Source organism: Pinus tabuliformis, chromosome X (genome assembly GCF_031772625.1).
Source record: "Pinus tabuliformis cultivar Carrire ecotype Pingquan chromosome X, CPIR1, whole genome shotgun sequence".
Taxonomy (NCBI): Eukaryota; Viridiplantae; Streptophyta; class Pinopsida; order Pinales; family Pinaceae; genus Pinus; species Pinus tabuliformis.
The window spans coordinates 746,626,873-746,915,230 of NC_142308.1; the positions used below are offsets into that span (position 1 = coordinate 746,626,873).

The following is a 288,358-nucleotide window of genomic DNA, read 5'->3' on the forward strand; positions in this document are numbered from 1 at the left end:
CATAGGCACTTATTTATTTCAGAGGTGAAAGAGGGATCCTGACTTATTGAGAGCAAAAGAGGTTGTCCCTTCAGAGAATTATGTTATATATACCTCTAACATACTTGTTAAGATTTTCCCCCTCACCTTACTCTACTTGACTGAGCTGACAAGGGTTAACCCAAAAAATCGATTAGAGTAGGTGGTACTGGTTAATAGTGCAAGCGTTGTGTTTTCACCAAGACTCACTCTGAAAAGAACATATTTTCCAGCAGGGTATCATCAACTGAAGACAATAATATCTTAATAAAGAGAGAGGACAACAGATAACCAAATTTTGATATTTGTACAGTACTCTTATATTTTCCTGGCTTGTCTCGACAGCCAAACACGATTTCATGTGAGAGTAAACATATGAGTAAAAATAAGAAAACAAACAAGAAAACAAAGAGCAGAAGTAAAGAGAAAGAAAATAAAGTAAGAAAATAAAGAAAGAAAACAAAGAGAAATAAGAAAGAAAACACTCCTCCTACTCCTAAACTAAGCAGTGCATGGGCCTAGTCACATAAAGTGATATTTCCAATGCAGCCACCAGTGCATTGATTGAACCATGTTGGTGAAGGAGAGGTTCACAAGAAATATAAATGTGTAAACTAGCAAAAAAGAAAGATAAATCAGTGAATACCAACATGCTCTGAGTTTCAAAGCATCCATAGAAAATAAAAGAGTAAAGGTGCAAGACAAACATTTTACAAACATACCATGGTGTGGTGACACATTATGCGCGGCCGATAAGCACATACACTCTTTGGACTATGACAAATGAGCAAACATGAGAAAGAAATACAAATTGCATTTCACAAGCATGCTCATTGTGTATGATTCATCCGATGTGTGAGCGATGGGGTTGTGTGGTTCAAGTGGAGGAAGCACAATCTGTGAACTAGATTAATTTTCAATGCACACAGGAGAGTGATGAGGAGCCTTTGGTGTTTCAAAAATTTTCTAACTAGAAGTGGAACTAACCTCAAGACAACGAGGGCCTAAAATAACCATCAATGCAGGCTAAAGTGCCTCGACCATTCGAGGGGTTTCCACTTCATCAGCAGGTATATTATCGAAGACTGGTGGCTTAAAAATATTAACAATGAGTGAATCAACATCGTGATCAAATGAAGAAGTACATAGATCATGAAAACCACGATCAAAAAATTTGGGATGTTCATCAGCGTCCTCATGATCTGATGAATCATGCAAAGGCGTTGATGAGAAACAAGGATGTTCACTCTTTGTGTTTTCGTAAATGGCAGATAAAAGATTGAGTGGATTTTTAGAGAAAGATGTGTCCTCACCGCAATGTAATGACAGACTGACATCTAGTGTGTCCTAAGAATCATCGGAAGTAGAAACATCCAGTGACATGTCAAAATAGAAAAATCACAAGGGATGGTAGGATAGAGAGGATGAGGCCTGGATAGAAGGACGTCATCTTTCACTGCAGGTTCTTCTTCATATTCCCGCACACACGCATCATGAATGACAACACAGGCTGGCTTCACAACACCAACTCCATCAACAACTTAATCCTCATGAACAACAAGTGTGGATTCTGGAACAGGAGAAAACAGCACAGTAAAATCTATAGGATCAACAAAATGCAGGGACGGAGGTTGAGGAAATAAGTCCACGTGACAACTAACAATTTTTCCAGCCAAATCTACAAAAAAATCAAGAGCGGGTGGGGTGGGAGGATATGTAGGTTCAACATATGGTTGTACACCTTGTCCCACCTCACACTTTGGAGCAAAACCTACTTGATGAGGTGAGGACAGACAGTCACTTATGACAGTGACCTTGTCCTTCTTAGATTTGGCAGCTTTAACACCCATGTATCTTGGGAGAGGTTCGAATGACTCTAAGATTTGCGTATTTTCATATATGTGAAGAAGATACTCAAATATTCTGCTGAGAAATTCCCAATCAATTTCATCATTAGGAAATCAAAATGCAATATTAAGAAAGCATACGTGAAATTGCTCAACGGATTCATCAGGTGCTTTCCGTAATTTCAAATTTTTTTTATTAAGTGCTTGACAGTCAAACTTATGGAACGCATCGGCTAACAATCTAACAAAGTGACCAAATGAGTGAATATATTTATCGGGCAGTGTGACAAGCCATTGCAATGGGTTCCCTCAAAGCGTGAATGTGAACAGCATGCAGATCACGTAATCCTCATGGGTTTTGAGGCTCTCACATAGATTGGCAAATACAAGACTATGCCTCTGCCAAGTTGTTCCACCTTCACCTTCATATGTGTTTTGTGACAAGAGATTCCAGAACTCCTCTAATATTACAAATTCATTTCCATAAGACATACATCTCGAAGGACGAAGTGTAACATAAGTCATGATAGATGAGCGAGGATTCAAAACAGACATTGAAGACTCAGCTCGTCATTTGTCTCTCCTTCTAGCGCCAAAAATGTTGACAGTGTTGGACCCGCCAACATTCAGGGAATCCCCCTGGTATGAAGTCCTAACTAGACCTCACACTATTTGGTGTAGAATTCCCATCTAGTACGATGGACCGGTTTCCATTATCTTAGAGGTTTTCCTTAGCTCTTGTTGTTCACCACATGAGAGTGTTATGATTGTAACTTCAAGAAAGTGAGGTGAGTATGCCTGGTGAGTGCTTAATGCAACTCTATGTTCGGTTTCTCTTACTGTCAAAAGGAGGAGGTGAAGTGAGCCTCTTGAAGAGAAGAAATAGTCCCAACACAGGAAGAAACACAAACGAACAACAACAAGGGTCTGCCCAACATCCAGCGGAATAGTCCACAGTGGATGCGGCAGTTGTGAAAACCAAAGTTCTAGGGAAAACACATACACCTTCTAGTGGAATAGTCCACACGGGGATGATAGTCGTTAAAACCAATAAAACACAAAAATTATCCATATAATGTTCGAAGGAGAAGTCCACAAGGACTAGACAGTAGTCATAAACAATACAACACATCTTCAGTAATATGAGTACTAAAATAACCAAAGTAGTTCAATTATATTAGTACAGGTTAAGCAAACATGCATTACAAACATTTAAAGAATAGTCTTACAAATGAATACAAAACATGCGTGAAAACGTGCTAGCCTGAGACAGGCTTCTGAATTAAGTAAAAGTTCCAAGACACATATGTACACCATATATCACTAGTCCCAGTAGTGGGACATTGGAACCACTCCTTGCTCCTCAAAGAACAAACTACAAACCCTTAAGGCTATGTGGGAGGAGCCAAAGTGAAAAAAATTTTGCTCATACAATGAGGGGGTATATATAGCCAAGGGGGAATAACTGACCCTTGCGGCTCTTCGACTTCCCTCATGACTATTTGACTTCCTATAAATTTTTCACTTTACATGACTCTTCAACTTCATATGTGGGTCTCTTGGACTTCCACTTTACATTACATTGGTTACAACAAGTATGGTCCATAATAGTGATGTGGTTAAGGCAACTCATGACACGACTCGACATGACAATTTTCACATGTATTGACTAATTGTGGTGTCTGTGTCGAGTTTTTTTGTTGTTGAGTGATGGTATGCTCTCGGTGTAACATGTCTTCACCTCCACACGGCAAAGTGTGTGGGGTCTTCGATGATCTTGGTCTTTGCTTGATGGTGCATGTGTATATGTCACTTTCACTCGTTGCTCGATGTGCTTTGTGCATTTGTTCAACTGCAAGTAGTCTTCTAGCATGTGCTCCTTCTCCATCTCATTCGTCATCGCACCATGTTTCATCGATGTACCTATTCCTGCAATTACTCATGATGATACGATATCAAATCCAAAAATCTCCTATTCTAACATGGTGCATTGTTTTCCGTTTTGGTGCAGGTGACCCGAAGAGGGACAAGGCACTAAAACTGTGCAGAGCACAGCTCAAGCCGGGATGCGAGGCTCCGGAGCACTGTCAGGAAAAACTGCACAGATGTCAATGGGAGGCATATTTGTGCAATCTATGACAGCAATGACAACTGCGGGGTATAACCCAGCTGGGAGGCAGAATTGCATAGTTTCTAAGAGGAAGACCAAGCAGGGTGTCGGGGAACTACTGGGCCAATTTGTGTAGTTTTCAAGAGGAGCATTGGGCAGGTCATCCAACTAGGATTTGTGAAGTTTCTTTGGGGAACATAGAGCGGGCAGCAGGAGGCACTCGCAGGAAAATCTGCTCATTTTTCCAGAGGAGAACAGGATCAGGTTGAGGGAGCTTCTAGTCAAAATTGCGCAATTCTAGGAGATAGTCTAAGACAAGCACTGGGGCTTCCTGTACATAACTGCGCAATTTATGGGCTGATTGCAGAGCGAGGCAAAAGGCCAGGTGATAGAAAAAATTGTGCAATTTTTTGAGGGAGAACAGAGCAGGCCAGTAGGGAAGCCTGCCTGTTAGATCTTCGCAATTTCCTGGGACATTGCAGTAGAGGCATGTCCCACATGTCTGCGCGGTTTCTACAGGCAATGCAAGGCAGTTAGGTTGGACAAGTTCTATGTAGTTTTAGAGATCATTGCATCCCTAGGTCATAGCTCAAGCCATTTTTTCCGGTTGACCAACGGGAGGCTTAATGGGTGATCTTGCGAAAAGTGCAGACTAGATCGAGTTAGGGGACAACTTATGCGCAGTTCTGGGAGTTAGTCAGTTGGCTCACTTCTGGAATTTCACAGTGTAGGCTGCCTGGAGGATAGCCTCAAGTTCTTCACAGTTCTGGGTAGCAGTGCAAGGTCACTGAGATCAGGGTCTGGTTGAAGGAGGGTTATTCGTTCGACAAATTTTCAGGAAAAATGACTAAGTGTGAAAGAAAGTGTACTTGTGAATACATGACATTGTGATCACACACATAGCACAACTCAATGACAAGACACCTCAACCCAACAAGACAAACATGTGCTCAGTGAGACTGACTCAAAGGTTAAGAGCGACAAGTGCGACAGTTGAGATATGTCTTTGAATGACCATGACCACACTTGCGCGATAGTGGTTACAACTTTGTGTGTGAGTGTGACGGGTGTTCCCATCGCTAAGATAACCCAAACATACAAATACAAACCTTCAACATTACCATAACTGGATCACAAGCATGAAATAGCAATCAACATGCCAAAGATGATGATTGGTCAAATAAGTGGAAAGGAAGCAAGACATGTAGAAAAAATGCATGAAATGACTTGGTGCTTGCAAACATGCATGTTATTGGAGATAGAATGATATGAAAATGACAAGCATTCCTTCAAGCTACACTAAGAGATTCACTTCAAAAGATATTCTTTATTTACCATACTTACCCTTGAGATGATCATGCATCCGACGGAGTTCGCATGAGGTACCAATATTTTGTCATAACTTGGTTCCTTGGTCCTTCTCCTCAACTCCTTGAGAGTTATGTAGCATGTCACCTTTTCCTCTAGTCACTAAGAGATAGATCAACGTGGTTTTAGCGGACAGTGACTGCTACCAGGATGATCTGTGCAGTTTTCCATAACAAGGTTGGGCTGCCTTCTCTGCGTAATTTCTGGGAGAAAGACTGCCAGCCTTCTTTGCACAGCTTTCCAGAGTAAGGCTCCTGGAAAGTTAGGACAATATTGTGCAGTTTTGAGATGTAACACATTGTTACGAGATGGGGTCCTGGGAGGACACCTCTTTGAATTTTCTAAGTGCAGTGCAACCTGAGCAGCTGAGGGACAATATTGCACATTTTATGATGACAGGACACTGCTCCGGGATGGGGTCCTAGGGGGACACCTCTACACATTTTCTGGGTGCATTGCAGCCTGAGAAGCTGAGGGACAATACTGCGCATTTTCTGATCATAGGACATTGTTGCAGGATGGGGTCCTAGGATGACACCTCTATGCGGCTTCTGAATGCAGGGAAGCTAGACTTCTCTACGCATTTCTGGAGAGTAGTGTTAGCTACCTGACTACTCTACACATTTCTTGAGAGCAGTGTTGGATGCCTGACTGCTATGCGCATTTCTGGATAACAGTGTTTGTTGGGAAACTGAGGGAAAACACTACACAGCTTCTGAATATAGTTGGTTTTGGCTTGGGAAGGACACTGGAGGAAACCACTACGTAGTTTTGGATGCCAAGGTTGGGGACTCTACACATTGTGCAGTTCCAACAAGCAAGGGAAAAAGATTGAGGGTTGCAAAAGAAAAGTATGCAGATCTGAAAAGTTGGATGAGGCTAGGTTTCTCGAGAAATTGACTAAGTGTGAGATCATTGAAACTTATGTAAACAGTGATAGGACTTGACTATGATCACACATGAACACTTAGTGATATAACATAGACAGTCTAGAATGTATAAAACATACTTTACTTGATGCAACAATCCTCGTGACAAGAGTGTGTGAAGTGAGTGTGAAACATGTCTCTGTGATGAGAACAACCATATGCACAAATATTCCCCTTACAACAGAACAACATCCCCTTTGCATGACAAACAATAATCCCTATTCCCAAAGATGACACATACTACATGAGATGAGAACATGAACAAATCTTAAGATCAAGGAGGGGAGCTTGAGATCATCAGCTTACCAACAAGTGACCAAGGAACGATCGATCACAGGATCTAAGGTAGGCTCCAAAATTTGCATGCGAGCCAAATTTTTGGGGGGTGGTTGTAGCCTCTACAACATAACCCCTTGTGGCTTCTCTTAACACTTGTCAAGGTAGAGAAATCACAATGTGCCACGTTATTATTACAAAATACCTAAAAATTCATAACATACAACTCCTATGTAATGTTTTCATTTCACCGTGAATCTATGAAAAAATTAATGCTACCCATTGTGTTTGGTGCCATTATCTCTAGACATGTGGAATGACGTCGAACAAAACTCAGTTCAATCTCCTCGTAAAAGCCATCAATTTCCTTCACACAAGATCTCAACTTTAAAAATGAATTGTTGAACAAAGATACACTAAGGGTTGAACAAATAGGCTTTAGACGGTTCACAGGAAAGTACTGTAACAACGAAGTCCAGAGTTATATGCAACGACACTACTAAATAGAAGCATGGCCAAGAGAAAGCATAGGTATACAATATTGTACAATGCAATTTAAATCCTGTGAGAGAAATCTGACCTAAATAACAGATAATAACGTTTGTAAGCAAAGGCATGCCTTGGGTATATTGGTGGGCTACCAGATAGAGAAAGGATACCAGCAAATCACACCAAAGGATTCATGCAAGTCGATTCACAAGAGGGTTTGAAGGAAAGAATCATCCATAACATGACTCAAATCTAATGTAAGAGTATCCAACGTAGGAGGAAGGAGTTGTTTTTTTCCTAAGAGAGTACAACTCAGGAGGACAGGATCATTTATTTCTAACTGGTAGATCTAAAGAAATGAATAGTTGTAGACTTGAGAGATGGTAGGACTGAGCATATGAAAAAGATGGAAAAGGAGTTACTAAGTAGGGAAAAAGTGCCTAAATTTGGTTTTGATACCATGTCTGACTAGGTGGTGCAACTCCCAAAAATTGAATGATTTTTCCATTAATCAAGCACACATATGTATGCATTGATGTTGTGATCGTTGGTTTCAACTTCCAAGGTTTTATGTCTCCTCTATATAGATAAGGAGTAGCACAATCAACTTGAACCAACAAGTTTCAAGGCAAATATCACTAAGAGATCATGGGCTCAAATTTGATAGTCTTGAGTTAGGAGTGCATGTTATACTCCAATAACATTTACCCATGTGAGGAACCACTTAAAGGGTTTCTCCAAGGACATTTTACATAGGAAATAAAAAAATCATGTGTGTGTGTGCGTGTGCGTGTGTGTGTGTGTGTGTTTGTTGAGAGGAAGCCCCTGGAGGATTTCCTTAAAGATGTTTTCCACGGGAAAATTATATATATATATATATATATATAATATTATTGATTTATATTGCATGGAAGGGTGAAAATGAGAAAAAAAAAATGCATTCAGACACATAAACTATGAGTTTTAAGACAATTTTCAAAACAAACGAGATTCTAAATGGCTTTTAAAGCTTAAAAGAATCAAACTATACATCATATGTCCCAAGTCATGAGACTCGTCAATAATAACCTCTAGATGAGAATTAGCCTTCACATATGTTGCACACGTCCACCTCTGATGAGTAAAATGGCTCTGGGTAGGGAAAGGTATCTTTATAAAGGTGGGATTAGGATTTTGGGACCTAGGATTCCATTGCTTTTATGTATTTTTAGTTGATTGGACCCATAGTTAGGTGTCCAAATTTATTTGATCATGCTTTACCAACTCAAGCTTGACTCCAAAGAATCACCAAAAAAAAATTATCACACTAATTCTAAGGCTAACTTGGTTAGGTAAAATTGAGTCAACCATTGACTTAGGATGCAATTATACCAATCACTAATTTAAACCCAAAATTTACCACATTGGGTCCAGTTAAGATGACTTGGCAAACTCTTATAACACTATATTTTTCATTATCCATAAGAATTCTCTTAAGTTATGGAACAAGGCTATTACAATGAAGAGGAACTCTAAAGTAGTTACTTTTACTATTTTTTACGATAATTCATTTTATAAAATATTGTAGTCTAGTTATTCTTTATTTTTTGCCATTATAATACTATGAGAATAGCTCTCTGTGACTAATGTGCTTATGATCTCAATCAAATAGGTATATTGTTGAATTCAATTAATGGTAAAATTAAATTTCAAACGCTAGCATCAAATCATGTAGTATCTAGAAATTAAATAGAAAAAGCATTAAAATTAGTTTCACACATACATAAGTAATTACTTCTCCAAATCATCTTGTCAAGTGGTTGGGACTCAAGGTGATAATGTCACCCACCTTAGTCTGAATCCTAGCATACCTTGCTCGATATGGTTTGTGGGCTATCATATTGGGCCAACAGAGTTTTTCTTGGCAACAACACTATTTGATCCTTGTTGGCAGCAATGATTCTATGTTCTAGTTACCAATTTCCCCCTTGATTAAAAAAGGAAAATAACAATAATAATAATAATTACTCCTTCAAATCCCCAAATCATGTGACTAGAGGAGCACAGGGGGGAAGGTTTCCACTGCCACACCTAGACAATAGGTAGGGGGTCGTGGCAACATGCCCTTTGCAACTGACTAGTTTATAACACTAGGCACTATCCCAACCATATGTCAGATGAATCAAGAAGGTATGAATGCGAAGGGTGGCATCACATGTGGGAGAAACTTGCAGTTCACATCAGGCAGAGGATCATTAATAATGATGTCAAATATGGGTTTGGGTACAATACTATGCAATGGGTTCAATATGCCAACAAAATCAAACCATAGGGCCCAATGCCTATCACCGGTAGGCCAAGTGGAAGATATAGGAGGGCCAACTCATGTGAGAAGGGTGGAAACCTAATTTAGTAGGTTGGTAACTATGGAGTTTGAGGATTGTAGGGAATTATAGAGCATTCCACAGCTCTTTATTTTACCTACTCAAGATAAGGAGTTGGCACTAAGGAGAAAAGAGGTAGAATACATAGCATTTTATAGCAGAGGATAAGTTACCTTACACCTGGTGGACAAAGTGTGGATAAAGTGCGAAAACAATGGGAGGTGGAATATAAGAGGTGCCTTCATCAAGCTCAGAACTCGAGTGACCTGGAAAAGTAGTGTGGACCTCACCCTAGGGTAAACTCAACCTCAAAATCATTTGAGAAGGCTCTGATCTATCTCAAGTCGCACCACCCAGGTATTAGTTACCCTAACCTTTGGTATTTACAAGTAGCCTTTGAGTTCAGTCTATTTATCCATCTCTCTATTATAGAACTGCCTTTTATTCTGGGTGGCCCTATGATAGAATTGGGTAGTGCATCCCCCTATAGTGTTATTTCCTTGTGAATTAATGAGACTCGGAACAAGAAGTGGGAGTCACAAGGATATTTGGAGCAATTTTACTTGAGGAAACTAAGAGTTGGAGGGGGTATATCAGCGGAAGGTTACAGTATGAAGTCAAGAATCATTGTCATTCTATGGTGTTGGACTTGTATACCTCATGTCTTCAATTGCCTTCCTTTTTGGTAGGTTTGGATTGATGACGAGAAGTTTGAAGTGGGGGAGGTTATTTATTTTCATTACAAGGTTTTCCTAGGTCGGCATAGCCCTAATTCACCCACTGTTAAGTCTAGATTAAGCCGATTTTCTCATGGATGGAGTATAAGAGGTTTCCTTCTCCTGTACATCAGGGTGGCGGTCAGTTTTCTTTTCCTGTTGCCTGCTTTGCCATGGACCATTTCTTGTTTACTCACCTACCAGACACTACAAAACAATTCTCAAGTTTCAATTCACCTTTTCATTCCCAACGCAGGTCAGCAAAGGATATCAACATGCCAAGAGAGAGGGGTCGGTCATGCAAAGGATCGACATACTATGAAGCAAGAGCTCAATGAGGAAATAAATTCTTATAGAATAAGGTTGTCGACTCTGCATCATGGCATCAATACCAAATCCCTATGTAGGTAAAAGAAATGGCCCGAGGAGAAAGGGAGGCAATGGCTCAACGATACATACTTTCAAATGCGAAGGTGAGAGAAGAATGGGAAGCATGGATCCCTAACATTATCCAAGCAAGGTGCCAGCAGGGCCAATACATGCATACCATTGATCTTTATTAGACAATGAAATTCATGTTGGGAAGAGTGTTGATGGATGGTCAGGACTTGAGGAGGAATACGTTGTAGACCTATTATACAGGAAAATGACCTCCTCATCATCTCAGAGGGAAAAGACATGATGACTGAAGCAATGACCAAGTTCACAAGCCTTGTTTCCAAGCTAACGTTGCATATACACTAGCAACCTACTTTATAAAGCTTCTCAGCAAGCCTAAGGGTGAGTTAGCGACCTAAGTAACTCTACGTTTTACCTCGGGAACAACGTGAGTAAAACCTAACGAGTTTCTAAGGGTCAAAGGAGAAGATTGACTAAGAAATATCCCTATATTCTCTCCTAAATCAACTCAGAAAAGCAAGGACACATCAAAGTTTGATCTATTTGGGGGATTACTAATCCTGATGGAGTATGCAAACGGGAAAGAGCTCAAAAGAATGGCAACATCATTTCTTCTACCTAAGGAAACTCATGGAGAAACTTGGTTACCCTAACCTCACATGCTACATAAGCAGAGCTAGGGCTATTGTGAAAAGGTTCAGATCATTTGAAAGGATAGCGTACTTGATTGTCGAGCAGAGTCTCAAACTTAAGCATAAGAAGTTGGTAAGAAGGGAGAAAGAGAGAGGAGCTGGAGGGGTAAGGGAAGGTTGATGCAACCGATGGTTGTATTCACTCTTTCGACATTAATATAGAACTGCAGTTGTACTGTCCACTCCATGATGTTGGTACTATAATTCATTTATATGTTTATTCAATGTCTTTTAGCATGAGTGGCTTAGTTATGTGAAACTAGATGTCTTTTGTATGTTTATGCATTGATTATCAAGGTTTTATGATGTGATTATGCTTTTCTTTTCTATGTGCAGGACTTGATCTGGAGCTGGCTCAGGGGACTTCTGGCTAGCTACATTGCACTCTACAACAACTCCACACAAAGGCTCGAGGTAATGAATCTGTTTCACTTTGATAGTTAGTTGTTGAAAATGTACATGCATGTATCTTTGTGACAACTACAGATAATATTACAGTCTTCCAAGGGTCCCAGGAAGACCCTTGAGGGTTCCTTCATATTCCATACACCATGCATTAATCCCTATAGCAAAATTGGCGACTCCACTAGGGACTACACTTTAGTTCCCGATTTTCCTAGAAAGTTCCTAGATCTCTCCTTCTTCCAGACCTTCCTGTACTTATTCATTCCTTTTCTGACCATTCAAGACCTTTCAGGACTCTTCTTTCATTGCTCAACGTTGGATCTAATCCCCACAACCCTTTTTTTAAAGTGTTTTTCCTCACTAACACAGGATACCTATGTAAACAGAGCTTTATAAAGCACTATGGATTCACAACGAGAGCGTTAGTGCCACCAGTAACTCTCTGTGGCCTCTAGCACAGAGCGTTAGTCACCCATTTTTTGATAAGTGTCTATGATCTCAAAGGGTTGGGGAACTTGCTTTTGGACAGATAAGGGATCTGAGTTGTGTTTTGTTTTACTGATCTATGTCCTGAACAAAAAAAAAAAAAATTAAGAAAATAGCTTTCCTTCTTAAAGTTTTTATTTTCATAAAAGAAAAAATCAAAAAATAATTATTGTTTTCTGCTTAGCTGTTAAGTTCTGCATTATTTGGTTTCAGTAGTTTTTAGTGAGCATTGAAAAGTTCTGTCGGTTATGCGAGTGTTTTACTGAATAGGATGCATGGAATGAATATTGATGTATGAATGACTCTCCCTTTGTAGAAGTAGCTTATTCATCGAAATTGAAAATTTACAAGCATTATTTTTACATGATTTCTGTCAAAGTCCCATAAAATCTCATACGTCAACACCCCTACCGAAGACTCTAACAAAGTACACTTAAAATATACCTATAAAATCAATCAGCAACTCTTTCTAGAGTAAACACACATTATTTTAGGCTAGGATCTTGGGTTAGGCAGTATGATTAAACTGCCCAAGATCATACACCAAAACTAGTGTCGTTAAAGAGAGAAATCCTTTTTCACTCATACTACTTGGACTACTCCAGTAAAAGTGGAGCTAAATACAAGACAATGTCAAACTGTAAGTGTAGCTTGCCTTTGCTTACATCTCCTTTGGGTATTCGGCGTATCGGGGATCCCTACAGGGATATCGGAGCTGAGTCGGGGACTCAAATATCCTGCCCACACAGCGTACTATCTATGACTATGTCCCCGCAGGTAGTGTCTGTGATCTGAGGTATCCTTAGTGGCCATACTTTTAGGGACTAACACAAGGTTACTGTGGCGGGTTGCCCTGGTACCTAACACAAACGGACCTACTTTCTCTTTAGTTTTTGGGAGGGTTCTCGTCTTCACGAGAGTACTTGGACCCTCAATATAAGGTTCAGGTGAAGCTCTAGAGTAACTGTAACTATACATTTGGCCAGCGCTCTTTGTTATTCATTGTGATACTGGGTTTCATCTCCAGTGACGAGTGCTTATCAGACAGGGACACTTTTGGTCCCCCACCACTTCCCTAGTCGACAGTCAATGCCACACCTTTGATGGCGAACCCTTCTATCCCATCCCCACATTCAAGTATCTGGGGCACTCCCAATATGCATATACCAGCTGGGAGCGTAATAGTTCCCCCTCCATTTTCAGGCATGCATGGTCAGTCACTGATTGACATGAACACTCCTTATGCTAGTCAAGCACTTATGGTTAGTTCTGTGGTGAGCAGAAATCCTCAAGGAGGTCCCAATTAATCCATAGGGGCACCCTACTCACAACCTCAAATGAGTCAAGGGGGCACTGCTTATCATGGGGGCACTTCTATCCCCCAACCTAACAATCCCTATGGAAATCCACATTACAATACCATACCCAAGGCGCCTACTATACCATGCAACCTGTGTATAATATTGGGAACAACACGATGGGAGGACCGCAAGGATCCTCAAGTCATATGTCATCGCCTTGGTTCGATTCGGGGGCATCACACACTCTGCCTTTCTTGGAAATGCTTGATATCCCTGACTTGTACAAACTTACAAATGACCCCATCTATCATAACTTACTCTGGCTACCAATCCCGCATAAAATACCGACATACATCCCTAAGTTCGAAGGGAAACAAGGGGAGGATCTAGGTACACACATCACCACCTATCATCTATGGTGTGTTTCTAACTCCATGGTGGATGATAGTATCTGGTTACATGTTTTTCCCCACACCCTTACTAGCAACGTAGCCAAGTTGTATAGTTACCATGCGCGTGAGTCAATACCTTTGATGCTCTAGCGATGGAAGTCTTAAAGCACTTCCATCTACCCATCCGCTATGAAACTAGGATGGAACTCCTCACTTCACTATGTTAGGATACTGCCACCCACATCTCTGATCATATACATGAATGGAGACATAGGTGGAGGTTAGTCAAAGCTCCCCTCCCATACTATCTCTTAGCGGATTGGTTCTACAAGTCTCTACTCCCCCAAATCGCTAAGGATGTCGCCTTAGGTGGTGCGGTCACAGAAGACCAATCCATTCGTCGTGCCCAGCACTTAGATCTGATATATTCGCAGTCTGGCACTCTATACGATGTAATTCCCAATGCCCCTCGCAACTCCAATGCTCCCGCTACTCGGCAACCCGTGGCACACGCCGATGGGATTATCGGTGCAACCTCCGAGGCTGCTGTAAAATAACTCAGCAGTCACATTGCCTATATGTTAGTGGACCCCTCTACCAAATCGACTGCTCTTCCTACCACCGCGATCAACTTTGTGCAGTCTACACAAAAACCCAGTGGTAAGAACAAGAAGAATAAGAAAAAGACTACTCCTTCTGAAGAGCAGTCATCAAAGAAGTCTAACCCCAAGCAAAAGGCAATTGCGCCCTCTGATAATGGAAAGCATAAACCTGTTAGATTCCCTTGCAAAATCTGTTTCGAATACCACATGACCTATCGTTGCCAGCGTCTTCGGGAGTGCACAAATTTCATTGCTAAAAAGGATACTAGCAGGACCCCTACTATCCTGAATAATCCTTTCCCCGCTCAGTGGCAGCAACACCTTATCGCAGACCAACCCCAACCCCCGCAAGGGGGAAATGGTGATTCACAACATCCTTCAGCTCGTGAAGGACCCTCTACTGTTTACACCTTTGAAACGGTAGATCTAAAAACCATATCCAAATCTTATGGAGCTCCTGTCGCTCATGCAGAGGAACCCTCCTCAATTCAAAACCCACCGCCACCTAACGATCTTCATACCAAAAGGCTGGTTGCTGACCTTGTGATTCGCCCCCCTAAAGGGGCACTTCGAAGCACAACGCACAATACATCTGCACATGCCGCCCAAAACTACATCATTGTAGAAGACTTGGCGCAAGCGTCATCGGCTATGTCGGCACTCGAGGTATTACAAACATGTCCAGCACAAAGGAAAGCTCTGCTTTCGGCCATTTGTGGTATTGACCCTCAGGATTCCATGTTTACAATTTTCAACATGGAAAAGTGTAAACCTCCCCTTTCTCACCAGCTTGCATTTCAGGTGCAAATCTTTTTGAAAGGTAAAGGTATACACAAAACTGTCATTGACGAAGGTGCTTATACCTGCGTAATTTTGGCTTCATGTTGGCTCGCTTTGGGTTCTCCAACCTTATCCCCTATGTTGAATTCCCTTAAATCTTTCGACGACCACACTTTCATCCCAAAAGGTTACATAGCTATCTACCCCATCACCTTGTATGGGAAAATGGTAATGGTGGACATCGAAGTCGTACATAGAAAGCTTGACTATAATATCTTGTTGGGTCGCAGTTGGACTTACGCCATGACTGCCATTGTGTCTACTATCTTTTGCATCATCCTATTTCCATTGGATGGAAAGGCAGTCACAGTGGACCAGATGTCCTTTTGCACCCCTGATTATTCCCCGTTACTAAGTGGCTTTGTACCCTCAGTGGGTGGTGTACCTAACTCTTACGTCAGTATTTGTACCAGTCTACTGAAGGGATCTTCCTAGATGGGTTGCTTCCCTCTTCTGCCACCAACGGTTCCACAGACGATCAAAATGGTTTCATACATTCCTCACGAACCGACCGATCCTTGGATCCTACTAGCCCCTTCAAACATTGACACTTACGGAGAACAAATGCCGTTGTCACTAGCTGAATTGGCCTACCAGGCCATTCAATCTGCATCTGAATCTCCAGTCACTTTGGTCATGACCAACGGTACCACTGCCCATCCCATAACTGCTCCTTCTTTTGATCCCCTCAATCAATTCGTACCTATGGACGAAGCTATTAGAGAGATCATGAGTTTAGAAGAGAAACCTTGGGAGGACTCGTACCATCATGTTTCGATATCTAATTTGGACATGATGCCTCTTCAAATCCTATCACCTAACGCACTTGAAATCATTTCCTCACCATATACAACTATCCAAACTTTGGACTCGAAAGGAAACATGGGAAATATTTCAAAGACATTGCTAATCAATATTTTTATCACGATAGGCATCGTGGAAAACATCCAGGTTGGAGCATATTGCAATCCTGAGGAAAATGCAAGCTTCACCTACATTTCTAAGGAACTCTGTGATGTATTCACTTAGTCTTATGAGGAAATTCCCAACATAGATCCATCTATTGTCGAGCATGAGATCAAGATATACGACAATGCTAAACCTGTCTGCCAAAGGCTTTGACCAGTCCACCCCCGCAAAATGGCAGCCATCAAAACTGAGGTGGAAAAGTTGTTACATGTTGGTTTCGTCTATCATGTTCCCTTAACAGAATGGGTTTCCAATCTGGTTCTTGTCGATAAGAAACAAGGAACCATCCGCGTATGTGTCGACTATCGAGACTTGAACGCCGCGTGTCCAAAGGATAATTATCCGACACCGTTCATCGACCAAATCATCGACAACTGTGCTGGTTGTGAATCATTTTCATTCATGGATGGATTCTCAGGTTACAACCAGATTGCTATAAAACCCAAAGACTAGCACAAAACCACCTTCATTTGCCCATGGGGAATATTTGCCTATCAAAAACTCCCATTAGCTTTAAAGAATGTTGGAGAAACATTTCAAAGGACCATGGACTACGCATTTCACGATATCAGGCATATCATTCAAGCATACTTGGATGACCTTCTAGCCCATTCTAAGCAGTGAGTACAGCACCTAGATCATTTAAGAGCTATCTTTCTGAGGTGTCGGTTTTATAACATATGTCTAAATCCGCATAAATGTGTTTTCTTTTTCATGTATGGACGCTTACTTGGATTCATTGTCTCCAAGTACAGGATTACGGTTGATCCCAATAAAGTAAAAGCAATTACTCAATTCCCTGAACCACAATCCATTCTGCAACTCCAACATTTGCAAGGGAAAGAAAACTTTTTACTACGATTCATCGTAAACTATGTTGAGTTAATGAAAATCTTTATGTGCCTACTTAAGAAGGGAGTACAACCGTATCTATGGGATGATCAAGCTCAATGATCATTTGATGCCTTGAAAAATGCACTTGTATCAACCCCACTCCTTAGCGCTCCCAATTATGGACACGACTTTCTTCTATACCTGGTAGCCTCGCCATCCTCACTAGGAATGGTCTTGGTTAAAACTCATGATGACTAGAGTGAACATGTGATATATTATATGTCGAAAGGCTTGGCTGGGCCTGAACTCATATATTCACATGTGGAAAAGTTGTCAACTGGTTCTGACATTACATACTGCTGCGACAAACTACTGTCATCGCCTTGGAGAATCCCATGTAACTGGAGGGAAATATTCAAAATGGATCATGATCCTCCAACAATTTGATTTGGTTTTCACTGCTACCAACGCAAAACATTCCTTAGTCTTTGCCAAACTTTTTTTGGATCTTCCTATTGTCGATCCTAACGAGATAGCCTACAATCCTCTTCTGAATGCAGTTGTTTATCTTATCGACACAACTGACCCTTGGTATCATTACATTCTTGTCTACCTCCAAGTGCAACGGTTTCATCTCGAGCTATCATCTAGTGACCGTCGTCGCATCTGCCACCAAGCGCGACACTATTTAGTGCTTAACGATACGTTATATCACCATGGTGCAGATACAGTTCTTTGACGTTGCCTCACTCATGAAGAGGTGGAACATGTTTTAAATGACTGCCATGCTGGGGCATGTGGCAGTCATCTTTCTGGCATATCTACTGCACAGAAAATTTTGCACGCAGGCTACTACTGGCCGACCTTGTTCAAAGATTGTATCAAGGCTATCTGGCAATGCCATCCTTGTCAAGTGTTTACAAATAAAATGTGCGCTCCTCCGGCCCTACTACACCCGGTTATCTCCGTTGACCCCTTTTCCAAATGGGCGATATATTTTTTAACTTGCAACCCTGTTTCCTCTGCTAGACACAACTATATTATTGTAGTTGTGGACTATTTCACGAAATGGGTCAAAGCCCTTCCCACCTTCTGGGCCGATGGAGAAACCGCGGCGTTATTCTTGTTCAATCAGGTCATCTTTCGCTTTGGTGTACCCTGCACAATCGTTACAGACCATGGGTCTCATTTTCAGAATCACACGATGTATGACTTAACATCGCTGCTATGTTTTCGCCAAGATCAATCATCCTCCTACTGCCCCCAAGCTAATGGTCCAGTAGAGGCCGTCAATGGCGTCTTAAAAACCATGATCCGTAGGTTAGTAGGGAATCATAAAACCCACTGGCATCGAATGTTATATCCTACGCTATGGGCATACCAAACTTCAGTTAAGACTGCTACATGCTTCACACCTTTTCAACTCACTTACGCCTGGAAGTAGTTTTACCAATTGAGTGTCAAATTCCTTCCTTACAAATCATCGTTGAACTCTTGCCCAACACTACTGTCAAAGAAGAGCACCTGCTATACCTAAATCAACTGGATGAAACTCGTCGAGATGCCGAATTGGCACTCGAGCCCCACAAGCGTCGGGTGAAAGCCCAGTACGACAAAAAGGTCAAGCCTCGTTCTTACCAAGTGGGAGATCTTGTTTTACTCTACGATAAAAAAACATGACCTGTTGGGGGCAGTGATGCTTCAACCCTTATGGCTCGGTCCATATGTTGTCAAAAAATCCCTCTCAAAAGGGGCATATGAACTTCAGGACTGGGAAGGGGTCCCGCTCACTGAGCCTCAAAATGGGCTATATCTGAAAAATTATTATGCCTAGTACTACACTAGGCATGTTCTTTGTAATTTTATGTATTTATAAGTTTTGCTTCTTTTTTGATGTGATTGGATTGTTTTGGTATTTATTGAAGTATTTTTCTTGTACATCTTTCTTGTAATGCAGATGCCTTCACTACCCTTAGCATACGTAGGATATGTGGATGGTGTCAATCGTCACACACGGCACATTGCATCAGCTGCTTGGGTCATTTACACACCTAAGTCAGAACTGTTTTGTTCTAGGGGAGTCTTTCTTGGTACTTCCACCAACAATATTACTGAGTACATGTCCATAATTTCACTTCTCACTGAAGCGTCATCAAGGGACATCTCCAATCTGGTGGTCAAGTTAGACTCTCAGCTTGTTGTTATGCAATTGACAAATCATTATCATGTTCATAATCCAATCTTGTTATGTCATTATTTAAGGGTACGACTCTTGGAACGTCAATTTGAAGTTATCACATATGAGCACATTCCTAGAGAATTTAATACAATTGTTGATTCATTGGCAAACTATGTGTTAGATTGGCATCTGTCTCATTCACTATATATACATGTATGAAAGTAAACATCATAAAATACCAAAATATTTGTAGAAATATATATATATCAAATCCAGTATTTTACATCAAAATATTCCAAAACTTAGGTGTTTTAAGTACAAAATGGCTACTAAGCCTAGCTATAAACACCTGTTGGCTATGCCAAAGCGCCTGCTAATAGAGCCTACTGCTCATGAAATGATAACACTGCTCTAGCTATCCTCCGAAGAGGAACCAGAAACTGCTCAGGCACACCGACTGTGTGCCGCTGCATATGAGCGGGGATCTCCCTCATAGGAAGGGGGGACACACCCATGCTCAAGCCCTCCAGGTTCCTCAGAACCTCGCAAAGACTGTCAGCATCACCCCCCCCCCATTAGGTAGTTGGCCTCCCCGCCTCACGTGGCGAGGTTCGCCTGCAGGTCGTACTGGCGCCACATCTGTGTCAAGAAAAAAGCTTCATGTTAGTACTTGTTCACCCATAAAATCAACAAAAACATAACATAAATATTCAAAAGCATAAAAATACTTTAAGTACTCTCAAAAATCATTCTTACCTTGACGACCTCAGTTGGTCCTAGGAGGCAGCATCAAGTCAAGGTCACCGATGAAGTCTATGCCCTCATCTGGCCACGAAGCCACTCGAAGAAGTGTCGTATAGGTCCTCCACCTATGCGAGGATCAAGTGATGCCCATCGCCCCTATCTCGGCTCCCTCGGATCAAAGGGACCTAAGCTCATCCTCGGGCGCATAACAGGTACCCTCTCAAGTATGAATGAGACAATGAGAGTGCCATACCCAAAAATCTGTTGGGTTTGCGTCTTGCATGCAGTCAATTCTACCTTCAACTGGCGAAGCACTGCTTCACACCAGTTGAACATCTAAGGCTAGGCATAGTCAACTGCAAGCAATAGTTGGGCCTTTGTTGCAACGTGGGAACTCTTTGACCCTGCTAAATGCACAATCAACCATAAAATGGCCCTCATAGATATGGACCTAATCCTCTCTATGGGGACTTTGTTGCTGACGGATACAGTAAGATTGAACCAGCTCTAGGGTGGATCAAGGATCATGCCTACCCCCGGTCAGGTTTTCCTGTGCTCCTCGGTACGACAAACCAGTCAAAAAGTAAATATTCTCGTGGTCAATGGCCAACTCCTGATCTACAATCCTAAACACCTACTCATGTTCATCCCAGCGCTGGATAATCCATCTCAACAAGTCCTCCTGCCCTTTCATCAAGTCCAACTTCGCATAATTCATCAAACCACAACGACGCAATGCAAGTATGCATGCTAGATCATTTTGCATCAGCACTTCCTATCTATCATGGGCTCTTTCTCTCCATAGGCTAGTCATAATGGCTCGAAACCTGTGTGAAACAACCCAAAAATCAGTCAAAATGGGGCAAAAAAGCTTCTAAAATCATTCCCTGGGGTTTTGAAATGTGCCTTGATGCTTTAACGCACCCCCTAGTAGTACACAGGGAGGATTAACACCCTCCAACAAGTTGTAAAGGATGTTTAACACTCCCTGCAGGCCTGCTAGAGGGTGTTAAGGAGCAATAACTGAATTAGGACTCCCCAGATCTGCAATAATCCACCCCAAAAAATGATAAAAAAAAGGTTAAGTAAAGAAAATATTAAAGTTTTGGCATCTACTTGGGACTAACGGCACGTCGAATGGTCACCCGGATCTCCCGCAATCGTCCGTGGAAAATCTGCTCCTCTTTGGCTCCAAAACACTCTCACAGCTCTCAAATAGTGAAAATGGTGAATGTGAAAGCTCAAGAACTTTCTTATATTTATTTTGGAGACATGACTTATCTTAATTGAAGTCATCAAAGAGGAAGTAGTCCATTCCCCATGATTTTTAAAATACATGACCCCATATTGACAGAAATTGTTGCTTTTATTTTTCTTTTTTGATGAAAGCACTTTCAAGAATGAATGGCAGCAATCACCGCATGCAATTCTCAATGAGCGCTTTCTTTTATGGGATAATTTCTCACTCTTAAATCAAAAAATCCCTGATTTTTCATTATTAGGCTCATTGAAAACCTACAACGACGGTCTGAGCAACTCTTTTTCACTCTTTTTCTAGCTCATTAAACTGAAAAAATATCATTTGAGCATTCTTTTTAGGCGTTTTTTCCTCGCTCATAAAACTGAAAAAATCCCAAGTTTTTTCTTTAGGCTCGTTAAAAACTTATGAAGATGATCTGAGCATTCTTTTAGGTACTTTTCTCACTCGTTAAATTGAAAAATCTCGAGTTTCCCTCACCGGGCTCGTTAGAAATCTACAACAACAATATGAGAACTTGCTTTTTTGGGACCATTTCTCGCTCTTAAAATCGAAAAATCCCCGAGTTTTTCCCTTCTTCAGGCTTGTTAAATCTACAAAGAAGGAATGAGCAATTCTTTTACCTCTTTTTCCTTGCTCACTAAACTGAAAAGATACTTTGATTTTTCTTCATTTGACTCGTTAAAATTCGATGAAGGTATTGAGCTTGTCGTCGCGTGACTCATTAAAAATTCACAGCGAATATCGAGTTTAGTCCGTCTCCTCGTACTCGTAACGAAATGAGGTCAACATCTATTGAGCACAGGTTTCTCTTTATCCGGACTCAGTATATTAACTCACGGAAAAGTAACCAATCCAGGTATACTATTAAACCTTGTTCGCACCCGGTTAACAACTATGACAAAGGGACCACCATGGAGTCATTCTTTATGATCTTTTCAGACTCTCTAAATATGAAAAGAGCACTGATTTATCTCATCTGGACTCATTAAATTACACAGATGTGAAGTAGAGTCGCTCTTTTTACGATCCTTTTCAAACTTTTAAAACGTGAAAAGATCGACAACTTTTCATGTCTGGACTCATTAAACTAATCAGATAGGGAATAGAGTCGCTCTTTTTGCGGTCCTTTTCAGACTCTTAAAATATGAAAATATTGATGAGTTTACTCGTCTGGACTCACTAAACTAATCAGATGGGGAAAGTGGACAATACAACTATGTTCAGTATTTGAAATCATGTTTTGGCAATAGTCGTTCCCTTGAACATGGCACTCCCTCATATAAACCTTCCTTGTGACGGCCTCTCAATATGAATCTTACCATCCTATGAGGTTAGCCTATATACCCCAATGTTCTTGCATCTCTGTATCATAACAGTCTTTGGTGTTCATGATTCTAGTGTTGCATGGTTAAAACTGTTGTCATGCCTTCTATTGTTCAAGGAAAAACCTTTATTCTTTTGTTTCCTCCATCAAACCATCAAGCATATTCTTTCATCATGCCCTTTGTCGTTTTGACCCAATGCTCAAAGATTCCTCAAAAAACAAATCATTTTTGTCCTGTTTCGTGTTGATTGATGTAGGACACATTATTGCCTACCTTTCGACAAGTCTCTTCCTATCGACTTCAACATCCTATCTAGGAAGATGATATAGAAACACTTCAATGCTTTGGTACTTGTAGACATCAGTGGCAGGTCACCTTGTGTTTGATTAGGGGTTCTCATTATTGGCTCCTGGTTAAACGATTCTACGAGTGTTCGACGACAAAAAAAAAAAAAAAAAAAACTCACACTCGCTAGATTGTACTGTGCATCTTGGAGACCATCACCATTATTGGTGGCGTTCCTCGTGTTTGTTAACGGTCTCCATTATTGACTGGTAATAAGACGATTTCGTGCATGTTCGACATCAATGCATATATTCACATGTATCGATCTATGTTGTTCGATGAAGCGAAAATCAAGACCTTGGGTAGAGGCTTGCATCACTCAGCCTTGTTTCCTCTCCCAAGTTGCAGTTTTTTTTTTTGGAGACAACTCATTAGAATGATCCTATTATGACACCGGTTCCGAATTGTGCTTATCGGCGGCGAGCATCGTCATATCTCTTTTATGAGAAAATCACTCTGACATAGCTACTGAGCGTGGGAATGCCGACTCAAGACATGATTTTAGTTGTTTTATATATATGTGTTGTATCAGGTTTCCCGTACCGCCTGAAGCTCTGATCCTCTCTTTCTTTTTGTCAAGAAGGAACAGAACTATTAAGTATAAAGTATTTCAGCCATCGTCGTAGCCTCTAATCTTACACTTTAGGGGGCATCTATTATACATGAAAATGACCTCCTCGTCATCTCAGAGGGCAAAGACATGATGACTAAAGCAATGCCCAAGTTCACAAGCCTTATTTCCAAGCTAACGTTGCCTATACACTAGCAACCTACTTTATAAAGCTTCTCAGCAAGCCTAAGGGTGCGTTAGTGACCTAAGTAACTCTACTTGTTACCTCTCGAATAGCATTAGTAAACCCTAATGAGTTTCTAAGGGTCAAAGGAGTGGATTGACTAAGAAATATCCCTATATTCTCTCCTAAATCAACTCAGAAAAGCAAGGAAACCTCAAAGTTCAAACTATTTGGGGGATTACTAATCTTGATGGAGTATGAAAATGGGAAAGAGATCAAAAGAATGGAAACATCATTGCTTTTACCTAAGGAAACTCATGGAGACACTTGCCAACCCTAACCTCACATGCTACATAAGCAGAGCTAGGGCTATTGTGAAAAGGTTCAGATCATTTGAAAGGATAGCTTACTTGATTATCGAGCAGAGTCTCAAACTTAATCATAAGAAGTTGGTAAGAAGAGAGAGAGAGAGAGAGGAGCTGGAGGGGTAAGGGAAGGCTGATGCAACCGATGGTTGTAATCACTCTTTCGACATTAATATAGAACTGCAGCTGTACTGTCCACTCCACGATGTTGGTACTGTAATTCATTTATATGTTAATTCAATGTCTTTTAGCATGAGTGGCTTAGTTATGTGAAACTAGATGTATTTTGTATGTTTATGCATTGATTAAGGTTTTATGTTGTGATTACGCTTGTCTTTTCTATGTGCAAGACTTGATCTAGAGCCGACTCAGGGGACTTCCGCCTAGATGGATTGCGCTCTCCAGCAACTCCACATGAAGCCTAGAGGTAATGAATCCATTTTGCTTTGATAGTTAGTTGTTGAACATGGACATGCATGTATCTTTGTGACAGTTGCAAATAACCTTACAGTCTATCAAGGGTCCTGGGAAGACCCTTGAGGGTTCCTTCATCTTCCATACACCATGCATTAACCCCTATATCAAGGCCCTCCACCATCTTCATGGGCATATAAGCATAATGATGATAGGATGGATAGCATGGACCTTCAATTTTAATGTATCGAGAAACACTTGGGGATACCTTTGGCGACACATAGGGCTTCAGCTGATGCGACTAGTCTAATTCCAATATCAGGCTCATACTCTGAGCCATTGTCTTGAGCTTATCATGACTTTGTTTTATGTCATTTATTTTGTGAATGATAGTGATCGTAGATGGAAGGACATGCATTTTAGTAGAATATTGTTTATGTTTAGTTATACTCTATTATCTATGTCTCTTTTAACCCTACATAAGGTCCAAATTTTGGTATAGTCTGGTCTCCCTAGGGAGATACCAAAGTGAATGATTAAAGTTGTTTGATGTAAAATCTTGCTTTGATGAAATAGAATTCACCTTACACAAAAATAAGTACTCCTTCGAATAATCTTTTCATTCCTTTGAAAAATATTACAAGGAAGCCTCAACACACTCTCGAAAAAGACAACACTGCACACAAAGACAAAAATACCATTAATGAGCATCTACAACCTACTTGAGAAAGTATAGCCCGCTAGAGAAAAACAAAAACAATAGAAAACTAACATATGGCATGTTGGACAATCTTAACAACCTTTATGTAAGACTATAAAGATCTATTCATATGAGTGTATGGATCTCTCTCTCTCTCTCTCTCTCTCTCTCTCTCTCTCTCTCTCCCCCTCTCTCAAGTCTCTACTTTGGCATGTCGTTACAATATATCTTGAACTAATTCTCACTTGTTCACACTAAACATGTGCAGAAGTTCATTTCTGAGCTATAATTTTCAACATTCCTCCTTAGTGAGGAAGGAATTATGCATTGATCCCAGTTTGTATATGAATGCCTTTGTTGAAAAATGGAAACAAGAAATTTCTGTGTAATTTGTCCTTGAATTAAACTGAGAATTAAAATCAAATTGTATTCTCATAGAAACTTGTAAATAGTTAATTAAGTTTAATTGACTTAATTAGCTTGGGAATTTCGAGTTGGAAGTCTTTCTGTAGTCATGTATATCTTCTCCCTAAATTTTATGGGTCCAGGATGAGTGGATTTGAGTTGTAATTAGATAACTAAGTTTGACTGAGTTATAGACAGTTAAAGTAGTTATCCCTATTGGTGGAACTAGTAAAGCTCTAATAGTGAGTTGGTGCACTAGTGAATCATCGGTGCTACTCCAGCTAACTGAATATTACCTCATGAGAAACCCATGCATGTCAGTTCAGAGAAAGACCTAGTTTAGACTAGAGTGCAGGGAGAGTGTACTATCAGTTGTATGACGATCCGAGTAGTACAGGTCATGCATGAAATCAAAGAAGGACCTAGTATTGGATTGCACAGATACGGAGGAAGGATTTCCCAATTAAATATGGGTTGATCCTCACAAGAATTGCACAAGGAAATAGGTGCTTGGCAGGCAGCAGAATTGGCTAAGTGTTGGCTAGAGCGGGCTTGTGAGGCAAAGAGTTGATCATACTTGTGCAGGAATTGTTATAGTGAGAACAAGCTTTGTATTATCCCTTAGATTTCTGATTAATGCAATAGATAGTCGGGGTTTTTAGCAGTGACTTTCCCCAAGAAATTATTGTGTTATGTGACATTGATTATCTTCCTCTTGTCGATTATTTTTTTCATTGATCTATTGATTATTTTTTATTAAAGAGTAGAGTATATTCTTGTCTTGTGTTTTAGTACATTACATGAGATGTGAATCTACAGGAAAATATACATGGTATCGGAGTTGAAGACAATATACTAGAAGAGATTTCAAAGTTTTGAGTTTGGGGTTACAGATGAAATTCGAATTTGCAATTCATACTTCAGGATCAGCAAATGGATTTCTACTATTTGAGGCTTGAGTATGACTTGGAAGGAAGCTCAAAGTATATATCCTGGAAGGACAGGATGGAGGCATTGCTGGAGGATAATGGCCTCAAGGAATTCATTGATCAAGGCATTTATAAGCCACCAGCATCGGATGCAAAATATCTGGCCGAATGGAAGAAGTGTGTGGTGAAGATGAGGTGGATAATCCTTGAGGGAGTTCGAAACAACATTGTCTCAAGTCTCTAGGGGAAGGAAACTCCATATGTTATGTTGAAAGCATTGACGAACCTATTCCAGAATAGCAGTGACCGTAGGAAGTTGGCACTAAAAGACAAACTTCGAAAAATGAAAATGGAGAAAGGCGAGACCATTCCAAATTACTTGACCAAGTTCACTCACTGTCATGATGAGCTTGGAAGTATTAGAGTAACAGTTGTCAAGGATGATATGGTGGGCCTAGCTCTTTTAGGCCTTCCCAAGAGTTTGAATAACTATCAGGACTTTGCCAATGGGAGGGAGAAGCCACCAGATTGGAAATGACTATGGTCAGATTTGATGCAGGAGGATATCAGAAGGAACACTAGAGATGGTTCCTCATCAAAGACTGATAATGAGGAAAATTGTGCCTTAGCAAGTAAGGAAAAGAAGGGGAAAGGGAAGGCATCCCATTCAAAATCGAATTCTTGTCATGGAGGTAAGAAGAAAGACATGTCGAAAGTTAATTTCTTTCATTGTCATGAGCTAGGACATTTTACTACAAATTGTCGGCTCAAGAAGTCCAAGAAGATGTCCTCAGGAGGAGCGACGGGTGAGGCTTTGGCGTCTCAATTCGAATTGGACTTTACTCTCATTACATGCATGGTGTCATCAATTATGGGTAGTGTATGGTACCTTGACAGTGGAGCTTCATTCCACATGATTGGTGAGAAGGAGTTGTTCAATGACCTGGAGGAGAAGGATCTCCATATGCATATTGAGATAGGTGGCGACAGGAGGTATAATGCTACAGGATTGGGCATAGTTACTTCTCAGAGGGAGCATGGTGCTCCTCTCACCTTGAAATATGTTATGTATGTTCCTAGGTTGAATAAGAACTTAGTATCAGTCGCCATGTTGGAGGATAGAGGCTATGATGTGGTCTTTAGCAAAGGAAAGGCGTTCCTTCAACACATAGCCCTGGGTCAGGTAAATAAAATAGGGGTTCGAGCTAAGAATATTTATAAGTTGGAGGTAGACAATTATGTTGCTTTGAGAATGAAAGCAGAGATGGTGTAGATCTGAGACGTTGGCGAGTTGTGGCACATGCAATTGGGTCACTTACATCATGGGGCTTTGAAAATCATGCAGCAGATTTCTACTGGGCTTCCCAAAGGTACACTAGAGAAAGTTGATACATGCAAGGGGTGTACTTTGGGAAAATACACCAAGGCTTCCTTTCATGATAGAGACAGCCAAGAAGAGGTGATTCTATATCGAGTCCATTAAAATGTGTGTGGACCATTCTCAACAGCATCCATGGCCAAACATAGGTATTATGTTATATTTGTTGATGATTTTTCTCATAAATATTGGATATTTTTCATGCAGAAGAAGGATCAAACTTTCACAATTTTTAGTGAATTTAAATCATTGGTAGAGAAATATTCTAGAAAGAAGGTTAAATCTCTGAGGAGTGACAATGGTGGTGAGTATATCTCAAATGTGTTTAAGAACTTTTGTGAGGCAAAAGGGATTAAACAGGAGTTGACGGCACCCCATAACCTGTAGAAAAATGGGGTGGCCAAAGGAAGAACATAATAATTGTAGGGGCAACACAGGCAATGTTGAATGATCAGGGCCTACCACTACACTTGTGGGTTGAGGCATGCAACACAGTTGTTTATTTGCATAACAGAAGCCCGCATCGGATACTTGGGATGAAGACACCAAAGGAGGCTTTCTCTGGTAAGAGGCTAGATGTTGGTCACTTTAGGATTTTTGGGTCATCGGTATATTTTCATGTGACCAAAGATGCATGGAAGAAGCTTGAGCTAACAACAGAGTTGTGGATATTTTTGGGGTACATTGATACACCTCAAAACTATCGAGTGTACTTGTCGACCAGCAGGATGATAGTGGTCTGCGGGGATGTCAAATTCAATGAGGAGAAGTCCATGTGATGTTCCCTTGAGAGGGAGCTCCAACTACATGCAGTGGAGGAGCTTTTAGCTCCTAAGGTTGAGGAACCTTAGATTGATGTGGAATAGCCACATGCAAAGGATCCAGGAGTGGAGACATCCACTTAGGCAGAGTCTTCCAGATATGGGAGAAAGTGCACAAGAGAGGTTGACAGGTTGTTGCATGATGCACGGGAGAATGTGAGAGCACCCACATCTCAGTGCAGGCAGAGGAGGTCGCCTGAGAGGTACACTGGATACATGGCTCTTATGATCATATGTATTGAGAAAGAGCCATCTTCCTTTAAGGAAGCAGTGCAGCAACCGGTTTGGGTTGATGTCGTGTTGGAGGAGTATGACTCTATAGTTCGTAACAGTGTTAGGGATGTGGTCCTGATACTGGAAGATAAGTCAGTGATGAGCTCTTGATGGCTTTACAAGGTAAAGAAAGTTGCAAATGCTAGTGTGGAGAAGCATAAGGCCAGGTTTGTGATCAGTGGAGATTTTCTCCTATTGCAAGGTACCCATCGATCATATCCATATTGGAACTATTAGCATAGATGGGTTGGAAGATACATCAAATGGATGTAAAGACAGCCTTCCTTAATGGCATGATTGAGGAAGAGGTGTGCATAGAGCAGCCTGAAGGTTTTGAGACCTTCGACTATGAGTCGCATGTGTGTTGACTCAAGAGAGCGTTGTATGGGCTAAATCAAGAACCTCGTTCTTTGTACAGTAGGATCGATAGCTACTTCATCGGGTTGGGCTTCACCAAAAGTGAAGCGGATATGAACCTGTACCACATAGTGGGGAAGGTAAATTGTTGATCATTGTGTTATATGTTGACGATTTGATTCTGACAGATGATTATCAATTAATCAAGTCTCGCAAAGATGATCTTTCAATAGAGTTTGAGATGAAGGACAAGGGGCTCATGCATTACTTTATGGGCATGGAAGTATGGTAGGGTGATGGGGAATTGTTTGTGTCTTAGGGAAAGTATGCCAATGAGATACTCAGGAGGTTCCACATGGAGAGCAGCAAACCCATGGAGACTCCTCTAGCAAGTAACTGGAGGAAAGAGGATGTTACTTCGAGGGAAGTAGTGGAAGCTACTGTTTACAGACAGCTTGTGGGTTCACTCATGTACTTGATGAACACATGACCGGATATGTGTTATGCAGTTAACTAGCTTAGCCAAGCAATGGTTAGGCCTACCAAGATGTATTGGAAGGTGGCAAGCATGTGTTGAGATACCTCAGAGGCACTACTTAGTATGGAGTGTGGTACAGACGGACAGAGGGAGTGAAGCTTTAAGGCTTCACTGATGCATATTGGGCAGGGAGTCCATCCAACAGGGAGAGCACATTAAGAGGGATCTTCAGTATTAGGTCAGTAGCAATTTCTTGATACAGCAGGAAACAGAGATCGGTTGCACTCAATTCGGCAGAGGCAGAGTACATGGCTACAAGTCAGGTAGCATGTGAGGCCATCTGGACGAGGAAGATTTTGGTTGGTTTGTTTGGTCAGAAGATGGATCCAACTGTGATTTATTGTGATAATCAGAGTTGTATCAAACTCTCTAAAAATCCAGATTTTCATGATCGATCCAAGAATATTGATATATGATATCATCATCTTCGATATTATGTATTGAGGTGGATTATTTTGTTGGAGTACATTCTCATGGAGGAGCAAGATGCTGACATTTTGACAAATACATTGTCAAGATGTAAATTCGAGTTTCATAGAGAGGAGATCGGGGTATTTGATAATCCCTTTCTTGTTGAGAGGGAGTGTTGAGAAATGGCAACAAGAAATTTCAGTTTAATTTCTCATTGAATTAAACTAAGAATTAAAATCGAATTCTATTCTCATAACAACTTGTAAATAGTTAATTAAGTTTAATTGACTTAATTAGCTTAGGAATTTTGAATTGGAATTCTTTTTGTAGTCATGTATATTTTCTCCCTAAATTTTAGAGGTCCACAGTGAGTTTATTTGAGTTGTAATTAGGTAACTCGATTTGACTGAGTTATAGACAATTAAACTAGTTCTAACTGTTGGTGGAACTAGTATAGATCTAGTAGTGAATTGGTGCACTAGTGCATCCCTCGATGCTACTCTACTGAAGAAAGACCCAGTTGATACTAGAGTGCATGGACAGTGTACCTAGTTTTTGATTGTGCAGTTATGAAGGATTTCCCAATTAAATATGGGTTGATCCTCACATGAATTGCGCGAGGAAATAAGAACTTGGCAGGCAGCAGAATTGACTAAGTGTTCGCTGAGCAGGCTTGTGAGGTAGAGAGTTGATCATACTTGTGTAGGAATTGTTCTAGTGAGAACAAGCTTTGTATTAGCACTCAGATTTCTGATTAATGCAATAGATAGTCAGAGTTTTGAGCAGTGGATTTGCCCAGAGAAATTATTGTGTTATGTGACATTGATTATCTTCCTCTTGTCGATTATTGTTTCATCGATCTATTGGTTTCCGTTATTTAAAAAGTAGAGTAGATTTTTGTCTTTTGTTTTAGTACATTACATTAGTTGTGAATCTACAGGAAAATCTATGACCTCAAAATACCCTTTTACCAAGGGTTTGGTCAAAATATTAGCTACCTATTGATCCATGGGAATATATTTGATTTTCACTACTCCCTTCTAATCACTATCTCATATGCAGTCATATATGCTATATATATGTGTGGGCTTGTCATGAAGCACTAGATTATTAGAGAGTTTGATTCAAATTTAATTATCATAGTAAACGATTATAGGCTCCAACTCCTAATCAATCAATCATGCGAGAAACTTGCAAATCTAGATGGATTGAGAACTAGAAATGTTAGTTGCCATGTATTCTTCCTCTATTGAACTAACTACCACATAATTTTTCTTCTGGTTGAACCGTGATACCATCTTTATCCCAAGCTAAAGCAACACGTTGGGGTGCTCTTCCTATTTATTGCATTGTATGCACAATCTTATTCTAAAAAACCCTCTAACTTCACTTTACCATCTCCAAGCTCATACCATACTCCATCATACACCTCAAATACCTAAGTACATGATTTGATGCTAACCAATGCTCCTTCCTTAGCTCCACTATGAACTAACTTAAGGTGTTCAATACAAAACATATATCTGGCATGGTACTGACCATATACATCAAGGAACCTATTAGCTACATGTGTATCATGGGATCTAGACATTGTGAATCTAAAGTTTTCACCTTATTCAAACTAGGTATCATGAGCATGGCCATAAGTTTGCAATCCTCCATTTGAAACCTCTTTAGGATCTTAATTGCATGCTTACCTTGCCTAAGGAAAATCTTCCTCGATCTCTATCGAACCTCCAACCCTAAGAAGTAATGCATCAGGTCAATGTCCTTCATATCAAACTCAACTGTCATGTATGCTTTGCGCCCTATAATGAGCTTCTCTGGTCCTTTGAAAAGTAAGTCCTTTAACACCAAAATAAAAATATCAGTTTGAACAAATATATAATATAAGTTAGAATTTTTTTTTCTTTTAGTGAATACCATACTCTGCCAATATCCATCAATCCTAGAATACCATGCTCTTAATGTTTTCTTGATTTCGTACAAGGATTTTTAAAGTCTACACGCATGGGACTCCTTACCATTTAGCTCAAATAATTTAAGTTTCTCTATGTACACTTTTTCCTCAATGATCCCATTAAGAAAATTTGTCTTCACATCCATCTAATATATCATCCATTTTATGAATGAAACCAAGGACATAACAACTCTAATAGAAGTGTAATTGGAAACTCGAGCAAATCTCTCCTCATAGTCCACTCCCTCTTGCCAAAAGCCTCGTTTTAGACTTCTTAATGCTACCCTTTACAATGTGATCTTGTACAGCCACCTAGAACTCGCAATTGACTTCCCTTCCTATCTTGGCACTATGTCCCAAATATCATTCTTTACAATGTAGGTGTACTCCACCATGGAATTCCACCATACCTATTGGTCTCCTACTTCTTGCAAACCATAAGGCCTAGAATCTAGAATGTTTCTCATCAATTCCATATATCTTGGAAACTACTTTGAAGAATTTCTCTCTCTAAAAGTTCTCCTAGGAGTCTCAACATGCTCTTGAACATCCCTCAATGTCTAATTGAACCATTGAGGTCTCTTGGAAAAAGTAGAAGGAGCTCTTATTTTTCACTCTTCACATGAAGGTTGTTTTAATACCTTGGACATTACTGGTGACCCCAACTCAACCTTCAAAGCTTCTCACTCTCATCCTTTATCAACAATGTCAACTTTGAAATGGGAACTGATACGATTACCTGTTTTTTTGAGGTAGCAAAAAAATCAACCGATTTTGAAAAGTGTTGATGCAGAATATATATATATATATATATATATATATATATATATATATATATATATATATATATATATATATATTAGCATAGTTTTTGACACTTTAAATTTTTTTATGTACATTATTTTTTAGAATGTTAGTGATTTGCACGCTAATTTTAAAAAGTGTTGATTCTGCATCAGACCCTTTTTTTAGAAGGCTTATTTTTTTACTTTAAATTTTCTAATGTATTAAATGTGAATAATTATTTTCTAAATTTAACAATTTTTGTAGTCTTCTTCTTCATATTTTTTTGTTTTTCTTTTAATTTTTTTTTGTAGTGAGGTCTTTATTTTTTTGCATAGTTAAAGAAAAAGGTCGATATTTTAAAGTTTCGATATTCTACATATTTATATATCGTTAATTAATTTTTCAATGCACATCAAATAATTGTCTCTAAAAAAACAATAATTTTAACAATTGACATAAAAATAAACATTTTGAACATAAATATAACAAAAAAATTACACATTTTGATAATTTTTTGCTAGAAATGACATGTCAAAATCACAATTTTTATAGGAAAAATTTAACAAAAAATGGTTAAATAATAATTTTTTTTTATGAATTTCATGTCAAAAAATAATGATTCACATAAAAATTAAAGCGAAAATCACATAATACAAATATTGAACATATAATAACATTAACTGAATACTTATTCTTCTCATAAAATGTCAAAGTCAAAACATTACAAGTATAACTAATTAATAGTTACAAAAAATGAGCTTGATTTCCAAGCATAACTTAAATTTAATCAATAATATCACATAATCCAAACTCTTCATCTTCTAGAGTTTCATCATTGTCTTCTTCCACAATGTTTTCTGCTTCAGTTTGTTCATTTTCCTCTTGTAAACGATCTTTGATGTCTGTGAATCTCCCAATGTATGCCTTTCCAATCATTCCATCTAATGGTGTTTGAGGTTCCTTTGCCTTTTTTGCCACACGTGATTCATTAAAATCCTTTTTCCTCAACCCAATTTCTTGCATTGCATCTGGAAGAAATTGAATAGCATTAACTCTTTGTTGAATGAATTTGTACTGTAGTGAGTATTTTTCAATGGTAATGCAATTTCTTCATTTTTGTAGGCAACATGCTAGTGTTGTCCCTAATTATCAAGAACAAAAGAAATAATGAAGCAAATTAGTATAATCACATATAAATTAAGAAAAATAAATTGAAATTCAATTTTATATAGTAAAACTTACCTAAGTCTGAGAATAATTCAAAACTCAATCTCCTTCATTTGAACATAAGTCTATAAGATAATTTATCAATGACTGTGGTTTTTGATAAATGTTAACTAAGATAATTTATCAATGACTGTGGTTTTTGATAAATGTTAACTATCTCTCTTTTTTTTTTTCTTTATCTTCATATGTTATTTTTTTTACAACAGCATCATAAACCAGTACTTGGTTATAACTCTTTCCATCTACCCGATTAAGAAGCATAGACTTATAGCTATCATCTTTTGTCCAACTTTCAACATGGATGAACTCACAATCACTTATAATTGATTGATCTTCACGGTTAATAAGATTTGATTTTTTTCATATAACATGAAATAATAAAAGTTCAATTAACTTGTACATAAATGAATTTTTTAACATTAATCAAACATACAATTTCAACGTCTTACCATGTAAGTTGTATCTTTGAGTTTGCTTTCTCTTGGAAGCTTGTCAATAACATTGTCAATTGTGTGTCTGGATGAAATGTCACAAATCTCCATAATGGTGATGATGTGACTTCTACAAATCCCGCAACCACTTTACTAAGAGCTTGATAAGTATAAGGGTCACTACCATAGTCAATGTTTGGGATATTCAAACCATGGAGAATCCCTGCAATAACTAGGGAATAATCCCTTTTAGGTATGAGTTTCGCAATGTCTTCACAATCACCTTGTATTATTTGATATTGAATAGTGTCAAGATCATTCCAAATGACATGAGTAAGAGTTCGATCAAGTTCAAGATTACGAAGACGCTACTTTCTCAGTCTTTCGATCTTAATTTTTTCAATAAAGCTTCTGAAACTATCTAGTGTTGCATTTGCATCCTTCTTCATCTTTAATAAAATAAACAAATATATGTATAAGTTATAAAATAAAAATAATATACATATGAATAAAAATGAATGTATAAATAAACATACATTTTTAAATGCAAGATAAAAATATTTTAGTGTCGATGTAGAACTTGAATCTGAGTAGTTGCGTACAACATCATCCCAACTATCTGCATTCAACAATTTAACCATTTGGTATTGTATTTTCATGTAAACCTTGTGACTGAATAGATAAACTAAAAAAAGTTAATATAATGATATGTTTAACAAATACTACCAACAACAATATGTTATATTTAAAATAAAATTATAATCTAGAAATAAGTAAAAATAATTCAACAAACTTACTTTTGAAATTTCTCACACATTTCGTCCAATGATAACTCCCCTTACTTCACATGAGATAATATTTTTTTGAAAAGTTTTTTCGTCATTCACTCCTTGCAATGCTCCCAAGGTGTGATAGTCATATCTTCTAGAAGTTGTTTCATTTCAGGATCTGATTTACTGCTGTTACATATCAATGGTTTAGACTTTTTGACCTTCTAGTTTTTAATGTCAATGTTCTCCCACATGCTAAAAATCTCATTAATCAATTCTCATATCTCTCCAGTTCTAAATGCCAACTGGAAAATGTTATCAATACTTCTGAATATATCATAATGTACTTTGTCACCTTTTGAATTGATTTTTTCCTCAATTTGATAGTCTATTTCCATACAACATTCCTTTCGAAATTCTAGACTAACCTTTGTCTTATCCCCACCACATTTTTCTTCAAATTCATTACGAATAAATCTAACCCTTTGGATTAAATTCATAGACATCATATACTCATTATTTGTATTATGATCCCACGCCAATAAATTTTCTTTTGTATCTGATAAGCCAGCATAAATGATACATTTCATTGTTTCAAAACATGAGTTATTGGGATATTCCTCCATAAATTGCCTTTAAGCTTCTACAAAATGGTTCCCCCCAAGCACATAATAATTGTATTCAAAATATTTTGACTTATCAAATGATTCTTTGTTGGGAACTTAAATTGGATCAACAAGAAGCACATAATCAACGACATGAGCATATGGATTGTACCTCATCAATGTCTTCAAGTTGTGAACATGTAGGTGGTGTGGGTTTCTAATTTGATATTTAAATTACCCTTCACTTGGCTTATAGATTTGTCTGACATTAAATTGAAATGTACGACCACCCTCAATGAAATTTGTCTTTATCAAGTGATGTTGAATGGAATTTTGTTTTTCTTTAATAATGACATCCTCTAAATCAACTCCTGGTGTAATGATCTCTCTGTTTTCTTTTGAATTTTCACTAGGATCTTCATTGTTGGCCTTGACTATTTGAGAATGGTCAACTTTTATTTTCTTTCTCCTCTTTTCTTCTAGATAAGTAACATCCTCATCATCAACTAGGACAGAGACATTCTTGGACATTTTTACCTTTGTTCTTTTATGGCTCTTATCCTTTCTAACATTAGTTCTAATCTCATCCAAAGTAATGGCAACATATTATTCAGCTTCAGTTTCAACTTCCTCCTATTCAAAAATAACATGTCTAGCTTTGCTAGATTTATCCACTATAGGCATTCTTTGTTGATCCATTGGATGTAGTTTTGTAGCATCATGAATTATTATTTTTTGTTTGTTTGTCATATCTTCTTCTGAACCTAAGTAGAAACCACTGACAACATTCATAATATCTTGCTCTATAAAATAAATGTCTCCCAACATAATTGAAAGATTTTCAATCAAATTATGACAAACATAATATCATATGTCAATAAAAACTAAATTATAAAAGATATAATGATACATTTATAATAACGCAAAACACATAAATATAAATAACAATACTTACGAGATCTTGTGCAATCTCATTTATGATTCGTTTACACATCTTTGTAGATTCATCTATCGTCTCATACATTGACAATGCAAACTGATATCTAATCTTGTCATGTGACTTCGGTGGTTTTGTAAGTACATTAACAACTTTAGTATCTGGTATCAAACACATGTCTAGTACTTTTCGCAGCACCTCATAACTTCCACTATTGTTAGGGATATCAGCATATAGATATATCTGCAGATATTGTTTGTCTTCTCTATCTTTCACAAACCATATATGTTCAGCATGCTTCACTTCTTGTGATTTCTTCCAGTAAGAAATCAACTTCTTATCCTTTGAGGCACTTGATTGATTTGTAGTTATTAACTCAGGTTTGGTTCATTTAGCAATATTTTTTGAGGATCCACCTCCAATTTTAGTAGTCTTTGGTCCAGAAATATTCACAGAAATCTTCCTTGATGCCATTTTCCTGCAAAAAAAACAATATATATATATATATATATCAATAAATTACGAAAAAACCAATAGCTTAAGTAAATAAACAAAATCTAAAAATGAAAAAAGACCAGAAACATGCACATCGACCCCCATGACAAGTTGGATGTTAGGTTCATACAGGGAACAAAAAAAAATCCATTCCTTAGAAAAAAAATTATTTATTTTTTCATTTGTCCCTAGTCCCTTGGCAGACCAGGAGACCATTATGAGAATCGCCCCCTGCATGCCAAGGGGTTGATTCTCAGAATTGGCTCCCTCCCTGTTAGGGGGTCGTTGTGTCTTAGTGTCGTGTCATGCCTATGCCTGTGGGCGGGCGCGCCCGGCCGTGGGTGTTCCCACCTGGGGCAAAAAGGCACTCCAGCCTGCCAGAGGGCCGATTCCTAGAATAGCCCCCCTAGCCTGCCAGGTGTCGATTCCCAGAATCGGACCCGTGGAGGCGAGCTCGCCCACAGACCTTCCCGCCCTCGGCACGGTAGGCCAAGGGGCTGATTCCCAAAATCGACCCCCTAGCCTACCAGGGGAAATTCTGGGAATCGGACCCGTGGAGGCGAGCTCGCCCACAGACCTTCCCGCCCTCGGCACGGTAGGCCAAGGGGCTGATTCCCAAAATCGGCCCCCTAGCCTACCAGGGGAAATTCTGGGAATCAGCCCCCTAGCCTACTATGGCAAGGGCGAGCAGGCCTGTGGGCAGGCTCGCCCGGTCGCAGCATGTCACCGTGTCGCAGACAGGCATGCCCATGTTCAGGCGCGCCCGGCCGTGGGTGTGACCACCTGAGGTAGAGTGGCCCTTAGTAGGCTAGGGCCAATTCCGAGAATCGTCCCCTTAGCCTATAAGGGGGTTGTTATGACCCGGGTAGGCACACCCACAACCGGGAAGTCCATGACTGGACCCACCACACCCACTACTGACATAGTGGCCTCCTTCTTGCGAGGGGGATGTCGGGTAAGCCTGGCTCATGTCAATTTTTAATTTCTAAAATAAATCTAAATTTCATTAATAAAAAAGTTAAATATTATTTTACTGGAATGTGTTTTTTCTCTGGTATTTTACGCGAAGATAACAACCCAACTGACACATAACTACTAATAAACCTATGGGAGTTTAAGACCTGCACTCAACAAAAGGGAAACTAACCTTTCAAATGTGATAATCTTTTGTTGAATGTGTTGTTGATAACAATGTAGCTACTCCACAAAATCGCTCCAAGTCTTTTAACGAACCTCAAAAAGTCTTGATGTGATGTAAGGAATAGCGATAATGAAATTTATGATATAGCGGAAATTACGGAATTGTTTTACTGCATGATGAATGTGGTATTAATTTTCTTTTTATAAAAACTTAACATATACATCGTGTTATGGTGATATAGTAATTTATGATATAGCAAAAATTACGAAATTGTTTTACCACATGGTGAATGTGGTATTAATTTTTTTTTATAAAAACTTAACATATAAATCGTGTTATGGTGATATAGTAATTTATTTTAAATGTGTGATAGAAGATATAATAAAAATTTAAAAAAAAAAGAAATCAATTGTCAAGTAAATGCTATATCTTTTAAGTACAAGATTAATTTAGGTAAAAGATTTAGTTTAAAATTTTAATTTAAAGATTTAGTTTAAAAGATTAATTTAATGAGAAAATTTTAGTTAAAATTTTTCAATAAATTGTAGAAGAAAGTTTTTGAGGGAAATACATGAAACAAATTTTTGGAGGGAAAATTTTCGGCAAAAAATTTAGAGGGAAACTTTGGAGGGATTTTCATTCTTTAATCTATATATTATCATTATGAGAGAGTGCATTTGTATCATTCAACCTCTTCTGTTTGAAATGCATGGATTCTTCTAATAGTGAATTTTTGCTTTGTGAAGCATAAACATCTTCGTCGCGTAACAACTCTATTCATATTGATAAATATAACGGAAATTATTTCACTATGAATAGATAGTCAAATATTCCACTTAGTCCTAATCCTAAGGACTATGAGAGCAGCACTCATGAAGGGAAGGACAAGAATTTCAAATAAATAAAAAGTCACGGTTTCCACGTAGTTCTAATCCTATGGACTATGAGTGCAGCAGTGATGAAGAGCATGATGAAAAGTTTCAAATAAATAAAGAGTCATGGTTTCCACATAGTCCTAATCCTATGGACTATGAGAGCAGCGGTGATGAAGAGCATGATGAATAATTTCAAATAAATGAGTCACAATTTCCATTTAGTCCTAATACTATAGACTATGAGAGCAGTAGTGATGAAGGCCAGGATGAAGAATTTCCAATAAATTGAGAGTCACAGTTTCCACTTAGTCCTAATCCTATGGACTATGAGAATAGCAGTGATGAAGGTCAGGATAAAGAATTTCCAATAAATCGAGAGTCACAATTTCCACTTAATCTTAATCCTATGGACTATGGGAGCATCAGTGATGAAGGCCAAGATGAAGAATTTTCAATAAATCGAGAGTCATAGTTTCCACTTAATCCTAATCCTATGGACTATGAGAGCAGCAATGATGAAGGCCAAGATGAAGAATTTCCAATAAATTGAGAATCACATTTTCCACTTAGCCCTAATCCTAAGGATTACAAGAGCAGTAGTGACAAAGGGAGGGATGTTGAATTTCCAGTAAATAGAGAGTCACATTTTCCACTTAGTCCTAATCCTAAGGACTATGAGAGTAGTAGTGACGAAGGGCAGGATGGAGCACTTAGTACTAATCCTAAGGACTATGAGAGCGATAGTGACGAAGGGCAAGATGAAGAATTTCCAGAAAATAAAGAGTCACAGTTTCCATGTAGTCTTAATCCTATGGACTATGAGAGCAACACTGATAATGCATATGATGAAGAATATCCAATAAGCATCGAGTCAAATTTTCCATTTAATCCTAATTCTAAGGACTATGAGGGTAGCACTGACGAAGGGAAAGATGAAGAATATCTTCCAAGTCAATGTTTCAAAAACACAAATAATCATAGTGAGGATAATATTCCTTCTAATGATGATGAAAATGCTTATACAGATGATGTTTCAATGATGGAGACGTTGCCAGCAAATATTGTATCGAGGAGTAGGAGCAGACCTTTTCCTATCAATCTAATATGTTCTAGTTATACAATGGGTAGAGCATAATATCTCACGATAAGAAGTTATATCAGTGCTCACATTTCAAGTGAATCTTGTCAAAAGGATTGCTTGAAACATATGGATTTCAAGTTTGCATTGGGAAAAAGAAAGAGATATTTGTCAATGAATAAAAGCATGCAAAATTCATATTTAGGGGGGTGCATGTATTCTACATTGTCAAGTTATGATTATCATATTGGGTCTTTATTTATCTGTAGAAAGGGTTTCAAAATGTTCCATTCATTGGGTAATTTTCGTCTGTCAAGAATCCAAGAAAATTTGGAAAAAGATCCCACATTTTATTCAGAAGTACGTCATAAACGACAGTTTGGGCCATTATCAAATACTGCAATGTCATGGATGAAAGACTTCTTTTCAAATCATGGAGAGTATATGCCAAATAAAGAGACAATACATATTCCAAATAATTTCTCAAGACGAGAAATCTACAACTTATATAAATAATATGCAGAAGGTGTTGAAGGAAATGGTCAATTTATTACATATCAATATTTTGTGAAGATATGGAAGAAAGAATTCAACAATGTTTGTATTCCTAAGAAGACAAGGATGGGGGTTTGTAGTACATGTGCTTCTCTTAAATCAAAAAGGTATATATGTGAAGGGGTAGAAAGAGGTAAGTGTCCATAACGTTAATTTTTAAAATTGTATAGTCATCAACTATGAAAACGTATTTATTAATGACTTTCTTTTATGTTGTACAGATTCCATTATCAAAACGCTTCAAGAGCATCATGAACAACAAATAAGTAAAAGGAAAACGTTGTACAAGCATCGAAAAAAGTGTTATGATAATCCAAATAAATATTTGGGTTTGATAATTGATGGTATGGACTAGAAGAAAACACTTCTACCACATTTTGTTTGCACACCCAAAAATTTACAAGAGGAAAATTTTATTCAATATCACTTGGTCGATTGTATGGTCTTCCATGGGAAAATGTTGCCAAGGGTATACTTCACAGCATCAAATATTCATAATGATGCAAATCTGACAATAACCATAATTCATGATGTGCTTTCTCATTGGTCTGGTAATCTTCCTAAAGTTTTGTATCTACAATTGGACAACACTTGTCGTGAAAACAAAAATCAGATTATTTTTGGATATCTAAACATGCTTGTTGAATTGAGAACTTTTCAAAAGGTGAAGGTTGGTTTCCTTCTTGTTGGGCACACTCATGACCGTATTGATTAGATGTTCAGTTGTTTTTCAGTCACATTGAGGAGGAAGAATGTTGGGACCTTGCCATCATTAATTGCATGTATTAAGAAATCATACATGCCAGAGCCTATTTTTGATGTGTTGGAAGAAAATATTGACATGCGAAGGTTTATTCTGGGATCGCATGGTGAGGAGAAATGCATTGAACAACTTAATGACATTAGCTTCCAACATCAATTTAGTATCAAAAAAGTTGATGGGAAAACACTAATATGGGGAAAGAAGTATTCAACTACTGCAGAATGGGCGTCGTCATCAGGTTTGGAATTTTTTAAGTTCATCCCAGATCATCCAATATTTGCATCAAATATATCGTTATTACAATTAGTTGTTGAAGTTCATAATGCACGCAGTCAGAATAGAGATATAAATTATTTTGATTGCCTAGAAGAAATTAAAAAATGTATTAGATAGACATATGAGTACTTTGATATTGTTGATTCAATTTGGTGGGATTTTTTTTTCAATAATCAAAGTGATATCATTTCAAGAATAACAAATGAATAGCCCACGGGGCTTTGGATTGACAGTGAATGGGTGCACTGTTAAGGCACTCCTTGCGATAGGTCACTGGTTCAAATCCCCCGTGGGTGCTTACCTACCAAAAAAAAAAAGAATAACAAATGAATATATACCTTTGAAAACTCCATTTATTTGGTAACAAAATGTGTCAAATGAACATGAAGAAAGAAACATTATTGAACAACAACAATCTCAAGGTATTATTAATTCTTCACAGGTAGAGAAAAGAGAAATGTATATTGGTTCCAGAAGGTGTCGTGCACAACGTGAAGCCATGGAAGACCTTTACAAGGGTTCGGTATAGGATATTAAGGAGGGTTTCATGATCGCAGTGCTAGCAGATGGAGATGTCAATGGCTATCCATTCTGGGTTACTAAGGTTATAAAGGTCATTATAGAAAATGAAGATGTTGCGGGGGTTGAAGTAAATTGGTATGTGACAAATACACACCCATTCAATGGTGTACAAGCCAGAGATGGTAGTTGATAAAAAAAAGTGGCGGAAAGAGAAAAAGAAATGGTACAAATATAAATCATCGTCACACAGACCTCTTAAAATTGGAGGATGTTGACATACTTGTTTATGACTTCAATTTAACAAAGAGAGGAACTCCTCAGTTCAAGACGATAGAGATTCTGAAGATGTTGTTACCAAAAGAAACAGCGTTGAGATGGGAGTCTATTGAACCTAGTCGTAGATCTAGAAGAATTTTGATACCTAAAATGGTGGGCATGCATGTGGACTCAGATGGGGCACTAGTTGATGAAAAAGAAGAATATGGAACATCTTCATCTGCATCCAGTCATTCGTCTGAAGATGTGAATTCTAATGTTGTGTAAGAAAATATGTGTGATTTTGAATAATTGTTTAAAATAGTGTATATAACTAATGTTTGCATTGTATCTTGAAATAAAAAATTTGATTTCCATATGATGTTAAATGAAGTTATGAATCATTTTTATGTTTGTTGGATTGTATGTTTTAGTTATGATGAGTTTTATTATTTAGAATATTCACAATGCAATAATAACTTAGATATATAATTTATGGTTCATTCAATCTGCAGGTATTGCCATTTTGATTAATTTAGTCATGTAATTTGTTCATAATGTCATGGTTTAAATGTGTTGAAAACTTAGAGTTTTTTAATTCTATGGTTGAAAAAAAAAATTATCTTTAATGTTATGGTTGAAAATAATTAGAATTTTAGTGATCTTTAGTATCATGTTATTATATGTTTAACAATATGGATGAAAACTAATGGAATTTTAATGTGTTTCAGATCCCATTATTTTATTTTTATCGTCATTACTAAAAAATGTTGAAATTATCCCTGGAAAAGAAAAATGTTATTCTAACAAAAACATTAATGTGTTTTTTTCATTTATTTTGCACAAAAGAAAATTGTCTTTTGCACAAAAAATTGGTTTTACTGCCATTTTTTAAATATGTTGAAAATTAACCCTAAAAAAAACATCGTTCCAAAATACACATTTTTCGTTTTCAGGACTATTTTTCATGTTTTTTTGGGGTTTTTTTGCTAGAGTTCTCGTTTTGAGTTTATAGTTCCCGTTTCAAAGTTTACGTTGTTTATCACTATAATAGGCCCATGAGAGTTCCTAGTTCCAAATTCCTCCTCAAACGTTTCATTATAGCTCACTATTGTTTTCCTCCAGTTTGGAATATAGATCCTATAACCCTTTGAAGCCTCAATGTAACCCATAAATAAACCCTTCATGTTAGAGGACTCCAACTTGGCCAGCTTCTCTATTAGTACATGGATACGAACGAGACAACCAAATATGTGGAAACGACTCACCTCTAGCTTCACACAAATGATTGCCTCCTCTAGTGTCTTGTTCTCCAGGATCCTGCAAGGACATTAGTTCTATATGTAGACTAATGTGTCGCGTACCTCTACCAAAAGAAACAACGGCAAGTTCTAGTCATTTATCATGGCCTTAGTAGCCCCTGTGATGGATCCATTATTCTACTCATCCATCCCATTTTTTTGTTGGTTGTATGAAACTATCAACTCCTCCTTGATTCTTGCCTAATTGTAAAAACCCTTAAACTCCTTGGAGGCATACTCTCCCCCAATGTTTGATCTCAAGACATTGATCTTCTTCCATGTCTAGTTTTCAAGTAGAGCTTTAAACTCCTTGAACTTGCTAAAGACCTCATCCTTGGTCTTTAAGAAGTAGATCCAAGTCTTGCAAAGAAAATTATCAATAAAGGAAACATAATATATGCTTCATGTTATTGACATTATTGACATTAATCCAAAAACATTTGAATGTACTAGGTCTAGATTCCGCGTAGACCTATGTTCACTACTTGGGAAAGCATCCCCAGCATGTCTGCTAAGCATGCACCCTCTCTATATACTATGTTGTTTAATACTAAACTCTAGAAGGCATGTGACTATCTCCCTCAAAATAGGCAATGCCATGAAATGAAGGTGCCCCGTATTCTTGTGCCGCAATTCACACAAGTGATCACTTTTATGCACAAAAGCACGAATAGGTTCACCTTGCAACCTATAAAAATTACCTTCTCCAACCCTTATTAGCTAAGCTATATATGGGCTAGAATCCTTCAACTTGATGAGGAATTGTTAGTTCTTGAACACTATTGCAAAGTCCTTATCCGCCATGACCGAAATTAAAAGCAACTTCTTCCCAAAACCTAGAATAGCCAAGACATCATCAAAATCTAAAGAATTACTTGACTAGAACTACTATTAGTTACTTGGTGTTGATTTTATAGTGCAATCAAGACTAGTACAATTTTGCAAATTGATAACTACTTCCAATTATACATTTTAGAGCATTTCAATCATTAAGTAGTTATACATAAAAAAAATTCAACCATTTAACTTCTTCAATAGAGCAATAGAGATCACAATAAACAATGAGACAAGAGACACCAAAATTTTTTGTCAATGACCAGGGGAAAACCCAGTAATCTTTCCTTATGAAAGAGAGTTCAATTCATCAAAATATACATTATAATATTATAGTTAAAATGCCAATCTCTGACCTCAATAAATTCCAAGTCAAACTAGTCAAAGAAGAGAGAAAAGTCAATGCATTGTCCAAGTCAAAGTCAGCGACAGAGGGCCGAATTTTGGCCTAAGGTCGCTGGTCAAAGGGGCCGAAATTCAGCCTCTAATTGCACAGTCAAAATCTCAGTCAAATTACACAAGTTGACCTACAATCAACTCGATCAATGAGTCAGAACAAGAGCAAATCTTCGGTCAACCACAGTCAAAAAACCACAAATAATTCCAGCCTCCAAGATCAGTCAAAAACAATCAAAAAGCAATCAAAGTCAACGTTGGTCGAACAAAGTCAAATAGTTAGTCAACGCAAAGACAAATCTTCTTCTTCTTCTCCTCGCATATGTGAATAGATCTTGTTTTAGATCGAATGGATGAGTGATATGAGATGCCAAATGAGGTCAAAGAATTCTCAATATATATGTGTGTGCTAGGAGGTGGGTTTTGACCACAGGGTCAAACCCCATCATGTGGTGGGGTCGAATTGCGCAAATGAGGTTGACTTGGTCAACATAAAAATACATAGTTTCTCTTTGAATTGCCAATGAAAATACCAATTGAAGCTACCAATTTTCAACATTTAGCATCATCACCAAGCTCAACATGTACTCCTAAACCCTACTTCAAATTAGAAAATAATTTTCATGATGATGACATGTTCTCCACATACCACGCATCCCTTGGAATAGTTTTAGTAGAAAGGCAAGATATTGTCAAGAAATACTTCTCGAATTTGGCAACAAACTCATCCATCTGAGTTTCTGTAGAGAACACTACCTATTTTTTTTATTGCTTCCCTTTACTCTTCTTCTTCTCTAAAAATTATGAACCATAATGATCGTGCTTATGACAAATAAAGCCCATGATTTTACTCAAAGTCATTTTATAGCTATAAGGTTGACCCACTCTTTCTCTTACCCTTGTTGGCTCCTTTACCCCTACCCTTATTTAATTGACCAAATAGAGCTAAGTTCTCCTCACCACCCTTCTTGCTAGCATTTGAGTCTATCGTAGTCTCATCCCAAAACCTCTCAAAGTTAGGAAGGTTTTCCTAAGCTTAAATACCTTTGACAAATAGTTCGCATGAAGTTGGGAAACTATTGAATGCAATGTTCACTAGCTTTGCATCCTACAACCTATTGAAATTTGCTTGCAAGTAGAATTTCTAATCATGATAATTACTTGTGACTATTTATATATTTTCTTCATTTAGCATTTACTTCATTCATTAGGTCATCAAGCAATTATACAAGTACAATTCACAAAAAGACAACAGACACCAGAAATTAGGCTAGAGGCCATGGAAAAACTCACAAGGGAAAACCCATCAATCTTTTCCTTATAGATTGTTCATCAACAAGAAAAATCCAAGTCATAGATAAACTGACTAGTAACTCAAGTGTCAAGTCAACCCTACATCAATAGCTCAAACTTTGCCACACTTCTGTCCACAAGATCTTCGCAATATGCCACGTCCATAGAGATAGAGTGCCTCAAATAGCTTGAATAAACACAGTAGAAATTGTGCCTCAAAATAGATCGCATTCCTCATATATAACACTACCTCAATAGCTCACATTCACTTCTTCAGGTAGCTCGCATTCACTGCTTCAGGTTGTTTGCATTCACTGAAATAGCACTACCTCAGGTAGCTTGTACCCACAGAAGTATACTGCCTCAAATAGCTCGTATATAGCCACAAAATATTGTGTCTCAGATACTCGAATTATTCTTCCAAAGGAGACCATCAAATTGCTTTCCAAATGGTGAAGAATAGATGCCAATATATAGATGTTTCCATGTCTAAAAAGGTGTCTTTAAAGGCTGAGTCGACTTGTCATCTGGAGGGCTAACTTGGCAATTGATATTTGACCAAAATGTACATAAACAATATAATTTTTTTCTTTTAAATGTCCAAATGGGCCATGACAAACACATTTTTTTCTTTTTGACTTAAAGTCATAATATTTTGAAGACCGGACCTAGTTATTATTTCAACACTCCCTCTTAATCAGGGAAGTATCCATAATGACTCATTAGGATATTCTCAAGTTAAAGACTTCTATAAGAAAGGATCCAGATTGATAAGCATCGTCATAACCAGCATTGTCAAAATACCAAGGCCTTGACAAGTAAGCTCTATCTCTCCACTAGATCATAGCACAATTTGTTGATTTGTGTAGCTTGGGAGGTACTTCACAACCCTAAGTGTTGGGTTTGTGAGAGGTTTGACCACAAAAGGATGTTGTGGGAAAAGTACTCAGGAGATGGGGTTTTGCACCCAAGGTGTGGGTGTGAAACCAAGTAAAGAAAACATTTATTTATTTGAGTGAAGCACCCTTAAAGGTGCAAGGGTGACCTAAGGAAACCATGGGTGGTGAGATCAAATGAAGAAATTAATTTCCTTATTTTAGTTGGGGTTTGTCTAGAAACTTCAAGTCAGCTACGCTTGAAAAGACACCCTTTGAGGGCTAACGTCTACCCTCATATAAGACTATAAGAAGGAAGGAGGAAAGGCTCATTCGATCATCACCAAGGAGAGTCTTATCTCATGTGAATATACCTATGAGGAGGTTCGAGTACCTTAGGAAGTCACAACAACTTTAGGAGGACGAATGGAGGAGCATGAAGGGTTTGTTGAAGGTCAAGTTTTTGCTCCAAGAAGAGGATGGTTTTCTTTGTGAATTTGTGCCTTGAGTAAGGTCAGATATGGCGTATGGAGAGGAGATCTCTTTGTGTGTAATGGTTGAGCCATAGTTAAGGCTTTCTCCTAAGAATGCATTGCCCATGCTTGGTATGTCCAAGAGTCTAAACATCTCTCTCAGTTCTACTCATAAATGGAAGGGTCGAGACCCTAAAGATGGTGTTGACACATGTGTTTATCCCTACAATGAGGGCTACAAACCTGAGTGTAATTGTGCAAGGGTTTCTAGGTGTCAATAGAACTTAAAGAGGGTGGTGAATGCTCTAACTTGTGCACAAATGTATGAGTGAGTTGGACAGAAGTGAGGGTAGTTGTTGGCGTGGAGGAAGGGATAAATAAGATAGATTCATGGAGAAGTGTGGTATTTCCTAAATGGGGTTTACGACATCAGATTGTATGCCCTAGTTCAAGGCTTCTTCTATGTAGGATTAGTCGTCCTAGATCAGCCCTAAGATCTGGTGAAATTACCCTAGTTTTGTGCACAAAAGGAAGGGTCGAGACCCTAAGGAAGAGGACGTTTAGTCCTGTGATTGGGTCATATTCTTCAAACTTATGTATAGTAGTTTATGGTGGGAAAACTAACCTAAAGAAGGGTTGAAACTTGAGTTCTATGAGAACAAGAAATGTATGGGTTGGACAGAGGTTATAGGCTAACCTGAAGTGAAGAAAGAAAGTATGATATGGAAGGTTTGTTCAAGGATTTGAACGACAGTGACCAAATCCCTAATTTCAATCACTTTATAATAAGTTAAAGGATTGATAGAGGGTTGGTTGGATGCCCTAAGGGATGGATTTTGAAGCAATCAAAAGATCGGTCAAGAGGTTTGGTGTAATAAGCCCTAGTACAGTGAAAAAGTGGGAAAATTTTTCATTTTTAGTGGGTAGATTGTGTTGTACCCTAGATCATTAAATGCATGAGGTGTTTCATAGATAAGAGGGCAGATTGAGCAAGCCCTGGGTTTGTCATTCCTGGAGTAGCCAAAAGACAAAAATAGGGCATATTGTGTGCCCTAGTTCAGTGGGGTGCAGGAGGGAAACTTCACTCATAAGAGGGAAGCTTGATGAGCCCAAGTATGGTCATCTTTGGAGTAATAGAAAGACTAGTAGTGGGCAGTTTGGTGAAGACCCTAAGAGTTTATGATCCTAATGGAGCAGGAAAGCAGCTAGTGGGCAGTTGGATGAGCCAAATTTTAGTCATCTTGGAGCAGCTAATAGTGGTTGACAATGGCAGGTTAGATAGTTGAAGATGTAGTTGCAATGATCAATAGATGGGAAGGCAAAGTACCCGCCAAATGTGTGCAATGTACGTGCACTGAAAGGGTTGTAGTGTGCACCTTCAGCAAGTAGGTCTAGAGTACCTTGTTCAAGGCAGATAGGTGGTCATAGTTGTTGAAACCAAGCCCTAGTTGTGTCCTTGTGTCAGGGTTCTATTTAAGGGCCATGATACCATGTACAGGGGCCCTAAGATTGTTGTATTAAAGTTTGTAATATAACATGTAGTGGGTTAAAAAGTTAAAAATTGTCATGTGCACTAGTTGATTCACTAATGTATGTTATTTCGTTGTGCAAAGTATAAGTGTTGTGGCATTTGAGTGTGTTGTGATCGTGATTTTGGATGCAAAACCAAATTCTTAAGTGTCGTGGAAAAATCCACACAATGTTGCGAGGCATTCAATAGGACACAACTGCGTTTCCGAGGCACATGCTCCACCTAGGTTCACCAAAGTATGTTCTCACAAGACCATTTTCCAATTCATTGTCACAATACTTGACACAAAAATATCAATCCCTTAGATCATTCTTATACCAGATCAATGTACTTGACTTACGGTTGTTATTCTTAGTCAAAGTACATATCTCAAGAATGTCGATCCATGATGCTTATCCAATCCACCATTCTCCCTAATTTTGTTCATGTACTTGACTTACGGTTGTTAGTCCTAGCCACAGTAAATGACACATGGAGAACAAAGGTGCCCATCCTCACTCCCTCTCAAAATAGGTAGGAGATATCCACAAGCCCAAGCTTGTCTAAAAAATACTCACCCTTTCCCTTAGGATGGGACTTCATCAATTCATCGACTACTTGTTTGTTAGTGGAGATATATTGTAGCTTCACAACTCCATTTTGCATCATGTCACGAATCATAATGTGCTTCGACCTTCCATGAAAAATCAAGTTCTTTGAAAATATTTATAGAGTATCACGATCGAATCCAACACATCATCAAATAGTCCATCAAACATTTTATGGAGCCAAACTTCTTCACAATTAATTGTGCAAACTACCATATCTTATGCCTATGTAATGCAACAGAATCATGCTTTATTCTCTTCCAAGAAACCATATCAGATCCCAACCAACGGTAGTATCTTTATCATCAGCACTACCAATCCAAACGATGTATCCAGTTTCTCACCAAACCTCAAGGCCCAAGTTGTAGTGTATCAATCCAAGATCTTTCATGTCAAATTCTGCTTCCAACGCCTTTTGAAGTCAATATTTCTTCCTTTGACTTATAAGCTATTTCCCAAAGTACGAGGTCTTCTTTAATCATGAGGCTCCTTTTCAAAATCTTGCGATAACATTTCTAACTGAGGCAATCGTCTTAACATGATCCTCTCCCTCTTACTAGGAGAACCTTCTTGCTTCCATATAAGGTGCATGCTAGATTTTTTACTTCTCTAATGCATACTTCAAACTGCTCTTTCTTTCTGCATTCACGTTCTTCCATACTTTAGGAAAGTCTTCATGCTTTGTTATGTTCTTCCCATTCTTTAATCTGTTGTTAAGGCTTGGGAAGCTCTTATCATCAACCTGTAGACTTTATTAAGAAATTATGGAAAAATAAACACAATTAGGTAAGGTGCATAGACAAAAGACTATCCAAAGATAGAGACAATCTTAACAGTGGTAATAAAAGAGATGTAGAGTACTTATCTTTTAAGAAAATTCAGCTCCCTCTTAATCTTAGACCTTTTGTAATTTTTTCTGTCCTTGTCCTCACATCAGCATGATGTCATTTCTGTCATTCCCAAGAGCTAGGGTTTCTTCTTCCAATGGAAACAATTAATCCTAGGGTTTTTCTTGTTTAGACCTTTGCTAGGGTTTACGATCCTTAGATGATTCAATCCTCAAAACCTACCATCTTTCAAATTTGCAAGTTCTTCAAACCCTAGAATTGTTATTTACATACCTTTGAGATGGAACTCATTGATATTATGTTCATTGATTGTCTAATTATGTTTTACTCTTTATGTGCAAGGTAAGGGTCTACCTATCATAATGATTATGTCTTGTCATATGCAATGCATCTTTTCATGACCTGCTTCTAAACATTATGCAATATTTTTCAAGTAAACAGACAGGTTAGTTACAAACATTTGAATTGCCTTGCCCAGGTTATGATGGTATCATATGATGTTGTCTTTAAGGATATATATCATATGATTGAGACTCCTTGTGAAAGAAGGGAATCCTAATCATGATTGACCTTGAAGGTTTCTCTGAGTATTTATTATAATTTCCATGATACACTCAAATGTAGTGTTATTAATAGTTTCAATGAGAATCATAAGTACTACAAATCTTCTTTAATTAGACTCACACATGGTTCATTAATCAAAAAAATTGATGGTACATACCTTGCAAACTTTCTTGTAATCATCTGGATCTCTAGCTTATGGGCTCTTGTACTCGATTGGTCAACATTTACATGGAAAAACGTCATTTAGTATTAGACAATATTGTATTCATAAAACACATTCACATGTAATAATGCTAATATATTGACTCAATTTTGTAAATGTAAAGAGGGTTGGAAAATGTAACTACGTTCGGTCTTCATTTAATGTATTTGAGTCATCTTGTAATGTACTAGTCAAAAGAATAAAGAAAAGAATTATTATTATTATTATTATTGCGACTTATCAAAGCATGGATTTCATGCTTGGTTCACCATAGTTTAGGTCAAAGTCCCCATTGAGGACTTCTAGGATTTATTCTGAGTCAATAGAGTCATTGTACTTTAAAGGAGACCCTCTTGGGCTTTTGAATCATGTAAAAAGGTTAAGTATTGAGTCAAAAATGATTTATATATCCTCCACACCAAGTCAACCTAAGGACCCTAATTCGACCTCACATGGAGCACATCGAATTCATTTGGAACACTGTCTCACAAGAAGTTTGATATCTCTAAGGAAGTTGGGAAGTGTGAAGTCTGTTGTCGGGAAGCCAAAGGAAGTGCGAGTTGGGTGGAGTCTAAAGAGGAGAAGAAAAACGAAATTTTGGTGTCTCTCTCTCTGTTTCGTGCCCTAGATTAGGAGATCGAAGTCTTCCAAGTTTCACTATTGCCGGAAGCTGCTGGCTAGTCGAAGTTGTTGGAAAGGGGTTGAAATTTTAGGAAGCTGACTTGGCGCGAAGGGAAGGTCTGGTCTTGATCTAGGGTGAAGAATCTCAAAGAATACTATTGAAAGGAAGAATATCTTAACTGGGATTTCCCCCCGAAGGGGGTTTTTCCCTGGCATAGTGCCTACATCTGGTGTCTATTGTTTTATGTATTGTTGCTTTGGTAATTGTTTGATGAACTAAAAGAAAGAAGATATAAAAGAATCGTAATAACAAGAAACATCACAAGTAATTATCAAGAATAAGAAAATATTTCTGCCTTTCTGATTTTCTGATTTTCTAACATTGGATCAGAGCTTTGGTGAAAAAAGAAGAAAACTGCGGTCTCAAGCACTTGATCAAGGAACCATTCAAGGATTATCTCAAGGAATAAATCCACTATATTCAAGGAAGATGTCTAACACAATCAAGGGAGAGAACAAACTTGAAGGGGGCTCAAACTATAGGTCTTGGAAGAAGAGGATTAACCTCATCCTTGAAAAGAACAAGGTACTAGACTTGGTCAAAGGAAAAGTAAAGAAGCCTACAGAAGACTCCAGTGACGCTGACAAAGTGAAATTCAGGGAACTAGAATTGGTGGTCATGACTCTAATGGTAGAAGGAATAAAGGACAACCTTGTCATATTCATAATCAACATCAATCATGCTCAGTAAATGTATGAAGCTTTGTCAAAGTTATTCACTATTAAGAATATTGGTCAAGTAGCAAGTTTGAAAAATGAGCTAAGGACCACAAAGATGACTAAAGAAGACACAGTGGCCTCCTTTGCGAAGATGGCAAGAATCAAGGATGATCTTTTGACCATTGATGAAAGTGTTCCAGACAAAGAACTCGTGATCACTGCTCTATTAGGATTGCCACCTACTTGGGATGAATTTGTTGTAGGTCCTAACAGTTGGAAGGAAGCTCCCAATTTTGAAGAACTATGGACTGTCTTCAATCAAAAAGAATTGAGGATCTCTCTAGTTGCCAATCCTGAAGGAGTATCAAATGCTTACATTGTTCAACATAAAGGAAAGATATCAAAAGGACCAAGGAAGAAAGTTGACATGTCCAAGGTAGAATACTATCAATGTCATAAGAAAAGTCACTACAGGAGTGACTATCACGACAACCCAAAGAATAAGAAGAGAGATAGAGATCATGCTAACATTCTTGAAGAAGGAGACCCAAAGAAAGTAAAACCCGAAGAATATGATATAAGGGACTTACACTATTAAGTCCTTTGCTTTCAGTCTTAGATATTCTATTTTTGTATTTCTGATGTTTAGGATTTATACGTTTAACATGTTTTTGGAAAAGACCTTTCTTTTTGTTTTATAAGTTTATAGGTATCCCCAAGCTTTGGAGGGAGCCCCCAACAACTCTCAAAGATAAGTATCTCATTTCCTTTCAATTTTTGGTTTCATGTACTCATTTAGTTTCGATTATATTAATACTAATCACCATTCTCCCTCTATTGTCTTGATTAGGAAACCATTTTCTATATTCTCAAGGAGTATGAAAGAGGACCACTCAAGACAATGTTTGTCAAGGAACAAAGGAAAACATATGCTATATTCTCAAGGAGTATGAAAGAGGACCACTCAAGATAAGGTTTGTCAAGAATCAAAGGTATGCCTTAAACTATAAAGCATTGACTTCTTTAGTAAATGTTGTTGGGTGTGGAGCCTGATTATCTTCTGTATTCAAAGGTTTCAGCCGGATGTATACCCCAAGAACACTGTACACCCCTCCACGCGGAGGGGGTGTGGGAGGGACTTGTCCCCCCCACGGGGGTGTGGGGGAGCTAATCCCCCTCGGCTGGGGGGTTTGGGGGCCAGCGGTTCCCCGGCGGGGGTTCGAGGGCAATGCCCCCGAAGCTAAAAATAGATGTAAAATTGCCTTGTAAAAGTCTAGTAATTTCTAGTCAATCTGGGCCGTTCATTAGGCAAATGATCTGACAGTAGAAGTTATGTTTAATTTAGGGGTTTTTGCCCTAGAAGGCAACCCCTCACTATATATGAGGGAATTGTATTGCGTCTATGTAGATCTGTATTCCGAGCGAGAAGCAAAGAGGTGAGACTCTGAGAGAAAACAGAGGATATTACAGCGGATCTGTTGTAGGTTGTGTCTCTTCATTTTGCTGGATAATAGAAAGGAAGGATTGGCTGTTCGAGGTGGACGGAGCCCAAACTGAGTGAACCACGTATACCTATGTCTTTCTTGTTTTATGCATTTTCTGTGTTTATATTTCTGCAATATTTTATGTGTTCCATTGCTCCGTAATATATAATTTTTTAACAACTGATATCAAAGCCGAAGGTCTATTTGGCTGATAAACTCGCAGGAAAGAAGGGTTCCTCATTCGAGTGGGAGCAATCGCGAAAGATGGTAAGTTTAGGGTCGAGAAATTTAACAGCCAAAACTTCTCGCTATGGAAGATGCAGATGGAAGATTATCTGTATCAGAAAGATCTATACCTACCATTGGGCGGAAAAACAAAGATGTCGATGGGTATGACAGATGAAGAATGGAACCTTCTCGATAGAAAAGCACTTGGAACAGTACGGTTGTGCCTCGCAGCGTCGGTCGCCTTCAACATTTTGAAGGAAACAACGACAGAGGGTTTGATTAAGGCATTGGAGAAACTATATGAAAAACCCTCGGCCTCAAACAAGGTATTTCTTATGAAACGGTTATTTAATATGAAAATTTCGGATGGTGGATCTGTTGTAGACCATTTAAATGATTTTAATAATGTTACAAGTCAGTTATGTTCTGTAGGGGTAAACTTTGATGATGGAGTTAGAGCTCTGTTATTCTTGTGCTCATTACCAGAAAATTGGAATGGTTTAGTAATGGCCATTAGTAACTCTGTTTTTGGATCTAGTACTTTAAAGTTTGATGATGTTGTCGGTGCTATCCTTAGCGGGGAAATGCGACGGAAAAGCTCCGATGAGACATCGGGTAATGCTTTGAGTGCAGAGTCTAGGGGAAGAAAAATGGAAAGAGGAAAGAGCTCAGGATATCGCAGTAAATCAAGGAAACACAGATCCAAGTCCAGATCGGGGATAGTGTGTTGGAAATGCGGAAAGAAAGGACACCTAAAGAAACACGGTAGATCTCGAAAGGGAAAAGAAGGAGATGCACAGCAAGAAAACAATCATGAAGCAAATGTGACAGGTGAGGTATTACAAGATGCTTTGATTCTTTCTTTCGAAAATATTACTGATTCTTGGGTGGTAGATTCAGGGGCCTCATTCCATGCCACACCTGATAAGAAATATTTTCATGACTATGTTCAAGGAAATTTTGGACAAGTCCGTTTGGGTGATGATAAACCCTGTAAAATTGTTGGAATGGGTAAGGTTTTTGTAAAACAGCAAAATGGAAACCAATGGCTACTAAAGGAGGTAAGGCATGTTCTAGATCTAAAGAAAAATCTGATTTCAACAGCGCAGTTAGGCGGTGAAGGTTGTGTGACAACTTTCATAGATAAAGCTTGGAAGGTCACCAAAAGAGCCCTGGTACTAGCAAAAGGCAAAAAGGTTGGTACATTATATTTATGCAATGGTATTTCTAACTCTGTTAATGCTTTAACTTCCAAAAGAGCAGATGCAGCATTATGGCATCATAGGCTCGGACACATGAGTGAAAAAGGGATGAAGATTCTTCACTCAAGGAATTTGTTGTGGGTTTGAAGAATGTTGATTTGGACTTCTGTGAAAATTGCATTTATGGAAAACAGAAGAGAGTCAGATTTCTCAGAGTTGGGAAAGAAAATAAGAGCGAAAAATTAGAGCTTGTACATACAAATGTATGGGGACCTGCTCAGGTATCATCTCTCGGTGGCTCTTGTTATTATGTTACTTTTATTGATGATGCAACTAGAAAAACTTGGATTTATTGTATTAAGAATAAATCTGATGTATTTAATACTTTCAAGAAATGGAAAGCTTTGGTTGAGATTGAGACAGGAAAAAAATTGAAGTGTCTTAAATCAGACAATGGAGGTGAATATTGCAGCAAAGAATCTAATAGGTATTGTTCAGAGCATGGAATTCGCAGAGAGAAGACAGTTCCAAGAACACCACAAGAAAATGGTGTGTTAGAAAAGATGAACAGAACAATCATGGAGCGTGCAAGGTACATGAGATTGCATGCAGGATTGCCTTAAGTTTTGGGCAGATGCTGTAGATATTGTTGTTTATCTAATAAACAGAAGGCCTTCAAGTTCCTTGGATGGTGGTGTTCCAGAGGAAGCATGGACAGGTAAAAAGGTAAACTACTCTTTTTTAAAGCCTTTTGGTTGTGAGACCTTTGTCCATATTGATAAAGAAAATAGAACAAAGCTTGAGGCAAAGTCAAAGAAATGTACCTTTATTGGATATGGTGTTAATGATTTTGGTTATCGCTTATATGATTACGAAAATCACAAAATCATTAAGAGCAGAGATGTAATATTCAATGAAAAGGTCTTGTATAAGAATCAGTTGCAAGAAAAAGAAAACAAAGGATACGCAGTTCTTGATGAAATCACTGAAAAAGTAAAGGTGCCTGAAAATAATAATAATCGACAACCACAACAACAGCAACCACCACAACAACAACAAGCACCCCAAACCCCTGAAAGTGGTGTTAGAAGATCTACCAGGATAAGTAGACCCCCTGAACGATACTCTCCTTCATTATATTATTTATTGTTGACTGATTCTAGCGAACCCGAATGTTATGAAGAAGCAATGCAGGTTGAAAGCAGGAAGAAGTGGGAGGTAGCCATGGAAGAAGAGATGGACTCCTTAATACATAACTAGACTTGGGACTTAGTCAGGTTGCCTGCAGGTAAAATAGCATTGCAGAATAAATGGGTTTACAAGGTGAAGGAAGAAGATGGCGGAAAACAGAGGTACAAAGCTAAACTTGTGGTGAATGGGTTTGCACAGAAAAAAGGTATTGATTTTGATGAAATATTTTCTCCTGTTACTAAAATGACTTCAATCAGAACTATTTTAAGTCTAGTAGCAGTTGAAGATTTTCATCTTGAGCAGTTAGATGTAAAAACAGCCTTTCTCCATGGGGATTTGGAAGAAGAGATATATATGCAGCAGCCACAAGGATACGAGGTAGAAGGGAAAGAGAAACTAGTGTGCAGATTGAAGAAGAGCTTGTATGGCTTAAAACAGGCTCCAAGGTAGTGGTATCTAGAACTTGACAGGTTTATGTCTAAACAAGGTTATACTAGATGTCACTCTGATCATTGTGTTTATCTCAAAAAGCAAAATGATGGCAGCTATATAATATTGTTTTTGTATGTAGATGACATGCTTGTTGCAGGTTCTAACATGCAGGAGGTAAATGTGCTCAAAAGAAAATTGGTAAACTCATTTGCAATGAAGGATTTGGGTGCTGCAAAACAAATCCTTGGTATGAGAATAACTAGAGACAGAAAGAATCGCAAATTAACATTGTCTCAAAGTGAGTACATAGAAAAGGTGTTGAAAAGGTTTTATATGCAGAATGCAAAACCAGTTAGTATACCTTTGGCTAGCCATTTCCAATTAAGTAAGGAGGCGCATCCCAAGACTCAGGAAGAAATGGCTCATATGTCTAAAGTTCCATATGCATCTGCAGTTGGAAGCTTAATGTATGCAATGGTCTGCACAAGGCCTGATATTGCACATGCAGTGGGAGTTGTAAGCAGGTACATGAACAATCCAGGAAAAGAACATTGGATGGCAGTGAAGTGGATTCTCAGGTATTTGAGAGGTACCACAAATCAAGCATTATGCTTTGGTGGTTCAAACATTGCTCTACAGGGATATGTTGATGCAGATATGGCAGGTGACAGAGATAACAGGAGGAGCACTACAGGATATGTATTTACTGTAAGTGGAACAGCTGTCAGTTGGGTTTCAAAAATCCAAAGTGTTGTTGCACTTTCAACAACAGAAGCAAAGTATGTTGCTACTACAGAGGCTAGTAAAGAAATGATTTGGTTACAAAGGTTTTTGGATGAATTGGGCAAAAAGCAGGAGTTGGGCAGGTTATACAGTGACAGCCAGAGTGCCATACATCTTGCAAAGAACTCTGCATTTCATTCCAAGACTAAACATATACAGCTCAACTACCATTTCATACGGTCAGCATTGGAAGATGGACAGTTGAAGCTGTAAAAGATACACACTAGCCAGAATCTTGCAGATATGCTAACAAAAGTTGTAACTAGGGAGAAACTGAGAATCTACTCAGTTTCAATTGGTCTTCAAGTATGATGAAGAAGATGAGAAACAACCAGGTCCAAAGTGGAGTCATTGTCTAGCAAATGAAGCAGCGGTGGAGTTGCTATAATCAGTGTCCAAGTGGGAGATTGTTGGGTGTGGAACCTGATTATCTTTTGTATTCAAAGGTTTCAACCGAATGTATACCCCAAGAACACTGTACACCCCTCCACGCAGGGGGGGGTGTGGGGGGGACTTGTCCCCCTTGCGGGGGTGCGGGGGGAACTTGTCCCCCCCCCCCCCACGAAGGTGCAAGGGAGCTAATCCCCCCGACTGGGGGGTCCGGGGGCCAACGGTCCCCCGGCAAGGGTTTGGGTGCAGCGCCCCCGAAGCTAAAAATAGATGTAAAATTGCCTTGTAAAAGTCTAGTAATTTCTAGTCAATTTGAGCCGTTCATTAGACAAATGATCTGGCGGTAGAAGTTATGTTTAATTTAGGGTTTTTTTCCCTAGAAGGCAACCCCTCACTATATATGAGGGAATTGTATTTCGTCTATGTAGATCTGTATTCCGAGCGAGAAGTAGAGAGGTGAGACTGTAAGAGAAAACAGAGGATATTACAGTGGATCTGTTGTAAGTTGTGTCTCTTCATTTTACTGGATAATAAAAACGAAGGACTGGCTGTTCAGGGTGGACGTAGCCCAAATTGAGTGAACCACGTATATCTGTGTCTCTCTTGTTTTATGCATTTTCTGTGTTTATATTTCTGCAATATTTTATGTGTTCCATTGCTCAGTAATATATAATTTTCTAACAAATGTTTATTGATTTGACAATCTATTACTAACATTGTTGTGTCTAGCTATAGTGAATCACATTGATTCTTATTTTGGGTGATTCATCACTTGATAAATCTACCCCACTCCTATTCTTAACTGATTTTATAGAACCCTAGATAGGTTCTCTGGAAAACCCTAACCTAAGGGTATGCTAATATGAATGTTTGAAACCCTAAACTACTTAGGGATATTGTCAAATGATATTTGAAGTTTTTATTGATGATGCCATGTTTAGGATTTTGGTATGATCAGGAAAACCTAAATTAGGGTTGAATGATAAGGTCTAAAATCTCGAACCTTTGAAGTATTGGTAAGTTGTGGGTTTGCTATGTTCCTATATTGAAACTCTAACTCATTAGGGTTTGGTGGAATGTGTAAGCAAAACCCTTATAATGTCTTAGAATTGATTTCCTTGGTATGTGTGTGTTTGTCCGATAAAACCCTAGTCTAATGAAATTTGTTAATGTCTAACTTTTATTGATATTTGTGAAGTTGGGTTTGACTAACACATGATATGAAATGCCTTTGCATGATGATGGAACCTTAGGTATATATGGTTATGTCATTTTGGTCGAAACCCTAGCTTGGTCTAGTATATGTCTAATGTATTAATCTTGTCTGGCATATGATATGCTTACGCATGATAATGAATTCCTAGATACATGTGTTGACCTAGTTATTGATGGTCGTAAGTCTTAGGATTTAATATAAGTCCTTGCCTGAGATTTTACGATGATGATATATGGAAATCTACGGTTTTGCCCCAGAGGTGTTTGATGGTGCTGAATCCATTTCCACCATCAAAAACATGATTCACACACTGCTACTGTGAGATTTTTTTAAATTGTTTTGGCCGGATTCCGGCCACTTTTGACCATCCGGGCAATTCTTTTGCCTCTGTAGACGACGACCAAAAAAATAGCACTTCACAGATACCAAAAACACTTTAAACTGAGCTTCCACAATTTTCTTGAGAAAGTACAATCTACTTGAAAAGACCCAGAAACAGCAAAAAAGTGTTATACAACCTTTCTGTACAACTGTATAGATCTGTCCATATGGTTGTGCAGATCCATACAGTACTGTCTATGCAGCTATACTGACTTCCATGCAACTGTGGAAATATAGGAACTGTTGTCTTCAACTGTGTGTTGCCTGGAACACCTCTTCTCTGGCTACCTTCTCTCTCACTCTCTCTCTCAGTCGCTCAGTTGCTGAACTGCTCATGTGTATTTTTGAAGCCTCTACCTTGACTTGTTTTAATATTTTTAGAGAATCTATTTTTAAGATTTCTCCTAGTCTAAGTCATGCATGAAATACAATTTTAGGTTCAATTGCTAAACATAAGACTTTCACAGTTTTACTGAAGTGAATTACAAAATAAAATTACTTTTTCCAAAAATAGGATTACTCTTGAAAAACATCTTGAAATACTTCAATGCAAATAAGACCTCATAAACCACATTTGTCTCATAGTTGTTAACCATGTAAGAATATACAGCCAACACACATTGCTGGTATGTGACCTGATTGCCTACAGGGCACACTGAAAATCAGAACAAACAAATAAAGAATATCAATTACCAAAATATCAATAGCCTGGATTCTTCTATTTCCATCGGTATTATCCATATTAATTCTTCTATATGAATTAAAACCATCAGAAGGAGCAAATCAGATAAAAAAGTAACATATGAATTTACTACTTTTTTCAACATATTTGTTTGATTCAAATCTACTATTCATCAGTGAAAACCTTGAACGAAGGTGCTACTTTTGTAAGATACACCATTCATATCCTCTATAATCCATTTCAACTGTGTCATATCTATCACCTTAAAATAGACTGCTTTATCTTTCGAATTGTGTTCACCCCTGCCTACGACACCATTCTCGTGCAATGTCCCTTCATACAGCCTTTTAAACCAATTAAACAATCCTCGATTGAGCTCCCCTCCCTTCAAATGCCTTGCATGGGATACTGACACATTATGACCATAAAACCTGTCTTCGGGACATGATGGATTTCTGACTTTGCAAACAAAAAACTGTGACGCCAAGATTGCTTTCTGTAAAGCCTCATCTTGTGCACTGTCACCAATGACCTGAAAGAAAAGAATCTAAAGTTTAGTTCATCTTACACATTGGAAGTAATTAACCTCACATTTATGAAAATGATTCAGAGTATGGAAACAAGATATTCTGCTGCACTTGGACTAAAATTCTTCTGCAACCAATTCAACAAACAAATTTGATAGCAAGCAGACAACAGCAAAACTATTGATTGTGATGTATGCCCTGAAAACACAGAGCCTTGATAATTTAAATTTAATTTCTTCCCTAGGTATATCCCATGCCAGATGTGCTGGACCTTTAAAGTCCCAAGAGATCTAACTAACAACTGAGGTCTACAATATTTGCAATAAATGGTATGCAAAGATAAACAACTCATTTTTCTTTTCTACTAGAGTTATCATTTATTTGGGACCTCTTGGTGCAGTTACACACAGTGCTATTGGAACCAGACCAAAACCAGTGGAACCGTCCAATTCAACTGTTTTGATGCCTAAACCAGTCCGACCAGTGCTACAGAACCGGAAAGGGCTGGTTCGATACTGAAACAAAAAAAAAATCACCAAACCAGTCGGTTCTGTACAATGCAACCAAGGACCCTCTGCACACAAATTTAAATTTAAAAAATAATAATAATAATTTATGAGTGAGGCAGCTTAATATTCAACCGAGCCCTACTAATGCTATGTAATTAATGGTAATGTTTAAGAATAGTGAAAGTGACATTCTCCTTTATCTTTCATTTTCATCATTTTACTTGTATATTTAGCATTATCATTAATTGATTCAGGATGTTTGAGTGGTCCAGCCTCATTGGATTTCATATGGAGAAAGTGGAATCTTAGATCCCACTAAAATCCAGCAGAATTAACAGTTTTTAGGATTTCGGGATTGGAGTATGTCATGTATGAGGGTATGGAGTTAGCATTTAACCAACAGCACCAAGCCCTCTATGTACCTTGATGTTAGTGGCATTGATTGTTGAAATCCTCTATCATGACACTAGAAAAAATATACCTATCGCTCAAACAAAATCTCAATTTGATATGTTAAGCTTTTTCTATCTTATTCTAATGCTTAGAGGGTGATATTAATGATGATGATCCCATTGTAGCATATATATATATATATATATGCTACAATGGGATCCTCATCATTATATATGATGCCATCTTGAGCCTCTTTGATGATGTATTTTTGGTTCAAATGTATTGCACTAAGTGCTATTTTGGTTACATGCACTCTTATTCGCTATATAAATGAGAACTTTTGCATAATTGTATATAATGGTTTGGATTCATATGGATGCAATTGACTATATATGTTTTTCTTTAAATTTTGAATATTTTATGTAGCTTTTGATCGGTCGGTTCTTTGGTCCAGTTTTTTCCAGTTCCCGGTTCTGAGAGTTAACCGGTTTGGTTCTAAAAGCATTGGTTACAAGAGAACTGGATTCAAGTACACAAATACAACCAGGGTACAATAATTTAACAGCAGTCAGCCTGGTTCTCTATATCAGTCCACATGAAACTTTGGGTGAAGAGGAATGGAAGGAAGTTGCAACCTGCAGCTGAAAATTCCATAACTCGCTATCTAGCCAGATTTTTATAGGGCACTTTTATGTATGCAATCTTCCTGCTAGCTACTGTGATTAAACCCTACTTTGCTCTGGAGAGCGTGTATTCATTACAGTATTTAGAGAACTATGCCCCTCCGTAATAGGATGATTGCTTATCTATAAACCTATAGGTATTTCATATTAATTAAAAGTAAAGAAACTTTACAGTTATTCTTTGCAAAAAAATTGTTGTTTGTTCCCTGTTTTTCTTTTCTAGCTCTTCACAATTAAAGTGGAGAGATTTCAAAGTCATCATTGCAAAGTTGGCCACCCTTGCCAGAACCCTTCCAGTGAAGACCACAAATTAACTGGATCTCCCAATGTAAAATTTCCTGTTTTGTTTCTCCATATTGTTTGCACTTCATTAGTTGTTCAACTTCGCTGTTCACATTTTGAGATAAAATATATTTGTCTCATTTTTTTCTTCTGATTGGCATCTTAAGAAGAAAAATATTTTATCTTCCCACTGTTATCTTCAAAATGGGGATCGATAAAAAAATCATCTTAATTGAAATCTTATTCTGCCAATGTAGAACCTGGACATTCTTCTACTGATTATGTTAAAGGACTTTGTTGGCCATGCTGTAGCCTGTACAAACACCCTAAGGGTCAAATACTTGGAATTTGAAAGCCTACACATTCATTTGAAATGGCAAGAGACAAATGAAAGATGTTGGAACTCCTGAATGAGAAAGGAAGAAAATATCCCCAAAAGGCTCCCCTGATATTAAAATAGTAAATACAGATAATAGCTGAAAATTGTGATTTGGGAAAGACTGACTATTACCAGAACATTTCACCATGGGAAAAACTAGAGGCCAAAGGAGAAAACCTTCCACTAAAACTTTTTTAAAAGTATTTACAAAAGACATTGTACACAATTTGACTTCTAGTTAACTAATTACCAAAAATGTCAACATCTGTGTCTGCTCAAAGTTACAGATTTCAAATGAGAAGAGATTATTTACGAGATGCAAAAAATTTGACCTGCCATGGGTGGAAAATTCCTTGTAGCTATCTCAGCAAAATGTTACACAATTAGGAAGATGTCACCCTGTCTTCTCAGAGCTGCAGAAGTAAATCTGTCAGAAGGAGGCAGTCGCGAAAGCCATTAAAGCGGTCATCAGTTGGAACATTCTTACCTAGTATTTAGGTCAGTTAATGGCCAGGTCAAGGTGCCAAGAAATAGACTTGGGAAGTGGTAGTCCAAGATGGTTCTCATTCCTTTGAACCAAATGGGCAAGCATGCAAAATGTTTATCTTCAATCACTGATCAAATGTGAAAGCAATGTTCGGAAAAACAGTCTTCATCTCACTGCAACTATATTAAGAAGCATTTCATGAATGTATGACATTTAAATAGATTTAAATATGTACAGTGTAAAGGCTCAAAGATGATCTACTCGTGATTAAGAATGATTTCTTTAAGGCCTACCATGGTCCATGATAGCATGATATCTTTCTTTGCACACGATGGAAAGGAAATGATGGTCTACTTAAGCATATGCATGTGCCCAGACATTAAGAAAAGTGATAAAGACCACACCAACGGATCACAGAAGATAATAACTATAAAATTAACGTTTTGGTCATCATCTCTAGCCTGTGTGGAGATACATCTTTGTTACCTAGAGCCTGCCATCTCCTTGGGCCACGCAGAGGTAAGCCACATGGTTTATATTATTCACCCTCTCAACTGAGAAGCTCACATTAAGATAGGGTGAGATTTGGAGCATGCCCTAGACTGCATGTGTCAGTTCTGCGGTTGTATGGAACTCCCAGACCACAGTGAAATCATAGGTGCCTAATAAGCACAGAGTTATGTTTGAGCCCTAGGCCTCACCAGCTCATAATTAAAAGAAAAAAGTGTTAGAATGTTCTGACCCATTTTGAGTCTACAAAATTTAAACAGTCCAACTTTCGAAAAGAATCTCAAAAGCAAGCATCGTGTAGTATGAAGAAAAATCTAGCAAAAGACTCAATAAATTAAATGATGTTTCCAGGGGTTGGTGCAAGTAAATCGATTAGAAGTAGGAGTCCTATCTACTCGGAGCTAGAGAAGTGGACATTTGTAAAACAAGCTGTTGGAACTTGGGAAAGTCAACGATGCAAGCAATCAATCTCAAAAGCAAGCAATCGTGTAGTATGAAGAAAAATCTAGCAAAAGACTCAATAAATTAACTGGTGTTTCCAGGGGTTGGTGCAAGTAAATCGATTTGAAGTAGGAGTCCAATCTACTCAGAGCTAGAGAAGTGGACATTTGAAAAACAAGCTGTTGGGAAAGCCACCGATGCAACAAGTATGGAAGTCAGTTTGCAGCCAGATCAAGGTGCCAATAAATGGAATTGGGAAGTAGTAGCACAACATAATTCTTGGTCCTTTAAACAAGATGGCAGGGCAAGAAAAATGGTTTCTCCTCAATAAATGATCATATATAAAAGCAAGGATGGGAAAACCAGTGTCTCCATCCCACTGCAAGAATATTAGAAATAATTTCATGAGCATGTGACATTTGAATCAATGTGTGTGTGTACATTGTAAAGGCTCAAACGTGCATGATTAAGAATGGTTTCTACAAGCCCAACAATGATAGCAGGATATTTTTCTTTGCACACCATTAAGAAAATGATTGACTACCTAAGCACAAGCACTCTACACAGGCATTAGGAGAAATGATAAAGAACCTACCAACAGGTCAGCGAAGATAATAACTAGAATGTTACATTGTGATCATCATTACCTCCAGCCCATTTAGATGTGTCTCATTTATGTAGGGCCTGCCCTCTCCTCAGGGCACACAGAGATTAGCTAAGGGGTTTGTATAAATGTCCTCCCTCCCGAGAAGCTCATATCAGATTTTTTAAGATGGGGTGAGATTTAGAGCATGCCCAAGGTCACCAAGACCACAATATGTGAGTTCTCATGTGAAGTGGTGTAGGCTTCCACACTATAGTGAAAATGTAGGTTGCCTAATAAGCATGGAGATATGTTTGAGCCCTCAGCCTCACCAGTTCAAAATCAAAATAATAGTGTTACACTATTCTGACTGATCCTGAATCTACAAAATTTAAACAATCCAACTTTCAAAAGGAATCTTAAAAGCAGTCAATTGTGTAGTATGAAGCAAAGAAGACGCAATGGATCAAATCATCATTCCAAGGGTTGGTCCAAGTACATGAATTAGCATAAAAATAAGTTTTCTCTCAGGTCTTCCTAAGTTCTGGGTTTGGTTTTAGCTTATATAGAGAAGCCTATACAAGTCAATAACAAATCATAGAAAAAAAAAGTCAAAAGGAAAAAAAAAGAAGGATGTTACAGACAACAGTAAAGTTGAATATCATCAACCAAGTAAAAAACATTACAAAAGGTGGCTTAAAGCCATTTAAGGCTGTAACGTATGCCTACCTATAAAGTAAAACATTCTATGGGGAGAAACATAGACTCAGTACATCCATATCAAAAAATTGAGGGAGTATCTAAATTTAAGCTTTCTTAGAAAGCATAGGAAAAGACAAAAAGTACCAACTAGCCTAGAAATTACTAATGGAGAAGTTCTACAATGTTGGCACATATCCCAAATTCCCAGTGTTATCAGAATTGGACTGGAACCGGTTGAACCTGCTGATCCAACCATTTTCAGGACCTAACTGGTCCAACTAGTGGCACAGAACTGGAAAAAGCCGGTACAGTACCGAACAGCTGGTTTCTGTACAGAACCTGCCAGTTTTTGTAAGGAACCAGCTGGTTCGATACTGAACCAGCCTTTTCTAACCAGGTCAGCTGGTTCGGTATGGAACCAGCCAGTATCATACAATGCAACTAAGGACTCTTGGAACACAAATTAAAAAAAATAATAATAACAATGATTTATGAGTGGAACGGCCTAGTATTCAACCCTAGGGACCTATTAATGCTATGTAATTAATGGTTAAAGTAAAAATGATTCTATGTAATTAACAATAATGTTAAATTCTTAAAGTAAAAGTGAAGAGTGTCTGAGAGTGATTCCAACCTCATTGGATTTCAATGGAAAACGTACAATTTTAGATCCCACTCAAAATCCAGCAGAATTAACAATTTTCAGGATTTCAGGATTGGAAGGATTGCAACATTTCCATTGGATTCTATCATGTATGAGGGTTTGGAACTAGCATTTAATCAAGAACACCAAGCCCTCTATGTACCTCGATGTTGGTGGCATTGATTGTCGAACACCTCTGTCATTACGCTAGTAAAAATGTACCAATCACTAAACAAAATCTCAATTTGACATGTCAAATTTTTTCGATCTTATTTTAATGGTTAGAGGGTGATGATGATAAGGATCCCAATATAGGAAATGATTTTGGTGATATGTAGGTATTTGTTGTAGCATGATTTTTTTGGACTCTAGAGGTCATTTAGAGCCTCTTTGTTGATGTATTTTTGGTTCAGAGATGAATTGCACTCGGTGTTATTTTGATTATATGCACACTTGCCATATATATGAGAAACTTTGCATATGTGTATAATGGATTGGATTCATTATTGGAAAAATTGTCATTGATGTCAAAGGATGAATGGGTCAGCGTTTGTTTGATGATTTGCATGAACAAATCAAGTGAATTTGGTTGCAAGGACCTCCTAGTTTGGTATCCCTTGTCTCGCCGTTTCATTTGATAGGTAGCACATTTTATGGGTCTCCGTGAATGAAGAGATATCAATTTTTGAAGATTGATGCCCCAATCAATGGGCTTTGCACCAGCGCCTCTGTTCCAAGAATTTATGATCTTAAAACTCCATTTATGCCCTAGAAGAAGCTCAGAATCATAATTTAAGTTGACCTATATGCACAGGTCAAAAGCAGTCTTGAAAGGAATTAATATCAAAGCCAAAATCAATATTTCTATAAAGCCCAAAGCCACCTCTTACAGGTCAATGTTTCTGTTACAAGTCAGCTCCAAATTGTTGAGAAATCTAGGGTCAGCTAGATAGGTGATTTCTCTTATTTTGATAATTGTTTGTGATATTCTTTTACTTAACTTGATTAGCTTCTTCTTTCACTTAATTATTATTATGTTCTTATCATCAAATAGCTACCAAACAATGAAGATCAAAGCGACAAGAGGACACAAAAATGAAGGTTGCTAGCCAGGGCCCAAAACCTCTCCTCTTGAGAGGAAAACCCACAAGAATTCTTCTCTTCTTATAGAATGTTAAGATGATGAGTTCCAAGACCTAAGACCCAAAACCAAGACCCCTCCAAGACCAAGTCAACCCTCCTTTTGATGAGCTTTTTCTTCACAAAGTCAACGCCAGTCAAACTTGCTTTCCAACTCTAGTTTTCAGCCCTTACTTTAGATTTCGGTCACTGCTTCAGTCCTACACTTATCCTTCGCTAGAGGTGATTTTTCTTCCTTATTAATTTGGCTTCCTTCCTTGATCTCTCTTGCTCCTAAACTTGGCTCCTTGGTGTGACTACAATTCTATCTTACTGCAACTTTAATGATGCCCTAATCCTTCTTAGCATGTGTGGGAGAATCAGCCCTAAAACAGTCCTTAAAAATCTTGTTTTTTCTTCCTTTATTCCTCCTCCCCTTAGTTGGTCTTTCTTGTGCTCGTACGAACTTCTTGGATCCTTCCAAATGAGGTCGATGTATCCTTATATATAGTCTTCCTTGGAGGTCGAGTAGTTGTTCATAAGGCCGACTTGTCTTGCTTGTAGGCTAACTTCACTTAATGTAGGCCGACTTGTCTTAGACTCACAAAAATCCTTTTGACATGATACAATATGCCCAATAGGGTCTTGCATATATGACATTGACTCAATTGACTTCTTGACTCAAAGACAAAACCTGGGAGCACTCAATGGGTGCTTGACCTACAAATAAAATGACCTAAGCATGAAACCCATGCTACAAAAATAATAATAATAATAAATTGTTTTCTCTTTACATCAAATAAAATCATGATTACATTATACATTATGAAGATCGAATCTAGTTACCCTTTTCAACACTCCCTCTTAACTAGGGTGGTATTCATAATCCATACAAGGTACTTGGGCATTCTCATACTGAATAATTCTCATAAGAAGACTCGGATTGGTAAGTCATCTCATAAACTATTTACTTAGCTTATATCAGTGCATCTCATCATATCAACCAGCATTTTCATATAGCAAGGCCTTGACTAACAGCTCTATCTCTCCACAAGAATAGAGCACAATGTTGGGAAGACAATGATTTATAGACACCTTCATCATTGTCTCTCAAGGCACATACCCCATCCAAATGTTCACAAGGTATGTCCTTCTAGGACCATTCCCACCTTGGATTAACACATCTTCATGGAATTTCCTCTTCGACTACTCTTACTTATTAGATGCCCTACCTCATCCTCAGAGTATCATAATCAATCTCGGATGCTTACCCAATCCTCCATTCTTTCTTCATAACATGAAGACAAAATCGAATCTAGTTATCCTTTTCAACACTCCCTCTTAACTAGGGTGGTATTCATAATCCATACAAGGTACTTGGGCATTCTCATACTGAATAATTCTCATAAGAAGAGTCGGATTGGTAAGTCATCTCATAAACTATTTATTCAGCTTATATCAGTGCATCTCATCATATCAACCAGCATTGTCATATAGCAAGGCCTTGACTAACAGCTCTATCTCTCCACAAGAATAGAGCACAATGTTGGGGAGACAATGATTTATAGACACCTTCATCATTGTCTCTCAAGGCACATACCCCATCCAAATGTTCACAAGGTATGTCCTTCTAGGACCATTCCCATCTTGGATTAGCACATCTTCATGGAATTTCCTCTTCGACTACTCTTACTTATTAGATGCCCTACCTCATCCTCAGAGTATCGGAATCAATCTCGAATGCTTACCCAATCCTCCATTCTTTCTTCATAACATGAAGACAAGAATGATGTGTCTATCTCTCCCTCTCAACTAGGGAGGATCAACTCATTCCTATAAAAGGAATATACCCAAGCTCCCTCTTAACAAGGGACTCGCCGAAGTTCCCTCTTAACAAGGGACTTGTTATTAACAACAGTGCTCTTTGGTGGAGATCACGGTACTATGAGCTGCTTGTAGGGCTCCTCCTTTCGGCATCATGTCATGAATTTCAACTTCTTCGTCGTGGAGCCTTCTTCTTGTAGGTTATCAGCCATCTTCTTCATCACTTCCCTTCAACGAAACATCCTATTGAACCAATAGTCATGTCATACTTCTCTTCATCGGGGAGTGACCTTCTAGTCCACATCTGGCTATTCTTCATACAACTACCTTTTTCAAGTCGTCATTCTTTTAGAATTTTCCATCCAATCTCATGAGTGCTAGTTGTAGGTGACTTCTACAATCTTCTTTCAGTAGCCATGTTTCAACCCAAGCAGTTTTTTTTTACATCGAATCAACATTACCTCTTTATGATGGCCTTACATCATGACATTAGTTTCATGCAATGTCAACATCCTTTCGCATATTGTATGAATCCATCTCCAAGACATAAATTACGAAGGTTCTCTTTCTTTAGCATACATATCAGGGTCTTCATACCTTTTCCATGGAGATGTCCTAATCCTTCTAGTTATCAAATGTTGATCACTTATCTTAAGTGATAGTAGATGCAACTTCTCACGAACTCTTCTTTCACCTTTCTTCATAGCTTGCTCAGGATCTTTCATAGTTCATCATAGAAACCAGAGTTGCTATCCACTTCAAATTCTCCATGAGGTCATATTATGTTGATTTCATCTTGTTGATATGTAGAAGAGTTCTACACAAATTGACTACATGCCTTTAATGCATCATTCTAATGGAAAGGTTTCTTCTTCGCCAACCTTGCTCATGAGATACAACATTTTAGCCCATACTATCTACAACCATATGATGACATGACTTTATCTATCTATTAAATATATACATACCTCTTCCTTCTATTAGTCATTTAGGCTTCCTTTCAGCAACTTCGTTTGCTTGTTTCAAGATGAAAGTACTTCAACCATGTTGCAGTCCTTTGTCATCATACCTTCATCCTTTTAACTAGCAGATCCCACACAAAGAGGAATGTAGACACTTGCTTCTTCTAAGTAGAGGTGAACCTTTTAATGAAGATTCCAATGGAGGATCTTGATGATCCTCATTCTGCAAATGCTTCTTCCTAAAGATGATGATGTATGATGATCTCTTTATCTTCTGTCTTGCTAGATGACTTACTTCAACCATATATACTACTACTTCAATTGTCCTTATGTGCTTTCAATGATGATGTCATGAGCTACTTCCTTTTTATTATGATGACTGCTTCAATCATGTAGATTACTTCAACTATTCCTCCATGCCTCTATAATGCATTCCATCATACTTGAGATGGTTTCCTTTTTTACTTGCTAACTTTTATGTACAAGAAAATGTGTGAGAGACCTTCTAGTAGTGGAGATCTATCACTTTCTTCCTTCTTTGACTTCTTATTTTCAGGTTCTTCTTCTACTTCTTTGGTGACATGGGCTTCATTTCTTTCCTTTCTCTTCTTGTTGTCCTCCTTGAGTTTAAGACAATTCCTTTTGAAATGCCCATATTCATTACATTCATATCATTGGATCTTTGACATATCAATTTTCTTTTTAAACTTCTTTCGAGGCCCAAACTTCCCAAATTTTGCTTTCTTCCTTGTTGATGTTGCATATGCTCGTGTTTGTTCAGTTGATCCAATGTCATTCTTCGCTTTTAATCTAGATTCTTCAATTTTGCATTATGACCATAGCTCGCTAAATGGAGTGGTTTCCTTCTTCCCATAAATGCTTGACACAAAGTTGCCCCATTCATTAGGTAGTGCATTGAGCACAATGGTGGTCATCTCACGATCAAACATTACTTCTCCAAGTTCTTGTAATTGATCTCTAATTTCAGATACCTTCATGAAATACGAAGTTATCCCTTCTTCCCTTGATATTTTCATCTTGTATAGTTCGGTTCTCAAAGATATGATTTCACCTGCAGTGCTCACAAAAAACAACTCCACCAATTTTTCATAGATCTCCTTCGTTGTCTTCAACTTTGCAACATAAGGGATGAGAGAATCCTTGATTGACTCTATGAGGATCCTTTGTGCCCTTATCTCTCCTTTCATGTACTTTGATAGTGCTTGAGCTTGCTCTTGAGATGGTTTGGTAATGGAGCCCTTTACATATTCAATAACATCATTCTCCATGAGAATTAGATCAATTTCGTTTTTCCGTGCAAGGTAGTTTGAGGTCCCAACCAATTTATTATTCTCCTTGCATAATGAAGTCATTTGGTTTGAGATTTGAGACAATGAAATATAGAATACTCACTTGTCAAGTGAAGGTGCTCCTTGATGATGTCTTCAACTTGATGCCTTCTTGATGATGTTGACAATAGAAGATGCCTTCTTGAAGATGATTGCTTCCTTGATGATGTCTTCCTTCTTCAAAGATGACAATACTTCTTTTTCTAGATGATAAGAGATGTCTTTCTTCAAGTATGCTTGAGATGAGATATTTTCTTCAATGGGAGGGAGATTACCTTGATTTCTTGCTTCCTTTGAATGATCATTGTGGAATGTGTGAGCTTCAAGTGTTGAGTCCTTCTTTGAATGGAGGTAGAGTCTTTGAGGTCTTCTTCTTCTACCACAAGATGTGATGATGTGTCCTTGTGATGTTATGGGTACTCCTCCTTGATGCTCTTGATGATTTGATATCCTTGATGCTTCTTAGTTCTCCTTGTTGATCGCCTTGTGCTCGGCCCTTGTGTATCCTTGGATGATCTTCTTCAAGTTGCCTTTCCTTGTTTAGTCACCTTAGCTCTGATTCCATGTTGACAAATCTAGGCGCAGCTAGACTAGGTGATTTCTCTTATTTTGATAACTGCTTGTGATGTTCTTTTACTTAACTTGATTAGCTTCTTCTTTCACTTGATTATTATTATGTTCTTATCAAACAGCTACCAAACTATGAAGATCAAAGAGACAAGAGGACACAAAAATGTAGGTTGCTAGCCAGGGCCAAAACCTCTCCTCTTGAGAGGAAAACCCACAAGAATTCTTCTCTTCTTATAGAATGTTCAGAAGATAAATTCCAAGAACTACGACCCAAAACAAAGACCCCTCCAAGAGCAAGTCAAGCCTCCTTCTGTTGAGCTTTTTCTTCACAAAGTCAATGCCAATCCAACTTGCTTTCTAACTCCAGTTTTCGGCCCTTACTTCAGATTTCGTTCACTGCTACAGTCCTGCACTTTTCGGCCTGTTTGTTCCTCCTGCAATTTCGCACATGTGAGAGATTAGGGCTGAATTATAGGTCTTTTCTCCTTCACTACAAATGATTTTTCTTCCTTGTTAATTCAGCTTCCTTCCTTGACCTCTCTTGCTCCTAAACTCGACTCCTTGGTGTGACTGCAATTTTGTCTTACTGCAACTTTAATGATGCCCTAATCCTTCTTCGCACATGTGGGAGAATCAACCCTAAAACAGTCCTTAAAAATCTCGTTTTTTCTTCCTTTGTTGGTCTTTCTTGTGGTTGTACGAACTTCTTGGATCCGTCCAAATGAGGTCGATGTATCCTTATATATAGTCTTCCTTGGAGGTCGAGTAGTTGTTCATAAGGCTGACTTGTCCTGCTTGTAGGGTGACTTGTCTTGGAGGGTGTCTTTTGACATGATACAATATACCCAATGGGGTCTTTCATATATGACAATGACTCAATTGACTTCTTGACTCAATGACAAAACCTAGAAGCAATCAATGGGTGCTTGACCTACAAATAAAATGACCTTGACCATGAAACCATGCTACAAAAATAATAATAATAAAAAACTCTTTTTCTCTTTGCATCAAATAAAATCATGATTACATTAGACATTATGAAGACTGAACCTAGTTATACTTTTCAACACAAATAAATGTGCTTATTCAAATAAAATAATTGTATTTGTTTAGGTCAGCTCTATTATAGATGTGTCTCTTCAAACTTCAAAGGGTCATGTCGGCCCCATTATAGGCCTGTTCAACTCACTATAAATACACCAGCCGTTGGCATTCGAAGGGCATATAATTCGGTGATCTGAGATAAAAGGAGAAGTCTGACACATATTTCTGAGGCCTTGTGCTTAAACAAAAATCTGAAGGCAGATCGAAGATACTAAAGATTGGTTTGATTGACTTATAGTGAAAGCACTTTGGATTTGGTTTCTAGTTTTTTATGGCTCTTGGGATATGGCTTTTGGTGATGTTCTGATCAGTCTTTGGAGTCTTTCAGTGAACCTGAACTTGGTCACTTTGTAGCACTAATCACAAGTCTTTTAAAGAGCAAAATTCGGCCTGCCATTGGAGGAATTATGGCCTCTCTACACCTCATAGATTCGGCCTCTTTTAAGTCCTGTAGCAGACCTCAGCCTCTATAAATTTGGACTTGAGATTCAACCTGCGGGAAGACCAGAATTCGGCCTTTCTCTGTGAATTTTAGCCCTGAGGTACGGACCTGTGCAAGGACTAGAACTCGGCCCTCTTACACTGTGGACTTCGGCCCTCTGTAAGAAGCAGACTAGGCCTATCTTTTGGAGCTTCCTTGAGCAGATTTTTGACATGTTTTGAGAGACCTTTGGAGCAACTCTCTTGAGCACATTTTTGATATCTTTTGGAACAGATTTGGTAAATCCCTGAGCAGACCTGAGAACATTTTGGAGCAGAGTTTGGAATTGTTTTTGAGCTGAGTTTGAAGACCTTTTGGAGCTACTTCTAAGACCATCTTTGGAGTTGATTTGAGACCATCTTTAGAGCATTGTTGAGAACTCTTGGAGCAGTCTTTCTAGAGCTTTCCTTTGAAGACAACCTGCAGCAGACTTGAAGTCCTTCTATGGCAGACTTTCAAGGCATTTTGGAGCAGATTCAGAAGACTTCTTGGAGCAGTGTTTGAAGCATTTTTGAGCAGTCCTTGGAGAGCCTTTGGAGCATGCTTGTTGATGTAGACTTGGAGAGTTTTTGAAGCATACTTTTTGGACTTGACTTTGAAGAATCCTTGAAGCACTTTTGAAGCATCTTTGGAGCATATTTTGGAGAATCTTTTAGAAGCAGACTTTGATATTGATCTTGAAGCAAGCTGGGGTAAGATCACTTGTGGGTTTGATGATCTAAGGGCACTTTTGAAGCATCTTTGGAGCATATTTTAGAGAATCTTTTAGAAGCAGACTTTGATATTGATCTTGAAGCAAGCTGGGGTAAGATCACCTGTGGGTTTGATGATCTAAGGTATGTACTTAGTTGAACTATTGATATAACAAAGGACAAAATTGAAGTTGTTTGGATGTTGTTATAATTGGGTCATTGACCATGGTACGAGAGCCCAAGAAGTTTTATTTTATCTCTTATTCTCTAGGGTCGCATGGTGGTGCTAGGGAAGGAAGTTGTAGCTTCCTTCAGGAGGTTGTCGTCTCCTTCCAGTGGGAGCTGGTAAATCTTGGGGTTGTAACCCTTCCTATTGTAGCTGTTAAACCAGAAGTTGTAGTTTCCCTTGTAATATAAAATATTAAAATATTGTATATATATATCTTGTGTTCAATGATGTCTTGTTATTGGTAAAGTGTTTCGATACTTAAATTGTTGAAGTTTACGAAACACATATTCACCCCCCCCCTTAGTATTTCCAACATTCATATGGATACACATGAATATATATGTTGTATATATATATATTGGTCAACCAATTTTTTTCTGGTTTTTTCCAAGTTCCAGACACTTCCTGGTTTTGTGGTCAACCAGTTCAATGATCAGTCCAGTTTTGATAATATTGGCATAACAACACTGCCACATAGGTGTCTTTGTCCTAACTCTTGGCTGCCACATGGAACTCAATCAGACAGAACTTGTACATGCCGGTGCAATCTCCATCGTAATGCAATAGACAAATATGTTGGCTGCTCCAATGCCACGACTCTATTAACAAGTTGAATTCACTAATGGAGGCCCAGTAGCCAATCTTCATCACACTTCTCTAGGAAAAGCTGTGGAGCAGAAATGTACAGCTGGCGGGAATGACCTGTAAAGGAGGTAAATTCAATGCATTGTTCAATTTGATTTCAATCCCCTAAAGAGACGATATGATTCAAAGCAAATGCCTACCTTTGTACCCACATCAAGTAGTGAAATTCTGCCATTGATTTTAGAAACACATCTAAGCAAAGACAATCTTACAATGCTATGTCTATAGGACAACAACTGAGGGTGTAAAAGGCAGTTTTCACCTGCAGCACAGTCATCAAGGGGAGTGGAGAGAAGCAGAAAGGCCGGGAAGATGCCATCAAAGGTGTAGCACAAGGAATTGGGACCGACCTCCTCCTTTCAGCCTACCTCAACCCCTAGTGGCACTAAACAGCAGACAGATCATCCAGTGCTCAGCATGGCATATACTAGGTCAGTGACACCATGTACAGCTTCTCGTACTAGGTACAGTCAAGTCTTTTCCATTGGATTTCAGAGTAGCTTCTCCTCAACATACACTGAATCAACAGATCAACACTTAACAGACCTATATCACTAGATTTTTTCCTTCGGACTCAAATTTTAGGAGAGACTCTCTCTCTATTTGTGCCTCCCATGCACAAAACCTGTTTGTTCCCTCTGAACAATCTTCCTGGCAACATCCTACATCTACAGAGCTATTGCATTAGCCATAATCTTGTAGGAAACACCAAGTAAGGTGATAGGACGCCATCCCCCTATAAAGTCTGTGGCAACATTCTTCAGGATCAATTTAATCAATCCCTAATGAACTCACTTCATCAAACAGCCTGTGGAGAAGGCCTCAAATGATGAGTAATAGAAATCATCCCCTATTGGGTCTCACATTGGCTTGTAAAATTCACAAGCTAATCCATCAATCCTAGGGGATTTCCCATTTTGCATCAAACAAAGTGCAGTGATTTGTGAAGAGCTTATCCTTCATAAAATCCCTGTCCAATCTATGACAATCTCCGATAGAGACTTTATCCAGGACCACCCAATAACAGGAGTTTCGAGCAGGGCAACAACAACCTAATCTGACAAGGTGTGATGAGAAAAATATCATGAATGTCATAACCAAACATACCTCAAATCTCAACTGAATCCTCCTCGATAGAGCCATTAGGTCTGCACAACCCAATCACCCTATCAACAACCACCTTTTTCTTTAAGAAATCAAAGACGAATTTGGAACTCTCATCCTCCTGTATCCATCGCAAATGAGAGCAAATCTGAGCCCCTCTAACTATGTACCCCTCTCTACACACAATCAACTCCAACCTGGTTGCATCTAGAGATGTTATGAAGGAGGTCCTCCTCCAGGAAGGTATGAAACTCCTCCAACTTCTATCTAGCATCGACAACACATGCAAGGCATCACTTGCCCCCACCCTTTCATAAGTTTGACAGACTGCCAAATAGCAACCTCCAACCAAAGTAGCCAACCCCTATCTCCAAATAAAGCAAGGATATTATCAGATGTACACCTTATTTGTGGAGAGATTGATCATGGATATGATAGTTGATAAGGTGCTAAACTATTGGTGATCTTGTGCATTTGTACTTTGTGACTGATCCTGGACTGTGGATCTTTCATTTTTTATTCTTCATATATGTATTATTTTCTTTAAGTGTTTGGCATTGAATAAGGGTGTGAAAGAGCAAACTTGGAAATAGGATCAAAACCTATGGTAGAAGAATCAATGAGTGATTCCAGTCTTACAACCGATGGGAGTAGTGATAAATTTGGATTTTCTCAAGGAAAGGGAGTTCACAATGATGATACTCTTGCTTTAGGATTCTCCCAATAAGAGAGAGGGGACCTTGTTCAGGTTGTTACTTCAATTGCTAGAGGATTTTAGGTGCATGAGAGCGAACGTCATGCTTGGAATTTGATGATGACCCTTTATGGGTTGTTGCTACTCTTCTCACAAGCTTGTATTCAAGGATCGATGACTTGAGATGTATGCAAATTTTATCTTGTGCTTTTGATAGATCCGATATACTTGTATTAGATTTGTTAGATATGTGAGCATCTATATAGGATATCCTAATCAACTCTTGATGTGGTGCCAAAATATTTTGGCCTATAACAATCACTTTAGGGATGTTGGAGTTTTGACAGGTTACTTTGTTGTCTTCCTTGTTCTAGAGTGATTTTAGACTTCAACGGGAAGTAGTGGTCGAGGATTATGTTCCTTTACTTTCATAGATGGTCATTGTTCTTTTCGGGCCCCTGGAAAAGGGGAAGAGGAAGTAATTTGGTTTGGTGCATAGTTTTGAAAACCAAAACCAGGCTTGGAACCGGACCACCTATCAAACTGTGGTTCAACCAGAACCAGATCAAACTAGATTCAATGAACCGGAATTTAAAAAAAAAATTAATGAAAAAAACATTTTTAATATTACAAAACATGATTCCAAACCATTAAGAGAAAATATGCAAGTTTGCTCATCTATATACGAAGTGCAAAATGATACTGCTAGTTTCATTATCAAATTCAGATTGAGCATGCTGTCAAGCAGAGCTGGAGAGATACTTTGAAATCACTTGGAATGCCCTAATCAGTTCATTGAACATTCATTCATTTCTAGCACAGATTTTGTATGCTTGAATTTCTAAATCAGAGATAGTAATTTGTTGTATGCAACCCAAAATGGAGGGGATAAAATTAAATAACAACAGATTCTTCAAAATCATCATTTGCCAGCATTATCTTCATGAGGATTAATCACTACATACAAGCATAAAACTGAAATCCATTCTGTACATTCAATTTCCACTGCTATAGTCAACTATGTCACAAAATCAACTTTGTCCTTCTGTGTCTTCTGAGAATCTGAATCACGAACTTAATTATACAGATATTGTCCATACTAATTTCTAATGATGCTATGAAACTGAACATACTTAGCATGTCAAATATCCTGATTTTTCTACCATCCTTACTGTAATGATGCCATGAAACTATCAAACTGGACATCCTTACCTAAAACAGATTTTTCAAATAATTCAATGTTTGAGGGTGCCTGACCAGCCGGTTTTTAAAACTATGGTTTGGTGGTTTAAACTAAGTGGCTTTGTTGTATTCTCCTTATATGTTCACCATCCAGAGGCCGAGTTGCAGATTGCTTGGTTGGTTAATTAGAGAGCTACATATCTTTGTGAATAGTGATTGCTTGGATGCTTAGGTGTGCAGAGCTATAGATGTGGGAAAGACTCTTGCAGAGTAGGTATGATGTTTTATCATGATGGAGTATCCTTTCAACTTTGTGGAGGCACTAGAATTATAAAATGGAGATTCAGAGCAAAAAGAAAAACCTAAAAATAACAAATGTTCAATCTTCAATATCCTGATTGCATGTCCTCCAATTTGATCTTTTTTTTACAAAGCGTATTTTTTCAAGTAGAATCCAAATTTGCAATTGGCTTCTGATGATTCTGCTCAGACAAATTCTGAAAATTATATGTACATCACAGCCCTAATATTTTCTTCTTTTTTCTCTCTTTGTTTTTGATGAAGCACAACAAATGTGAAATCAACCCACTCTGATACCAACATGCAATGTTTCTATAACCAAAAAAGTAAACATATGGGGAAGGTCCCATCAGGAGGGATTGAAGAAAGCAAAGTGGAAATACTACCATATCTATGAAACAGAGGATCTTTATGAGTCGGTGAGGCACTCTTTTGAAAGAAGGATCCACTTAAATAAGAGGTGGGCTTTGAAGCTCCAATGCAGCAATGGCTAAGAAGGTGTTAATCCATTGGGAAAGCGAAAACCCTAACTTCTACTTTTACAAGGTAATTAGGCTCTTATTTAACTGATTACTCTTAAACACGTTGATTATCTGCATGATGCCTTATTTAACATATGTGGCTATGTACAAAATATCAAGGAATACATCATTGCAAAATTATGAGTTTACATGCATGTGTCGGGCTATTGTGTTTAGGTACACAGCATGTTTGTCATCAAGATACATCATGATGTTGTGTACCATCACAAAAAGGTCCATTACTTCCATGTCTTCATACTTCTAGGAAAACACATCTAGGCATTCACAAAGGAGGTTCATGAAATAGAAAACCTCAACATCGGAAAGGGAGCAAACATAGGGCCCCTTTAGTTTTGACATTGGCGCTAGCCAGCCTGGCGTATGTGAATTACATCGCCAATGAGAGAAGAGGCAAAGGGGTCAGCATCTTAGAGGGTTTCGGAATCAGGGAAAACCCAACTTCTGATGGCAACCATAGAGTTGATCCTCACACTTTAATATAAAATCAGGGATGGCCTCATCATTTTTGAAACAAGGGCCTACTAGAGAAGACATTGCATGGATGTCAGGGTTCATTGTAGGTCTAGGGTATGACTTGATTCAATATTGTCCTAAATTGCATGAGACGCGGAGCGAATGAGTGGGGCTTCAATCTAAGGTTGAAGATAGAAAGCAAAGGAGGAATGTCCCTTGCCTCAGGTAGGTTGTGTTACCCACCAAAAATGGGTGACCCCTTAGGAGAAAACTTTTCTCCCATTATCTCTTCTAGTCGGCCAACTGACAGCCCCTGTAGCCACCATTAGCCAAAGACGATGTGCCATTCATATCTCCACCACCTCCATCAATCATATGTCTTCTCACCCATCTCATAAGAGCACATGAACGAAGGTGGGCTTCCGATCAAAAGGTACTTTATTCATTTTGCAATCGGGTGTTTGTGCTTGTTTGTACTTTGGGCATGGATTATTGGGTGGCCTAGAAGAAGGAAGGGTTTTAACCATGATCTTGTTCCCTCAACTTAAATGGGGGGTTAATCTTTGATCCTAATCTAATGGAGCCTCCACTAATGGCTCAATGGGTATAGGAGGGGCACTACTTGGGAAGCCTTAATTGAGATAGCGTGTTCCATCTATCCCTATTCCATACTCACCAATTTTCATCTTACATTGTAGGCCCTATATTCCACCTCCATTCTTAGGGTTCAACTGACCATTGGTTCTCTGGGATTTGGCACCCATACATCCTCATACCTAGGTAGGGCCCAGAACTCAGCCCGAGGATGTTGATGCAGCTAAAAGAAAAGGAAAAAACATATATTGCCCAAAGCAAAATAAAGGAAAGAATATCAAAATGCAAAAGATGGTCGGGACATACACATTAGCATGTGGGAAAAAGCCTAGCATGAGCTCTACCTCACCCCTTATGGCCATCACCAAGTCCCTAAGCACCATATCGCTTCTACACATCAATTAAAGGAACCCTTGCATGTCCCAACCTCGTTGGGAAATGGCTTGCCTCATCATTACGGGGTAATAAACTGCTACACATCAGACAAAGCAAGCTCTAACCCTTTGAGCTACGAGCATTACTACAAAGAAAATTCAAGAAAAAGTAAATGGTGCACAACAAAGGTCGAGTTGGTAATTCATGCATCCGCGATTTCTCCCTCCTCACATCTATACACTTAAAATGTGGATCCTCATCATGTTGGCCCTTTGACCATAGCACTTAGCCATGAAGTCTTCTCCCCTCCGCTACCATCATTGTTCACATAACACCTATTGATTGAAGGGTGGACTGAGGAAATGTTACTTCCTATTAGAGGCAGGAAACACCTAATAGGGTCGTCATTTAGAGCCACTCCTAGCTAGGGAGGTAGCATTATTGTGAGTTAGTTGAGAGCCCAAAACTTGGAAGGGAATCCTTGTTTGAAGTGTTAAATAGCCAATTACTTTCAAGCTTAGTCCACATAGATGCAAAAATGATTATTGCACTTAATGGTTTGTTGCTTTCACCAAACTTTGTGATGTGATCGTTAGGTGGTTTCATGTTGATTTTTCAAGTGTAAAAGATACAAGCACAAATTCTTGAAACTGATAATTACCTCTAATGATTTTGATATTCTCTTTAACACTTCCAGTCTATCATTAAGCAATTATAACTCAGAAATTCAACCACAAAAAACAATAGGACAGTAGAGATCAAAATAGAACAATGATGCACAAAGACAACACAAATTTTGCCTTGGGAAAACCGTCTTCTAAGGAAAAACCCAACAACCGTTTCCTTACAGAAATTATTCAATTCAACAAGCGATACATCTGATGTTTTCCAATCAAAAATAAAAATCAAACTGACCAGCAACAAAGTTGTGGTCAAACCTGGTCAAACTGTCTTCAAGCCAAGCCAAACCAAGGCTACTTGGGAGCAAAAGCGAAAGTGGGAAGCAGCAACAGAGAGCGACATTTTCAAAATCTCTCGGGTCAGGAGCGATTTTGGGAGAGACTTTTATATAATATATATTTTTATATATTTTGATGCATATATGTCAGCAAAAGCATGTAGAATGATGAATTAGTGAAAAAAAACACAAAAACATGGATTAAACCATATAACGTCATTCATCTAGTAGTTAATAAGTTATACTTCATCAACCACAGGTCCACAAGTTGCAACTTCTCGATTTTCATCAACCTTAAAGGTTCAAAGTTTCAAAATTCAATATAAAACATTTGTCATCACTAAAGTTATACATTAACCATTACTAGTAACCAAACTATAACAAACAATATCAAAATTTCAAACAAGAAATAAAACATTTCATGAAGTATCATATTCATAATTCATTACCAATGAATTATAAATGCCAACTTCAAACTTCAAATTAAATTGTCATATATTGTTAGCAAAAAATACCATAATAAATATGAAAGAGCCAATAGTTATAAAAAGTACTACAAAGTACAAACTAGAAAAGGCATGTAAATATATACTCCAAAATTTCTTCTTTCCATGGGAAACTTCTAGTTTCTTTGAGGATCCATGAACAATGGGAGTCTCCTCCCACATAGTGGGATGAACACGTCCAGAACCAGAAGGTACATGACCTCCACGCAATGTTGCAAATGGAGGTGGTGGCAAAGGCAAAGTTGGTGCAACTTGAGCATTGCTAGTGGATGATGGGGGTGGCATGGTTGTTGTTGTTGTTGTTGTTGCTTCATCATCATCTTTCAAAAGCTCTACTTCCAATTCTTCTAGATGTATAGCTCCATCCTCCAAATTATCCTCCTTTGGGTTGTTGTCCCAAGTCATATATGATCTATCCCCACGAGCTCGCTCACAATAATGTGTCAATTGTTGAGAAATCTAGAGGCAGCTAGATTAGGTGATTTCTCTTACTTTGTTAACAACTTATGATGTATTTTTACTTAACTTGATTAGCTTCTTCTTTCACTTGATTATTATTAGTGTTTTGTATCATCAAATAGCTACCAAAAAATGAAGATCAATGAGACAATAGGACACAAGATATAGGCTATCAGTCAGGGCCAAGACCTCTCCTCTTGAGAGGATATCCCACAAGAATTTTTCTCTTCATATAGAACTTCAAATGACGAATTCTAAGATCTAGAACCCTTGTCAAAGTCCCCTCCAAGACCAAGTCAATCCTTCCTCTAGCAACTTCGACCCCAACAAATTCTGCAACTTCGACTCCTAGCAGCTTCTCAAGCAACTTTGACCCCCAGCAGCTTCTCTAGCAACTTTGACCCCCAGCAACTTCTTTTGTAACCTCGACTGTAGAAACACTAGATGGAACATGTGGGATAATAATGATGAATTTGCTTATTTTTCTTCTTTGCTTGGATAGCCTTCTCCTTCTTGATTACTCAACTTGCAAACTTAGTCTTTTCCACACTTGACTTTGATTTCCTAAGGTAGCTACAATTTGGTTTTACAGCTGCTATTGATGCCTTAATTATTTCGTACATGTGAAGGATATTAGCGCAAAAACAATACCAAAAACTTCACTTTCTTCTTTTCTTTCTTTAATAAGTATTCAGCTTCCTTTTTCGTCCTCTTCTCTTCTTAGATCGAACTTCTTGAGAGCTAATTGGATGATCTTCAAATGAGGTCGAATTCTTCTTATTTATAGGCTTCTTTCAAGGTCAAATTATTGCCTTTAGGCCAACTTGTCCACTCATGAAGGCAGACTTGATCTTTTGATGATGACAAGGCCTTGAAGGGTCTATTTGACACTTTTGACTTTACATAAATTTTCTTTACAAGATGTAACATACCCAAAAGATGACAATGACTCAATTGACTTGTAGACTCAACGACAAGCCCTAGAAGCACTCAATGGGTGCTTGACCTATAAATAATTTTTCCTTGAGCACAAGAAACCCATGCCTCAAGAATGACAATAATAAATTTATTTTTCTCTTCACATCAAATACATAAAATCATGATTACATATGTCATTATGAAGACCGAACCTAGTTACATATTTCAACACTCCCTCTTAACTAGGGAGGTATTCATAATCCATACAAGGTACTTGGACATTCTCAAACTGAAGAATTCTCATAAGAAGAGTCGGATTGGTAAGCCATCTCATAAGCTATCTTATCAACTTCTACCAGATCATCACATTATATCAACCAGCATTGTCACATAGCAAGGCCTTGACTAACAGTTCTATCTCTCCACAAGATCAGAGCACAATGTTGGCGAGACCAATGACTGATAGACACCATCATCATTGTCTCTCAAGGCACATACCCCACCCGAGTGTTCACAGGGTATGTCCTTTTAGGACAATTCCTATCTTGGAATAACACATCCTCAAGGAATTTCCTCTTCGACTACTCTTACCTATTGGATGCCCTACCACATCCTCAAAGAGTATTGGAATCAATCTCAGATGCTTACCCAATCCTCCATTCTTTCTTCACAACATGAAGACAAGAATGATGTGTCTATCTCTCCCTCTCAACTAGGGAAGATATGCTCATTCCTATAAAAGGAATATACCCAAGCTCCCTCTTACCCAGGGACTTGTCCAAGCTCCCTCTTAACTAGGGACTTGTTTCCAACAACATCTCTCTGCTCTATGGTGGAGATCATGGTACTATAAGTTGCTTGTAGGGCTCCTCCTTTCGGTTTCCTGAACTTCAATTTCTTCATCATGGAGCCTTCATCTTCTAGATTTTTCTTTGTAGAGCATCAACTGTCCATCACTTTCCTACAACGAACCATAGGGTTGAGCCAATAGTCATGACATCCTTCTCATTGGAAAGTGATCTTCTAGTCCACATCTGGCTTTTCCTTTGTGTAGTTATCTTTTCCAAGTCATGCCTCTTCCAGGATCTTCTTATCCAATCTCATGAGTGTCAGTTTGTAATATTCCTAATGGAAATATTAAGTAATAACAACCATAAATCTCTTAAATGCAACCAAAGATCAAAACACCACAAAGTAACAGCACATTAACAAATTATCCCCAAAGAAACTGAGCCATTTTATTATATATCATGGTAGGAGTACAATAGGCAAGAACAAGTGCATCTGGGGCTTGCCGAAGGCAAGCTAGACAAATCCCAGGTGAGAAAACAAGGTGCGCATATGATGGGAAGTGACTTCTCGTCAATGCTCTGCGCTGCCATTGAAATCTGCACTACTGGCTGGAAAGAAATGGTTGTTAGGGCCTCCTCGGGTGCTCAGAAAATTCCGGGAAATTAACCCCGGCTCTCCACCAATAACCCAGAAAAACCCACAAAGGAATTGGCCAAATGTTGACCTCGAAATTTTGGCCCAATTTCCCCTAACTCCTCTAGCTCCTGGTTGAGTTGGGACCGCTGTTTGACCCCTCAGAACTGCCCAGAAAATTCAACCAAATTGGCCTCTCCTTAATAAACCCAAAAAGGGTTTGTCCTAGTTTTGACGCTCCAAAATTGACCCCAAATGCTTGGTCCTCCTCCACAAGCAAAAAATGCAACCTGTAGCAGATGTTGTGTTTGTTGCTCCATAAAAATGCTGGAAAATCCCCCTCAATCCCCTCCAATCAAACTCTAAATAACCCCAGCTCCTCAAACCCCTTCGCAAGCCACCCCACAAGTTGCCTCAACAAAGGACTGTGCAATCCATGGGCAGAATGATGCAGGCCCTCCACCAGGAATTCAAATTGTTGTTGTGTGATCTTTTTGTCCCTGCAAATCTCCCTCCTGTGCCAAAAAATTGATCAAGAGTACCCCCAGCAACAATACAACCCCTCACTCTAGCTCTTCTCTCCTCCAATCATTGTGTGGCTCCCTAAACTGCGTCCCAGCTAATTCAAAGTTCGTGTTGCCTGCGTGGTCTTCCTTCCAACTCCAAAAGGCTGATGAGATAGCCTTCCTAGGGTGGCACTCAAGGTCCACCAAAGAAAGGGTGAGCTTCCTCCTTGGGAAACTCTTGTGCTAAACAACACTTGTGCCTCTGTTAAACAGCCAGGGCAACAACAATTGATTATCAAATGATCAAAATGCCCCGAATAATGTTGCCTTCCTCTTATTTATAATTGTTGCTCTCTTCCTTCATGTGGGTCCCTCCACCAAGCATTTCAAGCTCCCTCCTTAGCCACTCGAATTTCTCCATCAAGGGGGTGTGTATTTCATCATGGGGTGGTCCCCACATCCCACTATGAGATTAATCTTCCCTTTGTCTAATGTTTGGGGCCTCCATTACCACACAACATTAAATTAATTAATGTCCACCCGCTTTTCCTAGGTTTGTATCCAAAATGTTCTCCATCCATAATTTATAAAAATTGAGAAAGGCACTTAGTAGGATTTTATTAGAAGGGATATTATCATATTACAGTCCTCCCGCCAAAAATTACTTGTCCTCAAGCAATTCCCAAACAAGCGCTCTCTCTTTGCTGACCCAACTACCACTGTAAGCAATATCGGGGTCCCAATTGTGCCACTGAGCCACTCTCGATCCATGCGCTAACATATTATAAAGGAGTTCCCCAATACTAGGGACCCAAGTCAACCCGCTCAACATGAAGCTCCTCTTGCTCCATGTGCAGACCCAAGGTGTAGGGGTGTGAAAATCCTCCCACCTCCTGTTGGTAAGAAGAGCACCTCAATGTTGCCCAACCCCTTTCGACTCCACAAAAATTTGTCTAGCCGGAAAATCGATCCTGGTTACCTCAAGAGGGAACCCCTAAAGATACAACCCAAATCCCACAAAATAGATCCCTCGTCCTAGTGTGCCAATCACTCATCCATGTAGCTCTTGGGTCCCAAACTAATCTCAAAGTGGGTCCACCAAGTGGATGTTGCCCTAGCCTGGTCATAACCGCGACCCACTCGTGCTCCTACAGAGTCATCCACTCTGGTAAACCTTCGTTACATACCCAATAAGGGGCAACTCTGCAGCACACAAGTCTATCCTACCAGGGCACCCAGCCCAGGTTACCATCTATCGATCCACGCCCAATCTCCTATCGAAACAATAGTGAGAAGGGCCTTCCTTGACCCGTAGTGATCATCCTGATGGTCTCCGACCTGTCATCCGAAGGAGGATGCAATCTTGTCTCTGTCATCCCCATGATCCTCCCAAAACAAGGTAGTCCTCTAACCCAATGGATCCTTGGATCCCACAACCAGATTGGAGGCCCATTGCTCCCAATTCCTGTTGCCTGCCATTGAGTAGTGCCAATGACCACCAAGAACCACACGTGCCAATCATCCTGCCATACTAGCGCAGTGCCCCAAGTCATCAACGAATCTCTAGGGGGCAAACTACTCTTCGTGCAACTGAAACCCAATGGAAGACCTGTACGATCTTCCCTTATAGAAACTAGCACATCCCTGAATGTGGTTGAACTGCCAAGCCTTGAGAGGTCGAGATCCCGTGTTGATCGCAAAAGGAAACTGTCATGTTGACGCTGCGGCTCTCTAATCACAATCGGCGGTCCAACATGCTCATACTGGGTCCTACTCATCTCGAAGTGGAGTGATCCACTCGTCAATTGAAATCTTGACTCCCAAGTTTGCGTTGACATAATTCTGACAACAGCTGTGATCCATCCGCGCCTCACCTTTGATCCCTGCGGGTATAGGCTCCATATATCCAGGGACAATCTAGTGTATACCCCATGACCCTGCTCCTGGTTGGTCACACGACGAACCCTACCATCTCATCTTCGGATGGTGTAACCAAAAACTGCCAGAAGCAACGTGCCCTCCTACAGTACAGATCTATCATCCCCTGCATCGCATGCCCCTGCAAAGATCCGGTATGCCCTACCGAAGGTGTGTCATACAGATCTCCCATAATTGTACCCTCAAGGGAGGACTCAGGGGCAAAGAATATGCTACCTCTGCAACATACAGTGTCGTCCGTACGCCTCCATAGGCCAACAAGCGCATAGTTTGTCTGTCCCAACGGAAAAACTCCTCTCCAGTCCATTATACTTTGGGTCGCATTTATCCACCTCAAGTGAGTCTCTTGCGCCATACTGCTCGTGATGAGGGCATCAAGGGACAACAACCCGCTCCCCTGTGACTGTATGCAAGTCCCTATGGATATACTCAAAAGATGCTCATCGTTGCATATCTCTATACACCACAGAATGCCACGGCTAGAGGCTGAGTCATGGTGCAGTAACATGCATCCTGTCAAGGTCGCCATCTCTACTACCACACCTCGATGACCTCGAATGGGTGGGCCTCCCCTCCTGATCCTCTCAAAGAGATCTAACAAGCAAACCTCCCCACGTGCCAGTCGAAGTGTCACTAAGGTGTTGTTGCCTAATGTCCTCTGCACCCCACATATCCATAGGAAATCCTCATCTTTGTACAACGCTCTGTCTAGTGGCTTGTTGATACCACCTCCTCCAATCAGCCCCTACAAGGGTATGTTGATCATCCTGCAACTCCACACCTGATCCACATGCCAGGACAACTCACGGAGTCCACTTACTGCCCCATCAATCTAGCTAGCCACTAGTGTTGCTCGGAACTCTGATAGGAAACTATGGGTGTGTGTGCCCTCAATCCCCGGATCTAGTGCACAACTACTACCATCACCAATTGACTCCATGATGTGATGGGGAATCCCACCTAGATCCCAAAAATAGTTTGGCCCTCGAACCCCTCCGGTAACCCACAGCGCCTACCGAACTATGGCCATGATTACATCCCGACACCTAACCCGCTCCATCGAGTGGCAGCTCAGTACCTCTCGCCATCCAATCCCAAAGGGAAGATCGAATGTACAATCTTTTGTGGAAGGAACCAGCCCTCCAAGCTGATGCGGTGACATACTCAACTCATGTCGCTCAATCCTGCTAACTTGGTCATCCCCTCTGGTATGTCTAGACAACTCCGCCTCTCTCAATCCAATGCGTAGGGGTGCGCTGATAACATTGTAGATCCTGTTAGTGCGCCTCTGAAGCGAAAAGCGTTGAAATCCCAACATGTGGTCTCTATGTTGCCCCTCCTCAATGGCTAGCCCAAAGGATGGTTGCACATCCTTCTCCATCATGGACTCAACATGAGCCTCCAACTGCTCCTCCATATACAACCCAACATGCAAGACATCCTCAACATTCAGTTGTAGGTGGTTGTCGTTCTGAAGCTCTGTCATAGACCTGGATGCCTCATCAATGGATACCTCAACAACATATGTGTGCCCAATTGTCTCCACCAATCTATCTACTGGGACTACCAAAGGGAACTCCAACAAGGGTGACTCCTACGTCACACTAGGTGTACCCTCGTGCTACTCTTGCATGCCATTAGCCTCATGCTCAACTGGCTAGAATGTATCTAGATGAACTCCCTCCTCAATGGGTATGTTCTCTCTCATCTCATCACTGCCTTCGCCTTCCATATTCGTCTCTACAATATTGATACTAGCATTTCGTTCAATAATCATGCCCTCTCATTTTCTTCATCTGCAGGTTAGCAACTACTTTTTCTTCTTGCTGACACCCACTCTTCGAGCTACTCCACTAGTCTCTCGAGGTTCCTAGTATAATTTTCAATTTTCTCCTGTTGAGACATTTTTGGGCACAAGTTCAATTTGAAGAATAATGTGGGACTAGTGTTTTAACCTCAAGAATTCTAGCCCACAATAGCACTTGAGCATTAACATGATTTAGACCCACATCTTGCCAAAATCATGCTCTGATACCACTGTAATATTCCTAATGGAAATATTAAGTGACAACAGCCATAAATCTCTTAAATGCAACCAAAGATCAAAACACCACAAAATAACAACACATTAACAATTTATCCCCAAAGAAACTAAGCTATTTTATTATATATCATGGTAGGAGTACAATAGGCAAGAACAAGTGCCCTGGGCTTGCCAAAGGCAAGCTAGACAAATCCCAGGTGAGAAAACAAGGTGCCTGGATGATGGGAAGTGACTTCTCATCAATGCTCTGTGTTGCCCTTGAAATCTGCACTGCTCGCTGGAAAGAAATGGTTGTTAGGGCCTCCTTCGATGCTCAGAAAAATCCAGGAAATTAACCCCAAGCTCTCCACCACTAACCCACAAAAACCCACGAAGTAATTGGCCAAATGTTGACCTCGGAATTTCAACCCAATTTCCCCTAGCTCCTCTAGCTGCTGGCTGAGTTGGGACCCTTGTTTGACCACACAAATCTTCCCAGAAAATTTCGGCAAATTAATCTTGACCTCTCATTAATAAACCCAGAAAGACCCAAAAAGGGTTTGTCCTAGTTTTGATGCTCCAAAATTGACCCCAAATGCTTGGCCCTCCTCCACAAGCAGAAAATGTAACTTGTAGCAAATGTTGTGTTTGTTGCTCCACCAAAATGTTGGAAAATCGCCCACAGTCCCCTCCAATCCAACTCCAAAAGGCTGATGAGATAGCCTTCCTAGGGTGGCACTCAAGGTCCACCAAAGAAGGGGTGAGCTTCCTCCTTAGGAAACTTTTGTGCTAAACAGCGCTAGGGACTCTGCTAAACAGCTAGAGCAACAACAATCGATTATCAAATGATCAAAAAGCCTTAAATGATGTTGCCTTACTCTTATTTATAATTGTTGCTCTCTTGCTTCATGTGGGCACCTCCACCAAGCATTTCAAGCTCCCTCCTTAGCCACTCGAATTTCTCCATCAAGGGAGTGTGTATTTCATCATGGGCTGGTCTGCACATCCCACTATGAGATTAATATTCCCTTTGTCTAATGTTTGGGACCTCCACTACCACACAACATCAAATTAACTAATGCCCACCTACTTTTCCTAGGTTTGTATCCAAAATTTTCCCCATCCATATTTTACAAAAATTGAGAAAGGCACTTAGCAGATTTTTATTGGAAGGGATATTACACAATTGTAGGTGACATCTACAATTTTCTCTAGGTAGCCCTGTTTCAACCCAACCAAATGTTTTCAAAAATTAAAATGAACATCAAATCAAAGTTACCTTTTTATGATGGCCTTTCGTCATGACATCTTCTTTTCGCAACATCAACATCCTGCACATGTATGAATCCATCTCCAAGACATATATTACCATGGTTTTCCTTTTCCACCATACCTAGCAAGGTCTTCATAACTTCTTCTTTCATGGAGATGTCATAGCTAGTTCTCTAATTATCGGATGTTGATCACATATCTCATCTTACGGGACTATAGTTGCATCCTTCACAAACTCCTCTTCCTTTCTTCACATATTGCGTTCCCAGGAACTTCTATACATAGTTCATTCATCTTGTCAACCACCTCATATTCCATATGAGGTCATATTATGTTGATTTCATCATATCAATATGTGAACTAGTTCAAGGTATATGCCTTTATGCATCTTTTCCAAAGGAAGAGATCCTTCTTTTTCGATCATGCTCATGAGATGGAGCATTCACCCATGCTATCTGCAACTATATGATGACATGACTTAATCTGTCAAATATATACATACCTCTTTTCTTCTATTGGTCATCTAGACTTCCTTCGGTAGCTTCCTTTCCTTGTTTGAAAGTACTTCAACCATCTAGAGATGTTGCACTCCTTTGTCATCATACCATCCTCCTAAACAATGGATCCCACAAAACGTGGAATGCTGACTATCAACAAGACATTTGCTTCTTCCAAGTAGAGGTGAACCTTCTAATGAAGATTTCAATAGACAATCTTGATTATCCTCATCCTGCAAATGCTCCTTCCTAATAATGATGATGTACGATGATGATTTCTATCTTTTATCATGCTAGATGAATTTCTTCCAACCATATATACTACCGCTTCAGTTGCCTTTTTCATGCTTTCAATGAGGATATCATGAGCTACTTTCTTTCTATCATAATGACTGCTACAACCATGTAGACTTCTACTTTAACTATCCTTTCAAGCTTCTATTACGATGTCATGAGCTCTTACTTCAATCGTACGCTTCTAATATGATGCATCTTCTAATATAATGCATCCTATCATACTTACAATGCTTCCTACCATGATAGTTATCTAAAACTGAAAAGAACAAAGTGAAAGAGATTATCTCAGTCATAGTAGAGATCTTTCACTTCCTTCTCCTTTGATTTCTTCTTCTCAGGTTCTTCCACTTCTTCAGTGACATGGGCTTCATTCCTTTCTTTCCTTTTCTTGTTGTCCTTCTTGAATTTAGGACAATCTCTCTTGAAATGCCCATATTCTTGACAGCCATAGCATTGGATCTTTGACATATCGATCTTCTTCTTTTTCTGAGGACCAAACTTCCCAAATTTTCCTTTTCTCCTAGCCATGGCAGCAAATGCTTGAACTTGTTCATTTGATCCCACATCACTTTTTGCTTTCAACCTAGTTTCTTCAATATTACATAATGACCAAAGTTCACTAAATGGGGTGGCTTCCTTCTTTCCATGGATACTTGATACAAAGTTGCCCCATTCATCGAGTAGTGCAGTGAGCACAATGGTGGTCATTTCTTTATCGAACATTATTTCTCCTAACTCTTGTAGTTGTTTTCTTATTTGTGACACCTTCCTAAGATATGAGGTTATCCCTTCTTCTTTTGATACCTTCATCTTGTATAGCTCAGTTCTTAAAGATATAACTTCTCCTGCAATACTTACAGAGAACAATTCTACCAACTTATCATAGATTTCTTTTGAATTTTCCAACTTTGCCACATAAGGGATGAGGGAATCCTTGATTGATTCTATAAGGATTCTTTGAGCCCTTATTTCCCCTTTCATATATTTTGCTAGAGCTTGAGCTTCTTCTTTTGGTGGTTTGACAATTGAACCCTTAACATGTCCAATAACTTCATTCTCTATGAGGATCAAATCTGTCCTCTTCTTCCATGCAAGGAAATTTGATGACTCAACCAGTTTGTTGCTCTCCTTGCAGAATGAAGTCACTTTGATAGTAAATTCAGACATAGATATAAAGATACTTACTTGTCAAGTGAAGATGCTCCTTTTATGATGATATCATTGACTTGAAGTCTTCTTGATTTTGATGATGATGTTTGCTTTCTTGAAGATGACAATACTTCTTCTTCTAGAGATGTCTTTCTTCAAATAGGTTAGAGATGTGATCCTTGCTTCAATGCGAGGGAGATCACCTTGATGTCTTAGATGATGGTTGCAATGCTTCTTCTTACTTGGATGATAATGTAGAATGTGGAGGCTCCCAAGATGCTTCAAATGTTCTTTGTTGCTGCAGTTGTTCCTTCTGAACTAGAATAATTCCCTACTTTCTTCTGTGGAACCTGATTTGAAGACCTGTTCTTTCCCACCATGCTCTGCAAGTCTATCACTTTAGTCATAAGCGCCATGTACCATGTGTACCTTTGAGGCTACTTCCTCTGGTTGGAAGTGATACTGGAAGATTCAACTATCTTCTGATCTCCCTTAACCAAATCCTCTACCCACTTGGCTCGAACTCTCCTTATACTGGGAGTCTCTGACTGAGTGGTTGCCTCCACTCGCCCTGGGCTCTACTCCTCATCATCTTATTGGTCAGCCCAACTGCCAACTAGCTTAGACTCAAACTGAGATATTGGTTGAGGCTCCATCTTGAGAGCTTTATCCTGCTCTCGCTCAACCACCACTTCTCTACTCTGAGCTCTCCTTGCCTTATTGCTCAAGGTTGCATCTGTCTCTACCTACAACTTATAGAGATTCTTCACCCTCACACCTATCTGCTTCTTACATCCAAAAGCTAAGTGTTGGAGGTACACCTTACCTCTACTGAAGATGATATCATATCCCTTTTCCTCAAGGGTACCTACCGAAACAAGATTCTACCTCAATCTTGGAACATAGAGAACATCTCTGAGATGAAGAGGATTACCTGATTCCCTCTGAATACTAACAGTACCAACTCCTCTAGCTGCACACTGACCATCATCTCCTAACCCAATATGAAATTGCATCTCCTTCTCCTTCTCCTGCAGGTGGTTGAAACTCTTCTTATTCCCGATCATGTGGAAGGATGCTCCTAAATCAATATACCATATATTGCTATCTGTTGAGTTTGAGATGCAAGCAATCAATGAGAAATCTTTCTCGAACTGGGCTGAAAATGCATCTACCTCTGTTGATGCAGCTTCATGATCCTTACTGGACGACTCCTTTTGATTAGGACATTGAGTAGCATAGTGCCCAAACTCATGGCAATGGAAGCACTTGATCTTACTTAGATCCTTCTTCTTGCCCTTTTGATTGGACTCGACCTCTCCTTGGCCCTTCTTGCCCTTGGCCTTGCCTTCCAAGGCAAGGTTCTCCTCGTCCACTGTCATAACTGATCTCCCTTCTATGGTTCCTCTTCAGATCTCTTCCTATACGCAATCAGTCCAAAACCTTTCCCGATTTGAAAAATTCTCTCTCCCACTAACAACATCCCAAAACCCTTTCCAAGACTTGTGAAGTCCAAGTAAGGCAAAACTCACAAGGTCATGATCAGATACAACGACTCCCACACCACCCAGTTCATCTCGTACTTGAGTGAACCTTGTCAAATACGTGATGATGGGCTCATCCTTGCTCATCCAGATACTCCTCAGCTTCTCCTTAAGAGCAAGCTTTCTAGTATCATTGGTACTCTGATATAGTTTTAAGATGGCATCGTACATCTCAAAAGTTGTCTTCTTCTCCAGGATATGTGTAGAGCCCTAAAATTTTTAACAAGATATAACTATCCCAAATATAAGAATTTATCAATTTGTAGTTGAATACATACCTGATGTTAAGTACCTACCTGGTTGAAGATGCTTCTGATTTGCTCCAGTTCCCGCTCCCGTTACCAAAAGACCAAAAACCTCCCAGCCAAGCTAGGTACAGTCTCAGTACCCAGCCCCAAAATACTTCAAATTCGAAGTATTTTGGCCCCCGTGCCCAAAAGTCTCAAGAACAACTGCTCAAGCTCCATTAATCTTTGTATCTTCCTCTTATTAGTTCCTCCGCTGCCTCCCTCTGTCTCCCAGCCTCCCCTTTCTACAATACCCTTCCTCCTTTTATGCCCTCAGAAACTCCTCCACCGCTTCCCCTTTATTTATTGTTTTAATTTGATAAGTTCATAAGTTGTAGAGTCGGTCACCGCCTTCTCCCTTTCCAATTTGCTGACCATGCACTCTTATTTATACAATATCTCCTTTATCATAATGTTAGGTTTCACTTTTGTTTAAATCGAATTATTTTCATAGTATTATGGTTTTATATATTCTTCTCTTTATTACATTCACTATTTAATATATATATATAGATATATATATAGATAGATATATATATATATATATATATACTTTCCTTTGATTTTATAGAATATGTTGTTTCTTTTGTAGAATAATATGTATATTATAACTCTTTTGTACATAATACTTTTGTGTATAGTTCCTTTGTATGTAGTAGGGTACATACTTCCTTTGTTGTGATTTCAGTATACTGCATTTATCTTTAATTTTATATAGTAGAATTATATATGTGTATTATGGTGGTGATACATATATCATATACCTTACTATATTCTTATAAGTTAGGTATTCATTTCAATAGTTAATTCGTTATATACTAGTGCAGTGCAGGCGATGCATGCATATGTAGCTATCATATGCATGTCTCGTGTGCATGCTAATATCTCTATGTCCCTATTAATTTAAGATGGGTCCTTACAATATGAGGCAGTATATGATCTCTGACCCCTTCTAGAATAATCCTCCTTGTCTTGATATCATTGTTATTATGTTGGGCCAATTGTTGGGGATCTTGAGGTGGTGCTATAGTCTGCTTCACAAATTCCCCCACCCATTATCCTCCAAAACTAGCATAATCCTCCCATTCCATGGAACAAAATTCGATGCTCCCTCTAAACAGTGATCTACTCTCAATCTTTGGTAGGCCATCCTGCCTACTTAGAGCGCTCACAAACTCCTACCCACTAACAGTCTTGTAGTCCTTCACAAGAGACTGTACTTTGGGACTTTAATTCTCCCTCTCCTACCAAATCTGAAGTCCTTCACAAATCTGGACTTAGGGCTTCTTTTGACACCTACTAGCAACCCTCCTTACTGCACTTAAGATGCCAAACAAACTCTGTCCAACCTGGATCATCACACTGCAAATTTCATCAACTTAGAATGGCATACATACCTCTTGAAGACTCCTTCTTCCAACAGTCTAAAACCCTTGGCATGTGCACTAATCTTCTGGGATCTCGACCCTACTTAGAGCTACCTATAGCAGCTGCTACAACCCACCTACTTGGCCGTCAAATCTCTTCCAAAACTGCGTTGTTCCTCCTTCTAGCCAGCTCTTCTATCCTTTGCACAATACTTCAAGAGACTCGACCTCTCTTGATGACACAGAGATGTCTTGTTGCGGCCTATACACGAAGATTTATACCCACACAACATGCACAAAACTTCCCTTAAATGCTGCCTAAAAACTGCCCTTAACTCGGCCTTGTCCAGACTTCAAAAGAGACCCTACCTTACTCCTTCACTCCACCTGAACTAGCTCCTTAAGTGTTGCAGCTATTACAAACCAATATGCCCACTCACTATGACGAATTTGCTCTTGAATGTGCTATATTTATTCGGATCCACGCTCTGGTACCATGTAAAAAATCCATGAAATTTTAACCTACTAATATGAACAATCTGAAAAACACTTTTTCATATAGACACAGTTTCTCTACTAAACTTTGCAACGGAATAGGAACAGAAATAAACACAATCACACAATTCAAAACATATTTTTTTTCTAGGGAACCCAACTGGGAAAACCCTCTACTTGTTTGAGAATTTTATTGATAGAAACTGAGCAATTGATCTCTTACAAATACAATTGTTTCAATCTGAAAGACAAACTTGTCCTTCCTGCTTGATCTAAGCTTGAAACTCTCACAAGAAATATCGATCATGCTACCCTCTTCCCTTGCTTGATCTCTGCTCTGAATTCCTAGCGCAAGAGCAAGGGAAATCTGCCTTCTACCAACTCACGCAAGCGTCAACACACAAGCACCAACCTGTGCTCTCTACTACCTTGTCTCACCAACTCCTGCTCACAAGACAATGATCAAATTGTGCCTTCGTTCCTCCTTACAAGCATTTCAATTAGGCTACTACTAGCAAGTTATATTTGAGGAAAATTGAATTACTGATCGACTAGTTAACAAAATCTCACTAATTGTGTTAACTCGTCCTTCCTATAATTGAGGAGCCTGACTCAATCAACTCGTCCTTTACCCAAAATAACTCGCACTAGAAAACAATAAACTCATCCTTCCACTAATTAGCACTAGTCAACTGCTTCTTGCACAAGAATTTGCCCTAAATTTTAGGAATTTGTCCTACTTTTTAGTAATTAGCTCCTAACTCATAGGAACCCGTGCATGCTCAAGGAGAAACTCGTTGAGGCTCCTTGAATTAAGGCACAAATAAAGGAACCTTTCTCGCTACTATTTTCAACAGTTTCAGAGATGTAAATGGCATCATTAGAGTTTGTGGACAATCCTCATCCCTCTGTGCAAACAGGGTGAAGGATTCTGAGGCACTGTAGGTTCTAAAACAATGGCATGATGGCACAGGGGGTAAACTCCTTTTAAATTCGGTCCTGGTTGTCTTCAAGAATGGGAAGCTACATTCTTTAGCATTGGTAGAGAAGAGGAGAGAAGATGCCTCACTTAAATACCTGGACTCACAGATTGTATCGAGAATTACTTGTAGGAAATGGGGTCTGCAATATGAATTGTAGTTAATGCAGTCTATTACACAGTTCGCTTTGAAGCTAGAATAGATTAAGAGCCATTCTGAAGGGAAGTTTACTCAAACTAGTATTCTTTAAACCTGAAAAGGTAGTATATGTATATTCTAGTTTCACCCTTGAAATTCAAATATAAAGTATTTTTATCCTGGAAAAAAAAGGCTACAAACTCCAAAGAAAGACTTTTGTGGGATGGAAGATTAGCCTTTCAATTTTTTGAACGTCTTAGTGTAATATGTTATAACTTATCATCAAATGGCATTGATAAGTATGTATCGTGGTTAAATTAACTTTGTATGTATTTTGAATTTTTCCATATTTTTTGGAATTTTTAATTGTACACTATACCCACATTTTTCCCATTCCCAAATTCCCAAAATTTGTGCCAACATAGTAATTTTAGTAATTTTTTGTTCTTGCAAAGGCCACAAATTCTTGAATCAATCATTTGAATGTCCAGACTATTCAGTAAATTTTTCGGGTGATGAAGGGCAGAGGGCATGATGGAGAAGGCAACCGAGGAGGGCTTGCAGTCACAAGCTACAGCAACGCTCTCATTTGGTTCTCTAACTCTCCTATGACATCAATTTGATAGGCTAGTCACTTCGTGAGCCTTTATTGCTCCACAGAGCCCTTTGTTTCTTTACACATGAATTTGGTTTTTTCCCAAACTGTCAACGTTAATTCATTGTAAGTGTTCTTGGGTGAGAGGTTTCCTCCTTCACGCAGTTAAGTTTCCATCAAAAGGTTCACAACATGCAAGTGGTATTTCTCCTCGCTATGATGTTTCAGTAACAGCGACTCCTTGCCCTTGTTACGACCAGGCTAGCACAGAGGGCATCCGTATGACGGCATTATGGTTATAATTTTATACCATATGGAGGAGATATTGGTTGATTTTTTCAAGGACCCACATGAGGGTTTACCCATTTTCACCTTGCCACCTGCCAGTCCTCAAGACAGGAAGCAAAACCACTGCGACTTGGAAGGTATGGACCCGGAGGAGGTGCACACCCACAAGATCGACAACGATTTGGACGGCCATCAATGGAGGAAGTCAGGCTCAGCGAATGTGGTGGTCGACTGTGTTGGCTCAAGCTCTACCACTAGAACCTCCAACCCTACTTCCAAACCAGATGCAGAACTACCAACGAGCTCCTCTCTTGGTAAGATCCTGGTACCTCCATTGCCCTCAATGGTAGATCCTTCTTCTCCATTTCAAAATTTCCCTCCGACTGTCGCTCAACTCTCTATCGTACTTTTCCACCAGTGACAATTTCTTCCTTAATTTTGGTTGCTTCTCCTCAGCCTAGCCTCAACTGGAAGAACAGCTCCCTCTAGGTTTCTTTGAACCCCCCTTACAGGATCCTCTTCCGCTCTCTGTTGGTGTCCCCAGCTCCCCGCTCTCACTGGTTGATATTTCCCCTTGTGGGCCCCCTTACTTAGTTTCTAGATCTCCCCCCTTGTCTCGTTGTCCTTTGCGTTCAAGGTTCCATAGAATCTCGAAGGCTTTTTCCTCGCCGCCCTCTGCATTTTCTGCAAGCATCTCCATTTACCCACCTATTTATACTAACCCCTTCAACTGAAAACCTCTCTACCGCTACACTCCGCCCCTTTCATTTTTCCCTCACCTTCTTGGGATTTTGCCTTCTCCTCCTCCGCTACCCTTTCTGGAATCGATCTTGGACCCAGTCCAACCCATATCTCCCCCTCTTCCAACCCTCTACCTCAACAACTAAAAGGAGGAGCAAAGAGGAAGCCCCATCTAGTCGTCAAAGAAATAAAGGGGAAGAAAGTTATGGTTTTAGGGCAAGATGTTGAAATCCACCAGATCATGCACATGGTGGAACACTCCAACCTCCAGAGCACCAACTCTATTTTTGTCAAGGCACCAACCTCAAAGACACCAATCCTTCCAGTGTCTGAGGCACCAACCCCAAGGACACCAATTCTTCCAACTTCTGAGGCACCAACCTCAAGGGCTCCGACCCAATCTTGTCAAGGCATGTTTGATAGTAATGTTCTGCTCTCAGAACTCTTCTTTACTGAGTTATGTCTGTTTACAGCTTCACTGTAGTCTCCATGCTACAGCATCAATGACAACCAGTCTTCTTATGAAGGAGTCTTTACAACTCTTCATATTGTCCACACAGAGTCTCCAATAGCCTTCATGACCTCTAATAATGTCTCCACACAGCTTTAGTGAGTCTACTATTAGTTGCACTAAGCTCTGCATAAGAACCAACTTTCTGTTCAAGCATCTGTTCTTACTGTCACAGTAAATGCTTCAGCATGACTGCTTCTCTGCTGACTACTTCTCCCTTCAAACAATGTCAGATAAAACGTTATTTATTACATCCCAGAATTGTTCTACAAACTACATTGTGTACCTGATTAATTTTTTCACAGGGTAATATGATTAGCAGAGAAGCTCACCCTTCGAATGCCTCCTGTCCTATTGGTCCTTCGGCCCTTTTCTGTTCCGCTGGACCCTACAGCTGCTTTTGTTTCCTCCAACTTTTTCAACCACACTTCCATATTCCTTGTTATCTGTTTTTGTATCTTCCTAATGCCTTTGACCATCGGTTTCCTCTTTCCGCTGGCTCTTTGGCTTCCTCCTCGGTCGCTATAGTTTCCTGTGCCTCGCTTGATCCTTCGACTTCCCTCCTCGATCGTTGTAGTTTCCTCTACGTATTCGGATTAGCCAATGCTTCACGGACATGTTAATACAGAAGAGAAGGCCGAATTACAAAGGAAATGATGTTTATTAAACCATATCAAAGAGAGGTCCCTTTTTTTTAATAATGATCATACACAGGGCTTTACTGATAACGGAGAGACTGTACCAATCAGGAGGCCCCACCTGCCACATCACCATCGCAATCGCAATCGGCATCGTTCAGGCCTCCTAAACTATCAAGAGCGTTTTTTATGCATTTTGGCCTTCAAACCCCGCGCAATACAAATATTGAAATACACAAGAATATATGAAAAAACCGACCGAAACGCTTAAGGGCAGACTTCAAAAATTATTACACCCGCATCTATAACTTCATCAGGTCCGCAGTGTAATCGCAATCGGCAGTCGCAGCTTTTGAAGGTCCTGTATAAGTTGAGCCCATAACATCGCCGATGGCCGATGGCCCTACTGGACGCGATATAGTATTAAGCTGTGTTACAATCGGAGCATCGGGTCCGCAGCATATATCGCAATCGGCGCTTTCAAAGCGGCAAGGCCTTAAGCACTTGCGATATGTCGGATGCGACATAGCATTAAGTCATATTGTAGTGTTTAAGCAGGTCCGCATGCTTTATCGCAATCGGCGCTTTCCGAGGTCCAATAGGCGGATGCGATATACAATAAAGCATTTCATAATGTTGCAGCAGGTCGGCAACGTATCGCTATTATATATATATATATATATATATATATATATATATATATATATATATATGTTGCAATTCTCAAGTTTTAATGCAGCAAGGCTTAGAGCCCAAATATAACGATACATATGAAATACACTTAGAACCCGCTTTGAAGCACTTACCTAGAGTTCTGCTGTTTATACACCCGGACATATATGTCTCGTCGGGTCCGCACATATATATCATTGTCGGGGGTTTCGGGTAGTGGCTCATAGTAGAACCCACCGATTATAATATCGTTGATATATATATATAATATATATATATATATATATAGATATATACTCCGCCTCTATACTCCGATATATATATATATATATATATATATTTGCCGCCTCCGATAGTGTATATTTCATATGTATATTATATGCTGCTGTTGACACCTAATCTTCATGATTGGGTGAATTTATGTAAATAATTAAATTAGGAATGTGAACAGTCATCGGGAGATGAACTGAACAGTCACTCCCTATTGTATATAACTAAGACCTACCTAATGGAATAATACGAATCAGTTTTTGTTTTGTGGAGTTACTGCCTGGCCTGACATGGTATCAGAGCCAGCTCCTTTTTTTAGCCTTTATGTCTTTGTAACTCCTAGTCTGCTCCACTGCTCCCCATATAATTCAGCAACTGATTACCTGCATTCTGTCTGCCATCCCTGCGCTCTCTGTCTGACATTCATCTGACATGGTATCATATGTTTGAACGATGGACGTTTCATATGTTTGAACGTTGGACGCTTCTAGTATCAGTTTCATATGTTTGAACGCTGGACGTTTCATATGTTTGAACGCTGGACGCTTCTGGTATCAGTTTCATATGTTTGAACGTTGGACGTTTCATATGTTTGAACGCTGGATGCTTCAGGTTAAAATAGTTGCCGGGAAACGAGCCTCGGTCTCCATACCTCAACGTGATATATTTCCGTTTCTGGTCTCCCTACCTCCCAAAAGAGTTGTTGGATCATTCAAACTTTTTCTGATCGCTCTCATGACGTCTTGTGCTTGCTTTACCACAATTCAACTCGCTGCTACTTAGCCACCAGCGTTCACGGATTCTCCTTGGAACTTGCCAGCCCGAATGAATATTGCCCAGTTCACTTCAATGGCTTGATAGTTCATGCTGTTGGCTTGACGTGTGAAAGGATTGGGCATTGTCTGATGAGTTGCTGGCGACGCAGAGCGCTGGGCTTTGGGCTGTCATCGTAAAGACGTTCCAGAACTTCCACCTGCTCTGCTGTATACCGAATGTACTTGCCCGCTTCCATTCCAAAAGATTGTGTTGTGGTGACAGTCGGAAGACGACTTGCCTCCTTGTGCTATTTCTCTCTACATCTTCGATTCTGGAACCAGACTTTGATTTGCTTCACGCTGTTGGCTTGGTTAACGCTGTGGTATTTAGGAGAAGTTAAGGTTATGCAGAAGACTTTCAACTGACTTTTGTAGATTGAATAATTTGGTGCATTACTATAACAGTTGATTCATTTGTGGAATTGCTCAGTAGTCTTCTGTAGATTCCTTTGACAGCATAGACAATAATTGCGAAAATGCCATGAAGATGAAAATAATTTGTTCACATATATCTTTGATATTTCTTGTGAATTTGGATTGAGATAGCTTTGAAGATAAATTATTCTGCATACCTCCCTCTCCATATATCATATATCATATATCAAAATCAATTTTCTTTTAGCAGCAGAAGTATTTTTTTACAGCTCTTGGATTTTACAATGCATTCAATCATATCTATGGTGGGAATAGTTCTCACTGGCAAGGAGAACTATCCTGAATGGTCCCGGATGATAAAACACACCCTCATTTTCAATGAGTTGTGGAAAGGAGTGTGTGTCGGAGAAGGAGATAATGACCCAATACAGCCTACCTCAGACAAAGAGCTCGTCATTTGGGAAAACAAAAACAGCAAAGCTTATGCATTAATCGCAACATCTGTAAATGAAGAGGTGAGTCGCCATATTTCGTCATATTCAACTGCCTTTGAAGCTTTACAAAAGCTGAAAGAACTCTATGACTCACATTCTGCACTTGAAGTCGTTCAACTCATGATTAAACTCTTCACTCTTGAACTGCAAAATAATGATCCTCTTGCTCTTGCATCTGAAGTAAAGTCTATAATGCATGATATAAAATCCACTAAGGTTGAATTGGATATTCCTCTTATTGCTTTTCTCAAGGCACTTTATCCTACTTACTCCAATTATCTTGAGTCATTGCAAGCAAATGGAAATCTCAAAGATATAACCTTTGACTCTCTTGTGAAAAAGTTTGCTGAAAGAGAGAAAGCTTTTGGAAAGAAGACAGCCCCTGAATCTTCTGAAGAGACTGTATGCCTTGCTCATAAAGAAAAGCATCCTGCTCAAGATTCTACAAGAGGAAGAGGTGGACGAAGAGGAAGAGGAAGATATTTCAGAGGAAGGGGGGGCAGACATTCTCAAGGAGAAAAGGCAGATTTGCACTGCATTCGCTGCAAAAGAAATGGATCACATGATGCCTCTACATGCAAGCTACCATGGGATAAAATTGAGCAGAAAAGAAACCAACAGAAAGGTAAAACTGATGATACAGACAAAGGTAAAGCACCTGAATCCGCTCACTATGTTGAGGCACAATGTAACATTGGAGTAAATGAAGATTTGTTTATTGCTTCACTTGCTTCATGGAAAAATGATTGGTTGCTTGATTCAGGAGCAACCTGCCACATGACTCATAGAAAAGATTTTTTTGAAGATTTCACTGACAATGTTGATGGAGCAGTATACTTTGCAAATCAATCAAAAATCAAGCCATCAGGGCTTGGCACAATCAGGCTTAAACTCCCTGGTCTTCCAGACTTTCTTCTGGATCATGTTCTATATCTCCCACAGCTCAAGAGAAACTTGATGTCCTTGGTCCACATCCGCCAGCAAGGTCACTCCATTCATATGTTTGATGGCAAGCTTGAGGTAAGAAAAGCATCTGACCACTCACTTGTCATGAGGGGAATAGAAGAAGAAAGGCTTCTCAAACTGCAAGGAACCTCTGCTCATGCACAACATTTCTCATACAATGCTCATCATGAAGAAGGTACACTTCCATCAAGTTTATTATGGCATGCTAGATTTGGACATTTGAACTATGACAGTCTCCGCTTATTGAAGAAAAATTTTGTTGCTAGTTTGCCTACAATTCCTAGAAAACTTAAGCAATGTGATGCTTGCATTCTAGGAAAGCATAGCAAACAGTCTTTTCATGATTCACATTCAAGAGCACATAGGAAACTTGAACTCATTCATTCAGATTTGTGGTCCAATGCATGTTCCTTCTGCAAATGGAAATAAATATATCATGACATTTATTGATGACTACACCAGAATGTGTTGGGTTTATTTATTGAAGAACAAATCTGATGCTTTTCAAACATTCAAGAATTTTCATAAATGGATTGAAAATGATGCACAATCTCATATTGGATCTATTCGCACTGATAATGGAAAAGAATACACATCAAATGAATTTGAAAACTATCTTCGCCAATATGGGATCAAACATCAAACAACTGTGCCTTATAATCCCCAACAGGATGGTGTAGCTGAAAGAATGAATAGGACAATCTTAAATATGGTACGATCCATGCTCTTCTTCAAGAATGTAAAGATAATGTTTTGGGCTGATGCTGTTCTATGTGCTGCATATATAAAGAATAGATGTCCATCTAATGCTATTAAAAACAAGACTCCTTATGAAATGTGGTATGGACATGTTCCTTCGGTAAAGCATCTCAGGGTCTTTGGTTCCACCTGTTATGCTTTGATACCAAAGGTACATAGAAACAAACTTGGTACTAGAAGTCGTAAATGTATCTTCCTGGGGTACTCAAACACCTCCAAAGCATATCGCCTCTATGATGAAGTAAATAAGAAGTTTGTTGTATCTAGAGATGTAATTTTTCTTGAATCATCCAAAACTGACAATGTTGTTGAGCGAAAACTTGATCGCTTGGATAGATTCGCAAAAGCAAAATCATTTCAAGAATTTGATAATCAGATTCCACATCTTGAAGGGGGGATTCCTATACTAGATCAACATGTGGAATCTTCTTCCGAAGAACACTCTCCCCCGCATGAAACTCCAACAACGGATGATGCTTTAAGTGATGTAATTGATAGAATTGGGACACTCAATCTTGATTCAGTCCCAGCTCAATCAACGGAGCAGCCTGGACCATCTCAGAAAGGTCCCCCAAAGTGGCTAACAAAGACACTTGAAAGTGTTCATCCTAATGAAGTTGGAAAGACAGGAACCAGAAATTCAAACCGGCAAAATGGAGGTGATGTAGATGACTCTAATTCACCTGTTGATATGGATGTTTCTTATGATTGTGAATTGAACTTGTCTACAGATTTGAACCAACTTCCTTCAAAGAAGCTGCTTCTCATGATGAATGGAAAGAAGCGATGCAAAAGGACTATGATGCCCTCATAAAGAACGGAACTTGGAAGCTGGTTGATCCTCCATTTGGAACCAAACCAATTGGCTGCAAGTGGGTCTACAAGAACAAGTATAACGCTGATGGCTCACTTGACAAGCACAAAGCTAGGCTTGTGGCAAAAGGTTTTGCACAGAAGGAAGGGGTCGATTATGAGGAGACTTTTTCCCCCACAGCAAAATGGGCTACCATCCGAACACTCTTTGCACTAGCAGCTCAGAACGGTTGGAAAGTCCATCAAATGGATGTAAAAACTGCCTTCTTGAATGGAGATCTAAAAGAGAATGTTTTTATGTCCCATCCTGAAGGATTTGCTGTGAAAGGACATGAACATAAAGTATGCAAACTTGTCAAGTCCTTGTATGGCCTCAAACAAGCACCGCGAGCCTGGTATGAAAAACTAACTGAGCATCTTCTAAAACTCAATTTCAATCATTTTGATCTTGATGATGCAACTTTATTTGTCAAGAAAGTTGGCAAAACAGTTGTATATCTTGTGGTATATGCAGATGATCTTTTAATGACAGGGAACAATGAAAGCTACATTGCATCCATAAAGAAGGAATTGGGGAAAAGTTTTGAAATGACTGATTTGGGCTATGTTCATTACTATCTTGGCATTGAAGTAACCCAACATCCAAAGTCCATATTTCTTTCTCAAAAGAAATACATTGGGGATTTGTTGAACAGGTTTGGCATGACAGAGTGCAATCCTCTTACTACTCCAATGGAACAAAACTTAAAGCTCACATCTATTGAAGGAAAGGAATTTGAGGATGCAACAAAGTATAGACAGCTTGCAGGAAGTCTCAACTACCTAACTACTACCAGACCAGACATTTCATTTGTTGTTGGAATCCTCTCCAGGTTTATGCAAAAGCCTTGTGAGGGACATTGGTCTGCTACAAAAAGAGTTCTAAAGTACTTGAAGGGAACTCAAGACTTTGGAATCAAGTACACACAGGTGGATGACTTCAGCTCAATCGGATACTCTGATTTAGACTTCGATGGAGACAAAGAAACTGGGGTATCTACTTCAGGATATGCTATGAGTCTTGGATCAGGAGCTGTCTCCTGGAGATCACGCAAACAATCAGTTCCAGCAGATTCCACAACAGAAGCAGAATACGTGGCAGCAGCTGAAGCAACAAAAGAAATTGTGTGGCTCAGGAAAATTCTTAAAGATTTGCAGGTAAAACAAGTACAATCAACTCCACTCATGATTGACAATACCTCTGCAATAAAGTTGGCCAAGAACCCAAAGTTCCATGATCGAACGAAGCACATCAATACTAAATATCATCTGATTCGACATCATGTTGAGGCCAAAACAATCCATCTCCGTCATTGTTCCACAAATGAGCAAATTGGAGACATCTTCACCAAAGCGCTTGGAAGGGAAAAGCTTGAATGATTCAGAATGATGCTTGGACTCACCAACATCCCTTCAGATTAAGGGGGGAATGTTGACACCTAATCTTCATGATTGGGTGAATTTATGTAAATAATTAAATTAGGAATGTGAATAGTCATCGGGAGATGAACTGAACAGTCACTCCCTATTGTATATAACTAAGACCTACCTAATGGAATAATACGAATCAGTTTTTGTTTTGTGGAGTTACTGCCTGGCCTGACAGCTGCTCCACCTCTGCCATTAGCCTTTATGTCTTCAGCATATATATGTATTCCGCTCTTCTTTGGCTCTTTGGCATATATACTCCCGATATGGCTCCAGTAGCTCCGATAGCTCTCTTTTGCTCCTCCGATAGTTCTCCGATAGCTCTGTTTTTCTCCTCCGATAGCTCTGCTTTGCTCCTTCGATATGCTAACTCCTCTCTATTCTTCTTGGGCATGTATTACATGCAATGCTCCTCCGATATGGCTCCTCTTGCTCCAATGTCTTCCTTTGGCTTTGCAATGTGTTAATTTTAGGTATGTTCTATGCTTAGAGCAATTTATTTCAATTTTCACAATTAGCTCCATATCTTTTCCAGATTAGCAATCACATCAGCATTAAAGTAAACTGCAGACAGAACATAAACATAAATCGCAAAAGACAAGCCAAGACAAGAGGACACAAGATGTGGCACTAGCCAAGGACAAACCCCAATGTGGGGAACCCCTTGATCAATTCTTCTTATATGTTCTTCAATAGTTCAACAGAGAGAGAGAGAGAGAGATAGTATGTTTACAACAGAAGTCAACACTTTGACTTATCTAGATAAGAGCATAGATCATCTCTAAGAAGATGATACATGAGATCAATTGAAGACATGCTACTTCAACTAATTCTCCAAGGTGACTCCTTCACCTATCGTTGTGCTACATTTCGTCATCATGCTGCACCTCACCACGCTACACCATGCTGCACCCATCATCACTATGCTACATCTCATCACGCTTCATTAATCATGACTATACCCATCATTGTACTGCATTATGTGCCATTGCTACACCATGTTGCCATATTGACCTATGTGTTGGTTGCATCTTGCTTGCTTGTTGTCCCTAGCATGCTTATTGTCATTAGCATGCTTGTTGTTGCATGCTAGTTGTCCCTTACATGCTAGCTGTAACATTGCATGCTTGGTGTATTTGCTGCTAAGTACCATACAATTGTCCCAATGTTAGTTGGTTGTCCCTTGCATGCTGCTCTCCTTTAGAGACAGATGCTCCGGCAGTTTCGACAGTTCTGGCAGTTCCCGACAGTTCCGGTTGTTCCGGTTATTCCCAGTGGCTCCGGCAATCCTGGCAGTTCCGGCTTTTCCAGTAGTTCCAGCAGTTCCGGCTTTTCCGGTTTTTCCGACTTTTCTGGCAGTTCTGGCTTTTTCGACATTTTCGGCTTTTCCAGCAGTTCCGGCTTTTCCAGCTATTCCAGCAGTTCCAGCTTTTCCGACATTTCCGGCATTTCTGGCTTTTCCGGCTTTTCTGGCAGTTTCGGCTTTTTTCGACTTTTCCAGCATCTCTGACTTTTCAAGCAATTCTGGCATTTCCGGCTTTTCTGGTAGTTCTGGCTTTTCCGGCATTTCCGGCTTTTCCGACAGTTCCGGCTTTTCCAGCAGTTCTGGCTTTCTGCCCTCTGGATAAGGGCAACATTATTCCTTAGGATCTCTCCTCCTACTACAACCCAAAGACATGTAGAAAGAGGAAGAGATCCCAAGTGTGTTGAAATGACTTGAAGGCCACCTCTATTTATACTAAAACGTTGAGCACATGTGGGGTTTATTTGGTTGCTGGCCGACCTTGACAAATTGTCTTATAACGCAAATAAATTCATAACTCCATCAATACTTATCGAAATCGAATGATCTTTAGATCAATCCTACACCTCTCGATGAGAGAGATCCAAGAAAAATATCAGCTGCCATAAATAAGATGACCCACATGGAGTTTGGCCCTAGTTGCCAATTTTAACACTCCCTCTCAACTAGGGAGAACTCCATCCGTTGATCCATATGTCCGACTGTACTATCTCTGCCATCAGTGCCCTACACTGCTCTGATCTGCTGAGCTCTGCTCTGCTTTGATCTGCTAAGCTCTGCTCTGCTTTGATCTGCTGAGCTCTGCTCTGCTCTGCTTTGCTCTGCTCTGTTGAACCATGAAGAAGAAGAATTGATCGAGAATGTCTCATACCATTCTCTACTGACCCGAAGTCAATTTCATCTGAAGAGAGTGTGTCACATCACTCTTACTGACCCGAAGTCAGTTTTATTGATCCCAGATCAATATCACAAGAGAGTGTCTCAAACCACTCATACTGATCCCAGATCAATGTCACAAGAGAGTGTCTCAAACCACTCATACTGATCCCAAATCAATGGAGGTCATCCTAGCATAGGGAGTACGGTAGATACAACGATGCATCCATCGATAGTACTACTATGGTCCCTATCCTCATTCCCTGCTCATTGATCAGATGAGAGGTACTTCCCATGAGTCTCAGACTGCATGGGTAGGATGCCTCCACAAGAGAACTAATCATCCTGTCCACAGGAGAACGAATCATCCTGTTAGTGGATGCCACGGAGAACTAATCATCCTGGCCCACAGGAGAACTAACCATCCTATTCCACAATCGCCACGGAGTACAAATCATCCTGGCCCACACGAGAACTAATCATCCTGTTCCATAGTCGCCAAGGAGAACAAATCATCCTGGCCCATAGGAGAACTAATCATCCTGTTCCACAGTTGCCACGGGAGAACTAATCATCCCGGCCCATAGGAGAACTAATCATCCTGTTCCATAGTTGTCACGAGAGAACTAATTATCCCGGCCCACAGAAGAACTAATCATCCTGTTCATAGCGCACCACCAGGGGAGGCTGAGTCGCCTTGTGGTCGTATGTTGCTCCAGTAAGTACCCCAAGCGCCCCAGAGCTCCCAGAGCTCAATGCATGCAACATGCAGGACCCTTATAAGAAGGTCTCTCAATGACTCCAAGTCGTTCGGGAAAGTCACAGATTTGACCTTTCCCCGGGGCTTTGACAAAATGTCTGTGACCTGTACATCAGTCTCAATGCGATGGAGCCTCCTCGCTCATCGACTTACCATATCGCAGATAAGGCAGTATCTGATGTCTATCTGCTAGAGCAATCATCGAATACGGGATTCCTCAATAATCGAATCCCCCCTCTAGTTGTCACAGAGAATCACAGTGGTATTCATCATGTGTACAAACAGCTCACTTAAGAGCTTCTGCAACCATGCAGCTTCACACGAGATCATACTCATAGCTATGTATTCGGTCTCGGCGGTGCTTATAGCAACCAACTTCTGCTTCCTGCTCATCCATGATATCGAAGCAGAATCCAAAGAGAACCAGCACTGAGAAGTGCTCTAATGATCCTCCACACTGCCTGCCCAGTCAGCATTCGAATAATCATGCAGTTTCATATTTCCGGCAGTGTATCTCAATCCATGAGAGATTGTGCCCCAAAGATATCTCAGAAGATTCTTGGCACCAATCCAGTGAGGCTCAACCAAATATGAGCTCACCATGCTAACTGCAAAACGTATGTCCGGACGGAAGTTCACCAAGAACATCAACGCGAACGAGTTTATGAAACTTGGAGTCATTTCCCAAATTTGGTCCGACATCACTACCATATAACTTCTGAAAGTTAAGATCCTCGAGGTAGTCACAGGCTTGCAGTTTATCATTCCACATCCGAAATCCAACTCCCTCTTACTTCTGCAAATGAGAGGGTCTGCACCTGTCAGAAATAGGTCGTCCTCATAAGGTGCCAGTATGAGAGGTTTATCATCCACAACCTTCAGGTAATGGTTTGGATCGGTTTCACTCCTAGTGAATCTCAGCTTCATCAGACAGCTATCAATCCTCTCATACTACGCCCGGGGTTTTTTGCTTCAAGCCATAGAGGGCTTTCTTCCACCTGTATACATGAGATTCCTGATCATGAATCTCAAACTCCTCGGGTTGTTCCAAACCTGTGGACCTACTGCATGAGGGGAATGGTCCCCTTATAAGATTTTCCATTGGTACATCTCAGAGATGTACCTTCATGCTCTACTTGAATTCAGACATCCCTATCACCATTTGACTCACATCAGGTAGGGCCCCATAAATAGACCTCCGGTGTTATAGATGCGATAAGTCAATTGACATGATCCCCAATAGACCATCCTACAACTTTATACAAATTGCCAACCCTGAACCCATGAGAAAAGGCATCTTTGAAAATTATATTTTTTAACACGTACCTTTCCATCGATGAATGCCACCCTGTAACCTTTGACTTCCATTGCCGAAATGGACACCAAGTTCTTCTTGCGATCAGTTACATAAAAGAGATTCTGTAAATGAATCGAGTTACCCTCATTCAATTGAGGGGTAACATTCCCTACACCCTTTCTGGGATAGGTGGCATCGGTTGTAAGTATAATCCCACGATTGTTTCCATCTCTACCAAATTAGAGAGTGCACCCTACTATCCGATGAAGTGCCTTGAAGCACTACAATCAATAAGCCAGATTCCCAAAGAATCTGAAGGAGAGGGCCAATACAAGATAATGCTTCTTTATCTTATCAAAAACAACATTTGATTCTTCATACCTGGGGTTCCTTGCTTTCTTTGAAGAGTCAGCCATTTCCTTGATGACCTGCATTACTTGTCATTCCTTTGATCACTGAAGATGTCCCTGGAATGATTATTATCATCATCAAGTGATGTGTCCTTGCCATTCAGACACTCCTTCGCATAATGACCAAACTAGTTATCTGCCTTTCCTTCCACCCTAAGATCCAGTCTTCCAATGAAGTGATCATTAGGTAGGCCATATTCCGCTGCGCCATTCTGATAATATTCTCTGCTTCGACTTCACCCTTGGTGAATTTGAAGAGGGATGAGGAATTCACTGATCCTTTTGTCCTTTCCCAACTGTCTTCGGTGATTGCTCTTTCACTCTTGCTTAGGCATTGTCTTCACCTTAGCTCTGAAACCATGTTAATTTTAGGTATGTTCTATGCTTAGAGCAATTTATTTCAATTTTCACAATTAGCTCCATATCTTTTCCAGATTAGCAATCACACCAGCATTAAAGTAAACTGCAGATAGAACATAAACATAAATCGCAGAACACAAGCCAAGACGAGAGGACACAAAATGTGGCGCTAGCTAGGGACAAACCCCAATGTGGGGAAACCCTTGATCAATTCTTCTTATATGTTCTTCAATAGTTCCACACAGAGAGAGAGAGATAGTATGTTTACAACAGAAGTCAACACTTTGACTTATCTAGATAAGAGCATAGATCATCTCTAAGAAGATGATACATGAGATCAGTTGAAGACATGCTACTTCAACTAATTTTCCAAGGTGACTCCTTCACCTATCGTTGAACCATGCTGCACCCATCATCACTATGCTGCATCTCATCACGCTTCATTAATCACGACTGTACCCATCACTGTACTGCATTATGTGCCATTGCTACAACATGTTGCCATACTGACCTATGTGTTGGTTGCATCTTGCTTGCTTGTTGTCCCTAGCTTGCTTATTGTCCCTAGCATGCTTGTTGTCATTAGCATGCTAGTTGTCCCTTGCATGCTTGGTGTATTTGCTGCTAAGTACCATACAACTGTCCCAATGTTAGTTAGTTGTCCCTTGCATGCTGCTCTCCTTCGAAGACAGATGCTCCGGCAGTTTCCGGCAGTTCCGGCTGTTCCTGACAGTTCCGGCTGTTCTGGTTGTTCCCAGTAGTTCTGGCAGTCCCGGCAGTTCCGGCTGTTCCTGATAGTTCTGGTTGTTCTGGTTGTTCCCAGTAGTCCCGGCAGTTCCGGCTTTTCCAGCAGTTCCGACAGTTCCAGCAGCTCCGGCTTTTCTGGCTTTTCCAGCTTTTCCAGCTTTTCTGGTAGTTCGACATTTCCAGCTTTTCCGGCTTTTGCGGCAATTTCGGCTTTTCCAGCTTTTCCAGCAGTTCCGACATTTCTGGCATTTTCGATCTTTCAGGCTTTTCTGGCTTTTCCGGCATTTTTGGCAGTTCCGGCTTTTTTGGCTTTTCCAGCATTTCTGGATTTTCCAGTAGTTTCGGCATTTCCGACTTTTCCGGCAGTTCTGGCTTTTCTGCTTTTCTAACAGTTCCGGCTTTTCCAGCATTTCTGGCTTTTCTAGCATTTCCGACTTTTCCGGCAGTTCCGGCTTTTCCAGCGTTTCCGACTTTTCCGGCAGTTCCGGCTTTTCCGGCAGTTCCAGCTTTCTGCCCTCTGGATCAGGGCAACGTTATTCCTTAGGATCTCTCCTCCTACTAAAACCCAAAGACAAGTAGAGAGAGGAAGAGATCCCAAGTGTGTTGAAACGACTTGAAGGCCACCTCTATTTATACTAAAACGTTGAGCACATGTGGGGTTTATTTGGTTGTTGGCCGACCTTGACAAATTGTCTTATAACGCAAATAAATTCATAACTTCATGAATACTTATCGGAATCGAATGATCTTTAGATCAATCCTACACCTCTCGATGAGAGGGATCCAAGAAAAATATCAACTGCCATAAATAAGATGACCCACATGGAGTTTGGCCGTAGTTGCCAATTTTAACACAATGTCTTTCAATGAACTCCTCTGATACCTTGATGGCTTCTGCCTTTTCCGATATGCCTCTCTTGCTCTGATATTCTACAATGCTCTTAAGCATAAGTGATAGCTTTGATATGCCTCCTTTGTTAACTCCTCCGTTAACAATCCTGATGGCCTTGCTCCTGTCTCTTCATGGATCTGCTCTGCTTCCCCTTCATGGATCATCTAGTATCTAGAATATTGCCATATTGACATCAATGACAACCTAGGTCAACAAAAGGGTGGTTCTCACTGATCTTCTCAGACAAGGAGGAAGCCTCCTGGACACACTAGAAACTTTGGCAAATTGATTCAAGTCCCTTCTCCTCAAGCAATGGAATCCACTCTTCGATCCTAACAAGGAAAGGATGGATAAAATCCCTGTCTAGATTAGCATGCCTGGGCTTCCCATGAAATTTTGGACACGGGGTGCTCTCTCTACAATTGGCTCAAATCTGGGTGAGTTATTGGAGGTTGATACGTCTTTTTTGGAAACTTAAGACTTAAAGGTGGCAAGAGTCTTAGTTCTTTTGGACATACGAGGATTATGGAGTGAAATAGAGATTATACATAAGGGGGTTTCGCACACTCAAACTTTGAACTACGAAGGTATTCCATTCAAATGTAGACGTTGCCATAGGCACGGTCATAATGTTCTCCATTGCAGGCTGCCATTGAAAGGCAAGCAAAGTCGAAAAAGTACACTCCTCACCTGGAGAGCCTGCCCCCATGGCTGAAGATCCAATAGTGCACTATGCTCCACCCGAAAAAGACACAGTGGACGCAATGATTATCTCTCCCTCGGCCTATCCTCTGGGTTCAACTACACAGACAGTACACCAGCCTCAGCAATCCATGTCTAAATACACATCTCTAAGACAGGTCACAGTCCCCCCTCCATCGCGACCGTCTCCTCTCTCTAGTACTCTACCCTTTTCCTCGCTCTCTTCTATTTTGGTCAATTCTTTTGTCTACACTAGTTGTATTTCTTCAGATGGAGGATCATCTATGGTTAAGACATCTACTAAACCTCTCTCTCATCGTCGACCCTTAAGCTACACCAACTACCCCCTTCTTCTTTCGGCTCCCCTCATTCCTCCTTCGCCCATCCCCTTGCGAGATGAATCCTCCTCCCTCTCAAGGTCCTCTAAACCCTGATAGCTTTTTCGCCCTCATCACCCTAATCCCCCCCCCTCGACAGCCTAGGTCACAACCCCCCAAATATTGCTATAGGAAAACGCAGAGGTCGTCGTTCAAAACTTGTTTTAACCCAAAACAAAGCCTTGGTCGATATGACATCGGGGCATCAGCTCTCCATTGATGGGGTGCTTAGAGTAGTGACAACCCCTAGAGGGGTTAACCCATGATCATTCTTTCTCTCAACTGCAAGGGCCTAGCCAACCCTCCAAAACAAGAGGCTCTTCGTTGTTTGGTAGAAATCGAGGGAGCTATTATCATCCTTCTGCAAGAGGTTCTAGGAGCGAGGGACTTAATTTAAAGTTCATTTGAAAGAATCCTGCCACGATGGCACTTCACATACACTGACCCAAGAGGTCAAGCGAGTGCCCAAGCGATAGGATGGAACCCTCAATTCACTAAAGCCCTCAATATCTGGGTAATGGAATCTGTTATTAGTCTAAACTTTCGTTCAGTGGAACCCAACTTCAGTTTCCTCATTCTTAACATTTATGGTCAACCCAAGGACAAAATCCCCTTTTGGGACTCCCTTTCTCAAAAATCCTGCTTCTTTGAGGACAATCTTATTATTGTGGGGGGGTCTCAATTTCTCTATGGGTGTTGTGGAGAGTTGGGGACCCCGCACCCACATCGATCTGGCCTATTTTTTCAGACTTCTGAGCAACCACAATCTCATTGATATTTAACCTATCAAGCTCAGACCTACCTGACAGAACAAGAGAACTGGAGAGGATCGAATTGCAAAGCGCCTTGACTCTTTACCACTTGTTGAACATCTAGTGGACAGATTTCCACTAATAAGACAATGGATTGGGGAAGAACCACTCCCCAATCATGATGGAGATTGAAGCAATGGGACAAAAACCCCCAAGCCCCTTCAAATTCAACTCATCCTGGCTCAACGATAAGAGATTTGTGGAGCTTGTGAGATCAACTTGGAGGCCTTTTAGTCCCATGTTTGATGTCTAGGCAAGTGGACAATTTGCATATCACCTCAAATCAATGAAAGAGGCCACAATCAAGTGGTTAATCAACAAAAGGCTAAGGGATACACAGGATCTCGGAGAAGTGGAAGCTGACCTAAAGGCAATATTTGAGGGAACAATTGAGGGCTATGATTCAAAGGAATCCAGGTAAAGGCTTTTACAACTAGAGGGGAGGAATAAAAGCCTATTGGAAAATATTGAAGCCACCTGGAGACTAAAAAATTGGGCTATATGGTTGGAGGCAAGTGACAAGAACACCAAGTTCTTTTAGAAAAATACCAAAGGGAGAAAAATAAGCAACACGATATGGAAGTTAAGGGACCCAGAGGAGAACAATGCCTCATCCTTCGAGGACCTCACAGAGCAAGGGATAAACCACTTTAGCACCCTCTTTAAAGAACCCCCTCGGGCCTCCATGGTAGAGGTGGTGCACCTAGCTCTCTTCTTCCCAAGTTTCGTTGATCTTGAAGATAATGAACACCTAATGGAAGCAGTTTCAATGGATGAGCTCAAGAAGGTCCTGGGCAGTTTCCGAAAGGACAAAAGCCTAGGTCTAGACACGTGGTTGATCGAATTATTTCTGGGGCTTTTTGACATCATAGGCATAGACCTACACAGAGTCATAGAAGAATCCAGATCTAATGGCCACATCCATGCCTCCTTCAACTCTACCTTTCTGCTCTAATCCAAGTTCGACGAACCCTCCTCATTTAACAACTTTCACCCTATCTTGTTTTGCATCTGTATCTACAAAGTCATAGCCAAAATCATTGCCCACAGGCTCAAACCCATCCTATCCAACTCTTATATCTAAGGAATGGTTTTCCTTTCTAGAGGGATGATAAATCCATGAAGCCATAGGGGTTGAACAGGAGGGCCTCCACAATCTAAAGCAGAGACACCTGAAGGGAGCCATCCTCAAAATCGACCTATCCAAGACCTTCAATCAAGTCAGTTGGCTCTACATCTAGCTCCTCCTCATCCACCTGGGTTTTAGACTTGACTTTGTAAAATGGATCATGAGTTGTATTTCTTCAGCCTCTTTTCTTGTTCTCATTAATGGATCTGCCTCCCCATTCTTCAAAGCTGAACGACGATTAAGGCAAGGATGCCCTCTCTCTCCCCTCCTATTTCTTTTAGTAGTGGAAGGTCTCAGCAGATCTCTGGAGGTAGCATGAAGAAGGAATAGTCTGTGGGGCATCAAGGTTGCTCCCACTCTACATATCACTCACCTTCTTTTTGTCGACAACGTCCTTATCTTCAGCAATGGCTCGCGAAGGGATGCAAAAGCAATCAAAGCAATTGCACTCTTTGAAGCTACCACAAGTATGGTTACAAATCTCCTTAAATCCTCCCTCACTCCTTTTGGCCTCAACGAGGGTGAGCTGAGACTCTACCAGCATTAGTTTCCTTTCAATTTGGCCAACCTGGAAAATGGTTTCAAATACTTGGGCCTCCTCGTCAAACTGAACTCCTATACCAGCGCTAACTGGAAATGGCTCCTAGCCAAAATCGAAAAAAGGCTCAAATCCTAGAGTATGTGTTTGTCAAACCAAAATCCTATACCAGCGCTAACTGGAAATGGCTCCTAGCCAAAATCGAAAAAAGGCTCAAATCCTAGAGTTTGTGTTAGCTATATAGAGTTGGTTAGTGCTAATCAAATCTGTCTTGGAAGCCATTCCAGTGTACTGGATGTCACTATCCTACATCCCAAAAGGCACCCTCAACAGAATTCAGATTACAACTTTTTATGAGTTAGTACCTCAGAGCAGTTTGCTTTCCTCTGGGTTAAATGGGCCAAAATCGCTACACCCAAGGCATGGGGGGGATGGGGTTTGAAACATCTACCCTATTTTTCCCAAGCTTTGGCAGCAAAAGTGGGTTGGCGGCTTCTCTCAACTCAAAGTTTGTGGACTTCAGTGGTTTACAGAAAATAAATCTTCCCTCTGTCCCTTGAGGATTGGATCCAAAGTACCAACAAAAACAGGCAAAATGACTCCATTATTTGGAGGGTTGTTATTAATTCTTTCCCCCTCATTGAAAATGGACTAGCTTGGAAAGTGGGGGAGGGTTCTCATCTCCAGCTGGGAATAGACCCATGGGTCGAAAGTAACAATGCCCACTGCCTCCCTATGAATCTAATCACTCTTCTTCATGAAAAGGGGCTCTACACTCTCAATCAGGCTGCAGATCCCCACCAGAATCTGCTCAGAGATCAACAGTGGCTATCTGCATGCCAACTAAACTTACCATGGGTATTCAGAAGACGCTGGTCCGCTTACATTCATGCTTTAAGAGAGGCCCATATCCGCATCACAGATGAACCAGATGAACTGGTTTGGACTCTCTCCACCTCGGGGTCCTACACCCCTAAAGAAGGCTATCTCACCCTCATTTCAGATTGACTACTGTAACCTCAAGAGGACTGGTGGCGACATCTCTGGAAACTCAAGTGTCCAGCTAAATCAAGATTGTTTATGTGGTGTGCTCTGGAAAACAAAATCCCAACTTGGGACTCTGTGCAGGAGACAAAAAAAAATAGGGGCCTGGCTGGTGCAACCTTTGTAAATCTGCGGAGGAAATCGTCTTCCACCTGCTGATTGACTGCTCTTATTCCCGAGCCCTCTGGCATATCCTCATTGTCAAGCTAGGCCGAGTGTGTATCTAGTTGGGACCAAATCTTATGGAAGCTTGGCAACCATGGTGCAACAACAGAGAAACCAAAGATTTCATTGTTCTCCCTATCCTCTCATGCTGGGGTGTATGGCTAGCCAGGAACAAGGCAATTTTCAACAATCGTCTAAACCCTCCTGAATCCACTGCTGCTCAATCCCTGGCCATCCTGGAACTCTTACCAAAGCCAATGTCTGTACAGTGCACGAGAGACACTCCTCAAATAAACAAATCCAAACTGTAATATCCCTTCTCCACAAACTTCTGATTTTCATTTAAAAATTTCTGAATTTTTAGTTTGAGTTTCAGTGTGGTATTTCTTCAAACAGTTAGTTTATATTCTGGTGTAGGTGTTCTCTAGGAATTCCACTTCAGAAAAATATACACGGAGAGCAGTGTGTAACTCAAACAAGACCTCCCAAGCATTCAACTGATATATTTAATATCCCAAGAAATTATATAGACCAGAAAATATTTTTCTTCATAATAAATATCAACTAGAACAGACCCATTATATTTCACTGTGCAAGTATACTGGAAATTAAATGGTTAAGAGGAACCTGGGTGCAATAGAAGATTGGAGGAAGTTCCTCAGCCCTCAACAACTTGTATACATATATCAGAATTTGTCTCTCTGTCAACACCCGACTCCTTTGCTTGGTGCCTCCACGAAGCGGTGGGCCCAGCCATTAGAATTTGTGGCAATTGTGCTGCCTATTCTGCCCTCTAGATTCAGTCACACAAGCCTCTGCCATTCTAATTCTTTAAAAAGGGATCTGAACTGGCCCCACCATAATATATGCAGTTCTCTCAGTAATTCATGAGTCCCATGAAACTGGAGTATTTATTAATTTGCCGTTGACTCTTCATTCTCCATGAAGCCTTCAGCCTGTCATAGGAAATAGGAAATGCAGTATAAGGATATAAAACAATTGACAAGCTTGAGTACCTCAGTGTTTCTCAGAAAATCCGTTTTCCATTGAAGCTCTACGGTGAAATCTGAGTGACTTCATTCTCAGACTAGGGGGTCTCGTTGCAACACCAAAGTCTGCTATGGCAGCTAGGGCTCCAAAGCCCTCAACTTCCTCTTCCAACTCTCTCCAAGAGCTCTCTCTTCAAACTCACACAATGTACGAATGAATTAGAGTCTCCTCAATTCCCTTCTTTAATGAGTTTAGGATTGTCTTTTCATCTTCACCTTCCCTTTTGTCTTTTCATCTTCACCTTCCCTTTTCTCTCTTTATTATTTTTTTTCTTTTTATTAAATTCACTTTTATAAAGTCACTTTATGATACTCCACTTTATAAAGTTAAAGTGACATCCAACTTGCCTAGGAAATATCATCCTTTCTCCTTCTTTAATAAAGTCTCCTTAGGCAAATTTAAGTCCCCTTATTAATTATTTCACCGCTTTAGCCTACGGGAACCACTTTAGGCTAAAGGACTCCGTCATAAGCTTCCTATGGGGACGGGGAAATTACACAAACCCTGGGGTGTTTTCTACAGGGTAGCACAAGGTGATCCGAAAATTTGTGGTGGTGGTGCTGTTCTCCACATTGATGACAGTCACTATTTCCACATTAAAATAGGACTGGGCGAGGGCACAAACAACTATGCTAAACTTATGGCCCTCAAGCTCTTACTAATTTCTGCTCATGAACAGAACATACTCTCTCTTCATATTTTTGGGGACTCACAGCTGATTATAAACTGGACAAGAGGCACAAACAGATGTCACAACCTAAGACTTCAACCACAGGTGAATGATATAAAACATTTAAAATCCTTTTTCTCATTTTTCTGCGCATCTCACATCTACAGGGAACAAAACATCACAGCTCACGCCCTCTCTAAAGAGGTTGTTCCAATGGCTTGCAGGACATGGCTGATCACAGAGCATCATGAGGGTGAGGCACATGAGCTCTATGATTGTCCTTTTATTAAGGAAGACGTCTCAGATTAGAAGGCACAGCACAGCACGTTTTTTGGTTTTTTGCTTTTAATGGTTGCTCTACATCTACAGCACAGTGAAAATGGGCTGTCCACACAGCCCAGCTTATATTTTTTGTATTTATATCATATGCATTTTCTCTGAGGACTATACTTCAGCACCCTCCATAGTTGAACCCTACGGTTTTTATGCAACAAACTTGTATATATCAGCAGAAACAGCAGTTTTCACTATCACAGGAACACATGTATGACATGTATCAACAGAATGTAATTTTATTTTCTCTCGATAATAAAATTACGCTTTTTTCCCGAAAAAGGAATGCTGAGGGAAAAAGGAATGTCCAGACTATTCCAAGGATAGATCAATGGCATTGATAAGCATGTATCGTGGTTAAATTAATTGTGTGCGTATTTTGAATTTTTCCATATTTTTGGATTTTTAAATATATATATATATAATCTGGCACAGTACCCACATTTCTCCCATAAATACATTCCCAAAATTTGTGCAACATAGTATTTTCAGTCATTTCCTATTCTTGCAAAGGCCACAAAAATCTTGAATCAGTCATTTGAGTGTCCAGACTATTCTAAGGCTAGATCAGGAATATTTGATAGTCAAAGTCTAAAGGTTTTCATATGTATAATTTGGAGTAAAGAAAACAGAAGGTTTTGGGTTAGTCAGAGTGAAACCCTTCTTACGATGTATATATTTGAAGTCCGGACTCAATTTTTGCGAACAAGCAGAATTTCAATTCTTGTGAAATTGTTAATATAGATTTCAGAATTTCATTGCATTTAAATATTGTTAATATAGATTTTATGATCTCGAAACCTCAAGATAGTAGCTTCCTAAAACAAACTGTACTACCCTCTTCACATATACTAATTCCATTGAATAAGAACAAGAATTCTTCCATCGATATATATATATATATATATATATATATATATATATAATCTGGCTTCACTGGACAAGAATTCTTCCATCGATATACATATATATAATCTGGCACAGTACCCACATTTCTCCCACAAATGCATTCGCAAAATTTGTGCAACATAGTATTTTCAGTAATATTCTATTCTTGCAAAGGCCACAAAAATCTTGAATCAGTCATTTGAGTGGCCAGACTATTCTAAAGCTAGATCAGGAATATTTGATAGTTAAGTCTAAAGGTTTTCATATGTATAATTTGGAGTAAAGAAAATGGAAGGTTTTGGGTTAGTCAGAGTGAAACCCTTCTTATGATGTATATATTTGAAGTCCGAAGACCGGACTCAATTTTTGCGAACGAGCAGAATTTCAATTTTCTTGTCAAATTGTTAATATATTTCAGAATTTCATTGCTTTTAAATATTGTTAATATAGATTTTATGATCTCGAAACCTCAAGATAGTAGCTTCCTAAAACAAATTGTACTACCCTCTTCACATATACTAATTCCATTGAATAAGAATAAGAATTCTTCCATTGATATATATTTATAATCTGGCACAGTACCCACATTTCTCCCATAAATACATTCCCAAAATTTGTTTAACATGGTATTTTCAGTAATTTTCTATTCTTGCAAAGACCACAAAAATCTTGAATCAGTCATTTGAGTGTCCAGACTATTCTAAGGCTAGATCAGGAATATTTGATAGTCAAATTCTAAAGGTTTTCATATGTATAATTTGGAGTAAAGAAAATGGAAGGTTTTGGGTTAGTCAGAGTGAAAACTTCTTATGATGTATATATTTGAAGTCCGGACTCAATTTTTGCGAACAAGCAGAATTTCAATTTTCTTGTGAAATTGTTAATATAGATTTCAGAATTTCATTGCTTTTTGTAATGTTCCAAACTAAGGAAAATAGTACTATGCAAAGCAAATAATAAAAACAACACCATAAAATTGAAACATTCAGTTCAGACACATAAAAAGTCCAGGAATATCCAACCACTGAGCCATTTTATTATAATCTGGGAGAATAATACAATATGTGGAGGTGGTGCACCTGGGCTTGCCTCAATGGCAAGCGTGATCAAACTCAGGTGGTAATATGTCAAAGCCCAGATGGCACAATAACTGCTCAATGATGACTTGCGCTGCCCCTGTGAAACTGTGATGTCTGCTGCAAGGATGCTACTGGAAACCCCTCCTCCAGTGCTCAAAAAATTACGGGAAATTAACCCTAGCCTCTCCACCAAATACCCAGAATAACCCACAAAAGAATTGGCCAAATGTTGACCTCAGAATTTTGGCATTGGGACCCCTGTTTGACCCATTAGATCTGCCCAGAAAATTGTATAAAATTAGGAGTGTGATCCTTGCCCAAAACCTAGAAAAAATCCAGAAAGGGTTTCCCTTGGTTCCCACCTTCAAAAATTGACCCTTCACAGCTTGGTCCTCCTCCAATTTCGAATTTTGTTGTTGTGACTGATCCTATCAATCTCTGCTCTCCCAACTCTAGCAATCCTCATCAAATGGCCCTCCAAGTGATCTCCTACTTCTCCCGGCCAGCTCCAGCTCTACAATTTTTTCCTCCGACTCCCACGCGAGCCCAATGATGGCTATCTGCGCAGGCCCAAGTGACTATAAATTGAACTGCTCCAATGTAGCAACCTCCTACTCCAAAACTCTCTCGAAAGGTTTATCCTCCACTGTAACTTCAATGCCCAAACTCTCCTGGCAGTTGCTGCCCGGACGAACCCACAAGCAACACCTGCGTGTTCCCCTTCTGCGTCCTCCAGAAACATGCACTGGCTAAGACAAATGTTAATGATATGACTGTGAAACTCCACCGGCTCTCCTCCAAGGTAGTACGAATTGCCTTCCTAGGGTGGCAGTTGAAGTCCACCGAAGCAAAGGTTGATATCTCTGCTCAGAGACACTCATGTGCTAAACAACACAGTAACCCAGCTAAGTAGCTCGAGGAACTAAGGTTGAGTTCAATATGTCAAAATATACCAAATGAGGCTGAGCTTCCTCTATTTATAATTTGTGGGCTTCTTTTCCCATGTGGGCCCCCTCCATCTAGCAATTCGACTTTCCCTCCTTAGTCATTCGAACTTCCCTCTAAGATGGTGCGTATTGCTATGCCAACAAAACATTTTGGCCCCTTTTTCCTTCCTAAGTCTTTTCCAAAAATCACATGGGTCCCATGGCCTCCAAAATTGTCAAAATTGTAGAATAAATAAACCTATAACAGTTTAATTTCGGAAGGGACATTACAGTCCTCCCCTCCCAAATGTTGCTTGTCCCCAAGCAACTTCAACAACGAATACTCACCTATGTGTTCACCCTCCCAGGTGACATCCTCATCCAGCAAATTCCTCCAATGCACCAAAAATATTTTGTCCTCCAGCAATCCCTGAACAAGCGCCTCCCCTGTCATGTTGATCACCCCTATCACCATCAGTAATACCGGGGTCCCAAACGTGCCACTGACTCATCCTAGGCCCCTGCACTATCCTGACATGAAGGAATCCCTCAATACCAGGATCCCAATCCATCCTGTCCCACCTGAAGCTCCCCTCACTCCACTCACTATCATGTCCGGTATAAATACCAGAAGTCCCCCACACCATCAGTGACTCGCTAAGGCCTAAAGGAAGACCTGAGTGACCTCCCCCTGTTGCAGTCGGTTGACCCCTAATGGTCACTGAGTTGTCTAGTATTGTGATGTCTGGGTCCCTTGCTAGCCATAGAAGGGTGCCACCATGTTGTCGCTGCACCACTCTGGCTCTAGCTGACTGCCCATCATGCGTACACTGTATCCTCCTCTCCTAGAACTCGATGGTGGAATACTGATAGAGGCGAGACACATCCTGCCCTGACATCTCCATGACGCCAAAGTCTACCCATCTAGATCTAACTCTAAACCGGTGCAGCCACAAAGAAAGCCTACCTCACCCTCCGATGAAGGTCACTGTGTACCCCCATGTGCCAATCCCAGAGTGAACTAGACCACTCTCTGCCATGAATCCGACCATCACGAGATAGAGTGATCTACCAATCAACTGAAGCCCTGCATCCCCTAATTGGACATGCTGCAACATAGCTCTGACAACTACAGGAATCCATCCATGCCTCATCTCTAGTCCCCGCATGTGATCAATATATAGGCTCTATTGACCACTACGTGTCAACTACCCATAGCAGTACACCCCCTTTTTTTGCAAAAGGGATAGCACCTGATCGATGTGTTCATGTCGTCCAGCTATCATTATCAACCTGGTGATCATGTTATAATGTAAACCCATTCTGCATGTATAATGTAAATAATCTCAGCAAATCCATGTCGTGTATGTAATTGCCTAGGTAAACCTACTTTTTTGGTGACGATCTACATTCCAAGAGGCTTTTTGTCTCACCGATCCATTCTCGGATGGTCGACAGAGTTTTCCTTCAGTCTTGCCCCAAAGCCGGAATGGATTTTGTCACTGGGATCTTAGGGGAGTCCTAGTGCTCTAGATCGAGTCTATGTAAAAGTAATTTGGGAATAATCCTAACTATTTGGTTAGATTATTTTATTATAAATTGCTTGGTCTGTTGGATCATATTTGTGTCACAGAAATGGATAGTCTGTGAGGGTCTTTTACAAATGGGTTTTCCCCCTTCTGATGTAAAAAAATATGAAAATCATGATGTAAAGTGTCTTGAGGGTTGGAAAAATAATTTATCCCCTCATAGGTTAGTTAATTAAATTTTCTGGCCAAAAATTAATTAAAATCCTAAGCCAAAAATTTAATTAATTCTAGGTCCTAGCTAAATTTAAATTCTTCGAAGGCAAAATTCGTCGGTCCTTAAAAATTAAATTTTAAAAGTTCCCGAAACTAAGATAAATTAATTATTTTGCTAAATTTTAAGCCTTTGATCCCTGGGGTTAAGTCAAAGTCAAAATTTTGAGGAAATTAATTCAAAATTTTAATTTTTGAATTAATTAAAATGCGTTTAATTGAAAAATTCGAATTTCCCCAAGAATTTAAAATTTCGACGAATGAGATTAAAAGAAATTTTGATCCTCATCAACAATTGAGATTGCTCTGACGAGGATCACTCGAACTAGCCGTTGGAGGATTTATCTTTAAATAGGAACTCATTTGTCAGTCGAATGATCCGACCTTTGAGTCATGTGCTAAGCGAAAAAATCTCGTATAATCTTTTTTTTTGAATAATAAAGAAAGACTTTGGGGTTAATCTTCGTCGGTGTTACTATTCATGGAAATAATGTAAGATGTGTCATTTTTCATGCGTAAATTTTTTTAGCCATTAATAATAGCTTCTGAAGAGTGATTTGAGTACAAGGATCTTGCTAAGTCGTTGGGGTTTAAGTGATAATTCAAATTTTGAATGTAATAGCAGGTATCTCTATTTATCTGAATTTTATTATCATTTTCTCACTCTATTTTGATGGTTGGATTGAGTTTTGCAGGAAAATCTTGAATTTTTTAGATCATCAGGCATTCAAGGAAGTTTTTAGTCGGACCAACCAACTCCCGATCCATGTTTTTTGAAGAGCCCAGCTCAATTTGATCCTGGGCTTATCATAAGATTTTTATTGGTGATGCATGAAGGGTTTTGAACTAAGCATCTCCTTTAAGATTTAAAAACTTTATTTTTTTATGTGCAAAATTGAAAGATCTGGCTGTTGAGAGCCTTAGACTATCAGATCTGGGAGCGGAGTTGGACTCATACTCCTCATATCTGATAGATTTACCATTCTTGTACATAGATCTGTAAATTATTTTTGGGTTTCTAACTTGGGTTTTTTTGGGTTTTAGTTTTATCATTGTATATATCGTTTGGGTGTTTCTTGTTGTCTTGCAACTACAAATCTAAGGAAGAAACCTGTGTAGAGTCCAGATCTAAACCCTGGAGGGTAAGATCTGGATCTCTAGGTTCATCAGCATCATTTTGCAAGAAAATTATCCAGCATTTTGCAGTCCAAGGGTTTTAAATTTTTTTTAAATATGGAAATGATTTAACAAGGGTTGTCATTGATAAATCTGAAACATAAAGATACATTGGTGTGAAATTCGTTTTTTTGGGTTTATCTAAACTTTTGGGCTACAGTTTCTTTGTTGCCTGGGGTTTTCTAAACAGAAAATTTCGAATTTGATTTTACTGTCTACATCTTGGGGTTTTTTGAAAAATTTCGAAATTGTTATAGTGTCTGCATTTGGAGGATTTTCAAAACAAAACAAAACAAAAAACCTAAGTATTTTTGTTGCTTGGGTCTTTTCGTTTTCTGCTTCAATTTTCTCCCTGTCCGCAGCCTCCTTTCTCCGTTACATACGAATCCCTCTGCATGTTGCCTTAAGCCCCCGCTGTCATAACTTCAAGTGCCTCCGCGTTCTTCATTGCTGCTCTCAAATCCGCTGCTCACCGTTAAACCGCAGCCAAACCTTCCTCACTAGCTTCACCTGCCATCTCCATTCCCGTCGGCCAAAACACCCTCCTGCGTCCTTATCCGCTGCCTCTATCAAACCTGCAACCTGCGTTCTCCTCAAATCTGTCGGCTCACTCTCTTCTTCTACCTGCGTTTAATCCTGCAACGTTTCCTTGCTTCTCCGTTGACTGCATCCATCGCAGCTCCAGCTCTCCATGGCCCTTTCTTCCAGCAGACCTGCACGCCCGAACCTCCTCGTCCTCCCTCAACGCTGCACTATCCTTCATCTTTGCCACCGTCGAAGTAACCTACACGCATAGCAAAAACATTCCATGTATGTGTTTCTATTTATGCGATTAGGTTAGTTTATTTCATTTGTATTTTAGTTAAGAGTTAGGGTTAGTTTTATTATTCGACCTTTTCCTTTTTCTTTTTATCATGTATGTGTTAGTCAAGGTTAGTATAGTTTTCTTTTATTTATTTATTTTTTTCAATTTGAATTTACTTTTGTTTTTTACATTTTTCATTTTTCATTTTTTTTGGTTTTGATTTTATTTTGACTTTAATTTAAAAAAGCCTTTTTTGAATCTTTGTGACAATTGATATTTTTATTTTTTATTTTTTATAAAATTAAAAATCATAAAAAATTCTAAAAATTAAAAAATCTAAAAAATTAAAAAAATCTAAAAAGATTTAAATTTTTTTTGTGACTTTGGGATTGACAATTAAATAAACTAAAAAGGGATTTGCGCTTTCACATTAATATTTTAATGTGGCCTATGGCCCATTAGAATTTTAATTTTTAACCCTTTAATTCGTTTTAACTTTGATTCATTTTAATTCAGTCACATTAAAATATTTTAATTTCTCCATTCAACTAATTGCCTAAGGAATAACTAAAATTCTAATTTTAAAGTTCCTTGGTGTTATTTGGTGATTAAATGCAATTTTCATGATTTCTCTATTGTCAAGGTGCGATAAATGTTTTAAATTTATATTGGCTACAAGAGAAAGTTAATTAGATTCTAGATCTGGGTCATTAATGAAAATCATTTTAAATCTGGAATCTCTTGCATGATAGAGTTTTGGGCGTTTATATTGATCATTCAAGATTGTTATTATTTGTCACATTTGTAAATTGCTTTGGATAACTTGTTGTTAATTGATCTATGGTTAATCGAATACTATGGCACTGGTCTATAATCATTCCTATCCTATGGTCGTGTCTTGTGTTTAATCTGTCTATCTCAATTGACCGAGACTCGTTTTAAATTCATCAAGTTGTTCCTCCTTAAAATCTCCTAGAGCCTGTGTTTCATAGGTTATCTTCATCCATATACCTTAGGGACTACCCCTCTGGACTTGTCTAGGAGAGAGTTTAAACGGAGTAAGGATTAGAGTGACAGCCCTTACTCTTAGCGTTATCGCGGTGCCTAGACACTTTGTGCAACAACAGGCTCCATATATCGTGGGCTAATCTGATGCATGCTAATCTACCCTGTGCTTGCCACTGTGTAGTATTGATGATCGCTAGAAGCCATGTGTGCCAAAGAGCTACCCCCTGAATGCAACCAAAAGATGGGTATCCAATACTCGTAATCGACTTAGGGTATGTGGATCCCTCCTGTCCCTGCCAACCATCACCTCTGGGTCTGCCATCTGCCCTCTCGATAATGTACTAATATAAGGTCTGGAGCCCGGACACATACTGGGAAACTACCTCAGTCGTACCCGATATCCTCTGCTCATGCTTGGTCCCAACATGCCTGAGAAAAGAGTAACACATGTCTCCCTCAGGACTAGCTCCCTAGACATAGACTCAGTGATGAATGATATGCCACCCCTGCAAATGATCACCTCATCCCCCAACCTGTGGTTGTCAACTGATGCACCAATCCAATACCACCGCTGAAAAGTCTCCCCCCTAGTGCGCTGAGTGTCACCCAAATATCTCGAGTGAACTCCTCGTCCCTTGCTGCTCATGCCCAGAGTGTTGAAAGTCGACAACAAAATCGACTACGCCCAGGAGGGATGTAGAAGAGGGTCAAGACTCAAGCATGTGAGTCCCCGTGGATACCATCAAGTATCGCTCATCTGTGTCCCCATCGATCCTAGGTGAACTACGCCCAAAGGTATGCCCGGTGTTTCCGTCCAAGGGTCTCCTTGGAGGCAACACTCCAAGACCTCATTGTGCAGTACTATACACCCCTGCATACCACCGATCATCCCAGTACTCCTGGACATGCCACTGTACACCGCGACCTACCCCTGTACACCACTAGATACCCTCGACTACGGCTATGCCATCCTGTACCATCTTGTGTCCCGCCTGTGTCACTGTACCTGTCACCCCCCGCATGTACTCAATGCGATGTGAGGCACTCCCACTCCATAGCGCAGTCCAACATACTACAACACACCCCCATGCGTCTCCATGCCCATCTGCAAACCACTGCTCCACACTAGATGCTCCTACCCATCCCTGAATGAGATGGCCTAAAGTTGTGTCCATATGCGTTGGCCCGCATCCAACCCATATCATCACCTCCACTGTCACATCACCATGCTCTCCGATGAGGGGACCTCCCCTCCAAGTCCTCCCTAAGGGATCCAAGAAGTGAACCTCCCCAGGTGTTAGCAGCGATGCCACCACTTCTCTGTTCCTCTGTGTCTCACACAAATACGAAGAATCCCCAGCTCCATACAAGGCACTGTCTGGTGGCCTGCCAATGCTACCTCCTCCGACAAACTCCTACCAGAGTATGTTGATCATCCTAAAACCCCGTGTACAATTGTCATACCAAGACACCCCAAGGAGTCTACCCAAAAACTGGTTGGCCATTGGTGCTCGCCAAAACTCTCCTAGCGGAGATGCACGCTCGACTGCTAGGTCAACTATACCCTCTAGGTCGTAGTCAACCGGTAGACCTGGGAAATGATAGGTGGTCCCTCCCCGATCCCAATAACAGTCGGGGTTTCCAGCATCCCCAGTGCCTGGAAACTCCTACTGGGCTCCACCTAGGTCCACTACCATCTACATAGTCCACTCCACCGGGTACCAACTTAGAATCTCTTGCCACCCAACCCCAAGAGAGGAATCGAATGCACGAACTCCCGCACATAGAACAACCCCAACATGCGGGTGTTGCACCAATGCAACTCAGGTCGTCTCATCTCGCTATCCTAGTCAATACATACAATCTGACTAGGTAGCTCTGTCTCCCTCTGTCCAATGGGCCAAGGTAACCTGACAGTGCTACGAGCCTCGTCTATGTATGCCCGAAGAGGGTTGCTTTCACGCTCCAACATGCACTCTAGCTGCACCAGTACCGAATCCAACTGCTCCCCAACGTGAATCAATTTGGTTGTGGACTCGACACAAACCACTCTCATGCCCTCTAGCTCCTCGTTCTGCTGCAAAATAGCCTCATGCACTAATGCGACCTTCCTTTTTAATGCTAGAAGGTCGGCCTGAAACTGGTGGAACTGTCGTGGGCATCTATCGCCTGTAAACTCGGTCACAACTCCAGATACCTCAGCAACTGTTGGCATCTCGTCCATGGGTGGCTCCTCCTCAACAGATGGCTCTATGTGTGTAGGCTCTATCTTCTCCACCAAGGTGTCAACTGGGGCTATCAAAGAGGTCTCTAATAAAGGTGACTCATGTGCCACACCGGGTATATCGATGTGCTCCTCACCATCCCGTGGGCTCTCAACATCATGCTCAACCTCCTCCTCCGGCTCCTGATATCTGAAGCCAGGTATCCACCAGCAAAAGCGCCCCCTGGTCTCACCCTCCAACTGTTTTTGTCCTACCTACTCCCTTTTAGGAGATCAAGTGCCCTGATCTGGTCGACTTTCCCCATGATGTAGATGGTTGCACCCCCATGGCCTGCACACCTCTCATGTCTTGTTGTAAGAGTGAGGATGGGTTTGGTCTGTCACCCTCCTCAACTGGGCCAACCTCACATCGTCCCAATGAATTCTACCCCAAAATTTATGCATACCGGGTCTCCCTTGAGCCATGGGTTTGTCACCGGTTTCCCCCATCACTGTGCACTCATATTCAAAGCTTCCATGATCTTCTGGCTAGTTTCCCACAGTTGGACCAGGATCATGCTCTGATACCACTGTAATGTTTCAAATTAAGGAAGATAGTGCTATGCAAAGCAAATAATAAAAACAACACCATAAAATTGAAATATTCAATTCACACCCATAAAAAGTCCAGGAATATCCAACCGCTGAGCCATTTTATTATAACCTGGGAGAAAAGTACAATAATGCGGAGGTGGTGCACCTGGGCTTGCCTCAATGGCAAGCGTGATCAAACCCAGGTGGTAGTATGTCAAGCCCAAATGGCACAATAACTGCTGCAATGATGCCTTGCGCTGCCCCTGTGAAACTGTGATGTCTGCTGCAAGGATGCTACTAGAAACCCCTCCTCTGGTGCTCAGAAAATTATGGAAAATTAACCCCAGCCTCTCCACCACCCAGTATAACCCACGAAGGAATTGGCCAAATGTTGACCTCGGAATTTTCGCCCAAATTCCCCTTGGCTCCTCTAGCTACTGGCTGAGTTGGGACCCCTATTTGACCCCTTAGATCTGCCCAGAAAATTCTATAAAATTAGGAGTGTGATCCTTGCCCAAAACCCACAGAAACCTAGAAAGGGTTTCCCTTGGTTCCAACCTTCAAAAATTGACCCTTCACAGCTTGGCCCTCCTTCAATTTCGAATTTTGTTGCTGTGACTGATCTTGTCACTCTCTGCTCTCCCAACTCTAGCAATCCTCCTCAAATGGCCTTCCAAGTGATCTCCTACTTCTCCCGGCCAGCTCCAGCTCTACAATTCCTTCCTCTGACTCCCATGTGAGCCCAATGATGGCTATCTGCACAGGCCCAAATGACTGTAAATCGAACTGATCCAATGCAGCAACCTCCTACTCCAAAAGTCTCCTGGAAGGTTTATCCTCCACTGTAGCTTCAATGCCCAAACTCCCCCGGCAGTTGTTGCCCAGATGAACCCACAAGCAACACCTGCATGTTCCCCTTCTGCGTCCTCTAGAAACACGCACTGGCTGAGACAAATGTTGAATGATATTAATGTGAAACTCCACCGGCTCTCCTCCAAGGTAGTACGAATTGCCTTCCTAGGGTGGCACTCGAAGTCCACCGAAGCAAAGGTTGAGATCTCCGCTCGGAGACACTCGTGTGCTAAATAGCACAGTAACCCAGCTAAGCAACTCGAGCAACTAAGGTTGAGTTCAATATGTCAAAAGATACCAAATGAGGCTGAGCCTCCTCTATTTATAATTCGTGGGCCTCTTTTCCCATGTGGGCCCCCTCCAACTAGCAATTCGACTTTCCCTCCTTAGTCATTCGAACTTCCCTCTAAGGTGGTGCGTATTTCCTCGTGTGGGTGGCCCCCACGCTATGCCAACAAAACATTTCGGCCCCTTTTTCCTTCCTAAGTCTTTTCCAAAAATCACATGGGTCCCATGGTCTCCAAAATTGTCAGAATTATAGAATAAATAAACCTGTAACAGTTTAATTTCGGAAGGGACATTACATTTTTAAATATTGATAATATAGATTTTATGATCTCGAAACCTCAAGATAGTAGCTTCCTAAAACAAATTGTACTACCCTCTTCACATATACTAATTCCATTGAATAAGAACAAGAATTTTTCCATTGATATATATATATATATATAATCTGGCACAGTACCCACATTTCTCCCATAAATACATTCCCAAAATTTGTGCAACATAGTATTTTCAGTAATTTTCTATTCTTGCAAAGGCCACAAAAATCTTGAATCAGTCATTTGAGTGTCCAGACTATTCTAAGGCTAGATCAGGAATATTTGATAGTCAAAGTCTAAAGGTTTTCATATGTATAATTTGGAGTAAAGAAAACGGAAGGTTTTGGGTTAGTCAGAGTGAAACCCTTCTTATGATGTATATATTTGAAGTCCAGACTCAATGTTTGCGAACAAACAGAATTTCAATTTTCTTGTGAAATTGTTAACATAGACTTCAGAATTTCATTGCTTTTAAATATGATCTTGAAACCTCAAGATAGTAGCTTCCTAAAACAAATTGTACTGCCCTCTTCACATATACTAATTCCATTGAATAAGAACAAGAATTCTTCCATTGAACCAAATCACGAGAAATCTTTCAACAAGTAACCCCATATGAGTAGTACATTGCTTGCTTTCAGTCAATCTCTTAGCTCTAGTTGTTTATTAGCACTCAGTAGGCCATACATCAATGTGAGTCAAAAGCAAATATGGGAAAAGGTAGCAGTGACAAGTAAAAGTTGCTAGTACACAAGACATGCAAAATTTACAGAAATTAATCACAATGCTGGAGTGCCAAAACGAACGAGATACTTACCAATAATACCTGCCATGGATGAAGGCCCCAGATTGCACAAATGTTATTCAGTATCTCAGTACTGCACAGAAAAAACAAACAAACAAACTCGTCAAAAGTAATAAATAACATTCAGGTAGTGCAAATACTGAAGGTTCTCAAAAGAGCAGGTAGGCTGAGAACAAACTAGTGATTTGCAGCCTTTGTAACTTCTTCAGTTGACTTCTCCAAGGTTTTAGCTATTTCTAAATTTCTTATATGTTGGAATTTATAATTTCCAAGTTTTTCCAGCAGGTCATTCAGCAGTGACTGATCTCCTCGTGCTATAAGTGCTTGTGAAATTCCCCTCTCCTATTTGTTGGAGCATTGTCATTAGTTTAATGCAAACAAAGATACAAAAAGATTATCTATAAGAAAGAACTTCATTATTCAAGCAAAAACTCATTTAGAGTTTCTTCCTTAGCAGGCCAAGCATAAAAATGGTTTTATAGTCTGCTCACCAAAATTTTGCTAGTGATCATAAAGCTTGCATAATAAAGGAGAGACGAACAGCCCGATTTTCTACATGGTGTGTTAAATTAGAAAGATCATAACCTAACCTTGTAAATCATTGCTAAGTCTACTTTGTAAATCATTTATTTATGTTATGCATGCATGTAATTTGACTCAATCCTTAAATGGCTGCTTCGATTTGAGAAAAAATGAAAAGAATACTTGTAACCTGCATTTACCTCGTTAAAGAACAAAATGAGGTCAGTTGGCTCTATTGATCAAGGGATTGGACTCGCGATCGAGTCAAATTACACGCATGCATAACATAGATAATGGGGCAATGTCAAAAGAGTCGCACAAGCCTCCCAGGGCTAGGAGCCTCTCCCTAAATGGAAGAAATCCCCATATCTACAAGGCACCAATATGTAATATCCATGTTAAGAGATTACCCTTCGGATGAGATTCTGGGTTAGGGTTTGCAATAAGGACATGTATTTTATAACAGTAATGTAGCACTTTTTCAATCTATAAAACAGTGATGATCATTGAATGCATGAACAATTGATTTCATCAACAGCATTATAAGCAGGGCCAATTCAACAAGTAATTATCAGATTTACAAATTCTTCAGTTTTTCCAACAATACAGATATAGTTTATAAATTTACAAACTGTAGCTATCACACCAGCTAACCTATATTCAGCCCCTGAGTTCTTCCTTGGCTCCTTGCTGTCAGTCAGCTGCAGCCCAGATTTCTGAGAGAACCCCCTCCTCCCCCACCGCACCCCGTGCTACTTGATGCCTTGAATCAGCTCGCTGTAGGTTCGTACCCAATTACAGGCAGCCTGCTAACTCTGTGCCACAGACAGCCAGTCGTTCTTCTTCTTCCAATCCTTGCTGCCTAGGCTCCAACCCTTGCCTGCCCTAAAAAGATGATCTGCTGCTTCAATAGGCCTATTTCTAGCACTTGCTGGCCTCAGAAAGGTGACCCACTGCCTCAGTAGGATGATTCTCAGCCCTAACTGACCATAGAAAGCTAGTTCGCTGCCTCAGGAGGATTAGTCCAGCCTTCACTGCCTCAGCCACTAGGTTCCTGGCCTTCGCTTGCCTCAGAAATGACCCGCTGCATCAAAATGATCAGTCCCACCCTCGCTGCCTCATAGGTGAATGTTGCAACCTTGGCTTTGCCTCAAGAAGGTAATCTGCTGCCTCAAACAGATTCACTTCCAAACCTTGCTGCCACAGACTTAAGATTCTAGATGCACTTGCCTCAAAAAGATAGTTTGCTGCCACAGAAAGATGCTCCTCTAGCCAGAATTCGGTCTTGTAGCAAGAATGATAGGGGGATTGGCTAGGGTGGAATTTTTCACCACCAAAACCAATCAGAAAAAAGGGGTCTTAAAACCCTCCAAGAGCCTCAACCCAAAATCAGAAAGATAACAAAAACATGATGATCATAATGAATCTCCTCTCTCCTTTTCATAGATTCTCTTTGGGATTTTTTAGATTCTCTTTGGGGTTTTTCCCTCCTAATTTCAATTTGAGTGGCTAACAAGTTTCCCTCCATTTGCCCCAAATTAACTATCATTATCTAATGTTACCTAAGTAACATTAAATAATGGTTTCCCCCTTTTCAAATGACTATAACCTACGGGGTTAAATAGGCTACTACATCCTCCCTTGGGCAATTTAATTTGAAGAGGACATTACAGTCCCCCCTTCCCGACATTGCTTGTCCTCAAGCAATTGCAAATTCGGGTGCTGCAAGATTTGTTCTCCTTCCCACATGGCGTCCTCTTCAAGCAAATCCTTCCACCTAATAAGATATTTTGAGATCATCATGCCCCTCAATCTCCTCTCTCGGACAGCCATGATAGCTTCCGAAATCAATATTAGCTGCCCCTCCTCGTCCAAAGGGGGGAGCTTAACTGAAGTAGTAACCCGTTGACTGACTGCCTTCTTGAGGCATGATACATGGAAGACATTGTGGATTTTGCTTCCTTCCAGCAGCTTCAGCTCATATGCTACTTAACCAATCCATCTGATTATTTTGGAAGGCCCATAAAATCTTGGTTTTAGTTTCTCTGCACCACTTTTCTTGAGTGAAGACTGACGATATGGCCGTAATCATAGGAAAAATAAGTCTCTTACCTCAAAGTTGCGCTCTACTATGTGCCTATCCACATACATCTTCTGCTAGTTCTAGGTAAGGACCTTAAGGATGGCATGGCTCTCCTATATCCAATCTTTGGCTTTTGGAACCTTGTTATCCCCAAATTCCAAATCAACAAATGATGGAGCATCATACCCATGCAGTGCCCTAAATGGGGTCATCGCAATGGATAGATGATAAGTGGCATTGTAGCAGTGCTCCCCAAGATGTAACCATTTGATCCAAGCCTTCTATTGTCCTAACACAGTTAAGCAGATACCCCTGAATCCATTTATTCACAATCTTTGTTTGGCCATGCGTTTGAGGATGATAGTTGATACTAGGGGTCAATTCCATGCCCACCAATCTGAACAACGCCTGTCAAAATGCACTAACAAACCTGCCATCTCAATCACTAACTATATTTTTACTAAACCCATGGAGTCTAAACACCTCCTTGAAGAACAATTCCACCACCTGTGTTGCCTTATAATCTGTTGAATTCGCAAAGAAATGTGCGAACTTGGTCAATCTGTCAACTATCACATAGATGCAATCCTTGCCCTATGCCTTGGGTAGTCCATCAATACGCTCTCCCACTTCTACTCTAGAATTTGCAAGGGTTGTAGTAATCCTCCAGGAGTAATATGCTCGGGCTTGCTCTACAAACAAGTCATGCACTCCCTTACATGCCCCAACACATCATCCTTGAGGCCTTCCAAGAAAACCCTTCTCTAAACTGCTTGTAAGTTTTGAAGAACACTTTGTGTCCTACTAGTGGTGTGCCATGTATGGCCTTCAAGATCTTCTCCATGGGTGTGGATTCAGGGACGAAACACAACCTGTCTTTATAGAAAATGACCTCATCTACTATTTTGTACTTGTCATCCTGGATGAGACCGTCTATTAACTCACAAGCAAACTTGTTTTTAGAATATTCTACAAAGAGGTGGGCTTTCCAATCTCCTGCGATCGCCATGAGTGAACATGCGACTAGTTTCTTAGAAAGTGCATCAACCACAATGTTCTTCTTGCCTTTCACGTACTCAATATCAAAATCATAGGCCTAAATCTTACTTACCCATTTTTGTTGTCTTTCATTCAAGTCCTTTTGCTCCAAGAAGTGTCGTAAGCTATTGTGATCTGTTTTGACCACAAACCTGCCCCCTACCAAGTATTGTCTAAACTTCATCAAAGCATGCAAAAATGGCAAGCATCTCTTTGTTAGAGTTTATTTGGATCCCTGAGTTTCCGGCTTTCAAAGCTAAGTTGCCGGAAACGGCTGCCTGAAAACCCAAAACGCCGTTTTCCATTTTGGATCCGTATGCACAGTGAAAACGGCAAAAAAACGCCGAAAAAACGTATTGGGTGCCGTTTTTGGATTCGGAAACTTACCGCTTTTTTTTCGCCGTTTCTCAGGTGTTTTTCTGAAAAAACCCTCTCGTTTAAAAAAAAAAATACTTTTCTCGCAATCGTGATACGTTTTTGGAAAAATTCAAAACGTTTTTGTTAGCTGCATGCCTTGCCCTCCGGGAACGGTGAACACATCGGTTTTAAGTTTTTAAGTTTCAACAAGTTAAAGTTATGGCTTAACCATTTACGATTTATCATTTTACCCTAACCTAAACGACAAGAGTGTTGTCGCCGCCACTGAGAGGTTCATTGCCCGCTGACTCGCTGAAACTCGAGAGGTTCACTATCCATTGTCCAAACTCCAGTGCCATCACCGCGGACACCGAAGAGACATAGCTGCACAGTGCAGCGTTCTGATTCCTGAACCGTTGAACGTCGTCGGCTGCCGGCATCATTGGTCCTGGACTCCTCGTATTTATGTTATCATTTTGTTAAACTTTTATGAATCAACGAGTCTGTCCATCGATTTCTGTGTGTTTATACTATTCAGTTTTGGTCAGTGCAAGCAGCACTATAGCATGTTTATGTGAAGGTGAAGTCCAGTTTTTTGTCAAAAAAATAATCTTAGTATGAGCAAGGTAAAGGTCAGCTTGTGAAATGTTTTCTCCAGTCCCCATGGGACAGCAACATGTATAGTCATAAACATGATTATAATGATTTTTTTCTATGGAATATATATATAATATAGACTTTTTCCATAGCCCCCCATAGATTATTTAACTTCACATCAAACCCATTGGCCTATTGGGCCTATAACATATTTGAAAGTATTTGATAAGGGCTTCTGTCCTAAAGAATCTCCATAATGAGACTCTCCTATACAATCAAATCTGTTTTATCCAAGTTCAAGCAGTGTATTGCTTCCCCATAATCAAGCATTATGTGAAATGTTGTAGCAGCTCAACTGCTTCGTCCATTTTTCATGAAACAGATATCTTTGATCAAAAAATCTTTCCATGTCTTGTTCCAAATAATGGAAGCCGTGAGAACCCATGAGATCTAAAGGAAATGAACCTAAAGCAAGCGACAAATGATAGAAAAAGCACAAACAAAGGAACCAATAAGTACTCTTCTCACGTTGCCCTAGACTTTATGTTACTCTTGGACCTAAACAGATATAAAGTTATAAACATTAGTGTTGTTTAGGAAGAGTAATGTAGACTGTAGTAGCACCTAGTTTAAAGTTTCAACATGATTCACCTCCTTAGGTTCTTAAAGTCCCAATTGATCAGATAAGCATCCTTACATACCTTCACGTATTCAAGTGCTCTCTCAGCCTGGTTGGTGCCACCAATGTGATTGGGATCTTTCCTTATCAAACTCTAGAGTCTAAATCCGGCCATGACAGCAAACTGTTTATCACAGATTTCACTCATTTTTGTAGTTATTGGAATAATAACTAATAATGATGGAACAGAGTAAAGAGAAAGGCATATAAATAAATGATGAGATAATTTTATTAACATCCAGAAATGACCAAATAATTTTTTTTAAATACATATTTGATATTTGTCAATTTTCTTTTTTCAATTTCATTTACATCATCATCATTCATGGCAACTTCAAGTTCAGCCATTCATGAGGCAGAGGAAGTGGCACATGAAATTGAATCAACCCATAAAGTTGATCCAAAGTCACCACTTTGGAAATATGTAACTACTGTTGGGAAGATCCAAGGAGGTGGATCATTAGCATGGGTTTGGAGTGAGTGTAAAAAGGAGTTTAAGGGGTCATACACACGAATTAAAGCACATTTGCTTGCGTTAAGAAACAATGGGGTTCGAATATGCAGTGGCCCGCCTAAAGAGAATGGGACAGATGGAAATGGTTTAAGCAAGGTAAAAAATGCAAAATATCAGAGAGAACAAGACGAGGCAGATGTTAAAGCAAATGAAGCAAATCCTGCTCCCATTTAAAACACCCAACAAGGTTGGGAGCATCTTCATCAAAGCCTCCACTTCCTTCTCATGGAATTGTTGGTTCAAAGCGGTCAAATTTTAATAATGATGCTCGAGAAATAGCAGATGCAGTTGTAGCCCAATGCATTTATGCAAATGGCCTTCCCTTTAACCTTGTGCGATCTCCTTACTGGGCAAAGATGGTAAAAAGTTTGAATGAAGCCCCAAGAGGGTACAAGATCCCTGGATATGAGAAGATACGCACCACATTGTTGAGTGCTCAAAAGTTAGATTTGGAGGCTAAATTAGCCCCCATTCATGATTCATGGCTCATTTCAGGGGTGTCCATCATTTCTGATGGATGGAAAGATCAAAGCTATAGGCCTTTGATCAATGAAATTGCTCAGAGCCCACATGGGGCAATGTTTTTGAAGGTAGTGGATTGTGAGGGGCAGATGAAAGATTCTCAATTCATTGCTAACATCTTGATTGAAGCAATTGAATTGGTTTGGCCTGAAAATGTTGTTCAGATAATAACTGACAATGCAACAGTGTGTAGAGCAGCAGGGCTAATTATTGAAGGCAAATATCAACACATTTTTTGGACCCCTTGTGTTGTACATTCATTGAACCTCATGTTGAGCAAGTTGGGGAAGCAAATTGAGTGGATTCGAGTTATTTTTGAAGAGGCAAAAGAAATTCAAGCCTTTATCACAAACCACCACATGTCCCAAGGCATCTACAGGGAATTTGCTAAGTTGGAGCTCCTTAAGGTACCTATACTTTAAAGTTTAAAGTTTACTAAATATTTCATAAATTCTAATTTCTGACTCTAAATTCAAATATCTAAATTGGATTCTCAAATGTCATGATTCGTGAATCATAATAGGTTATTCAATCAAATTATGATTTTTCAAATTGATTGAAATTTGAAACATTGGCAATTTGACACCTGCAGGTTGTCGAGACTCGATTTGCTTCTCACATCATAGTCTTAACAAGGCTCATGCAGGTGAAAGATGCATTACAATCAATGGTATGCAATTCTCTTTAGAATCAATGGAGGCAATCCCAATCTGATAGAGCACAAGCAATGAAACGGTTGGTTGTTGATGATGAATGGTGGGATAGGGTGGAGTACCTCTTGGCATTTACTAAGCCAATTGTGGATTTGCTCCGTATGTTTGACACAGATATGCCTAATCTGGGAGAGGTGTATGAAGGAATTGATTCCATGATAGAGAAGATAAGGTTGGTTATAAATGCAAAGGAGAACGACCCGGATGAAGTCTTTTACAGAGAAGTAAAAGATATATTGACCAGAAGGTGGAACAAGATGACCACCCCATTGCACCTTTTAGCCTATGCAGTGAATCCAAAATATTATGCTACAGAGTTGCTACGTGATCCAGAAAGAAGCGCACCAAACAAAGACCCAGAAGTCGCAAAAAGATTTAAAAATGCTTTTAGAAAGCTTTTTGTAGATCCTGAAATTGGGCTTCGGATTCGTGCACAGTTTTCTCATTTTGTGGGATCAGAGGGTTGGGGTTGTGATATTGAGTGTATGCGGGACAAGAGCAGATTAAGTCCAATTGAGTGGTGGAACTTCTATGGTGGGGCACTTCCACATATCCAAAAATTGGCCATCAAGATCTTGTCACAGGTTGCTAGTTCTTCTTCAGCAGAAAGGAACTGGAGTACATACGGCTTCATCCATTCAGTGAGGCGAAATAGATTGGGCTCTAAGAAGGCTGAGGAACTAGTGTATGTTCATTCAAACCTTCACCTTCTATCACACAAGGGAGATGAATACAAATTTGGACCCACCAAATTATGGGACGTGGAACCAGAGGTTGCCTGACTTGGATATGACATTGAATGCCATATCTCATATGAATTTGTTTGATTCGGAGTCACCAATAGGTGGATCTTCAAGTGGACATGGCAGCAATGTTCCCAGGTCCATTTCTAGAGAGGATGTGGAAGTGGAACATTATAGTGGCATGAATGAAGACATATTTGATGATATGTAAATGTAATTTATGATGGTGTTTTAACTTTTAACTTTTAAACTTTTGAACAACCATATGAATTATGAGTAATGATAGTAGATTGCCAGTCATAGTTCATTTTGTACTTTGTACTATGTAGTAATTAGTATGCATTATTAATTTTGGTAATGATGGTGTCCGTGTAACTTGTCATGTTGATAACTTGATGTTTGAAATTTGAAACAAAAACTTGATGATATGTTGAAACTTGAAACTTGAATCATGAATGTTATAATAATCGTTAATGATGATGACAATGTTGAATGTTTATGGCATATGTTGAATTGATGATGATGAATCATGATAGATCATAGATGATAATCTAGATTCTGAAATATGAATGGTAATATGAATTTTTTATTTTTAATATATATATATATATATATATATATATATATATATATTATGTGCCATTTCCTGCCGTATCGTATCCAAATTTTTTGAAAATTTGCCGTATCCGTTTCAAACCCCGTACCCGTATTCGTTCCCATATCCGTTTCCTGGTAACTTAGTTTCAAAGGCTATCAAGTGTTTATTCTGCACCAGCATAGCTCCTATACCCTTGCCCAAAGCATCGCACTCCAATACGAAGGGTTAGTTGAAGTCAAGAAATGCCAACACCCTACATGAGCTCATCACCTTTTTGAGCTTGTTAAATGCCCTCTCATACTCCTCTGTCCACCTGAATGCCCCTTTCTTTGTTAGGTATGTCAATGGTGCACCTAACTAAGAGAATCCCTTAAGGAGCCATCTATAATAGCTATAAATCCCAAAGAAACCTCGCAACTCAGTAAGGTTCCTGGGTGTGGGACAATCCAATATGTCTAGCATCTTCTCCTAAAGTACCTATACCCCTCGCAAACTGATCACATGGCCCAAATAAAGGATCTCAATCATCTAGAACTCACACTTTGATGCCTTGGCATAAAGTGACTACTCCTTCATAATACCCAAAATCTTATCCAAATGACCCAAAGTGCTTCTCCCACATTTTGTTGTATATGAGGAGGTCATCAAAGAATACCAATAAGAACTTCCTCAACTGTTTGTTGAAGATGTAGTTCATGCATCACTGAAAGGTGGTCGATGCATTGGTCAACCCAAATGGCATGACCAAGAATTCAAAATGCCCATAGTGGCACATGAAGGCTATCTTATGCACATCTTGCTCTCAGACTCGGATCTGATGATAACCTAATCGAAGACCAATCTTCGAGAAATACAATGCTCCATGCAACTCGTCCAGCAACTCATCGATCCTGGGGATGGGGTACTTATGTTTTATGGTCTTCTTGTTCAAGGCTCGGTAGACAATGTGCATCTTCCATATACCATCCTTTTTCTTCAACAAAACTACTGATGAGTTGAATGGACTCGAACTAGGTTTGATGTGGCCCATGGCTAGCAGTTCTTTGATGGCCTTTTTATTTCGTCCTTGAATTTCTTCGAATGCTTATAAGGTGTGGTGATTATTGGTTTGGCCCCCTCCTCTAGCTCTATGGTGTGCTCAAAACCCCTGTTAGGAGGTCTCCCTAAGGGAATCTCTCCAAAAACCTTGTCACGCTTATTCAGCAATAACTGAATATCGGCCTGATATTGTTGGTTTCTATCTGACAATCAAACATTTTGTTGCGCAAGCTGTATCTCCATGCCTGAATATAGCCTCCATTCTCTTAGTTGATACAGTTCGAGGACCACCATTGGACATACCTCTCAACACTACCTTGTTGCCATTTGAGGCCCTGAATTCCATCTCCATTACCTGGTAGTTCATTGAGAACTTTCCCAACAAGTATAATCATTGTTACCCCAATACAACATCAGTGTCTACAAGATCTACTACATAGAAGTCATCGGTGAATGTGTAATTACCCAGTGTCACGTTCAAGTGTGGAATCCTCTGTATGCATGTCATGTTGTACCCATTAACCACCACAACGCTAAATCCCTCAAACTCTTTTGTGGGAATACCTCTCTTTGCCACCAAAGCTACATCGATGAAGTTGTGAGTTGCTCCACCATCAACCAAAGTTGTGATTTGTTGTCCTTATATGACCCCCCTGATCTTGAAGGTGTAATATTTAGGGACTCCAAAAAGAGTGGCGATAGTACCACCCTTAATTCTCGTACAAGGTCTCTCATCCCCTTTAGCTTCCTCATGGGACTGCTCCTCCTCTGAACTGTTAGGCTCACTACTTGGTGTTGGCATTGTATCCTCTTCATTGTCATTATCTGACATTACCTCAATATAGTGGACCTTCCCTTTGCCCATGCATCTGTGATTTGGTTCCCATGGCTCCTTGCAAGTGAAACAAAGTTTATTCCTTCTTAGCTCACTCCGAGTTTCATCATCCAACGTTCCTTTCTAGCCTACTCCCTCTAGAACGGCTTCTTATCCCTATTGTTCTAAATGATGAGTGGTTTGGATGGAAATTTAGTTTTAGGTATTGCATCTTCCATGTCTCATGTCCTAGTGATGGCATCTTGTAAGGTGGTGGATTTGAAGCCATTGACCCACCCACGCAGTGGCTTGGCTAAACCCTCTATGAAGAGCGTGATCAGCCTCTGTTCAGATATGTTTGTCATCATAACAACTACTTGCTGAAATTCTGAAATGTAAGCATCTGGTGTGTCAGCCTACTTGAGTTGTGCTAGCTCCCTAAAGTGTATCTCCAGATCCTTCCTATGAAAACGGTCTATCAACCTTTGTGTGAAGTCCACATAAGAAGTAATGTTGGAATGTCCCTGGGTCACCAATATGTGGTACCACCATTCATGAGCTTCTCCTTCCAAATACAAGGTGGCCAATTTGATAGCCTTTGCTTCCAACATTGGATTAAGTTGGAAGTAGGTGTCTAACTTTTGTACCCGACCTTGCCGAGTACTTGGATGACCCATCAAAAGAAGGGATGGCAGCTTCCTAACCTTGCACAGTGTTGACCACTACATGTCAATGACCCATAGCAGTACACCCCCTTTTTTCGCAAAAGGGATAGCGCCTGATCGATGTGTCCATGCCGTCCAGCTATCATCCTCAGCCTGACTTCCAAGATGTTATGTAAACCCATTCTACATGTGTATAATGTAAATAATCTCAATAGACCCGCGTCATGTATGTAACAACCTAGGTAAACCTACCTTTCTAGTGATGATCTCCATTCTAGGAGGGTTTTTGGTCTCATTGATTCATTTTCGAATAATAGGCATTTTTTCCCTCCAGTCTTACCCCAAAGCTGGAATGGATTTTGTCGCTAAGATCTTAAGCAAGTCCTAGTGTTCTAAATCGAGTCGAGATTATTTTATAACAAATTACTTGGTCTGTTGGATTATATTTGTGTCACAGAAATGGGTAGTCTATGAGGGTCTATTTACAAATGGGTTTTCCCCCTTATGATGTAAAAAATATGAAAATCATAATGTAAAGTGTCTTGAGGGTTGGAAAAATAATTTATCCCCTCATAAGTTAATTAATTAAATTTTCTAGTCCAAAATTAATTAAAATCCTAAGCCACATATTTAATTAATTCTAGGACTAAATTAAATTAATTATTTTGATCAATTTTAAAACTTCAATCCCTGGGGTCAAGTCAAAGTCAAATTTTTTGGGAAATTAACTCAAAATTTTATTTTTTGAGTTAATTAAAATGCATTTAAATGAAAATTTCAAATTTCCTCAAAATTTAAATATTTCGACGAATGAGATTAAAAGAAATTTTGATCTTCATCAACGGTCGAGATTACTTTGACGAGGATCACTCGAACTAGCCATTGGAGGATTTATCTTTAAATAGGAGGTCATTTGTCAATCAATCAATCTAATCTCTGAGTCGTGTGCTTAACAAGAAGCTCTGGTGTAATTTTTTTTATGGATAATTAAGAAAGACTTTGGGGTTAAATTTTTGCTAGCGTTACTCTTCATAGGAATGTTGTAAGATGTTTCATTTTCATGCATAATTTTTTCTAAAGCCATTGATGATAGCTTCTGAAGAGTGATTTGAGTACAAGTATCTTGCTCAGTCGCTCAGGTTTGAATAATAATTTGAGTTTCGAACGTAATAGCAAGTATCTCTATTTGTCTTAATTTTATTATTATTTTCTCAGTCTATTTTTTATGGTTGGATTGAGTTTTGGAGGGAAAACTTGATTTAGATCCTCGGGCGTTAGGGGAAGTTTTCAGTTGCACCAGCCAACTCCCAATTCGTATTTTCTGAAGAGCCCACTTAAATTAACGTCGGGCTTATCATAAGGTTTTTGTTGGTTATGCATGAAGGGTTTCGAGTTAGCACCTCCTTTAAAATTAAAAATTAAAAATTAAAAATTAAAAAAAATAAATAAATAGATAAATAAATAAATAAATAAAATTATGTGTGACACAATGATAGATCTGGCAACTTAGAGCCTTCAGCTTGTAATTATTGTAGTTATTTAACGAGGTTTTTGGGGTTTTTAATTTCATCATTGTATATATCGTTTCAAGGTGTTTTGTTTTTGTCATTCCAGATACAGATCTAAAGGAAAAAATTGTTTGAAGCCAACTCTAGGCCCTGGAGGGTAAGATCTTGCCTCAATATCATTTTGCAAGGACATCTTTTTTTTAGAAAATTTCGCAGTCCGAGTGTTTTAACATTTAAATATGAGATTTTATAGGGGTTTCAAGAATAAATCTGAAGCAGAAGAATATCACTTTAAACAAAATTTTTTGAGAATTTCTTTTTAAGGGTTTGAGCTACTAGTTTTTGGCTGCGTTTTTCTTTTTCTAGAAAATTTCGGATTTTTTTTCCTCCATTCTCCTTTGCTCGCTCTCCTCCATTGATTCACTGCCATTTCCACCTACATTCTCCCTACCTATCTCTGTTGCTCGTAGCTCCTCCCTTTTCCCCAAACGTTGCCTGCAAAACACTGCCATCAACCCTCATCTCTCTTTGCATTTTTTTTTTCTCATTAAACCCTCTCCTTCCCTCATCGAATTGCCATCTTTTTGCCCGCATCTCCTCTTCTATCTGGGGCACCCTTCCTACCATCGTCGTCTCTATTCTCCTCAAGCCTGTGTCCAAACCTGCAGCCCTCTCCTTCGCTCTTCGAATCGCGTCCATCTCCCTTCCATAGGCGGCTTCCTTTTCCTCCTTCTCCCTCGCTGCTCCTCGCCTTTCTCTGTCCGCACCCCTTACAGCTCCTGCCGTCATCGAGCTCCCTGCACTATGCAAATTCCATCCTCCCCGGCTCCTCCCTCGAGCTCTCTCCACCACCAATCCATCAAGCCTGCACGCACACACAAAACAACACCAACATTCAGCTTTTCCATTTTTTATTATTGTTTTGTTGTTTGATACGTATTAGGGTTAGGTTTAGAGATTCAATTTTTTTTAGTTTGCTTTTTTTTAATTTTTATTAATTTCAACTTTCAAGTTTAATAAAACTCAAAATTTAAATTTTTGATTTTATTTTTTGTTTTACATTTTTTTATTTGTTTGATTCGGACTTTGATTTATGTTTTGATTTCTTTTTTTTTAAACATTTAAAATCTAAAAAAAAAAAAACTAAAAAAAAATTGTGACTTTTAAATTTTAAAGGAAATAAATCAAAAGAAGATCTAAGCTTTCACATTTAAAAAAATAAATTTTTATGTGGCGTAGGCCCATTAAAAATTTAAATTTAATGAAGGTCTTTTGATTTTTATCTTTGGTCACATTAAAAAAAAAATTGCCACATTAAATTTGCTTCATTAAAAATTTACCTAAGAGATAATTAAATTCTAATCTAAAGTTCCTTAGTGTCTTTTTGTGTTAAGTATAAAATTTTGTGGTATTGATTTCTCTATTGTCAAGCGCGATTAATGTTTTGGAATCATATCTAAAGATTGATGATAGGAAAAAGATAAATTCTAGATCTGGATTATTGAAGAAAATCATTTTAATTCTAGAATCGTATAATGCTTAGTAGTGAAATTTCATAGCTCTTCATGGTATTTAATTGTTAGAAAATCTTGCATGATAAAGTTTTGAGCTTTTACATTTAATCGTTCATGATCGTCACTTTCATCACATTTATAAATTGCTCTAGCTAACTTGTTTTCATTTAGCTTATGATTAACAAAATATTAAGGCACTGGGCTAAAATTATTTCTATCTTGTGGTTGTATTTGTCTTAATTGTTTGACCTATCTATCTCGGTTAACCAGGACTTGTTTACATTCGTCAAGTTGTTCATCTTTAAATCTCCTAGAGCCTGTGTTCCACAAGCTATCCTCATTCATTCAACCTAGGGACTAACCCCCTTGACTTGTCTAGGAGAGAGTCTAAACAGAGTGAGTAAGGATAAGAGTGACAACCCTTACTCTGAGCATTGTTGCAGTGCCTAGACACTTTGTGCGACAACACACAATAGGTCATAATTCTATGGCATGCCCCTGTTACAATTCCTGGGCCTATATATGTACTTAATGCCATTGAACTTTGTAAAGGTCATTGCTGCTCAAACATTCTCTCCTGCATACTCCTGGAAATATTCTAAAAAATCTCTATTTTGTTCTGCAGTTCCTTGGTTTACAGCCCCCTGACCATCTAGACACAGGGATAGTAGAGGTCTAGGGTTCCTTCTATTGATTGCCCTTGTGTTAGATTGTGCAGAGATGTGAAAGGGACTAGGATTATGGTTGTTGCTTCCTTCTACCAAACTCTGGCTACCTCAATTAGATCCATTAGAAATATTGTTACCTGCATTGTTCAGATTTGCCACAATCTGGGTAAAAAATTGGGCCATCTGTTGCTGCCTTTGTGCCATCAATTGAGCTATCTGCCATTGCCTTTGTGCCATCTGTTGGGCTATCTGTTGCTGCCCTCTTGCTATCTTCCCCATGATGTCAAAAGGGTTAGTTTCTAGTGGTTGTCTTCCATGTTTTCCATGACTGAGTTGTGGGTACCTTTATTTTCCCTAACTGTAATGTTTCCCTTGTCCTCCAGGAGCATCCAGAGATCATATGCTCGCAGGCTAGCAAGATGCACAGCTCTGATACCATTGTAATATCCCTCTTAAGAAATTACCCTTGGGATGAGATTATGGGTTAGGGTTTCCAATAAGGACACGTATTCTATAACAGTGATGCAGTATTTTTTCAATCTATAAAACAATAATGATCATTGAATGCACAAACAATTGATTTTATCGACAGCACTATAAGTAGGACCAATTCAACAAGTAATTATCAGATTTACAAATTCTTCAGTTTTTCCAACAACACAGATATAGTTTCTAAACTTACAAATTGTAGTTATCACACCAACTAACCTACATTGTTATTTAGCCCCTAATTTCTTCCTTGGCTCCTCGTTGTCAATCAGTGGCAGCCCCTGATTTCTCCCTTGGCTCCTCATTGTCAATCAGCAGCAGCCCCTGATTTCTTCCTTGGCTCCTCGTTGTCAATCAACAGCAGCCCCAGATTCCTACAAGCAGCTCGCTAACTTTGTGCCACAGATAGCCAGTCGTCGTTCTTCTTCCAGTCCTTGTTGACCAGACTCCAACCCTCGCTTGCCCTACAAAGATGATCCGTTGCTTCAGTAGGGCCATTTCCAGCCCTTGTTGGCCTCAGAAAGATGACCCACTGCCTCAGTAGGATGATTCCCAGCCCTTGCTGACCATAAAAATTTAGTTCGTTGTCTCAGGAGGATTAGTCCAGCCCTTGTTGCCTCAGCCAGCAAGTTTCGACCTTCACTTACCTCAGAAAATGACCCACTACATCAAATGATCAGTCGCACCCTCGTTGCCTCAAGAATGAAGGTTCCAACTTTGGCTTTGCCTCAAGAAGGTGATTCGCTGTCTCAGACGGATACACTTCCAACCCCCACTGCCACAGACTGAAGATTCTAGTCACGCTTGCCTCAGAAAGATAGTTTGCTGCCACAGAAAGATGCTCCTCTATCCAAAATTCGGTCCTGTAGGATGAAAAATAGGGGGATTGGCTAGGGTGGAATCTTTCACCATTGAAACCAATCAGAAAAAAGGGCCCGAGGTCTTAAAACCCTCCAAAAGCCTTGGCCCAAAATCATAACAATAACAAAACCACGATGATGATAATGAACCTCCTCTCTCTTTTTTTATAGATTATCTTTGGGGTTTTTCCCTCCTAATTTCAATTTTGAGTGGCTAACAAGTTTCCCTCCATTTGCCCCAAATTTGACTTTTATTGCAAGTTTCCCTCCATTTTCCCTAAATTAACTATCATTATCTAATGCTACCCAAGTAACATTTAATAATGGGTTCCCCCTTTCAAATGATTATAGCCTACGGGGTTAAAAGGCTACTACATCCTCCCTTGGGCAAATTAATTTGAAAAGGACATTACACAATACAGGGTACACCGTTGTTTATCCTCCATGTGATAGCAAATAATATGAAAACTGATTAAGTCTGGGGAATGCATCTAAGCCTTGGGCCTGAACAATTCAAAATCAACCGGCCCTAAAGCAATACAAAAACAGGTTTTGATTGGCTGTCACTTTTGGGGAACTAGACATTAATGAAGTTTACCCTTCATTTGGTTTTGTTTTAAACGCGCTTGACTGTTCTGTAAAGGTGAAAATATGAGGTAACAATGAAATCACCAAATCTAACACAATACAGCATTTCTTAGGAATTGAAATTCTTAACATGATAAAGAAAATTTATTATATAAATCTCAGGCCACAAATAGATATATATCACTACAAGGTTCAATAAACAAACTGTTTTTCGATGTATGTTAAGAAGTAAGAAACAAGAAACTGGGCGCAGTTTTTGTCTCAATATTTTCCACTCTTCCACATTCTCAGTAAATTCACCACACTTTGCCAAGCATTTTACCAAATTACGCAGACAACCAAACACTACATGCAATCCTATGATCAAGGGTAGGGAAATTTTCAAAATTGGTATTGAAGGTACTTAATTTCATCATCTCAAACCAACACAAAGATAGCAGAAAGACACATATCGCAGCAGACCTGAACATGGGAAAATGGTTGCGAATGGAGCATTCAACACCCATCAAGCCATAGGCAGTCCTGCTCAAATGCCACGCACAAGTTCGGGCTATGAAATGTGTTGACCACTACGTGTCAACTCCCCATAGCAAGTACACCCCCTTTTCTTCGCAAAAGGGATAGTGCTTGATTGACATGTCTGTGCCATTCGACAGTCATCGTCGACTTGATCATATTATGTTGTAAACCCAGTCTGCATGTGTGAATTGTAAATAATCTTAGCAAATATGGTCATGTATGTAAATTGTCTAGGTGGACCTAATTTCCTAGTGATAATCTACGTTCCGGAAGGTTTTTTGTCTCACCGATCTATGATCGGCAGAGTTTTCCTTCAGCCTAACCCCAAAGCCGGAATGGATTTTGTCATTAGAATCTTAGGAGAATCCTAGTGTGTTAATCTGCTAGATTATAGTTGTGTCGCAGAACTGGGTGGTTTATGAGGGTCTATGTCAAATGGGTTCTCCCCCTTGAGATGTAAAGTTGTAAAACTCATGATGTAAAGTGTCTTGAGGGTTAGAAAATGTTTTAATCCCCTCATAAGTCCTAAGTCCTAGGTCCTAGGTGATTTTTCCAAAGGCTAAGTTCGAGGATCCATTTAAAAAAAAAATAATAATAATAAAATTTATAAAAAAAATTTAAAAAATAATAAATAAAAATTTTATAAAAATAAAAAAAAATAATAATAAAAAATAAAAACTTAAAAATGATAAAATAATAATATTTTGAGTAAATAAATGCAGAATTTCAATTTTTTAATGCATTAAAAAGTTCGACGGATGAGATTAAGCGATATCTTGATCCTCATCAACGGTCGAGATAAGTTTGACATGGATCACTCGAACTAGCTGTTGGGGATTTTTCTTTTAAATAGGGTGCTAGGGGTCATTTGAGATCAGATTTGATCTGAGAATCTGGTGCTAAAGAAAGCTCTCTTGTAGTCATTTTTTGTGCAATAAAGAAGACTTTGGGGTTAAAAATCTTGTTGGTGTCTCTTCTGAAAATGCTGTAAGATTGTTCTATTTTTTTTTTGGCATAATTTTATTTTCAGCCATTGATGATAGCTTAATGAAGATTGATCAAAGCACAGGTATCTTGTCTGATCTTTGGGGTTTGAATAATAGTTTAGATTCTGAAATATAGTGGCAGGTATCTCCATTTGATCGGGGTTTCACTATTGTTTTCTCCTTCTATATTAATGGTTGATTTTAAGCTGTGCAGGAAATCCTTTTTTCAGATTACCGGGCGTTCGGGGAAGTTCTCGGCTGAACCAGCCAACTCCCGGATTGTGTTTTCTGAAAGAGCCCAGCCAGTTCTTGATCCCGGGCTTATCATTCGAAATATTTTTTATGAATGCATGCAGCGCTTTCTGAAGCGTTTTACATTAAAATTAAATTCTGATAATATTACTGTGATTATTGATAAATCTGGCTTCTTAAGAGCTTTCAGTTTGTAAATACTGTAAATTTTTGTTGGGTTTAGGGTTTTCAGTTTTGTTTTATGCACATATCATTTTTGGGTGATTTTTCATTACAGGTTGCAGGGTTTCTGAAGATTTCCGAGGGTTTATCAACACTGTCTGCTGCTCAAGGTTTTTTTGTCAAATTTTATCTGAAGAAGAATCTGCAAGGATTTCATCTCCAGGAAAAATATTTCGAAATTTTTTTCTCTAAAAGGAGGCTGTGTGGAGCTCCCAGATTATTGTCAGGTTTCAGGTTGCTATTTTCTCACTCTAATTCCCACATTGCAGCCTGTTAGTGTCAGTCTTTCCAGCCTTCCTCCAGTGATCAAACGTGCTCTTACAAAGTGATTTTGAAGTGTCAAGGTCAAATTTTGTCATTTCATTGAGTCTTCAAGCAAAATTTGGTCACTAGGCATTAGGTCTAGGGTTTGCTCTCACTCTTTTCAAAGTTGCCCAAATGCCAATCTATGTCACTATTCAGCTGAGTCTATCATCATTCATAGGGTTTTCATTATCATCTCAGTGTCTAATGAGTCTTTTTACACCTTGTCCATACTTCAGTTGCGCCCAGGTAAGGTCATTTTCCTCTCCTAGGGTTTTGAAGCCAATTTCTCTTAGACGGTCAAATCATCGGCAAAACTTGTATCCTGATGTTCATACACCTTCCCCTATCCTTAAAGTACCTTACCAAATGCTTCCCATCACTGAGATTCCCCAAATTCTTCATTTTCGCACAAACCCTAGTTTCTAGCTACAACCTGGCAATTTTCTAAGTTGGGCCTGTGTTTTGCCCTTTTGGACCCCTTCCCCTCACTCAATCTCTGAGATTCCACTTTCCCCTGTTTCCTAACATCCCTCCCTACTTCCAAAAATTTTCCCAAGAATTTAGAAGCCCCTTATCCCCTTCATTTCGCTTCATTTCGACAAAATTCCTTGTTTCACACATCGGGATAAGTTTCACTCAAAAGATGTTTCAGAGAAATCAAAGATGAATTTTGAAAACTGAGAGAGGTTTTTGTCCACAACATGCCAAAGAAGAAAAACCTCCTTCACTTTTTGCACAGGTGTCATGGTTTTAGAGAAATGTCAAAAATACAATCGCCAGATCCAAGGAGGTTGGTCAAGGCACTAAAACGACGGAAAAGGCCCGATCCACTCCAAATTTTGGCCAAAGCCTCTTTGACTGAGCATGGTACTTGGTTGGGGACTCCCAGCCCAAATTTCAAGAAATTTGGAGAAAATTTTGTCAATTGTGAATTTTTTGTGCCAAACACAGGTTTTTGCTCTGAACGCGTAGTGCGCCGCGCGCGACCCTTAAGATGGGCAACTCCATTTCAGGAAAACTCAGCATTTTTGGATTTGTCATGCAAAAATACACTTGCTCAGCAATTGCCAAGAAATTTCACCAAGTTTTGAGCCTCCAGAAGGTCAAAAAACAAGCAAAAAATGACTTTCTGCCACTTTTTTGACACACAGGAAGCAGTCTTGGGAGATTGAAATTTTGGAGGGGCAAATGGACACCAAATTCAGAAATTCCACTTGGGTTGGAAAGTAGACATCCAGACCTTTCCAACAAGCCCACTTTTGCCTCATTTGGACACCTGGAAGTGCCTCAAAAGTTGCTCCAAAGGCGCGCTACGCGTTCAGAATCAGGGTGCTACGCGTTGGGCAATTTTCACAGAAATGCACCTACAGCTCAGCAAAACGCAGTTTTGACTGGATTTGACTTTTTGGAGTGGATTTTGATCCTCCTTGTTGTAAATGATGTAATTTTATGATATTTTGACACTCATTTATCTCTTCTAGAAGATTCATTCATGAAATAGGCAAAAATTTAATGAATGAATTGGTTTCCTAGCTTATAGAGGCAAGTTGTTTTGACTGCCTAGTTTTCAGTGCTCAGTTTAGAATTGGTTGAAACAGCTCCTAGGATAGTGAGCTCGACCCCTAAAGGCAAGGAAAGATGTTAGATTGCCTATATTATGTACTTTCTTGGTCATTTTCATGGTTGGACTCTTGAGGGAGAAAGCTTCTATTGTATTACTCATTGTATCTCTGCAATTTTTGGCAAAGGAAAACCAGGGTTTTGCAGTCCTTTTTGGGATTCCTGTGGTTACATGTATTGATGGTGTGTTTCTCTTTGTACTTGTAAGTTTGTTATGTGAATCATCTTCTTACTTTTCCTTCTGCAAATTAGGCAAATGAAGTGTTAAAGTAGAATTCATGATTACCATGCTCTGCTTTTAAGTTTGCTTAATATCAATGTTTTCATCTGTTTAAGGGGAATTCAAGGTGATTGCTTGCTCTCCTTAGCTCCTCACCAGTCATTCTCATCCATCCAACTCTTTCAAAGGCATCAATACAGTCTCCTATCTTGCCCCAAAAAGCCCCCTGCAAAAACTGTGTCCAATCCCCGCACCCAAAATTGCCTTTCCCCGATTTTCCACCAAAAATCCTAAAAATCTCAAATCAAACCTTTTATCAGTTTACTAGCCTAAAATCAGTGTTCTTTATTGGTTATCTCCGCCTTTTGAAGATCTTTGCCAAGATATACCGGAGAGAGCCCTCTCCTGCCCCGTAGGGCTAGCTACGAGGCTAAGTGGTTTGATGTTGCCTTGGAGTTTGCCTTTCTCAGCCTGAGGTGAAATTTCAAGCGCTAACATAGCCATCAATCCATCTCCAAGCTCTGCCCAAAACCTTGGTTCCGCACTCTATTCACAAAACCCGCTGAATTCATCTACACACTTCTTCATAGCACCTCCACCGCTGCATACAACCTCAATCTGTTTACACAGGCCATTCGCTCTATCCGCACAGCCTTATTCTTTCTTGCCATCACTCGAATCAAATCTTCTAAAACACCACCCAATACCTCGCTCCTACTATACGTGGTCTAGCCATCACAAATCTGCAAAGCCATTGCTCATACATTGCCAATCCATCCACTGCCATTACCTCATTCATTCCACGCATCTCTTTCAGCACATTTTTCCTCTGCCAAATTCGTTGTTCCCTTTCTCCCTAAGGTGCGTGCTACCTGGTCGAGGCTCCCTTCAAACAAAAACACATACATCGCAGTGTTGTCATGCTCGTTCTCTGCATATCCACGCTGCCAACGTTCTGCTGTCTTCTACCCGTCGAACCACCTGCAAACCTGCGTGAGGCCTTTCACGCTGCTGCTCTTCGCTGTCGCCGCCAGAACTTCCGTGGGTCTGCATCAGCTCAAACGCAGAAATCATTCAAACAAATCTGCGTGGGTAAGATATTAAGGTCACACACTTCCTGATTTTCGATTTTCGTCTAGTTCATTTCGTTTAGGTTTTAATAAGTTTCATTCGATTTCTTTGGGTTAACGTTTCATTCGTTATGAACTTGACATAAAAATAATAAAAATCTTTTTTTTTTTTTAATTTTTGATATAGTTAGCGTGGTTAGTGTTAAAGTTAGATTTTGTTAGCTTCAGCTTTCGATTTTAAAACTTTGTATATGTTATAATTATAAAATACGTTGTTAGATGTTAGTTTTTGTTTAGATCTTAGGATAGTTTTAAAATTAGATATTATTTTTGTTTAGTTTCATTTTGAGCTTTATAAAATTAAAAATTATAAAAATAAAAAATCATAAACAATATATAAAATATAAAAAGTTCCCTTTTTTATTTTAGTTTAAAATTTAGATTAGATTTTAAGTTTTGTTTTAATTTTAGTTTTGTTTTAGAAAATATAAATAAAAAATTCATAAAAATTATAAAACTTAAAAAAAACATAAACAAAAACAAAAAAGGGCATAAAAAATCATTTTCTTAAAGTTTAGATTTTGATTTAACATCATTTAGATTTTTGTTTAAAAGTTCCATTTAATTTTGCTTAAAAAAAACATAAAAATATATATATATATATATATATATATATATATTTTGGAAATTGTTTGCCAGATTCGGTCTTGGCTCGGGGACTTATCACGTTTTATCTTTTCTGTTGAGATTAAAATTTTGATGTGGAACTAATGTTTATCATTTTTATGTGATTTAATATGCTTGAATGATCATGAATGTGATATATGGTTAGTGTTTAAAATTTCGTGGTTTTCTATCGAACTTCATCTTTCGAAGCTTTAATCGCTGGAGTATCATTTAAGCATCTTCTCTCATTTGGTAAAAGTTAGTCTCTGTTCGAGTTATTTGATAATAAATGATTTCTCTACACGGTTTACTTTTTTGCAATATTTAGTAAGTAATCATTTAAACATTAACTTTATAAGGCACTGGTCTATTTATTTAACAAATCAATTTAGTGCTTGTTCCTTCGTGTCTCCCAACCCCACTAGTTTACAGTTGGTCATCCATTTCCCTACAGGGTCTACCCCCCTTAGCCACGGGAGACAGGGTTAAACGGAGAGATCAGGGATCAGAGTGACAGCCCCTGGTCTGAGCGTTGTCGTGACAATCTGTGCGACAACAAAATGAAAAGGGCTTAGGAAAGATTTACTGACTTTTCACTGAATTTTTAGCAGGCATGTCATTCCCTCACTAGCCTACTCACTAGGACAAGTCCAAGGGCAAAATAACTCAACATGCACCACTGTTAACCTGCTTGCTTAGCAGGGTGAGAGTCATAACAGCTCTGGACCTTGGCCGAAGGGCACCATGGAGGAGTTAGTCAGGCAGCTTTTTCAGCCTACGTGTTAGCACAAGGCCTCTTTGCCAGCCTGTTTGCAGAAACAAAGGACCCAAATCCTTGTTAGCCTAGTCACGAGAACAACCAATTGTCATTAAACTACATTTGCAACAGCCTCAGTCTGTGTTAATTTCTAAATTCCAGATTTGATTTTAAATCCTAGTAATTTTTCTGACCCAGAAAATTACTTTCTGCAATTACTGAATATAAAATAGACTGGAATTTTTTACTCAGAAAGTTAGACAGCAGAAGCAAAACATTGAAAATCAATCACACATAAAATTCTCCTCCAACTGATCTGATCTTCACTTTTAATTATCTGAACAATGAAGCTCCTTTACTGGGAAATTGGCCCACAGAGAAAATTACAGAAATTATTACAGCAAATAAACCTGTCACTTTTGCTCCTGAGAAATCCGATCTGTATCACAGAAGCACTGTAAAGCATACACACAGCTCAACCTGTCACACATGCAGCCCTACACTAGCCCCTGAGCCTCCCTCACTCCCACACTTGCACTCCCTACAAAACTCGTGCCCAAAAGTTGGTACGGACTGCTTGTTGAAGAGCCTTCGCGCAATCTCCTTTTCCAGAATTTTCTTCACACTGCTGCACACATCTTTTCTCCTCAGCGCTTGAGAAAAGTCACTCTCTCAAATGTTTGTCAATTGTGGAGGCTTCACCCATATGCCAGTAGTGTAGGAAGATACAAACAATATGAAAGCAAGTCCCATCACCAACTCTGGCCTCTGGAATTTTCGTGTTTGGAATCAATTTGTAATGGTCTCACTCGTATGTCTTTCTCCTCTCCTTAGGCTTGCAAATTATTATTTCTTATTGAGCTAAATCCCTAATTCTAATCTCCAAAGTGATGGATGGCTAGGATTAAATCCTAACCCACTTGAAAGGTTGAATGGTTGAGATTAAAACAATTTCACTAATGTAATTAAATTACATTTCCTTAGTTTTCCTAGTTCAATAGCCAACGTTAATTAATTAACTTAATGAATGTGCTTTTCCTAAGTCAAATTTAGGAAATCATATAGACATCTTAATAATTGAGCAAGTTTCCTAAGGAAGCTTTGGATGATTCCTACATGCTTAATACCAAGCCAATGTCGAAATACCTGTCTGCTACTACAAACATCAACAATCCATCACTCCTTATATTCCCTCACAAGAGAAGGGCAATCAATCTAGCAGAGGCAAAAAGGATTTGGAACTCAGTGCGTGAACACGGCATGGAGGTATTCCCTCACCAGAGAAGGGCAATCAATCTAGCACATGGCAAAAAGGATTTGAAACTCAGTGCATGAACACGGTTAGGGAGGTTTTCATTCCTAGGAACAAGTTCTACTTGGTTCTCATTGGTCTAGTATGAACTCTCTCTATTCTCTGTAAGTGCAAAATGGGCATTAGTCAATCCAAAAAACTCTTCAACAATCTCAAGAGAAGGAATACATACTGGGCGGGCATTTAGTGCTTATGGAAATAAGAATAAGAGTAACAGCATATATATTAATGTGGAATGAAATTCCAGAGTATAAGGATATGCCATTGTAATAATAACTTGCAATTACAGGCATCACTTCAAGCAAGAGAGAGCACAGAAAGCACGACATTTAAAGGCATTGGCGATCTTCATCCCACAGTGAAAAAGGATGCTATAACATCAACCCAAGGACTTGCACCGCAAAGTTACCTCCTCGATTGTTAAAATTGGCAACTAGGGCCAAACTCCATGTGGGTCATCTTATTCATGGCTGATAATATTTTTATTAGATTCCTCTCGTCGAGAGGTGTAGGATTCATCTAAAGATCATCTGATTCCGATAAAGTATTTATGGAGATATGAATTTATTTTGATTATGGAATAATTATCAAGCCGACCTACAACTCATGTAGGCTTAGAAGCCCAATAGTCGCATCTATTCAATCATCAACAGTGGTGTATAAATACAAGAGGTCTTTTCCTCATTTGGACTCACTCAACTCATCACATCTCTCTCTCTCCTGCGCAGAAAAGAGGCTCTTCTCCTACTGCGCAGAAAGAGACTCTTCTCTCACACGTGTGGAAGGAAGGTGCAGAATTTAGGGCTGCAACTGCAGAACCAAAGTTTGACCAGCGTTGACCATCAGTCTGCCTCTCAGAACTGCGTTGTAGGTGAATCTAGATCTCCTCTGAAGGCCGCATTTTTTGGTGAAGGAATCAAGCCGATCCGACGATCAGTTTGCAAGATATTGTCTGCCCTAGTTTGGCTAATCTAGGGTTTGTTGTTGCTGATGTAAATCAGATTTACGTACTATTTCTCTCTGCTGAATTATTGAAGATAAAAGAAGATTCGATCAAAGGGTTTCCCCACATTGGGGTTTGTCCCTGGCTAGCTGCCACATCTTGTGTCTCTTGTCTTGGCTTGTTTTCTGTCGATCGTTTAATGTTCTATCTGCACTTTACTTTATGTACATGTGATTGCTAATCTGTGGATAATAATAAGAAAGATAAGTAAATTGCTATAAGCATAGAACTTACCATAACTTAACATGGTATCGGAGCTGAGGTGAAGACAAAGCCCAAGCAAGAGCAAGAGAAATCACCGAAGGGAAGATTGGCAAGGCTACCCTAAAAAAACTATGGGGTCCTCAACACTCTTCCCTGTCGAAGACAAGATCCGTGAGAAAGCTGACTATCACAGATGGAAGATGTCTATCGATCTAATCTTAGAAGATCAATGTTAAGTTTAGGTATGTTCTATGCTAGAGCAATTTATTTAAATTTTCACAGATAGCAATCACATCAGCATTAAAGTAAACTGCAAATAGAACATAAATATAAATCGTAGAAGACAAGCCAAGACAAGAGGACACAAGATGTAGCGCTAGCCAGGGACAAACCCACAATGTGGGGAAACACTTGATCAATTCTTCTTTTATGTTCTTCAAAGTTCAGCAGAGAAAGAGAGAGAAAGAGATAGTACATTTACAATAGAAGTCAACACTTTGACTTATCTAGATCTGAGCATAGATCATCTCCTATAACGATGAGATCAGTTGAAGACATTCTGCTTCAACTGATTCTCCAAGGTGACGGCTTCACCTATCGTAGTGCTGCCTTTCGTCCATTTGCTGCACCTTACCATGTAGCACCATCAAGCTGCTCATGATCACTATGCTGCTCATACATCACGCTGCCCATACATTATGTTGTCCATGATCTCATACATCATGCTGCCCATCATCATGTTGTCCATGATCTCATACATCATGCTGTCCATTCATCACAGTGCTATACCAAAATATCACTGAGCTGTTCTCATCTATCCAAGAGAGGTTCCAACACTATTAGTGCAACCCTCTTGCCCCTTGAACAACTTATCCTAGAGGTTGCACTGTTTCTTGTAGTTCTACCCCTCAACGACAATGTCAACACACCCAAAACAGATCTCATGTGGCATAAGGACATTATCATCTTGTTGTTCCTCCAGCTAGCTCACAGCTGCACAATGATTGCTTCATTATATTGCAATATATTGTGTTGAAGCTGCTACAAGTATATCATAGATTGGTGACTACGTCCTCATGCCCAGATCACATGCTACCTAATCTACGCTGCCAGATTCGAGAACTTCACAAGATTGTCTCAAACGATGGTTGTGTTCTTCATGAGGCCATGACCGCACCTAAAACCATGGTGCAGTCAATACCCTACTACGGATTTCCTTCATGCTTGACTGTGGTCTATATCACTGCAGCTACTCTTGATGCCTGCGGCTATCCTTTATGACCGCAGCTTCCTTCATATTACTGCAACTACCATTTATGACTGCGGCTTCCCTGCGTGTAATGACAGTCTTCATCTCCATGAATAGCATGTGAACAACGTATGACAACGCATCTCCATGACATGTGTATATCAGCGTAGATGTTTCCATGAACAGCGTAGATGTTTCCATGACCTGTGTATATCTGCGTAGATGTTTTCATGAACAGCGCAGATGTTTCCATGTCCATCATATATATGTTTCTATGAACAGCGTATGTATATTTCCATGATCAGCATAGATGTTTCCATGTCTGGAATTAGGGCATCACTTGGAGACCAGCGTATCACTTTTTGATGTCTTCCTCCTTCACCAAAGACCCAGACGTGGAGAGGAGGAGACTACACATGAAGTTGTGTTCACCAAATGATTTCAAGTCCTTTATATTTATACTAAAAATGTAGAGGTTGAATAGACACATCGATTGGGCTTCTGAGCCTACATAAGATGTTGGCCGACTTAACAATTTGTCCATAAAATAAATAAATTCATAACTTCATAAATACTTATCGGATTCAGATGATCTTTAGATCAATCCTACACCTCTCGATGAGAGGGATCCAACAAAAATATCAGCTATCACAAATAAGCTGACCCACTTGGAGTTTGGCCCTAGTTACCAATTTTAACACTCCCTCTCAACTAGGGAGAACTCCATCCGTTGATCCATATGTCTGACTATACTATCTCTACCATCAATGCCCTGCACTGCTCAGCCCAGCGCTGCTCAGCTCTGTTCAGCTCTGCTGGGTCTACTCTGCTCTGCTGGCTCTGTTCTGCTCTGCTCAGCTCTGCTGGCTCTGCTCTGCTCTGCTTAGCTCCACTGAACTATGAAGAAGAAGAATTGATCGAGAATGTCTCATACCATTCTCCACTGACCCGAAGTCAGCCTCAGAGTGCGTACCACTGGTCCCAGAGCAGTCTCAACCAACCCAAAGTCAGTGTCATAGTGGGTACCACTCCTACCACTGGTCCCAGACCAATCCTCCACTGACCCGAAGCCAGTCTCAGAGTATGTACCACTAGTCCCAGACCAGTCTCAACCGACCCGAAGTCAACGTCATAGTAGGTACAACTCCTACAACTGGTCCCAGACCAGTATCATTGATCCCAGATCAATGAAGGTCACGAGGATGTATCATACCATCCTCCACTGACTCTAAGTCAATCTCAGAGTGTGTAGCACTGGTCCCAGACCAGTCCTCAACCGACCCGAAGTCAGTGTCATAGTGGATACAACCCCTACCACTGGTCCCAAACCAGTATCATTGATCCCGGATCAATGAAAGTCATCCTAGCATAGGGAGTACGGTAGATACAACGATGTGTCCATCGGTACTACTATGGTCCCTATCCTCATTTCCCTACTCATTGATCAGATGAGAGGTACTTCCCATGAGTCCCAGACTGCATGGGTAAGATACCTTGACAGGAGAACTTAATCAATCTTGTCCTCACAAGAGAACTTATCATCCTGCTACACAATCGCCATGGAGAACACATCATCCAGGCCTCACAGGAGAGCTAATCATCCTGCTACATAATCGTCATGGAGAACACATCATCCAGACCTCATAGGAGAACTAATCATCCTGCTACATAATCGTCATGGAGAACACATCATCCAGACCTCACAGGAGAACTAATCATCATGCTACATAATCGTCATGGAGAACACATCATCCAGACCTCACAAGAGAATTAATCATCCTGCTACATAGTGGTATCCAAACAACTCACTGAAGAGCTTTCGTAACTAGACTGCCTCTCAGGTAGTCATGCTAGCAGCAATATACTCTGCCTCGGCGGTGCTCAAAGCCACCGACTTTTGCTTCCTGCTCATCCAGGATATCGAAGTAGATCCCAAGGAGAACCAGCACTGAGAAGTGCTCTAGTGATCCTCCACACTGCCTGCCCACTCAGCATTTGAAATATTTCGACAGTGTATCTCAATCCATGAGAGATTGTGCCCTGAAGATATCTCAGAAGATTCTAGGCACCAATCTAGTGAAGCTCAACCAAATATGAGCTTACCATACTAACTGCAAAACATATGTCCGGACGGAGGTTCACCAAGAACATTCTGGTCCGACATCACTACCATATAACTTCTAAAAGTTAAGATCCTCGAGGTAGTCACAGGCTTGCAGTTTATCTTTCCACATTCGGAATCCAACTCCCTCTGTCTTCTACAAATGAGAGGGTTTGCACCTGTCAAACATAGGTGCCGGTATGAGAGGTCTGTCATCCACAACCTTAGGATGGTTTGGATCGATTTCACTCCTAGTGAATCTCAGCTTCATCAGACAGCTATTGATCCTCTCATACTATGCCCAGGGTGTTTTGCTTCAAGCCATAGAGGGCTTTCTATCTGCATATGTGAGATTCCCTAACATGAATCTCAAACTCCTCGGGTTGTTCCAAACCTGTGGACCTGTGGCATGAGGGGAATGGTCCCCTTATAAGATTTTCCTTCGGTACATCTCAGACATGTACCTTCATGCTCTTTTTGAATTCAGACATCCCTGTCACCATCTAACTCACAGACTTTCGATGTTGTGTCAATGGACATGGTCCCCAATGGACTTCCTGCAACTTGATACAACCCTGAACTCAAAAAAACATCTTTGAAAAATCTATTTTCAAACACGTACCTTTCCATCGATGAGTGCCACCCTGAACCTTTGACTTCCATTGCTGAAATGGACACTAGGTTCTTCTTGTGATCAGGGACATAAAAGCAATTCTGTAAATGAATTGAGTTACCTTCATTCAATTGAGAGGTAACATCCCCTACAACCTTTTCGGGATAGGTGGCATTGGCTCCAAGTATAATCCTATTAGCCTCCTATTGCAATAGGTTTCATATTTCATGATTGACTATTTTACATGCCAAATATGTCATCTTTTCATGCTGCAAGGTTCCATATTTTCAAGAAGTTCCATTTTGAAGAATCATACCATTTTTGAAGAGTTTTACAGATAAGGGAAAGCCAAACAGCTTAATATTGGCTTCCCTAGGTTTAAATTGCTTGTTTTAGAAGATAGAGAATGAATATCTGTCCAAATAGTTTCAGCTTGGTAGATGAGTAGCTAGGTAGAGAAATGAAGGAGCCCAACTGCTTAATCTGGGCCCTTGGAAGAGATAAGGGTTGATTTTAGATAGGAGGGCAGTTAAAAGAAAAGAAGACAATCAGGGTCTGCAAGTCTAAGTGCACCCATGCAAAAAGAAGAAAAAATGCTAGGTGAGTAGGCTGGGTAAGTAGTTTTGTGGTTGCAGAATCAAGCTATGTGATCCATTTCATGTTTTCAAGTGTTATATCTATTCATATCACAATTATGAGGCAGTTTTTCATTTAGAGGAGCTCAAGCGAGGCATGTCTAACTCCCCCTTCTTCTTATTCCCCAAATCATTCACTAACCTCCCCAAAAAGGTCAAGATCTGCTTGATATCTCTTAAGTTTCATCATTTGTCATATCATTGGCCTAAGTAAAGGTTTGCTTTGCTTAGGAATACTCTTATTCACTCTATAAGTCATTTTTCCCTTTTAAGTGGCCTAAGATCTCTAAACTTAGCGCTTTCTTGTCATTTTCATATTAACTTCTAACATTATTATGTAAATCCCTATCTATTTCCCCTTCCCCTTACTAAAAAGCACTAAATAGCTCCCCTATGTACATATTCCCATCCCCTGGCACTATAGCCTTATAACATCAGTTTGGGAAAATGCTGAGTTCATTTGGGGCTTAGCATTAGCCCTTCCGCGTCTTAACCTGGAGTTGGCTTAACCTCTGGTTAAACTAATAACCATTCCTTCCCCTCTCCTGACCCATAACCCTTAATGTTTTACCCTACGCGCTCACATTTTCGGGTTTTTATTTGATTAAAACAGTCAAACTCTACCCTCGGCGCATATACCATAACCCACAAACCCAAAGTTTTGAAACCCCGCCGCATAAATAAATCAAATATATAGCGGGCCCCTGTACACTAACCTGTCGCCAGCTCCGCGCTCCGTCGGCCCTCCGATCCGCCCTCCCAGATCCAACGGCCCAGGTGCATTTCGGAGCCGCCCCAACGTCCGACGCTTAGCCTCCGATAGGCTAGCGGTTTCCCCACCATACAAAAGACGCGTGTCTCCACGCGATTGTATCGGAGCCCCTCTGACACATACCGCCCTCGTACAGAAGGCGGTCCGATGAAACCACAAACCATCTTCTGTCTCTCTGCCCCTGACGTCAGCACTACGTCGCCGCCACCGCATCTGCCTCCGTCCCTACCCCGCCACCGTGTCCTGTGCCACGTCGTCAAAACCAGTCAGCTGCCACGTCACCCTGTCGTACCGGAACCCACCGCTGACGTCATGCCGACGTCATCACCGAAAAGGCGCGAAGGGCGAAAATTGCAGCAAAAGATGCCCGAAATGAGAAACTGAGGCAGTTTTCGATGCGCGTTAGCGCTAATCGCACATCGCTAAGAAAAATGGCTCAAAATGGAGAGCTTCCTTTCTCGGCTACCTGCAAAACCCAAAAATTTGCGGGAGGCAACGCTGGAAACAGAGAAACTAAAGAAAAGACAGCATAAACAGAACTAGAGAACTAAAGGTATGTTGGTATGTTCATATTCAATCGGCCTGCACCGATAGCATTCTAGAGGCCTTTGCAGCAGTTATTTTTGCCTTGAAAGGGCAGAAAATGGGCGATTTGACAGTTTCAAGCATATTAGAGGAAAGATAAAGCCCAGATTCAATCAAAGAGTATCAGTGAAGCGGCATGGAGTATCAGATCGACAATACCAAAGCAGGTGAACATTAAAGGCCTCCATCCAAGTCAAAGAAGCAATAAAGGCCATTCAAAGCTCATCGGATCAAGATTAGTGCACATTAAAGCCACCTAAAAGCAGCAGAACCGCCTCACTGCACCGAGCCACCAAGGACACCATATTAACTCATTTTGATGCAGCTGCCTCCAACGCAGTTCAAATAAATATCTTCTTGCATTAATTTCAGGACAAGATTAGGTTAAAGAACTCATTTCCCTCAGATCTGTTTAAGATCTACTGTAATAGATATTTTTGGATATTTTCTCTATATAAACCACCCTAATTCATTGTTTAAAGGGTTGGTTGGTTGATAATCCTCATTCGAGACTTGCGTTGTATACTTTGAGAGCTCTATAATCAAAGACTGTTGGAATGCTTTGAATGAAGAACTGACTGTTGTGTTATTTAATGGCCAAAGAGTGACTGTGGAATTCCTGTGCTACTACATGGCTCAATAAGTGTTTTCCTACCTCTGTTTACAGTTTACATATGTTTATGCACCATTGTGTTACCATCTAAATAGCAAGAAAAAATAATAGCTTAGGTTTTGCTTGACTGCACCCTATGCTTAGTTCTTGTTATTTCTATATGTTTTCTTCAGAAATGGTTATGAATATGCATACTTAAATGATCATGTTTACCCTGTTTCTTTCACATATGACTGTTATTTAGGAATTCTTGACTGCTCCTAGACAAACTTTCATTCGCTTTCCCTCTCTGTTAGCTAATGAAAGATTCTTAGTTGCCTTTCATCTCTGACCTTCATTCCATCTTTATTCCAGCCTGATATTGTTCTATGTGTAGCTATCCTGCTCTGTACTCCTCTTGTGACCAAGAAAACGCAACAGCAAGCCCTAATCCATGACTCCATGCCCAATGGTTTGAACTTCTCACTCTATGCATCCCAACTCTGCTTGAAAACATCATCCTTCCCACCAAAATCAAAACAAAACCCATGTACACCATAACTAGCCTAAAATCAACCCAAAACAAAGTTAAATTCTAAAGAGAGAGCCCTCTCTGACTGCAGGTAGGCTAGGACCTGCAGCCCAAAGATTGGTTTGTGGTTACCTCGGCCGTATCCCTTAAGGAGCCAAGGGACAACCTGAGTGATAACAAATCCCATGATTATCTATCCGATGAAGTACCTGGGGTTCCTTGCTTTCTTTGAAGAGTCGACCATTTCTCCTTGATGAACTGTATTACCTGTCATTCCCTTGACCCTGGAATGATTTGTTTGTGGTTATCAAGAGAAGTGTCTCTGCCATTCAGACACTCCTTCGCATAATGACGGAACTTATTGTAACCAAGGCATCTGTCTTTCCTTCCACCCTTAGATCCAAACTTCCTAATGAAGTGATCTTTAGGTAGGCCATCAGAACCTTCCACTGCGCCATTCTGATAATATTCTCTGCTTCGACTTCACCCTGGGTGAATTATGAGGAACCCATTGATCCTTTTGTCTTGTCCCAATTGTCTTTGGTGATTGTTCTTTCACTCTTGCTTGGCCTTTGTCTTCATCTCTCCTCTGATACCATGTTAAGTTTAGGTATGTTCTATGCTAGAGCAATTTATTTAAATTTTCACAGATAGCAATCACATCAGCATTAAAGTAAACTGCAAATAGAACATAAATATAAATTGCAGAAGACAAGCCAAGACAAGAGGACACAAGATGTGGCGCTAGCCAGGGACAAACCCCACAATGTGGGGAAACCCTTGATCAATTCTTCTTTTATGTTCTTCAAAGTTCAGCAGAGAAAGAGAGAGAGATAGTACATTTACAACAGAAGTCAACACTTTGACTTATCTAGATTTGAGCATAGATCATCTCCTATAATGATGAGATCAGTTGAAGACATTCTGCTTCAACTGATTCTCCAAGGTGACAGCTTCACCTATCGTAGTGCTGCCTTTCGTCCATTTGCTGCACCTTACCGTGTAGCACCATCATGCTGCATCATGCATCATCATGTTGCTCATGATCACTATGCTGCCCATACATCATGTTGTCCATGATCTCATACATCATGTTGTCCATTCATCACAGTGCTATACCAAAATATCACTGAGTTGTTCTCATCTATCCAAGAGAGGTTCCAACACTGTTAGTGCAACCCTCTTGCCCCTTGAACAGCTTATCCTAGAGGTTACACTGTTTCTTGTAGTTCTGCCCCTCAACGACAATGTCAACATACCCAGAACAGATCTCATGTGGCATAAGGACATTATCATCTTGTTGTTCCTCCAGCTAGCTCACAGCTGCACAATGATTGCTTCATTATATTGCAATATATTGCGCTGAAGCTGCTACAGGTATATCATAGATTAGTGATTGTGTCCTCATGCCCAGATCACATGCTACCTGATCTACGCTGCCAGATTCGAGAACTTCACAAGATTGTCTCAAACGATGGCTGCATTCTTCATGAGGCCATGACCGCACCTAAATCCATGGTGCAGTCAATACCCTACTGCGGATTTTTTTCATGCTTGACTGTGGTCTATATCACTGCAGCTACTCTTGATGCCTGCGGCTATCCTTTATGACCGCAACTTCCTTCATATTACTGCAGCTACCATTTATGACTGCGGCTTCCCTGCGTGTAATGACAATCTTCATCTCCATGAACAGCGTGTGAACAACGTATGACAACGCATCTCCATGACCTGTGTATATCAGCGTAGATGTTTCCATGAACAGCGTAGATGTTTCCATGACCTGTGTATATCTGCGTAGATGTTTCCATGAACAGCGTAGATGTTTCCATGACCTGTGTATATCTGCGTAGATGTTTTCATGAACAACGCAGATGTTTCCATGTCCATCATATATATGTTTCTATGAACAACGTATGTATATTTCCATGATCAGCGTAGATGTTTCCATGTTTGGAATTAGGGCATCACTTGGAGACCAGCGTATCACTTTTTGATGTCTTCCCCCTTCACCAAAGACCCAGACGTGGAGAGGAGGAGACTACACATGAAGTTGTGTCCACCAAATGATTTCAAGTCCTTTATATTTATACTAAAAACGTAGAGGTTGAATAGACACGTCGGTTGGGTTTCTGAGCCTACATAAGATGTTGGCCGACTTAACAATTTGTCCATAACATAAATAAATTCATAACTTCATAAATACTTATCGGAATGGGATGATCTTTAGATCAATCCTACACCTCTCGATGAGAGGGATCCAATAAAACTATCAGCTGTCACAAATAAGCTGACCCACTTGGAGTTTGGCCCTAGTTGCCAATTTTAACAATCAAGGAGTGTTGGACCATGTGAGAGGCAATGTTGTTGAGCCTCCATCAAATGCACCCGCTGCTGCCAAGAACAAATGGAAAACCAGCGAAGTCAAAACAAAAAAGATCATCCGGGACTCTATCGACAAGCGCTTGGTGGCCTACATCTCCGACCTGAACACTTCCAAGGAAATCTACGATAGACTCGTGAGTTTATTTAAAGTTAATGATGTAAATCAAGTCTTGTTTCTTAGAAATAAGCTAAAGGAAATTAAGAAGGGAAAAGATGAGAGTATGCAAGCATACTTCTTAAGAATCACCGAGATTAGGAACGATCTCCTATCTATTGGGGAGGCTATTACTGATAGGGAAATGGCACTCACGACTCTTGGAGGATTACCATCCGAATGGTACGTGTTCAGGACTACTCTTCTGAACAATAATGTAATTCCTAGTTTCGAGGAATTAATGGCTAGATGCATTCAAGAAGAAACAAGGGTAGAAGAGCAAGAAATGCCCATGCCTAAAGGTCCTCCTGCTGCCTTTTCTTCTCATGCTAAGAAAAGAAATAATTCCGGGACTAAATCAAAAAGAAAGGTTGGACCTAAGGGTGGAAGAAAAGGACGATGTTACATTTGCGATAAAGCAAGTCACTATGCAAGGGAGTGCCCTGATAGAAAGGACTCGCACCGGGACAATGATCAAAATCCCTCTCATGGCAATCAAAGGAATGGCAAATTCAATAGCAAAGGTAAAAGGAGTGTTGGAAATCAAGAGGAAAACCATTCAAGAAGGCTAGAAATTCCAGGTATGAATCCAACATTGTTGAAAATAAGCAGGATGAATATTATCTACCAGCTGCTCTATCTACCTCTGCTCCTTCGAACTCAATGGGAATTTGGCTCATTGATAGTGGTGCCTCAAGGCACTTCACTGGTTACAAAGAAGTTCTCCATAATTTGATAGAGAAATAAACTAACCTGGAAATTGTCCTTGGAGATAATATGAAATATCCCGTGAAAGGTGTATGCAATGTCTCTCTTAAATTGAATCAAGGTAATACGATCCACTTACAGGATGTATTATATGTACCTGACCTCAAAAAGGACCTGGTGTCCATCTCGGCAATGGAAGACAAAGGCTACAAGGTAACCTTCAGCGATGGCAAGGTACGTATATGGAAAAATAATGTTAAAGATGCCTTCACTCTTGGGTTTCGAGTTGATTCATTATATCAGGTCGATGGAAGTCCGCTAGGTGTCATGTCTTGTGACACATCTCTTCAGTCCGAACTTTGGCATTGGAGGTTTGCCCACCTTCATTATAATTCTCTACTTGATGTAAGACAAATGGTAACAGGGATGCCCGAATTCCGGGTAGAGAAAGAAAGTGTATGTCCGGGATGTGCCGAAGGAAAGCTCAAAGGGGGACCATTCCCCTCAAGCCAAAGCAAGACCTCCAATATATTACAACTAGTTCACTCAGACATATCTGGTATGATGCCTGTGAACTCCTTGGGAGGATATTCATATTACCTTACTTTTACAGATGACTATTCTCGAAAGACTTGGATATACTTCTTGAAAAAGAAGGATGAAGTGTTCTCTTGGTTTCGACACTTCAAAACCTTGATCGAGAATCAAACCGAAAAGAAGATCAAAATCTTAAGGATTGATAATGGGACTAAATATGAATCTAACGAGTTTCATGACTTTTGTAAAGAAGCTAGCACCAAGAGGGAGACTACTACACCATATACTCTTGAACAGAATGGTGTGGCGGAAAGGAAGAATCGTACGATTGTGGACGTTGTTCGTGCCATGCTTCATGATCGAAGACTTCCGAAGTTTCTATGGGCCGAAGCTGCAAACACCATCGTATATGTAAAAAACCGATGCCCTCATCAAGCATTGGGTTCCAAGACTCCTGAAGAAATGTTCACCGATAAGAAACCTGACGTATCTCATTTTAGAATTTTTGGAAGCCCTGTATATTTTCATGTGCCGAAAGAGAAAAGAAATAAATTAGGTGCATCTAGAAAGAAAGGAATCTTCATGGGCTATGGTGAAAATACTAAGCACTATAGAATCTATGTAGCCGGTCAAAGGGAAGTCGTGATTAGTCATGATGTCACCTTTAACGAAGATATGGCTCTCAGCAAGGTGGACAATCTTTCGACTTTGAGGAGCTCTCAAGAAGCCGACACCAGGGAATCGAAAGAAATGGATGAAACAATGCCTGATGTGGAAGAACCCATGGATCCGATTGATCCTCCTCCACATGAGCCTTCCTCTTCTAGGAAGAGGCCTTCATGGCTTAGGGGGGCTACTTGATGATGTTGAAGGACATGCTGCATCTCGAGGAACCTTCCGTGAAAGTAAGAAACGTAACAAGTATCAAGGATACCTGACCATCATGAGCATGATCCTACAAAATGAGCCTTCATCATTCTCAGATTCGTCAAGCATCAAGTATGGAAGGATGCTATGACCGAAGAATATGAGTCTATTATGAAGAATGATGTCTGGGAAGTAGTTCCCAGACCCCAGGACAAGACAATTGTCACTTCTAAATGGCTTTACAAGATAAAGCATGCAGCAGATGGAAGTACGAAAAGTATAGGGCTCGTTTTGTTGCTCGTGGTTTCTCCCAGAAGGAAGGTATAGACTATGACGAGATATTTGCACCTGTTGCCAGATATACCACCATCCGCTCGATCATAGCTCTTGCGGCTTCACAAGGATGGAACCTACATCAGATGGATGTCACGACCACGTTCTTGCATGGTTCAATCAAAGAAGAGGTCTACGTGGAGCTACCCGAAGGATTTGAGATTTATGATCGAAAATCTCATGTATGCAGGTTGAAGAAAGCTCTCTATGGGCTGAAGCAAGCACCCCGAGCATGGTATGAGAGGATCGATAGCTACTTGATGAAGCTGGGATTCACTAGGAGTGAAGCCGATCCTAGCCTTTACTTTAAGGTTGAAGATGACAAACCTCTCATATTGGTGTTGTATGTGGATGACCTCTTCCTAACAGGCGCAGACCCTCTCATTCACAAATGTAAGAGGGAGTTGGCTTCTGAAATTGAAATGAAGGACCTAGGATTGACGTACTATTTGCTAAGACTCGAAGTTTGGCAGAAGCCAGGGGAAATTTTCCTATCTCAAGGAAAATATGTGGTGAAGATTCTGGAAAGATTCGGTATGGTGGACTGCAAGCCCGTAACTACCCCGATGGAGCTCGACTTCAAAAAGTTAGGCGGTAGTGCTGCTGGACCTGTTTTGCGAAATGCCACCGAGTATTGTCAACTCGTCAGAGCATTAATGTTCTTAGTGAACTCCCATCCAGACATATGCTTTGCAGTCAACACATTGAGTCAACATATGGTTGAACCTCACGACATACATTGGATTGGTGCCAAGAATCTGTTGAAATATCTTCATGGCACAATCACTTATGGGTTAAGATACACTGCCGGAGATGTGAGACTACATGGATATACTGATGTTGATTGGGCAGGCAGTGTGGTGGACCGTAAGAGCACTTATGGGTGTTGTTTCACCTTGGGATCTGCTTCGGGATAGTTGATGAGCAGGAAAGAGAAGTCGGTGGCTTTGAGCACCATCGAAACAGAGTATATTGCTACTAGCATGGCCTCCTGTGAGGCAGTCTAGTTGCGAAAGCTCTTTAGTGAGCTGTTTGGGTTTACATTGGATACCACCGTGATCTTATGTGACAACCAGAATGAGATTCGTTTGTCAAAGAATCCCGTATTTCATGATCGCTCCAAGCATATAGATATCAGGTACCACTATATTCGAGATATGGTGCAGCGAGGAGCAATAAGGCTCCAACATATCGGTACAGATGAACAGGTCGCCAACATTCTGACAAAGCCCCTAGGGAAAGTCAAATTCCTGACTTTCCGAAAACAACTTGGTGTTGTTCAAAGACCCTCTGAGGGTCCTATATGATGTATTGAGCTCTGGGAACTCCGGGGAGGTGCGAGGTACTTCTTGGAGCGACATATGACCACAAGGCGATTCACCATCCCCTGGTGGTATACATGTACACCCCATGACGACTATGTAGCAAGATGATTGGTTCTCCTGTGAGGTCTAGATGATGTGTTCTCCATGATGACTATGTAGCAGGATGATTGGTTCTCTTGTGAGGTCTGGATGATGTATTCTCCATGACGACTATGTAGCAGGATGATTAATTCTCTTGTGAGGCCTGGATGATGTGTTCTCCGTGGCGTTTATGTAGTAGGATGATTAGTTCTCTTGTGAGGATGGGATTGATAAAGTTCTCCTGTCAAGGCATCCTACCGATGTAGTCTGGGACTCATGGGAAGTACCTCTCATCTGATCAATGAGTAGGGAAATGAGGATAGGGACCATAGTAGTACCGATGGACGCATCGTTGTATCTACCGTACTCCCTATGCTAGGATGACCTTCATTGATCTGAGATCAATGATACTGGTCTGGGACCAATGGTAGGAGTTGTGCGCACTATGACGCTGACTTCAGGTCGGTTGAGATTGGTCTAGGACCAGTGGTACACACTCTGAGATTAACTTTGAGTCAGTGGAGGATGATACTAGTCTGGGACCAGTGGTAGGAGTTGTACCCATTATGACGCTGACTTCAGGTCGGTTGAGACCGGTTTGGGACCAGTGGTACACACTCTGAGACTGACTTTGAGTCAGTATGATACATCCTCGATCATTTCTTCCTCTTCATAATTTGGACAAAGCAGAGCAGAGCAGAACAGAGCAGAGCAGAGCAGATCAGAACAGGGCAGAACAGAACAGAGCAGAGCAGGCAGGATAGAGCAGAGCAGAGCAGGGGTCAAGCTGTACAGGGCAGTGCATTTGATGGATGAATAGTAGCGACCGACAGACAAATTGCAGATGGAGTTCTCCCTAGTTGAGAGGGAGTGTTAAAATTGGCAACTAGGGCCAAACTCCATGTGGGTCATCTTATTCATGGCTGATAATATTTTTATTAGATTCCTCTCGTCGAGAGGTGTAGGATTGATCTAAAGAACATTCAATTCCGATAAGTATTTATGGAGATATGAATTTATTTTGATTATGGAATAATTATCAAGCCGACCTACAACTCATGTAGGCTCAAAAGCCCAACAGTCGCATCTATTCAATCATCAACAGTTGTGTATAAATACAGGAGGTCTTTTCCTCATTTGGACTCACTCAACTCATCACATCTCTCTCTCTCTCCTGCGCAGAAAAGAGGCTCTTCTCCTACTACACAAAAAAAGACTCTTCTCTCACACGTGTAGAAGGAAGGTGCAGAATTTAGGGCTGCAACTGCAGAACCAAAGTTTGACCAGCGTTGACCATCAGTCTGCCTCTCAAAACTGCGTTGTAGGTGAATCTGGATCTCCTCTGAAGGCCACATTTTTTGGTGAAGGAATCAAGCCGATCTGACAGTCGGTTTGCAAAATATTGTCTGCCTTAGTTTGGCTGATCTAGGGTTTGTTGTTGCTGATGTAAATCAGATTTGTGTACTATTTCTCTCTGCTGAATTATTGAAGATAAAGGAAGATTTGATCAAAGGGTTTCCCCACATTGGGGTTTGTCCCTGGCTAGCCGCCACATCTTGTGTCTCTTGTCTTGAGCTTGTTTTTTGTCGATTGTTAATGTTCTATCTGCACTTTACTTTATGTACATGTGATTGCTAATCTATGGATAATAATAAGAAAGATAAGTAAACTGCTATAAGCATAAAACATACCATAACTTAACATGGATTAGCAAAGTTTTCCCAAAAAACCTCTGTCTCGCAATTGTTATCCATGTGTGACTTAAGTGTCTAACATCCTTCAAGGTTTTTATGCCCATGCCACCTTTTGTCATCCCAACTAGCTAAGTGGTAGTCTCTTGTCCTATCATTGCCATGCAGCAACCACCACCTCCCCCACCAAACTCCAAGGTGACCATTTCCACATGTTTATATCAACTTGCTTTCTGAAGTAATACATCAGATCATTACAACCAACATGGGAAAAATAAAAAATATTTGTAAATAAGGCAGTCCCTAGTGGAACCTTGACCTTGATCTCCCCTTCGAAATTTTATGGTTATCAATTTAGGAAAAGCAAAATCATTCCTAAATAAGAAGGTATTAACTTAACTTAGGAAAAGCCAAGGTATTCCTCAATAAACTTGATCACATTCACTATTAGAGCCGACCTTGAGCTCCCATTAGAAATTTTGGGTCATACAACTTCACTTCATATGTACAACACATGCAATGTTAAAATTTGGGTACTAGAGGACAAGTGTTTCCCTAAGGCTTTGATCTTTGGCCTAGGGAAAAGTGTCCAAATTTATTTTTTACTTTTCTCCTAAAATGACTTTATAAGTGGTAAAGTCAATTTAATTTAAAAATGACTTTATAAGTGGTAAAGTTACATTCTAATTTAAAAGTGACTTTATAAGTGGTAAAGTTACATTCTAATTTAAAGGTGACTCTATTAAAGTGAATGAAGAATTAGAAAGTGAAAAAGTGACTATGGAAATGAAAGGCTAAGTGGGTCTTTATTTCCGTGGGTGAGTTAAAAAATAGAAAGTGAGAATTAAATGCACATTTATTCTCATCCCTAGATCTAAATGAATCTCAGCCATTAGATCTTAGGGTAACCCAAAAGGTCATTTAGAGAATAAAAGGAGAAGAGAAGAGGAAAAGATCAATTCATTCTTTCATGAGCATTTGAGAGAAAGAGAAGAGAGAGCAAGGAGAAAATTTTTGAGCAGTGAGGAAGTGAAGGAGAGCAACAAGAAGACATTTCAGCAAATCTGGGCAGCAGCATTTATTGGCACGCATCCCAAGAAAAAATCATACAGCAAGAGAAAGGCACAAAAATCGAGGAAGAGGGACAACAAGTTTCGGGCACATTTTTCGAGGTTGGTCGTACAACCTTTAATGTTGTTTTATTGCTGTAAAAAATTCTATTTTGGTTGTTTGCTAATTGGCACGATTTTCGAGGTGGAGTTCAAGCATGGAAATCGAGATAAGTTGTAATTTGTGGTTGCTGGAATTTTTACTGTGTATTTCAGTGTCTCTATAAAAGCATTTTCAGAAATAAAGAAGAGCTCTCAAATTGGTTTTCCCCAGGAGTTGTAGGGGGTTTTTCCAAGGTCACATTGACCAAAAATCACTGTGTTATTTTCTGTGTGTAGCTACCATAATTTTGCTGTGTTTTATTTCTGCGATTTCAGCAGTTGTGAAATCTCTAAATTTGTGTTTTCAGAAAAATATTATCATTTTCAGATTTTTGAATTTTTATCATGCTTGGATTTAAAACTAAATGCATGGAGTGATAAGGAAAACTGATAACCAGAGTGGGGGTTGAAATGTCTTCATGGTATCAGAGCTTGGTTGTCTGAGAAGTGCAGTTTGGGACAGCAAAATGAAAATTACAGCAAGCTGATTTTTACACAGAAAACAGAAACCTTTACCACAAATTTGAAAATTTCAATTTGGTAGGACAATGAAACATGTCTTTGGGTTTGAGAGTTGAAGACAGGTTGGATGGGCAGAACAACTACAGTGCATGGAAGGAGAGAACCCAGAGCATCTTTGAGGAACCAGAAGTCTGGGGCATTACGGTAAATATCACACAGAACCCAGAAGCAATACCTACTGACCCTGTACAGTTCGCAAAGTTTAACAAAAAGAATGCTAAGGCAAAAAGATTGATTCTGGAACGAATCAAAGACCATATCATTCCTCATGTGAGAGGACATACTTATGCACATGAGATATGGACAGCCTTGACCAATCTTTACCAGAGCTCAAATGAAAACAGAAAAATGGTCCTAAAGGAGAAACTGAAGGCCATTAAAATGGCTAAGACTGACAGTGCTACAGCATACCTCACAAAGATCACTTCAGTGAGAGATGAGTTGGCAGCCGTAGGTGAGATCATTGCACCCACTGAGTTGGTGAGAATTGCTTTGAATGGTCTTCCCAAGACTTGGGAGAATTTTGTGGATGGCATTGTTGCACGGGAAAACCTTCCCGATTGGGAGAGGTTGTGGGATGATTGCATTTAGAATGAGATCAGAAAGAACCATCTTGGGGCAGCCAAACAGGTGGAGGAGGATGACAATGTGGCATTGTTAGCAAGAGGCAAGAAGGGCAGAGCAAAGAAGCAAGCTTCCAACAGTGGAGGCAAAAGCAAAGGTAAAGGCAAGTAGCAGAACAAGGAGAATGACTATTCCAAAGTCAAATGTTGGAATTGTCAAAAGTTGGGACACTACGCTGTTGTGTGTCCGGAGAAGAAGAACAAGAAAGGGAAAGACAAACCCATGGCAGCTTCTGCAGAGATAGAGAGCTTCTCAGAGAGATTTGATCAGGAGTTTGGGTTCATAGCTTGTGAGGCCACTAGTGCAGGATCACCTGCCATACAGGTTCAGAGGGAGTGTGCATTCCCCACTACTAGCAGAGCATCTTCTAGCATTTGGTATGTTGACAGTGGCGCTTCCCGCTACATGATAGGAGTCAGAGAGTGCTTCTCAAAGCTTTCAGAGGGTGATACTGATATGGAGGTAGTACTTGGTGATGACAGCATTGTTAAAGCAGTCGGTGTGGGGACATTGGCATTTGATAGGGGACCCAAACCTCCCTTGAAAGTGTCAAATGTTCTATATGTGCCTGGAATGAAGAAGAACCTGATATCCGTCTCAGCACCTAAGGATAGAGGGTATGATGTGTTGTTCAGGAGAGGGCACGTGCTTATATATCCTCGGGGAACTCCAGCTTCTTCAGCTAGAGAGATTGGTGTGCGCCATGCCAAGGTGTACAAGTTCTCATTCTAGCCCCTAATGGGATTGAGTAGCAACGCCCGAGACAGGACCAACAGCAGATCTAGCAGTTCAGAGTTGTGTGAGATTTGGCACCGCAGGATGGGGCATATGTATCATGGGGCCTTGAGTACATTGCGAGGGATCACCACTGGTGTGCCAGATTTCAATTCTGATCACCTCAATGTATGCAGAGGATGTGCTATGGAAAAGTTTGCCAGATCCCCTTTTCCCAACAGTGACAGCAGAGCGACTAGGATCCTTGACTTGATTCATACCGATGTGAGTGGTCGGATGTCTCAGGAATCCTTGAGTGGCTATGAGTACTATGTTTTATTCATTGATGACCACTCCAGGAAGACTTGGATTTATTTCTTGAAGACCAAGAGTGAGGTCTTCAAGTGGTTTCAAGAGTTCAAAGCTCTTGTGGAGACCCAGACAGGTAGGAAGATCAAGGTCCTCATGTCGGACAATGGAGGGGAGTATACCCTTGGTGAGTTTGTTGATTTTTGTGCTGAGGCAGGCATTAGGAGGGAGTTCACAGTTCCTTACTACCCCCAGCAAAATGGGGTTGCAGAGAGGAAGAACAGATCCATTGCAGGGTCTGCCAAAGCCATGCTTCATGATCAGGGGTTACCTTTATTTTTGTGGGCAGAGGCCTGCAACACTGTTGTGTACTTGCAGAACAGGAGTCCACATCGTGCCTTGAGGAATGTGACTCCGAAGGAGGTTTTTTCTGGGAAGAAGCCTGATGTTGGACACTTTCGTATCTTTGGGTGCCTTACATATTCCTATGTCCTCAAGGAGAACAAGACCAAGCTAGAGCCCACTGCAGACAAGGGCATCTTTGTGGGTTATAGCGAGACCTCGAAATCTTATCGGATTTATATTCCTGCGCAGAGGAAAGTGGTTGTCATGCGGGATGTGAAGTTTGAGGAGGAGAGAGATTTCAAGAAGTCACAGGAGTTAGAGTATCTAGAGTCACCAAACCCTCAGGAGCAGCTGAGTCAGTCACAAGGATCCAGTGGTCAGGGATCAGGAGGTACATCGATTGCAGTGTCAGGTCCATCAGTGAGCAGTGGCTCTCAGAGTCAGGTGGGTGGTTCTTCGGGCAACATGCAGGGCAGTTCGCAGAGTAGTTCACAGGGTAGTCCACTAATGGACAGTTCGCACGATACTTCAGCATCTACAGGCACAAGTTCAAGCATGAGGTCAGTTGACAGGCCTTCAGAAGTTCAGGCTTCTGATGATGATGAGGATTCTTTCACTCCAGTGGGAGAAGTATGCTCAGGGACGAGGAAGCCCAAGTGGCTTCAAGATACCTTGCGCGAGGCCACATCAGTTGCTGGGCCAAAGAGACAGGTTAGACAGAGTAAACCACCTGAGCGGTTTTGTAGTTAGATGGCATCGATAACAAGCATTGTTGACTCCAAGCCTTCTAGTTATGAGGAGGCAGCCAGCCAGCAAGTCTGGAGAGAGGCAATGATGGAGGAGTATTCTTCTATTATGAAGAATGATGTTTGGGAGGTAGTGCCGAGGCCTGAAGGTAAATCAATTGTTACTTCCAGATGGCTCTACAAGATAAAGCATGCTGCAGATGGCAGCATCGAGAAGTTCAAGGCTTGATTTGTGGCGAAAGGGTTCTCACAGGTAGAAGGAGTTGACTATGAGGTGATCTTCGCTCCTGTAGCTTGGTATACATCTATTCGCTCTATTATATCGATTGCAGCAAAGATGGGTTGGAAGATCCACCAGATGGATGTGAAGACCGCATTTCTCAATGGCTTCATTCAGGAGGAGGTTTATATTGAGCAACCGAAGGGCTTTGAGGTGCATGGGAAGGAGTCCCATGTATGCAGATTGAAAAGGCACTCTATGGCTAGCAGCAAGCTCCTAGAGCTGGGTACTCGAGGATTGATACATACTTGCAGCAGTTGGGTTTCACAAAGAGTGAGGCTGATCTGAGCCTATACTTCATTGTGGTGGGTGAGGAGCCTCTCATTCTGGTGTTGTATGTTGATGACTTGATCACACTGGCGCAGAGAGACTCATTGAGGGCTGCAAGAGAGCTCTTGCTTCAGAGTTTGAGATGAAGGATATCGACTTGATGCATTTTTTTCTAGGATTGGAGGTGTGGCAGGAGGAGGGGCATTTCTTCCTGGGACAAGGGACGTACATTGTGGATATTCTTAGCAAATTTCACATGGAGGACTGCAAACCCATGTCTACAGCTATGATCACTAACTGAAAGAAGCTTCACGCTTCTGATTCCGAGTTGGTGGATCCTACTCTATACAGGCAGTTGATTGGTTGTTTGATGTATTTGCTCAACACTCGACCAGATATATGTTTTGCAGTTAACACTATGAGTCAGTTCATGTGTGAGCCCAGGAAAGTGCACTGGGTAGCTGCAAAACACATTCTTCGTTACTTGTAGGATACTGTAGATTTTGGTCTGGATTATAGACAGGGTGATGGAGTGAGACTGGCAGGGTACACGGATTCAAATTGGGCAGGTTGTGCTTCAGATAGGAAGAGTACTTCCAAGTGTTGTTTTGGGTTGGGTTCGACAGTTGTGTCGTGGATCAGCCAGAAACAACAATCAGTTGCATTGAGTTCAGCTGAGGAAGAGTATATGGCTGCTAGTTTGGCTAGTTGTGAGGCCATATGGCTTCGTAAGATGTTGTTTGGTCTATTTGGTCAGGCATTGAGACCTTCAATAATTGACTGTGATAATCAGAGTTACATAAAACTCATGGAGAATCCAATTTTTCATGCCAGGTCAAAGCATATTGAGATCAAGTATCACTTCATTAGAGACTATGTCCAAAAGGGAGTTGTCAAGCTTGAATACATTTCCACAAATGAGCAGGTAGCGGACATTTTCACCAAAGCCTTACCACGGGGCAAGCATGTCTACTTCAGAGATAAGATGGGAGTGGTGAGGAACACTTTTCTCGGTAAGAGGGAGTGTTAAAATTTGGGTACCAGAGGACAAGTGATTCCTAAGGCTTTGATCTTTGGCCTAGGGAAAAGTGTCTAAAGTGACTTTATAAGTGGTAAAGTCAATTTAATTTAAAAGTGACTTTATAAGTGATAAAGTTACATTCTAATCTAAAAGTGACTTTATATGTGATAAAATTACATTCTAATTTAAAGGTGACTTTATTAAAGTGAATGAAGAATTAGAAAGTGAAAAAGTGACTATGGAAATAAAAGGCTAAGTGGATCTTTATTTAAGTGGGTGAGTTAAAAAATAGAAAGTGAAAATTAAATGCACATTTATTCTCATGCCTAGATCTAAATGAATTTCAGCCATTAGATCTTAGGGTAACCCAAAAGGTCATTTAAAGAATAAAAGGAGAAAATAAGAGGAAAAGATCAATTCACTCTTTCATGAGCATTTGAGAGAAAGAGAAGAGAGAGCAAGGAAAAAATTTCTAAGCAATGAGGAAGTGAAGGAGAGCAGCAAGAAGACATTTCAACAAATATGGACAGCAGCATTTATTGGCACGCATCCCAAGGAAAATCGTACAACAGGAGAAAGGCACATAAATCGAGGAAGAGGGACAGCAAGTTCTGGGCACATTTTTCGAGTCTGGTCGTACAACATTTAATGTTGTTTTATTGCTATAGAAATTTATGATTTGGCTATTTGCTGATTGGCACGACTTTCGAGGTGGAGTTCAAGCACGGAAATCGAGATAAGTTGTAATTTGTGGTTGCTAGAATTTTTACTGTGTATTTCAGTGTCTCTGTAAAAGCATTTTCAGAAATAAAGAAGAGCTCTCAAATTGGTTTTCCCCAAGAGTTGTAGGGGGTTTTTCCAAGGTCACATTGACCAAAAATCACTGTGTTATTTTCTATGTGTGGCTGCCATAATTTTGCTGTGTTTTATTTCTGCAATTTCAGCAGTTGTGAAATCTCTAAATTTGTGTTTTTAGAAAAATATTATTATTTCCAGATTTTAGAATTTTTATCATGCTTGGATTTAAAACTAAATGCATGGAGTGATAAGGAAAACTGATAACCAAAGTGGGGGTTGAAATTTCTTCATGCAATACCGAGATGGCCTTTTGATAAGATAAAAAACTGTAGGCAAAATCATGGACACTGTATTTACACCTTAATCCATCTACAAAATAGATAGAACAATCATTGCAAAATATGCACGATACAGAATCACAGATTGGGCTTCCCCATCTTAGCTCTAAAATTCTAGTTTTATTTGCTCATTGATGCAATCCACAGAAATGCTTCTCCATCTTAGCTTTGATTCTAGTTTTATTGGCTCATCCATGCAATCCACGGAAATATAATAATACATAGAACATGGAAAATTTTAGAGATTTTGTAGATGGGTTAATTTTTGTAATGTTTCTAAACAGGAATTTAAGTGATATTTCAAATAAACAAATAGTGCAGCAACATAAAATTAAAAACATGTATCAAACACCCATGAAAAACTGTAAAACTAGAACTATTGAGCCATATATTATGAAATATGAGAGCATGAGTAGAATATATGAATGAAGTGGTGCACCTGGGCTTGTCTCAAGGACAAGCTAAACCAAACCGAGGTGATGGAATAGCTGGAAAGATGGTTGTTCGGTTGCTGCACCACTATGCATTGCATTGTCCTAAAAAATTGTTGTTCTGCGGATTTTGACCTGCTTGAATGTGCTCAAAAACCGCCCAGAAAATTCTGTTATTTCAGCCTTAATCTCCTTGTACAAAACCCAAAAAAATTCAGAAAGAAATTTCGATGATTTTGACTTTGGATTTTTGGCCTCTTGGGAGCCCCTACCAAGCGACTGCTGCCAAATTCAACTTGCAGGAAACAACCTGCAAATCCACCTAGAAACACCCCTCAAATGTTGTTTTCACCTGTAGTAGTTGATCCCTTGCTCCCCGGATGGCCCTTGGCCCTGATGGCTGCTCACCCAAGCCCCCACGAATTCGCTGCCAGAGGCCACTGTGCAGTCCCTCTGCCCAGAAATGTGTATTGTTGTGTGTACTGACTAGTTGGCTACAAAACTCTGAGAAGATACCCTCAGCCCTCTACCTTCCTTGCTCCCGGAACTCCCAGCAAGTTAGGGACCTCCTGGCTGGCTCAATCTTCCTCTGCGTATTTCTCGCTGCCCAGAAAGTACGCAGTCCCAAGTTAGGGACCTCCTAGCTGGCTCAATCTTCCTCTACGTATTTCTTGCTGCCCAGAAAGTACGCAATCCCTTCCTCTGCGTGGTTGAATGAACTATGAATCGATGTTGAAACTCCTGCAACCTCTATGGAATAGCCTCCCTAGAGCGAACACGGATAGTCCCCTGAAGTAGACGTTGAACCTTCCTTGCGGAAGACTCGTAGCTAAACAGTCGATAGACTTGCTAAGCAGCAGAGCATACAAGAGTAAGTTGTTTGTCAAATAATCAAAATGCTGCAAAATGAGAGCTCCATCCTCTTTTATGACTTTGGACCCCCTTAGCCTCTTGTGGGCCCCTTCTTCCACTAGTTCGAATTCCCTCCAATGCATTCCTTGGCCAAGTTCGAATTATGCATGTGGTGGCCCCCACATTCCACTAGCTGCTAGAGATAAATCGAATTGCCTGTAGTTCCTAACTTTTGCGTGTGGGGTCCTTCTCCTAAGCCAAAATTGATGCCAAAATTGTGTTGTTGCACCCATTGACTGATTCATTTGAAAAGGGACATGACAATTTTCCATGTTTTTTCTCAAAAAAATGGATTATTTACTTTTCAATTATTTTAAATGATTTGCCCCTTAAGATTTGCCAAAATTTTATATTAGACTATATAAGATGATAAGAAATCTGAACATGAACCTTTTACAGTTTGCATTTAGAGACTAGTGCCAAAGTTTTTACACTTTAAAATAATTTTCCATAGTATTTTTGCTGGTTTTAGCTGAGAAGAAGCATACCCATAAATTTTAGCTGGTTTTAGCTGAGAAGAAGCATACCTCGAGATAGCGAACTAATGCAGGTGAACCCGGTGTAACGTTCCAAGCTTTGTCAGAAGGCCCCGTTGGAGGAACAGGCAGTGGATTGATGCCAAACCGATCTCTCTCCCTCCTAGCTTCTACCATCATCTTCTTCTGCCTGATCTTCTCCATATACTTGGCTCTCACACTATCCCTCGTCCCCAGGATTGATTCAAGCTTCTGCTTCTCCTCAAACTTACTCTGCCAGGTAATTTTATTACTACCCGCAGTCATCTGCTGCAATCCAGGGATATTCCCTACTCCCAGCCTCTGCGCTACCACTGCGGCAGTGACTGAGGGGATGTCAGGGGAGGTAGCGGCATTAGCAATTTCTTTCTGATCGAGGTGGATAACATTGCTCCAATCTCTCCCTGAAAGCACAGCTTGGACAGAGCCCATTTCACCATTTACCATTTGATCAACATTTTTTTCAGTTTTAGTTTTGGGCGGGTGAATGAAACAGGGGATATCATAGATAACAGCCTTTATGAGGAATCTGGAGCGGTTGGCCGTGTCAGTAGCGAACTTACGGCTAATCTCGTTAACATCTACCCTGCGCCACCTCGATCCATGAGGAGGAGGAGGCATGGGGAAACCCAAAAGATCTGCGGCAAGCTCTCTGAGTTTAGAATGAATGTGGGGGAGAGATATTGCAGACCGATCTACCTTCAAAAATGACCTCTTCTGGCCGAAGCTGAGACGTCTGAGAAGGGCAGCAGCCATTTGAATTTGCTACTTTCGCTTCACTCCACTGGCATAATATGATGAACATAGGCTAGAATAGGCGAGAACACTTCGCCCCTATATATGTTCCAACCATTACTACCTGTTCATCAGCCTTCATTCAATCGATCGATAGCTTCCTACATTTCCACTTTGTGCCCCGCCTGATTGGAAATGCGAAACCCGGAGATTCTGTTTTGTTTAGGATTGTTTTATATGCAATTTTCAAAATACTAGTAATCGCTTCGCCAAAGTTGTCCGAGATCCCTAGCATGGAAGCCTGCCATAAATCCTTTGCCTTCTAACTTCGATGCAATGGGCAATATACGAGTAAGTTAACCAGCACACTCGTACGCAGGGAAAAGCGAGTGTCAAAGTGTGTCCGAATATGCTTAAAAAAGGGGCGGTTTTTTATGGTTCATGAATAAGAATAGGGAGGATCCATTCAAGCTGTTTATGATTCAGAGCGAATTGTGGAAAATTTACAGTTTGATAAGATCACTAGATCATAAGAAGATGTCATTGGCAGACAAATGTGTTGTGTTATGAATAACGTTTATTGATATTTCTTATTATTTAAATGGTTTTCTCTTTGGACGATCAATTATATTAGTTATATTTTTTCATCTTAGAGAACAAAAGGAATAGATTTACTTTTAAGGATAGAGGCATACTTCTAATAACCAAGTAGAGGTTGCTATGAAAGATTTTATGATTATCTTTCAAATATGTTATTGAAAGATCTGATTTTAGGGACCTCAAACTTAGAGTAATTTTTAGAATAATATATCTTTTTATTAAAGAGGTCTCGATTTAGTCGGTATTCCATGTTCTAAGATCCAACAATACGAGGGCGAGTGAGCTAGCCAAGCATGTTACAAATATAGCCAAGGGGAACCTCGTAGTAAATGGGATTACAAGTCATCACAATATTCCATAGTTATGTTTCTAGGTCAAATGGATAGTCGTCTTCCCTTAGGACACGTATCCCCTGTTATAGCTCAAAAAACTACCCCTACAATCAAGAAGATAAGCACATCCTTTGCCAAGTGAGAGGATCAAATTGTGATTGGGGAAACATCAGAAAATTTTTGCTTTGAGGGATCAACGCTCTTACCTAGTTATGGGAACCAAACCATAAGGCCTAGCAATGTTCCTACCTAGTTGTGGGGACAGAACTAGTAACCCATCAACGCCCTGGTCTGAATTGCAGATGCGAAACAGAGGGAAAAAAACTTAGATCTAGGAGTTTTTTGGATCTGGGTTTTGAAACCAAGCTTTGCAGAGGACTATTGACCACTGTAAAACACCAAGGAACCAAAAAACCCCCAAGAAAATCAAAGTACAATAGGCTAAAAAAATGACTTACTAGGATCTCCCAAGTATGGTCAACATTTCTATTTAAGGGAAAATTTTGCTTGTGGTAACAAGTTACTTTAAACCCAACAAGCCTTGCCCAGGGCTTGCCCAAACATTGCGTGTGAATGAAGAAGTGGAGCTAAGAAAATCATAATATCCCAAGAACTTCACATTACAAAAAAGAAATTAGAGAACATAACTCTTAACGCTAGAATCCTAACTCTATTTAATGATGTCATCTCTAGAAAGATCTGCCTGAGATCTTTGCTTCTGGATCTCCTAGATAACATGCACATAGAGAAGGAAACCAATCTGATCTTCTTGAAAAACAATGTTAGCGCAAAACATAATGCATCAATCACATAAAATACCAAAATATGAGAGATGAATATGGGGACAATATTTCATTACTATAGCTCTTGAATAGAACTAGAGTACATTATTGAGTTCTCCAAACCTCTGCCCTTGATCCGCTTCTTAACCTCTATGCTCATTAGTGTGTATGCATAAGTTTCGCAGTCACAACTCTCATAACATTCTAGCATTAGTTCCTTTCTTCTCCCTGTGACTAGTGAAGAGCTCCTCCCACATCTACCCAAGCAACCGGCTAGCCGGGGTAAACATGCGACAAGAGGTCACAATGATATGATTCGGCCTCCTAAGTCACCTTAAGGAAGTGGAACCAACGGAAACACACCATACAAACATTTAACATTAGCATTAGAACCCTCAAGAACCAATCCAAATTTCCAGGCAGCTTACCCCTGCGTCCCACTGAACTTTTGGACAACTTAACCTCTGGACGCTCCCATGCTATGGGCATGCCAACGTCCAAGGACCTCTGGACGCTCTCAGAGGCCTGCAAGCCAACGTCCAAGGACTCTTTTTATCAGTTTTGTGCCAACATCCCCCGGGAATAAAGCCATGTTTTCAGGATCAGAGCCCAAGTCACTGCCCAAAATTGGATTATACCTTCATAACAGTACTGGATCCCTACTAGCCATGACAGACATTTCATCAAACATATCACGAATATGTAATCTGCAAGTGTAAATAACATATATGAGCCTAGAGGTCTCGTACTTAGATGAGAATCACTAAGAAGCATTGATCATTCATTTACAAGTAAAAACATGATGAGAGCCATATATAGCTTTTGTCATAAAACACATAAATAACTAGCATAATAGCAACAAAAATACTCATGAAATCGCAGCCATATAATCCAGTATAATACTCATAGAAATACAAGGAGAAATAACCTCATATTGGTGATGCAAAATCCAAACCCCGGATGGGACTTCCACGTTCCACTCGACCGTAGAATGGCTGAGCCAAATCTCTCTTCAACCATTCACCCTCGTGCCATATCCCAAGCATGAATGTGGGATCTCATAGAACACATCAATCCAAAACCATCCAAGGCTTCTAGAGGCCATCCACCTCAACCCATCAAACAGTGATTTCACCTCACTGTCGAACATCACAAAACCATCATCAGATTGGTCTCCATCCAAGTCATCCATGGATTCTAGAGTGTTTGTTCCAACCAAGGCTTCCAAGACTAATAACTCAACCCACAGCTGTCGTCGGGCTTCCGGAGCATTTGTCCAACCAAGGATTCCAAGACTAGTAACTCAACCCACCAAGGGCTTCCAGGGCGTTTGTCCAACCAAGGCTTCCAGGACTAGTAACTCAACCCAAGTTGTTACAGGGATTCCAGAGTGTTTGTCCAACCAGGGATTCCAGGAACTAATGACTCAACCCAAGCTAAGGAAACATGAGAACCAACCCAAACAAAACAAAAAAATAAACCCATAAACTCCATGGTTATCTAGGAAATGGCAAGGCTAGGCAATCCACCGTCAATCCATACAATCCTCCATGCCAGTGACAGATCATGACCAAAAATCAGCATGCATATGCCATGCATGCCAAAACTAGTGAGGAAACATACATGCAACTCAGTACCTATAAGCAAATCTCGTTGTAGTTGTCGATCATGATGTCCTCTTGCGCTTTCCTGCTCTTCCTTTGCCTTCTTTCTCCAAAAATCCAAGTTTGCCACACCCTCCAAGAGTGCTCCAAGAAAACTCTAAGTATCCAAGAGTATGAGAGAGAGAGAGAGAGAGAATAATGAGAGAGCTCAAAAATTGAACTAACAAAAGGTTACACTGACCAAGCCTACCCACTGATCTTCAGAAACCTTTTTATCAATAAGGCCTCTATTTTCTTCATTTTCCATTATTTTCCTTCAATTTCCTCCTCACATACAACTTGTGACCTTTCACCTTCCTTTTCTCCTAATTTCCATTATTTTCATAAATAAAAAGCCAATTAATGCCTCATGCCTTTCCAAAGCCTTTGCCATTGCCTTTTGTCAATTTCCTTAGCCATAATAAACTGAATCAACACCCATTAGGATAGCTAAGGGAACATGAGAACCAACCAAAACAAAACAAGAAAATAAACCTACAAAACTCCATGGTTATCCAGGAAATGGCAAGGCTAGGCAATCCACCATCAATCCACACAATCCTCCATGCCAGTGACAGATCATGACAAAAAATCAGCATGCATATGCCATGCATGCCAAAACTAATGAGGAAGCATACATGCAACTCGGTACCTGCAAGCAAATCTCATTGTAGTTGTTGATCATGATGTCCTCTTGCGCTTTCCTGTTCTTCCTTTGCTTTCTTGCTCCAAAAATCCAAGTATGCCACACCCTCAAAGAGTGCTCTAAGAAAACTCTAAGTATCCAAGAGTATGAGAGAGAGAGAGAGAATAATGAGGGAGCTCCAAAATTGGACTAACAAAAAGTTACACTAACCAAGCCTACCCACTGATCTTCAGAAGCCTTTTTATCAATAAGGTCTCTATTTTCTTCATTTTCCATTATTTTCCTTCAATTTCCTCCTCACATAAAACTTGTGACCTTTCACCTTCATTTTCTCCTAATTTCCATTATTTTCATAAATAAAAAGCCAATTAATGCCTCATGTCTTTCCAAAGCCTTTGCCATTGTCTTTTGTCAATTTCCTTAGTCATAATAAACTGAATCAACATCCACTAGGATGTTTTTCCCACCATTCAAGGAATATGCGTCCTATCACCGTGGCCTTATATATTTTTACATGAATTTTAACCAGGGTTGTTACAGAACCCTCCCCCTTGGGGGAACACCGTCCTCGGTGTTCAATGCCACCTATAACCAACAAGACCGCTGAAAACAAAACATACTTCCCATAGAACTTTATAACATAGCTCGTTGTAGTATTTACAAGGACCACTGCTCAAACATGACAATCATACCGTTCACTGGAGCTTTATAATACAACTCATTACGATATTTGTTGGCCCTCAATTTTTGTCATTTTTGCCTATCCTAAACCCATCCATTTACCACCATATTCCATCATATTTCACTTACATATGCTTCATTTCACTCTTATTTTGCATATTCAGGTAACTAAATTAAGTTTTTCAATTTTTAGAGATTTTTGTAAAAATTGGTTTTAAGAGTAAATTTGTACTGCACTAAAAATTCTCGTAATAGCTCCATTAAAGTCATATGTGCCGGAAGCCTGGACGAGAGCTAAGCGTGTATTTGGAAAGCTTGGGAACCACAGATGGATGAACACCTATTAGTTCGATCAAACTGAGCAAACACAAGCCCAGTCAACGTTGGTCAAACTTGACCTGTCATTCAGAAATCCCTATTAAAAAGGGGAAGAATATTATTTTTTGGATTTTGCCTAATTTTGTGAACCAGACTTAATGAGTTTGACCTAGATGGATTGATTATGATAGATAAATATTTTTAGAGCTATTGTAGCTAATTTTGTTGACTTTTTTCTTATTTAAACTGATTTTATGAACCATTCATGTATGTTATTTGTATTCAGACTATTGGAGACCTTTTGATAATTTGAAGAATACTTTCTACTGTTCTAAGTTGTTCATGGTGTGGATATTTTCATAAATTAGTTGTAGCTGAGAGTTCCTTAGGTGTACAAGGCAAGGTTGGAGGACTCTCATACCAAGCTAAGTACACTTTGATTACATTAGCATAATTTTAATTTCAGCATTTCTTGTTTCAGATTTATGCTTCAGTTATTTAGATGTGTGATGCTTTTTGTATGATTTTGGGATGATGATAGTTTAAAATGAAATTTGCATATGAAAGGACAAACAAGAATTTAAGTTCACTTATTTTTCTATCAAGTAATGAATCATAGCTAAAATCATCATTTTTGCATTTCTTGTATTATTTCTTCAATTCCAGTTTTATTTGATGCAATGGTAATGTTATTGGAGTAGATCTGTGAGGAAGGACAACCAGGATCTCCTAAGTTAGGAGTCTCTTCTCTTGTGATCTACACATTACAAACCATTGCTTTTTAGTTTCTCTTCTTGGGGACAGTTCTGCGAGGAAGGACAACCAGGACCTCCTAAGTTAGGAGCCTCTTCTCTTGCTTGTTGCATCTTGAACAAGAAACTTTTTAGTCTTTTAAAACTTAGGATGTATTTGTAATATGCACTTCTTTTAACTTTATAGTCTCGCCTTCCTAATTTTATTTCACCTAAAATCCATATATTTTGGACATGCTTCAAAGTCTACAAACCCAGATTGACAAGTAAACCACATGTGTTAGCTTACTTAGTAAATTGACCTTACATTTTTGGCATTGTTGCCGGGGAAGCTTATTCAAAGTTAATCAAAATAGGAAGCTTTAAAAACACACACACACAAAAAAAAACACAAACAAAAGACAAAACAAAAACATAAAAAGTAAATAGGATTTTTCATTATGGTCATTTATGACTAGATAGAGAGATGAAAAATGTAGATACACAAAACAATACCCCCCAATTACTAAACCACTGGTAGAAGCAGGACTACCTCCATTTGAATTAACTACACCAATTGCCGGAAAACCAACTTTGGAAGAATTAGAAGAAAAACAACGTTTAGGACAAAGGTTAACTCTTGTTGAAAGACAAACTTTGTTAGCTTATGAAGTGAAGAGAAAACAGAAACACATAGAAAAATCTTCTAGAGGAAAACAAAGAGAGACAAGAAAACCAATTGATCAGCCTATTCTTGAACAAATAGATCAGCCTATCTTTGAACAAATAAAACAAGTTGAATCTCAAGTTGTTACTGAAACATTTGAGACTATTAAAAAAGATATGGCGGAAGAAGGGCAAGGATCTACCATCCTCACTCCAAAACAAAGGTTACAATATGAAAAACAACAAAAAGAATGGCAAAGAAGAAGAGAAGAAGAGGCAAGAAGAGAAGCAGAAAGGAAAAGAGAAGAATATGCCAAAAGAGAATATGATCATAAGAGAAGACAAGATGTAGAAATAGAAAATGATGAAGAAACTACTTTTGGATTTCCAATTGTAGATACTAGAGCAATTTTAAGAGAAGAGGTAAAAATGAAGAATATTCAACCTTCAGTTTTACAAAAATTCTATGGAATGTCTTATGAAGATCCTGATTCATTCATGTTTGAATTTGATATCTTATGTAAAACTTATGGTTATACTGATGATACACATAAATTTCGTCTTTTTCCTGTTGTTAACACCTCAAGAAACTCACCTAGGTTGTATACCAATGATTCTCGGGAACATTACAAACTCAACAAAATGTTGGAAAAATAGGTGGATGAATGAAAGAAATGCTACATATTCAAGCCAGATAACCACTTCTACTATGATTGACCCCAGACATGGGTGAACACCCCCCGACTACAAGGCTTTTAACCACCGATTACTCTCAGCTTTAGGGACAATGTGATGATGGAGAACACTGATCACACCAGCAGATGCATAGGACCCTGTGATGGCCAGCTGCAACCAGTTTAAAGGTCTGTAAATCTGCTTTCTAATGCACAAATAGGATGACAGCTCTCTGGCATTAAAACAACAGAAACCTGCAAACAAATTCAATGATGCATGCTAAATCCTAACACAAAGGTGGGATGACAGTGCCTCTAATGCTAAACATTAACAGCACATGAACAACTGCAAAACAAGTACAACCTAGAAGAAGAAGAAGAAGTGGAAAGTGAGCAATTAACAACAAAAGAAGCTTGTATTAGCTGGAAATGCAGACCAGAAGCTACAGGTTACAATGTAGTTACAGTCTTCAGAAGTTGAAGCTTGCAACAGAACGACATTCATCCCCCCCCTTACATTCTATTTCTGGGTATATATGGAGGTTGAATACAAAATTTCTCTACATAATTCATGCGTGGAGGGGTCTTAATGGACCACCAACCACATTTACAATTTAGATATGGGTCGTTGCTGCACTTTGAATGCTTAACTGAACAAAATCGGCTTTTTCTGATGCTTGACTGATACAAGGCTCCATCACTGATAAATGGTTGAACTGCTCGAGGGTGTCCTTTCTGTCCTTCGGCCATTCTGCTCTTTAAATATAGTAGCTAAGGAATTAACTGTGCAGGTACCAGATGATGGCTTCCTCCCTCCTTCACGAGCTCGAGACAATCAAAGGGAAATGAAAATTCATGGCGGGAGTAAGAGCAGGCCGGGGATAAATCTCAGCCATTGGATCGCAGAAATCAACAGTTGCGATCAACTGACAGGGATTATTAGGAGGACATGCGAGTTAAACAGCGGAAATAATCCCAGCTGTTGGATCATGAAAATCAACGGCGGAGATCGCGCGCGAGGAACTATCGGGAGGTGACAAAGAAGATGTGATGAGGGCCATTGGATCACCATCGGGCAAATCCAACGGTGATCGCACACGGGAGTTGTGCAGAGTTTAAACGGCAGGGAGACAACGGTTTATTGACGGGCGATTTTCCTCGCACCGCCTATCGAGCGATGGCGGTTTTCGTATTAACCCGCGCGATCCAGCATGTTTGCAACGCGTGGCAGTGGGAAACCACCGCCCCCGTGAGTTAACAGTCGAGCAGGTTGGCGGAGCGGGGATAGCGACTATCGTCGGATTAATCAACGGACGGTGAAGCGGCACGGAAAATGCACAATACTTAATGTGCGGGAAAAGGGCTGCAAAGGGATATGTAGGGGTGGGTCATATGGGTGCGGGCACATAAGTTTAGTGCCTAGAGTTGAATGAAGAATAGGTTTAAACGCGGATTTAACATGTTTTATGGGTTTTAAATAAAATGGCCCAGGAGCCGGGAAAAAGGATTTCGGCGGGGTTTACAAAGGATAAAGAATAGGAAGAAGGAAATAATGAGAGTTATGGGAAATAAAGAGAATGGAAGAGGATATGGAAATAGGGGTGGGGAAAGCTATAAGGTCATAATGTAAATGAAGGAAGGAGGAAGAAAAGACCACTGCCAACACCTTTCTCGGTACAAACCAACCACCAATCTTGAATTTGACCCTTTAAGCAGTGAAGCTTATAGTAGAGCTAACACCTGCTACTCTTAAAGCAGTTGCCTTAAAATTGTTTTTGGGATTACGGGAACACTCTATTACGTCTTGGGAAGAAATGAAGAAATTTTTTCTTAAGAAATATCAAGCCTATTGCAGGCCTAGAGATTCAAAAGAAGATATTTTTAGAATGTCTCAACAAGAAGATGAGAGTTTGGAAGAATACTTGGAACGATTTCTTTATAACCTGCAAAAATCCAAACAACATTCTCTAAATCCCAATACCATTAGAACATTTTTTCTTAAAGGAATAAGAGATGAATATCTTGATATTTTCAATGTAATGGGTAAAGGAGATATTTCATACTTACCATTTGATGAAATTGTTGAATTATGTCAAAAGTACTCTAGAGGTAGATCCAAAACAAGAAAAAGAGATATAACTTCTAGAGCTTCTAAATCAGCAATAGGAGGAGTGACAAGAGCAGAAATAGGGAGTTTGTTAGAAAACTTTAAATAGATCTTTTGAGCACCTTAGGAACACAAGTTGATGTATTAAAAGCAAACAAGAAACAAGAAGAAGAAGAATAAACAATGTCAATATTTTGTCCTAAGTGTAAGAAAAAGTATCTTTTATGAGAATGCCATTTGGATAATAATCTTGTTTGTGGACTTTGTACAGAAAATCATGTTACAGACAATTGTCCAACATTAAAAGAGTTGCAAGCAGGTCAATTAGAAGAAACTCAAGGATTTTATTATATGGAACTAAGAAGAGCTTGGAAACCACGTTTGCAGGTACATCCCAACAGTTCCCTCAACAAATTCCCAGAATTTTCAGTATCAAAATTCATGGAATACTCCTATGCCATGGCAGGTTTGGCCTCCTTAGCAAAACCAAAACCAACCTTCACAAAGTTGGCAAGGATATTCTTATGGAGCCCAACCTCTCCAACAATTTTATCCTCAACAATATCAATCTCATCAGTCATATCAACAGCTATATCCTCAACAATCATTCTCATATCGACAATTCCAGCAATCCACTCAATCAAATCCATTTACACAACAATCAATGCTTGCACTAACTCAACCTCAACAGCTTCAGCTTCCTTCTAACCAACCACCACCTAGACCAACTCAATTACCAGCTCAGCCAGTAGCAAATCCAAGTAACAGAGTGGAGAGGCCAACTTATAATGTGGAAGAAACAACATTATTTCCTACATATTATATTCTTCATATTCAAGACATCCACTTGAGGTCAGGAAAAGTTCTCCAAAAAGATTCTCCACCAATCATAGAAGAACAAATTGAAGAAGGAGAACAATCTAAAAAATCTAATCCAAGGAATCAAATTCAAAAAAGCAAAACTATTATGACTCAGACACCACCTTTCCCAGAAAGGTTAGTTGATTAGAAAACTTCAATTTCTCTTCCTGAATTTGATATCATAGATGAATTAAAGAATTCTTATGTCAAAATTCATTGTTACAAGCTATCAAAGATATTCCAATTTATACAAAAACAATAAAGGAATTATGCATTAAGAAAACTAGCAGAAAGAAAAGAGATCCACCTACAATCCAGGTCATTGGCAAACTAGCTAGTCTCATGTCTGCAAAAACAACAATTGAAAAATATATTGATCTAGGGATACCTATGGTTACCATTTCAATCAATAATTTTTCAGTTCCTAAAACATTAATTGATCTAGGAGTTGCTATAAATGTCATGACAATAGAAACTATAAAGTATTTAAAATTCTCAAATATCTGACCTACTATTACAATTTTAGAACTAGCAGATAGATCTAAAGTAGTACCGGAAGGAATACTTGAAGACATCATTGTTTCTTTGGATTCATGGGAATATCCAGTAGACTTTCTAATCTTGCAACCAAAAACTAATCTAGGAGGCCATCCTTTAATTCTTGGCAGACCATGGTTAGCCACAACAAATGCCTTCATTGGATGCAGATCAAGAAGCATGATCATAGCACATGGAGATGAAAGGAAACATATCACACTCTATCCTCCTGCTCAATCACCTTCTTTACTATCATGGCCTGATGATCAACAGGAAGAAACTCTGCCTGTTTTAAGTATTAATCAAGCCTAAGAAGAACATGAGGATTTAATAGACCTTTTTATCTCAGATTTCCGAGCAGCTAAGAATAACAAAATATGAAGCTGCAAATCATCTTCTAAATCAATGTTTTCAGGAAAATTGTATTATTCAATCATTACAAAATTCATTTGTAATCATTTTTCTTGTCAACTCAATTACCAAATCTCAAAGCAAAATCATTTAAATCAATCCTAGAAAGAATTTAAATATTGGTAATAATCTATAATCATCACAGGAAAAACATGCAATTGCATTATTACAGAAATATTCAAAAGCTTCTACCTAGGACTATACAGACATGCAAGGAATCCATAAAAAAACATGTATCCATCACATTTACACAGATGAAACAATCAAACTAGTAAGACAACCACAAAGAAAAATGAATCCAATGATGAAGGAGATAGTGAAAGAAGAGTTGCAGAAAAATATTACATGTAGGATTTATCTACCCTATCTCTGATAGTCAATGGGTTTCTTCCTTAGTTGTGGTACCAAAGAAAAATGGCAAATGGAGAATATGTGTAGACTATAGGGAACTGAACAAAGCAACATTGAAAGATCATTTCCCACTACCATTCATTGATCAAGTACTAGACTCATTAGCAGGGAAAAAGTTCTTTTCCTTTCTTGATGGATTTAGTGGATACAATCAAATCAAGATAGCATTAGAAGATCAGGATAAAACTACATTTACTTGTCCATGGGGAACATATGCTTATAATGTTTTACCTTTTGGACTATGTAATGCACCTGCTACATTTCAAAGAGCAGTCTTAGCTATCTTTGCAGATCTTATACATGAATGTGTTGAAGTCTACATGGATGATTTTACTGTTTATGGAAGTACATTTGATGATTGTTTAAATAATCTTGAAAAAGTTCTAAAAAGATGCATAGAGACAAACTTATCCCTCAGCAATGAAAAATGTTTTATGATGTTAACAGAAGGGATAGTGTTGGGACACCACATTTCTTCTTCTGGAATTAAGGTAGACCCAGCAAAGATACAAGTCATTGTAAACTTAATGCCACCAAAAACACAGAAAGAAGTAAGAAGTTTCTTGGGATATGCAGGCTACTACAGAAGATTCATTGAAAACTTCAGCAAAATAGTTTTACCCTTGTTCAAATTACTTGCAAAAGACATTGAGTTTCAATGGACTACAAATTGTCAAAATGCATTTGAAAAATTGAAAGAAAAATTGTCTGTAGCACCCATTCTTAGAGGACCAAACTGGTCATTGCCATTCCACATATCCACTGATGCATTAGACACAACTATAGGAGCATCTCTAGGACAAAAAGAAAATTAGTTTAACTATGCCATCTATTTCATAAGTAGAAATTAACTCCTGTAGAATTAAACTACACAGTAACTGAAAAAGAAATGCTAGTTGTTGTGCATGCAATCAATAAATTTAGGCATTACATAACAAACTATCAAGTATTTAGTCATACAAATCATATACAAATCATTCAACCATTCAATATTTAATGAACAAAACAATAACTAATGGCATAATTACTAGATGGTTGTTACTAATGCAAGAATTCACTATTACTATTTTAGATGGGCCAGGAAAAGATAATCAAGTGGCAGATTTCTTGTCAAGATTTAATTCTCCTAATGATCTTATCCCCGTTTCAGACAACTTTCTTGATGACCATCTATTTGCTGTAACAGCTAAAACCCCATGGTTTATCGATATAGCAAATTATTTGTCATCTGGAATATTACCATCCCATTTCACTAGCAAGTAGAAAAGGAAAATAATTAAACAGAGTGCTAGATATACTTGGGTCAATGGTGACCTCTTTTATACTAGTCCTGATCTTTTGATAAGAAAATGTGTGAGAGAAGATGAAATTCTTGATATTCTAAAATCATGTCATGATGAACCATGTGGTGGCCATTTTGCAGATAAACGGACAACATACAAGGTGCTCAAACTTGGCTACTACTGGCCAACAATTTTCAAAGACTCAAAGACCTATTGCAAAAGATGTGATAGTTGTCAAAGAACTAGAATACCTATAGTATCATATGAGATGTCATTGAAACCACAAGTACTTATAGAACCATTTGAACAATGGGCTCTAGACTTTGTGGGACCAATTAACCCGCCTTCAAATGGAAAGAAGTACATCTTAGTATGTACAGACTATGTTACAAAATGGGTTGAAGCAAAAATAGTGGCATGAGCAATATAATTAACAATGGTTTCTTTCCTCTTTGAGGAAATATTTGTAATATTTAGAGTTACAAGACAGATTGTTACAGGCCAGGGAACACAATTCACTTCTAAGCTTGTCCAAGATCTTACAGAAAAATACAAATTCAAGCATAGAAAGTCTACTCTTTATCATCCACAAACAAATAGACAAGTAGAATCCACTAATAAGGTTCTGGAAAATATCATGAAAAAGATAGTACAAATGAACAGAAAAGATTGGTTAGACAAATTGAAAGAAGCATTATGAGCATACAGAATTACATCGAAAAACACTGTTGCATTCAGTGCATATCAAATGGTATATGGTAAAGAAGTTCTGCTACCAATCGAATTTCAAATTCATACATTCAAACTTGCAGCAGAATTAGGATTGGATCTGTCAGAAGCTCAACAACAAAGACTTATGCAACTGAATGAACTAGATGAGATCAGACAACAAGCAGTTGAACATACCTCACTAGTACAGCAACAAAGAATCAAATGGCATGACAGATTTATCAAAAACAAAAATTTTCATAAGGGAGACTGGGCACTTCTTTTTTACTCCAAGTACAAAGATTTCAAAGCTAAGTTCACTACTCATTGGCTTGGGCCATATGAAATAGAAGAAATATTTGACAATGGAGCAGTCAAGATAAAAACAATCGATGAAGCAACAATTTCATTTCTAGTTAATGGTCATAGACTCAAAGTTTACAACAAACCTATCAATAAAGAAGACTTTCTGAACAGAGTCTCAGCAAAAGACAATATGGAAGTATTGGAACAACATAGTAATATGCCTTCCCTATTTCCAGAAGAATAAAAATAAAATAAAAAGGTTAAAAAATAATAAAGGAGTTTGGTTGTGAAAATCCAGGATACTGGCACAATACAAACTCGAATTCATATCGGAAAACCAACTTGTTTGGCCAATATGAATTCTCTCTTTTATGTTTTTCATTTTTTATTTTTGTAGGATCATCCTCCAAAAACTTAAAGACTTGAGGACAAGTCTTAAGATCAACAAAGGGGGAAGATTCATAATAAATCAACAAACCATGCAATGGTTTAATATCAAGCAATTGTACTATAGCAGGGACCTATTTCAAACAAAATCAACATTTATCAGTAAGGGACTTGTTTCAAATAAGATCAATATCATATATAGAAGGGACCTGTTTCAAATCAACATCAAAGGGACCTAAGAAGCAGCTACAAGCATCTATTTACAGTCCAGTATTGACAAGAATTCATTTTGAAAAGGTCAAGTGTTGACAAAAGAATCAAAGCATTGACAAGGAACTATCAAGTAAAAGGGAAAAGTACTGTAAGTTTAAAAGCATTCTTAAAGCCTTTGATTTTGAAATTTTTTCTAAAGATTGATAACTTAGTTTAAAATTTGAATATGCAATACTTCTAGCCATGTACATTGTACATTATCCTATATCACCCTACATATTCATTCATTTCATCACTTAACCACACATTCACATTTCATTTCATCACCAAACCATACATTCACATCTCATTACTCAATCATATCATTTGCAATTTTTGACTAATATTGTTGGCCACATCTCCTTTGAAAAAAATTGTTGCATCATGGAGAAATTGTCTATACAACCTGAAGGATTAGTTTATGCATCTACAAAACAAGAACAAGAAGTTAGTATCATTGTAAAAATATGAAGAAAATTTGATTTGAAATGACCTAAAACTATGGTCATTTCAAAATCAAATACATAAGTATATGATGAAAAAGGACAAAAGTTACAATGATAAAAACATGAATATGCAACATGTATATAAGTATGATGGATAAGCAAACAATGATGAGCTAAGGTTGCATGCAATACGAAATCATAAGCTAAGGTTGCATACAATACGAAATCATAAACTAGGGTCCTAATGGTTATGAGTATTCAAAACTCTAAACATACAAACTATGATGCGACCTTAGTGATATAAAACAAGTGTCGAAGGGTGTACAAAAGGTAGCACGGTCATAAGTAAATGAACCGTGATGCATTAACACAAGTGGCAGCCCAAATTGAAAATGGACAAGACAGCTAAACAGTGAAATGGTCAAAAACATTTCAAAGGGATAGAGACAAAGACTCTGCATATTCTCCTTCATCATCATAGCTAAACTCAACTCAGAGACAGAGAGAAATATTACGCATTCACCCACAGTGTAATGAAGCTCTAACCAAAGGAAAAAACGCAGAGAGTAAACCCTATGTCATGGAGAGACTGTGTGAAAGAGTAGTGTGAAAAAATGAAGAGCAACGTGGTGAAATAAGGAGAAGAAGAACCTCAAGCAGCGTGGAGAAATAAGGAAAGGAAAACCCTGTGCTGCGTAGAGAATTTAAAGGAACTTGGTTGTTTGAGGAAGGAGAAAGCGATTGGGATTTCCTCTACGCTGAGCTCCAACAAAATCCACAAAATACACAGATAATTCCTCAATTAATGCAGTGACTCTCAGTGATAAGGTAAGCGTCAAAGACTCCTTAAACAACTAGAACGATTTCGAAAAAGTTAAACTCCATATTTGTTTAAGATGTGTCACAATGGGAGAAAAATACGACTTCAGTTCCAGATTTTTAATGATTTGTCATCTTCAAAATCCTCTGCCACCTGTAGAATCCACGATTTCTCGAGATATTAGAAATGAGATTAATTGAAACTATATGTTTACAAAGAGAAGACAAATCATTAACAAGAGGTTTCTATAAGTTTTTTTACAAACTCTTCTTGCAATTCAGGTATCAAAACCACGATTTCCTCATGCAGTTTTTGTCAAAAAAACTTTGCATAGTGAATGTTATTTCAAAACACAGTGTGTAGTTTCTAAACAGAGGAGGTTTTTTCATAATTTTTTTATGAGGAAATACGATTTGCAAAAACAGTGAGAGATTTTCTTACAGTGGAAATTTTTCTTTGGGTCTTTTTACATAGTCAAAATCTTTCTTTAATCAAATTTATAAACGGAGAACCTTGTGTTGATACTATTTGCAGCAGCAGTCAAGAAAATTGAAGATTTATAAGCAAAGGAAGTAATCTCATTTGTTTTCAAAAGCTAAGGAGATCTGAGCATATGCAAACGGAAACAAAAATGGAATCCAAAGAATTCAAAGTAGAAAATTGGAGTAAGGAAGCAGCGGAAAAATTGTTTCAAGCAAGACTATTGGAGTTCCTTAGGAAGTTTAATGGCCACAATGACATAATTACACAAGAATTCATAGAAAAATTTGAAAATGGGAAAACTAAAGTGGGTGAACTTCCTATACCAGTGAATCCAACTTTCATATCTCAAGCATTAGAACTTCCTCTAATAGGAGAAGAATATCATAAAGGTTTACATTTTAAGGAGAAAGGATGGACATTTTTCTTAGAAAAACAAAGGAAATGGACCTTTGATAGGACAAAAGGAATTTTAAGGGATTGGTTCAGAGAGCCTTGGTCAGAATTAGTTGTGATCATCCAAAAATATTTTACTTGTGACAATAGGCACAGTATAGTCTACCTTTACCATATAAAATTGCTTCAACATATCAAAGGAGACTGTAAAATCAATATTCCTTACTTCTTTTCAAAGAGCTTGACTAAAATGATAGAAAATGTTAAAAACAAAACTGAAGCTAAAGAGGCTAATGTCTATCATTGTGGGTTGATTAAGATCCTTGTTGAGTATCAGGCAAGAAACAAAGGGATACTTTGGAATGAGTTTTTGGCCAAAAATCACTTTGAATACCAATTAACAGGGAATCAGGAAAGGTTTGAGCAATTACATGTCACAAAAATTATCATGAATTCTCCTTTGTATCCAAGGACAAGATTGAAAAAGAAGCAAGATGGTGTTATGATTGAAAAATCAAAATCATTTTTTTCCATTCCTAGGAGATCAAGAAGAAAGTCACAAGAAGAGCCAAGCAACCAAGGGAAAGACCCAAAAATTGAGATTGTTGAAACCAAACCTCCACAAACATCAAAACAAATTGATGAGATCATATAGAGATTGGAGGAGGAAGCTCGGGAAGAGCCCATAGAAAAATGATCTTATTTTGAGGATGCTTGGGTTGGAGCTACCTCATCTCATTCATATGCTAAAGAGGCAAGGGAAGAATCCAGAGAATTGCACAATGAGGAATATTTGAAGAAAATAGCAGAGTTGACTAGTGAGCTAGAGGACAGTAAAATCATGGAAAGACACTTGAAGAGAGAGAACAAAATGTACAAGGAAAACAACAACAACATAGTCCAAGAAAACAAGAAATTGAACAAGCAAATAAAAAAGCTTGAAACACAAAATATGCTCATTTCTAAACAAGCCTATAGATGGCTAAAAGAGAAGAAGTTATGGCAATATAAATATGAAAAACAAAAAGTAAAAGTTGCCATCTACAAAGCAGAGGAACATGAGGGCATTGATATTTTACTTCGAGCTGCACAGGAAGAGGCTACAAGTTTAGGTACAACAGGGGAAACATCACTTAGAAAGTCCAAACGAAAGAAGCAAGCATGAGGACATGCTTGAGTATCAGTAAGGGGGAGATGTTGGTCCTCAATTTTGGTCATTTTGCCTATCCTAAACCCATCCATTTACCACCATATTCCATCATATTTCACTTACATATGCTTCATTTCACTCTTATTTTGCATATTCAGGTGACTAAATTAAGTTTTTCAATTTTTAGAGGTTTTTGTAAAAATTGGGTTTTAAGAGTAAATGTGGACTGCGATAAAAATTCTCGTAATAGCTCCGTTAAAGTCATATGTGCAGGACACTTGGCGAGAGCTGAGCGCATATTTGGAAAGCTTGGGAACCACAAATGGATGAATATCTATTGGTTCGGTCAAACTGAGCAAACACATGCCGGGTCAACGTTGGTCAAAATTGAACTGTGATTTAGAAATCCCTATTAAAAAGGGGAAGAATATTATTTTTTGGGATTTTGCCTAATTTTGTGAACCAGACTTAATGAGTTCGACCTAGATGGATGGATTACGATAGATAAATACTTTTAGAGCTATTGTAGCTAAGTTTGTTGATAATTTTATCATTTAAACTGAGTTTATGAACCATTCATGTATGTTATTTGTATCCAGACTATTGGAGACCTTTTGATAATTTGAAGCATACTTTCTATTATATTAAGTTATTGTTCATGCTGTGGATATTTTCATAAGTTAGCTGTAGCTGAGAGTTCCTTAGGTGTACAAAGCAAGGTTGGAGGGATTCCATACCAAGCTAAGTACACTTTGATTATATTAGCATAATTTTAATTTAAGTATTTCTTGTTTCTGATTTATGCTTGAGTTATTTAGATGTGTGATGCTTTTTATGTGATTTTGGGATGATGATAGTTTAAAATCAAATTTGCATATGAAAGGACAAACAAGAATTTAAGTTAAATTCTCTTTCTATCAAGTTATGCATCATAGTTAAAATCATCCTTTTTGCATTTCTTGTATTATTTCGTGAATTCTAGTTTTATTTGATGCAATGGTAATGTTATTGGAGTAGATATGTGACAAAGGAAAACCGTGATCTCCTAAGTTATGAACCTATTTTATTGCTATCTACACATTACAAACCACTGCTCTTTAGTTTCTCTTCTTGGGGACAGTTCTGTGAGGAAAGACAACCAGGACCTCCTAAGTTATGAGCCTCTTCTCTTGCTTGATGCATCTTGAACAAGAAACTTTTTAGTCTTTTAAAACTTAGGATATATTTGTAATATATCACAACGTGTACACAATACCACATGCACGACATATACACGACACCGCATGTACGCAACATCCCATGCACGACGTGTACACAACACCACATGCACACAACACCACATTTACAATCATGCACGCAACACCATATGTACATAGTACCACTTGTACAACATGTACACAACACCACATGCATACAACACCCCAAGTACAATCATGCATGCAACACCATATGTACATAGTACCACTTGTACAACATGCACACAACACCATCTGTACATAGCACTACATATACAACATGTACATAACATCATATGTACACAACATTACATATCCAACATGGGCACAACACCATATGCATACAACGTTGCATATCCATCATGTGCGCAATACAAGATGTACACAACACAGGATATCCAACATGTACATAACACCATCTATACCCAACACTGCATATGCAATATTCACACAACACTCTTTGTACAATACCACTTTGTACATACCATTGCATAAAAAACATGTACACACACTATATATATACAACACCACATGCACACAACATTACAGATGTAGCATGTATAACATATGCACAACAATAGTACCACACATCCAAAACCATATTGTCTCTACTAAGCAACCTTGCTTCCAATGTCTCTCCTCCATCCATGCTTATCCTAGCATGTCGCAAACCACACTACTTTCATTTTGCTGATGTATCCTTCAGTATAGCTTGTCCATAGCATAAACATAATATAATCACATAATATCAACTCATAACCACGTGATACTAACCTCGTAGACTTGTCAGGTCTACTCTCCCACTTGATTCCTCGTAAACCAGGAAACTCTTCATGTCATTCACCTACATAACTAATCATTCCTCCACAAGAATGATCCCAGACAACCCTGCCAGACAGTGACATAGATACGTAGATACATACATATATATATAAACATTAGCATAAAACAATCATGATCTTGTTAGACAACGACATACATACACACATATATACATTTAAACATTAGTATAAAAACAATCATGATCCATGATGACCCTGTCAGACATGACAGACATGTATACATATATAGACATCAGCACAATCATGATCACAACATAATTACCAGATACCATAAGGTCAAGGTTAAGAGAACTCCCTTTATCCATGCACAACATACAAAACATTGAGAACAATCATTCCCAACATAGCCAAGGAATCAAATGCCTCACATCCATTCACTTTACCTTTCATGTTAGCTTCCTCATGATTGTCTTGCCACCACCATTTACACCAATGGACCCAACCAATCCAATTGGCTTTCGTACTCTTGCCTTCAAATGCCCCTATACATGCACCGAGCTTCATCCAGGTCTTACCTTACCCGTCGGGTACACACATCTCTCCCCGAGCTCCATTGAATTTCTCCTTCCTCAACCAATTCCCAAGACTCTAAAAACAATACAGGTAAGAACGAGAAGCAAACAAGCAGAAAACCATGGAAAACCAACAACAATACGACACCACAAACAAGGTGGCATGGCCATGCGCCAAACATCAACAAAACTACAAATCAAGCGCACACAAATCATAAAAGACCAAAAGCACAAGACTAACAATAGACACCATGACTCAATCCCCATGGTTCTGAGTGCTTGCAAAGGAAATCTCAACCTGAGCCTTCTTCAAGATTTCATGGCAGTCTCTTTGCCATGCAACCCCTTGCATCATATTTCGAGAAAAACATAACTGTCAGAGCATAAATAAAAATAAAAATATACCAGTTACCTTATATTGTTGTCATCGCCTTATAACTGAACACGTCCATGCCATCTCTCAAGGGGCTTAGATTCCCTTGAAAAATCCATCCTTAACTGGAAACTAGTTGATATACCTGTCAAATACATGTTCATGAATATAACACATATCCACATAATGTCAGATAAAATCAAGGTTAAGAAGACTTCATGTATGCAAAGCACTCATTTGTTTGGAATTAGGGTTTCAAAACATAGCCAAAGAAATTCTTGCCCAATTCCTTTCTTCTACCTTTTTACTTTGTTGGAATCGAGGCTTACTATTTGTTGTCACATCGCCCAATTGTTAGTTATATAAACACATCAACTATTACCTTGTCATACTAATAGCAAACATGTTTCCTGCAACTCTTCACACATGTCAACCACACATTCCAAATATCAAGACAATCATATCTATCAATTTGAAATCAACTCTTACCAAGACTAATAATCATTTCATAATCCATAGTCAACTCATAGTCATTAGACATAATGCTACAACTATCACCTACTACACTCAAGTACATATCAAATGTCTCAACACATATGCATTAGTACAATCATCTTAAAACAATGTCATTTGAATACGTACTCATATTATGCAATTCATCAAACATCCAACCAACTTGCAAACATACCAAGTTAAATAAATCAACTAGACGACATAATCAAACAATCAAGCACCAAATATACGACATAACCAAACTCATACCTTAATGTATCTCAGGGGAGGCTATCTTGTTTGCACAATCAATCTAGTTAGCACGATATAACTTCACAACATGTCAACTCAAACACAAATAAGATCATGATATCTATAACAGTAACTCACTAACACGTTCACACCATAATCTCACAAACAATTATCATTCATACATAATAATCACATCTGCACAGTCAATCTAGATTATTATGACACAATATCACAAAATATTAACTCTTACATGAATGTCATAACCCTAACCATTTGCATAGACCAATCCAAATTAGTATGACACATATAACATCAAGATATTAATGCAATGACCCTAATCATCAAGTAACTAGCATATAACAACAATAAGTTATATATCATGCTCATCAACAACATATAACCTAATCATCAAGCTAACTATCATATAACAACAACAAGTTAACCTATAACATACTCAACAACAACATATAACATATAGTATGATCATAATGAGTTAGCCTATAACATACTCATCAACAACATGTAACATAATCATCAAGTTATCTAACATAAAACAAAAATAGTAATGCATTACCATAGATGACTATCCGACACGTGTGCATATGACTACACTAATCAACTAGCATCTATCATTTATTAACCATAACATCAATAGAGTGAAAGGCATACACATAACCATAATGCATATAACAACCCTTAACCTACATACCTGGAAGCCCAACATACAAACATTTATGAAAACATGCTCTTGCCTCGATGCCCAATGCTACAACTTCACTTTGATGATCTGCATCTCCTACTCTATCTCAGCCAACACATTAGCAGCATGGAACATCAATAGCATCATGATGACCGAATTGCATACAATGACCTCATGCATAACAACCTTCACCATGAAAATGCATGCATAACAACATATATACACCGACATGCATAACAAATGCATATACAACCATACACTCACGACGACACATCCCACAACAACACCATCAACCTTCACATGGTGACATCACTACAACCATGATCAACACCATGCAAACACTACAAGCACATGGACTACAAGCATAAGCAACACATATGCAACCGACATGAATGCATGACCAACACACAACCCATCTAGACTGGGGGGTGAACCATTCTTTGATACCACTTTGTAACACCCTCCTCCCACATCTACCTAAGAAACCAGGCAGTTGGGGTAAACATGCGACGAGAGGCCACTATGATATGATTCGACCTCCTAAGTCATGTTAAGTAAGTGGGACCGACGGAAACACACCATACAAATATTCAACATCAACATTAGAACCCTCAGGAACCAATCCAACTTTTCAGGAAACTTGCCCATGGGTCCCATGGAACATTTGGACAACTTGACCTTTGGACACTCTCATGCTATGGGCATTCCAACTTCCAGGGACCTCTAGACGTTCTCACAGGCCTGCAAGCCAGGGTCCAGGGACCCTTTTTCTCAGTTATGTGCCAATGTCCCCTGGGAATAAAGCCATATTTTCAGGATCAGAGCCCATATCACTGCCCAGAATTGCATTATACCTTCATAACAATAAGATAACATGAAAATAACAGTATTGGTGCAATTAATTGAATAAGACCTTGACTGGACCCCTACTAGCCATGACAGAAATTTCGTCAAACATATCACGTATATGTAATCTACAACTGTAAATAACATATCTAAGCATAGGGGTTTCGTACTTAGTTGAGAATCACTCAGAAGCATTGATGCCTCAACGCATCAATGACCATTTCATCCATTAGGTCATAGATACATTGATCATTCATTTACAAGTAAAAACATGATGAGATCCACATATATCTTCTGTCATAAAACACATAAATAACCAACATAATAGCATCATAAATACTCATGAAATTGTAGCCATATAATCCAGTATAATACTCATAGAAATATAAGGAGAAATAACCTCATATTGATGATGCAAAATCCAAACCCGGGATGGGATTTCCACGTTCCACTCGACCATAGAATGGCTGAGCCAAATATCCCTTCAGCCATTCACCCATATGCCATATTCCAAGCATGAATGTGGGATCTCATAGAACACATCAATCCAAAACCATCCAGTGCTTCCAAAGGCCATCCACCTCAACCCATCAAACATTGATTCCACCTCATGGTCGGACATCACAAAGCCATCATCAGATTGGTCTCCATCCAAGCCTTCCAGGGCTTCTAGAGCATTTGTTCCAACCAAGGCTTCCAAGACTAATAACTCAACCCACAGCTGTCACTGTGCTTCCAGAGCATTTGTCCAACCAAGGCTTCAAGGAATAATAACTCAACCCACCAAGAACTTCTAGAGCGTTTGTCCAACTAAGGCTTCCAGGACTAGTAACTCAACCCAAGCTGTTACAGGGCTTCCAAAGTGTTTGTCCAACTAGGGCTTTCAGGAACTAATAACTCAACCCAAGCTAAGGAAACATGAGAACCAACAAAAAAAAACAAGGAAATAAACCCAAACTCCATGGCTATCTGTTGAAAAGTGTGCAACAAGAAATGCTTGTTGAAAATGTAGCAAGATGATGGAGCTTAGTGGAAAGGAGTCGCCTTCACTAAGTGGTCCCACAGGAAAATTATGGCACAAGTTCTATTTTTGGATCCCAGCAGGGATGATCACAGCAGGAGTGATCACAGCAGGGATGATCACAGCAGGAGTGACCACAGCAGGAGTGATCATAGCAGGAGTGATCACAGCAGGAGTGATCAAAGTCTATTTTTAGACTGGCTGTCAAAAATAGAAAAGTCAAATATTATTGTCTCGTAATAATATTTGGACTATAAACTTGATCTTATTCTCTTGGAGCACTTCAGTTTGAGCTACAGATGTGGCACATGCAGCTGTCAGAAGGAAGTACGCTTTCTTTGTGGGTCAGTTGAGTTGTTGCATGCATGACTTCAGTTAGAACTCAATCAGTTGAGTTTGGTGGAGTTGATTGTAGAGTTGATGGAGTTGTGTTCAGTTTGACTTGGTTAAACTAGTTGTAATTAGTCTAACTGCAAATAGAATAATGATGGGTTGTTAAACTAATTATTAACTCATAATACAACTATAGAATACATCAGTTAACTCAGTTGCATGTCAGTGTATGTTCAGTTTAGCATGGACAGGTGTTATAGGATCAGATTGCTATCAGTTGTGACTATAGTTGTGCATGATGATTTGCACAATCAAAGGGATTGAGTATGCCAATGAATTGGCCAATACCAAGTATTATAGCCTCTTCTCACGTCTTTCCCAGTGTGAGTGATTCTTTGGAGGTTAAATACGAGTTTGGTAAAGCATTCTCATTCATTCTTGAGCAGGTATTGAGCTGTGGAGGCAGGCAAGCAGCGGGGGAGATTTGGAGATCAGATCTGAGCTATATTGTGTGTAGCATGTGGAGATAGTACTGAGTACTTGTGAGGAGTATTGTACTATGTATTGTTACATGATTCAATCACTATAATATACAGATAGTTGGGGTTTTTAGCGAGATGCTTTCCCTGGGAAAATACTTTGTTGATATGTGTGATTGATGCTTCTATGTACGCCTGTGAATGTTTCTGCTTTTGTAAATTGATGATCAACGTAGAGGAGGTTATGTATTATGCATGTTCCGCTTATAAGTGTATAATCAGGATAATCTCTATGAATATGTGTCATATTATTCAAAATTTCTACATGGTAACGGAGCTGCGTGATTTGTAGAAGAGATTTTTACAGGATATCAAGCGAGGATTGATCATCAGATCTATTATTCAGAAAGTGTTTACATTTTATTTCTTCGGGCAGAGTCTGTAACGGGCCAGGTAGCCTCTAGATTCGTCCTTCTTTTGGAAGGTGAGATATCCAGTGAATGCCCAGACATTCAATCTCTGTACAAGAAATACTTTGTTCTCATGAATTCTAGATCGGAAGTGGTTGAGTTTTTGAGCTGGTGGAATTAGAATTTAATTCCAAAGCAAGAGATAAAACTCAGAAACATTAAGTGTGAGAAGGGGAAGGAGAAGGGTTCTCTTTCCGAATCCAGTTCTTCCAGTGGTGGGAAGAAGAATTGACAAATCGAAAGTGAGATGCTTTCGTTGTCATGAGGAAGGTTCACAGGTCAAGAACCTGTATGCTCTTGAGGTTCAAGATGCATGCAAAGCCTTGAGCAACGAGGCAATTGATGGAGACTTGGTGGTTGAGAGGGAAGGTATGTTACCTTTCAACATGCAGAGCTAGAAGAAGTCTCAGATGATTGTGGAGGAGCCACGATTGGTGCAGCAGCTTGAATAATTTAACACATATTCAATGGAGATTATCCTGATCATGTACTATTGCGGAAAACATACACAATACATAAGCTCCTCTACGTTGATCATCAATATAGCAGCATCAATAAAAATAAAACATCAAGAGCATTCACACATTAACACAGTATGTATCCCGGGGAAAACATCTCGCTAAAAACCCCAACTATCTGTATATTAATGATTGAGTCATGTAACATTACACAGCATAATACTTCTCACAAGTATCTCCACCTCTGTTACACACAATACAGCTCAGATCTGATCTCCAAATCTCTTCCACTGCTTGCCTGCCTCCACTGCTCAATACCTGCTCAAGAACTGATGAGAATGGCTCACCAAACTCGTTTTTCACCTGCAAAATAGTCACTCACTCTTTGTTGGACGTGAGCACAAGCTATAATGTGGGCAAATACGTGAGCAAACTCATTGGCATACTCAATCCCTTGATTGTGCAAGATCTGGTGCACAACTATAGTCACAACTGATAGCAATCTGATTCTCTACCACCTGTCCCTATTGAACTGAACATGCACTAACATGCAACTGAGTTAACTGATGTATTCATTAGTTGTATTATGAGTTAATAACTTGTGAATTAATTAATAACTAATTCACCCAACTCATCTCTAGTCTATTTTCCAGTTAGACTAAATACAACCAGTTTAACAAAGCTAAACTGAACACAACTCCATCAACTCCACAATCAACTCCACCAAACTCAACTGATTGAGTTCTAACTGAAGTCATGCATGCAACAACTCAACTGACTCATAAGAAAAGCATATTTCCTTCAGACAGCTGCATGTGCCACCTCTGTAGCTCAAACTGAAGTGCTCCAAGAGAATAAGATTAAGTTTATAGTCCAAATATTATTGTGAGATAATAATATTTGACTTTTCTATTTTTGACAGCCAGTCTAAAAATAGACTTTGATCACTCACACTGTGATCACTCACACTTTCATCAAAAATAGAAGTCCATCTATTTTTTCCCAACTTGATCAATCATCCATAAACAACAACCTGCAATCAATAGACATGATCCATATGTCTAAAAATAGACATAGTCTAAAAATAGACTTGCGCCAAAAATAGCCTGCGGGCCCACTTAGTGAAGGCGACTCTTTTCACTAAGCTCCATCATCTTGTTGCAATCTCAACAGATTACATATTCGTGATATGTTTGACAAAATGCCTGTCATGGCTAGTAGGGGTCCAGTCAAGGTCTTATTCAAATGATTGGATTTGTACTGTGATTTATCTGTTATTATACTGTTATGAAGATGTCATTCAATTATGGGCAGTGACTTGGGCTTTGGGCCTGAAAAAGTGGCTCAAATCCTGGGGATGCTAGCATAACACTATGCAAAATAGTCCTTGGATGCTGGCTTGCAGGCCTGTGAGAGCGTCCAGAGGTCCTTGGATTCTGGTTTACAGGCTTGTGAGAGCGTCTAGAGGTCCCTAGATGCTGGCATGCCCATGGCATGAGAGCGTCCAAAGCTCAAGTGGTCCAAAATCTCGGTGGGACTCAGTGGCTGATTGACATCAAGGTTGGGTTGGTTCCTAAGGGTCCTAATGCTGATGTTGAATGTCTATATGGTTTGTTTCCATTGGTTCCACTTCCTTAACGTGTGTTAGGAGGTTGAATCATATCATAGTGGCCTCACGTCACATGTTTACCTCGGCTAGCTGGTTACTTGGGTATATGTGGGAGGAGGGTGTTACAGAGTGGTATCAACACATCGTTCACCCCTCAGACTAGATGGGATGTGTGTGGGTCATGCATGCATGTCGGTTGCATGTGTGTCTCTTACTCTTGCATTCCATTTTCTTGTTGCATTTGCATGATGTTGATCATGGTTGCAGTGATGTGGCCATGTGGAGATTGATGTTGTTATTATGGAGTGCATCGTCATGAGTGTATGACTGGTTACATGTTGTTATATGTCGCTTACATGTATCATTTTTGTATGCCTGGTTACATTCTTGTATGTTTGGTTGCATGTATCCTTCTTGTAGGCTTGGTTACAAGTGTTGTTCATTTATGCGTGTGTGTGGATGATTTCACATTGTTTACACATATTCATGTTTGCATGTGGATGTGCAGTGATGTAATGATTGTTGTCATGTATGAGGTCGTGGTGTGTGTTGTTGTTAAGGTCATGCATTGATGATTGAACCCTATCTAGAATGATGGCTGCATGGCAATGTGCTTATGTGTTATGTTTCTATATGCTGTCATGATTATGTTATACATGTATCACAATGATTTGTTGATCTTGCAGACAAGGTATCCTCCCTGAGCTATACTAAGGTACGTTGGTTTATTGTGATTTGGTTTAGCTGACATGATATACCTTGCAGGAATAAATATCAAATGGCTAGCAAGATGGTAGACTACAAAGACTCTCCCTATGAATCAGATGAGTAGTATGGTGCTGGGAATTCTTCCGATTTGGTAGATACACTGAGAAGCTTAAAGGAAGAAATAAGGAGTTTTAAGGCAGATAATGCCATAGTCATACAAGCACATGAGAAGCTGGCAGAGGTAAATGCAGTGATACTTCAGAGTTTTTCAGATTTGCAACATCAAGGACCACTTCAGATTAGCCATGAGGAGGATGAAACTAATGGGGCATATGGTAGGAGGTCGCATGGTGGTCACAGGTCAGATAGAGATGACACGCTGAGAGATGGCAGATTGTTGGACACTTCGGTTGGGAGAAGGCACATACACATGTACCATTCTAGTTATGGTTCTGAAAAGCATGCTAATCGATATCGTTATCATCGGTATAGGAGGAGTGATAGTGGATACTTTCCAAATGAATTTAAGAAAACAAAGCCACCAACATTTGATGGAGAGATGAAAAAATCACAGGATGCAAACACATGGTTGCTTGGTATGAAGAAGTTCTTCAGGTTGCATGACTATTTAGAGAACATGAAAGCCAAAGTAGCTACATTCAAACTCAAAGGTAAAGAAGACATTTGGTGGGAATATGTGAATAATGTCAGAGGTATACATTAGGAAGACTTGACTTGGAATGGGTTTGAGATGCTATTCAAAAGGAAGTGCTTATCAGAGAGATAATTTGATGACAGGGCAAAGGAATTATATGAGCTTAGGATGGGATCTATGACAGATGATGAGTACACTAGCAAGTTCTTGGAGCTACTAAGGTATGTGCCTTACCTCAAGGAGGAGAAGGCCAAGATTTAGAGATTCACTAGTGGGTTACCAATGACATTCAAAGATAGAATTGAGTTCGATGAGCCTAAATCATTGGAGGAGGCCATCCAAAAGCTAAAGCATTGCTATGAACAATCGAAGCACAAGTCTGAGACTAAGCCAACCTGGAAGGGTAATGCTAAGAACAAAGGAAAATGGGACAAGAAGTGAGTAAGACCACGAGATTCGGGTAATAAAAATAATTTTTCACCACCCAAGAGGTTCAATGCCAGATAGAGGACAGGGACATCAATCTGAGGAGCAGAATAAGGAGCCTATGCGGTGTTGGACTTGTGGAGGAGATCATAACAGGAGAGATTGTCCATAGTATCAGGGTGGTAGGCCTCAGATATACAGTGCTAAAGATGCACGAACTATTGGGGATGTTGGTCAGAGTGTTCCTTGTATTGATGTAGCATTGGATAATAAACAAGCAGACCATCAGGCATCTATCATTGAGATGGACAGTAAGCTTTTTGATCAAGTTATTTCTATTTGGTTGACCTTGGATCTAATTATAACTATGTTAGTCCTAACTTGGTGGATAAGTGTGGTTTGAGTAAGGAATTGCATACAAAATCTTGTTTAGTGTAGTTGGCTACAGGTACAAAGAAGCGAGTTCATCATTGGGTAAGAGCTTATGCATTTGATTTGAATGGTATGCCTACAACAACACATTTGAATGTATTACCGTTGGGATCATACAACATGTTGTTGGGCATGGATTGGTTGTATCTTCATAGAACCAAGGTGGATTGTTATGAAAAAGCTATTGAGTGCTTGGATGAAAATGGGGAACCAAGAGTCTTACAGGGAAAGAAGAAATCCACACCAGCTATGATGGTGACAACTATGCAAGCAAAGCGCAGTCGTAGGAAAGGGTGTTATTTGCAATACACATTTCTAGTGACAAGGGTAAGGAAGTTGAGGATGCATATGTTTTGAGTAGGTACCCAGTTCTACAACAGTTTCAGGATGTATTTCCTGAGGACATTACAGAGTTTCCACCTCACAGGGAGGTATACTTTTCTATTGAGTTGGTGCCAGGGGTAGCTTTGGCATCAAAAGCACCTTACAGGATGAGTGCACTTGAGTTAGTAGAGTTGAAGCTATATTTGAAGGAAATGTTGGACAAGGGATACATCAGGCCAAGTGTATCACCAACGAGCACACTGGTATTGTTTGTGAAGAAGAAATATGGTACTCTCAGATTACACATTGACTACAGGCATTTGAATAAAGTAATCATTAAGAAAAAGTATATGTCACTGAAGATTGATGACTTGTTCTATCAGTTGAAGGGAGAAACAGTGTTCTCGAAGATTGATTTGAGATCCCGATATCACGACGTACACATTAAAGAGGAATACCTTTACAAGACGACTTTCCGAACCAAATATGGGCATTATGAGTTTGTTGTAGTTCCATTTTGTTTGACTAATGCTCCAGCTACATTTATGTGCTTGATGAATAGTGTGTTGCATCCATATTTGGATAAGTTTTTTATTGTGTTCATTGATGATATATTGGTATATTCTAAAAATGAGGAAGAAAATTTCGAGCATTAAGCAATAGTGTTGAGGTTGTTGAGAGAACATCAGTTGTATGCTAAACTCAACAAGTGCAGTTTCTTTCAGACTGAGGTACATTACTTGGGGCATGTTGTCTCCAAGGAGGGCATTGCAGTAGATCTAGAAAAGATAAGGGCCATCATGGAATGGGTAGCTCCCAGGAATGTAGATGAGGTGAGATATTTCATGGGGTTAGCAGGCTATTATAGGAGGTTCATCAGGAACTTCTCACAGGTTGCTTATCCTATTACGTCATTGCAGAGGAAAGGTAAGAAGTTTGAATGGACAGAGGAGTGTCAGGATAGTTTTGAGCAACTTAAGAAATTGTTGACGCATGCAATAGTGTTAAAGATTGCAAATCCGGACAAAGAGTTTGTAGTATGCACAAATGCTTGCAAAAAAGGACTTGGTGGAGTCCTTATGTAGGATGGATAGGTGGTATGCTATGAGTCGTGAAATTGATTGAGCACGAGCTGAACTACCCCACACATGATATTGAGTTGGCAACAATCATACATGCATTGAAGATGTGGAGACACTATCTTCTAGGCAAGAGGTTTGTGTTGATGAGTGATCACAATGGTTTGCAGTATCTATTTGACCAACCAAATATGAATCGTAGGCAAGCTCGATGGTTGGGTACAATCAGTGAGTTCGATTTTGAGATCAGGTATATCAAAGGTAAAGAGAACAGGGTGGCAGATGCTCTTAGCAGATAGACACACGTAAATCACTTAGCAACTATGATCTCCTATGGGACAAACTTAGAGGATAGGATCTTGCAGGCAGGTCAGCAGGATGTCAGTATATGGAGATTATGCACAGGTTGCAGTAGAGTACAAGTATAAGTACATGTGTTGGTATAGGTAAAGATACATGTACAAGTACATGTACATGCAGTAGTACAGGTACATGTACAAGTAGTGGTACAGGTGTAGGTGCAGGTGGACAGGATGTGGAATATTGCCTTACAACAGATGGATTAGTTAGATTCATAGATAGGATATATGTGCCAAACAATAGTGAGCTCAAGAAGGTGCTCTTGAGGGAGTTTCATGTGAAACAATGTTCAGGTCACCCAGGCTATCAGAAGACATTGACCACAGTGAAGAGATTTTTTTATTGGCAGAATCTGAAGAGGGATGTAGCAAAGTTTGTGGCTAGGTGTTTTGATTGTCAGCATGTGAAGGTAGAGTGTAAGCATCCAGGTGGACTACTACAACTGATTGTGATTCCAGAGCGGAAATGCGAGGTCATTTCCATGGACTTCATCACAGGTTTGCCGAGGACAGTGAGATAACATGTTCCATCATGGTTATTGTGGATAAATAGAAGAAAATCACACACTTCAATCCACTGAAGTATATAGTTAATCCCAAGTAATCTTTCCCTTGTGATGCATTAAAGAATTACATATTAAGCTTGCATTTACCCATGAAATTACAAGTGTATAAAGAAGAGGAAGAGAAGAATAGCAAGTCACGCATAGAAGACACATGATTGATATTGGAGTTCGTCCAGGAGGGACTACGCCTCTGGGCCTTGCTCGAATTAGTGGGGAGGCCTTGTTTTCATTAGATGGCAAAATAATGAAAGTACATCAAAAGTCAAAATAATGACCTTATACCTCCAGAATTGAAGAAGCTTGAAAATTGCAGATCTTTGATGGAGAAACGGACATCACCATTGAGTTCGTGGCATCGAGAAATGCTGAAACCATATAAAATTTGTCGAAAATTGACAACGTGAAAATATGGCCCCTTGGAGAAATTGCTCAGATCATGGTTCTGGCCCCTCTCTATGCGCTACTCAGGGTTCCACCTACATAGAAATATGTGCCTGCTACTCCATTGCCTGGGCTCACTAGTGAACTGAGTTTAAATATTAAAAGGTTGGCGGATTTTTCAAAAACTCCGTTGGGCAGAGTGGTTAGAGATCCAATTATTATGGAGGGGGTCAGGCGGTCAAACCCTGCCCCCTCCCATTTTACATAACGGAATTTATTTTTTTGGAAGGGAGGTCGGGCTGGGTCTGCCCACCTCACCTATCGACTGCTCTAACAGTGGCCCATATATTAATGTGGGCAGTTGTTTTAATGGGGGTTGTGGTTGGGTATGTGCCCCAAGGGCCGACCCACCACCTACTCCTCCGCGTGTGCGATAATGGCCCACCAAAATTGCACGGGGTTCCGCCAAATATGGGGAGAGGGACTGGGGGTAGTCGCCCGCCCCTCCATAATACATATGTGTCAAGGGTCGGGGTGGCGGGGTTGATGGCCCTCCACCCCTTCTTCTTCTTCCTTTCCTTTTTTTTTGTTTTTGTTGTTGTTTGTCTTCTTCTTCTTCTTCTTCCTTTTTTTTGTGTTGTTTGTAATATGGCCCTTTTTTTTTTTTTTTAGAATTTGGACCGAAGGAGACGATTTAGCGAGGTGATAATTTCATGCAGAATTCGGCCGGAGTTGGCTGGATTTTGTCCGCTAGAAAGCTTCCAAATTGTGTCTCCATTAAGCCTGCCGAGTCACCCAAGTCAACCCTGAACTTTGAATGCTCCTAACTTTCGCATACAAACTCAGTTTGACGAACCGTTCGCACCACCACGATCACGACGACAAGATCATCAACATGAACCTGGTTCAAGTACAATCCAAACACTTTTATTTTTGACCCTTTTTGAGTCCTCTTGGACTTCTGCATGTGTCTGGAGCCACCTGGATCAATCCTCCCCACTGAGGAGCTTTTGGACACGAAAATCATTTACAGCTAACACACTGTTTGTGTCCTTTTCAATCCACACTTTAAATCACCTGCACACGAAACTGGTACATTCTTTGCAATCATGCACACCACACAACCCTTCCTTGCCAAGAGTTTATAGCACACACTTCTTGGCCAAGGATTACATAAAAAGTAATCAAGACCGCAACTACTAATAAAGAAAGGCCAGAATATCATCGTTGCGTTTTGAAGTGATATGAAACACACCATCAATTTTACATTTACTTGCAACGTATGATTTATAATGGTGGCCATAACAAGCTACTACCTTAAAAAAACCAACTTAATAAAGTAGACCATCGTGAATGGGGTGGATTCATTTGTTGAACATGTTCACCTTTTAGTTCCTCTAGCAATGTTTCCAGAGCATGGAGCATCAGACATGTGGTTTGTTGGTGTCCCTCTTTGTTGCAATGACTACAACGATTCTTTTTCCTCCAAACTTTTGAGGCTGCCTTGGGGCGCTTTCCCCCGGTGTTCCTTTGATAAGTGTTCATGGGGCCCTCATTATCACTAGACTGTGAGGAGGGAATTTCATTGTCTGTTTTTGGCTGGTTACTAGCTGTATTGGAGCTTTCTCCCATTTCCTATCTGGCGTATTCGAGTCCTACACAACGTGGAAATTCCTTGACTTCGATGGGGTTTATGATGCCCTGGCCTTTGATGCCGAGGCCCTTTCCCTGATACCCCATCTTCTTCAATAGTTTGGATCTAATCCCTGTAGTATGTTTTTCAAAAGCAGCGAATTCATCATCATAAAAATCATATGAAATCAGGGAATCATTTTTTACCTCCGGATAGCGATGCTGCAGCTTTTCCAAGGCCTCATCATTGGCTTGCAACTGGCGTAGTAATCTTTGTTTTTCTTCCATTGCCTCTTGTGGAAGCCTCCTTATCTCAACATTCTCTACTTGGATGTGGTGGCTGATCTCCTCAAGTTCTTGGAGTTCTTCTGCGGGGAGTGCCCTTTTCGCTATGTCTGTTGAAATCCTTGATTCATGGCCGGAATCAGACCCCAAATCTATGGGTCCTCTTGCCGTGATCCTAGCGGCTACAAACTTCATTTCATCACCGAAATCGAACCCCAAGTCAATGGGCCTACCTCATGAAAATCCCGCAGTTGTGACCTTCTCATCTTCCTCTGACTCGGAATCTTGGTTTTGTTGCACGGTGGTGACGACCTTCTACTTCCCCTTTCTGTCATTCCTTTCAGGTCTCAGCTCAGGGTGCAACTTCCAGCAATTTTCTTCATCGTGTCCCTCTTTCTCACAATGTGTACAAGTGGGCTTTAATCCCCTTCTCTTGGTTGTTGTGGTTCTCTTTGGGTGGTCATCTTGTTCATGTGTTCCCCTGTTTTCCAGATGAATGGCCTTTACACTGGCCGAGTCAATGGTAGTAGGTTCAAACAATAATAATGAATGTCTAATGTAATTATGTAATGATCCAATATACTTAGTTACTACTTCATGTGAGTCAAGTGCAATGCCCAAATTAAGTGCTTGTTTTCTAAACTCCTCGGTAAATCTTTGAACATCCTTACCTCTACCTTGCCTTAAGTATTGCCAATCCATTAAGGCTTTTTGTTTATAACCCAAGGGATAAAATTGTTCTTTTAATGCAGAAATGAAACTAGGCCACGAGGAAAGAAGATTACCCATACTCTTACTGCTTCAAAATTTTCTCTCCCACCAAACGAGAGCGGTGCCACTCAGCCGAAGAGAGGCCAACTGAATCTTTGCCTCGTTCTCTGTGATCTACTGAATCCTGCAGTAGATCTCAATCTGCCTAATCCAGTTATTAAGTTTTTCTGCATTACTTTCACCGTTATACATGGGAACATCAAATTCGACATCTAATTTAAAGCAAGGTTTCTTAGATGCACCCCTTGAATTTCTATGATGATGGCGATGAGAGGAAGAAGAACTTTCACTCGTGGAAGGAGAAGGAGGTGGATCTCCTCCATCATCTCCGTGCACTGAACCTTGTTCTTCTGGAACTTTTCCCCCTGCACTCTCAAGTTTTTCAAGTCTTGAGAACATCTTCTCAACATGATCTGCCATCGTGTAGAAAGTCTTGTGGAAGTTTACCTCCTCTTCATATCGAACATCATTCTCCTCACCCATGTTTCTCCTTCGACGCACACGTCCCGCTTCGGGATCAAAAGATTTTAATTCGCCTTCACCTCTTCGCAACCTGTTTCTGGTTAGCATGCAAACATGCACAAAGTCCTGCTCTGATACCACTTGATCCCAAGTAATCTTTCCCTTGTGATGCATTAAAGAATTACATATTAAGCTTGCATTTACCCATGAAATTACAAGTGCATAAAGAAGAGGAAGAGAAGAATAGCAAGTCACGCATAGAAGACACATGATTGATATCGGAGTTTGTCCAGGAGGGACTACATCTCTGGAGCCTGCTCGAATTAGTGGGGAGGCCCTGTTTTCATTAGATGGAAAAATAATGAAAGTACATCAAAAGTCAAAATAACGACCTTATACCTCCAGAAATGAAGAAGCCCGAAAATTGCAAATCTCTGATGGAGAAACGGACAACACCGTTGAGTTCGTGGCATTGAGAAATGTTGAAACCATATAAAATTTGTCGAAAACTGACAACATGAAAATCTGCCCCCCTGGAGAAATTGCTCAGATCATGGTTACGACCCCTCTCTCTGCACTGCTCAAGATTCCACCTACATAGAAATCCGTGCCCGCTACTCCACTACTTGGGCGCACTGGTGAACTGAGTTTAAATATTAAAAGGTTGGCGGATTTTTCAAAAACTCCGTTGGGCAGACTGGTTAGAGATCTAATTATTGTGGAGGGGGTCGAGCGGTCAAACCTCGCCCCCTCCCATTTTACATAATGAAATTTATTTTTTTGGAAGGGAGGTCGGGCTGGGCCTACCTTGGGTGGCCCACCCACCTCACTTGTCGCCTGCTCTAACGGTGGCTCATATATTAACGTGGGTAGTTGTTTTAATGGGGGTTGTGGTTGGGTCCGTGCCCCAAGGGCCAAGCAACCACCTACTCCTCCGCGTGTGCGATAATGGCCCACCCAAATTGCACAGGGTTCTGCCAAGTATGGGGGGAGGGGCTGGGTGTAGTGGCTTGCCCCTCCATAATACATATGTGTCAAGGGAATTCTGATTTTTTTTTGTCCAGTTATTATAACAATATGGCCCTTTTAAAAAAAATAAGCAGAATTTAGGAGACGATTTAATGAGGTGATAATTTCACCCAGAATCCAGCCGGTGTTGGCTAGATTCCGTCCACTGGAAAACTTCCAAATTATGTCTCCATTAAGCCTGCTGAGTCACCCAAGTCAACCCTGAACTTTGACTGCTCCTAACTTTCGCATACAGACTCGGTTTGATGAACCGTTCACACCACCACGATCACGACGATGAGATATTCAACATGAACCTGGTTCGAGTACAATCCAAACACTTTTATTTTTGACCCTTCCTGAGTCCTCTTGGACTTCTGCATGTGTCTGGAGCCACCTGGATCAATAGTCTCAGCTAGCGATGTAGCATAGTTATTCATCAGAGATGTGGTCAGATTGGATGGTGTTCTGAAGAAGATTATGTCAGACAGGGATGTGAAGTTCACTTCCAAATTTTGGAAGGAGTTATTTGCATGTTTGGGCACATAGTTGGCCTTTAGTACAACTTATCATTTGCAGACAGATGGACAAACAGAGGGGGTCAACAGGATATTGGAGGACATGTTGAGGATGTACGTGATGCATCAGCAGCAAAAGTGGGAAGAGTACCTTCCACTGGTAGAGTTCGCTTACAACAGTGGGTATAAGGAATATTTGAGTATGAGTCTGTTTGAGGCATTGTATGGGTGGATTTGCAATACTCCCATCAGTTGGAGTGATCCAGTTAACAGGGTGTTGATTGGACCAGACATGTTGGCATACATGGAATAGGAAATGCAAGTGGTTAAGAAGAATCTAAAGGCAACAAAGGATAGGTAAAAGATCTACGCATACCGGAACAAGTTATTCAAGGAGTTCCAGGTTGGGGAACATGTGTACTTGCGCATCAAACCGAAGAAGATCTTATTGCCGATTAGATCATGTGCCAAGCTGGCACCATAGTTTTGTAGACCCTTCAGTATTATTAAGAAGATTGGGCCAGTAGCCTATCAACTTGCACTTCCTTCGAAAATGAAATTCCATGATGTTTTCCATGTGTCATTGCTTAAGAAGTATGTTAATGATGTTGATCATGTGATTGGTTGGTTTGTATTGTAGGTGGAACTAGATGGAGAATTCCAGCCAGAGCCTCAGTGTATATTGCAGAAAAAGGTGCTCATGCTCCGGAACTAAGCAATCGAGCAAGTTAAGATGCAATGGAAGCACTTTGGGCTCGATGAAGCTACATGGGAGATGGCAGATCCGATGCGAGCTATGTATCCTTCTTTTTTTTTCGGTTGAGGCAAAGAAGTTTTGGCATGGTGTATTGGTATATGTTTTGGTACATATTTTGATTATTTTTGGTATATGTACATATGTATATGGACGTAAATACTGCCATGAACTACGTTATAAAGCTCCAATAAGCGGTATGTGTGTCATGTCATTACGATGTTATGTTTGTTATGTTTTCATGTTGGTTTGCTTCTTAGCAGGATTATCATTGTAAATACTACAATGATCTTTGTTATAAAGCTCCATGGGAAGTATGCTTTTCTTACAATAATTTTGTGGTTATAGGTGTTTGTGGTTAGAGGGAGGCTTCTGTAACAACCCTCGTTAAATTTCCATGTAATAAAAGTTAATAAAGGTAAAATAATAACCACGGTTGATGGGACACTTATTCCAAGCTGAATGTTGGGAAAACGTATAGTGATGGGGATCACCTGTTGTTGTTTAATGGCTAAGGAAATTGGCAAAGGAAAAATGGCATTTTTGGCACATTTATTTATGAAAATAATGGAAATTAGGAGAAAAGGAAGGTGAAAGGTCACAGGTTGCGTGTGAGGAGGAAAATGAAGAAAACAGAGGCCTCATTCATAAAATGGCTTCGGAGGATCAGTTGGTAACCTTTTGTCATTTCAGTGTTGGAGCCCTCTCATTATTCTCTCTCTCTCATACTCTTGGATACTTAGAGTTTTCTTGGAGCACTCTTGGAGGGTGTGGCATACTTGGATTCTTGGAGCAAGAAGGCAAAGGAAGAGCAGGAAAGCACAAGAGAACGTCAGTATCAACAACTACGACAGGTTTCTCTTACAGGTACCAAGTTTCATGTGTGTTTTCCTCACTAGATTTGGCATGCATAGAATATGCATGTGGTTTGTTAGTCATGATCTATCACTGACATGGAGGATTGCCTGGATTGACATTAGATTGCCTAGCCTTGCCATTTCCTAGATAGCCATGGAGGTTGTGGGTTCATTTCATTGTTTTCTTTTGGTTGGCTCTCATGTTTCCTTAGCTTGGGTTGAGTTATTAGTTCCTGGAGCCTTGGTTTGAAAAACGATCTAGAGCCCTGTAACAACTTGGGTTGAGTTACTAGTCCCGTAGCCTTGGCTGGACAAACGCTCTGGAGCCCTTGGTGGGTTGAGTTACTAGTCCTGGAGCCTTGGTTGGACAAATGCTTTAGAGCCTACTAAAAGTTATGGGTTGAGTTACTATTCATGGAGGCTTGGTTGGAACAAATGCTTTGGAGCCCTGAAAGGCTTGGATAGAGACCGATTTGATGATGGTTTTGTGATGTATGATTGTGAGGTGGAATCATTGTTTGATGGGTTGAGGTGGTTGGCCTCTGGAAGCCCTGGATGGTTTTGGATTGATGTGTTTTATGATATACCACATTCATGCTTGGAATTTTGCATGAGGGTGAATGGTTGAAGAGATATTTGGCTTAGTCATTCTGCGGTCGGGTGGAACGTGGAAGTCCCATCCCAGGTTTGGATTTTGCATCATCAACATGAGGTTAATTCTCCTTGCATTTCTATGAGTATTATACTAGTTATATGTGGTTTATATGGCTGTGATTTTATTGGTATTTCTGCTACTATTATGTTGGTTATATATATGTTTCATAACATAAGCTATGTATGGATCTCATCATGTTTTTACTGGTAAATGAATGAACAATATAGCTAAAACCTAATGGATGAAATGGTAGTTGATGTGTTGAGTCATCAATGCTTCTTAGCGATTCTCAGCTAAGTGTGAGACCCTATGCTCAGATTTGTTGTTTACACCTGTTGATTACATATTCATGATATGTTTGATGAAATTCCTATCATGACTAGTAGGGGTACAGTCAAGGTCTTATTCAAGTGATTGCATTCGTATTGTCGTTTCTATGTTATTTTACTGTTATGAAGATGTCATTCAATTATGGGCAGTGACCTGGGCTTTGGGCTTGAAAAAGTGGCTCAAATCCTAGGGATGCTAGCACAACACTATGAAAAATAGTCCCTGGACGCTGGCTTGCAGGCCTGTGAGAGCATCCAAAGGTCCCTAGATGTTGGCATGCCCATAACATGAGAGCGTCCAGAGGTCAAGTGGTCCAAAATCTCAATGGAACTTATATGTTTTGGTACATGTTATGATGATGTTTGGTATATGTACATATGTAAATGGATGTAAATACCTTCATGAGCTATGTTATAAAGCTCTAATAAGCGGTATGGGTGCCATGTCATTATGATATTATGTTTGTTATGTTTTGATGTTGGTTTCCTTCTCAATAGGATAATCATTGTAAATATTGCAACGAGTTGTGTTATAAAGATCCATGGGCAGTATGTTTTTCTTACAACAATTTTGTTGTTATAGGTGTTGTTGAACACCGAGGACGTTGTTCCTCCAAGGGGGAGGGTTCTGTAACAACCCTGGTAAAAATTCCATGTAATAAAAGTTAGTAAAGGTAAAATAATAACCACGGTTGATGCGACACTTATTCCAAGCTGAATGTTGGGTAAAAGCATAATGATGGGGATCACTTGTGGTTGGTTAATAGCTAAGGAAATTGAAAAAGGCAATGGATAAGGATTTGGAAAGGAAAAATGGCATTTTTGGCACATTTATTTATGAAAATAATGGAAATTAGGAGAAAATGGAGGTGAAAGGTCACATGTTGCATGCGAGGAGGAAAATGTAGGAAAATGAAGAAAATAAAGGCCTCATTCGTAAAAGGCTTCCGAGGATCAGTTGGTAACCTTTTGTTAGTTTAGTGTTGGAGCTCTCTCACTACTTTCTCATACTCTTGGATACATAGAGCTTTCTTGGAGCACTCTTGGAGGGTGTGGAATACTTGGATTCTTGGAGCAAGAAGGAAAAGGAAGGGCAGGAAAGCGCAAGAGGACATCAGGATCAACAACTACAACGAGTTTTGCTTGCATGTATCGAGTTGCATGTGTATTTTCCTTACTAGTTTTGGCATGCATGGCATATACATGTGGTTTGTTGGTCATGATATGTCATTGGCATGGAGGATTGCCTAGATTGAGAGTGGATTGCCTAGCCTTGCCATTTATTGGATAGCCATGGAGATTGTGGGTTCATTTCATTGTTTTGTTTTGGTTGGTTCTCATGTTTCCTTAGCTTGGGTTGAGTTACTAGTTCCTGGAGCCTTGGTTGGACAAACGATCTAGAGCCCTGTAACAACTTGGGTTGATTTACTAGTCCCGTAGCCTTGGTTGGACAAACACTCTAGAGCCCTTGGTGGGTTGACTTTCTAGTCTTGGAGCCTTGGTTGGACAAATGCTCTGGAGCCCGATAAAAGTTGTGGGTTGAATTACTAGTCCTAGAGCCTTGGTTGGAACAAACAATTTAGAGACCTGGAAGGCTTGGATAAATATTGATTTGATGATGGTTTGTGATGTCCGACCGTGAGGTGGAATGACTGTTTGATGGGTTGAGGTGGTTGGCCTCTGGAATCCCTGGATGGTTTTGGATTGATGTGTTTTATGAGATCCCACATTCATGCTTGGAATATGGCATGGGGGTGAATGGCCGAAGGGAGATTTGGCTCAACATTCTACGGTTGGGTGGAATGTGAAAGTCCCATCCCGAGTTTGGATTTTGCATCATCAACATGAGGTTATTTATCCTTGCATTTCTATGAGTATTATACTGGTTATATGTGGTTTATATGGCCATGATTTCATTGGTATTTCTGCTGCTATTATGTTGGTTATATATATGTTTTATGACAGAAGCTATGTATGGATCTCATCATGTTTTTACTGGTGAATGAATGAATAATGTATCTATAACCTAGTGGATGAAATGGTTGTTGATGTGTTGAGCGATCAATGATTCTTAGTGATTCTCAGCTAAGTATGAGACCCCTATGCTCATATATGTTTTTTACACTTGTAGATTACATATTCATGATATGTTTGACGAAATGGCTGTCATGGCTAGTAGGGGTCCAGTTAAGGTTTTATTCAAGTGATTGGATTCATACTGTCATTTCTATGTTATTTTACTATTCTAAAGATGTCATTCAATTATGGGTAGTGACTTGGGCTCTGGGCCTGAAAAATTGGCTCAAATCCCGAGGACGTTGGCACAACACTGTGCAAAATATTCCCTGGACATTGGCTTGCAAGCCTGTGAGAGCGTCTAGAGGTCAAGTGATCCAAAATCTCAGTGGGACTTAGGGGCTGATTGGCAACAAGGTTGGGTTGGTTCTTGAGGGTCCTAATGCTGATGTTGAATGTCTGTATGGTGTGTTTCCGTCGGTTCCACTTCCTTAATGTGGCTTAGGAGGTCGAATCATATCATAGTGGCCTCTTGTCACATGTTTACCCCGTCTGGCGGGTTGCTGGGGTAGATGTGGGAGGAGGGTGTTACACACATGAACATATAAACAAGAGAACCAAAAATTCTCAAATGTTCATCATTGTGTCTCTCACCTATGAAGACTTATTCAAGAGTCTTATAATTCGAGATTTAGTGTGGACATCTATTTTGAACATAAAAAACTGTCTTTAGAGATTCTCCCCATAGAAACATTGACAACTCTTGATCATGAAGCATAGTTTTGGAAACTTCCATAATATTAGGGAACTATTAGCTTCTTCTTAATTCTATTGTCCCTGCAGAAACCAATCAACTCCTTGGATACATACTCTCCTCCATTGTTAGATCTTAAAGTCTTGATTCTTCTTCTTGTAACATTTTCAACATATGCCTTGAATTCCCGAAAGTTTTCAAATGCTTCCTCCTTGGGTTTCAATAAAATAAATCCATGTTTTACGAGAGTAATAATCAATGAAAGTGACAGAGTACAAATGAACACCCAAGGATTTGTCAGACATAGGCCCACAAACAACAAAATGCACAAGATCCAATATTCCTTTGGATCTACTATCACACTAGTACACATTCCTTTGACATTTTTCCTAAGAGAACATCCTTTGCAAACTCCATCATGTCCAATATTGATTTTGGATACACCTTTAACAAAATCTTTCATTCTAGACAAAGCTTTATATTGAACATGAACGTACCTTTGATGCCATAGTTCACAAATATCACATGTGTTGTATATCAAGGCTTGAATTAAGCTTCCATGGAAACAATATAGGCCTCAATTTGTACACCAATGAACTTGGCAGATTCAAAGGAGGAGTCCTTCTTACATACTAGCACTTTTCCATCAACTAATGCAATTCTATATCCCGTCTTCAACAGATGAGATAGACAACAAATTCTTCTTCAAACCAAAGACATATAAAATATTGTTAATAGATACATTACCTCTTGATTCCAATTGAAAGGATGAAGAACTGATTCCTTTGACTTCATACTTGCCATTGTCTCCAAGCTCAATCCTTTGAGCTATCTTCTTTTCAACCAATTTAGAGAGATTCTTGTGATTTATAGTCATGTGCTTAGAGGCATCGCTATCCACCAACCAAGAATTACAATGGGAAACTTTATTAAAAGTAGAATAAAATGAATATTCATCATCGAAATATTTCTTTCTAGGCCTCTTTTTATGAGATGGTTCATTAAGATAAACTGTGGAAGCATGTTGTTTCCCTTTCCTTTTTTGATCATCATTCCTTTGATGATTATTCCCGTGATAATCATTCCTTTGAGGACACCTATTTTGATAATGAACATATGCTTGGAAATAGAAGCATTGAATATTTTTCATGTCTCTTCTTTCTTGAGAGGGAGTAAGAGGTCTTCTTGGTGGAGTAGGTCCTGGTCTGGGGGCAGGTCTTGGAGCAAGTCTGTTAGGTCCCTATACTACTAGTGTAACCCATTATTGCTATTAGTACAACCCCCTTATTATATTGTTGTGCCCATGTAGTCTCCATATTGTTATTATTGTGCCCCATAGAAGCCCACTATTGATATTATTGTGCCCTTACATTATTATTGTTATGTTGGCTCTGATTATATTATGACCCATTAGACTCCTATATATAGAAAGGAGGTCTTGTCATTTGTATCATCCAAGAATTGTTCATTTGTGTAATGTAAAGGAGGTTTCCCCCTCAAAGAGGCCGAATTCTAAGGCGTTTATCTATCTTTTCTATCTTTTGTGATAAAAAATACATTAAAGGTCATAAGTGTGCTGAGAAGAAATTATTCTACATTGATTGTGGAGAGGAGGAAGAAAAGGATCAAGAAACATCAAGAGAAAATAAGAGTATATACACTAGGAACCAACCCCAGAGAAAGAAGAAATGAATTCGACCATATCTTATAAATCATTGGAAGGAATTACCACTCCTAAAACTCTCAAGATAGAAGGACATATCAAGAAGAAAAAGGTTCAAGAAGTGAAAGATCACATCGAGAAAGAAGAAATGAATCCGACCATATCTTGTAATGCATTGGACGAAATTACCACTCCTCAAACTATCAATATAGAAGGACATATCAAGAAGAAAAATGTTCAAGAATTGAAAGATCACATCGAGACTCAAGAAATAAATCCGACCATATCTTGTAATGCATTGGAAGAAATAACCACTCCTCAAACTATCAAGATAGAAGGACATATCAAGAAGAAAAAGGTAAGAGTGTTGATTGATTCGGGCAGTACCCATAATTTTATTGATTGTAAGATAGCCAAGGAATTGAATTGCTTCCTATATCTAGCACCGAAGTGTCAAGTGATGGTTGCAAGTGGAGGAACCATAAATTGCTCTGGAAAGTTCCATAATATCAAGCTATCCATGGGAGAATATGTATTGAATAGCCCAATGCTTTCCATTCCAATGGGTGGTGTTGATGTTTTACTAGGAGTCCAATGGCTACAATCTTTGGGTACGATAGCTTTTAATTTTCAAGAACTTTTCTTGAAATTTTTTTGGGAAGGAAAGGAAGTTGAATTGAGGGGTATCAAAGGAAAACCTGGAAAGATAATCAAATCTAACAGCATGACAAAGCTTCTAAATAAATAACAACGGGGTGTAATTGCACAATTGTGTTGACTAGAGTATCCCACATCGAAATCATGTATTTCTCCAGATCTCCAAAACGTTTTGGACAATCATTCCATGGTATTTGAGACTCCAAAAGGCTTCCCACCTATTCGTGATCATGATCATGCTATTCATTTGATTCCACGAAATGTTCCTCCAAACATCAAGCCTTACACATATCCATTTGCCCAAAGGAGTGGGAACTCATTCAAAGTTGCAGAAGACCCCAGTTCAAACAATATTGCCAGGACTTTACGAGGAAGGAAAAATCATATTGGAACCTGGAGCATTCACACGAACAAGAACCTGACAGCTACGAAATCGATCGATTTCAGAGTATCTCATCAAGTGGAAGAACTTACCTGTTGAAGATTCCACATGGGAGGACAAGAATTCTGTACAGAAGCATCAAGAACTACTCAAGCGTTGAGGACAACACTTTTTGAAGGAGAGGGGCATGTTAGGTCCCTATACTACTAGTGTAACCCCTTATTGTTATTAGTACAACCCCCTTATTATATTGTTGTGCCCATGTAGTCCCCATATTGTTATTATTGTGCCCCATAGAAGCCCACTATTGTTATTATTGTGCCCTTACATTATTATTGTTATGTTGGCTCTGATTATATTATGACCCCTTAGACTCTTATATTTAGAAAGGAGGTCTTGTCATTTGTATCATCCAATAATTGTTCATTTGTGTAATGTAAAGGAGGTTGCCCCCTCAAAGAGGCTGAATTATAAGGCGTTGATCTATCTTTTCTAAGTGATTTGAAATCTTGCCTCTAGATAAGAGCCTTGATTCTTCTTGAGTGAAAACAATCCATAACCTTTCAAAGGTAGGTAAATTTTCTTTGCCACCAATGCTTGTTGCAAAAGAATCCCAAGATTCAAGCAAACCACGCATTGCTACAACTACTAATTCTTTATCGAATACTTGTTCATCAATAACTTTGAGTTGATATCATATTTGCGATATTTTTGTGAAGCATGATGCCACAATATCATTCTTTGTCATCTTGACATCACGAATTTGGCCCCTTAGACTTATATATTTATTGATGTTGTTGACAGTGTACAATCCAATGAGGGCATCATACATCTCCTAGGAAGATTTGAGATCAGCAATATAAGGAATCACATGACCCCTCACAAATTCCATTATGATGATCATGGCCAAGATGTCAACCTCATGAAACTTGTCCTCTCCTTCTTGATCATTTGGCTCAATAAATTTTCCCAAACAATACCCAAGGCTTTATTCCTTGCGAGCACTAGGTCAATCCTAGTCTTCCATGCCGTGTAACTTGTAGCTCCTTCAAGCTTGTTCTTTGTCTTCATGAAGGAATTCATGATGAAGATGGCCAATAAAAAACAAAAGATGTATAATCCCAATGCTCTTCAAAACACTCTCAATGCTCTTCAAGGTGATCTCAATTCTCTTTTCCCTCACCAAAGCTCTAACACCATGTTGATTTTCTAGTGCAATCAAGACTAGTACAATCTTTCAAACTGATAACTACTTCCAATGATACAATTAAACTTCTTATAACATTCCAATCATTTAGTAGTTATACATGAAAAATTTAAACTATAAACTTGTTAATAGAGCAATAGAGATAATAGTAAACAATAAGACAAGAGACACCAAAAATTTAGGTCAGCGACTAGGGAAAAACCCACAAGGGGAAAACCCAACAATCTTTCCTTAAGAGAGAGAGTTCAATTCATCAAAATGTACATCAAAATATTCCAAACAAAATTCTAATCTTTGACCTCAATATTTCCAAAGCGAAACCATTCAAAGGAGAGAGAAAATAGTCAACACTAGTCCAAGTCAAAGTCTGCAATAGGGTCCGAATTTCGACATGAGGTTGCTAAACAGAAGGGGCCAAAATTTAGTCAAATCATAGTCAATGAACCACAGTCATATTTCAGTCAAAGCATAGAAGTTTAACTACAATCATCCCTCAGTCAACAAGCTAGAATAAGAGCAAAAATTTGGTCAAATGAAGTCCACGAACCACTGGAAACATCGTCCTTAAAAAAATTCAAAATCTTGACCAAATGGAGGCAAATAATGCCAAGTCAACGCTAGTCAAATAGAAGATAAAAGAGCTAGTCATCGTAAAAATATTATTTCTCTTTTCTCCTTCGCACATGTGGATGAATCTCCCCGTTTCAGATCGAATTGATGTGATGAGTGATATTCCAAATGTGGTTAATCGAACTTATATTTATATGTGAGTAAGGAGGATGGTTTTGAACATAGGGTCACACCCATTCAATGAGTGGGCTTGAATTGACTAAATGAGGTCGATTTGGTTTACATGAAAATTACAAATTTTCTCCTTTGATTTGCCAATGAGAATACTGACCAAAGCTACCAATTTTTCAACAATGATTAACTTAGACCAAATCGATGATTATTTTAATCAACAATGATTATTTTAACCAAATTTGTTAAATTGGACCGAATCTAAGCTTATCCAACAGAACTTTCATACTATTTCAAAACTATAGTGCAGAGAGGGCATTGATGGGCTACTAGTTCAGTCCCCATAACTAGGTAGGAGTGTTGCTAGGCCTTATGGTTCGGTTTCCACAACTTGGAAGGGGTGTTTATTCCTCAAAGCACCATTTTTCCAATGTTTCACCAATCATAATTTGATCCTCTAACTTGGAAAAGGACGTGCTTATCTTCTTGACCCTGGTAGGTGGATTTTTAGCTATAACATCCTTAACATGGAACTGCATGGTGTTAATTTTTCATAAGGCTACATTGTTCTTTGCTGTGATAATTTGATGCAGGAGCATTTGGACTTAGTTAGGAATGTGATGGTATGATCACATGTTGTGGCTAACAAAGGGTTGGAAGACAAGAGATTAGTTAATTTTATTAATTTAAATGTATGAGAGTGTATTATTTGTTGTCAAAATCTGAGCAGAAAAGGGTGTAAGTGGCTGATTGATCCTCCCTGTGTGGAGATCGAGCCAAGCAATTAGATTATCTGGTTTGAAATAGGATATGAGGAATTTGAAAGCTTGAATTAGCATTTGTTTGGGGAAAGATAGGAGTGAAGAGATTCTTTATGGAAGAATGAGAGATTTCTGGATCTAAACTTAATGGGTTCATGAATCTGCATTTTGTATAAATTGTAATCTTTTGGAATGAGTGAGAGGTTAGGTTAGATTCAGATGGAAAGATAGAATGGATGAGCGAGGGGAGGACTGAAAACAATCCACTGTGACTGTTCCTCCTATAAATAGTTATTAATATGAATAGAGTGTGGTTTGTGTATTTCCTTGTGTAATTTAGTATTGAGTGTGATGGAGTTGGCAGAGTGTGTTACACAGAGGTTAGATAGTGTAGAGAAAGCTAAGTGGAAGAGAGAATAGATCAGAGTACGAGATGTTTTGTGCATTATGTAAAGACTATTATAAATAAAAGGAGTTGTGTACAAAGCTTGCTTTCCGTGGTCTTTTGTTATGTGATTGGTTTCATAGATCGTAGGTTAAATCCTCTGTAATTACAGGGAACAATTAAGAGCCTGGATATGTTTTGAGAAACTAGTCTGAGTATATAGTTTAGAGACTGACTAACTTGGTAGAATCACTAAATCTTGGCGGAATTGTTAAATTTGTGAAGAAACCCCAGATTAAATCAGGACTGTTTGTTAGCTAGCAGATCCGACGGTGATCAGCAACTGCGCGGAGGTAGGAGAGTATGAAATTTCTTGATCGTGGTTGGAGACTCGCACTCACTCCTAGCCGTCGATCTCAATGTCAAATTTTTAGGTCCCAATCAACAGTGGGGGTTAAGCTGTTGGTAATCCGTGTGCTGGTTGAAAACCCACAGGCCGTAGATTTGATGGCCTTTGATATCCAACGGATATCGGGCCATAAAGTGATTGGAATTTAACTTCAAAGTCGGACCCGAGCTTTTATAGACCAAGGATTATAGTCCTTATCGGCTCTGTAAGGCTGGTTAAATGCCGTGCAAGTGGTCCGTGCGATATTGTTGTTGACCATTGGATCAAATGTGTCTTGATCAACAGATTGAAGCGACAAGACTTGGCTGAGTGGACTCGAGAATTTTATGAACAAGGCTTTATTTTATTTGAGGTCCAGTCTTATGCATTCAGGTGGGACCAACGTTCGCTGGCGGATTATGTGTTAGTCACTGTTTGGTGATTGGTCGGGTTTTTGATAAAATCCACCTATAAAAGGCTTCTAGTGCAAGTGTGGCCATAATCCATCGGTCCACATGGGATCTTTGACAGGATGTCAGTTTTCTGGCATCATAATTAATTTCATCATTAATACATTAAGTTCACCCCATATCATCATTACATTATTCATACCTACACCATTATTCATTTGCATATGCAATTATATAGAAAGAACATCATCATCATCATCATCAATGCAACAAGACATAAAGGAACAATAGAAGAAAATCATGAACACACATAAATACACTAGGATTGGTCTGATACCAGGGCAAAACCCATTATTAGGAAAACCCTTGCAAATCTTCTTCTTCTTAGATCGTCATCAAATGATACACCAAAAGAGATTAGAATGATCCATAACTTTATCTATGTAGATAAACAATTATGATATCCATGAAACAGATCTAATCATACTTATAATCAAAACCCTTATTCTGATGGCTGTAATGTGTTGTCAGTGACTGTAGTCAACTGTTGGATACTGCTGAAAACTGTTGTCACTGAGCATAATATTCAGAATACAAAAATGTCATCCATGAGTCTCGGATCTAGGGAGGAGGAGCTGTGCGAGCATCTATAGCAGATTTGGATGCTCTCTGCATAACTGAAGGACTGCGTCTGGAATAGATCTGGATGCTCCCAGGTGAGCTAAATGAGGGTGTCCAGGGTCAAACATACCCAGACTTGCTTCAAGCCTTAGACGCTTTCATAAGGTTGTTGTGCGAGCGTCTATGGCATCCCAAACGCTCTTAGGACCACTGTGTGTGAGCATCTGGGGACTAATACAACCTGATATAACCCTCAAGCCCTGTACGCTCCCATAACTCATTGTGCCAATAGCTAAGGCTCCCTAGTCGCTCCCATAACTCATTGTGCCAGCATCTAAGGCTCCCTAGACGCTCCCATAACTCATTGTGCCAACATCCAAGGCTCCCTAGACGCTCCCATAAACATGTGTGCCAATGTCCAAGGACTAAAATGCCTAGTTTTGTGCCTGCATTTGGGGATTAGAAAACCCTAAGTCAGAGCGAACCTTACACCTGTGATTTTAGACCCTTGCACAAACTCCTTCTGTCGAACCTGCGCGAACCAAGACAAAATAGAAGAGAAGACATCTTGATTGAATGTGTCCAATTGAGCTTGAGGTATCTTCTATTTATAGGCTTTCATGAGGGTCCACTTGGGGTTAAGGCCGATCTAAGAAGTTACCCATGTGATTAGGGCTGACCCATTCCATAATACATGTATGAATAAAATAATTCAAAACTTTTGACCAAATTGGGTGATCTTTAGGTCGATTTTGTTTTATCGAAAAGAGGAATCTAATGAAACCATCATCTTGTTAATTTGAGTTGTACAAGGTGTAATTTGACTGGAGTTGCAAAAATTAACACATGGTTCATCCATTTAATAAGTGCCTGCTCCTAGAGTTCACGTCGCTTGTAATGGGAAATCAGTGTCAATTGATGCATATGCATTTCAGGTGTACTCCACATGCAATGTAATGAGGGAAATGACAATTCTAGAGGACACACTTGTGAGATTACAACACCCCCCTTGTACATGCAATTTTTTGACGCTTTCACCCAAGGGGAATCCCATTAACATGCTCCCAATTCAACACGCTTGGCGTGGAATGACATGAAGATGAGATGAATGCCTGTGTTGAAGATCACAAAAGGGAGTCAAAGCCAACTTATAACAATGATATGAGGTATGGGAAGCGTAAGTGAGTTTGTTTCATTGTCAATTTGGTCAATCAATATTGATAAGTACTCTTTGAATCATAAGAGACCTTCATCAGTTTGCAATATTGGGACCTTTGGGAGAGGTTATTTTCCTTTGGGAGTAATTTATGTCTAGTTTGTTTGAGTATGCTATATGAGATTTTCTAGTGTGATTGATGCATGCATCTTAGGGATCCAAAATCTTTGGCATTTGGGGTTCCTTCATGGGGATTGACTTGACATTGAGGCTTGACTAGTTTAGGCTTAAAGGGAATATTTAACAATGGCATCAAGTTGGACATATTCAAATTTGATACATGAATTTTCCAAAGTAGATTCCATAGTAGACATTTTGATAGGTTGACATTTTGAATCTCTTAAATAGATCCTCTAAGCTAATTAAGTAGGTTTGCGTAATTTCATTTCTTTGCATACTTCTCCTTAATTCAATCTCTTGTCTCAAGTAGCAGAATTCATGGTTGGTCTTCTATGTAGCACTTGGGGATTAGACTTCATCATGCATCCTATTTCTAGGCATCTGGAAGCAACTTAGTTAGGGGAAACATTTCAAAAATTATGTTTAGAATGTCAGGAAGGAAGAATAAGGAATTGGAGATGCAGGGATTGTAGAAAAAACACATGAATATTAAAATAAATTACAATAAGATGGCAACCACTCCAATTTTTATTATGGGCCAAATCATTGAGTTGAAGATAAACAAATAGCGAAATGGAGGACAAGATAGCCAAATTGCAAAGCCAAATTGAGGATATCAACTAGAAGATAAAGTTGGGCCAAATATTTGCTTCTGATAACTTAATTTGTGTCAACTCCAAGTACATTCTAGATTTGAATCTAACTAATCCTACTCAACAAGTAGAACCTCTCCCCAAATAGGGAGACGAACAACCCTGATTTTGTGAATGAAATGTAATTTTTGTCGGATTTTAGGAATTTTTTGGAGAATGTACAAATGTAACATATATGGATTGGAATCCTTTTAAATTGGTATAAACTAGGTCTAAAAAGGACAATAGAGGAATTCCCCTTTTTGTCCTTCTATCCAATTTTTGGTATCTTTGGTGGATTAGTTGTGACCCCAACATAGTGTTTTTAATATATTATAAATGAATTATTTCAATTGTTTTTTGTTTGCATCTATTATGCTTTAATATGATTCCCACATGCTTGATAGATGTCATTAATTTAATATAATATAAATTTGGATTCGTTTCTTCATACCTTTTATTTCCCGTCTTTTGTTACAAAGTTTACATTTTATTATCAAAAAATGTTTCGAATTGAATGAGACACAATCCTATTATAAACCACTTTCACCATAGACATGTCCATCCTCAAGACACGCATAACATGTTTTCACACAAATATATGCGATTTCCCTAAAACAACAACACAAAACAAGTTGAGGGACTAAAGATCCACATTAATCATTGACTTGTGGTTGTTGGCTTACGTTTTTGGGAATACAACAAGGGTCAAAACTTTTGTTTATGAAATCCATAGAAACTGAACTATTACTTTTATGTGTAAATAATTATATAGATTATATTTTTCCATTTATAAAATATTTGGAAGTAGAGACAAGTAAAAATATTTTAGGGGCATATGACTAAGAATGCATATGGAATTAGTGTCCTAGCTGTTTTGAATGGTTAATAAGGTAATTAACGTACATAAATGATGAGTAAAGAGTTCATTTTGTTATCATCAAAATCCTTGCATTCCCTTTTTTGATATATTTTTCCATGTATGCATGGTTTGTAGAAATATCTCACCATTGGGCACAAGGCTTGATATTATCAATACAATATTTTGAAACACATTTTTTTTTTCATATTTTGTGTTGCATCCAATTATGACATTTAGTGTTTATATGATGTATGTTAAAGTTAATGCTCAAGAAAATATGGCGAGAAGTACTAACATCTAAATTCAAAAGCCAAATTAAGATTTAACATCATTTATTGAGAGAGAGGAGGTAAAGGACATGCGGGCATGGGTATGGGAGAGTGCACTTCTTACAATCCACCTTTTTGTCATAATGTTTGACTAATGAACTAATTTTGACTAATAATATGTATAGTTAATTAATTATTATTCAAAAAGCATTAAAAATAAAATGAAAGGAATAGTAGAATAAACTACGACAAAAGAAAACTTTTGCGTTGAATTTAGAGGAAATTTTCACCACAAATAATCTCCTCCCTAATGCGTTGGCTAAAGCAGATTGCACTTAAACCTCTTGTTCTAGTTGCTTTTAACTACAACATGGGATAAGTTAACAAACATAAATTTTGCAATCATTCTCTAGCAAGTCAAGTTAGAACGCAATTTTAGCATAATTAAATAGGCCATAGTTCAATTCTTGTAAATATATTTTTTCTTGTCAATGAATATAAACCACACTTTGATCAATCTAGTATAAGACTAACCACTTTCCTTTCAAAATGTTGATAAGGTGAAATTGAAACCTCATGACATGTATAAATAACCTTATAACAATGACCAAACAAAATGCAAATGTTTTGTTGTTCATGTTAGGTATTGGTAGTCCCATAAACACTTGGCAACTTCAATAAGTGGAAACATATTTATGTTATCATTTAAACATAGTTAAAGCCTAGAAACACTTTAGTGATTTTTTTTGTACGAATTTTTTTGTTCAAATATTGATAGATACAACTATAACATATAAAATATAAGAACATTACATGTTATGACCCTTGACTTTTCCTCTTTTCCTCACAAGCTACAACATAGAAGAGCTAATTAACAATTATTGATGATAGAGAATGTTAATTCTAATTTAATGGTAGACAAGTGAGCTACAATAACTCTTCATTTTTTTTTTATTGTTGCCACCACTAGGGTCATCATGCTAGGTTTTTGCATGGATTATAATCCAAGAGAGTTTTCCCGTCACACTTGTTATGCAGTAATTTGTCACTGACCCTGTATCCCCTGACCTCGGATAAAGTCAGTCCCTGAGCGACATCTCATTCTGTGTCATACCTCAAACAAATGTGTCCACATCTTCCCAATCATTCAAGAAGATTAACAAATGCTCTTTAATCCTGAAGATTGACCCTTTTTACAACATGGTTCAAGATCATTGCAAGTAAACCCCATTCTTCCTGCGACAATTTCTTGTAATGAACTAGAGTGTCGCGACGTCGTCGCAGGGGTACATCTGTTCTCTGCGATGGTCGAATTTTAGGGCTCATCGCAAGTCCTCAATATCTTCCTTGCGACGATAGCTCTGAATACACTGTTGCCCCGTGATGTCGTCTCTGAGTCCCAGTGTTTGACTCGCGACGACCCAGATATGGCGAATTAGTTCAAACATAAAGCTTCTGGGTGGTTCTGGAACTGGTTTTTGGGTCAAGGAAGTTCGCTTTTCCTCCTCTGGGATGGTGGTTCCACCTTTTGGGAAACCTCCCTTGAGGATAAGCTCCCTCTCCCTCATTTATGGAGGCTCCTCCTCTTATAAAAGTAGTCCCCATTGCTATGATCAGCTAGTTTTTGGTTTGGAGCAAATTAGCTAGTTTTGGTGTGAGATTGATAGTTTGCAGTGTGAATTATTGACAGTCTAGCAATTGGTTGTGGATTGCCTTAGCCTTGTACTAGTGCTTTTGAGTGAGAGAGAGAGTTATCAACCTCTTGGGAGACCCTTTTGAGAGTGAATGCTTGAAGAAACATACTAGCTGGACCCTTCGAGGAAGCTTGCGACATCAAGGCTTGGTTGTAAGCTTTGCTTTTATTCATTTTAATACAATCAATGGTGATTTCCTATGTCATGTGTAAAATATACTTGATAGCTTATGGTTCCTTGAATTTGTAGGTGAATAGATCATTGTTGTACTCTGTTATGTGTTATGTTGTTCTCTTGTGTTGTTTCAGGTGAATCGCTCATTGAGGAAAAGGAAACGATAGCTGAAGCAGTACAACGAAAGCTCCATTAAACACCGGTTTGAGGTAGGATCTTTCAACAATGACTGTTTAAGGAAATTAGCTGTTGTTTTGTCTTGCTGTGACTAGACCCACTCTAGGGCTAGAGGGGTTGCCTCTGTCCGTAGAGGGAACATTACCTACATCTCACCACTCCACCTCAAGATGTTGAATCTCTTGCCTCTCGTGCTCTAATATCCACTATTGGGAAATTTTTGAAATCACTACCTTCTTAGTTCAACAATATTATGGACGTTCCCCTTCCAACCTCTACTTATAGATATATGCTCTTGCTCTAGTTAAATGTGGTACGGTCAACTAATTTATTGGAATTTGACGCTCTCCCAAATAAATGGCCACTCAGAATTTGGCAAGTTTTAATTAAGGGTAAACTAACCCACTACTTTTGTGGCAAGGGTTTTTATGGCTTGATCTTATTTTCAATAATGGACCATGTTAAGAATTAACTTGAGTGAGACAAGACAAGCAAGTAGCGGAAAATGCCTCAAGCCATTCTCATACAATTATATTGATCACAGGATATCAATTTATAATACATCAATTTCAACTTGTAGATCTCATTGAAAACTCATTATTGGATCATGACAAAACCTCATCAATACCATACTTGTACCAATAATTTTTGTCATCTTAAATCCAAAACTATTGAAATGAGTTTCAATCGATATTTTCCTAAAAGACGACCAATATGAAAATGCCTAGAAGTGAACAACTGCTCTTTATGAACATTTCTGTTGAATAATTAAAATGATTGTAGATTTTCTGTTGAGGAGACTAATTGCTTTGTAGGAATTCCCTTGTTGATTGAATATTGAATGAAATTTGACTAATAAGACTTCAAAACTTGAAGTCTAATATCTGATATTCCCCCCTGTCAGGTGCAATGTGAGAATTTTTTCAATAGTTTATTCTGAAAAGGATCCAAGTTGGGGATTTGGATTCTTTTAGGTTATGGTTTTGTTGGTTAACCACTAACCATATTCCATTGAAATTTGTGGTTTTGGATTTACCAGTAACCAATCTACTTTGAATAGCTTGTTGGTTTATGTTTTACCATTAGCTAATTTTCTTTAATTAATGTGGTGGTTTTCGAATGATCACTAACCAATTTTTGTTGAATAATCTGGTGGTTTTTAGTTTACCACTATTCATCTTCACTTCATCAATTTAACCCCCCCTACTAATGGTGTAGGAGCATTTCTTTTCTCATTGTGCTCCCCCACTTTAGGTGTGGAGAGTACCACCTTTGACTTTTTTTGGGTCTTTACCTCTATCTTAACTAGGTGATAGGAATGATGTAGCTTTTTTACTTGTAGATTCCATCTCCAATAATTTATTCATCCATAATTAACTATCTTTTTAGCTTGCTTTTGTTTTCAACAATTTTATGATAAGTGATTTGTCTTCCCACAATGAAGCCAATGTTGGACATCAAAACATTGATTCTCTGTGACCAACTCTTTGACATTGATGCCATTTGTTTTTATGATTCTTGGCATCTACAATAAATATTGTGATAACAAACTGAATTGTTTTAGAGTAACATGAAATATGCAAGCTATTGTCTTTGGTGTATCCAATCCATGTTGATTTTTTTTAATGATATTTCTTCCCAAGTTCAAATAAACATCCTAGAAATACCATTTTGTTGTTATTTTTCTTCTTCACAATTGCTTTTTCCACTACTGTTGTTGTTATTCTGTGCTTCATTCATTGATTCCATCAAAGTCTTATGTATCACAATGAGCATCAATCCCCTGTATTGTGTCTTGGGTATCACACATTGCATCAACTTTTGTCATTATTTCATTTGCATCACTTTTTGCATGAAACTTTTGAAGAAGGTCATCTATATCACATGTTGCATCAATTTTCTCTAGTAGCTCCATTGTGTCACAACTTTCATCAACCTTCTAGATGAGTTCATCTGTATCAGAAATTGCATTCGTTATTTGGTTGAGATCGTCTGTGTCAAATTGCATCCATCTTTGAACTGCATCAATCAATTAATCCTTCATAACTATATCACCTTGAAGATTATTGGTTGATTGTAGTGTTTTAGCCATTTGATTAATGATGATTTCTTTGTTATATAAGTTCCATTAAAGTACTTTAATTTGATATTGCAATTCATGGTTGTACTCTTGCAAAATCCTTGATTTTCTAAGATGCATTTTGTAAACGCTTTCCTCGCTTACCCATTTTGCTCTTGACATGCTCACTTCTACTCATTCACCTGTATTCAATTCTTTTATCTCAGGCTCGATGATTTATGTCACCTTACAGTTTCAGGTACTATCAATCATGCACGCTTATAAAGTGTGATTATAATGAATGATTGACTCACTTGACTTGACCCCCTTCAAGGAATTATGCACAAATGCATATAAGAACACACAATTTGTTCTTAGACTCATTTATTCAATTTTGGGGTGGTCTAAGACAAAACAATACAAAAAAATATATTTTTGTTCATCTTGATACATATATGTCTATAGAACTTAAGAGTGTAAACAAGTATTTTACAAAGAAAGGTCTCACTAAATATTCAGATGTTTCCATTCTTGCAAAAAAAAATCCTCCAACTTGACAAACACAAATAAAGTCATATGTCTTCAAGTTCCTTTGATAAGAAATCTTTAGCTTTTCCAAACTATCCAATTTTTAGATTCTAAACCTTTTTTTTGTTAATCTTTCTTCTTGACAAGATTTCACTCTAAAAGCCTTGTTGTCATAACTTCATGGATTTCTAGGGACAAATCCATCAATCCATCATTTTGCTGCAAAATCTCCACCAAATTATTGATCATCAAGGCTTATGAACTTTGCAACTAAACTATGAGGACAACCATGAAAGAACACTCCCAAAACCTCAAAACCCCAACAAATTCAATTGTGTTTCAGTTAAAAAACCAAAAGCAGAGAGAAAAATGGAACACTTGTGAACCGACATGGAATTTTAATGGCATATACACATATATTTACATTGACATGTAAAATTTCCTTTAGTTCATAAAGAAAAGGCAAAGAATATTTAAATTTGGTAAATCCACCTAGTAACCACATTTTTGTTCGTGCTCCTTTATGTTGCACCGAATAATTGTGGAGGCATAGCCACATATGCCATCTTGAATATGGAGAAAATATCTTGCATTGTTCTAAGCTTTGTTAAATTTGTTAATCTTATCCATATTTTGACAAGGGGAATTACAAAAACAACTTATGATCTCTCATCATCACATAAATACATGCACAAAAGACAATGATTAAGGCCTAGATTTAATATTGCCCTGGGTTGTCCCAAATTTAGTTCGAACTTTAAATCGAAATCAAAATCCTTGAGATCTAAACCAACAAATTTGAATTCACAAACACTGAAACACAAAAATGTTGACAAGAACACAAAATCCAAAACATGAAAACCTTGGCAAAAGGAATCCTCATTAGTACATATGATATTTTTTGTACTCTTCAACAATGGCCAATGCTTGGCCTTTCTCAATGTTTCTTCGCATTCCTAAAGCCAGAACCATCACTCATCCTCTTATTTCCATTCCTAAAATAAAGCTTTAGTAAGGAATTCAATAAATCTTTTTGAAATCATAAAAGTCGTTAATGTCTTCACTATTAGGATTTAGGGATTAAGGAATCATAAGGGGAAGAAGTTATCCCTATTGAGCAAGCATAGTTTGTAGAAATTAAATACGGTCCGAAGATAAAACCAACTCTTCGTTCGACCAACTATATAAAGATAATTGAGGTTTTTATTTTTCAGTTGTAGCACCAAGGAATTGATTGTGCGACCTAGATATCGAGTGTCATTTCCATTTACTTCTCCTTATTGGTTGATCATGGATTTTGAATATAGATTTGGATCCAAATCTTCTAATACAAATCTTGTTAAAGCATAATTGGAGCCATTCAAATGAGTTTAGTTCTAAAATGATCCCCTAAAATTATTTGAATATTTCGCTGCTCTATGAGTACTGCGATGAAGTATTCAATGCCCAACTCAACAATCCATACTACAATATAAAAATTTGTGACTACAATATGAAAAAACCATAGTTCTCCAACTAGAAATCTAACAGAACTCTCATAAGAACTTCCAACCTAGATTTGATACCATGTTAAGAAGTAACATGAACGAGACAAGACAAGCAAGCGATGAAAAAATCCTCAAGCCACTCATACAATTGTATTGATCCCAAGACATGAATTTGTGATACATAAATTTGACCTTATAGATCTAGATCTCATCAACAACTCATCATTGGACCATGACAACATCTTATCAAGATAAGGATTACAACTCATGACAATATGGTCTCAGACTTTGTGATTGTCGAGGGATTCATACTCCAACAAACCATACTTCTTTGGCACTAGAGGAATGTATCTGATTAGATAGACATTGATTTCAATCCTAATGTAATGATCCTTCAATGGTCTCAATCTAGGTTCAACTTCTACATTTTCCTCTTCATCACTAGAATGAAGGCTCACTATAAAGCATTGTAAATCCTTTAGGGTGCCACATTGACCAATTAGAGCCCAAGGATGGAATGCATGCATGCACCAAGATTTGTGTTAGGTCCATATAATACTAGTGATTCCCCCATTACTATTGTCATTGTAGCCCTTATTGTTATTATTGTGCCCCTATTGTCCCCATATTGTTATTAGTGTTCCCCATAGAAACCCACTATTGTTATTGTTGTGCCCTTATGTTATTGCTGTTATGTTGGCTTGATTATATTGTGACCCCTTAGACTCCTATATATAGAAGGGAGGTTTAGTCATTTGAATTATCCAAGAATTGTTCATTTGTGTAATGTAAAGGAGGTTGCCCCCTCGAAGAGGCTGAATTCTAAGGCGTTGATCTATCTTTTCTACCTTTTTGTGAGCTGGTTTCATAACATTTGGTATCAGAGCTTTGGATTCTAGGGTTTTCGCTGCTCCAAACAGATCATCGTGGCATTTTTGCTATAACTTTTTCGCTATGAAGTTTCAGAAGCTAAAAAATAAATCCATTTGAGAAGAAATTAGTTTGAACTGCGGGTCTGAATTTCAGATCTTGTCTCGCTATATTTTCGGAGATATGATCTGAGGAAGTTAGGGTTTTTGCAAGCTCCAGAATTTCATCTCAAACAGGTCATCGAGGAATTTTCGCTATAACTATTTTTATGTGACGTTTTAGAAGCTAAAAAAAAACCCATTTAAGCCGCAATTGTTCTAAACTTCGATTCCATATTTCAGAGCTTGACTCTCTATATTTTCAGAGATATGATTTGAGGAAGTTAGGGTTTTTGCAAACTCCCGAATTACATTCCAAACAGGTGACGTGGGGGAAATCATCATAACTTTTGTTCTGAGCATAAGATTGAAATTTCTTAAGAGGTTTCAGAAAGAGGATGGCCTGTGGTTTTCTGTATATCAGTTTCAGGTACTAAGGTCGAAATAGTGACATGTGGAACTTCGTACAAGTTTTCTCTACTGAACTAGTCTACAATCAAGTCACCGTGGGAGATTTGGCATAACTCTTAATTGGAGAATCCAATCTTGATCAGACTTGTGCGGTTAGAAAGAGGACTCAAAGGGATACTGCAAGACGCGATTTCAGATATTCGAGATCCGCAATTACAGAGATACAACAAATTCAATATTGAGCTCTTACAAAGTGAAAAAAAAGGTGTATAGTTTTTTTAAAATTTTGCATAAGATTGGTTTGAAAAATTAATTTGAAGGAATTCAAAGGGAATAGTGAAGAATTATTAGCATTAATTTATGCCCTGAAGAAAGAAAATGGAAACACCTAGTAAGAAACCTGAAAGCTCTAGCATGACTCATGAAGAAGAGGAAGAAATGCAACATGATATATCAAAATTACAAGACCAAGTACAACAAATTTACTCTCACAAATGGTAACTGAAGCCAAGATGATTGGCGTGGAAGCTAATATGAATGGTGTGCAAGTTAATATGGATGGCGTGGAAGCTAAGATGGATGGCGTGGAAGCTAAGATGGATGTCATGGAAGCTAAGATGAATGGCATGGTTGCTAAGATGAATGGCATGGACGCTAAGATGGAAGAATTGAAGATAAATTTGAATAAGTTGCTACAAGACATGGTTACTAATGGTGAAAGGGTAGTAAAGGAAACTCATGATGAGAACAAAATAAATGTTAATCATGATTTCATAGACTCTAATGTTGGATTGAAGACCCACCATGTTCCAAAAATTGATATGAAGAAGTTTGATGGCAAGGATCTCGGAACATGGATACTACAGATGGAGCAATTTTTCAATATCCATAATGTGAAAAACACAAAAAAGGTACGTATTACTTTATATTTGGAACCAAATCAGTTTTTATGGTATCGATGGCTTTGCTCTCGTAAACAAATTGTCACTTGGGAAATTTTTACGGAAGAAATGATAACACATTATGAGGATACAAAAAGCAACACCTTTTTTAGCCAATTGATAAATCTCAAACAAAAGGGTTCAATGATGGAGCACATTGAGGACTTCCAAAAATTGAACATAAGGGTAAAATATATTCAGAGGAGAATAGGATTGATGTTTTCATAGGGACTTTAAAGGATAATATCCAACATGAGGTTCGCCTTTGGGAACCTGATTCATTGGAGAAGGCATTCAGGTTAGCAAGAAAAATGGAAAGCATAATTATGGAAACCAGGAAGCCTACCACTCACAACTATAAAGATGGAAGTGTTTTATTCCCCTAGCCTTCCACAACCTACAAGGTTGACACTACAAAAATTGGAAGAAAAAAGAGCAAAAGGGCTTTGTTACAGTTGTGATAACAAATACACTAAAGGTCATAAGTATGCTGAGAAGAAATTATTCTACATAGATTGTGAAGAGGAGGAAGAAAAGGAACAAGAAATGTCAAAAGAAGAGGATATTCTCCAGGAAGAAACCCTAGATAAATGTAGAAATTTTGAATAATATAACACTTATTCACAGAGATTACCCTGATTATACTCTATTTTCGGAATGCATGCATAATACATAACCTCCTCTATGTTGATCATCAATTTTGCAGAATTAAGAAACAATCACATGCGCACATTGAAACATCAATCACACATATCAACACAGTATGTCCTGGGGAAAGCATACAACTGAAAACCCCCAACTATCTATATATTATAATGATAGAGAACATGTAACACTACATAGTACAATACTCCTCACAAGTACTCAGTACTATCTCCACCTGCTACACACAAACTAGCTCAGATCTGAATCAAGTCACAGGTTCAAATCTCCTCCATTGTTTGCCTGCCTCTACTGCGCAATCCAAAGTGAGAATAGGAATGATCCAAGCTCGTTTTCCCTTGGATTGTACTGCACAATCCTCATTGGCAATCTCAATCATTGATTGTGCAAATCTCATGCACAGCTATAGTCACAACTGATAGTAGTCTCCACCTTTAACACATGTCGCCACTGAATTGTCCATGCACTGAGTTAACTGATGTATTCTTTAGTTGATTTATGAGTTAATAATTAGTGAATTAATTAACAATTAATTCACATCACTCATCACTAGTGTATTCTGCAGTTAGACTAAATACAACTAGTTCAACTTAGTCAAACTGAACACAACTCCATCAACTCCTCAATCAACTCCACCAAACTCAATCACTTGAGTTCTAACTGAAGTCCATCATGCAATAGCTTAACTAACCCATAAGAAAAGTGTATTTCCTTCTGGCAGTTGCATGTGCCACATTCGTAGCTCGAACTGAAATGCTCCAAGAGGATAATATAATGTTTATAGTCCAAATATTATTAAGAGCTAATAGTATTCGACTGTTCTATTTTTAGCCTGGCAGTCTAAAAATAGACTCCGCCCATATGTCTAAAAATAGAAGTCCATCTATTTTTACCAACATGACCAATCATCCACAAATAGCATCTTGCAACTCATAGACCATGATCCATATGTCTAAAAATAGATATAGTCTAAAAATAGACTTTGCGCCAAAAATAGCCCGCGGGCCCACTTAGTGAAGGCGACTTCTTTTCACTAAGCTCCATCATCTTGTTGCATTTTCAGAAAATAAAGAAGAAATGAATCTGGCCATATCTTGTAATGCATTGGTGTTGTGGGGAAAAATGCCTATGCAGGACGATCCTATCCACCTAAGGTGTGACAGTGCCTTAGCAACAAACAGAAACAGCTATTCTAGTATTCTTCCTTTATGAATTAAGAATGAAGAGAGATGGATGGACTAACTGGTGTCTTCCGTTTGTCCCTCGATCCGGTTTCTCTTCTCTTTGAGAGTTCCCAGCTACTTGCCTTCTCGCTCGCCCAGCTTCAACAGGTTCCTGCAAGATCACAAGAAGGGAACACTACACAAAGACATAGATTCATATTCATAACTAGTTCAGGATTAGAAATAAACCAAATACACTAATGCAATCATACATCAAAGACACATCAGCATATAGGAGAAACCAAGATAGCTTTATTGATGAATAACAAGGTTCAGGAGGAGATACAACCAAGAGAGTTCCAATCCAGCATCTACCTCCCAGCGAATGAAATTCCTATCTTCACCTCCCTTCAAAGCATTAAGCACCCAATGATTCCAATCTCAAACCAACAACAATTCTTTGCAATAACAAAATTCCAGCCTCCATATCTCATGGAGAAGAGATCCATATATAGATGTTTGGAGTGAGGATGAGTCAGCTTGTGATCTGACTAGTGTCCTCTCTCTCTGTCAATTCTTACTTCCACTTGGAGACTAAGAGCCTCTTACTCATCACTTAGTCGAACTCAGCAAGGCAAGTGTCATGGAGGAAGATTCTGGAAGCTTCCACAGTCTTGACACCTCTCACAAGAGACCCTGCCATTTGTCATTTCCCGCTCAGCGCACCTTGATAGTGCTTCCACCTGCGTTGCAATGCAACTAGTCAGTGTAACCTCTGCATTTCAACGCAGGCAGCTAGTGGAGCCTCTGAATTGATCCTGAATTGACTTGTTTTTGAGCAGTTTCTGGTGGAGAACTTCTGTGAATTGCTGTGGTTTGTTAGCCTTGTTCCTCTAGGGGTAGGAACAACATGTTTAGGGACTTTGGATCCCTTGGATTATGGACATTTCATGCTTATAGCTGTAAGGCACAAAAATGTCTATAACAGTTGCCCCCTAAAGTATGAGGCCGTTTATCGGGTGAAATGCTTTACTAGGAGGATCCGAAGTTCTTTCAATGCTGGGAGGAGACCTGTAATACAATACAATACAATACATTATTTTCATACTTTTTTCATGATCTAGCTGAGGCGGGCATTCCCATGCTCAGCTTTATAAATTCATTTTCATGTACATATAACAGACAATCGTCTGATGATAGACTGATGATTCTGATAGAGCCATCATCCTTTTGGTAGGATGATTATCTGTGCTGTAAAGCTGTACATTTCTATGTCTTTATTTTCTGAATATATATCGCAGCCCGGATGGATGAAACTAGATCCAGGGTCTTCAATCTCGTCCGATCTTCACTCTAAGTACAAGTCGATCCATGTGAGAATTGCTCTGAAGTCGAACATGGAAAGACATCGCTTGATTACCAGTCAATGATGTAAACTGTTAACAAGCGCGAGAGGAATCACCGATAATGAAGATGACCCTCAAGGTACTGCAGTACAATTCACGTGGTGTGAATAGAGGACTTGGCGTCGAACACCACGCAAAATCTTTCGGTCGAAGGTCATTGATGTATACCTGTCGCCGGAAGTGAGAAACTTGCCATTGAGGCATGCAAGCTTCAAAGTACTGGAGGGGGTGTTCCTAGATCAACTTCTTGGATAATGAGCTGATGTCGACAAGAAGCGATCCGTCAAAGGAGGGCCTTAATGAATCCCACATCGATGACACAGAACGGAGCTAATGATTTTGATGGAGGTGAAAACGATCTGATGACATATGATTCAGGGTGGCGGTCATGAAAGAGTATAATGTATGGTAGTGGATGGGACACAGGTGACTTCTCTGAACGACTTCTCTTGAACATATGGCGACACTTATGCGATGGATCGGTAGCATTACCCCAAATATGGATGGTATGGCGAGACCATGGTGATGTGACCGGTGAATGAAACAACCCAACCTGATTGTGGTACGGAGGAAAAGTGCCATGTTCAAGAGCGACTTGCTACCATCAAAGTTTTCTTGAGTTTCTCCCAATTTTTCCCCAGTCATTGCTGACCAGTACCTCTTTATTTTTGTCAAGCTTGAGGAGGATAACGTATGCTTGTTCTATAACTTGCCCTTCGGGCAAGCCCATCGCTATGTTTTAACGAGCCTAGCGATAGTGAAACTCGTTCTCGTCTAAAGACAAGTTTGTCGCTATTTCATGCATTTAACGAGTCTAACGACAAAGATAACTCGGTCCTTTTCATTTTTAGAGAGTTTGAAAAGGTACATAAAGTTAACTCCAAAAGTCCTTTTTCGTCATCTAATCCCTTAAGTCCGAAAAAGTATAAAACAATACAGAAGGGATGGATTTTCGATATCTTTAACGAGCCGAATAAAACAAGCGCTCGATCTTTTTGTGCAATAATCCCTCAGGTCCAAAAAGATTAAAATCTAGAGGAGGGATAGCTCTTCCGGTCACTTTATCGAGCTGGAAGGCCAAAACTCGGCAATCTTTTCATATTTCACGAGTCAGATGAAAAGAGCTTAAAGAAGACTCGTCTTTTGAGGAACGAGTGATAAAAAGGGTAGCAGCTGATTCCAGGGAAGGATTGGAATTTCCAAATCACGGCAGTGTCACAAGGATGGCTAGTGAAATCACTCTTCGCAGCTGTTCCTCAAAATGGGTAAACAATCATATGGAGGTGAATGATCGGCCAATGGAAAAGTGGAGGTGATGGGAAAACACGACCAAGGCTTTAATGGCTGATGATATTACATTCACGGTGGTTATTTACCGGAATAGTTCATTTTTTAACGAGCTTAAACGCGGGTGGAAACATTTGCTCGATCTTATGTTTATTTTTTAACGAGCATGAACTATGCGCTAAAACTGCTTGGATCTTGCGTTTATTTTTTAACGAGCATGAACTTTGTGCTAAAACTGCTCGATTAATCCAGTCATATGATAAGAATGTCTCATGTAAGATTCCATTTTTTATGGAGCTTGCGCCTTACAAAGCTATGCCCCGCATCCTTTCGTTATGCAAGTTCGGAAACGACTAATCCTACGAGTTTAAAGGGTTAGACCTACAGGTTTAAAGGGAGGACCTAAAAATTTAAAAAATAAATAGCCGCCCCTTGCTTGCACTCCAAAAGGTTTGCATGCCCCCAGGTATAAAATATGATTTCAAGGTTACCCTTCAATTTGCAGACAAAACATTCATTCTATCGAGAGAGGCCTACCTCTTTCAGGCTACCCAAAGATTGTTCTGTTATTCTTTCAACAAAACACTTCTTCGGCGGTGTCTACCGAGATAGACAAAGGTGAATGACCTCAGTGCCAAACACGTAGCTTTGACAAGAGAATCTTATTCTAGAATAACCCCTCTTCCTAGACGGACGGGGTACAGACTAGTCATATTCTCCCGCGGAAACCTACCCTATACCCAAGGTTTTCCTGCCGAAGCAGACCAGGACGCATGCCCCCTAGGTTCCAGTCATATCCTCCCGGATTACTCGCGCTCATCAGGAGGACGGACTGTGGGTTGAGACATTTCTTGAGTGAAGAGACCATTTAGGGATGGTATATGACTATTTGCGATGCGTGATCCGGGGAATGAAAGTTGGTCCACGAGCTTGACCATTCTTCTTTCGTGCGGAAAACACATTACTCTAAAGAGTGAGGAGATGATGGCTCCCATGCAATATATATAGTCTCGTCCAAGGAGTAGGTTATAATCCAAGGGTCCTTGAACGACCATCACGTTTATTTGAACGGTCTTCCCTTTTAATGTGATTGGCACATTGGGAAGAATCCCTAAAGGTCGACTGGTTCCTTTATCGAAGCCTGTCAGATTTCTCATTTCAGGCAAAAGCGCTGGCGAACCAAGCGCTTTCCAAGCAATAGAGGAAAGGATACTCACAGATGCCCCTTCATCAATGATGGTGCCAGCCATTACCATTCTGTATATTTGAACGATAATTCTGAATGGTAAACTTGCTGGCAACCGGGGTCTGCCTAGTTGGTTCCAGTCGAAGGATACAACTAGGTTGCTTGGTGGTGGGACCGAATAGACGGCCGGGTATGACTCTGACGAAGTTCCTTCTTGCGATAAAGGAATGGGCAAATTGCCCCCTTGTTCGTCGAAGTCTGTGTTGATGAAGAGAATTTGGATGGTGTCGTCTTTATTCTCCTCTGTGATGGTATCATTCGAAGATAGAGCCTCTGAAGGCAAAACCGGGTCAACTGCCGCTTCAACCTTTTGACTTTCGTCAGGTATGGATTCAGACGGTTCATCCTCAATGATAGGTGCTTCGGCTGACCGCCTGAGCAGGCCAGCCGGGTTCTCAACTGGTGAAGGACTTGGCAGGAGTTTTTCATATCCAGGAGGAAGTGGCGCTCGTAAAATCGGGCGATCTTCCAAAACTCTTTTAGCCTTATCTAAGAAAGGACAACAGTGGATGGCATGGTCGCCTTCACACAATTTGCAGGGAAATCTAGCTTTCCCTTTCTGTCCTGTGGCTTAACTTTCACTAGTTGACGGTGTGCTGTCAACATGGCTATCAGAGGTTGACGCCACCGAATTGTGCAAGCGGGGAGACCAGTCCCTTAGTATCCGAGGGATGCAAGGACAATCTCTGTGAAAGTGGTCTCCCTTGCATATGACACATGGCGGTTTAGGCATGGTCAGTGCAGTGTGTGGATTTTCATTAGACGCCATTCGCTTGCCCCCAGTCACTTTTGGCTCCTTCTTCTTCTTTTCTTTCTTCTTCTTCTCCTTAGGAGCTTGGCTTTTGGCTTGGCCAGCTCCATCATGCGAAGAGGAAGGAGGAGAGGAAGAATTATAGGAAGTGGAAGGCTGGTGGGCAGCTCTGGACTGGTCTAACTGCTGATTCGATTGTTCAGGAGTAGTGGTGTTTTGAACAACATTAGTTGAGAAGAGCCAGACAGGCAAGCCGATTGTCAGTCCTGGAAGCGACAATGTGGCCATATGGGGCGCTCCAACATCTCCCCAAGAGGAGAAGGGACTAGGACTTCCACCAAGGGGAATTCTTTGGTTGGAGGGCTCCATTTTCTCAACTGAAAGATCAACACGGGAATAAGTGTGATTTATTATTCCGTTTAAAATAAGTTTTAATGACGCTTTAGACACAACTTGTTTTTTCAGTTTTAAAGAGTCGAGAAAAAACAAAAGATGACTCTAGTCACCTTCGATGTTTTAACGAGCCCGAAGTGACAAATGCTCGGATGGACTTTTTCCGTTATAGAGTCTGAAAAAGGCCAAAAGGAACTGCTCTGGAGATCTAGGTAGAGGGTGTGCCAAACCAATCACAAAACTGCAGAATACGTTTTACGGTACGGCAGTCAATCTTCCCGAATGCTGTGTTCGGTGCATTGCGATCAGTAGGGCGGTCGACACGGCTTCCTAAGGATAAAGGTTTTAAGCCTATAGGGGTCTCCCAATATATACGCGACGGTACGTGGGAGCACAATCCGTACTGGCACTTTTGGTCCCTCAGGAGGAATCACCCAACCATCAGCGAGGCCAACAGATACCAGGTTTTACGACGCCAGAAGACGTCTCTAGCCTAGACCTCTATGTTGTGCGTTATGTTACAAAGCGTTATTAAGTTCATTCAGTTTATTTTATGTTGATCTTTCTTAGAAGTTTGCCTTTTGAGGTTCACCACGAGATGTATAGACAACTTCCTAAATGCAATCTAAAAGATGATTAGCAAATTTTATCTCTTTTTCAACAATGAAAATCCTAGCTACAAAGGGAAAAGAAAGACACCATCTTTTCTCAGAGAGCAATCAGCACACTCTAAATGCACTTTTCCTAAATCAAGCATGCAAACTATCAAGATGCAAATGCACAATGCAACTGTTTGTTTTCCGCTTTCTTAATATTGATGCCTAAAAAGAAAGCTTTTTGCACAACTTTGAATTTTCTTTTAAATGACTAATACAAACAAGTTTACTTTTTCGAAATCAGAAAGGGTAGAAGAGATTACAACACTTTACGATTTTCGAAATGAACACTTGTTTCGACACTTAAAAGAGACAAACTCAAACCAAAAGCAAAAGTAAATGTATAACCAACTGTAAACAGCCAATGAACTCTCTCCTAATACCACAATCAACAGACCTGAATCAAGGGCTACAGGATGACTATTTCACTCTTGCAATGGAAATCTGTAAATGACGCCACAAACATATAAAAACACTCACAGTATTTTTGTACAAAAGGAGGCAGAATTAAAGCAGAGAAAAGGGGTTATCAGACAGGTACCTATGCTGGTTACAGGCTGCAAAAAACAGAGATCAAAACAAGGCAAAACAGAGCAGAGAACCCCAGCTGCACAAGGCCTAAGCTGGATCAGCGCACCTGTATAACAGAGAAACTGAATTGCAACGCAGGTAGCCTTCACGGGAACTGCGTTGAAATGCAGAGTCTCTTCATAGAGCCTGCGCTGGAGCAGAAACGAGAGTTCTTCTCTGGGTTCTGGGTCACGGTTTGCTGATTAATCTACGGTTTCAGGCCAAATAAAAGCAATAAGCAAGGTACAATCAAAGGGATGATTTGAAGGAGGGCTAAGATCTATCACAAAGGATCATCAAATCATTTGTGAGTCCATTGTTCAGATCATAGACAAATCCAGTGATTGGATCAAAGCAGTAGCTGTCTACTTTGCATATGAAAATAGCAGATGCAGTTCGATTGCTGCTCTTGAGTCTATGAAACAAACAATGATAGAAACACAAATAAAATGACTAAACAGATCTCCCCAGCGGAGTCGCCAATTTGTTGTGGGGAAAAATGCCTATGCAGGACGATCCTATCCACCTAAGGTGTGACAGTGCCTTAGCAACAAACAGAAACAGCTATTCTAGTATTCTTCCTTTATGAATTAAGAGTGAAGAGAGATGGATGGACTAACCGGTGTCTTCAGTTTGTCCCTCGATCCGGTTTCTCTTCTCTTTGAGAGTTCCCAGCTACTTGCCTTCTCGCTCGCCCAGCTTCAACAGGTTCCTGCAAGATCACAAGAAGGGAACACTACACAAAGACATAGATTCATATTCATAACTAGTTCAAGATTAGAAATAAACCAAATACACTAATGCAATCATACATCAAAGACACATCAACATATAGGAGAAACCAAGATAGCTTTATTGATGAATAACAAGGTTCAGGAGGAGATACAACCAAGAGAGTTCCAATCCAGCATCTACCTCCCAGTGAATGAAATTCCTATCTTCACCTCCCTTCAAAGCATTAAGCACCCAATGATTCCAATCTGAAACCAACAGCAATTCTTTGCAATAACAAAATTCCAGCCTCCAGATCTCATGGAGAAGAGATCCATATATAGATGTTTGGAGTGAGGATGAGTCAGCTTGTGATCTGACTAGTGTCCTCTCTCTCTGTCAGTTCTTACTTCCACTTGGAGACTAAGAGCCTCTTACTCATCATTTAGTCGAACTCAGCAAGGCAAGTGTCATGGAGGAAGATTCTGGAAGCTTCCACAGTCTTGACACCTCTCACAAGAGACCCTGCCATTTGTCATTTCCCGCTCAGCGCACCTTGATAGTGCTTCCACCTGCGTTGCAATGCAACTAGTCAGTGTAGCCTCTGCATTTCAACGCAGGCAGCTAGTGGAGCCTCTGAATTGATCCTGAATTGACTTGTTTTTGAGCAGTTTCTGGTGGAGAACTTCTGTGAATTGCTGTGGTTTGTTAGCCTTGTTCCTCTAGGGGTAGGAACAACATGTTTAGGGACTTTAGATCCCTTGGATTATGGACATTTCATGCTTATAGCTGTAAGGCGCAAAAATGTCTATAACAATTGGCCGAATTTACCACTCCTCAAACTATCAAGATAGAAGGACATATCAAGAAGAAAAAGGTAATAGTGTTGATTGATTCGGGAAGTAACCATAATTTTATTCATTGATTTGGGATGGACTTAAATCGGATATTCAAAATTTTGTGGCGGAATGTTTGGTTTTCCAAGAAAATAAAGTTGAAACAATTAAGACCCCAAGTCTATTACAACCTTTATACATTCTGTTATCACCTAAGAATTCTAATGCCAAAATTTCTCATACTAACTTGATGATAAAGGTCGGTGTTAGTCTAAGTTTGATTTTGTTTTTCTTAAGAGTCTGAGTCTTAGGGGGTCTTGAGTCAAGTATGCATTCTCATTCGTCACTGTTCATTCTCATTCATCACCAGTCTCATAGCCATGTGTTAGTTTGGTTTAAAAATTACTATGTACTACAAAGCCTTTTAGGTGATTTCGTAGCGCATGTAACCATCCTGAAGTGTTTTCGCAGCGCATTAATCCTTTTTGGCAGTTTCGCAGTGCAAAAGTTCATTAGGTGATTTCGCAGCGCGAAGGTCCATTAAGTGATTTTGCAACGCGATACGTTATTAGGTGATTTTGCAGCACATAATTCAAAATTTACACTGACCACGCTGCGAAATCGGAGATTCGTGCATTCCGCAGCGAATCTTTCCCAACTGTCAAATATGTCAAGTTAATCTATGGCTGCGTCATTCATTGTCAGTTTATGCACTCCACATATCACGTCCAACCGCTTATCTCCATTATTACAACCACCAGGTACGTTGATACACACGGAATACAAGTTCCAAGGAAATCCAGGTATGCACAATTTTAATGATGATTGTAAGCCTTGAATGAGAAACAAATCTGCAAGATTTCAATTTGAAAAAGCATTGTCATCAAGCGAGGCAGCAATTCAGGCGAGGCAGAGTTTGGAGTTTGAGCAGCGCTAGCATTTCCAGCCTCCATTACACTGAATCTTCATGGAGGGATCGGTAGAAAGGAAAGACCACAGATCAGGCAAATGTCTGAGAAACGAGCCTGAAGGTTTAGAAATAACCTTGAAGAAAAAAGAAGTCAAGCATGCATTTAAACAAGCTGGATGTTGGAATTTTTGCAAGAAGCTTTAGGGAGGTCATGCACAAGTTACTAAGGAATTTGCACTGAATTTCACAGGACTAAACTCAAAGGTTGGCATGCTGGAATTGCAGGTCTCACCAGACATGATATCCACGGTTACTGAGATTCCCAGAGGACAAGAAAATTGGTTCAAGAATTTCAAATTTGACATGAACCCATGCAAAGAATTTCTAAATCAAGAGTTCATTAACTCATATTTGAGCAAGTCTGTTCCTAGAAGTTATGTCAAAGAATCATATGCCCATTTGCTTACTTGTATACAGAAGTACCTGACCTGTGAAGGGAGATATAACAAAGTGTATTCATACCATTTTAAACTTCTGTTGCATTTCACAGGGAAGACATCTATTGATCTACCTTTTTACTTATTTCGCAGCTTAAGTAAAATGTGTGATAAGATACAACTGAGAAAAGAAGCCTGTGAGACTTCATTGTTCCACCATGGCTTGGTTAAGTTGATTGTTCTACATGAACTCCAGAGGGTAGGCAGAGACTGGGACACATTCATATTCATGTCCGATTTCAAGAGCAAGACCAGTCTCAACCCTCAAGCTGCAAAAGAACCTGCAACAACAACCGGTCCTCAAGTAGAAACAAGAGCCACGAGGGTTTCAAAGTTAAAGGCAAGGAAACAAGTGAGAGAATCTACCAGGACACTGACTATTCAGGACACACCCCAGCAGTCCATTAAAGAGAAAACTCAAGTCAAAGAAACTGCACATGAATCAAGCACAGGTGGAGGAGTTCAAAGAAGAAGGACTAGGATCCAGGTGGCTAAAGAAAATGGTAAGGCAGTGAGTATTGAAGAAAGCCCTGTTTCAAAGGGAGACTTAAATGATTTATTGCAAGCAATTGACATTGAATTGTCCCCATTAGTTCAAGCTGATTTGATGCAGTCAGGAAAAGAGAAGGCTAAGAAGGTCAAGGCCTCAAAGAAACTCAAGTTTGATGATCAAGTTGATCAATTTGTTTTTAAGCCCAGGAGACCCATAACAAGGAAGTTCAAACAAGTACAGGAGGTACCACCAAGAGTTGAAGAAACAGGGGAGGTGACACGGCCTCATGAAAGAAAGGATAAAGGAAAAACAATTTCCACTCAAGAAGAAGGTAGTGTGGAAGACTTGAAAAGGAGATTGGAATCTGCCAACTTTGAAATTGCTAGATTGAAGAAAGCTGCTAGGAACTTTGCAGCTAAGGAGGCTTATTTCAACCAAATGCAAGCTTGGTGGGAGGACCAAACATTTCAAATTCCTGAGATGGTTGATTTTAATGTTCAATTCCGTAGCTGGACTACTCCTGCAATAAAAGAAGCCCAATTTATCAAAAAAATCAATACAAACCTCAGGTCTGGGATCAAAGTAATGAAGAAACAAATTGAAGACTTAATGATACAGTTGTGCCAGCGAAAAGAATATCCATAAAGAAAACTCACTTCAAGTAAGGACATGTTTCAAAGTTTTGATGGTTTTGCTTGGTATAATCTTTTCAAACATTTCCATTCAGTTTTGAAAGGTCTTGGAACAGTTGAAAGAATGCTTAAACAGAAAAGTGCTCAGATAGCAAAGTTTTGGGTTGAAACTGTGATTTTGAAACAACTCAGCAGTTTCGTAGCACACTACGAAACTGCTGAAGGTGATGACTAGAGCTCAGCAGTTTCGTAGCGCGCTACAAAATTGTTGAAGCTAAACATTCTAATATCAATAAACCTGTTTTGAAATATAAGTGGGAATTTTGAAAGGGGAATATATACAAGGCATCATATGAAGCTATCAACATTCAACTAGGTCAAGACAGGTGGAGAAAATATGGATTCGAATCCAACTTTAAATTTTTTGTCATAAAGTGAGCACATTTACCACAGTTCAAGATATGTCAAAACAACTTGAAAGAGTTTTTGCCTTTACACATAAAGGAGGTGGACATCACATCAAGGACGTGGCCATCTGTTACATTTTGGATAATCAAAGATAAAGGACATGCTTCTTTCGATTCAAAAATTGTGAGGCAAACTAAAGACCAATGAGCAAGGGTAGTTTCATATGTTTCAGGGCAATGGAGAAAATGTGACATTGAAGACCAGCATGGAGTTTTGAACATTCATCACAGCCAAACTAAAAAAGGGACCAGATGTCAAAGAACGAGAACCATTGTGATCAAGGCTATTATTAGCATAACATGGTGTTAAAATCCTACTTGATTTAGACCTTTAGAAAGTCTAGTTGAAGTTTGTTACATTAAATAGGCAGTTAAAAGTTAAACAGGTGTCATTAGAAGTAGATTTCGAGTTCCCCTAATGTTTAAGGAGGAATCTCAGTTAGGTCTATATATAGAAGAAAGGGAAATGTAATCAGGGTTGGAAGTTTATGTAAAAAAGCTTTGTTGTCAAGCTTATGTAAAGACTCTGTTTCTTTTGGGAATACTGTAAATGGCTTCTGCTGCTCAAGAATCATAGTGACTTCAATGTATGAATTCCTCTTGTTGTCTTTCATGTTGTATACAGTATTATGAGTACTTGATTACTTAGAAATCACTTGCAGTGTTCTAATTTCCTTCATATGCTCAAATACTGTCCCTTTTGTGTCTGTTGTACTTTATCTATATTGAAGTCTGAATGCCTTGATTTTATTGCAAAGACAATTCACTGTTGATGCTAAATGACATATGACTCCATGAGCCCAATGGATGCTTGTTAATTTAGATTTTACCAGCCTCATTCCTATTTGTTTTATAAAGAGTTAGCCATCTCAATTATAATCACAAACCTTAAATCCTTTGAGAGAGCCCTCTCAGGCTAAGGAGGCTAAGCCTTAGCTAAAAGATTGGTCTGAAACAATTACTTGAAGTCCTCCTGGTCTGCAGCATTCCAGGGCCTGATTTTGAGATAACACATTCCAAGCCAACGTTGGGAGTAGGTTTCAATGGATTTTATCATAGGTTTACCCAAGTCCAAAGGAAAGAGTGTCATCATGGTGGTAGTTGACAAACTTACCAAGTATGCACACTTTTGTGCATTATCGCATCCATTTAAAGCCAGTACAACTTCTACTACATTTATGGAAACAATTCAAAATCTACATGGAAACCCAAAGATTATTGTAAGCTACAGAGATCCCATTTTCACTCGAAATTTTTGGACATAATTATTTTATTGTCTCGGTACTCAGTTAGCTCATAACTCATCTTATCGTCCTCAATCTGATGGGAAAACTGAGATAGTAAACAAATGTTTGGAAGGATATCTTTGTTGCTTTGTATATTATAAACAGACACAATGGGTCAAATGGTTGCCTCTGGTTGAATGGTGGTATAACACTTCCTTCCATACTGCAACAAAAATGATCCCATTTATGGCACTTTATGGATGTCATCCACCATCCATCACATCATATTTAAGAGAAAATTCTAAGGTTCAAGTAGTGGAACATCACATCGAGCATCAACAAGAAGTTCTCCAACTCTTAAAGGATAACCTCATGTTGGCGCAGAATAGAATGAAACACTAGGCAGATCAACATCGCAGCGAAAGAAGTTTTGATGTAGGTGACTGGGTATTCCTACTGCTACAACCATATAAACAAATTTCCATCAAGCAAGCTAAGAAGGATAGTAAATTATCACCGAAGTATTATGGTTTGTACAAGGAGTTGCAAAAGATTGGTACTATGGCATGCAAATTGGATCTTCCTGCAGCTTCCTGAGTGCACCCAGTTTTCCATGTTTCATGTTTAAAGAAGGTTATAGGTGTCAAGCTCCTAGTTCAAAAAATATTGCCATAACTTGACGAGGAAGGAAAAATCATATTGGAACCGAAAGCAATCACAAAAGCAAGAACTCGAAAGCTACGAAATCGATCAATTTCAGAGTATCTCATCAAGTGGAAGAACTTATCCGCTGAAGATTCCACATGGGAGGATGAGAATTTTATACAGAAGCATCCAAAACTACTCAAGTGTTGAGGACAATGCTTTTTGGAAGGAGAAGGGCATGTTAGGTCCCTATTATACTAGTGATTCCCCCATTACTATTGTCATTGTAGCCCTTATTGTTATTATTTTGCCCCTATTGTCCCCATATTGTTATTAGTGTGCCCCAAAGAAACCCACTATTGTTATTGTTGTGCCCTTATGTTATTACTGTTATTTCGGCTTGATTATATTGTGACCCCTTAGACTCCTATATATAGAAGGGAGGTTTAGTCATTTGAATTATCCAAGAATTATTCATTTGTGTAATGTAAAGGAGGTTGCCCCCTCGAAGAAGCTGAATTCTAAGGCATTGATCTATCTTTTCTACCTTTTTGTGAGTTGGTTTCATAACAATCTGTGTGGAGGTAGATATGGCAAAAGGATTTACATAACAAATCTTCTTAACTTTCAATGATTAGAAGCATTTACAACCTCTTTATTATAAGTAAATGCCTTTTAAAAGCAAAACTTGTCACAAAAAAAGACTACAAGAAAAATCTTCCCCCTTCCCAACCTACTCCAGAAAAGGTAGAACAATGACATGTGGTCAAAATGAAGATAAGATCCAAACATCTAACCAACACAACAATTTGAAGATAAAGAACTCGAATTTTCCACAGTGGTGTATGAAAGTTGTCAGCGTTTCGAATCTAAAAGAGTTTCCATCTTCTGGACAATGGTCGAAAAGCGAGAGGCAAAGAAAATGTATATGTATATATGATAATGCAAATGAATATGTATAAGTAAAGGGAAAGGTTGATAGATAAAACCACAACCTAAAATGTTTTAATATTAGTATTGTAAGAAATATACATTAATATGAATTAGTATTAATTTATAATCTAGAAATAATGTATCAATAATTATATTAATATAATATGGTTACTAGTAATAACTAAAATCTATAATCTAAATATATTAATTAATACATAATAAAACATATAATCTAAAAATATATTATAATAACATTGATAATATTTGTGTCGAGAGGCGCTCTGCAACCCAGTATATCACAAAGATATTGTCATGTAATAATATATAAAAAAATTAAAAACACGTGTTAGCTAATCAATGAAAAATAAAGAATAAAATTGAATATGTCACCTCAATTAAACTTTTTAAGAAGAAGCACATATATACAATAATATTATCGATCACAAAAGGAAATTAAGTGTTGATAAAATTCAAGAAAACAAAAAGAGTATAAGGTTCATTTGGCCAAGGAGTATCCGTGCCAAAAAATTCAATTAAGGTATATTTGTTCTTAAAAAATTCTTTAACAATATAATATGTAATCTATAGTAATGAAATAAGATTACTTATTTGTAAATTCTGCCTTGCTTCGCATTGGGACAACAAACTCACCCGACTATAAAACTTCCTAACGCTCCATTCCTCATTCTCCTTTGTTTTGATCCCTCATAGAGAATTACATAGAAAATATTAGAATACATTTTGTCTATAATGTAAAAAATCTTCGAAGATAATTTGCCAAAACTTGAAACTAATGAAACACAGGTCAACTCTTATTATGTGTAAAATGTTGCATGAAATTGGAATACTCACAAAACTAAAATGCCAACTCTTATTACGTGTAAAATGTTGCATGAAATTGAAATACTTACAAAAATAAAATGTTGCATGAAATAATTAATTTGGTGTTGCCAACTCTTATTACGTGTAAAATGTTGCATGAAATTGAAATACTTACAAAAATAAAATGTCTCTTGAAATAATTAATTTGGTGTGAGATAAATTTTATCAAAGTAAAAAATAATTAATATTTCATATATATAAATTTAGTAAATTGATATCATATTTCAAAACATTTTTGTGTGAGTTAATTTTTTTTTTTTTTTATTATTATATATAAATCAATATAGATCCATCTTAACCCTGTATCTACACAGTGTTGAGAGGGATCAAATATCTTAAGATGCAAAAGATACAAAACTTGATAAGAGATTAAGAGATTTGATCCCTCTTGGCGCTTGGTAAATCTAGAGTTAAGATGAATCTTAATAATGAGAATGTTGATAATATTATTAATAATAATATTATAATTGTTATATTATATTATACTATGTTAATATTGTAATGTTGTAATAATATATAATGTTATGTTATGTTAAGGATAAGAGATAGGGTTAGGGTTAGTTGCTATCTAAGAAATCAGACTAATGTTAGGGCCCGACCCTAACCCATTTATTAATGTAATAAGCCCAAGAGGCCCCATAAGAGTCTTGATTAGTTGGTTTAATAATTAAAGCCTGTAATCATTGTAAGTGGTTGACCCACATTATAAAAAATGGATCACAGTTAGTTATAACAAGCCAGAGCTAATAAATAAAGTGGTTAACATAAATTATGCAAGGGACCACGAGTAGTTACGATTTTGGGTCTCAAGAAACTATATATTTTCAACGATAGCAAGGGAAGTCTTGTCTTATGTTGTGCAACTGAAATCTGCTCTACTGGAGGTTTCCCCCTCGAAGAGGAAAGTGAACAATATTTTTGCAGATCTTAATAAAATATTTCTATTGTTGTCATCTCATTGAGTTATTTTCTGTGGTATATTTGACATATTTCAGATTTCTGATATTTTCTACAGGTCAAGCATACTGCAAGTGGTATCAAAGCACTTTCTCAGGCCAACCACACCACCAATTTTAGCAATTTCTTTTTTTTTTTAAGCTAGAGATGTGTTCCAATGTCTTTAAACTACATAAATATGTCATTACACACACCAACTTGTAGTTGGGGAAGCAGACATGTAGGAACTACAAGAGGTGGTCAAGTCTGTTGTACTCCCTTGTAACCCTTCAAGTAGTAGCGCATCAGACGACACTTGTACATGGACTGCACTTTCACGTACCTTTGGTATATCGGAAGCCCCCCAAGGTTACCTTGACACCAATCTTAGATAAGTTGTCAACCGTCTTGTGACTATAATACATTGAGAACAAGACTCGAGGAGATTACTCGCATGTATTTAGGGTAGTGATGTAATACGACTAAGGGCATGTTCGATCCTCCCCAGTTAGCACTCTAAAATATTGGGCCAACTATAATCTTTGGACCCCTAGCGTATATCACGATCTATAACATCTAACACTTCTTATTTCCATAGTTCCCTCTCTTCTTGTTGATTGGCCTTCACATTTTATAGTATCCAAAAGTTGGGGTTTCTTCTATCGCAGTCTTGATCAGTTGGGACAACCAAATTCCTACACATTTTGCAGTATCCAACAATTGGGGTTTCTGCTTCTATAGTATTGATCAAAGGGAACTGCCAAATTCCTACACATTTTATAGTATCGATATTTTGGGATTTTAACCACCACAATATTGATCATGTTAGGTACCTATACTACTATTGTAACCCCTATTGTTATTGGTGAAACCCCCTTATTATATTGTTGTGCCCATGTAGTCTCCATATTGTTATTATTGTGCCCCATAGAAGCCCACTATTGTTATTTTTGTGCCCTTATATTATTATTGTTATGTCGGATCTGATTATATTATGACCCCCTAGACTCCTATATATAGAAAGAAGGTGTTGTCATTTGTATCATCCAAGAATTGTTCATTTGTGTAATGTAAAGGAGGTCCCCCCTTAAAGAGGCTGAATTCTAAGGCGTTTATATTTATTTTCTATCTTTTTGTGAGCTAGTTTCCTAACATTTGGTATCAGAGCTTTGGATTCTAGGGTTTCGCTACTCCAAACAGGTCATCGTGGAATTTTCGCTATAAATTTTTTCGGCAATGTTTTAGAAGCTAAAAAAACCCATTTGAGACGAAATCTCGCTGAACTTAAGGTCCAAATTTCAGATCTTGTATCGCTATATTTTCAGAGATCGGATCTGAGGAAGTTAGAGTTTTTGAAGGCTCCATAATTCCATCTCAAACATGTCATCGTGGAAGTTTCTCTATAATTGTTTTTCTATGAAGTTTCAAACTCTAAAATTAAAACCCATTTGAGCCGAAATATTGATGAATATCAGGTCTGAATTTCAGATCTTGTCTCACTATATTTTTGAAGATATAATTTGAGGAAGTTAGGGTTTTTGTGGACTCCCGAATTACATTCTAAACAGGTGACCTTGGGAAAATCGTCATAACTTTCGCTTTGAGCATCATATTGAAATTTCGTAAGAAGTTGTAGAAAGAGAACAAAATTTAGTTTTTTGTATATATTTTTCAGATCCGAAGGTTGAAACAATGACACGTGGTATGTCGTACAAGTTCTCTCTATTGAAACATTATATATTTAGGTCACCTTAGGAGATTGGGCATAACTCTTTCTTGGAGAATTCAATTTTGATCAGACTAATGGCATTGGAAAGAGGAATCAGAGAGCTACCGTAGGAAGAAATTTCAGACCTTGGAGATCCACAATTACAGATATACAACAGATTCAATATCAAGCTTATACAAAGAGAAAAAAGGTTTGTAGTCTTTTTAAAATTTTGCATAAGTTTGGGTTGAAAAAATATGTTTGAAGTTCAAAGGGCATAGTGAAGCACAATTATCATTAATTGATGCCCCGAAGAAAGAAAATGGAAACACCTAGTAAGCAACTTGAAATCTCTAGTATGACTCATGATGAAGAGGAAGAAATGCAACATGATATATCAAAATTACGAGACCAAGTGCTACAAATTTCACTCTCACGAAAGGTAACAGAAGCTAAGATTGATGGTTTAAAGAAAGGCGTGGAAGCCAATATGAATGACATGGAAGCTAATATGAATGGCATGCAATTTAATATGGATGGTGTGGAAGCTAATATGGATGTCATGGAAGCTAAGATGAATGGCATGAACGCTAAGATGGATGGTATAGAAGAAAAACTGAAAGGCAACATGGAAGATTTGAAGATAGATTTGACTAAGTTGCTACAAGAAATGCTTACTAATGGTGAAAGGGTAGTAAAGGAAACTCATGATGAGAATAAAATAAATGTTAATCGTGATTTCATAGACTCTAACGTTGGATTGAAGACCCACCATGTCCCAAAGATCGATATGAGGAAGTTTGATGGCAAGGATCCTGCAATATGGATACTACAGATGGAGCAATTTTTCAATCTCCATAATGTGAAAAACACACAAAAGGTATGTATTGCAACTTTATATTTGGAACCAAATTAGTTTGTATGGTATCGATGGCTTTGCTCTCGTAAACAAATTGTCACTTGGGAAATTTGTACAGAAGAAATGATATCACATTATGAGGATACAAAAAGCAACACATTTTTTAGCCAATTGACAAATCTCAAACAAAAGGGTTCAATGATGGAGCACATTGAGGACTTACAAAAATTGAATATAAGGGTAAAAGATATTCCAGAGGAGCATAAGATTGATGTGTTCATAGGGACTTTAAAGGATAACATCCAACATGAAGTTTGCCTTTGGGAACCTGATTCATTGGAGAAGGCATTCAGGTTGGAAAGAAAAATGGAAAGCAAAATTATGGAAACAAGGAAGCCTACCTCTCACAACTATAAATATGGAAGTGTTGTTTCCCCTAGCCTTCCACAACCTACAAGGTTGACACCACAACAATTGGAAGAAAAAAGAGAAAAAGGGCTTTGTTACAGTTGTGATAGAAAATACACTAAAGGTCATAAGTATGCTGATAAGAAATTAATTTACATAGATTGTGAAGAGGAGGAAGAAAAGGAACAAGAAACGTCAAAAGAAGAGGATATACACCAGGAAAAAACCCTAGAGAAAGAAGAAATCAATCCGTCCAGATCTTGTAATGCATTGGCCGAAATTACCACTCCTCAAACTATCAAGATAGAAGGACATATCAAGAAGAAAAAGGTAATAGTGTTAATTGATTCAGGCAATACCCATAATTTTATTCATTGTAAGATAGCCAAGGAATTGAATTGCTTCCTATATCTAGCACCAGAGTGTCAAGTGATGGTTACAAGTGGAGGAACCATAAATTGCTATGGAAAGTGCCATAATATCAAGCTATCCATGGGAGAATATTTATTGAATAGCCCAATGCTTTCCATTCCAATGGGTGGTGCTGATGTTGTACTAGGAGTCCAATGGCTACAATCCTTGGGTACAATAGATTTTAATTTTCAAGAACTTTTCATGAAATTTTCTTCAGAAGGAAAGGAAGTTGAATTAAGGGGTATCACAGGGAAACCAGGAAAGATAATAAGCTCTAATGGAATGAAAAAGTTCTAAAGAAAGAACAAAGAGGCATAATTGAACAATTATGTTCGCTAGAGGTTCCCACACCGAAATCATCTATTTCTCCATATCTCCAAAAAGTCTTGGACAATCATTCCAAGGTATTTGAGACTCTCAAAGGCCTCCCACCTATTCGTGATCATGATCATGCTATTCATTTGATTCCAGGAAGTGTTCCTCCAAAAATCAGGCCTTACATATATCCATATGCCCAAAGGAGTGAAATTGAACGTATGGTTGCAAAAATGCTAGAGGTCGGTATAATTATCCGACCAAATTCGATAAACGAAGCAAGGGATGAATGGAATAATGATGAAGCAGGGTGGGAACTCATTCAAAAGTTGCAGAAGATCCCAGTTCAAACAATATTTCCATAACTTTACAAGGAAGGAAAAATCATATTGGAACCTGAAGTAGTCACAAAACGGAGAAATCAACAGCTATGAAATTGATCAATTTCAAAGTATCTCATCAAGTGGAAGAACTTACCCCTGAATATTCCACATGGATGGATGATAAATTTATACAGAAGAATTCAGAACTACTCAAGCGTTGAGGACAACACTTTTTGAAGGAGAGGGGCATGTTAGGTCCCTATACTACTAGTGTAACCCCTATTGTTATTAGTGAAACACCCTTATTATATTGTTGTGCCCTTATATTATTATTGTTATGTCGACTATGATTATATTATGACCCCTTAGACTCCTATAAATAGAAAGGAGGTCTTCATTTGTATCATCCAAGAATTGTTCATTTGTGTAATGTAAAGGAGGTTGCCCCCTTGAAGAGGCTGAATTCTAAGGCGTTTATATTTCTTTTCTATCTTTTTGTGAGTTGGTTTCATAACAGATCAGATGGTTGTAAAACTCCTATCAAAGTTAAAAAAAAGGAGTTTGGTGGTCCCAAAATTCCACTTGTAAGAGACCTAGATCACATGATTCAAGACAATGATCTAATCATAGTGGTACCATTCGCTTGTAAGCGTCCATTTTTTACATGGTCACAATTTTTTTTTATTATTATTTATTTATTTTCGAGGTTCTTTCAAGTGACATGCATCAACATAATCCTTATTTCGCACCCATGGTAGCCATAATAATTTCAAACCATATTTTTTTAACTGGGCCATATATGGTAACTAAGAGGGCTCCAACTACGGAGAACCTCCAAAAAAAAAGGAAAAAAAAAAGAAAAAGAAAAAGTGGACGATCAGGCCTCATCACCCAAATTAAAGATGCAATTAAAAGGACCCTAGAACACCTAATACCACACATCAAGGAGAAAGGCCCCATGGGGGAGGGGAACCATGTCAATGGAAACTTGGAAGGGGAATCTAGCCACCATCAATATGAGGGGATTAATTCTTTCCACGGGGTCACCAAAATTCTAGCAATAAGACACCCAAGATTTACATGCACAAATTTGATGGTTCTGACCTGACAATGTGGGTGGAAGAAATGGAACAATATTTTCAACTCAACAATATCTGGGATGTTGAAACCAAAATACATATGGGAGCTCTTTATTTGGACCAAAATGATGGTAGTGATGGAAATGGAATCATAGAAGCTATGCAGGAAATCCAACTTGGAATATGTTCTCTAAGGCCATTTGTGCCCGTTTTGACAGGGACTCTCACTTTTTGGGTCGCCCCATGAAGCTCAAACAAATGGGTATATTTAGAGAATATATCATGACATTTGAACAATTGGCCATCCAGACTAAGGACCTAAGGGACACCTTCTATATGGAATGTTTCATTAGTGGCCTCAGATAATCCATCTAGGCACATGTTCGAATGCATCAATCGACTACTTGGTTGGAAACTTCCCACAAAGCTTTAGATGCAAAAACTGTTATTAATGCCCAAAATAGTCATCCTTCATTCACATCAAAGGCAGGACCCACCCCTACTAGTGGCCCCACCCAAACCCTTACGGTGCAAAAGGTGTTGCCTATGGAAATGATAGAAAGGAGAAGACAAGGACTATGTTACTATTATGATGGAAAATATTCTCCCAGCCACAAATTCAAGGAACCAAAGTTCTTTCATATTAACGCCACTAAAAATAGCTCAGAAGATGAGGCCCAACCCATTGAAATGCCTAGGGAGGATGCAACAAAACCCCAAGATACTATAGAAGATACTATAGCAACACCTGATGAAGCGATTTTATCACTCCATGCATTAGCAGGTATGTATTCTCCATAAATGCTTAAAATTAGAGACTTTATTAAGCATCGACCGGTGGTGCTATTGATTGACAGTGGCAACATGCATAATTTTTTTCCATAAAGGGGTTGTTGAGGTCATGCATTGTTATGTGAAGTAAATATCTATTTTCCAAGTCCTCATAGCTAACGGGGGGACAATGAAATGCAAAGGGCCAATGGGGGGACCATGAAATGTGAAGGACGTTGTGAGAACATAAAGTTGCAGATGGAAGACTATCACCTTAAAACACACATGTTTGTCATTGAAATGGGAGGTTATGACATTGTCATTGGAGTTGAATGGTTTTGAACATTAGGCCCCATTACCATGGACTTGCAAGAGATACATATGAGCTTCAAACTTAATGGATACACTCATATGCTTTGTGGGCTCTAGGCAGGTGCTACTACTATCATCAACTTGCATAGAATGGAGAATCTTTTAAAAAAGGGACACCAAGGGATACTCTCTCAATTCAATGTAATCTAGGACATTGTATCAAGCCCTACAAACATTCCTCTAGATTTTCAAGAGTCACCATCAATAGGCATTTGAAAAACCCAAGGAACTACCTGCCTCTCGAGGTGAGCATGATCATAACATCTGTTTGATTTCGGGTAGCCATTGACCAAATGTCCACCCCTATAGGTATCCATCCACGAAAAAGAATGAGTTTGAAAAGATTATTAAGGAGCTATTAGAAGAAGGAGTTATTCATCCAAGCACCAACCCTTATTCGTCCCTTATGGTCATGGTCTTAAAGAAAGATGGGGAGTGGTGCATATATCCTAACTTCAGGGCCCTTAACAAGCTCACCATCAAGGATAGGTTCCCTATTCCAGTAGTATATGATACCCTTGATGAACTCCATGGCGCTCAATTCTTTACCAAGTTGGATCTTTTCTCAGGCTATCATCAAATGAGAATGAAAGTACCAAACATCCCCAAAACAACTTTCAGAAACCATGAAGGTCACTATGAATTTTTGGCTATGCCCTGTCCACCTTTCAAAGTCTCATGAATGACCCTCTCAATCCATATCTTAGAAATTTTTTCTTGGTATTTTTTGATTATATACTCATCTACAACAAAACATGGGAAGTACATCTTCAACATGTTGACTAGGTATTGCAAATTTTGAAGGATAATAAATTATTTGTGAAATTGTCCAAGTGTTCTTTTGGAATGGAAGAGGTGGAGTACTTGGAACACATTGTGGGCCGCGAAGGAGTACAGGTGGATCCAAAAAAGATTCAGGAAATGAAAGATTGGCCACAACCTCAAACCTTGAAAAGTCAGGGGATTTTTGGGTCTCACTGGATACTATTGCATATTTGTTAGAAATCATGGATGCATTGCCCGACCCTTGACAAATCTGCTCAAGAAAAATGCATTCCTTTGGACAAAATCAACTCAATAGGATTTCTTGGCTCTCAAAGAGGCCACGTGTTCCACTTTAGTTTTGGCCCTCCCATATTTTACAAAACCATTTGTAATCAAATCTGATGCTTGAGGGACCAATATTGGAGAGGTCTTAACACAAGAAGGTCAACCAATAGCCTTCACAAGCCAACAATTAAGTGGCAATAATTTGGGTCAATCTACTTATGAGAAAGAAATGATGGTCATATTACATGCATTAGACACTTGGCTACTATACTTGCCTTGACAAAGTTTCCATATCCGAATTGACCATCATAGTCTGAAATATTTTTTGGAACAATGCTCTCCTCTCCGCAGCAAAATAAATGGCTTACCAAAATGTTGGAATATGACTATGAGATAGTTCATAAGAAAGGCCGAGACAATGTTGTATTCGATGTCTTGTCACGATAATTTGAGGAGGACGACACCCTCTTATCCTTATCCTTTTCCATACCATCTTGGATTGAGGAGTCACACAAAGAATGGTTTTCCCATCCATATATTTCCCAACTAATCCAAAGGTTGCAAGCAGATCTTAACCCTCGAGCGGGTTACACTTGGAAAGAAGAGATTCTTAGATATAAGGTTCATGTGGTTCTCTCCTCTACCTCTGCTCTCAAACCACACATCCTAGTAGAGCTACACTCCTCACCCATCGTAGGACATTCATAATTTCAAAAGACTTATGCTCAGGGACGCTGCTTCTTCTTTTTGGAAGGGATGAAACAAGACATTCTTACATTTGTAGCTGAATGTGATGTCTGCCAATGCAACAAAGGGGAAATAGTGAAGAAACTAGGAATATTACAACCCTTTCCGCTACCTTCTTCTATATGGAGGAATGTCCCCATGGATTTCATTACAGGTCTCCCTAAATTAGGCAACAATTCAATCATCATGGTGGTAGTGGATCTCTCTAAATATGCTCGTTTTTGTGCTTTACCACACCTGTTCACTACAACTTTGGTGGCTCAACTATTGATGGATACAATTTTCAAAATCCATGGCATGCCTACTTTGATTGTGTCTGATCATGATCCCACCTTCACTAGAATTTTTGGCAAGAGCTATTCAATATACATGGCTTGCAACTACAAATGAGTACATCATATCATCCCCAAATGGATGGTCAAACCAAAGCGTAAACAAATGTTTGGAGACCTACCTGCAATGCTTTGTGTTGGATATACAAAATCAATGGGTATAATGGTTACCTTTAGAAAATGGTGGCATAATACTAATTATCATGAGGCAACTAAGATGACATCGTATGAGGTGGTGTATGGACAACTCCCACCTTTTCCAACTTCCTATTTTCCAGGATCTTTTAAAGTGTATGTAGTTGATAAGCTGCTTCAGAACCAAGCCACCACTCTCGCTCAGAAAGGTCTTTTCAAGTGAGTGACCAATTGTTTCTTCGGCTCCAGCCTTATAAGAAGACGTCTTTCAAAGTAAAGGGCTTCCAAAAATTAGGTCCAAAATTTTATGGGCCTTATCAGGTGATTCAACTCACTGGTTCAGTTGCCTACAAACTGGCCCTATCGGCCACTTCAAAAATCCACCCCATCTTCTATGTCTCTTGCATCAAGAGAGTTGTGGGGCACAATTTCAAGGTAGAGACCATACTTCCCGAATTGGGAAATGAAGGTTTTATTTGGCTCCAACGTACAGACCATTCATGCGAATGACATCTTCGCATCCACACTATCAAGGAAGTCCTCATCCAGTGAAAATAAACCTTACTAGATGATGCGACATGGGAACCAACAACTACTCTCCAAAAATTTCTGCAGCTCCAACCTTAAGGACAAGTCTAATTCTGAAGGTGAAGGGTATGTTAGGGTCTGACCATAGCCCCTTTATTAATGTAATAAGCATAAGAGGCCATGTAGGAGTCGTGATTAGTTAGTTTAGTAAATAAAGCCAATAATCATTATAAGTAGTTGACCAACATTATAAAAAAGAGACCACAATTGGATATAATGGGCCATAGCTAATAAATTAAGTGGTTAACCCACATTATGTAAGGGGCCATGAGTATTTAGGGTTTTGGGTCTTAAGAAACTATATATTGTCGAAGATAGTAAGGGAAGTATTATCTTGTGTTGTGTAATTGAGCTCTACTCTACTAGAGTTTGCCCCCTCAAAGAGACAAGTGAACGATATATCTGTAGATCTTAATAAAATATTTTCATTGTTGTCATCTCAGTGAGTTATTTTCAGTGGTATAGGCATATTTCACACTTTTGATATTTTTTGCAAGTCAAGTATACTACAACTAATCACTATCTAAAGATCAAACTAGCTAAGAAGTCTAACTAATAAACCGAAGCCAAGACCCAAATGGCTAAGACATAAGATGAAAGGGAGAGAGTCACACCCGATGGGGTCAGGAACTGGTCCAAGGAATCACAGGAAGCCAATTACCACTAATTTCAATACCGCCATCCCTATTATGATTGAAGGGATGTTTTATTACCTCCATGGCCATTTGTGAGGAGGGCCCTAGATTTATACCCTTTAAACTTAGACTGGTGGAAGAGGTTTTTTGATGACACAAATGTCAAATGGACCCGTTGTAAAGAAGAACTAGATAATTTTTTCAATCACCTAAACTCTATCTCTAAGGACATTAAGTTTACTATGGAAATGGGGGAGAACAAGAGCATACCATTCTTAGATGTTCTTATCGCCAAAAAAGGAAATGGTACATTAGGGCATCAATTTTTCAGAAATAAAACCCATTGGAGAGTTACCTCCATGTTGAATTATATCATCAACCTACCCAAAAATTTGGTGTACTTAATACACTTATTATTAGAGCTCTTAGAACCTATGACGCTGATCATGTCGATAAAGAAAAGAAACACCTAACAAGGATATTTAAAAAATATATGATATAAGGACATAGACATCTGGAAGGCCATGAAAAGGGTTGAGAGAAAACTAAATTCCCAAGGCCCTCAAGCACCTAGTGGAAAGGCCTACCTTCCTTACAAGATTAGAAAGGTTCTAAGTAAGAAAGATATAACTACTGGGTTCACAACAATAAGAACTATTAGGCAAATAATGAAATTAGTCAAAGACAATATTGATCATCATCAACTTAAAGGAGTCTACAAAATATGTTTCTCTTGTGGTGAGAGTTATATTGGAGAGACAAAACGCTCCTTACAAAAGAATATTAAAAGAACATGGAGCTGACTTTAAAAATGAATGGTCACACACTTCAGTCCTTCTTGAACACTCCTTGAAAACCAAACATCATATTTTTAGATTATAGGTTTTAGTATTTATTAATTAATATATTTAGATTTATATTTTAGTATGATTAGTTAATATAATTTTAGATTATAGATTTTAGTATCAAATACTAGTAACTATATTATATTAATATTAATATATTATTTCTAGATTATAAATTAATATATAATTCTTACAATTTTTTTTTTTAGGTTGTGGTTTTATTTGTCGAACTTTCCTTTTACTTATACCTATTCATTTACACTCACATATATACATATACATTTTATCTACCTCTCTCTTTTCAACCATTACCCTAAAGAGAGATCCTCCTTTGGATTCAAAGTGTTGACAACTTTAATACACCACTATGGAAAGTCCGAGTTTTTTATCTGTAAAAACACACCACAAACACATAAAATCTACCACTACAACAATTATAAAATTAGCCCCGTCAACCTCAATTCATTCAACCTCTTCTCATATAAATAAAACTACTCAAATTTAGGTAGTTGAGATCTTATCTAAACCAATTATTTTGGCTTAAAACCATGGAAATTTAGCCCAGTCTCGAATATGTCATGAAGATGGAGATAATCAAGGAGGCCCTAGAGATAATAAGACAACGCTTTATTCTTAAGACAGATGGTGGTATTGAAATTAACTGTAGTTGGCTTCATGTGATTCCTCATATCAGTTCCTCACTACGTCAAATATGACTCTCTCCCTTTTATCTTATACCTTAACCATTGGGGCATTGGTTTTGATTTATTAGTTAGACTTCTTAGTTAGTTTGATCTCTTAGAGAGTGGTTAGTTTGATTTCTTTGATAAAAACTAACCCTAACCTTATGTCTTATCCTTAACATAACATAACATGATATATTATTACAATATTAACATAACATAATAATATAATAATATAAATAATATTGTTATAATATTATTAATGTTATTAGTCCTCGCCATAATAGGGAACATGGAAATCGTTTTTTAGTCAAGCCTAACCCTTGCAATAAACTTAGTTGACTTTGGAAATTTTGTTGAATCTGCTATACTTTATTATAATGTGATGTAAAATGCATTATTTATGACAATATTGTAAATAAGGTTTTTTTTTTTGTTTTGTTTTGTTTTTTGTTTTGCTTTTGTTTTTGTTTTGTTTTGTTTTGTTTTTTTTTTAGAAATGAAATTCCAGTTTTTTCATTGGCTAGGAGACATGAAAAACTAATCAGTTGTGGTAAGATGTGATAGGTATAAAAAAAGAAGATAAAAAGATATTTTTATTTCAAAAATACAAAAAAATCCAAGTGGCATGTGACAAGTGCATGAGTATTTATGTGACAAAATGTATTTGAAAGTAATAATAAACAATAGAACATGTGTCTTGTGTTTTGCAGGGTTTTGAAATGAAATCATCGCACAATGGCATGTTTCTTCGAGACTATGCATGTTCTTGTTAATAAATATTATTGTATCAGGAAGAACCTTCATGATAAAATCTCTTTGTCAAAGTTAATTAAAAGCAATATTTAGTTAAAGTAAAGCTAAGCGACATTTCACTTGAGGCGTGGGAGTGAACATCAAAATTTAATTAAAGAAATTTGTATTCTACACATTTAAGAACATTGATGATCAAATCTCACTACTAATTTGCAACAATATTAGCACACCTTGAACATTCAATATATCTCAATTGCATAGTGGACATTTTGGGATTCAATATATAAAACTCGGTGTTGAGAAATGGGGTTGCATTTGTAGATTGCATTGGTTATGTAGCATTTTGAAAAGAATTATGAAACTTGTTATGAGGTACAATTGTAGAAAAACATGTAGAAGAAAAATACAAAGATTAAAGTCTATGAATTCGTCGGTGAAAAAAGAAAAATATAGAAGACTGAAAGTGGTAAGTAAATGTTTTTTTGTTTACAAGTGTTTATTTTCAATGTGTTTGAAGTTGAACCCTATTTTGCTAGTTTTTTTATGCTTTGTTTTTCATTTGTTTACACGTGTTTGTTAGTTAGGAACCTAGTGCTGCTTGATAAAAAAATTGCACTATGCATGAAATGGATAACATATATTTGGTGGTAGGCCCTTTGAGGGGAAATGAGCTAATTCTCCTTTACTTATATAGAAATATAGTTATGATATTCATGTTTTATTCATCCATTCACTTGATTTGGTTAAGATGTTGGCTTTTCTACTATTGGTTTTGTTGTTGTCAGATCTTTAGCCAATTCATAAGTGTATAGAAATATTTCTTTGTTTATCAATAAATGTATTTGTTTGTTTGTGTTTAAAAGTTATATGGAATTTATTGACATTTATTGAATAAAATTGCAGTCCAAGTGACCTTACTAGTAGGGTTTTTTTTTCTCTGACGTGTCTTGCAATTGTTGTATGTTAGAAGTTTGTGTTTTCTTAGATAGTTGCGTTAGGGGTTCGTAACATTTTTCGAAGTAGGACACAATTTATGCATTGTTTGTATGCATTTGTTAATTTGTTTCAAGTTACATAATGTGCATTTGTTTGTGTTTGATATTACATGTATTTGGTGGGCTTGTCAGTCTGCTTCGGTGGAGTATGAAGCAACAATTTAGTTAACAAAAATTGAGTCATGTAGAATATGAACCCGTGCTTCAGATAACATTAACACAATATAATTTAGTGTAAGTGACCTTAGGAGTATGTCTTATTCTTCATTTTGGTATGTGTGTTTTATGATTTTTGTATGTTAGAAATTCATGTTTCCTTAGGTAAGTGTGTTAGGGTTGGTAAGATTTTTTGAAATTGGAGGCACTTTATAAAATTTCTTTCATTTGTTTCAATTTTATGTTTTATGTTTTTTATTTCTTTTTATTTTTTGTTTTGTTTCTGTTTTTTTGTTTTTTGTTTTTTTTTAGAAATGAAATTCCAGTTTTTTTCATTGGCTAGGAGACATGAAAAACTAATCAGTTGTGGTAAGATGTGATAGGTATTAAAAAAAAAAGATAAAAATATATTTTTATTTCAAAAGTACAAAAAAATCCAAGTGGCATGTGACAAGTGCATGAGTATTTATGTGACAAAATGTATTTTAAAGTAATAATAAACAATAGAACATGTGTCTTGTGTTTTGCAGGGTTTTGAAATGAAATCATCGCACAATGGCATGTTTCTTCGAGACTATACATGTTCTTGTTAATAAATATTATTGTATCAAGAAGAACCTTCATGATAAAATCTCTTTGTCAAAGTTAATTAAAAGCAATATTTAGTTAAGTAAAGCTAAGCGACATTTCACTTGAGGCATGGGAGTGAACATCAAAATTTAATTAAAGAAATTTGTATTCTACACATTTAAGAACATTGATGATCAAATCTCACTACAAATTTGCAACAGTATTAGCACACCTTGAACATTCAATATATCTCCTCAATTGCATAGTGGACATTTTGGGATTCAATGTATAAAACTCGATGTTGAGAAATGGAGTTGCATTTGCAGATTGCATTGGTTATGTAGCATTTTGAAAAGAATTATGAAACTTGTTATGAGGTACAATTGTAGAAAAACATGTAGAAGAAAAATACAAAGATTAAAGTCTATGAATTTGTCGGTGAAAAAAGAAAAATATAGAAGACTGAAAGTGGTAAGTAAATGTTTTTTTGTGTACAAGTGTTTATTTTCAATGTGTTTGAAGTTGAACCCTATTTTGCTAGTTTTTTTATGCTTTGTTTTTCATTTGTTTACACGTGTTTGTTAGTTAGGAACCTAGTGCTGCTTGATAAAAAAATTGCACTATGCATGAAATGGATAACATATATTTGATGGTAGGCCCTTTGAGGGGAAATGAGCCGATTCTCCTTTGCTTATCTAGAAATCTAGTTATGATATTCATGTTTTATTGATCCATTCACTTGATTTGGTTAAGATGTTGGCTTTTCTAATATTGGTTTTGTTGTTGTCAGATCTTTAGCCAATTCATAAGTGTATAGAAATATTTATTTGTTTATCAATAACTGTATTTGTTTGTTTGTATTTAAAAGTTATATGGAATTTATTGACATTTATTGAATAAAATCGCAGTCCAAGTGACCTTACTAGTAGGGTTTTTTTTTCTCTGACGTGTCTTGCAATTGTTGTATGTTAGAAGTTTGTGTTTTCTTAGATAGTTGCGTTAGGGGTTTGTAACATTTTTTGAAGCAGGACACAATTTATGCATTGTTTGTATGCATTTGTTAATTTGTTTCAAGTTACATAATGTGCATTTGTTTGTGTTTGATATTACATGTATTTGGTGGGCTTGTTAGTCTGCTTCGGTGGAGTATGAAGCAATAATTTAGTTAACAACAATAGAGTCACGTAGAATATGAACTAGTGCTTCAGATAACATTAACACAATATAATCTAGTGTAAGTGACCTTAGGAGTAGGTCTTATTCTTCATTTTGGTATATGCGTTTTATGATTTTTGTATGTTAGAAATTCATGTTTCCTTAGGTAAGTGTGTTAGGGTTGGTAAGATTTTTCGAAATTGGAGGCACTTTATGAAATTGCTTTCATTTGTTTCAATTTTATGTTTTTTGTTTATGTTTCTGATTGTAAACATGACCACGAAGCATGTGACAGTGACCTAGTTGGCTTGAAGTAAGGTGGTCGAGGATAGTAGAATGCACTGATATAAAAAATGATATCAATCATAAAATTGTTTGGGAGAAGTTAATAAGAAATAAATTTGATATGTATGGATGGAAATAACTTGAAACTATTATGTAAAATTATTGTTGTATGTTTTCGAACTCAAGGTATCTAGGCTGGCCTTTACAATACGATTGTAGATTCAATATTTTCTTTTGGGTTCACCTTGTGCAAAGCAATAGAACTTGTCCTTTTATGTACGAAGTTCATCACATGTTTTAGTTCAACATATAGTCATGAACCACATTTAATTGCACATATTTTATCCATTTGATGTATATGAGTCACATTTAGTAATATAGTCATGATTATGGTTTTTAGATTTCTCTGGTTGGGATTGTTGGTACATGAAGGAAGTTCCACAAATTCACAAATTTTGGGCAACATTGCAGAACCATCAACTAGATCCATCTTCAAGGCATGAGGAAAAGTGAAGAGCACATAGATAAATAAATAGTGAGAGTAGAGAACGTGAAGCAACAATTAATAACCTTAAAAGGCTGACAAAAGAATTAAACCTAAAAAATATAACAGAACTATACCTAAAAATTCTACAAAAGAAGAATATAAACTATATCTATATAATAAAGAATTATATAATAAAGTTAATTATTTATATGTATATATAATATAATATATATTTTTTTCCCTTGGAAAAATCTGGGCAGATCAACCCTGGAGGGAATTTTTTAAAGCACGGAGGCCAAACTAGCAAGGCCTAACCCCAAGGGCGTCGAGGAGAATTGATTCTGTGACCTCCCGATTAGCAAGGTACTTAACAACGGGGACTAGACTAGTTGAGCTAACCCTTGGGGCTTATATAATATATTATATGATATGAATACATATTCAAATATATGTATATATTTATTATTATATATAAAATTAAATTAATATAAATTATAGTAGTGATTTAATAATAAAGCAGGGAAAATTTATGTATATAGGATATTATAAAACTAAAACAAACAAAGTTCTACGTAGTAGCTACTACCTATCGGTTAATTTAAATGTAGCTAATTTGACATAAAAAACAATAAAGAACTAAAATTAGATATATCCTATCTTGCAACAACAAGGCAATTGTATTAAGGCAAAAAAATGTAATAGCCTGATGCATTTATTATTTCTTATCTTTGTTCTTTTATGCTTGATGTTAGTAAATGAAATATTTTGTAACAACCTTGGTCAAAATTCCATGTAATAAAGTTAATAAAGACAAAATAATAACGAAGGTCATGGGACACATATTCCAAGCTGAATGTTGGGAAAAACATCCTAGTGTGGGTGTTCATTTGGTTTATTATGGCTAAGGAAATTGGCAAAGGCATTGGCAAAAGCTTTGAAAAGACAAAATGACATTTTGGTAATTTATTTATGAAAATAATGGAAATCAGGAGAAAATGAAGGTGAAAGGTCACAAGTTGCATGTGAGAGGAAAATGAAGGAAAATAATGAAAAATTAAAGAAAATAGAGGCCTCGTTAAAAAAATTCTTCTCAGGATTAGTTGGTACCTTTTTGTTAGTTCAGTTTTCGAGTTCTCTCTCTATTCTCTCTCACTCACTCTTGGACACTTAGAGTTTTCTTGGAGCACTCTAACATTGGATCAAGGAAGCAAAGGAAGGACAAAGAAGGCAAAGGGAAGCAAATATCAAGCAAGGAAGATCAACATCTGTCAGCTACAATGGAATTTTTTGCAGGTATTGATTTGCATGTGTGATTTCCTTGCTAGTTTTGGCATGCATGTGTGTATTTGGTTCTCTTGCTGTCATTGGCAGGGGTTTTTCCAGGTTGATAGTGTTCTTCAGCCTCACCTTGCCATTTCCAGATGGCCATGTGGTGATGGGTTCTCTTGTCTTTGGTTGATTTGGATTGTCAGATGGTTTCCAAATTGAGTGAGGTGGTCTCTCAAAGAAAGAACACAAGGCCTAGGAATCCCTGGATCGGACTGGGATTGTGGTAAAGCCAAATTTTATGTACCACGGTGGGCCTAGGAATCCTCTACTGGTGAATAGCAGGATATACGGTAAATCCTAGAGGTGTGTGTCCTCGATTAGGCCTAGGAATCGTTAACCGGTGAATGACGGGATATATGGTAAAGCCTGGAGGGTGGAGTCTTGATTAGGCCTAAGAATCCTTGAATGTTGTATGGCAGGATATATGGTAAAGCCTAGAGACTAAGAGACATGAAAATTCCTCATGGCGTAGGTGGATAAATCCGACGGCATCCATGCTTGTTTAGGGCGTAGTGATTCGGTGGGGATAGCGGTAAAGCCTGAGGAAACATGGTTTGGTTTGGTTTTGAGTCCCACATTCATGCTTGGCATATGGAAAGGGGGTGACTGACTGAAAAAAAAATGGTTTAGCCAATCTATGGTAGGGTGGTTTGTGGAAGTCCCATACCTAGTTGGATTTTACATTCATTAATAATAGCTTCTTCTCCTTGGAATTTAATGTGTAAATGTATTGGTTTATATGTAGATTTTATGGGTGTTACATCCTTGTTATTTCTGTTGGTTATATGCTGGTTATGAGTATGTTTTATGACAGACTTGATGTATGGATCTCATTATGTTTTGATTACTAATTGAAAGTAAAATGAATATATGACCTAATAGATGATAATGCATCTATTATGATATGGCAACAATGCTTCTTTATGAATCTCAGATAAGTATGAGACCCCTATGCTCAAAAAATTTGTTGTTATGAACTGTAGATTGCATATTCGTGTAATGTTTGACAAAATTCCTATCATGGCTAGTAGGGGTCCATTCAAGTAATTGATAAAGTGTTTACATTAGTACCTTTGTTGCAATGTTAGTTATCATTTTTGAAGGTTTCATGAAGTTTCGGGCAGTGACCTGAGTCTTAGCCCTGAAAAAGTGGCACAAAATTCGGGTCGCTGGCTCATAAATAGTTGAAAAAGTCCATAGTTGCTGGCATGCCCTTGTTGTGGGAGCGACTGGAAGGCCTTAGTCGCATGAAGGGCTTGTCATGGGAGCGGTTGGGGGTCCAGATCAATGAAATGTCAAGTTGCCTCAGGGGTTGGTCACCTGTAAGGGTTAGTTGGCTCGTGAAGGTTCTGTAGCGTTTGTGGAAGGTCAGATTGGTTTTGTTTTGTCAGTTTTGTTAGAGCCTAGATTTGTCTTAGGCTGAAAAGATAAGGTTCTAGGTCCACATCAAACCACGCTCAGCCTCGTAGCTAGCCCTACGAGGACAGGAGAGGGCTCTCTCCGGGTCAATCTCGGCAAAAGATAATAGATGAGGCTAGAGATGACTAAATTGGTAATTGATCTTAGGCTAGGTATAAAGTACAAGGAGTTTGAGGTTGATTTTTGAGGTTTTTTTGTTGAATCAACGGGAAAGGCAATTTTGGGTGCGGGGATGAGACATAGTTTTTGCAGAGGTCTACTTGGGGCAAGGTAGGCGATTGTCGTGATGCTTTTAAAGAGAATGAATGGCTAGATCTGACTGGTGAGAAGTTAAGCAGAGCAAGAAGCTTTCAAGGACTCTCCTTAAACAGACGAAAACATGAAATATCAAAAAAATTTCAAAGGCAGAGCATAACAAACTGTGGATTCTACCTTAACACTTCATTTGTTCAATTGCAAAAGATGAGAGAAGGAAAATGATACACATAACAACTTACAAATACTGAAAGAATCACACCATCAACACATAAAGCCACATGGATCCCAAACAGTGCTGCAAAACCCTGGTCTTTCCTTTGCCAAAAATGCAGAAGTGAATGTACAATAGAGTGTCAAGCTTTTCCCAAGAGTCCAACCCTGAAAATGACTTAGAAATTACATAATATAGGCAAGCCAACCTATTCCCTTGCCTCTAGGGGTCGAGCTCATCATTCTAGGAGCTGTTTCAACCAATTCTAAACAAAGCACTACAATCTAGGCAGTCAAAACAACTTGCCTCTATAAGGTAGGAAACTGATTCATTCATTAAATTTTCACTCTTTGGTGAATGAATCTTCTAGAACAAGTAACTAAGTGTCAAAATTACATCATGTTCAATCAATTACGTCAAGATAAGTCAAAAATTACATCACAAATCAAAACTAGTGAAACTGGCTGAATTTCTGAGCTGAAAGATGAAAAATTGGGCAAAAAATCTATATGCGTCGCGCTAATTTCTATATGCGCCGCACTACTTTGATGCTGATTTTGAGGCACTTTCTGAAGTCCAAATTGAGCTCAGGTTGGCTTGTTGGAAAGCCCTGCCTGTCTACTTTCCAACCCAAGTGGAATTTTCCAATTTGGTGTCCATTTGCCCCTCCAAAAGTGCATTCTCCCAAGACTGCTTCCTGTGTGTCAAAATAGGGGCAGTGAGGTCATTTTTTGCATGTTTTTTGACCTTTTGGGGACCCAGAACTTGCCCAAGTTTCTTGTACAAGTACCAAAATTCATGATTTCCCATGAAAAATCCAAAATTGCAAGCCATTTGTAATTTGGGGCTCCCAATCCTATGCGTCGCGCAAGGTGCGCGGTGCATATAGGGAAAAAGCCTGTTTTTTAACACAAAAATTTCCAAAATCACCAAAAATGCCCCAAATTTCTTGAAATTTGGGCTGGAGCTTCCTTATCAAGTGTGATGCTGGGCTAAAGAGGCCTCGGCCAAAATCTGAAGACGATCGAGCTCCCTTTGCCTCTTTTGCTTCTTGATTGCCTTCTTCAAATTCGCCTTTAGATTCCTTATCCGTGCCTTGCAAACTTTGTTCCGTGTCCTGTAGTGGACAACCATGTGTCTCAGTAATGCATTATCTCTATTGGCCTTGTTCATCTACTTCTCCAAGTAAATGTTGACTCTCTCGAAATTAGACTCTCGATCCTCATTGATCTGTCGCTCTAGAGAAGTGAACTCAATCCTCCTATGTCGGGCAGCTTGGTGATTCTCACGGATGTTCTGCAACTCCATGATCGCATGCTGGTCTTCAAGCTGCTTATTTCTCTGCTCCAGATACCTGATGTTCCATTTGGCCATCTCCAACTGGATTTCCAAGGCTTGAATGTCTATTTCTTGCTCCTCGATGATCCTTCTATATTTGGCATTCTCTGAATCTGTATTTGTCTCATCATCATGAACGAGAACGAAACCTGATGGCTCACCTGAAGGCCCCTTCTTATGCTTGGGCTTCTTGCCCTTGTCCTGTACCTGTGGTGCTGATGTCGGAAGTGAGGCCCCTTCCACGCCAGGTGGAGATAACACTCGCTTTGCTGCTGCAAACAAAGGTCTAGTTCCTTTCGGATAGCCTTTTTGATATGTAATGAAAACATGCCTGGTCTCATGATGCTCATACTGCTGAGAAGGTTCACCCTCGTGTTTCACATCTGATACTCTTCGTGAAGCTTTGAAGAAATCACGAGAGATGAAATCATCCCAAGTGATGCCCTGCAATCCAAGCTGATGAACCACCAAAATCTTTATAAGAGCAAAATGATAGACACTGTTAAGTTGCTGCTGAGGGGTTCTATGCTGTATAAAGGTGCTCATCCTCTCTATGTTCTGACAGATAAAATACGGAATGTTCATCATCCGCACCCTGGTGAAATGCATGATCAACCTGATGTGATAAGCATAAAGACGAGAGAACCGTCCCTCACAGCTGAAATATTTCATGATCAATCTCATCAGTGGAGCATATTCATCTTTCAGGTATCGGAACGGGAACACTCTCTTGAGCTGCCTCAAGAAATTGGCTTTGATGTATGGCTCATAATGCTGCCGGTCAATCTGTTGTTTCTTGTGCCATAGTTCACCAATATTCGGTATACCTGTTGCTAATGAAACAGTTTCTGGTGTAAGTGTAAAGGTGACACCAGCCAAGATAGCTTGATCTCCGTGCAAGTGCAAGACAAAAAGACGAGCCAACTCATGATGAAATTGGACCTCTGCCACCTTTTGACAAAACTCATAGCAAGACTGATGCTCAAAACACTGCATAGCAAGAGGACATGCATGCAGTTCTATAAGGGTGATTGGTTCTTCCCTGACATGTTTGCCACTTTTCCGAGGCCTCCGGGGTTCCTGTTCTCTCAAGGGAGAATCACTTTGGGTTTCTGCCTCATATTCAGATGAATGACCAGACGACATCACTGCTGATATACAAACTGCCTTGAATGAATGCTGATGTATGAAACTGTTGTATACAACTGAATGTGGACTGCTCTTTTTGATATAAACAATGCTGTAACCAAGGGGAAAACAAATGTAACCAGGGAATATTAGGAAGGGGAAAATATCAGGGAATTAGGGAATATTGAAATAAAATTTAATTAGGGAGAGGAGGGGAAATCTATATATGAGAATAGGGTTTGGGATATTGAATAGGGTTAAGGAATTTTTTATAAGGGTAAGGGATTAGGAGTTTAGGGTTGTAGTGTAGGATTGATGAGGGGATTGATGAGGGGATTTTTGGAAATGAGGAAACAAAAGGAAATGGGGAAAGGGAAAAATCCTTGGTGACAAAACAATGTTTCAAAACCTACAACAAATTTCCTTACTTTCAAAGGGAGGGTTCAAATTCTTGTTTCAACGGCCATCATCCATAAACCAATCTCATTCATCACTAAATACAAAGCCACAACATTGGATGAGAGCCTACCTGGCAAATTGATGCAAAGTTTGGGCGATTTGATGAGTTTCCAAGCAAGTTTCGGGCTTAAATCTATAAGCGCTGCGCTCATTACCCAGTGCGCCGCGCGCACTATATGCACCGCGCTGGTTCAATTTAATACTGGGCAGAAGTCCTGTGTGCGCCGCACACACTATATGCGCTGCGCAGGTGCACTGTGAGCCAATCTTCTCCAAAACACGCAAACTCGACTTGACATGATTTTCTCCACCCTTGGCATGTACAATGGCTTGAATATTCATTGAAAAATCTTTATATAGACACCCGTTTGATTTTTGCCTCTTCAATAACCCAATTTGTAATGTTTTGCAATTGACACTTTTTCAAAATTAATAGAATTTTGACTTTTTTGTTTCCTCCTTAATTTCGGTTGAAATAATGAATTTCTTTGACAATTTTTTGCAGGGATAGCTGACATATGGTCTGGCAAAGGAGACTAGGGTTGCACCTGGACAATTCAAAAACTGAAATTTTTAAAAAATTATTACAAAAACGAAATGTTGACTTATCTTCAAAACAGAGTTTTGAAGAGAAGTCATAATCCATCCATATGACGATAAAAATCTTTGAAATAACCACTTATCAAGGACCTCCCTCTGGCCTGCTGGCTTTATTAGACTTTGTCATAGACCAAATTGACTAACCCTAGACCTAATGACTAAAATAATTGTTATGACCTAGAAATTAAAACAGGACTGCAAATGACTTTTCAAGACTTGATTTTTATGAACAGACCTGAGCCAGCAGTGCCAAGGATGAGGGGGATGAGTGACACAAGCCCTTCCATCAGATTTATGGCATGCTCCTAACGAAATGCAAATGATCGAAAATGATGAGACACCTAATCATGAAATGCAAAAAAGAGTTTTGATCTCTGACGGAGGGATGACCAGACCGACTCTAACAAGTTCCACTTCCTTAACTGTACACGGGGAGTTGAATCACATCATAGTAGCCTCTTGTCACATGCTTACCCTGGTGGACTGGTTAACTTGGGTAAATGTGGGAGGAGGATGTTACATATTTTAACAAATATTTGCCCAAACATCCTATCATTGAATGTAATCATTATAATTCTGGATATAGTTGCATTATGAACTTGGTTCATTTCTCAAGTTAACACTTTTCATAAATGTGTGCGCAAAACATGTTTGGTTCTTTAATTCGATAATACCTACCAATAATGTCTTCAAATCACAAGAATAAAACCCTACACTTATATAGAAAATTGTGTTTTGATTTCAAACAAAAGCATAGGCCCAACCGTCTATAACTCAACTCACTATTTTATATAACAAAACAATGAATGTTTAGGATATGTCTACTGAGGAGGTTTCTTTTTAATTCAAAGAACAAATTTGATGCATGATTCAACAATGTGACTCCTTCCACAATGATTGAGATGATGAAAGCAGGGAGGATGCAAACTATGAGATCATACTTTTGTGAAGTTGTCAATTGCAATAATTTTAAAACTTATGTGTCACTTTGTTTAAATATTTTTATAGTTTAAGTAGGTGAAAACGTTTCACTATGATAGATTATATCTATATATATATATATATATATTATTAAGTAAATTCACATTAAAAATTAAATAATAATAATGATGTTCAAATCTCATAAATAGAGAGAGTATCAAAATGCAGTCAATATGCAAATTAGACATATTGAGACAACAAATTAAACATTTAGCTTTGTTCTAATGTTAATGCAAACTAGGTGTATGGGAAAAACAAATTGAACATTTAACTTTGTTTTGATTTTGAAAATACTATTGTATTGGAATGTATAAATTTATGGTCAATTTTTTTTTCTTGTTACTTTTACATTTCCACTAGTAAATTAATTACTTACCTTTGTTTTCTATTTTTATTTTTGATAAAGATAATGTTTTTTACAAATTGTATTACAAAAAAATCACCGCAACTATAAAAAAATTAATAGTATCTACTTTCATTTGATAAAAAAACACATTTACAACGCTTTAAAAAAATGACTTAATATAGTCTACTTTCATTTTGATCTTTATATTTGGTAGTATCATCTCATGGAAATTTTAACTTCGAAGTTGTCTTTATTGTAAGAACATTGAAAATTTTGTTGGGTTTTAACGAAGATGGAAAATTCAAGGAACATGGGAACGAGTGTCTACTTTCATCATTTGGTACTATCATCTTATGAAATTTTTAAATTTGAAGTTGTACTCATTATAAGAACAATTAAATAAAAAAGGTTTTAATGGGATGGAAAATTTCATCTTAACTCTAGGTCTACCAAGCGCCAAGAGGGATCAAATCTCTTTTCACTCTAAAAGAGGTTCGCATTTCAAGAGATTTGTTCTTTATCAACACTTACTAGATCTGGAGTTAAGATAAATCTAGACTAATAATATTTAAAATTACAATATTAAAATAATATTTTCACGATAATTACCTAAAGTACAAAATTTGAACTTATAAAAAAAGAAGATAACAATTACACTTTAACCACTAATAAGACAAATGGAAACCTTTGGATATATTATTGAACAAATACATGATTACAAATGTTACAAAGCAAGCCTTTGTGACAACCCATAAAACCATGGGATTAGCCACTATTATTTCAATTATGGGTTGTGAATAGTAGGTTCATATATTGAATCATGCTGGCAGAGAAGAGCTTTCATACATGTTGGTGTCCAGGCATGAGCAATTTACTCACACCTTTTCCTTCATTAGTGTATCAATCTGGGTGCGTATTCTTTGCAAGGCAACACGCAAGGTATATGCAGGAGCAAGGTTACAATCCGTTATCGACCAAGGGTTCATGATTACCAAATCAAAGCATTGCTGAAACAGAAATAGAAATTCAACTACATAACTTAAAAAGGTATTCATAGTGATCTAAAGAATCTGCAACAACAATCAAGAAATAAACACAGCAAGACACGATATACACATAATAAGGAAAGACACAACACCTGATTAGAAGAGCAGGCCCAACTCTCTGTTCAGGGCTGCGTTACTCACAGCGAAAGATAGATCAACAAAAAGGTTGTATTTTATTAATCTGAACAATGCTGTTATAATACAATGCAAGGTCTGACTAACCCCTGATATCGGAATGACTTGTCTTTTATACAGTACAAAGGGGAATAACATCTCTCCCCAAAACCTGGCAACTATATGCCCAAATATATACATCAGTTCCATCACAGCACTAGTGCTGAGAGAGCAAGAATAAGAATGATCCAAAAACGGGTTGAGAATAGCTGCAAATCAGTTATGTTGTTTCGTCGTGGTCGATCAGTTGCTATGAATCGCGGGACTGCTACGATATACCTTGCGGTCAACACCTACGCTCCATAATCGCGGTCATAACATGTTTTAGTGGTTTGCATAGGTAAACCCTCATGACTCTACTTCATTAATGAAATATCCCAAGAGACAATAAAGGGGAATCACCTCATAGTTTTACATAGTAAATATATGCGAATGAATACAAAAGGGATGAAAAGAGGACTGGAAATGCAGGGAAAAGATAGGGCAATTTGGTGCCCAACATCTCCCCCCAACTAGCCTTCTGCACGCTCTTGTGCATATCACCATCTCCGCAGGTCTGGGTTGGATAGGATGTGTGCTTCATGAAGCCGGGCGAGATTATATTCCGGCCATTTCTGTTCCTGGAACCAAAGGATAGGGTATTGAAATCGAATTCCCATCCACCAGACCCCACATGTTTGGATGCATGCCACATATCT

General features: G+C 39.0%; 1 protein-coding gene across 2 annotated transcripts; it reads right to left on the minus strand.

The window, feature by feature from the left end:
• Positions 1 to 61,132: 61,132 nt before the first annotated feature.
• On the minus strand, positions 61,133 to 184,968 carry LOC149142051 (uncharacterized). Of its 2 annotated transcripts, XM_089447761.1 has the most exons (4): positions 183,704 to 184,968; positions 134,027 to 134,190; positions 133,861 to 133,921; positions 61,133 to 61,657 (listed from the first exon to the last, which is right to left on the minus strand). In XM_089447761.1, the coding sequence occupies exons 1-4, from the start codon at positions 184,445 to 184,447 to the stop codon at positions 61,298 to 61,300; spliced, it is 1,329 nt and encodes a 442-aa protein (XP_089303887.1). In that variant the 5' UTR covers positions 184,448 to 184,968; the 3' UTR covers positions 61,133 to 61,297. The 2 variants fall into 2 exon arrangements, with proteins under 2 accessions (XP_089303887.1, XP_089303888.1); XM_089447762.1 differs by lacking the exons at positions 133,861 to 133,921; positions 134,027 to 134,190.
• Between the last annotated feature and the right edge of the window lie 103,390 nt (positions 184,969 to 288,358).

What these genes read in the sequence shown, in the direction of transcription:
- LOC149142051 (XM_089447761.1), bottom strand. Translation starts at nt 184,447, where the DNA reads ATGGCTGCTGCCCTTCTCAGACGTCTCAGCTTCGGCCAGAAGAGGTCA. An exon ending in CATTAGTTCGCTATCTCGAG is followed by an intron (nt 134,191 to 183,703) that starts GTATGCTTCTTC and finishes TCCAACAAATAG; the next exon opens with GAGAGGGGAATTTCACAAGC. An exon ending in ATCCATGGCAGGTATTATTG is followed by an intron (nt 61,658 to 133,860) that starts GTAAGTATCTCG and finishes CTTTTCTTTCAG; the next exon opens with GTCATTGGTGACAGTGCACA.